Below are 288,358 nucleotides of genomic sequence, written 5' to 3' on the forward strand. Positions count from 1 at the left end.
AAGCCACATTGTTGGGGGCAGAGCTAGGAACAGAATCCAAGTCTTTTGACATCAAATCAAGGTTATTTCTATTGCACTAAACTGCCTTTAATCATGTTCAGCAATGTGGGATGTGGAAGTAGCTTTGGGAAGCCTAAGAGAACGGAATCCTCACTCTGCCTGGTACCTTTTTCACCAAATGAACTGCAAATGCAAGAACAGTGGGTAAGACTAACTCAGCTTGTGACAGATCAGTAAACCTACAAGCAACAAATGCACAGTGAAGAACAGTTCTTATTACAGGGATTAATGTCCAAAGAGGCAGGGGAAGTTGAAAAAAATCATGTTGTATGTCTGTTTTATTACTCTTATTTTATACCAAATTCTCTCTCATGTTTAGTTTCCCTTTCTCCAGAATGCCTCTTTCATATAGATATATTTAAAATTTTAATAGAGATAATACATAATTACAGTCTCCTTTTTCAAAATCTGACACAGTCTATCTCTAGTCTTGAATTTGAAATGAGTCAGGGATAGATGTCAGTATAACACAGAAACTGCTTTGCTTCCTACCTGAAATCTTCCATCTTGTTAGTGTTTTGAAGTGATCGAGGCAAGTTTTTTCACAATTCAAGAAGAAACCTTAACAATATGTGAAACCTTGACTGAAAAATAACTTCCCTTGTGGCTCAGACGGTAAAGCATCTGTCTACAATGTGGGAGACCCGGGTTCGATCCCTGGGTTGGGAAGAGCCACTGGAGAAGGAAATGGCAATCCACTCCAGTACTATTGCCTGGAAAATCCCATGGACAGAGGAGCCTGGTAGGCTACAGTCTATGGGGTCGCAAAGAGTCGGACACGACTGAGCGACGTTCCTGTTCACTGAAAAAAACACAAAAATTAAACATCTTGTAAGAGTGTCTTTTAGTCAAATAGTGGCTGAACTGCCTCAGTTTTCATACTGTTAAGCTATCTGGTGAGGCTGTGAGTGCAGGTAAAGAATCTGTGAAAGATGTATTCTCTCCTTAGTTAAAAAAAGGTGATTGATGAAAGCTACCCTTTCATTTTAATTTTGATGAAGTTGGCCTCTGCCAGAAGCAAATGCTGTCAGGGGTGCACATACTGATGGAGGAAACCTGAGCTGGGGTTTAAGGCCATTGGGGTCTATTGACTGTGATTGGAGATTTAACTGTTTAGTATTTTCTTACAATTTTTATTGGGTTTTGTGTATGTGTGTGTTCTATTTATATATTAGCATTGTTTAATACTTTCCATCTAGCCCTATACTTTCCAAAAGTCTGGTAATTTTTCAAGCACAATTTTTGCAGAACATGTGGCTTTTCAAGAATATACTATTATATACACTTATAATAGAAAGACTACACAGTCAAAGGCTTTGGTATAGTCTATAAAACAGAGGTAGATGTTTTCTGAATTCCCTAGCTTATTCTATGATCCAGCAAATGTTGGTAATTTGATATTTGGTTCCTCTTCCTTTCCTAAATCCAGCTTGGACATCTGCAAGCTGTTGAGTCACAAAATGCTGAAGCCTAGCAAGCAAGATTTTAAGCATGACACTACTATCATGGGAGATGAGTGCAAGAGTCTTAGGCTGAGTGGACCATAATAAGCTGTGGAAAGCTCTTTAAAAGATGGGAATACATCTCACCTGTCTCCTGAGAAACCTGTCTGCGGATAAGGAAGCAACAGTTAGAATCCTGTATGGAACAACTTATTGGTTCAAGATTGAGAAAAGAGTGTGACAGGACTGTCTGTTACCCTGTTAATTCAATCTATATGCTGAGCACATCATAAGAAATGCTGGGCTGGAATCACAATAGGTGGGAGAAACAACAACTTCAGATATGCAGAGGATACCACTCTAACAGCCAAGCAAAAAGAAACTGGGCTTCTTGAGGGTGAAGGAGGAGAGTGAAAGAGCTGGCTTAAAACTAAATATTAAAAGAAACTAAGATCATCACATCCTGCCCCGTTACTTCATGGCAAAAAGAGGGGAAAAAGGTGGACGTAGTCACAGATTTCCTTTTCTTAGGCTCTAAAATCGCTGCGAATGGTGACTACAGCCATGAATCAGAAGACATTTGCTTCTTGGCAGGAAAGCTGTGATAAACCTAGACAGTGTGTTGAAAAGCAGATATAATACTCTGCCGATAAAGGTCCGTTATAGCCAAGGCTATGATTATCCCAGTGGTCACTAACAGTTGTGAGATTTGGACCATAAAGAAGATGGAGTGCTGAAGAACTGATTTCTTCGAAATATGTTGCTGGAGAAGACTCCTAAGAGTTCTTTGACAGCAAGATCATCAAATCAGTCAATCTTAAGGGAAATCAACCCTGAATACTCATTGGAAGGACTGATGCTGAAGCTAAAACTGCAGTATTTTGGTCATCTGATGTGAACAGCTAACTCACTGGAAAAAGTCCCTGATGCTGGGAAAGATTGACAGTAGAAGGAGAAGAGGGCATCAGAGGATGCAATGGCTGGATGGCATCACTGATGCAATGGATATGAACTTCGGCAAACTTCAGGAGATGGTGAGGGTCAGAGAGGCCTGACCTACTACAGTCCATGGGGTCGCAAAGAGTTGGAGACAACTGGGCAACTGACAAACAACAATAGAAAGACCACTGTTGCAGGTTAGACTGTCTGGAAAGCAGACTCTGAGATGGGATAGTGTGCAGAATGCTTACTATGGAGCACCTGTAAACAACACCTGTGGAAAGCAAGGGAAAAGTCAGCTGTGATGTAGGCTGAACAGCCTCATCTGACCCCACTGAGTTCCTCTTGAGTGGAAGTGATCCTAGAGTGCTTATTCTTGGTCTGAAATGGCTAGGGCTTTCTCCCCTGCCCTTTATCAGTTATTCTGTGAGGGCCATCCCCTCCTACCACCAAAGGTATGACCTTGAATGAGACCACTCTCTGCAGCTGGCACAATTTCAGAAGGAGCTGACAGCTGGAGGTTGTCTAATGATAATATACTCAGTGACTGGATCAGTAAGTCTTTCCTTGAGGAGGAACCTGGGCAACATCATCATGTCCACCACACCCTGAATTTTAAATAAAACTCGAGACTCCCACTCCCTACACCCCCATAATTACTGATTCTTTGCAATTTTGTCTTGGGGGCGAAGCATTGAGCTCTGCGTCCACCTCTTTAATGGCTCTTTGATAGTCATGAAATTCTTGTTAAAGGCAAGATATCTCCAAGTACATACATGCATACAAGGTGTTTCAACGTTAGCATTTGGAGTTTAGGAAACCTTTAGGGCTTCTAGGTGGCACTAGTGGTAAAGAACGCGCCTACCAACGCAAGAGATGTAAGAGACGCGGGTTCAGTCCTTGGGTTGGGAAGATCCCCTGGAGGGGGGCATGGCAACCCACTCCAGCATTCTTGCCTGGAGGATCCCATGGACAGAGGAGCCTGGCGGGCCCCAGTTTATAGGGTTGCAAAGAGTCGGACATGACTGAAGTGACTTAGCACACACACAAGAACACATGCATTGATATTTCTCTGTATATATGGAACCTAGCATATCTCTCGGAGAAGGCAATGGCACCCTACTCCAGTACTCTTGCCTGGAAAATCCCATGGACGGAGGAGCCTGGTAGGCTGCAGTCCACGGGGTTGCTAAGAGTCAGACACGACTGAGCGACTTCGCTTTCACTCTTCACTTTCATGCATTGGAGAAGGAAATGGTAACCCACTCCAGTGTTCTTGCCTGGAGAATCCCAGGGATGGGGGAGTCTGGTGGGCTGCCGTCTATGGGGTCGCACAGAGTCGGACACAACTGAAGCGACTTAGCAGCAGCAGCAGCATATCTCTATGACCTATAAAACACACCTTGTTACTGCGAGGCCTTTATTCCAGTGGGGAACCCAACTCTAGTGTGTTAGGTTGTCTTACATAAATAATTCCTTTTGCCCAGGTTATATAGGGAGGACTTAGCATCTAGAAGTGGCTCTGAACTTAAATGCCCAGAAAGGCAATGCAGATCATTTTAACTCGTGAAGCTCTCTTTCTTTGGAATGGAGAGTTGTAAAAATAATTCAGATTAGGTTCATTTGTGGCCTGAGGGGAGAATGAGGCCACGTACAGAGACAATTGGACATGAGATCCAGAGAACTGACATGTTCTTCGAGCCTTATATTTAGTTGTCTGAATGTTTGTTGTGTGAATAGATTCCCTTTTCTATTAAACACTTGAGCTATTTTGAGCTAGGTTTCTGCTGACTACTGCTTTGGAATTAATCAGCATCCTCTACTCCTAAGGTGGTGTAAGTAGGGTCATCTATTTACTCTAAACCATGATACCCATACCTGCTAAAACAGGACTTAGTTTAGAAAACAGAAAGAATATGCTTGATTTTCTATACCAGATTAAAATTTTGTCAGAAGGGAATAATCCAAGTGGAAAAATATACCCATCAGACCAGACAGTAAATCTGGAGAGATCTAAGCTTGGACTGGGCTTTCCCAATGGCTCAGTGGTAAAGAATCTGCCAGCAATGCAGGAGATCTGGGTTCAATCCCTGGGTTGGGAAGATCCCCTGGAGGGGAAAATGGCAACCCACTCCAGCATTCTTACCTGGAGAACAACATGGACTGAGGAGCCTGGCAGGGTATAGCCTGAAGGGTCACAAAGAGTGGACATGACTGAAGCAACTGTGCAAGGCACTCAAGCTCTGGTCAGATTCAGTTGTATTCCACATGCAGGACCTGGGAAAGGAGCTCAGGGAGCATTGATAGAGGAAGACATGCACATCTCCTATCTTGCAGTTCATTCTCCCCAGATTGACCTGTAAGTTCAATGTAATTCTAGTGGAAAATCCCAATAGAGATTTTATGCTGACCAGCTGATTTTGCATTGTATATGGGAAAGGGTAAAGAATGCTGAGACAACTGCAAAGAAGAAAGCAGATACCACATAAAGACTTATTACAACATTGTAGTAACTGAGAGTAAATCATTGAAGGGATAGAGACAGAACAGAGCCATCTATTCTCTTTGTAAACTTTGAGCTAATTTTAGATTTACAGTAAAGCTGTAAAATAGTACAAAAGGAATTATCTTATATTTAGTAGCCCACATCCCCAAATATTACCATTTCATGATTGACTTTTAAAATAAACTGTAGGAGGAGCATAAAGATGGCGGAGGAATAGGACGGGAAGATGACTTTCTCCCTCACAAATTCCTCAAAAGAACGTTTCAACGCTGAGCAAACTCCACAAAACAACCTCTGTAGGCTGGCAGAGGACAGCAGGCAACCAGAAAAGCAGACCATTGTCTTCAAAAACAGGTAGGAAAAAATATAAACGACGAAAAAGGAGACAAAGGAGGTGGGGAGGGAACTCCGTCCCGGGAAGGGAAGCCCGTCCCGGGAAGGGAATTTTAAGAAGAGAGGTTTCCAAACACCAGGAAACACTCTCCCTGCCGAGTCTGTGGCGAGTCTTGGAAACCCAGAGGGCAACATAACAGGAAGGAAAAATAAAGAAATAATTAAAACCAAGAGATTACAAGCCCAACAGTAACTCTCCCAGCGGAAAAGCCGCACAGACGCCTGCATCCGCCATTGGGAAGTGGGGGCAGGGCAGGGACGCGCGGGAGGCGCGGGCTGCAGTGCTTTGTAAGAATCGGGCAGGAACGCCCCACGCGCAACCAGAACGATCTAACTTGGGCTAGCAAACCAGACTGTGTGATAGCTACCGCACGAAAAGCTCGAACATAAGACACCGCCAGGACCGCGCACAGAACAAAGGACAGAACAGAAAAAGCCGGCTGCAGACCATCCCCAACCAGGGACAGGCAGCCAGAGCCGTAAGGACTGGAAAGGGGCAATTGCAGACCCGGAGAGACTTTACTTACCTAACTGCAAGCGGGCTTCTTTGCTAAGACTTCTGGGGGTGCTGGACAGTCACAATCTGCCTCACGGGGGACGCCAGCGGTCCACCCAGAAAGTTGAGCAGCAGCGACAGAAAAGGTGACAAGCCGCAGCGATCACGCTCGCCAAACTCCTGAGCTACTCGGACCTGGGAAGGGCACAAAGCGCAGTCCCAGCCGAATCTGTGCCTCTGAGGGCTGCCTGAGCGCCAAACATGAGCGGCTTGGACCGGGAAGTGCACGCAGCCTAGGGCCGGCCCCAGACGGTTCCCGGCTGTGCATCGTAGAGCCAGAGCGGTTTGTGCGCCGCTAGAAGGGACAGGTCAAGCGGGGTTGTGACACTGTGAGCACACGACAGCGCTATTTGTTTGCGGCATCCCCCCTCCCCACAGCGCGACTGAACTAGTGAGCCTGAAAAACCAGCAAACGGAAGAAGTTAAACAGAGGGAACCACCTTGGAAGTGATCCCACACGGCCCAAAACATCAGAGAAGGGCCAGATATATTTTTACTATTTTAAAAATCATTCCTTTTTTTTTTTTTCTTTTTTTTCTAACCTTTTTTTTTAATTGTTAAGTCTTCTATTTCTCCTCTAATTTTTATTACTATAACCTATTATTACTATTTTTAAAAAAAAGACTTTTTTTTTTTTTTAAGGCAAACACCATATATAGCCTTTGGATGGTTGTTGGTGGAGTTTTTTTTTTGTTTGTTTGTTTTGTTTTTTTTGTTTGTTTTTTTTAAATAATTCTTGGTTTTTTTTCTTTCTTTATTTCCTGCTTTTTCCTTCTGCTTCTTTTCTTTAATATTGTAATTTTGAAAATCCAACCTCTACTCTAGATTTTTAACCTTTGCTCTTAGGTTTTTGTTGTCAATTTTGTTCATTAAAAAACCCAAACTTCACTACCCAAGTTTACCTGAGAGCGAGATTACTGGCTTGACCACTCTCTTCTCCTATGGACTCTCCTTTTTCTCCACCAGGTGGCCTCTGTCTCTTTTCTCCCCCATCTCTTCTCTATCCAACTCTGTGAATCTCTGTGTGTTCCAGACAGTGGAGAACACCTAAGGAACTGGTTACTGGCAGGATTTGTCTCTCTCCTTCTCATTCCTCTCTCTTATCCTCCTGGTCACCTCTGTCTACTTCCTCCCTCTCCTCTTCCTTGTATAACTCCGTAAATACCTCTGAGCGGGCCAGACTATAGAGCGCACATAAGGAAGTGACTACTGGCTAGCTTGCTCTCTCCTCTTTTGATCTCACCGCATCTCATTCTAGTTACCTTTAACTACCCCCTCCATCTTCTCTTCTCCTTGTAACTCAGTGATTCTCTCTGAGTGTCCCTCAATGTGGAGAAACTTTTCATCTTTAATCTAGATGTTTTACCATCGGTGCTGTATAGATGGAGAAGTCTAGAGGCTACTGTAAAAACTGAAGACCAGAAGCAGGAGGCTTAAATACAAAGCCTGAAAACATTAGAGAACTCTTGAATTCAGGGAACATTAAGCAATAGGAGCTCATCAAATGCCTTCATACTTACACTGAAACCAAGCTCCACCCAAGGGCCAACAAGTTCCAAAACAAGACATATCACTCAAATTCTCCAGCAACACAGGAACACTCCCCTGAGCTTGAATATACAGGCAGCTCAAAATTATTCCAAAACCTTTGATATCTCATAACCCATCACTGGTCACTCCACTGCACTCCAGAGAGAAGAAACCCAGCTCCACCCACCAGAACTCCAACACAAGCCTCCCTAACCAGGAAACCTTGACAAGCCACTGATAGAACCCCACCCACAGTGAGGAAGCTCCATAATAAAGAGAACTCCACAAATTACCAGAATATAAAAAGACCACCCCAAACGCAGCAATATAACCAAGATGAAGAGACAGAGGAATACTCAGCAGGTAAAGGAACAGGAGAGTTGCCCACCAAACCAAACAAAAGAGGAAGAAGTAGGGAATCTACCTGAGAAGGAATTCCGAATATTGATAGTGAAAATGATCCAAAATCTTGAAATCAAAATGGAATCACAGATAAATAGCCTAGAGACAAGGATTGAGAAGATGCGAGAAAGGTTTAACAAGGACCTAGAAGAAATAAAAAAGAGTCAAAATATAATGAATAACGCAATAAATGAGATCAGAAACACTCTGGAGGCAACAAATAGTAGAATAACGGAGGCAGAAGATAGGATTAGTGAAATAGAAGATAGAATGGTAGAAATAAATGAATCAGAGAGGAAACAAGAAAAACGAATTAAAAGAAACGAGGACAATCTCAGAGACCTCCAGGACAATATGAAACGCTCCAACATTCGAATTATAGGAGTCCCAGAAGAAGAAGACAGAAAGAAAGATCATGAGAAAATCCTTGAGGAGATAATAGTTGAAAACTTCCCTAAAATGGGGAAGGAAATAATCACCCAAGTTCAAGAAACACAGAGAGTTCCAAATAGGATAAACCCAAGGCGAAACACCCCAAGACACATATTAATTAAATTAACAAAGGTCAAACACAAAGAACAAATATTAAAAGCAGCAAGGGAAAAACAACAAATAACACACAAGGGGATTCCCATAAGGATAACAGCTGATCTTTCAATAGAAACTCTTCAGGCCAGGAGGGAATGGCAAGACATACTTAAAGTGATGAAAGACAATAACCTACAGCCCAGATTACTGTACCCAGCAAGGATCTCATTCAAATACGAAGGAGAAATCAAAAGCTTTACAGACAAGCAAAAGCTGAGAGAATTCAGCACCACCAAACCAGCTCTCCAACAAATTCTAAAGGATATTCTCTAGACAGGAAACCAAAAAGGGTGTATAAACCCGAACCCAAAACAATAAAGTAAATGGTAACGGGATCATACTTATCAATAATTACCTTAAACGTAAATGGGTTGAACGCCCCAACCAAAAGGCAAAGACTGGCCGAATGGATACAAAAACAAGACCCCTCTATATGCTGCTTACAAGAGACCCACCTCAAAACAAGGGACACATATAGACTGAAAGTGAAGGGCTGGAATAAGATATACCACGCAAATAGAGACCAAAAGAAAGCAGGAGTGGCAATACTCATATCTGATAAAATAGACTTTAAAACAAAGGCTGTGAAAAGAGACAAAGAAGGCCACTACATAATGATCAAAGGATCAATCCAAGAAGAAGATATAACAATTATAAATATATATGCACCCAATATAGGAGCACCGCAATATGTAAGACAAATGCTAACAAGTATGAAAGGGGAAATCAACAATAACACAATAATAGTGGGAGACTTTAATACCCCACTCACACCTATGGACAGATCAACTAAACAGAAAATTAACAAAGAAACGCAAACTTTAAATGATACATTAGATCAATTAGACCTAATTGATATCTATAGGACATTTCACCCCAAAACAATGAATTTCACCTTTTTTTCAAGTGCTCATGGAACCTTCTCCAGGATAGATCACATCCTGGGCCATAAATCTAAACTTGATAAATTCAAAAAAATCGAAATCATTCCAAGCATCTTTTCTGACCATAATGCAGTAAGATTAGATCTCAATTACAGGAGAAAAACTACTAAAAATTCCAACATATGGAGGTTGAACAACACACTTCTGAATAACCAACAAATCACAGAAGAAATCAAAAAAGAAATCAAAATATGCATAGAAACTAATGAAAATGAAAACACAACAACCCAAAACCTGTGGGACACTATAAAAGCAGTGCTAAGAGGAAAGTTCATAGCAATACAGGCATACCTCAAGAAACAAGAAAAAAGTCAAATAAATAATCTAACTCTACAACTAAAGCAACTAGAAAAGGAAGAATTGGAGAACCCCAGAGTTAGTAGAAGGAAAGAAATCTTAAAAATTAGGGCAGAAATAAATGCTAAAGAAACAAAAGAGACCATAGCAAAAATCAACAAGGCCAAAAGCTGGTTCTTTGAAAGGATAAATAAAATTGACAAACCACTAGCCAGACTCATCAAGAAGCAAAGAGAGAAAAATCAAATCAATAAAATTAGAAATGAAAATGGAGAGATCACAACAGACAACACAGAAATACAAAAGATCATAAGAGACTACTATCAGCAGTTGTATGCCAATAAAATGGACAATGTGGAAGAAATGGACAAATTCTTAGAAAAGTACAATTTTCCAAAACTGAACCAGGAAGAAATAGAAAATCTTAACAGACCCATCACCAGCACGGAAATTGAAACTGTAATCAGAAATCTTCCAGCAAACAAAAGCCCAGGTCCAGACGGCTTCACAGTTGAATTCTACCAAAAATTTCGAGAAGAGCTAACACCTATCCTACTCAAACTCTTCCAGAAAATTGCAGAGGAAGGTAAACTTCCAAACTCATTCTATGAGGCCACCATCACCCTAATACCAAAACCTGACAAAGATGTCACAAAAAAAGAAAACTACAGGCCAATATCACTGATGAACATAGATGCAAAAATCCTCAACAAAATTTTAGCAATCAGAATCCAACAACATATTAAGAAGATCATACACCATGACCAAGTGGGCTTTATCCCAGGGATGCAAGGATTCTTCAATATCCGCAAATCAATCAATGTAATTCACCACATTAACAAATTGAAAAATAAAAACCATATGATTATCTCAATAGATGCAGAGAAGGCCTTTGACAAAATTCAACATCCATTTATGATAAAAATTCTCCAGAAAGCAGGAATAGAAGGAACATACCTCAACATAATAAAAGCTATATATGACAAACCCACAGCAAACATTATCCTTAATGGTGAAAAATTGAAAGCATTTCCCCTAAAATCAGGAACAAGACAAGGGTGTCCACTTTCACCACTACTATTCAACATAGTTCTGGAAGTTTTGGCCACAGCAATCAGAGCAGAAAAAGAAATAAAAGGAATCCAAATTGGAAAAGAAGAAGTAAAACTCTCACTGTTTGCAGATGACATGATCCTCTACATGGAAAACCCTAAAGACTCCACCAGAAAATTACTAGAGCTCATCAATGAATATAGTAAAGTTGCAGGATATAAAATCAACACACAGAAATCCCTTGCATTCCTATACACTAATAATGAGAAAGTAGAAAAAGAAATTAAGGAAACAATTCCATTCACCATTGCAACAAAAAGAATAAAATACTTAGGAATATATCTACCCAAAGAAACTAAAGACCTATATATAGAAAACTATAAAACACTGGTGAAAGAAATCAAAGAGGACACTAATAGATGGAGAAATATACCATGTTCATGGGTTGGAAGAATCAATATAGTGAAAATGAATATACTACCCAAAGCAATTTACAAATTCAATGCAATCCCTATCAAGCTACCAGCCATATTTTTCACAGAACTAGAACAAATAATTTCAAGATTTGTGTGGAAATACAAAAAACCTCGAATAGCCAAAGCAATCTTGAGAAAGAAGAATGGAACTGGAGGAATCAACTTGCCTGACTTCAGGCTCTACTACAAAGCCACAGTCATCAAAACAGTATGGTACTGGCACAAAGACAGACATATAGATCAATGGAACAAAATAGAAAGCCCAGAGATAAATCCACACACATATGGACACCTTATCTTTGACAAAGGAGGCAAGAATATACAATGGAGTAAAGACAATCTCTTTAACAAGTGGTGCTGGGAAAACTGGTCAACCACTTGTAAAAGAATGAAACTAGATCACTTTCTAACACCGCACACAAAAATAAACTCAAAATGGATTAAAGATCTAAATGTAAGACCAGAAACTATAAAACTCCTAGAGGAGAATATAGGCAAAACACTCTCAGACATAAATCACAGCAGGATCCTCTATGATCCACCTCCCAGAATTCTGGAAATAAAAGCAAAAATAAACAAATGGGATCTAATTAAAATTAAAAGCTTCTGCACAACAAAGGAAAATATAAGCAAGGTGAAAAGACAGCCTCCTGAATGGGAGAAAATAATAGCAAATGAAGCAACTGACAAACAACTAATCTCAAAAATATACAAGCAACTTATGCAGCTCAATTCCAGAAAAATAAACGACCCAATCAAAAAATGGGCCAAAGAACTAAATAGACATTTCTCCAAAGAAGACATACGGATGGCTAACAAACACATGAAAAGATGCTCAACATCACTCATTATCAGAGAAATGCAAATCAAAACCACAATGAGGTACCACTTCACACCAGTCAGAATGGCTGCGATCCAAAAATCTGCAAGCAATAAATGCTGGAGAGGGTGTGGAGAAAAGGGAACCCTCCTACACTGTTGGTGGGAATGCAAACTAGTACAGCCACTATGGAGAACAGTGTGGAGATTCCTTAAAAAATTGCAAATAGAACTACCTTATGACCCAGCAATCCCACTGCTGGGTATACACACTGAGGAAACCAGAATTGAAAGAGACACATGTACCCCAATGTTCATCGCAGCACTGTTTATAATAGCCAGGACATGGAAACAACCTAGATGTCCATCAGCAGATGAATGGATAAGAAAGCTTTGGTACATGTACACAATGGAGTATTACTCAGCCGTTAAAAAGAATTCATTTGAATCAGTTCTGATGAGATGGATGAAACTGGAGCCGATTATACAGAGTGAAGTAAGCCAGAAAGAAAAACACCAATACAGTATACTAACACATATATATGGAATTTAGAAAGATGGCGAAGACGACCCTGTATGCAAGACAGGAAAAAAGACACAGCGGTGTATAACGGACTTTTGGACTCAGAGAGAGAGGGAGAGGGTGGGATGATTTGGGAGAATGGCATTCTATCATGTATACTATCATGTAAGAATTGAATCGCCAGTCTATGTCTGATGCAGGATACAGCATGCTTGGGGCTGGTGCATGGGGATGACCCACAGAGATGTTATGGGGAGGGAGGTGGGAGGGGGTTTCATGTTTGGGAACATATGTAAGAATTAAAGATTTTAAAATTAAAAAAAAAAACAAAACAAAACAAAATAAAATAAAAAATAAAAAAATAAAAATAAAAATAAAAATAAAAATAAAAAAAAATAAAATAAACTGTAAGTTTGACATGTTAAATTGTTTTGTTCAAATCTGTGGTGCTTTTTCTTATTATCTGTGACCTTAAAAGCTTTTCTGTGTGTCTGTTAATCAGTAATCAGTTGTATTTTCTCCTTTGCAGATTTTTTCTTGATAACTTTCAATCTTCAGAGTTTGTGTTTTACCTATAAATGTCTGAACTTTTATATTTTAAATACATTGTCACACTGGTACAAATATTTTAATTATTTTTTAATTTTTGGTCTAATAGTTTAAATTTTTAACTGTTTAAAAATCTGTTCACATTTTGAGAGCCGTTTTGCTCTCAATAGTGACATATTCTACTCTTTGAGAATATATTTTTAATTCTAAAAAGAGCCAGAAACCATTCATAGCTAATTCAGGTAACCAGAGTATAGATACACAAATATCATTTTGGTAAGAAAATAAACAAACTGAAAAACAAAAGCATTAGCCAGCTGTGATAATATGATAACATTATGATTTTCTTGTGTGATCAAGAAACTGCTTAAAAGCCTATTTCAAAAGCATTTTTTAAATGGCAGCATCAGTTAGATTATATGGGCTCATACAGAAGTTAATTTGAAGGGTGAAGGAAGAAGTTATTCCCCATTTTGGCTTCCATGACATAATGAAAGGACACAGGGAGTGGAAGAAAGGCTCTGCAGAGAGATTCAGAAGAGCTCTGTTAGCACCAGTCACCATTAAGATGCATAATCATTGGCAAGTTTCATATTCCTCCACTCATTCACAAATATTTGTTGAGTGGTTACTATGTGTTGGGTTATGTCTTAAGTGCTGGAGATATGTTAATAAACCAAACAACTGACAATCTCTGGCTTGCAGAATTTGTTTTAATGGGGAGAGGCCAAGAAACGAAATAACCAAGGAGATAGTAGGTTAGAAGATAAAATTTACTCCATGTACTAGTTAAGTAGACAAGGGGCCTCTGGAGTGTGGGAGTGGAGAGAAAAGATATTTGCAATTTTAGGTAGGTGATCAGAGAAGGCAATGGCACTCTACTCCAGTACTCTTGCCTGGAAAATCCCATGGATGGAGGAGCCTGGTAGGCTGCAGTCCATGGGGTCGCTAAGAGTCAGACACGACTGAGCGACTTCACTTTCAATTTTCTCTTTCATGCATTGGAGAAGGAAATGGCAACCCACTCCAGTGTTCTTGCCTGGAGAATCCTAGGGATGGGGGAGCCTGGTGGGCTGCCATCTATGGGGTCGCACAGGGTCAGACACAACTGAAGCGACTTAGCAGTAGCAGCAGCAGACAGGTGGTCAGGTGGTTATGGAGAAGGTGACAGTCAAGCCTAAAGTTTGAAGCAGGTGAGAGAAAAAGCCTGGTTGCTATCTGGAGAAAAGCATACCAGTCAGAGAGAAGAAGAATGTCCCTGGGGAGGGCTAGTGCCTGAGATGTGTTAGGAAGAGAAAGTGGCTACTGTGGCTGAGCAGAGGATGAAAGAGAGGAAGAGCAACAGCAGAGAAGCTGAGAAAGGTGACGGGAGAGAGGAGGGCAGATCACATAAAGGCCTGACGACCACTCCGAGAAGAGAATTTTAACTTTCATTTTAAGAGAAAGTAAAGAATCTGCCTGCAATGCAGGAGTCACAGGTTAGATCCCTGAGTCAGGAAAAGATCCCCTGGAGGAGGGCATAGCAACCTACTCCAGTATTCTTACCTGGAGAATCCCATGGACAGAGGAGCCTGGCAGGCTATGGCTAATGGGGTCACAGAATTGGACATGACTGAAGTGGCTTAGCATGCAGCAGAGGCCACACAACATCTGGATTGACATGTTCTGTGTTTTGCTATAGTTGGAGCACTCTGGCTACTCTTTTAAGAAAAGATTTTGGAGGGTCAAGCGTGGGAGCAGAGAGTCGACTCAGGAGGTTGCTCTCATAATCCAGGGATGATGTAGCCTACAGCAGTTGGTGGTATGGGAGGTGGGAGCTTGGTAGCAAAGGGGTCAAGTTCTGGACATTTTTACTCAATATTCTCATCCTATTGCCCGTAAAATAATTGTAATATCTAAATTCTTAAACTGCTATTTATATTTCTTAAAATGTTCATAAAAGTATAGTGTTATAGAAATGTAAAGTGCATGATCAGAAGGAATGAACATATGTTCTGGAACAGGGACCAAGAGTACAGTCTAACTGTAAGACTCTAGTCTGAAAATGTATACGAAGGTTCATTGTCATCTGAAGAGCTTGGACAAAATATTAAAGGTTTGCAGCTGACAGATAACCCGTTCCATGTGGATGTGTTAAAGGTTTTGCCTACCCAAATACTGAATAGTTCTTAGATGGTGACTTTTTCAGACTTCACTAGAAGGGCCAATTAAATATAGCTAGAGAGAAAGCTTTCCTCATAGCTCAGTCAGTAAAGAATCCACCTGCAATGCAGGAGATGTGGGTTTGATTCCTGGTTCAGAAAGATCCCCTGGAGAAGAAAAAGGCAATCCACTCCAGCATTCTTGCCTGGAAAATCCCATGGACAGAGGAGCCTGGTAGGCTGTCAGCTGCATACCTTTAGTAGCTAGAGAACCAAGGGATAAAAATGTCTGGGAAAAGCATATAGTGTCCCTTTAGGCCAGAATGGAATCTATTACCTAAAAAGTAGCCTTAACTCTATATATCTAAGGCCTTGAATATTCTAGAAGTTAGAGGAACAAGCACATACTAAGCATATAGTAGGCCAGGCACTTTGCTAGGTGCTTACATATGGCCTCTTGTGACATCTTCATAACTCACTGGAGTGTTTTTAATCTCATTTCATGTGTGTGGAAACAGACTCACCGAGGGAAATACCCTGTATTGACAAGGGTAATACAGTTAGTGATGGAGGCAGTAGGTTTAAATTAGTCTGCATGCATGCATACAAGAGTGGTCTTTTTTGCTGTATGTATCATATAAATGAATTATGCAGGAGTCCTTGGCTCCAAAGGACTTAAAGGTCAATGCTGGGAGACAGCGTGGATGGATGACCCTGGGGGTGGGTCTCTCAGATGTGAGCAGTTGTGGTTTCCATACCTATTCATGCATTAGAATCACCAGGGATATCAGTTCAGTTCAGTCGCTCAGTCGTGTCTGACTCTTTGCAACCCCATGAACCGCAGCACGCCAGGCCTCCCTGTCCATCACCAAATCCCAGAGTCCACCCAAACCCATGTCCATTGAGTCGGTGATGCCATCCAACTATTTCATCCTCTGTTGTCTCTTACTCCTCCTGCCCTCAATCCCTCCCAGCATCAGGGTCTTTCCAAATGAGTCAGCTCTTCGCATCAGGTAGCCAAAGTATTGGAGTTTCAACTTCAACATCAGTCCTTCCAATGAACACCCAGGACTGATCTCCTTTAGAATGGACTGGTTGGATTTCCTTGCAGTCCAAGGGACTCTCAAGAGTCCTCAACACCACAGTTCAAAAGCATCAATTCTTCTGCACACAGCTTTCTTTATAGTCCAACTCTCACATCTATACATGACTACTGGAAAAACTATAGCCTTGACCAGATGGACCTTTGTTGGCAAAGTAATATCTCTGCTTTTTAATATGCCGTCTAGGTTGGTCATAACTTTCTTTCCAAGGAGTAAGCGTCTTTTAATTTCATGGCTGCAATCACCATCTGCAGCAATTTTGGAGCCCATAAAAATAAAGTCAGCCACTGTTTCCACTGTTTCCCCATCTGTTTGCCATGAAGTGATGGGACTGGATGCCATGATCTTAGTTTTATGAATGTTCAGCTTTAAGCCAACTTTTTCACTCTCCTCTTTCACTTTCATCAAGAGTCTCTTTATTTCTTCTTCACTTTCTGCCATAAGGGTGGTGTCATCTGCATATCTGAGCTTATTGATATTTCTCTCGGCAATCTTGATTTCAGCCTGTGCTTCCTCCAGCCCAGTGTTTCTCATGATGTACTCTGCATAGAAGTTAAATAAGCAGGGTGACAATATACAGCCTTGATGTACTCCTTTTCCTATTTGGAACCAGTCTGTTGTTCCATGTCCAGTTCTAACTGTTGCTTCCTGACCTGCATACAGATTTTTCAAGAGGCAGGTCAGGTGGTCTGGTAGTCCCATCTCTTTAAGAATTTTCCACAGTTTCTTGTGATCCACACAGTCAAAGGCTTTGGCATAGTCAATAAAGCAGAAATAGATGTGTTTGTGGAGTGCAGGTGGCTGCAACAGTGCACCAGGGATATAAAAACATTTATTTTGGAAAAGATATGCAGGTGACCTCTATGTAGGCAGCCTGTCACTGGCCCTCCCTTCCATTAATGGAGAGGATCTCAGAATGAGAGACAGGACACAAAGTAATTACTGTGAATAGAGCCCATGGGTAGCAATCTGAAACTCATTGGCCACTGAGCCTAAAATGATCTGGGCTTCCTGAGATTTGTGTCAAACAAGTCTTAAACTGTGTTTCTAAACAACTAATCATTTTGAAGGACTGAGGTATCATTCCCTGCATCATGTAAGCTTCATGGAATCATAGAAAACTAGAGTTGGGACTTCAGAGGTTTGCCCCCACCCACACCCCTTTGTGAGCAGAGGGGACTGAGACACTGAGGGATAAACAACTTGTCCAATGTCATAAGAACCCAGGGCTGTCTTAGTCCAGTGCTCTTTCTGCCAAGCAATTCTGCCTCCTGAAATATTTTTCTCAATGCTGTCAGTCATCCTACTGATAAACTTAGCCTTCCCTGGGTTTCATATGAATGTCCAAGTTTTGCCTACCTACGACTGTCCTCACAGACTCTCAATATTGAGAAAGATATTCCCTGGCCACACTGTTTTAATGATTTAGGTTTTTGAAAGCAGAAGACCCTAGCTTGGTTTAAATGTCAGGACTTTCCTGTATTTCATTTTCATTTTTAAAGGTTATTTTAATATGAATTTTTTTTGGGGGGGGGTGGGCAGAAAGGGAGTAGAGAAGCAGGCTCTTTTCTATTGGTTTCTTTCATGCAGCAAACCTTCCTTTAGGCCTCCTCATTTGCCTCTCAGACGTAAATTTTAAACAAACCCTGCTTTCTCATTTAGTCCCCCATTACATTTATTCCAAAACATTTTGGAAAGAAAAATGAAGGCAATATTTGCCACACCTAAAGGAGCCTGGTGGGCTACAGTCTAAGGGGTCACCAAAGAGCTGGTCACGACTTAGCAACTAAACAACAGCCTACTCTCCTGAGCCCTCCACAGCCTACTCTCATACTTTCAACCTCAGTTCCAGGTCAGTAGCTGCTCCTTAGGGAGATTATCCTCTCTGCCAGAAATAACCCAAACAAGGAACAGTAGACACAAGCCATTGACAAGGAGAAAGTAATTGCACCAGAGCCTGTCGTCACCCTGGACCAGCTGCCACTCAATCTGTTTTTCCTTTTCGCTTCCTTTCTTTGTTGATATTGAGCCAAAGAATCAGGCCATCTGCCTTCTGGTGAGTCTTCAACTATGTAGACAGATGTGAGTTATAGGATTTCAGCCTTCTTTAAGGGGAGGGGTCCTTTTTATAAGGTAAAAATTAGATCTTTTAATGCCTTTCATCTTTCTTAAAATAGTGTTCCTTTCCTTCAAAATGCCAAGGAATTATTTTTTTAAGAGGAAAATATATTGGACTATCTAGAATCTTGTTAGATGGCTGTAATTCTGGTTGGGCTACTGCCCTTTGACGATTTCTGAGGCTGTCACTCCCATTTAATTAAAAATTATTGAGGTTCTTCACAAACCAGGTCCTGCTTGTCATGGGATTCTTTGCTTGAAATTTTACTGTAAAAACCCCTGGGGGGTGAGGAGCAGGAACTGAGGAATTCTTATAAATACAATAAAAATTCAAAATTAAAAAAAATCATTAGGCAGAAGTCTCTGATTAAAGCTCATCTAAAGGACTAATTTAAATTTAATGAATGAGATATTTTAAAGTAAAGTAATATGACTTCATATGTCAGTTAGGACTATTTCCTTGGACTCAGCATCAGAATGCTAAGTTGCAGAAGAAATGATGGAGACTAGGACTTTGGAGGAATGTGGTATTAAGAGACAGAGTCCCAAAGGAAATAATATGGTTCTGCTTTTCCAGCCTCTTTTTCTACCTCGCCTATACATGATTTAATCTAAATCCTTGTATACCTAGATTTCATCTCTTCTCCTTAGGACCACCCTCAGCAAACCTATGAAGTAGACATTACTTTACGATGTGTTCTCTTATGACAAGCAACTAGCATTTTCACATCCTTCAACTGCACCCACAAACCCATTTCCCTAAGAATCTGGCAAGTGTGTGCTCTGTCTGCTATTCTCACACATGAGCAAAGCTATACTTTGGAAAGAGAACACAGTACTGCTCTCACCTTCTCCGTAAGCCGTGGGGCAACTTGAGAAGAGGCAGACCCGGAGTGAGTGTTGGATGTAGTAATGGAACAGAGCTTAGAAACCTACCAGGCAGCATCCAAGGAAAAAACTGAAAGTGAGCCTGGTAAACTAGACAAAGCAGTCACGAATCCAAAGAGGGTGATGAGTGGAAGAGCGTCATCCAGGTAGGAGGCAACAGGGAAGCTGGAGCCTGGGAAGCCACCTGAGAACTCTAGGGCTCAAAACATAAAGTGGGAGATGGGATAAAGCAGAGCACGGATGTTCTTAGGGTCTCTATGGGTAGGGAGGTGTCCTTAAGTGTCTACTTGGCTCACCCTATCTATTACATCTGTGTGGATAATTAAGCTATAAACCCTCAGCTCCAAAACCTATCTTTCCGTATTTTACACTGATGCCGGGTTGGGGTCCTGCTGACTACATTGCTCTGTTGCCAGTTGTTTCCCTGTTATGCTCAACCTGGATATGTTATTACCAGGCAGCTATCTGGGAAAATGATACCACTTCTTTGAGTCTCAGCTACCAGGCATAAAGCAGGGATAACAGCCACATCACTGGGCCATCAGTATTAAATGAGCCTGCTCAGCCAATTCCATAGTAAGGACTGAGTACACAGGGAGAAAAGGGCTTCCCAAGTGTCACAGTGATAAAGAATCCACCTGGCAATGCAGGAGATGCAAGTTCGATTCCCTGGGTTGGGAAGATACCCTGGAGGAGGAAATGGCAACCCACTCCAGTATTCTTGCCTGGGAAATCCCATGGACAGAAGAGCCTGGCAAGCTCCAGTCCATGGGGTCACTAAGAGTTGGACATGACTGAGCATGCATACACACACACACAATATTTTAAATTCTCTGTTTAATAGAAAGAATTGGTTAAGAGGACATTGGAGGACTGGAAAAGTCAAGCAAGACACTGAAGTAACACAGAAATGGCAAGGAGCAGCTCCCATCCTAAGCAAGGGAAACAAAAGGAAGAGGCTGAGGTAATTAGAACTTAGAAGCTTGGAAGCGGGGAACTAGGACCCAGTTTTATGTAGAAAGGTCATTGGGTGCCTCAGAGGAATGTGGTTGAAAAAATGAAATCAACTGCCATTGCTGGGATGGGGCTGCTGCTGGGTAAGACTGTAATGATGTTTTCCTTTTCACTTCTACTGCTAGGAAGCTCAGAGTCCAGCAGGTAGCTCACCATCAGCAAATGAGCAGGATTTTGTGGCTTTACAGCTTCAGTGATTTTTCTTGCCTTTCTTTGTCCATGATCATTCCACTTCAATATATTTCACATTACATTATGTATTTTGTAAATCTCAATCTTTTGAAGATCCTAGAAAATCCACTCCAGTATTCTTGCCTGGAGAATTCCATGGACAGAGGAGCCTGATGGGCTACAGTGCCTGGGGTCACAAAGAGTCAGACACAACTGAGCAGCTATCACTCACTCAGAATATTTCTACCTGCATCTTTATGACCTTAAACTGCATCCTCATCAATTTGTTTACCTAAGTCTTCCTAATTCCATTTATACTTCATTTCTATTGCCGTGTGCACCTCATTTATCTCTCTCTATACTTGATCCACATCTGTAACTACAGGGAGACAGGGACAGTCCACTCTTTGTGTGTTTTTAACCCAAATTTGAATATGAAAGAGTAATTAGGAAGTTTTTAACATAAAGACAGCTCACATCTGCTCTTCAGCCTCCACTGTTTGCATAGCCTGCCATTGACAGAGGTACTAATAGGCCTGTGATATAGAACCCGAAACTTTAAAAGTTCTAGCCCATCAAGAAATCTCATTCATCATTTCATTTTGGGGGAAAGGATATAAAAAATGAAATGTCAGAGCTATAATGTCAGGACCATTTAAAATGTCAAGTGCTTGTTGTTGCATAGCCTGGCTGTCTGCTGTTCTGATCAAACCTCCAACTGGCATAATAATTACAGATGATGCATCGAATTTTCATGCACAACTGGACCCAGATTTATAACAAATCAGATGGAAACATTCTCATTGCCCAGTCAGAAATTTTCTCCTTTTACTACATAGTTTAAGACTTTTCCTTTGGAGCAGAACATTATTACTGATTCAAGACAGTGTTCAGGGTAAGCAATAAGAAAGAAGGGCAGGAAAAAAAGTTTTTCAACAGACCAGAACTCAGTCATTTATAATATACAGATGAAACAAGAACCAAGAGGCAGCAAATACATTTGTCAAATGTGCATTTAATCTAAGAATGTTAAATTGTGGAGACACTGTCTGAATAATCCAGTTCTATAAGATGCAGACTAATTTAGGTGAGCAAGAAAACAGACATGCAAGCTCTAGTATGCACTGATAGCTATGGAGGCAACCCTTCAGTTTAATCATGTTCTAACATGTGGACAGAGGACTGATGTATAAACAGAAGCAACAGTGCTTCTTTTTAGGATCTTTATGAGAGTTCTCTGTGGAACTTAAGTGGGGTATTCAAAAGCGGATACCAATGATAATAAAAACATGTAATCAATAGCAGGTACATGCAGAAAAATCACATTTCTTCTCCACTGAGAGTTTTCAATCCACCAAAGGCTGAGTGCTTTGCTTTGCATCCATTCCATAGCTTCTCAACTTTCACTGTCCCTACACCATTCTTGTCAGTTGGTTTAGAAGAAGCCTTTCTCCAGTGTCTGGCTATTTCCCACCACAGATCACTTTCAGTACATTGGAAAAGAAGAAGCTCTTGAAAACAATTTCCAGAAGGCCCTGATCTTTTTCTGTGCCATTGATAAATCCTAAAGTCAATTCTCCCAGAAAATAAGAACAATTAGCAAAAGGCTTTGTCTACACCCCTCACTAACATACTATATATTCACTGGCATTTTTATTGGTATTCTTGGATCCTTTCATCTCAGACTCTTAATTCCTTGAATACCCTTCCATAGAAAAGCATTCAATGCTAGGGTCGTTTGGTGAAAATATAGGTGATAATCTCTTTTCAAGTTGAGAACATCAGGTAATATATAATACCTATGTTCACACATGAATTTTTAACATCTCCATACAGTACCAATTATTTGACCTTCAATCCCAAAGAAAGGCAATGCCAAAGAATGCTCAAACTACTGCACTACCACACAATTGCACTCATCTCACACACTAGCAAAGTAATGCTCAAAATTATCCAAGCCAGGCTTCAGCAATACGTGAACCATGAACTTCCAGATGTTCAAGCTGGTTTTAGAAAAGGCAAAGATCAAATTGCCAACATCCGCTGGATCATCAAAAAAGCAAGAGAGTACCAGAAAAACATCTACTTCTGCTTTATTGACTATGCCAAAGCCTTTGACTATGTGGATCACAATAAACTGTGGAAAATTCTGAAAGAGATGGGAATACTAGACCATCTGACCTGCCTCTTGAAAAATCTGTATGCAGGTCAGGAAGCTACAGTTAGAACTGGACATGGAACAACAGACTGGTTCCAAATAGGAAAAGGAGTATGTCAAGGCTGTATATTGTCACCCTGCTTATTTAACTTATATGCAGAATACATCATGAGAAACGCTGGGCTGGAAGAAGCACAAGCTGGAATCAAGATTTCTGGGAGAAATATCAATAACCTCAGATATGCAGATGACACCACCTTTATGGCAGAAAGTGAAGAGGAGCTAAAAAGCCTCTTGATGAAAGTGAAAGAGGAGAGTGAAAAAGTTGGCTTCAAGTTCAACATTCAGAAAACGAAGATCATGGCATCCGGTCCCATCACTTCATGGGAAACAGATGGGGAAACAGTGGAACCAGTGTCAGACTTTATTTTTATGGGCTCCAAAATCACTGCAGATGGTGATTGCAGCCATGAATTTAAAAGACGCTTACTCCTTGGAAGGAAAGTTATGACCAACCTAGACAGCATATTAAAAAGCAGAGACGTTACTTTGCCAGCAAAGGTCCATCTAGTCGAGGCTATGGTTTTTCCAGTAGTCGTGTATGGATATGAGAGTTGGACTGTAAAGAAAGATGAGCACCAAAGAAATGATGGTTTTGAACTGTGGTGTTGAAGAAGACTCCTGAGAGTCCCTTGGACTGCAAGGAGATCTAACCAGTCCATCCTAAAGGAGATCAGTCCTGGGTGTTCATTGGATGGACTGATGTTGAAGCTGAGACTCCAATACTTTGGCCACCTGATATGAAGAGCTGACTCATTGGAAAAGACCCTGATGCTGGGAAAGATTGAGGGTGAGAGTAGAAGGGGACAACAGAGGATGAGATGGTTGGATGGCATCACTGACTCAATGGACATGAGTTTGGGTAAACTCCGGGAGTTAGTGATGTACAGGGAGGTCTGGTGTGCTGCAGTCCATGGGGTCGCAAAGAGTCGGACATGACTGAGCGACTAAAATGAACTGAACTGAATCTTGAAGATATGGCCAAGTCATAGGGACATGAAAACTGCCGATTTCTAAGATCAGAGGGAAATGACTGTTCGCAAGGCTGTTTTTAACATTCTTCTCCCTCAGGAAATGACTTCAAGGACTATCCAAAGCTGTACAGAAGGGTAAACATTTATTCATTCACTAGTTATGTAGTTCTCTCCTTTTCTGATTTTATATTTCTCATTGTGTCACCTTGACTTAAACCTTAGGTCTACGCGGACCAGCTTTTCCAGTTTAGCTACAAAACTATTGACTTATACCCATGTGTACAAGCTGCTGTGTTTTCCACCACCCTCAGCCCACAAGACAAACTTTTCAACACTGGGCGGTGGGGGGTGGAGGAGGGGCTCTCTGTCGACTTAAGTCATTTGGATTATACTAATGGGTATACTCAGGTTAAAAAGCACAGATGAATTTCCAAATCTCAAGGAGATTGTACTTAATAGTGTGTCTTGGTGGGAGGTCAGTCAAAGTCAAGTGAAGTTACATTGAGTAATTTACTAGGGAATATGCACCTGAGGCAGAAAGTCACCAGGATATTGAAAGCAAGTGTTTAACTGTTCAGTTCAGTTGCTCAATTGTGTCTGACTCTGTGCGACCCTATGGTCCACAGCACGACAGGCCTCTCTGTCTATCACCAACTGTACCTGTCCTTTAATGGATGAAGACAAATATCTAATGACCACAATTGTGGCTCAAATACAAACAAGTATAAATCACATTTTTATAAGATCCTTTTCTTTTGGTTTCCATGGCAAAATAAGATTTCTTTAAAGAGAGAAATCTAATCTTTGTTCCTTTATGTTTTTTTATGCCAAAGAAGTCTGTGCAAAATCCCAGTAACAGCAGGTAGGATCAGAATTCCCTATGCATCCTAGGAAAGTGCAACTGTGGAACAAACCAAAGAAAAGGAAGGAAATCTGAAACTCGAAAGCAGAAGTAAGTGTGCAGTGGGGAAGGTCACATGATGTAGTGGTCATAGCGCAGGGGGCCATAAATAAGAATGTCTCCTTTGCAAAGGGAGAACACAGCTGCTAGGTTCACAACCCAAAAGACTTTTCAGATTTCTAGGGGCTCAGTATGACCGCAAGAGAGGCGGGAGTGGAGATAAGGGAGCTGAAATCTGTTTTGACCACTCAACTGTAATAACACTTCTCCTTTATCACTGTAGGCAATAAGAAGAAGCCATGAGGTCGCAAAGTTGAACAAGACTGAGCAACTAAACACAGGATATGGTAGCATGTGTTAAAAAGCCATGCAAGTTACTGATGTGGAAATGAGAAAAAAGATGAAATACTTATAGAATTTTAAAAATTTGTAATGTAACTGACATATTACCTTAAGGGGTACGATATAACTTGATGTAACAAAGTAAGTTTAGTCAATATTTATCACCTTATGTAGTAACAATTTTTCTTGTCACAGCTTTTAAGGTTTACTCTTAAGATGGAATTTTTCACTGCTGTTATGCTTTTCAAAATACCTATGAATTCTGCATATTTGCTTTTTTCATGTTATCTAACCCACTTACCAAAAACATTCTCCTTTCCAAATTAAGCCAACCTCTACCAAAGGCAACTTAAATGATATTTACTATTTCTAGCATACGTATTTTGAAGTTTTCCTCACTCTTTTCCTCCTAAAACTGAGCATTCAAACATTCATCAAGCCTTACTACAGTTGCCATTTCCTCCACTGCATGCCTCTACCAGCATGGCCAGCCAGGGCTGCAAAGATGGGAGGTGCTCAGGAAACCTCAGCTAAGGAATTGCTTTCCTTTATCTGATATTCTCAAACATTACTTCCTGGTCCTCTTTGATTTGTCTGTGGATTTATGCCCAAACGAAGTAAAAGGATGGCTCTGTGTCTCCCTGGAAAGGATTGCCTGTACAGGTCCAGAAATTTCCTATCAAAAGATCAACCAGTCAAGAGTCTAAGTTGATGAGAAATGACCAAGCCAGAGCTCATGGGACTCAGGACCTAAAATAAAGCTTTGAGCTTTTATTTTTTGTTTTCTATTTAGAAACACATTAATCTTTGTGGTGTATAATTCAGAAATTGCACAATTTTTATGTATTGAAATATACATAATACACAGAATGTATAGCCACATTATATAGGGCTGTCTGGGACCCTGAAGGTGAGTGTTACGGGTGCTTTTCCATCATCACTCATGACCAGGTTCAGTGGTTTTATTGGCGATAGGATAGTGCCCCATGAATATTTAGTCTTGTTTCTGGAATCTGGTTGTTTTGCTGGTATTTCTGGATCATGTCTTTCTTCCCATTAATGTCTTAAGCCCCATACTGCCTCTTCCTTCCAAACTATCAAAATGTACTGAGTATGCCCCCATTAGCATTTTTTTTTCCTCTAAAGAAGTCAGGTTGGTTAGAAAAGAAACCAACCAGTGTCAAGGAATTGCTTTCCAATTCTTTCTAATAAGGACATGAAATTTTGTGCTGGGGCTGGGAAATTAGCAAAGAGGAAATTGCAGTCTCAGGAGCTGAGAAAAAGTGACAAAAGTTCTGTATTCATTAGCAAGGTGGCACTAGAAGCATTTAGTAGTGTTTTATAGCTGAGTGTTATAAAAAAGTTGCAATTTTTTTGTCTCATATAAAGAAACTTGATTTCCCTATTATTTCCTGGTAGTTCCCAGTTTCCCAGTTTGATTCCAGTGTTCCAGTCTAGAAACTGGTCTTTCTGGTTAATCACTCAATAAAAGGTCTTCATGTTCTGTCCCTGTTTTCATTTACCCCAAATTACCTCCTTAATAACCACCCTCTCATTTTCTCTTTGGCTTCATTCTGTTTCTTTTCACTTTCACAGTTCATTATTAGCCTCTTAAGTCTCCTCTGTCCCTGGGCTATTTGGTACTTTGTTGTCTGGACAGTTTCTGCACTTGTGGTTGTGAACAAGTGTCTATAAATCTTCCTAAATCACGTCAAGAATGAGCCCTAAGAGGCACATAGTAGCATGCCGATTGCTATTCTTCCCGAAGTAAAGGCTGCAGAATTCCATGCTTGATCATTTATCCTGACTTGTCTTGCTGTCCCTTCTGTTTTCATTCTTCAGTGATATTGAATGTTGAGCTTCAATTTTCTGTCTTTGTGATTCTCTTCAAAATCTCCTTTCTTAGATGCTTTTGTTCATAATATAAGAATAAGCTAACTTGTTGAGTAATAGCAATGATACATGCTGATGGTAAAAAAACAACAATACTACAGAGAAGTGTAATGAAAGAAAGAATCCACCTTGAACCTCTCTCTGTGCCTCACGTCTGTTAGCACCTTCCATTGGCAATTAAGTTCTGCTAATAGATCTGTATTTATATCTTCTGACATTTGTAATGCATATTTGGGCTTCCCAGGTGGCTCAACTATAAAGAATCTGCCTGCCATGCAAGAGACTCTGGTTCAATCCCTGGGTTGGGAAGATCCCCCGGAGAAGAAAATGGCAACCCATTCCAATATTCTTGCCGGGAGAATTCCATGGACAGAGGAGCCTGACGGGCTACAGTTCATGGGGTCGCAAAAGAGTTGGATACAACTTAGTGACTAAACAAACCCATTTTCATATATGTTCATTTCTAAACTTGTCTCTTAGATGCCTTTCTTCCTGCAGATAGCAATGTATACTGTGCTTACTCGTTCTTTAGTTTTCCCTTTGTTTTCCATGACATCTTATCAGGTGCCCATCATACAACTATTTATGGAGAACCTATTATGTGCCAGAAAGTGTGAGAGCACAAGAAACACCAAAGTACATAAAAACCCAGAAATACCTCTTGCCCTCATGGAGCTTATAGCTCTTGGTTGCTTTATTTTCTTAGCGCTAAAACTATACCTCTCTTTCGATCTAACTTTGATTTGCTAACTCCCATGGTAATTATGTCTGAAATTAAAAATATCTATTCTGTATTTTTCTGTTCCAGCAGAATTGATGTTGGTCATCCTTTTACAGTTTTCAGTCAAATTGGGATTTTTCATATACATCCCTGAAGTTTTCTTTTTCTTTTTTTGGTTGTATCTGAGTGTGCTGGAGTCTTCTTATCTTTGGCCTCAATATACACTGGATCAGATAAAAATGCTGTGTTTGTTGCTTTTTATTTTGAGAAACCAGAAAAAGATATGTTGGCACATGGTCAACACTATTCTGCTACATTTAAACATCTCCATTTCTACCAACACCAATGTTTTTATAACAATGATAATAACAAAAGGCTTATTTGAGGTATATATAACTTATAAAAATGCAAATGATATTTTCATCTGTGACACTCATTTCCCCTTTAGGTGTGAGTGAAGCCCTGTATCCTCTTCTGTCAAATTCTGGCAAAATCCTTTTATACTTCAACAAATATCAACCATCTATGTCTTCATTACTTTCTCTTCCTTGTCCTTTGGTGCACTGGGCTGTCATTATACAACAATTTTAGCATTTTTATCTTGATGCATGGAATGGCCCAGCTGTCCCTTGAGATGATACAACCACCTCCAGTAATTTCCAAATAAAAGCAAATTCTATTGGTTTTAATTCTGTATATGCATTTGCTAAGAAAGAGTGGTTCATTGTTATTACAAGGTGTGACTAGTTTGGTATCTTCATTTTATAAACACCAATGATATTTAAGATATGCGTTTTTATATCGGAGTAAATGTAAGCTGTTCCAGAAACCATAAAGTATCCCCTTTCTTCTGAGTTATTATTACAGGTCAAAAATCCCAGCTCCCTAATTCCAGGTGAACTCAGTTATTCCGAGCCCAACATCTTCTCTCTTCTAGATTTACATTGTTTTTCAGCTCTGCTCTATTTCTAGGCCCTTTCCAACCACACTGCCAATTTTACTGTTTCTTTGTTCTTGAGGAGATTACGTAAATGTAAATGCCTCCTGAATAATTTTCTGTTTTCTGGAACATGTTATCTGTCTCTTCAAACTGAGCCTCTTCTTAAGGATACCACCATCCTCTCTACGGGAAGTCACTGTTTCCTATACCCCCTCCACCCTCACCAGCACTACAAGCAGAGTCATAGATATTTTCAAACGTTCTTGACCTGTCCATTTGAAATTCACGTATGATGCTAAGTCTTAAGTATTCATGATGTTCCATCTACTTTCAGAACTCTCACCCTTGATCAACAATTTTGACCTTGAGTTGAATGGTTTTAACCCTCTCTACTCCAGTCCCTGCCACCCTGCAGCACCTCTAGGATTAAAGTCTAAAACAAAAAACAATCTCCAGCATTTCTCCTGCTTGATGATTACCATTTCAGGTACATATTTCAAATCAAGTTTTTCACTGGCCTCATCAGGTCCTCTGCTTTCCATTTTTCTGGTTCTTTTCTAACTTCACTTAGCCTCCTTAGCAACTCTGGGCAATCTAAACTTGTTCCTTGCAGCTTTCACATGTACTGACTTACTTTATTCTCCATCCATGTAGACTTATATAAAGTGATGACACCAGCTTTGATCTTAGTAAACCAGTCAGTCAGACTAAGAGGTAGATGTGGGACTGGGTCCTTAAGAGGAAGCTCTTTGCTCTTGATACATTTTCAAGTTGTTTTTCTGAGAATTTTTATACTCTTGCCCAAATGTTTGGATCGCTCATGGCAGTACTTTCATTTGAACTCTCTCCCAGCCTCCTCCTCCTCACGTCCTGCAGAGTAAGCAGCCACGTTTGAGTAAGCAAACTGCTACGTTCAACATGAGCCTCTACTGCCCTCTAGTGTTCACTACAAGTGATCCGTGATGGGTAGGTTGATTCTGTGGAATGATGACAAACATGGTTCTCAATCCCTTATATCTATTCCCTCCCCTGATCCCCTTTTAACATCTCTTGCTAACATATTTTCCACAATTCCAAACTTACTTTTTCAAGATCATCCCTTGATTGAATCCATTTGGTGTAATCCCCCTCCCTTCTCTTGGAATGTCTGTGTTGTGTCTTCTTGTTCCTGCCTCTGAAGAAATGCAACTTTTCTGAGATAAAGAGGAAACCAGGTTTTAGGGCAGAAGAAACAGATGAACAAGTGAGCAGTCAGTATAAATACAGAAAGAGCAGGAATGGAGGCAAGTGTGGACAACTCTTTCCAGAAGTGTATCATCAAGAAGAAGGAAAAATCTGATAGAAGATGGCATAATTGAAGTTAGGAAGGGAAACTTAAGTTTATTCATAATTTGATGAGAAGCCTCCAGTAGAAAGAAACTCAGCCCTAAAACATAGCTAAAAACAAACAGCAGAGAGTCCTTCATCCCCTACTCTCCCACTTTTTCCCCTTTTTATCTCCCTTCACTCTTTCTATATATAAAGTATCAGTCACTGTGCATTGAATATAAATATGGTCAATATGGGCTTCCCTGGTGGCTCAGATGGTAAAGAATCTGCCTGCAAAGTGGGAGACCCAGGTTCAATCCTTGGGTTGGGAAGATTCCCTGGAGAGGAGCATGGCAACTCACTCCAGTATTCTTGCCTGGAGAATCCCATGGACAGAGGAGCCTGGCGAGCTACAGTCCATGGGGTCAGTATGCTGCTGTTAAGTCACTTCAGTTGTGTCCGACTCTGTGCAACCCCACAGATGGCAGCCCACCAGGCTCCCCTATCCCTGGGATTCTTCAGGCAAGAACACTGGAGTGGGTTGCCATTTCCTTCTCCAATGCATGAAAGTGAAAAGTGAAAGTGAAGTTGCTCAGTTGTGTCCAACTCTTAGCGAACCCATGGACTGCAGCCCACCAGGCTCCTCTGTCCATGGGATTTTCCAGGCAAGAGTACCGGAGTGGGGTGCCATTGCCTTCTCCGTGGTGTCAGTATATATTCAGTCAAATTGTATCAGCTGCAGAACATTGCGCTGGTCAAATTATGAAGCCCAAGTGTTGAAGCTGAAACACCAATACTTTGGTCACCTGATGTGAAGAGCAGACTCATTTGAAAAGACCAGATGCTGGGAAAGATTGAGGGCAGGAAAAGGGGACGACAGAGGATGAGATGGTTGGATGGCATCATCTACTCAATGGACATGGGTTTGGATAGACTGCGGTAGTTGGTGATGGATAGAGAGGCCTGGCGTGCTGTGGTTCATGAGGTTGCAAAGAGTCGGACACGACTGAATGACTGAACTGAACTGAAGTGATATCACAAGTACGTTTTCCTGAAAGGTTCATGGTTTTGTCTAAATCATCTATCTCCTACTCAATAAGGAAAGTGAGCCTGAGGTGAAGGGCTATTTTATCACTGTTTATATCTCTTACAAAACACCAATGTGTTAAACTCTTCAGGACTCAGTTTGCTGGTGGCTGAAGGCTTGTACCTTCTGCAAACTAAATCTAAGTTCAACTCTTCTGGAAGCAAATTCATTTTGCAACATTTCTTACCTCGGTGTGACAAAATTGAGGGAATTGTTTATTTCAGGTTTGCTATCCAACCTGTTTTCAGTTCAAAAACAAATAAAAAGACTGCATGTCAGTTCTGGGTAATGAGACTTGGAAATTAAATGAACTGAGTTTAGTCTAAGGTATTATTTTACACAGAACAAAGGGATCCACTCAACATACTAAGTAAAAAAAGATACTAACAGCCCACTGGAGAAAATATCACAGTGGTTTTGGATCCAGAAAAGACAGTTTTCTCAAGTTTTAGACTTATCTTTGATCTTATGATGAACATAAAAGGGTGTTCTATAAGCATCTAATGCTTTCTCACTGGCTTCTACCACTGGTATGTTTGGCTTTTTTTGTGCCCTTTTGCAGAGCTATCAACTGGGAAGACAGATATGCATGCCTTGGAAGGATCCTGAATTCCTCTCAGTCTGCCAGCATCTTTTCGTCATAAAAGCTGTCAGGGGACATAAGGAAAAAGACATTTCCAGATTTCCTAGAGGGATGATTTAACCACTCTCCCTCCCCCGACTCTTGCCCCAGGTGACTAAATTAAATGACCCATATTGGATGTAGAAATTAATAAAATTAGAGAATGGATTGGTCATCTGGGAATTCAAATATAACTATCTTGATTGAACCGGAGAATCTTTAGAAAAACTGTTAGCAACATTTCAGTTAGACGTATGTCAAATAGGACTCTCTCTTGCTGCTTCCCAAACATTATTAATCTCAAATCCTAGGAATAATCACAGTTAACAGTGGCAAAGACCACTCTTGGCCTTAGCAAGCCGAGATCTCAGTTAAATAATACTTAGTGCAATGATTAAGATACATGTAGTCAGTCTCCTATTAGATGAACATTTAGGATTTCTCAGTTGTCTTGACAGAGACCCCAGAAGCCTCAAAACTTTGGCGAGGCATCCAGTATTCCTACATCCTGAAGTGATATTTGACTGCATGTGTTGTTGAGGCCTGATAGAGGCCATGACTAAAATAGGCCGGAGCAAGCATCCCGGAAACAGCTGAGACACTGCCCAGGCGGGATCAAAATTACCCCCGCCGGTGACCGGAGGACTCAGCCTGTCAGCATGCTCCCCGTAGCCTGGTCTGTGCCATTCGGGATGAGGATAGAAATCTCCTAAGAAAGCCCGCGCGCGCGAAAATCTAGCCAATTAGTAGATGCAAAGAAACCTTGTAACCAATCCAACCTTGCCAATTCCCTATCTTTGTCCTAAACCTATAAATACTACTGTAATCCAGGGCTTGGGGCTCTGGCTCTATTCCACTGTGTTGGATGTGGCCGAGGCCCTGGCTCGAGCTAGCAATAAATTCCCTTTTTGCGTTTGCATTGCCGTGGATGTCTTGTTCTCTCAGTTCTGGGGATTTGGACCTTGGGCATAACAGTGTAAGTCACAGTAAGAGATGATGAGATTTTTAGAATTTGTCCATCACCCAACTCCAGGCAACATAAGTGGGCATGAAGGTTTGACTGGAAGATTAAGGCCTAAGGGGATGATAGTTTGGAGGGAGTTGTCAGGTGCTTCCTGTTTTCCCTCTTCTTCGAGGAGAAGCATGGTGGGGGTGCGGCAAAGAGGCATGGTTTGTTTTCTTTCCTTCCTCCTTTAGTACGTCTGTTTCTCCCCCACCTTGCTAAGCCCTTTCTCTGACCTCTCTGTGAGCAGGAGGGAGGAGGAGATGAAGGGAGAGCAAGAGAGCCTTGACTTGGCAGATACCATCCTGTTCACGGTTGCAGAGCTCTCTGGATAGCAGACGTTTAAAGCCCATTCCTTCTCTGAAGCCTCCCACCCCCTGTTCATTACTGAGACTCTCCTGCAACTCCCTAGACATGAATTCATGCACTTTGATTCCAGCCCTTGAGGCTCCTTCTTTAGAAACCCGGTTCTAAACATCTGCACCACTGACATTTTGGACTCGATTCTTTCTTGTCCTGTGTCGTCCTAAGCATGGTAGGATGTCTAACAGCATCCCTGGTCTCTAAACAACAGACAGTAGCAGCACCACACCCTCCCCCATTCTCCAGCTGCGAATCAATTGTCTCCAGGCTTTGCCAGCTGTCCCCTGAGGGAGGAGAGTAAAATCCGCTCCTGGCTGAGAACCACTCTCCACCTCTCTTCTCCTGAGGATTCCTCGCTTCTCCAAGTGACTCAGCTGGACGAGATCCAAGAAAGCTCTCTACCAGCTTCCTCTCTCAGTGGCCCATATCTGATCCAAGGAAAAACGCAAGCATTTTTGGTCCCAGCAGATTCCAGGAATGCAGACATATCCTGAACTTTACCCCAGTACTCTGTTGCCATGGTCTGCTTCTTTAGATTTCTCAGGTATGACTGGAACAGTGTGTTCCCTAAACTCCAGGGCACCTCCACACCTTACCTGGTCTCCTTACAACCTCACGCAATTGACATGAGGGCTCTTACATGAGAAATCCTCTCCAATAATCCTTCTCCCAAGCCCTCATGTTGACCATTTTATACACTTGAAGTGTGATTAAGATGTAACTACTTCCTTAACTACTAGTAAATTCTGCCTATACTAGTACTTCCTTCAAATCTTAATGATACCTGGGCTGAATTTCATTTTACCATCCTGCTATGTATTGGCAAAAATTACGCAGTATGTATTACTCCTTACCTTGTGTTTTTCTTCACTTGTAATTATGTAGAATGTATGTTTGTAGACCACTGATTTTTTATAATTATATATTTCATTGCATTAAAAGTTTTCCTCCTTTAGATTTTTTTTAATGTGTACTATTTTAAATGATTCCGTGATGTAAATCAGAACTTTTATCTTTGGCAAATTGTTTTTCCTGACGAAAAGTACTGACTCTAAAACTGAAGAGAAATTTTAGTCTGTTATGAGACCACATTTTCAGGAATGTTCTCTCAATTTATGCTCCCTCCACAGTGCCTTTACCAGAATTATATCTTACTGTGTTTCACTCTCTATTAATCAGAGACAAATAGCATCTAATTATTAATTTTTCCTCTTGCTAATTATTTCATTTTGCCTATTTTCATTTTGTTCTTTCTAAACATTTTAGGGAAAAACTCAAATTAGCTATTTTTCTTTCCTTGGCTCACTAACTTAAGTTATACATTTCAACTGACGAAAATCTATGTAAACTTTCCTGTAAGATTTAGAACAACAACAAAAAAAAGTTAATCCTTTTGCTCTTCCTAGTTCTTTTGGAAATCTGACCCCTACCTCCCCTGGAAAAAAAAAGTGGATTATGTGCAAAATTTTGTGCTTGATTCTAAGAGGGGCCAAGGATTCCTGAAGGCCATAGATCCATAGACCCCAGGATACAAATGTCATGATTGGAGCATTGCTTTGAGGCACCCCTAGTATTTGTATGCCGTATTATATACTTAGTCTTTTTTAAAATAGGTATATTTAAGATGTTATTTAAAAATTTATACTGGGTTGGGCACTCTATAGAACATTTTAGATTCCCAGTTTTGTATTGCAACATGTTAAAAGTATGCAGAATTTCTGAATTTTAACATTACAAAGTTCAATTACAAAATATCTTGGTACTCTTTTTGATGAGATTCAAGTAGAAGCAATATTAGTATTATCATACTCTTGAATTCTTCCCATGTGTTAATATTTACTAAATAGTGTAACAGCTTTGTTGAAATAGTCATTATAGCTCTACCCAATGATTTTTCCTCATAATTTTCCTCTTATACCATGCATTATGCGACTCAGCTTCATCTATAGATGACAGAATTTGGACCATATCATCTCTGTGACATCTGATCCTAGTTCTGACATTCACAAATTCAGTGTATAATATTTATAATGTTTATTTTGCTTCATATCTTTATTCAGGCACAATGCCCCACTTAGTCAGTTTTACTTGGGATACATTTCATCTCATACCATTATAATCACTATCCTCACTCCATTAGCAGATAGTGGGGGGTTAAGACTTATAAAGAGAGTCCTTGAATTTCAGAGATGGAAAGGATCTGAGCTCCCTGAGCAATTAGAAAACGCTTTAGTCAAGTTCCCAGAAAGATTCATTCCTTAGGACCTTTATTCTTCATCCATGTCTCTTGCTATATAAACCACCTTATATTTCAGCTGCTCCCCCACGAGACTTTCTGCACTGAGACAGAGAAAAAGGTAAGTTGTTGTCATCCAGCCACTAAATTGTGTCCGACTCTCTGTGACCATATGGACTGCAACACCCCAGGCTCCCTTGTCCTTCATTATCTTCCAGAGTTTGCTCAAATTCATGTTCATTGAGTCAGTGATGCCATCTAACCATTTTATCTCTCTGCTGCCCCCTTCTATTGCCTTCAATCTTTCCCAGTGTCATTTCCCAAAGACAAGTTGGCCCTTTGCATCAGGTAGCCAACCTACGTTTATTTTTCATCCTCAATACCCTTCTAAATTTGTAAACTTCAGAGTGGACTGCACCTAGAAGAAAATGCTGATATGCAGTTGCACATTCAGTAACCAACAGGATAGAGACTGACATTGCTTCAGCCATTCCAAATACACGTCCCAAGAATAGCCAACCACACAGGGGACTGTCACTGACTCCACAGGGAGGAAGACGGAGTTAACTTTAGAAGGTCCTCCTGCAAAGGATGCCTTACTACTTCACTTACCACACAGATGTTCCCTTTAGTCAACAGAACCATTTCCAGCTACATCATATTGCTCAAAATGCCACTTAATTTTTGCCTCATTTTTCTTGTACTACTGGATTTACAGCAGCAATAAACTCAAGTCAATAAATCCATCCTATGGAAAGCAAGGTAGAAAGGGAAATAAATATTTAAGAAGACCAATTATTTTTTATTTGTGAAGTCATCATTCATGAGCAGGACCTTCAGTACAATAGAATACAACTCATGAGATTTTGGCATGAAACTATTCCCTGGCACTTCATTAAAAAGAACTGGTGTAAGGTGTATAGAGACAAGTAATTATAAATAAGTGAGTACATTTTCAGAGAAAAGGTACACTTTTTCTTTTCTTTGGCCAAGCACAGCACGTGGGATCTTAGTTCCCTAACCAGAGATTGAACCTGTACCCCGCTGCAGCGGATGCATGGAGTCTTAACCACTGGAACACCAGGAAAGTTCTGAAAATGTTTACTTCCTATGACAAAAAAGAGTCTGAAATGCCATGATGGAAGGCTGAGTTCTCACAGAGAACACCCTACAGTGGTTTATTCTGAATACCTTCAGGTTTTTGCCTCCACTCAGGGAGAAGACCAGGTACCAATTTTCAATTACAGGGAAACATCCAGTATGTAGCTAAATTCCATACTGTTTTAGAGAAACTGGTTGAAGTTTTTGAACTGCTAATCTGCAGGATTCCTTTAAATCCCATCATTTTCAGTATGAATCAAAATTAATTTTTTTAAGATTTTGTTGTGTTCAATCTTAGAAAAGATTAAAGGTTGCAAGTTTAGGTTGTTCCCCTCATCCTGTTTTAAATTGGTAAAACATTCTCAGTTGAAAAGCAGCCTGTGCCATTCTTAGAATCATATACTTCAAACCTTGCTCAGCCAAATGCTCGACTATTTTAAGAAAGGTGGCCAGCTGTAGGGGAGCTGTCTAACCATTCTGTTTTCCCATGTGCTTTCAGCTGCTGATGGGCAGCATCTTCAGCCCAGGAAAAGATGCTATCTGCTGATATTCTTTGGAATATTTGGGATGTCAAATTCTATTTACAAAAACAGGATGTTGCAAAGTATCCTTTTTCCTTGGAAATAAGGGACTTTAGGGTTATTGGTCTATAAAGTAATATGTTTTGAGTCTTTAAGGCTTGAGCCATAATTCTACCAAGTTTAAGAAAAGTGAGAACCCACCAGCATTTATGGATGTAAAGCAAAGCCTGTTTGGCTGGTTAATGGCTTTTTTGAGATTCCCACATTAAAAAAATTTTTTTTCAAATTAATTCAGTCATTTTTATTATTGATTTTACAATGTTGTTTTATTTTCTGCTGTACACCAACTTGAATCAACCATAAGTATACATACATCCCCTCCCTCTTGAGCCTCCCTTCCACCTCCCATCTCACCTCACCAGGTTGTCACAGAGTGCCAGGTTGGGCACCCTATGTTATTTAGCAGCTTCCCACTAGAAAATAAAAAAAAAAATGGTATTGATGCACCCATTTGCAGGGAAGGAATGGAGAGAACAGACTTAGGAACATAGGGAAGGAAAGGATAGGACAAACTGAGAAAGGAGCACTGACATATATACAATATCATGGTTGGTGGCTTTTAAGGTTTGTTTTTTTTTAAAGACAACATCTCAGATGTTATAAGCTAGTGTGTTAATCACTATAGCATTTCTTCAAAATGTATTATACTTTAAAGTTTTACTGTGGATAGTCAGAAAAAGAAAATATTTAAAAATCATTTCACTACCTTTAGGTTATTAGATTTTTTTTTAGTGGCAGGCATCTTTATCCCATCAATAGTGAATGTCTTATAAGAGAGAAGACTTCTGCTAACAGATGGGTGTGGTAGAAGTGTCCTAAAAGAAGTCAGCTCAAATGTACCCAAAACATCAAGTGGTTTTACCTTTCTTCCACCTGCTTCTCCTACTGCTCACTTCCACTTCACTTGTTAATCCCTAGCAGAGCTATGGCCGAGACAAGGGAAATTATTAGAGAGTTGAAATGCAAGGTGACATCAAGGTATCATCTCCAGCTTTGGTGGCACACAACCATTATTTTTCAGAAGCAGGACTGGCAGGTGCGGAGGATAGAAGGTGGGTGATACAATGTCTAACCTCAGGTGCATCTGCTTCTAGGTCTTGTTCCTGTGACTCCAGGGCTGACCAATCAATACAGCCATTTCCTGGGTAGTTGTTGTGCATATTTACCAAAAGGTCACAGAAGCATCTTCTTTGCGAAGACAGAGCTGGTTTGTTATAAGGTGGATACTCCAGGTTTTCCATAAAACTTTATATTTTTTATTTCGTGATGATTCGTTTTATGAGTCTTGCTTCAGTGATCACAATTTTCAGTGTCAACTGGGCATGATGGAAGACAACAAGGTAGATTGAACAGTGTTGTCTTTAGAACATTTGGTATTTTATGATAAGGCACAGTGGGTAGGTGGTCCTAACACATTTTCTTATTCAGGCTTCTAAAGCTCTAGGCAACCTTTACCAGGAGACAAGCAAAAGTATTTTCATTGTGTGGTTTTAAAATGGGCAGTTTGGCTCATCTACGGCCAAAGTCGATGGTTACGGGTGAGGAGACCTTTTACTTAAACAAGTGCAGCCTCTTTCAAAGGCTCCTGCAAGGAACATTTATTGTTTTCATTGGAGCATTCTGTTTGTTATGTAGTCAGGCAAATTAATCCTCACAATCTGCCGTCAGATATCCCTTTCCAATTTTCATCCCATTAAGATTTTGTATAAATTTGCATTGGTGAGACAATTCTGGTGAATGTAATTTAATAGTTTGTGTTCATCTTGGAGACGGCTTTAAGTAAAATGCTTGTTCTGTAAAAAAGAACAAAACTTGTCTGCAATTGATCTATAGATTTAGGATGCGTGAGAGGGGAAAAAAGAACGACAGAAAAGGCAAGATATTTCTCCAAATGTGATTAGGAGGCATGCAATAGAGAATGTCCAAACCAGCTTTTCTTTGGGGCAATCCAAAGGAAAACGTGTATTTCTGTGGTTAAACTATGGGAGCCCCCACGGCACATAGAACTGTAGGAAGAAGTCTGACATTGGCCTTGAGCCAGAATGGGGTTCATAAATTCTATGTCAGAATCAAGTATGGACCTCAAAATACAGATTCCTAGACACTAACCTGAACAACAGCATCAAAACTACTTGGGATGGAGTCCAAGAAGCTGCAGTTTAAGATGTTCCACAGGTGATGTCTTACATATCCTAAGATTTGGGAATTACGGACCTACTCTGTTTTTCTTATCCATGTTTATCTTTGTAGACAATGTTACTCTCTAACAACTCTCCAAGTGGCTCTGTAATGGTGGCTTACTCTCACACGAATTTATAAACCTTTATTCAGACTAATTAGAAAAATTATGACCCACAAGGTTCAGCCTCAGAATGAGTCATGAGTACAGTCTAGCTGAAAATTAATTTCAAAGTAACAGCAAGCCTTTCATTTCTGGAACATGACTTGCAAGACATTTATAGGTTTCTGCACAACACCCCCTTCCTCGCCCATCTGCTCCTCCACGTGCATCCAGATGCTCCATCTTCAGCGGTCTCCACTGCCCCATTCCTTCACATGCCTGCCTTACCACGAGAACATTTCATTCTTTTATTCCAATTTCTCATAATTCTGAATCACAAAACTCTAAAAAGTGAGTTTGGTAAGGGAAGGATCTTCCTTTGAGGTTGAAGGGTGGGTTGGAAATTGGATGAAGACAAAGCCATCTGGTGAGCCTCAGGAGAGTTTGAGAGCCTATACACAATTTTACTCCCCAAACATTTGTAGATTTATACGTCATGTCCTTAGGATGGAGTAGATTACAGGGAAGAGTTAAATGGGGGTCAAGATATGGAAGCATAAATTTCTGTTTCTTGAGGGAGTTTGGTTCCACTACTATGTTGTTTTGTAGAGGGTGTTCAAATGAGGGGAAGAGAAATACATGGAAACTTAAGCTTTCTCAAGGTCTCTCTAAAATGTGTGTGCCTCAGAAATTAAGGCACAGTTTTTACATCTATAAAGAAAGTTTAAGAAAAAGATTTTCCCCCAGGAGGTGAAATTTTAGAAGTATATGATAAAAATAAGGGAAACAAAGTCATGTAGTACAACTTCTGCTCAACAGAAAATACTCAGGTGGAATATGATCTCCAGGTGATATTCACGACCTGCCACAAATCAGTTGTTTTAAAAGCAGGATCAATTTGAAATGAAGGTAGAAAGTTAAAGCTGATACGCACATGAAAATAGCTGATTTATTATTAAGTAAAAGAACAACCATTAGTATATTTTAGGAAACGGTATGGGGGAGGCCCACATCCCAAGCCCCGTGCTGGTCACTCTCCATGCATTCTCTCTCATTCTAACAGCAGCCTTACAGGCAGCATTATTCTTATTTTACAGAAGAGAAAACTGATTTTCAGAGTTTAAATAAACCAGCTAAAGCATCAAAACTGGGATGTGGGTGGATCCAAGATTTAAGATCCAGTCAGCCTTACTTGCAGCCTGCCAGGCTCTTCTGTCCATGGAATTCTCCAGGCAAGAATACTGGAGTGAGTTGCCATTTCTTTCTCCAGGGATCTCAGGTAACTCAGTGTCTGAAGATGCTGTTTCCTTCAGACCTGGTACTGCCCAAGGTAAAGCTGGCCATGTCCTCTAAGCCATTTAACCTCAGGGAGACTTGAGCCTCTACTGCGGGCCCTCCCTCACTCTGCCACTATAGCCACCTGGCTAAGCAGGACAGGAGGTGTTCTTCCTCCTTGCAGCCCCTTCCTGCATCCAGGCTTGATGAACACTTCTGTCCATTCTGGAATTCTTGGCCCCTCCCTCCTTGCCCACAGTTTAGCCTCCAGCACCCTACAGACAACAGGGCCTTCCCAGGTGGCTCAGTATAAAGAATCTGCCTGCCAGTGCAGGAGACACAGGTTCAATCCCTGGGTCAGGAAGATCCGTGGAGAAAGAAATGGCAACTCACTCCAGTATTCTTGCCTGGAGAATTCCATGGACAGAAGAGCCCAGCAGGCTACCATCTATGGTGTCACAGAGAATCACACATGACTGAGTGAGCATGCACATATATGTACCCCCATAGACAACAGCCTCTCATTGCTTATGGCTTCCCCCAGGGATATTCTCCCTCCAGGAGCGCCAATGAGATGAATCAGTACACGCACTAGTTCTCTTCCAGCTGACCCTGTTTAGTCCTCACCCCCGCTCTTGGCTAGGAAACTAGAGCCTTCCTTTATGACTGTGGAGTTGCTCCTTGCTTTGGCTCATCATTTCCCCCTGTTTGGGGCCTCCCACCTGCATTAAAACTCTCACTCCTCCATTCTCCCCACCTTCTAAAGTGAAAGTGAAGTCGCTCAGTCATGTACGACTCTTTGTGACCCCATGGACTGTAGCCTGCACCAGGCGTCTCCATCCATGGGGTTTTCCAGGCAAGAGTACTGGACTGGATTGCCATTTCCTTCTCCAGAGTATCTTCCTGACCCAGGGATCGAACCCAGGTCTTCTGCCTTGCAGGCAGATGCTTTACTCTCTGAGCCAGCAGGGAAACTTCTGAAGCTTTTGGGTAAAATCTCACTGTCCATATCATCTGAGAGGTTCAATATGGTCCCGTCACTCTCTTTGCTTCAGTGATCTTGAGATACAGATATTGAAATTTATCTTAGTGTATTTCAGAAACATTCTCTTCAGGGTTTTGTCCCAATGACAGAACCATGAATTTATGAGCTGGATAATATTACAAAAATTTGGCTTCATTTCATTGATTCAAAATCATGAAATTTCAGCTCTGGAAACAGTCCTTCATTTCAGATGATAAATGAGCTGGACTAGTAATAATAATCATGACAGCAGTGACAGTTGTTGGAGTGATGTAAACCTTGTTATACATTTAGGACTAGGACTGTGCTTTACGCATATGGGCTCATTTAACCCTAACAAGGCCCTAACAGTATTAACCAAGAAGTACAACATCTGAGTTCTAGTAACATTATCATGGAAATAGAAATTACTTATTATAACTAACTATAAAGCCACAGCTGAGTGGGCTTCCTAGATGGCACCAGTGGTAAAGAACCTGCTTACCAAAGCACAAGATGCAAGAGATACAGGTTCAATCCCTGGGTCAGGAAGATCCCCTGGAGAAGGGCATGGCAACCCACTCCAGTATTCTTGCCTGGAGAATCCCATGTAGCCTGGCGGGTACGGTCCATGGGGTCGCAAAGAGACCCAACTGAAGCAACTCAGCATGTGCACATACACCCTCATAGTCAGGAAAATAATCCAAATCCAGCAAAAATCCAAACTTTTAGCCCAGATTAAGACTCATTTCCTGCCACAGCATTGACTTTCTATATTTTTCACAGAATCACTATCTAAGAAATTCGTGAATCGTCACAGTCCCTAACCTGAAGACACAGATATTTTCATTCTTTTACGTGTGACACTTCAGTGACATTTTGCCGGATGTGGCAGGTCAGTAGCAACATATGAATTGAAATTTCTGCTTGAAAATGGTTCCTCAGATGGTCAGAAGGAAACCCAGAGAGCAAGTGATAAGCACATTATATAGTGAATCAACAACTGTCAGTGATACTTAATTGGCATTTTAGGAACTGAAAAGAAAGTAGGTAATAAGCGCTACCTGTCACATCAAGTACCTGTTAATGCTTTAAAAAATACTTTTGTGAATTTTTTAAATCTGTAAGAGAAACCTGATGTTCAGCATTTATGACCTAGCTCATTTTCACCTACTGACTTCTAACAGCAAACAAAACCTCTTTCAGCCATGGAATTAATTGCTGGAACATCCTGAGGAGGCTCGCCTCTCTAAAATGAAAATATGCTGGGCTGGGAAATGGATTCTATAATGTGATTGTTACACAAATCAGACTCAGTTGTACTTGACTTGGCCATGACTGTACAAGATTCGAAGATTCTGGGACAAAGGTCTTCTCAAACTAGCTCCTCATGTTCATTCTCTTCCTGGATATTCAGGAGCTGACCGTCTGCCCCTACAAAGCCACCAACTCAGTATGCCCTGCCCACCATATCTTGGAAGCTGGTCTCATATGCACTTCATGGAAGGCAAGACCATTGTCCAGGTTTTATCACTCCTGGAGCTAAGTATGGAAGACCCATACCAGACTATAATAGCTGCCTTTTTGCAAGGAACTTCAAGTAGCTAATGTTTCTTATCAGCATCAGTCTCCTTAAATCATATTACAATAGATAAAATCTAGGCTCACCCTAATTCAGTCAGCCTGTCTCCCAAGACTGCATTATTTCTCCTGGAAGAGTTGGATACTTGCTCTTTAATGACTGATGTGAAAGTGCTGCACTCAATATGCCAGCAAATTTGGAAAACTCAGCAGTGGCCACAGGACTGGAAAAGGTCAGTTTTCATTCCAATCCCAAAGAAAGGCAATGTCAAAGAATGCTCAGACTACCACACAATTGCACTCATCTCACGTGCTAGTAAAGTAATGCTCAAAATTCTCCAAGCCAGGCTTCAGCAATACGTGAACCTTGAACATCCCAGATGTTCAAGCTGGATTTAGAAAAGGCAAAGGAACCAGAGATCGAGTTGCCAACATCTGCTGGATCATGGAAAAAGCAAGACATTTCCAGAAAAACATCTATTTCTGCTTTATTGACTATGCCAAAGCCTTTGACTGTGTGCATCACAATAAACTGTGGAAAATTCTGAAAGAGATGGGAATACCAGACCACCTGACCTGCCTCTTGAGAAACCTATATACAGGTCAGGAAGCAACATTTAGAACTGGACATGATACAGACTGGTTCCAAATAGGAAAAGGAGTACATCAAGGCTGTATATTGTCACCCTGCTTATTTAACTTATATGCAGAGTATATCATGAGAAATGCTAGGCTGGAAGAAGCACAAGCTGGAATCAAGATTGCTGGGAGAAATATCAATAACCTCAGATATGCAGATGACACCATCCTTATGGCAGAAAGTGAAGAGGAACTAAAAAGCCTCTTGATGAAAGTGAAAGAGGAGAGTGAAAAAGCTGGCCTAAAGCTCAACATTCAGAAAATGAAGATCATGGCATGTGGTCCCATCACTTCATGGGAATTAGATGGAGAAACAGTGCAAACAGGGTCAGACTTTATTTTGGGGGGCTCCAAAATCACTGAAGATGGTGATTTCATCCATGAAATTAAAAGACACTTATTCCTTGGAAGAAAAGTTATGACCAACCTAGATAGCATATTCAAAAGCAGAGACATTACTTTGCCGACTAAGGTCCATCTAGGCAAGGCTATGCTTTTTCCAGTAGTGATGTATGGATGTGAGAGTTGGACTGTGAAGAAAGCTGAGCGCCAAAGAATTGATGCTTTTGAACTGTGGTGTTGAAGAAGACTCTTGAGAGTCCCTTGGACTACAAGGAGATCCAACCAATCCATTCTAAAGAAGATCAGTCCTGGGTGTTCTTTGGAAGGACTGATGCTAAAGCTGAAACTCCAGTACTTCGGCCACCTCATGTGAAGAGCTGACTCATTGGAAAAGACTCTGATGCTGGGAGGGATTGGGGGCAGGAGGAGAAGGGGATGACCGAGGATGAGATGGCTGGATGGCATCACAGACTCAATGCATATGAGTCTGAGTGAACTCCGGGAGTTGGTGATGAACAGGGAGGCCTGGAGTGCTGCAATTCATGGGGTCGCACAGAGTTGGACACAACTGAGCGACTGAACTGAACTGAACTGAAGTCACTTCAGTCGTGTCCGACTCTGTGCGACCCCATAGACAGCAGCTCACCAGGACCCCCTGTCCCTGGGATCCTCCAGGCAAGAACACTGGAGTGGATTGCCATTTCCTTCTCCAATGCATAAAAGTGAAAAGTGAAAGTGAATTCGCCCAGTCTTGTCCTATTCTTAGCGACCCCATGGACTGCAGCCTACCAGGCTCCTCCATCCATGGGATCCTCCAGGCAGAAGGACTGGAGTAGAGTGCCACTGCCTTCTCCTCGTTGAGAGGCAATAGGGGATGCAGACAGTGGCAGACTAGATGGTGAAAGTACGCAGTGTATCCCGGGCACTTTTTATTCTTACTGTAATTGTAACTAAAAGGTCAGGGGAATTGCTTCCGAATTATTAGTTTGGGACCCAGAATCCCCCATGTGTATGTATCCATGGTACACGGTTCCTTGGTGGGGGCAGAAATTGGCCGAGAAACCAGTTTTCTGTCACTTTGTGTTGTTTTGGTGTAACAGTGCTGGCTACACATTTGAGTCATCTGAGAGCATACACAGTTTTGATGTAGTTGGACTGAGGTGGAGACTCAGTCCCTGGGATTAATATCCCCAGGTGCTTCTGTTCCGAATCAAACTTGGGTCTACTCGCCGGCACGCAGTAGAGCTGACCTACTGAGGCCAGGTTGTGGTGAAGGAAAGTGCAGTGTTTGTTTGCAAGGCTGATCAGGGAGTATTAGCCTCTAATGCTCAAAAGACCCCAACTCCCCAGTGGTTTCAGGGAAAGGTTTACTAAAGACAGGGTGAGCGAGAGGTTTGCAGGGTGAGTGATCAGCTCATGGACAGTCTAATTAGCCAGGAGTCAACATCAACCTTCTGGTTCCAACCAATTTGGGATCTAAGGGCTTGTGGTCAGCATGCAGTTTAACTTCTTCCACCTGGTGGGGGTTTCAGTATCTGCAAACAGCTCAAGGGTATGGACTCAGGAAGAACTAAAGGTCCTTGATTGTGTTTAATGGCTAAGCTATTGTTACTGTCTTTCTTGGTTGTTTTCCTTTGTTTCTGCATTTTCTCACTTTTCTGATTAAATTTGCTCTTTGGAATTTGGGGAAGGCCTCAGAAGCTAAGTTTTCTATAAGCAGAGGCCATGAGGTGCTCTTTCCTGGGAAGGTCCCATAGGGTCCTACTCAGTTGTACTTTAGTTATTTAGCCAGAATTGAGATCCAGCAGGTTTTGTTAAAATATGAGTTACAACCACTTAAATCTACTTCAGCAGGTATAGTTTAACGGGTGAAAGTCTGAGAGGCTCAGCCAAAATGTTGACAATTGGTGGTATATATGAAAATGCTTTATAAATTATGAAGTGCTAGACAAATGAGAGTTTTTATTATTCCCCAGCAAATGCTTCCTAAGAATGTCTATGTCGTAGTTCTGAAGTTAGTAGCCTTGGTCTTTTCACCCTTAAGAGATTGTGGCCTAATTGTTTACAATCTAATAAATGGTCATGTTTCAAGTAAGTATGTCTTATGAATAGTGGCAGTAATTGCGGTCACCTTATTATAGGCCAGACAACCAGATACAGTGTTATAGTCTGCAGGGCAGCCAGGGGAGTAATGATCAGCAGCAATTATGACAACAGTTAAAAGCCAGGTTGCTTGCTGCAATTTTTAAGAGCTCTCACATGAAGAGAGACTAAGAACTCAGACAGCCAAAGGTCACTTCTGAATTTCGAGTAGAGCTAGGGCTTCCTTTCAGGTATCCTGGGTTAGACAAGACAGTAAAACCTCAGATGATTCCCATGTAATTAATTGCATTCTGTGACTGGCTATCATTGCATGGAGCCAGTGTTGCCCCAACAGCACAAATGAATGTCTGATGACTCAGATCAATAAAAGACAAAAAATTGCAGGAAAGCAACTGCTGTACCTCTAGGCATGTCTCATTTGGGAATATAATTTGAGCTCTGTAACAAGGAGAGAATCTCTGTGGAGGCTGAGGTCAGTGTTAACTGCATTTTACTGGCTTCCCAGGTGGTGCTACTGGTAAAGAACCCACCCACCAATGCAAGAGATGCAGGATACTCAGGTTTGATCCCTGGGTCAGGAAGATCCCCTTCAAGGGGACATGGTAACCCACACCAGTATTCTTGCCTGGAAAATCCCATGGACAGAGAAGCCTGGCAGACTATAGTCCATGGGGTCGCAAAGAGTAAGACAAGACTGAAGTGACTTAGCATGCACACCTGCATCTTACAGGTAAGCATACCCTCCTTTGTGAGCTGTATTACACATTTTTTCAAAGTGTTCTCCCACATTATCACATAAGCACAGTGATAATATAGGCAGGATAGGTTTTGTCTGTTTGGGAATTTAATACTAACACAGGTCATGAGCCTAGTCCAAGATTCACACAGCAGTAAGGGTCAGAGTGGGGTCAGAGTCTGGCAATCCCACCCCCTCCCAGGTGCTGCTGATGGAAGATTCACAGAAGGGCTCATTGAGAATAGTCAGGACTTTTTGATATTAAAGCAAAGATTGGAATTGTATACATATTATTGGTAAACTCACATTGTGATCATTCAGTCCCACAGCTTGCCCTTTTTCCTCAGTTTTCTTCCTGCGGACAGGTTAATCACCCATGTTTCTCAGAATTCCTCACTATTCCCTCACTCTTGAGTCCCAGGATTGGTTTGAGGTTGCATAATCTGAGAACTGGTGTTGGCTGTTTTATCCTAGTGTTCTGGATTATCTTTGCTGATGACTGTTTATCTGGCTCAAAACCACTTTATAGTTTTGGAACAGAGACAAAACAGAATACACACCACATTGAAATGGTTTCCCTCATTCTTTAGCTTATGGATTTGACGACTTTCGCCCTGCATGTCAGGAGTTAGGCATTAGAGAAAAGATGTTTTTCTGTGCCCAAATAGCTCTTTAAGTTCCCTTAAGAAAGTTCCCATCCCATGTTCCTTACTTGTAAGATAGATTCTCTGCTAGCCTAGAAAGCTTTCATGTAAACAGAGATGAGAGGTAACATAAAAGTAACTGCTAACAACTTGAATTTTTGCCAGAGCTCTGTGATCCAGCTCTTCTGAGTAAGAGGAAAAAGGTGATGCTTTCCTTCGAGGAGGGGGTGGTGCTCCAAGAGGTCTGCAATCCCCTTCCTCCCTTTACTGGAAGCCCTTCCCACTCCCCCTTTCTCCTTAGAAGAGAAGCCTGAATTAGGATAGTTCTTTAGGATATTAGCCCACCCTTTTCTTCATCTGTTGGCTGTTTGAAAACTCACCGTTTCTTGCCTCAACATCTTATCTCCTAACTTCTTGCAGGAAAGGCCTACGAAATTTGACTCAGTAACAGTCTGAATTCCAAATTCAAAGAAACTCTACCTCCCTTGTAAGACCTTGGTCTTACAGGAGACAAAGCTTCTAACAAGTCTTTTAGGCTCCTTTCCCACTCCCCCCACATTCCTTCTGTACCAGCAGTCAGGCTTCTGTTAGCTCACTTCCATTACCCTACTAGATAACAGCTCCGTCCCTGCCCTCAAGAAGGTATCTGACAAAAGATCTCTTTTAGAGAAACTTAGATTCAGTTTGAGAGCACTATGGTTTATTTTGACCTAAGCACAGCAAGCCAAGATGCCTAGATTTGAGGCAAACAGAATTATTTGCAGCAAGAAAGCAGAACAAAGAGACAGAAAAACAGAGCTCAAATCTTCCTTTCGAAGGCCAGAGGTGGGGGTATTTATGGGATGAGGACTAGAGAAGTACGTCATTGGTCTGGGATGTGAGGAGTGTGGGGAAGTAGGGACAGGTGAGTGGGAAAAAGTGCGTCATCATCATTCTGCACAGGTGTAACTAGGCTATGGGCCTCTACACCTTCAAAAGGTCACTGAGCGGATACTTACATATGCCTAGTTGGAGGGTCAGTGGTCCCCACTAGTCTTAATGGCTCAGCTTGAACCAGGCACATCTGACTCCAAGAACCTGGACAACAGCTCAGGCAAACATCTTATTGTTGAGGCTACATGCACCTTGGAGGACATGCAAGGTTTAAAATGATCTTGATTAGAGAAGGCAGGTGAAGTGGATTTAGCCCAAGGTTTCATACCCAGATGCCTAGGTTTAGCCCTGAGGGCTATGCATTGCCCTTCACACGTGTTACAGCAGCAGCAAGAATGCAGACCAGGAGCCACAGGGATCGAGGGCTGGCTTTCTGCTTTGAGATTCTCCAGGCAAATCACTCCTGGCATTTAGGTGCTTTGAGTGCCTCATTTCTCAGCCATGATGTTAGAATCAGTGTAGTCCCAGAAATTGACTGGCTGTCTGCACGGAGCACAAGGTGGAGGTGAGGCGCCTGGAGGGTGTGCTCCCCAGTCATGCTCCCACAGTAACCCTCTGCTTTAGCGAGGTCCTCATTGACCCATCTCTCTTCTACCTTACACTTTAAGTTGAACTGTTTTCTTTGTTGAAATACTCAACTATTTTGTAAGAGGTGGGAAATACCAGAGTAATTTAGAGTGCAACCTTTGGTGTCAGACTGTCAGCATTCCAATTCTGCTGTGCAGTTTTAGGCAAGTTACTCAGCCTCTCTGTGCTTCAGTGTCCTGACCTGTAAAATGGGAATGATAAAAATAGTACCTACTCTTGTGTTACTGTTGTGAGAATTTTATAAAATAATAAAGTGTTTTAAGACAGTAACTTGTACAGAAATGTTCAGTAAGCATTAGCTTTTATTAGCATAATTCAATCTTTTCATTTCTTTGAAGATCTCAAAATGCCTCCACAAAATCTTTCCTAACTAACTCTACAACTTGGTTTTCAATGCATTTTCTGATCTCAGTAAATGTACCTTGAATAGCACAGCCCTGCTATAGTTTACTGTATTATATTGACTTATTTTCATCTTAAGGCATTTCATTTTGACATGACTTTTATCCACTAGATTATCAACTCTTTTAGGGCACAGAAATCATGTCTTCTACCTACGTACTCAACCCCACCTCCACAACCTTCCAAAACTTGAGTGTGGTTTTTCTCCTGTTAATTGAACTACTGGGAAGGAATTGAAGAGCTCTCTGGCCCTTCCGGTCAGGTTGCCTAAGAATAGGCTGGACAAGTTTTAAAAGCAGCCCTATAGTCCCAAGACCCATCATGAACCATGAAGCTAGAGAGTAAGTATAATGCTTTTCTTTCAATCTTTGATTCTTTATTCACTAACTTTTATTTTTATGAGGATGCATTTGTCATCTGGCTAGATTGTAAACGCCTTTGAGGACAGGGACCAATTACCACTCATCTTTGTGCCTACCTTCCTTACATCACGCCTCCCAGGAGCTCAATAAAATATTTGCAAATAGAGTGAGTTAATAATATGGTGTATTAAGGATGTGACTTTGCTCCGGGTAATCCCTTTCATCATTCAGTCCTCCCATGTTCAGTAAAGACATTCACTGCCTGAGAGATAAGACAGTGCAGCAGAAAAGCAGAAATCAAGAGGTCATTCTTAGCTCTTGAGTTTCAACTATTTAAGCCATTTGGGATTCAAAGCATAAAATTTATGCCATAAACAAAAGATTTGGAAGAACACATAATTAGAGTGAGTTTCTCTAGCTTCTCCTAGCTACTCTCAAGTTAAATAAGAATTCCATAGGCGGGGGAAGTGACAAATAGGGAAGGAAAGGAGAGTTGCAAGACAGTGGGAAGAAAGGCACTGCTCTGTGAGGGTGCAGACTACTTGGAAGGGTAGAGGAGAGACACACCAGGTGCAGTTGGCAGAGGTAAGGGTAGAAGCAATAGGAATAAAGGAACAAAGTAGGTGATTAAATGTTGGTGATTAATAGTTAAAATCATTAGGGGATTGTAAATAGAAAATGTATGAGCTGTTGTTCAGTCGCTCAGTTGTGTCCAACTCTTTGCAATGCCATGGGCTGCAGCATGCCAGGCTTCCCTGTTCACTATCTCTCTGAGTTTGCTCAAACTCATGTCTATTGAGTCAGTGATGCCATCTAACCATCTCATCCTCTGTCATTGCCTTCTCCTCTTGCCATCAGTCTTTCCCAGCATCAGGGTCTTTTCCAATGAATTGGCTCTGTGCATCAGGGTGGCCAAAGCATTGGAGTTTCAGCTCTATCCCCAGTCCTTCCAATATCCAATAATCAATATTCAGGTTGATTTCTTTTAGGACTGACTAGTTTGATCTCCTTGCTATCCCAGGGACTCTCAAGAGTCTTCCCCAGCACCACAGTTTGAAAGCATCAATTCTTCGGTGCTTAGCCTTTTTTATGGTCCAACTCTCACATCCATACATAACTACTGGAAGGACCTTTGTCGGCAAAGCGATGTCTCTGTTTTTTAATACCTGTTAGTTAATGATCATTCAAGAAAGAAAATTTGCTTAATCACTAAACCAAGCAGGCTTGCTCAGCAACAGAACCATGTAACCTAACCAAGAGACATGACCCCAAACAATAAAACAATTGTAGCATAAGCCCCACACCCTGCCCAGTGAGCTCAGTAAATCAGGACATATTCTCAGCACACATAAAAACTCCTAGAGGAGAACATAGGCAAAACACTCTCCAACATAAATCACAGCAGGATCCTCTATGATCCACCTCCCAGAATACTGGAAATAAAAGCAAAAATAAACAAATGGGATCTAATTAAAATTAAAAGCTTCTGCACAACAAAGGAAACTGTAAGTAAGGTGAAAAGACAGCCTTCAGAATGGGAGAAAACAATAGTAAATGAAGCAACTGACAAACAACTAATCTCAAAAATATACAAGCAACTTATGCAGCTCAATTCCAGAAAAATAAACGACCCAATCAAAAAGTGGGCCAAAGAGCTAAATAGGCGTTTCTCCAAAGAAGACATACGGATGGCTAACAAACACATGAAAAGATGCTCAACATCACTCATTATCAGAGAAATGCAAATCAAAACCACAATGAGGTACCACTTCACACCAGTCAGAATGGCTGCTATCCAAAAGTCTACAAGCAATAAATGCTGGAGAGGGTGTGGAGAAAGGGAACCCTCTTATACTGTTGGTGGAAATGCAAACTAATACAGCCACTATGGAAAACAGTGTGGAGATTCCTTAAAAAATTGCAAATAGAACTACCTTATGACCCAGCAATCCCACTGCTGGGCATACACACTGAGGAAACCAGAACTGAAAGAGACACATGTACCCCAATGTTCATTGCAGCACTGTTTATAATAGGCAGGACATGGAAGCAACCTAGATGTCCATCAGCAGATGAATGGATAAGAAAGCAGTGGTACATATACACAATGGAGTATTACTCAGCCATTAAAAAGAATACATTTGCATCAGTTTTAATGAGATGAGTGAAACGAGCTGATTATACAGAGTGAAGTAAGCCAGAAAGAAAAACACCAATACAGTATACTGACACATATATATGGAATTTAGAAAGATGGTAATGATAACCCTGTATGCGAGACAGCAAAAGAGACACAGATGTATAGAACAGACTTTTGGACTGTGAGGGAGAGGGTGGGATGATTTGGGAGAATGGCATTGAAACATGTATACTATCATGTAAGAAACGAAGCGCCAGTCTATGTTCGATACAAGATACAGGATGCTTGGGGCTGGTGCACGGGGATGATCCAGAGAGATGATATGGAGTGGGAGGTGGGAGGGGGATTCCAGATTGGGAGCTTGTATACACCCGTGGCAGATTCATGTCAATGTATGGCAAAACCAATACAGTATTGTAAAGTAAAATAAAGTAAAAATAAAATTAAAAAAATAATAATTTGTGAACCTAGCTTGACCATATAGGGACAAGAAAACTCCCCTGCTCAGGAGGAGAAGCTGATGATGGGAGAGTAATGTCCACTCAAGAATGATGAAGACGGTCTTCTCCCCTCCCCACTTTCTTTGATTACAAACATGTAAGTCATGAAGCACTCAAGACAGCACCCTCTCACTTTATTCTAATAAATCACTTGTCTATGACTTTCCTTCCAGCTAAATTCTTTCTGTGCCGAGACACAAATGACCAGAGCTCTTCAGAGCCCCTGAAATGCTACCTAATAGTTTCAGAAGCACCTGTGATTTACTGGGTAGAACACATTGAGCTTGGGAGGAAAGGCTGTGAGGAGTGTTTGGCCAGACAATCCTGAGCCAGCCTAACAGGCCTCCGTGGCTAAGAGCAGAGACAAGCCAAGGGAGAGAATCCGACACAGCAGGCCTAGCCGTGTGGAGACAGCGACCTTCTACTTGAAGCAGGAGATGAGGAGAGATTCTGTCTCAGCAAACACGAGGGTGGGACAGAGGCTCTTCTGCCCTCTGTTAATTCCTTGAGTTTTAGAGGCACCCTTGGGGTTCATAGGCAACCCTGAAAAGTTGAGGGAGAAATCTCCTAGGTAAAATAGGGACTGAAAATAGAACTTAATTATGGAAAACTAAAGCAACATGTTTTAAATGTCTGAGTGTGTGAGCTGAAATTCTTACCAGCTACACAAATAAAAAATGCATTTAAAATTTGTGAGATAATTGAGATAATCACTCCAGTTGATCACTAGGTTAAAATTTGGAAGACACAGTAGCCCTCCTTGGTATAAATATGGGGGAAAGAGGGGAAGGTGAAGGAGAGAGAGAGGAATGGAAAGAGGTCCATGTATAAAAGGCTCCTAGAGTTGTCACTTCCCTTGTTATTTTGTTCAATGACTCAGTAAACGTTTGTTCAACATCCACTTTATGCCACTGCACTTGGTGCCTCATCTTGGGAAATATGCGGGCCTTAAAGGGGATGATTCATTTTTCATTTTTATTCTTCATATTTCTGCACTTTTGTTTCATTAGGATGAATACATGCATCACTTGCATCTAAAAAGAGGACAGTGAAGTGAAGTAGAGCAAACTGCAGGCGTAGCATGGAGAAAGCAGTGCAGCTGGAATGAAAGGAGTTCAGGAGAATAGCAGTCCAAGCTCTCCTTCATTGCCAGGCTCTGCCTGCACCTCAGCAGAGCAGAAGTATTAAGAAGTTCAGTATCACCCACGCTGGATGCTTACATCCCAGGGTGCAGGTTCACGTCTAGTTTAGCAGGCAGTTTCCAGGGAACTGGGCCTTTTGCATCCATCTCCAGGTGAAGCATGTGGATACTCAGGTAAGAACAATGCAGCCGTGTCTACTTTCACAGCCTCTTAGGAACTGATAGCCAGCAATAACATTTTTCATAATGTTTTTGGAATACTGGTGCTGGCCCAGACCCAGCTCAAATTCTCATCAGCTTTCCATCATCTTTTGCTTTGGCAGGGAGTTGTTAGATAAAGACTCATTCTCCCTAGCAAATCAATGGTGTACATGTGGGGAAGGAGGTGGCCCTGGTCAGTCCTTGGAGCCCACTTAACTTCAAGTCCTGCTGTCTCACCCTATGTGGGTTTATTACATGATTTTACTGTGTTGTATATTTTAATGGAGACTTCATGTTTTGATGAAGTTACTCACTACCAAGTTTGAGTCAGGCTGAAGCTAAAGCTCTAGTAGTTTGGCCACCTGATGAGAAGAGGCAACTCACTGGAAAAGACCCTGATGCTGGAGAAAATTGAAGGCAAAAGGAGAAGGGAGAGGCAGAGGATAGATGGCTTGATAGTATCACTGACTCAATGGACATCAATTTGAGCAAACTCCAGGAGATAGTGAAGGATAGAGGAGCCTGGTGTGCTGCAGTCCATGGGGTTGCAGAGAGTCTGACATGACTTAGCAACTGAACACCACCACCCTCAGCTTCAAATCCATAGGATTTCCATAATGGAAGGGACAATTCCTAGTGGTAGAAATGAAGGCATCTATGTCATGCCTTGCACAGAAACAGACCTTAGTTTGGAGGAGAGCAATTTCCATCACTGACCTCACCTACAAAGATTGGATAATATAATAATACCTTTATTCCATTTCTTTTTGTTATAAAATTTTAAAAATCTGTTTTTATTTTTATCATGTATATCATACATGTACATATCTAAAATTAAAAGACTTATACTTTAAAACTTTGAACTTTTTGTGTTTTTTCTAGCCTTTTATTTACGTTTATAACTGAGATGCTTATTCTGCTTGTCTTGATTTATCAATTTTAGACTTTATTTACTTCCTGTTATAGAAAATGACACGGATTTAACTCTATGACTCTTCTACCCATCCCAGTGGTGTGCTGGAGTACCTGCTGGTAGGGGCTGACAGTTAAATTTTCAGAAAATTTGGAAGCCAAGTATTAAATGATTGTTAGCTTGAAATTGGCCAGGGTAGGCATATTTATACCATGGAAACCAGCAAATGTTACCAGGGCTATTTCCTCCCAGAACACTAATTGTTAACATTTCCCAGTATACCACTAGTCTTCCTCATTACTCTCAACAATTGTAGATTAATATAAAAGTCAGAAGTTTCATTTTAGTCACTCTGGTAAATTTTGTTCTCTGCATAGCCCATTGGTATACTAAAATTCAATCCCTGGGTTGGGAAAATCCCCTGGAGGAGGAAATGGCAACCCACTCCAGTATTCTTGCTGGGAAATCCCATGGACAGAGAAGCCTGGTGGGCTACAGTTCATGGGGCCTCAGAGTCAGACACAACTTAGTGAATGAACCGCAAAATCTTTACTGAGTGTCAAATATCAACCTACAAGGGAGTGTGATTAGCCAAAGGAATAAACTTGATACTCTAAATTTCTCAATCTATTTACTCTAAGCACTATTCTAACAGGCTTGAGTACACGCCAAAGCCAGTCAGAAATGGCAGGGGAGAAAAAGATTGGAAGCTTTTTAGTGTAACAGTCAGAAAGCTGGGTATGGTATGTTTGACAGCAGAGAAAAGGACAGAAAAGCAAACACAACACAAGCATGCACTTCCAGGATTTCTGACATTACGAAATGTAGCCACAGCAACTTCAGTAGGCGTACGTACTTCTTGGCATTTCATAAATGTAACAATCAATGTTCATAATAATGGCTAATATCGAGAAAATGTTTACCAGCACTTTGAGGAAGTAGAAGTCTTCTAGAATGATTTCCATCCAGAATAGTAAAACTGCAGAGGAGTTCCATTGAAAGAGTAAATCCTCTGGGTTTCTGGACAGCTGATAGTTTTATTGATCTAATTAAATATATGGCTTTTTTTTTTGTTTTCCTATGCATAACTGCATATCATGTCTTGCTCTCACGTGATAATGAGCAATTCTTACTCTTCTCATTTTATGACGATATTATGTTGAGATCCCCACAACTTTTGTGGCATTAATCATCACTGCGTAGGTTTACTTGCTTCCTAAGCAAAATGGTATCATTATGATAAACCATAAAAAGAGAAAGAAATCATAAATATCTTTATGATAAATCAATAAAGGACAGAAATGGTATGGATCTAACAGAAGCAGAAGATATTAAGAAGAGGTGGCAAGAATACACAGAAGAACTATGCAAAAAAGATCTTCATGACCCAGATAATCAAGATGGTGTGATCTCTCACCTAGAGCCAGATATCCTGGAATGTGAAGTCAAGTGGGCCTTAGGAAGCATCACTACAAACAAAGCTAGTGGAGATGACGGAGCTATTTCAGTTGAGCTATTTCAAATCCTAAAAGATGATGCTGTGAAAGTGCTGCACTCAATATGCCAGAAAATGTGGAAAACTCAGCAGTGGCCACAGGACTGGAAAAGGTCAGTTTTCATTCCAATCCCAAAGAAGGCAATGGCAAAGAACATTCAAACTACTGCACAATTGCACTCATCTCACATACTAGCAAAGTAATGCTCAAAATTCTCCAAGACAGGCTTCAACAATATGTGAACCGGGAACTTCCAGATGTTCAAGCTGGATTTAGAGAAGGCAGAGGAACCAGACATCAAATTGACATCATCCATTGGAAGAAAGAAAAAGCAAGAGAGTTCCAGAAAAACATGTACTTTTGCTTTATTAACTACACCAAAGCCTTTGGCTGTGTGGATCAAAACAAACTATGGGAAATTCCGAAAGAAATGGGAATACCAGACCACCTGACCTGCCTCTTGAGAAATCTGTATGCAGGTCAAGAAACCACAGTTAGAACTGGACTGGAACAACATGGTTCCAAATTGGGAAAGGAGTGCATCAATGGTAATTTAACTTGTCACCCTGCTTAATTAACGTATACGCAGAGTACATCATGTGAAATGCTGGGCTGACAAACTGGAATCAAGATTGCCGGGAGAAATATCAATAACCTTAGATATGCAGATGGCACCACCCTTATGGCAGAAAGTGAAGAACTAAAGAGCCTCTTGATAAAAGTGAAAGAGGAGAGTGAAAAAGTTGGCTTCAAACTCAACATTCAGCAAACTAAGATCATGGGAATGATCATGGCATCTGGTCCCATCACTTCATGGGAAATAGACGGGGAAACAGTGGAAACAGTGTCAGACTTTATTTTTGGGGGCTCCAAAATCACTGCAGATGGTGACTGCAGCCATGAAATTAAAACACGCTTACTCCTTGGAAGAAAAATTCTGACCAACCTAGATAGCATATTCAAAAGCAGAGACATTACTTTGCCGACTAAGGTCCATCTAGGCAAGGCTATGTTTTTTCCTGTGGTCATGTATGGATGTGAGAGTTGGACTGTGAAGAAGGCTGAGCGCTGAAGAATTGATACTTTTGAACTGTGGTGTTGGAGAAGACTCTTGAGAGTCCCTTGGACTGCAAGGAGATCCAACCAGTCCATTCTGAAGGAGATCAGCCCTGGGATTTCTTTGGAAGGAATGATGCTAAAGCTGAAACTCCAGTACTTTGGCCACCTCATGCGAAGAGTTGACTCATTGGAAAAGACTCTGATGCTGGGAGGGATTGGGGGCAGGAGGAGAAGGGGACGACCGAGGATGAGATGGCTGGATGGCATCACTGACTCGATAGACGCAAGTCTGAGTAAACTCCGGGAGTTGGTGATGGACAGGGAGGCCTGGCGTGCTGTGATTCATGGGGTCGCAAAGAGTCAGACATGACTGAGTGACTGAACTGAACTGAACTGAGCAACTGAACTGAACTGATGATAAATCACGAAGAGCAGAAGTTCCAGGTCATTTCAGTTGAGCTCTGATATGGCTGTCCCACAACTGTCACTGACAGGATTCTCACTCTAGTGGCACACACATCCCAGACACCTTGTCCACTGTCTGCCTCTGCTTTCTTGACACCATGTTCTTGTTCTTGCATAGAAACCTCTGACACCCACAGTGCTTTCACAAACACAGGGCTGACAACAAAATTGCTCGTCTGGGACATAACATCAACACCTTTGAAAAATAACTAAAGTACTTGATACTTGATAGCTTATTTTCTAAACTCTCAGGAATACCACCGTCAGAGTCTGAAAAGCTAGTCTGTAGCAGCAGACTTCCATTGGGAAGCTCACAGCAGGCACAGGGAGTAGGTCATAGAATGATGGGGGGTGGGTGCATGAAGAAGCATGCAGAGAAAGGCATAACATAGGCAGAGGCAAAGAGACACAACATAACAGTGTGCACAACAGGCTGTTACAACAAAAATACCATAGACAGGAAGGTCTAAACAAAAATGCATTCCTCACAGTTCTTAGGCTGGGAAGTCCAAGATCAAAGGAACAGGCAGACTCAGTGTCTCCTGAGGGGCCATTTCCTGGTTCGTACCCAACTGTCTTCACACCACGTCCACCTATGGAGAAATGGGCTGAGAGCTCTCTGGGGCCTCTCTATAAGGGATCCCACTCATGAAGGCTCTGCCCTCATGATATAATCACCCCCAAGATCCCTCACCTCCAAATACCATCACATTGGGGTCTGGGGTTTCAATATAGGATTTGAGAAGGGATTATAAACATTCAGTCTATAGCATATCAAAACCCCTTTTCACAGTTAGGAACAAAAGCAGAATCTGCCTCATTTTCCTACTGACTTGTAAGCTCCTTGGGGGTAGAGCTGGGTTTGCTTGCATCTACACTAAATTAAATTAATGAGGAAGAAAACACTGTCATGATAAGCATGTCATGTCATTAATGCATATTTGAAAACAAAGAACAAAGGACAATAATGTCCTAAAAAAAACGGTTTCTGTCATTGCCACAAGGATTGAAATAGCTGTCAATTTTACTCAGGTTTAAAACTCCCAAATTCCTGACTGTTACATCTAAGTCATCTGTTTTTTGTGTTTTTTTGGCTTAAAAGCTCTAAAAGCTGTATTTGATTCTATACAACCTAATGGACAGCCAGTAGCTTTAACTGTACTGAATTAATTATCCCTTCTTTATCTTCTATTATCATGCACAGTCTTCTAAAGTCATCTATTTTTCTATGAGTAGTATTTTCCCTTGCCTTTTATTCTAGATGGAATCAGTACATTTTGAAATACACAAATCTATAGGCAAAACAACTGAAATGTACAAAGAAAAGCAGACAGGAAGAATTTAGCCCAGTATTTCAGATTGTTATTTTTTTGTCTTATTCTTCCTATCCTATGCTTTTTCTCTTCTCATTTTACTATTTTTAAGATATATAATTAAATATGCAGTATCTCTTCAGGAATGTGTAAATTTGAAACAATAGTTGAGTAACAATCTTTAGGAACTAACATTTATCTGAATTTAAAACTGTATTTTTTTTTCTGGCTTTCCCCAAACTAAATTGGTCAGACATAAAAAAAAGGAAAGGATTATGAAGCATTCTAACTTTTGATTTGAGTATGAACAACATGTTGGCTAATTTGTATTGATTTTATCTGCCAATCCAGATGCAATCACACTTTTAAAAGTAGGTTCCTGTAATTTGCTTTTCTATGAAATGTCACCAATGCATTAAATTCTTTGAAAACAGTCTTTGTAAATCAATCTGCACTTATTAGATTTGTTTAAACGATAGCATCAGAATTCCATGCAGAGATTTAATTTGGTTTTAAAATAATTCCCTACATGCAGAACATTTCCAAGGGCGGAGAGGCTAGTTCCCAATTATTTTCATGCCGGCAGTGCTAAATGTGTTTAATGACTCACTTACCTACAAGCTGCGGGTTCTCTGAAGACCTCACAATTCAGTGGAACACACACATTTTACCTCAGGCTATTTTATTTATTGAAAAAAGGAGGAAATGCAGAACCATACCCAAATGATAAGTAAAAGTTCTTACCTTGTTCTTGTCCATGGTATTACAGACTTGATCAACATGTTGACTGACTTTTTGATTCAGACCTTGCAGATCCAAGCGTGTCAAACTCAGGCAGTGTTTGCAGACTGGATGGGTATTCCATTGTAAGTTTTCTGTACCACAGGTCTCATTAGCAGGAACTGCTGTCTCACCACCCACTACAGATTTGCTAGTCCCCATCCTGATTCACAGTCTATAGCTTTTTCTCTATTTTCATGTAAGGTCTTTCTGAATTTAGTCTCTCACACTTCACTAAAACTTGAGGTTAACATATGCTCCTAGAAAGCTCCTCTAAACCTCTTACAGCTATAGGCTAAATACGAACAGAAAGCCAGTGAGATTAATTCATCTGTACAATTTTAAGACCAAGGTCATCGGTTAGTATCTGATGGCATTGTTGCTTACTACCATTCAGATAAACACTTTTCTGTAAAGGACAGAGACAATATTTTAGAGGGTAATCCTTGCCATATTGTTAGCCATAAATTACACCTATATTTGGAGAAAGAAATGGCAACCTACTCCAGTATTCTAGCGTGGAAAATTCCATGGGCAGAGGAGCCTAGGGGGCACAGTCCACGGGGTCACAGAGTCAGACATGAATGAGCATGTACACACACACACACACACACACACACACACACCCCTACATTATTGAGCAGTACAGTGGGGCTTAATGGAAGGAACTTACAATCAGGAAGTGTGGGTTCTAGGCTTTATTCACCACTTATTAACTACAAAGAACTGTTACTTTGGTAAGACTCAAGTTTCTCATCAGTGAAACAGTATCAAGGGTACTTTCCTTCTCGACTGTGAGCGAGACTGCTGAGGGACTGCTGAGGCCTGGCACAGGCTGGGAAGTCACTTTCAGTTTTCTGCCAGTGCGCAGGTGGCACGAGTGGTAAAGGGCCCACCTGCCCAGGCAGGAGACGAAAGAGCCTCGGGTTTGATCCCGGGGTCAGGCAGATCCCTTGGAGGAGAAAACAGCATCCTACTCCAGTATTCTTGTCTGGAGAATCTCATGGACAGGGGAATCTGGTGGGTTACAGTTCACGGGTGATAAAGAGTTGGACACAACTGAGCGACTTAGCACACAGCACGTGTTCCTTCTCACGTCTGAATATTGCGAAGATAAATTTAGATGAAGAATGTGTTTTAAGCCATGGAAAAATGAAACATTCTGAGTATTGTTAAAATGAAAGAAATTCTATGTACAGGAGAGGGAAATAAGGGAAGAATAAGTGGTAAGAAGAGTTCTAGGTGTGATCGCTGTAACGTGCAGTCTGCAGAAACAGGAAGATACTGAGCTGTGTCTTCCGGCACTGTGTCTTCCTTGCCACCGCCTCTACCCCCTTTTCTGTTCTTGTCTCTTTTGTCTCTCAAACCTGCACCTACCTTACTCTCTGCTGCTAGTTTTATCCCACTCTGGTCCCTGAGCTTATCTGGTCCCAGTCAAGCCCAAATTGCCAGTGGACTTCAAAGCTGAGCCAATGGGCCTAAAAACTGTACCCAGGGTCTAATAATGGAAGTGAATTGTCTCTGTGGTCCCCAAGCCATCTTGCTACAACCCATATTTAAGAGTAACAGAATTACATTCTTTCCTCCTAGAGTCATCTGGTACCAAGATGAGTCTCCTCCCCTAAGCTTACTCCACTTTATTTCCCCAGTCCCCATGCTGACTCAGTTCATAAGCCTAGTCACTGCCTTAGTCCCTATTCCTTAGTCTTCACTATAAAACCTCTCTGGAGTCTAAATGAACTGTCTTGACAGGAAGAGGGAGGTTATGATTAATTTTCTTTCAAACACATCGATGTAGACTTTCCACAGAAAATTTCTAGTTTATAATTAGAGTTAGATAATAGGTGTTCAATAAAGTCATAGAAATTTAGGACTTATTCATTTGGAAGTATTACTTGAAACCATTAGAGTAGATAAGATTGCTGAGTAAAAAGAAGTTGAGATACTGAGGACTCAGCCCTGAGGATTATTCAGTTAGGAAATATGAGGAATACTCTGTTAAAATTTTCAAAAACCATTCTCTAAGGAAGTCCCATTTCAGACTCTTTCTAAATGTCTGCCAGAAAAATGCTCAGAGGCACTGACTTCTCACCATTAACATTTATTAATCACCAATTCTTAGATTAAAGGAAGAATGGACACTGATGATGCCAGAGGAAGATAATGAAGTTTTTAAGGGGCCAAGAATATCCCTCATGGAAGGGAAACTTTGGATAGATCAAGAATGTAAGGACCTGAGATCCAGAAACTGTGCTCAGTCATACCAATTACGCTTTAAAAAATCTGTATAATGATTACTTGAGATAAAAAGAATTCTTACACTGGATATAACATTTATGTCTAAAAATCTTGCTATATGAAACATTAACCAGTCAAAAGATAAAGGGGAAAAACATTTCATTTATAATAGGCCATATAATAAATCTAATTAATTACAATAAATATAACTATAATATGCTAGATGTAGTTGAAGAAAAATTTAAAATTCTAATATAGGTTACTAGTGAAGAAGACTTGAACATAACAGAAAAGCCTATTTGGTCTTGAGTAGAAAGATATATATATATATATATATATATATATATATATAAATAAAAGCAATTCTCCCTGTATTAACCTATAATATTACTACAAACACAACAAAATACCAATAAAATTTGAGGGGTAAATACTGAATGAAAACCTAATTCTCATTCTAAGTTTGAATGAGAATTGCACATGCAAGGATACAAAGGAATATTTCAAAAAATAAAATTATTAACTAGCCCTAGCAAAACAATGGAGAAGGCAATGGCAACCCACTCCAGTACTCTTGCCTGGAAAATCCCATGGACGGAGGAGCCTGGTAGGCTGCAGTCGATGGGGTCGCTAAGAGTCGGGCATGACTGAGCGACTTCACTTTCACTTTTCACTTTCATGCATTGAAGAAGGAAATGTCAACCCACTCCAGTGTTCTTGCCTGGAGAATCCCAGGGATGGGGGAGCCTGGTGGGCTGCTGTCTATAGGGTAGCACAGAGTCGGATACAACTGAAGCGACTTAGCAGCAGCAGCAAAACAACATGGGTCCAACAAGAAAATAAAAGATGAAATGATCAATAGAGAAAATAGAAAATTTTTGTTTTTCAGAACTCAGCACAAATACAAATAGAAAATTAACACGCAATGATATGGTATTGCAGATCACTGGGGAAAAGATGATTATTCATTTGTTAATTCTGGTTCATTATTATGGCTATCTTGAAATATACACAACAAAGTCAGATTTCTAACTTAAGCCTTACATCAAAATAAACTCTAGATTAATCAAAGATTTAGCAATATGATTATCAAATTTATTAGAGAAAGCAAGGTAAACTTTCTTTATAATGTTAGCATTGAAAAGTACTCTCTAAATATGACTAAAAACCCAGAGGCCATAAATGAAATTAAACCAAAAATTTCACATGACTCACAACACCATAAAAAATGAAAAAATGAAAAACTGTGATAAAATATTTGTGATACACATCATATAAAAGATATAAAAATATAAAATACTTAATATAATATAAAAATAGTTCCTATAAATTAGCAGGGAAATATAGCCAAGTTGAACAATGAACAAAGGCCAAATTCTAAAATTCAAATGAATTCTAACCACAAAAAAGCACTCAGTTTTACTTATAAGAAATGTGTATTAAAGCTACAAGTATATATCACTTTCAGCTATTTGATTAACAACATAAGAGAGTTTGATAATTCATGATTTTGGTGAAGATGGGAGGAAATAGGCATTCATATATTGTTGGGGGTGTTTATTAATACAATTTTTATGAAGTGCTATTAGGCAATATATAAAATGTACACACACTCTGACCCAACGATTCATCTTCTGAAATTTTATTTAACAAGTACAATTGCACACATATGAAATGAACATATTTATAAGAATGTTCACTGTTGTGTGCATGTAAATGCAAAAGGATGAGAAAATATAAATGTGGAAAAAAGAATGAATACTAACAATGAGATATCAGAAAGGGAATATAAAAAAAATCCCTTTTAAAATTGCATCAAAAAATATTTAGGAATAAACTTGATCAAGGAGGTGAAAGATTTATATGCTAAGAACTCTAATATATTAATAAGGGAAACTAAAGATGATTCAAAGAAATGGAAAGATATTCCATGCACTTGGATTGGAAGAATTAACATTGTTAAAGTGGCTACACTACCCAAAGAAACATACAAATTTAACACAATCCTTATCAAATTACCCATTACATTTTTCACAGAACTAGAATAATCCTAAAATTTATATGGAACCATAGAAGACCCAGAATTGGCAAAGCATTCCTAAAGAAAAAGAATAAAGTAGGAGGCATAACCTCATAGATTCAGACAATACTACAAAGCTACAGTAATCAAAACAGTGTGGGACTGGCACAAAAACAGACATATGGATCAATGGAACAGAATAGACAGCCCAGAAATAAGCCCAAACATTTACAGTCAATTAACCTTTGACAAAGGAGGCAAGAATATACAATGGAGAAAAGACACTCTTCAGAACGTGGTGCTGGGAAAGTTGAATGGCTGCATGTCAATAAATGCAGTTAGAACACACCCGCACACCATACACAAAAATAAATTCAAAATGGCTTAAAGACTTAAATATAAGACATGAGACAATACAACTTCTAGAAGAAAACATAAGAAAAACATTCTCCGACACAAATCTTACCAATGGTTTCTGAGGTCAGAATCCAGATGCAATAGAAATAAAAGCAAAAATAAACAAATGGGACCTAATCATAGTTATAAGCTTTTGCAGAGCAAAGTGAAGTGAAGTGAAGTCATTCAGTTGTGTCTGACTCTTCGCAACTCCATGGACTGTAGCCCACCACACTCCTCCATTCACGGGATTTTCCAGGCAAGAGTACTGGAGTGGGTTGCCATTTCCTTCTCCAGAGGATCTTCCCGACCCAGGGATCGAACCCAGGTCTCCCGCATTGTAGGCAGACACTTTACTGTCTGAGCCATCAGGGAGTCCTTTGCAGAGCAAAGGAAACCATAAACAAAACAAAAAGAAAACCTATGGACTGGGAGAAAATATCTGCAAATTATGTGACCAACAATGGCTTAATTTCCAAAATATACAAACAGCTCATACAACCCAACAACAGCAAAAAAATTAACCAATCAAAAAAGGGCAGAAGACCTAAATAGACATTTATCCAAAGAAGAAATACAGATGGCAGTAGGCACATGAAAAGATACTTAACATCACTGATTATTAGAGATATGCAAATCAAAACTACAATGAAGTACCATCTCACACCAGTCAGAACAGCCATTACTAAAGAACGAATGCTGGAGAGGGTGTGGAGAAAAGGGAATCCTCCTACACTGCTGGAGGGAATGTAAATTGGTGCAGCCATTATGGAAAACAGAATGGAGATTCCTTAAAAAAACTAAAAATAGAATTGCCATATGATCCAACAATCCCATTCCTGGGCATATATTCGGACAAAACTATAATTCAAAAAGATACACACACCTCCGTGTTAACAGCAGCACTATTTGCAATAGCCAAGACATGGAATCAACTTGTTTATCAACAGATGACTGGATAAAGAAGATGTGCTACAAATATACACAATATTACTCAGCCATAAAAGAATGCAACAAGGCACAGCAACATGGATGGACCAAGAGATTATCATACTAAGCAAAGGAAGTGAGAAAGAGAAGGACAGATACCATGCATCACTTATAGGTGGGACCTGAAATATGAATTTACCTATGAAATAGAAACAGACTTACAGACATACAGAACAGATTTATGGTTGCCAAGGGAGGAGAGGGGTGGGGAAGGAATGAACTGGGAGTTTGAGATTAACAAATGCTAACTATTATATATATGTATAACTGAATCACTTTGCTGTACACTAGAAACTAATAAAACATTGTAAATCAACTATACTTTTAATAAAATTAATTAAAAAAAAGAATGAAAAGCACAAGCCTTATAAAAGAGAAAAAAGAAAAATGTAAATGTCCCTCATAAAATGTATATTTACATAAAATAAATTTTGGTGTACCTATAGAATGGAAAAATAAGGAGCAGTTTAAAGATGAGATAGTCCTACATGTACTAATTCTGATATGGAATGATCTTGAAGATAGATTAAGTGCCGGGTCCATTTAACCTCTCGTCTCTGCTCTATTCCATCGTAGTTGTTCAGGCAGAGGGAGTGAAAATGGCAAGATAAATTAAGTGGGAAAAAAACTACAGCATTTTTGGATGCTATTACATCCGTATTTATATCCATATAATAATTTATAAAGTTTTATATACATTGACTGATTTTGGATGAATTCATAAGTAACTGTTAAAAGCATGCCTCTCAAGAAGAGTAATTAAGCAGCTAAAGGCAAGAATGTGGTAAAAACTTTCACCATATTCCATTTCACCTGTTTTCAATTTTGTACCACAGGGCTTCCCTGGTGGCTCAGACGGTAAAGCATCTGTCTGCAAGGCAGGAGACCCGGGTTCAGTCCCTGGGTTGGAAAGGTCTGCTGGAGAAGGAAACGGCAGCCCACTCCAGTATTTTTGCCTGGAAAATCCCATGGACAGAGGAGCCTGGTAGGCTACCATCCGTGGGGTCGCAAAGAGTCGGACGCGACTGAGCAATTGTACTACATACGTGTACATAAAAATAAAATTATACAATTACACAAACTATTAAATGTTTTATTGCTTTTATTCAAAGTTGCAAACATTTCTAAACAAAAGTTATCAAGGAAAATGTACAATTCTTACATATATGTGTAATATGTATTCACATTATACCTAGAAGATTGTTTCTTTCTGTAACTCAATAATAAAAGTATCATATAAAATATATCTCAAAGTTGTTTTGGGAATGTATATTACCTGCTTTACTGAGTGCTGACTGTAGTGGAGAAGGGGTATAATGTCTTTCTTTTTCAACTGAAGTTTCATAAGGAGGTGATTCTGTAGTCCTTTGCGTATTGCTCTTAAGAACCATGCTTTTACAATCTTTTTAGTGAAAACAAAATATAAGCCTAAAAGACATATCTTTCTTAGTAGCTAACATGAGAATTAGAGAACTCTGGAAATGGTTTCTGAAAGAACAGGAATAGTTACAGAACAGAACTGGTAAATATGCAAATTATAACTCAGTCTCCATTTTTAAAATACAAAATTTTCTTACCATTAAACAAGGTGAACTTTACAATAACAAGAACAGAGGAGATTTCTCTTTTAAAAAAATCTTCCTTTCTTTCTTATTAGCATTTTAAACAAGGGAATGCCTTTTGTGACTTCTAATTTTGAGAAATATTTTCCTTTTTTTCTAAAAGGAGACGATGCCCTGTATCTGTAGTCACTTTATTTACAAAAGCCTTCTGAAAAAGAAGATTATCTTCTTTCAGCAAAGCTTCTAAATAAGCATCAATCTGCTCCAGATCTCCGGCTGGACCACCCTGGAAAAGAGAAGCAGCAGTCACAACTGGGGAAGAAGCTACAGGGTTGAGCCCGGTTGTCTGGGTGACCTTGGACCAGTCTTCCCTACGAATCATGTAGCAACAAAACCCAGTCTGCATCTGAATAATGCTTTTAACCTTCTGAAATGATTTTGCATTTAATCTCATTTTATGTTCACAAGTGGTTAGGACCTTGGATCTTTTTCTTCTTCTTCTGTAGTGGAGGTTAACTGTGGTCTTTTTTTTCCCCCTTTGATTTAATTACTTGTCATATTCCTAAAGCCCCTACTCATCTCATTTTTGTCTCTGTGTGTGTGTTATAGGCTCTCCTCTTAGGGTTGACTGAGGATGAGATGGCTGGATGGCATCACGGACTCAATGGACGTGAGTCTGAGTGAACTCCGGGAGATGGTGATGGACAGGGAGGCCTGGCGTGCTGTGATTCATGGGGTCGCAAAGAGTCGGACATGACTGAGCGACTGAACTGAACTGAACTTCTATCTTAAAATCCATGAATTTTGAGTCTTAGAGGCAAAACAGATGGGTAGGCAAATTCTGACTTCTCTGTTTCTCCTCTTTCCTCTGCAGCATCTTCCCCCATAGCCTTCGGCTTGCTGCCCTGATCTGTCCCCCCTTCCCTTTCTCTGCCTCTTTCTCTCAGTACTCTATTGGGGTAATCTCAAGCTCTCCTTTCCTGAGTTTCTTGATCCATGAACAGTTGGACAAATGCTCCCTCTTTCCCTAAATCTCAGTCCCCCAGGTCCAACCACAGGATCAACTTGCTCTCCAACTGAGCTTATGGATAGGAGAATTTTTAGGAAGGACCTTTCGGGAATAATCCTGATGTTATCACTGCTTCCAAGTATCTGGCACTACGGTAGTCTCTCCATCCCTCATCTGGTTCCATTAAATGTGTTGTTTGCTTTGTTCCTTTTGCCCTAGATTTGTTCAGTCCTCTAACAAGTCTGCACTATACTGCATTCCAGCTTTGTAACTAGGACCCTGTTTCTGCAGATGGGTTTCCATGATGCTGATATTCACTAGGGTTTCAAAGTATTCACAGACCCTGAGGCGAGCCCTGTGTGACCCTTTCTGACACTAACAGCTCTCAACCTGTTCAGTCTGGTCTAATTCCCTGGCTCCTGCTTTCTACCCAGCAGGCCAGACTTCCTCCTAGGACTCCAGGTTGGTTCTTGTCCTCAGCTTCTTCATGAGTCGCCCCAACAGACTGCTCCAGGTCCATTTAACCTCTCGTCTCTGCTCTATTCCATCGTAGTTGCTCAGGCAGAGGCAGTGAAAATGGCAATTTCAACTAGGGAAAGCAGGAGCCCTTTGAGCACCTCTCCAGCAATACTGGATAAAGCATTTCACACAATGTGGCTAAAGCCCTTCACCTCTTTTCTAAAGTTTGTGAATAAAGCAAATTAAGTTAGAGATGATATACTTACTTTGGTTACTTTGAGGAAACCTAGGGTCTGACACAGAAAGAAGAGTAAACTACTATTCTTTCATTAATTTTTTCCTAGCTGAACAGATTTGCTATTATGAGACCCAATAGTTTTTATGAACTTTCTTGATAGAGAGCCGTATTCTATTACTGTGATGAAGAACTTTGGTCTTTATAGTTTTTCTTGTTAGGGAAACAACAGGCATCACTGAACCCTATCTTGTGTGGACCTGGTTCACCAGCAAGGCCGTGCTCCAGGCCGAACTCTCTGTGGGAGACAGCTCCTGCCTTCTCACCCTGCATGGCCCAGGAAGGACCTGTTTCCTGTCCCAGACTCAGGGCCGAGGTCAGAATTTTCTGCGCAGCCCAAGACAATTTTCTCCCCCTTTAGACCCTGTTCCGTATATTTTTAAAGCAGGTTTTATGATATCTAAGGCTCTTTCAGGTTACCATGACAATGATCTGAGCCAAAGGCTGGGTGTGAAGCAGCCCCAACAGCGTGCCGATGTCCACCCCCAGGGCTGGGGAAGCAACACGATCTGCGGTGCTGAGTGTGCGATGACAAATTGCTCCAGACACAGACCTGCCCCGAGGGCCTCCACAAAGCTCTCTGAGCCCCTCTTAGGGATCTTTCCTAGGAGTCCCACTCAACCACCTTTGTTTACACCCCGGGAAAAGCTGAGCAACACAGACATAGTTCCTGGGCTCACTGCTGATTTCACAATTTATTTTTTTAGCATCTACAGAGAGACTTTTTCAACATTGGCTATATATATTTGAATTTTTGATAGATTCTTCCTAGCATTTCTGTATACTGTAATCAAAGACAGACTGCTCCTTACTGACCCAATCTATCACAGAAGCCCAATTCTTTATGTATTTAAATACATAAAAACAAACAAGAGGGACAGTAATTCATACTTACATGATATTTCCTGATTTCTCTAACCTTGCCTCTAAGATTAGAAAAGTCTATTTTTTAACCTATATATTAGGATAAAAATTAAAATCTTTTCAGTTGTCTGAAAAAAATTTTTTTTAATTCCTACCAGAAATAAGCTAATGAGAAGACAGAATAATTGAAATATATCAACAGCCCAAAGCTTCTGATTTTTCTTAAGGGAAAAAATAATAGGCCTTTTAACAACGTTCTAACTTATACTTTTAAGGCTCATTTATTTGTGATTTGCAGGTCTTAGGGAGAGTGAGGACTACAGTAAGTGACCCGTCCACTCAGTAAGTGGACGACGATGTCAGGAGAGGAAGTCAGCCCAGGGCTCTCTCCACAGCATGTGTTCCTACTAATCAAACAACACTTCACTACTTACCAGCTGAAGCTTCTGCAATAATACTGCCAGTTTTACACGAAGCTTATTCAGTTTATCTTCAGTAAGTTTTCTTTTTTTTTCACATTGTCCGAGAGATACTTCATTAACCATTTCTCTTTGGTTTGCGTCGCAGATAATAGACTGAATTTTGGTCTTTAGTTTTTTTTCATATTGGACCATGTAAACATCACGGATCTGGGAAAGTTTTTAAAACAGTTTTAGTATATTTTAAAAATATTACTTTCCCCTTCATATCACAATTCTACACATCTGTCTCTATATGTATGTACTCTGGGTAGTCTACGTTTAAGATACACTGATCCCTTAAGGAACTGACAATCTGATGGAAGAGAAAGGAGGAAAAATGTACAACAGTCTAGTAACTATAATATGAGTGGGCACACGAAGGTTGGCTCAGAAACCCTTGCTTTGAAATGAAGAAGAAACTGAGTAACGGTTGGATCTGTTCTCCCAACAGGGCCACCATATTCTTCAGGGCACAAAGGGACAGGCGCACCTGTGCCCCCTCTCCATAGCAACAGCAGAACAGCCAGAAATTTGGGGTTTCCAGACAGATTCTGTATTGTCTATGACTCAAATCTGTAGCATCTGAAAAACACAGATGCTACAATAAGAGGAATTCCTAGTTTGTCACTCTCCTTGGGTTGTTTAATATGACAGAAAGACTATGGTTATCTACTAACATGTATGACCTTTGCTGATTCAAGAGCCTTGGTGATTTTCCAGGAGCTCATATTTATTATGCCTGAGACACTTACAGGGCAGAGAGAAGGCATGGAGCAGCAAATGCTTCAATTTCAAAATGACATTAATTGCCTGTATCAACATTCTGAGGAGGCCAGGGGGTATTCTGAGAACAGAGATAGAGGGCAAATTCTGTTTTGACAAACATTTGAATGCTTCTGCAATAAAGAGATTTCTGTGTTCTAACAGGCTGGGTTGCCAGGAAAATTGTAAGGTGGCCGTGTTTGTTTTCCATCACACTCACTGCACATGCAGGCTCTTTCCCAGCACTGTCCATGTTATCTCCTTCCAGTACTCCTTGACCTCAAACACAATTCTTTTTCTATGAAATTCTGTAAACAAACAAACATCCCTAAGTACACCGAATTCTGTTTAATAGTCACTGACTACTTCCTAAATTCAAGGCACTGAATTTCATAATAGTGATGAAGAGATATACAGGGTTCAGTCTTTGCCCTCAACAACCTTCTAGTCTATAGAATAGGAGAATACAAGTATGTGAATATTATATCTTATGGGAGAAAATGGACTGTGCCCCAAGTAAGGCACAGATGATATTACTAAAGTTGAGAGGAGGGTGAGGAGTCTCCATTAAATTGAAGAGCATTAAAGTCCTGACTTAAGGTATTTGGGTTAGGTTGACATCAGTAATTTATCCCCAAAGGTAAACTTCCATGTGCTATTAACTGAGGGAATATTTGGGAGTGGGGACCCAAATACCACTCCAAAGTGGCAAACATTGGCCATATATACATGTGTTTACACACATACATACACTCACATATATCATGTGTGGTATTAAAGGCAAGACTTCATTTTGAGATCAACAGATTGCCATGTAAGGAAATCTTAGATGTTTTAGAGACTTACATTGCCTGTGAGGGATGTTTGTGTGAGACTCTGAAATCCTTGACCTGGCTTTCCCTCCTCTTACCTTACTTCCTAAACTCTAGCCCTCGATCTTCCTGGTATACACCAAGCTCTCTCTTGTCACAGGCCCTCTTGCACTTGCTGCTTTCTTTGTTCAGTAAATTCAGCTCCAGGTCTACACAAGGCTCCTTCCTGGCCTCAACCAGTATTAAAACATGGCTCAGATATTCCTTGCTCTCTGTATCTGAAATAGCCTCCTCTTCCCCAACACACCAAGACTGTCTATCCCCCGGGCTTGCACAATTATTTTACAGCACATCACACTGGATATTTATTTATGTCTTATTTAAGTGTGTATTATCTATCTTTCCCTTTGGAATGTAACCTCAGTGTAAAAAAAAAAAAGAAAACTGGTTTCATGCACCTTTATTTCCAATGCCACAGGAAACTAAACAGTAAAGAGCTGGGACAGCAGATGTTCAGCACTCACCAGCAAGGGGTTTTCACGCATGTGGGCCAATCCTGCCTTGAAAAACAGGCTACATTCTGAGATCTTGGAGGGGAAGCCATTTTTGAAAATCCTTCCTTCAACCTACAAGAAGCTGATGGCTTACAACTAAGGCAACCACCACCTCCTCCAGGAAGCTTCATAGATACTTCCGGTGGAGGCTTCTGTCAAATCTAGGAAGTGAGATCTCCCACGGCCTGAAGGGAGAGCAGGGTAAATAATGCAACACAGTGGGAATAATGACGGCAGAGTGCTGGTGACGGAATGAAACACCAACACTGCAGAGTGGTTTGAATCTTTATATTTTAACACTTGCTTCTTACAGCTGCTTTATTTTATATCCCTAGCACAACAACCTACAGGGCAAGCTGCCAAGCACTGTGATTCAGAGACTATACAGTGCGCAGGCGCAGGGCGAGATAACCTTTACCTTGACTTATTTACTGCAGCTAAGACTTTGTTTTGGGGAACTTCCTTATCAACTTAGAATCCGTTTTGTCCCAGGGTCTGTTCCTATTGAGGAATCAGAGAAACATCCTTGTGTGCAAGAAATGTTCTTTTCCCACGGGAACAAACAGGATTCTTAGCTGAACATCTCGTTTGCAAGAATGTTCAGCCCTGGTTGAGAGTCTCGTTTGCAGGCACTTCTCTACCTTCTTTATACCTTGTTCCCTACAGCAGAGTGATAGACAGTTCAGAAGTCAGCAGCCAACTACAGTTCTTAGTTTTCAGAACTTTAGAATTTATAGCTTTTGCCATCCTGAACAATAGCCAGGAAACACTTTCTTATAAAAGGCAACAATAATAAAACAAACCAAAATAGATAAAATTAAAAAGAAACACAGAATATGAAAAACAATAATTACTTATAAACATAATAGTATTGCTCATCAGCAATAAAAAGAAACACACAACTGTTACACTTAATGGATTTGAAGGGAATTTCATTGATGAATAAAGCCACTCATAAAATGACACCTACTCTATAATTCCACTTCATTAACATTCCTCAAATGACAAAACTATAGAGATGGATAACAGATTCGTGGTTGCCTGGGGTGAGGGGTATTTGTGTGGGTGGCCTGTGACTATAGCGGGCTAACACAGGGAGATATTTGTGGTAATGGGAGTTTGTATTCTGACAGTGGTGCTGGTTATACAAATCCACACACATGATAAAAATGAGACACACATTCTACCAATTTCAATTTCCTGGTTTTGATATTGTACTATAATTATATAATTATGAAAGATATAAGCATTGGGAAAAACTGGATGAAGGGTACATGGGACCCCTCTACTAGTCTATAATTTGCTGTGTATCTAGAATTAATTTTTTTTAAGTTCAAAAGATAGCACTGTTAATACAGTATAGTTTTAAGAATGTTTATACAGCACACTATATTCAAAATCATATTCAGTCTCTCAAAGTTCACTATTTTGTAACCAGCGAACTCTATTTCCTTCAAACACTACTGGCCAACTTAGCCAGTTTCTTGATTTATGCTTCTTTCCTTCTCAGGCTAACATCTCCACAAGGTTTCTATAAAAGGTGACAATTTTGACAACTTTGAAAGCTGAATGTAAAAGGACTTCTGGCTGTTTTAACATTTTAATTAAGGTGGGTAGAGAATTGTAACAGGATGAGAGGCTTAGTTCTGCTGGTTAAACTCACTCTTGTAGAGGTATTTGTGGTGGATCAAAAATGGAATTCTTCCAAACCCTATTAATGCAGGATGGAATTAGGATTTGAAAGAAAGGATATTCAACTGAGATTTAATTTTCTGCCTTGAATTGAAAAAGTCAGGGCTCTGGCAGCTCTGGAGCTCCAGAATTCTAACAAGTTTGCACAAAGTAAGGCAGGCCTACAAGGTCTATAGATTTTAGTCCTCTATAAGAATATGCACGTGTTTGTGCAGGCAGGCATTACAGCAGAAATAATCAACTTTGATTCAATGCACAATAGTAAGGTCCAGATGCATCAAAGGTTCTTATTGATGCCTCTAGAATATGAGTGGATTGCTAATTTCAAGGATTCTATAGTCTAATTGGGGAGAAAATGAAATAGAAGAAACTACTGTAATATAAGGCAGAAAATTTAATTAATGCTAAAATATAGTTTTAAGGTTCTCTCAGAATACAGAAGTCAAGATGAGTTAGTTTCATATGGAGAGACTAAGGTAGGCTTGACATAGAAGGCAGCATTGGCTAAGCGCTACAAAGAGTGGGTAGACACCTGTGGACTTGGGAAATGGGAAAGAGTATTTGGCGGGGTGGGGGGATAGCAAGGGCAAAGGCTCAGAGGCTTGCCAGTGTAGTAGGTTGGGGCAATTCCATTTTGGATGGAGCAGATGGCTTGCAAAAGGAAAGAACGAAAGATGGTAGTTCAGGTTGGGTTACACAGGACCACCAATGCTGTTATGAATCAGCTGCTGTTCTAGTAGTTATGGGAATTGCTGATGCAGTCAGGGCAAGGTGACCAAAGAAGTTTGTAACTGCCAGGGGTCCTCTCTTCATTAAACATACATACCTTAAAGCAAGGTGCATAGTTATCCCCTAACAGATTTCAACAAATGATTTAATATTAATAGTTTTTATAACCATGCACTTAAGGCTACTAGACATTAACAAAGTCCCTAAGATCAGTTTCATGTGAGGAAACTCATGATTTCAATTGTTCTGTATTTTGCTTGTGATCTCAGTTTCAAAAGGAACTCATGGTCTCCTGACTCTATTTGTTTTGATTCTTTGAATCCCACCTGCCCTGAACATTAAGAGGATTCTGCTGCTGTTGCTGCTAAGTCACTTCAGTCATGTCTGACTCTGTGCGACCCCATAGACGGCAGCCCACCAGGCTCCCCCGTCCCTGGGATTCTCCAGGCAAGAACACTGGAGTCGGTTGCCATTTCCATCTCCAAGGCATGAAAGTGAAAAGTGAAAGTGAAGTCGCTTAGTCGTGTGTGACTCTTAGCAACCCCATGGACGGCAGCCTACCAGGCTCCTCTGTCCATGGGATTTTCCAGGCAAGAGTACTGGAGTGGGGTGCCATTGCCTACTCATCCTCTATTAATATCTTGAATAAACAGTTATTCAGTCTGGCCTCCAAGACCCAACAACTTGGCTCCACTATCAAGTGTAGACACTGAAAAAATATCATTTAGAACAGATATGAAGGACATGTATATAGCTGGATAAGCTGAGATGTATGACAAACTAATTTGTAGAAAATTTCTAAGTTTTACAGTGTAAATATTTAAAACAGAGTTCCCTAACCAACAGATAAAGATCTTCTGAGAGATCCAGGAGCCTTACTGGCAATTTGTTAAGCTGGCTACCACAGACTTGGGACAATTCCTGGCGGGACTCTGAGCAACCTGCCTACCACATGCCCTCTCGACACCGTATCTTACTGTCAGCAGCTCGCCATATACAACTCGTCCTGTAATGTCAAGGTGGCTAGTAAGTAAACAAGAATCTTTTATACCAATAGGCTGAGAAGCTGTAGTATAGCTGTGGTTGTTGCTGTTTAGTCACTAAGTCATGCCCAACTCTTTGGAACCACATGGACTGTACAGCCCACCAGGCTCCTCTGACCATAGGATTTCCCAGGCAAGAATACTGGAGTGGGTTACCATTTCCTTCTCCAGAGGATCTTCCAGACTAGGGGTTGAACCCATGTCTCCTACACAGCAGAAGGATTCTTAACCACTGAGTCACCTGAGAAGGCTGTAATATGCCTACTACAAGTAATACATGAAAATTCTATAAAGATTAACTGTTACAGTCTGAGTAAGAATAAGATGGAAGAAAGTGGGGTCATGAAGAGCTCTGGAGTGGGACAAATCTGGGTTCCAACCCTGAATCTACTACTTACTTGTATTATGACTTGGAATGTTATCTTTCTGATTCTCCATTTCCCTATTACTAACATGGAGACAGTGGCATCTACCTTCCAGGTGTTGTGAGAGTTAAATGAGGCAACATAAATAAAAGCCTAGTTCAGTGCCTGGCACTAGTGACTCTTAGTCAATCACAGTGTTAGATGCACTGATGAAAATATTAGCATTGGTGCTAGAATAAGATCAAAAATATATTGGAAAAAAGGCTGTCTTTTATTCTAATTAGGGAATGCTGACAGCTAAGTCTTCATACTGAAAATGTTCAATTGCAGCTTTCTCAAAAAAACATTATCCAGAAAATAAATTCATTTTGCAGTTGAACAATGATGAGAAATTGAGAGTTACAATATTCCTTCATTTCCAGTTGCTTATCACAGGCCAGTAGACACTCAGGGAGAGACATCAGAGGCAAATATATCAACAGGGGTATACGTTTAGACACACCTTAAAATTGAAACACTTTGTGACACAGCCTTTTCAGAAGAAATCTAGATTAGGTTCGAATTTTCATTTCAAGTCTGCCTAGTTACATGCTTCGGGGAACTTACTTCCCAATTCTATTTCATTTATAAAACATGAATATTCAAATGTACTCCATTCCCTACAAAAAGGATAAGGAGATGCCTCTGCTTATAGTTATACGGAACACAACTTCAGGGAGCATGATTCACCTCCCAATCTTTATAGATTTGCATGTTATTATGAGAGCTTTCCAGAAGATGGCTGTAAACATAAGCACTTGGAAGAAGATGCTAGTATGTGAGCTAGTGATGGAGCCGGTGCACCTGTCGGAGCAAACACAGGTGATGTGTCAGTGAAGTCCAAACATCTCAGCATTGATCCTGGTGCCATGAAAAATTCTAGACTGTTGTGGGCTCCATGAAGTATCTGGGAACTTCTGGGGTGGCACTGGCTCCAATGCTAATCCCTTGTATTGGCTGGGCCAAGTTCACACCTTGCAATCTCAGTTCCCTTGAGTGTGAATTAAGGAAGCTGAGGGCATATGATTTTGAGGTATTTCTCCAGTAGAGCCAAAGGACTCTGTGGACTCTCTTCCCCTCCCCCACCAAGGGAATCTTTAAGAACTAGATGCAGAGTATTCTAAGAAAACTGTAAAAAAAAAAAAAAAAAAAAGCATCTGCTGAGAGAAAGATTATAATGAAATATACCAAAAAATACCAGTGATTTCTGAAAGGTTTGGGACTATGGATGAATTTCTTAAAATTCCTTTTAATTTCTTTTATTGCCATTAACTATTGAGCTATTTCAAATCCTAAAAGATGATGCTGAAAGTGCTGCACTCAATATGCCAGCAAATTTGGAAAACTCAGCAGTGGCCACAGGACTGGAAAAGGTCAATTTTTATCCCAATGCCAAAGAATGCTCAAACTCCCACACAATTGCACTCATCTCACACACTAGTAAAGTAATGCTCAAAATTCTCCAAGCCAGGCTTCAGCAATACGTGAACCATGAGCTTCCAGGTATTCAAGCTGGTTTTAGAAAAGGCAAAGGAACCAGAGATCAAATTGCCAACATCTGTTGGATCATCAAAAAAGCAAGAGAGTTTCAGAAAAACATCCATTTCTGCTTTATTGACTATGCCAAAGCCTTTGACTGTGTGGATCACAATAAAGTGTGGAAAATTCTGAGAGAGATGGGAATACCAGACCACCTGACCTGCCTCTTGAGAAACCTATATGCAGGTCAGGAAGCAACAGTTAGAACTGGACATGGAACAACAGACTGGTTCCAAATAGGAAAAGGAGTACATCAAGGCTGTATATTGTCACCCTGCTTATTTAACTTATATGCAGAGTACATCATGAGAAACGCTGGGCTGGAAGAAGCACAAGCTGGAATAAAGAATGCCGAGAGAAATATCAATAACTTCAGATATGCAGATGGAACTACCCTTATGGCAGAAAGTGAAGAAGAACTAAAAAGCCTCTTGAAAAGTGAAAGAGGAGAGTGAAAAAGTTGGCTTCAAGCTCAACATTCAGCAAACTAAGATCACGGCATGGAGTCCCATCACTTCACGGGAAATAGATGGGGAAACAGTGGAAACAGGGTCAGAGTTTATTTTTTGGGGCTCCCAAATCACTGCAGATGGTGACTGCAGCCATGAAATTAAAGATGCTTACTCCGTGGAAGGAAAGTTATGACTAACCTACATAGCATATTAAAAAGCAGAGACGTTACTTTGCCAACAAAGGTCCGTCTAGTCAAGGCTATGGTTTTTCCAGTGGTCATGTATGGAGGTGACAACTGGACTATTAAAAAAGCTGAGTGCTGAAGAATTGATGCTTTTGAACTGTGGTGTTGGAGAAGACTCTTGAGAGTCCCTTGGACTGCAAGGAGATCCAACCAGTCCATCCTAAAGGAGATCAGTCCCGGGTGTTCATTGGAAGGACTGATGTTGAAGCTGAAACTCCAATACTTTGGCCTGATGAGAAGAGCTGACTCATTTGAAAAGAGCCTGATGCTGGGAAAGATTGAGGGCAGGAGGAGAAGGGGATGACAGGGTATGAGATGGTTGGATGGCGTCACCGACTCAATGGACATGAGTTTGGATAAACTCTGGGAGTTGGTGATGGACAGGGAGGCCTGGCCTGCTGTGGTTCATGGGGTCACAAAGTGTCAGACATGACTGAGCAACCGATCTGAAATGAACTGATAGCCACTTTTAAAATAGAAAGATCATAAACCGAAAAAACTGTTGATAGAATTTAAAAAAACCCAGAGAGATAACATATTGTCCAAAATAAAGATGTTAACATACAAATGATTTCTGATTTAGCATAGTGTATCAAAGATTCAATGACTCTATTTCTTAAAGACTCCAAATGTCATATTTCCTGTTCAAAATATAGTCCAATAACAAGTGTTTAATAAGCTTTATGGTTTGGAAACATTTGCATCTTTAAAATTCAAAAAGATGTTGCTTTGTGACATCTGATATGCTACACATTAATCTAAGTCTTGATAAATGAGTGCAAATTTGATTTTCTTTCAAATGTAACATTTGGAAATGTGTATTATTTCTCCTTTGGAATACAGGATCATTTAGAATATAAATGACTACACTGAAAGGAAGCTTACCTGGTTGAAACACATTTTCAGCTTTTTGTTTGTCTGTTCTGGGCACTGCTCCAGCTGTTTTCATAAATGATAACAGAACAGGATATTAACTTTTAGAGAATGAGCTGTCTACAGTTGAGCTACAGCGTGTAAGTATCTAGTAGTATAAACAAAGCATCAAAGCCTAGAACTTGCCGATATTGGTACTATGGGTTTTTTAAATCCAAGTTAATTACCTACAGTAGACCTCACTTCATTCTAAAAATTATTAAGATAGCTTACATTATACAATATGGTTAAAAAAATTTGCAGATGAAAAAGAAAATCAAGGTGAGGGAAAGTAAATGATAATAAATAAAGAAGCTGGAGTTAGGATATCATGGATGGGGGCACAACAGCAATAATGTGGGGAGAGACACTGACACATGGGTCAGCATTTAAAGTTAGAGACTGGCTGAGGTCACCTAGAAACATTTAGTAGAGGAAAGTGGTACAGGAACAAGCCCTCAGAAATGCCAATGCCTAGCAAACAAATAGAGAAGTTGCCAGCACAGAGGAGGGGAGGGAGGGAAGCAGGAAAATGAAAATTTTGTGCTGTCATGGAAGTTACAAAAAGAAAGTGCTCCAGGAAAGAAAGAGTGGTCAACTGCAGTGAGGTCTCTGAGAGGTCAGAGACTACGGCATTGGCCAGGAGAGTGGCCACTGGTGGCCTGACAAGACAGTCCCAGTGAAGTCGTGGAGTCAAGCTCCATGGGAGAGAACGAGGTGAGAGTGGATGGTGAAGAAGCAGAAGCGATGATGGACTTCATCCAGGATCAGACGAAGGCACACGGCACCTCTGCAGATTATCATGTGGTGTGCTTTTCACTGATACCTTTTCATGTGCATCTATCTTTTCCACAAGCAACACCAGGCATGAGATTGGAGACGGAGCCCCCTAACCTCGTGTAGCCGGTGGGCCTCCTCCAGCCCCGTGAGCAGCTCTGGTGGCCTCGGGCCTGCACCCCTCACTCAGCTTCAGCCCAGCCTGCCGGGACTCAGCAGCTCGGGGACTGCCCCTGGTGAGCAGTGCCACACTCATCCTGTGTGTCCCAGGGAGCTGCTGGTCAAAGTTCTCCTTCTCATCATATATAGTATTGCCACTGAGAGGAGACTGCGTAAATACGGATACAATGTTCCTCATCCTTCCCTGTGATGTCTTACTGATTCTAACCCAATCTTCTCCTTGGTTCCTCATAAAAGGTGGCTGAGGGAGAGTATCTAAGGAACAGGGACCATTTCTGGTGCAGGGAAGGAAGTCAAGGACTATGTCCTGTCTCTTTCCATCTCAGTGACCAACTACTCTCAGTCTGTACAATCTTCCCAGAGTTTAATTAAACTTTGGCCACATTTGTTTCCCATGCAGCTTTAATTCTCAGCCACCCACTTGGTATAAAGTTCCTAATTCACTAAATCTATTCTAGGTAACCCTTTACCTCTTCACTGAAGATTCAATTCAGGGTATTATGTCATCTCCTCAAAGTTTAAAAAAAGCCAGCTTACCTCACAACTTGCTGTAAGTTCCTCCAGAGATGTGTAGCCAAACTCTGATGGTAGCTGATACTCAGGAAAAAAATACAGAAGAATCTCCCTAGGAAGGTAAGCACAGTAGAGATGGGAATACACCAAGAAAAGAGACGCAGCACTCATCTGTCAGAAATAGATCTGTCTCCTGGGTTCTGTGAAATTATCTTGGCAAAGATAAACATTCATAACTGGCAAATAGTTAGTTTTTATCACTGGCGTCAAAGTGTTCTACAAAAGGCACTGACTTTTGTAGTGGGGACAGGGAAGTGGCTGTGCTGTAAAAGGGCAGCACGAGGACTCCTCTTGGGGATGGAAGTGTGTATCTTGGCTGTGTCAATGCCAAATATTCTAATTGTTATATTGTTCTATAGCTTTGCAAGATGTTACAAAACCAGATAAAGGGTACAGGGGACACCTCTGTATTATTTCTTACAACGGCATGTGAATCTGCATTTATGTTAAAATAAGACGCTGATTAAAGCAAGCGAGCACGAGCTCACAATGCCCATCCCTAACCAAGCAGTTCAGAAGACCCTTGCACCTATTTGAATGTTCTCCCTGGCAGAGGTCCAAGCCAACACTGCAAATCTCCTGGAGGAAAAGAGGCTGACTGATTTTTTTTTTCCCCTAAGAAAACCAAGGAACTTAACTCTCGGGAGTAGTTTTTTCCTCCAGGACTATTTCAAGAGCTCATACTGGACCCAGCCCTTTCTAGACAGCAATGGTCATTGTCTGACAGGTGCTTCATTTTGTCAGAAGGCAGTAGCACTCTGCCCTAGTGTGGTGACTTTTCTAGGATTAATCACATAGATGATACACATTTCATTCAGGAACAGGAAATCTAGAAATTTACAGCTACCACATCTTAAAAGTGAACAATGTTTTATGTTGGAGTGTTCCAAGAACTTCCAAGAGATTTACAAAATTTTTTCAATTATAAAATAACTTGGCACACAAAGAAAAACATCTCTTTCTCATATAATTTACACTCCCAGTATTTTAAGTATATTATTGGTGGTGATATTTATTTGTAATTTTAAGGAGATTTAATCTAAAAAGTTAAAACTCCTCAGGATTTCACAGTAGTGAAAGTAATACACACACATACCACACCTCAGAATTATTTGCCTGGCTAGTAAGAAGCTGAGCGAGTAGGAGGCAAGATGAAATGGAGTTTCTGGGTATTTGAGCTGAGCAGAAATCAGCTCAAATAGAAATAAAAGCTTCAACTAGACTCCCTGGGAAAGGGGGCCTGTGGTTAAGAGTATGCTGGTTTGGTGAAACAGAATTGGTGAGAGGTTTTTAAATCCAAACCATCCCTTTCCTTCCCTAAATCTAGCCTCCTCCCCTCCAATATGAACACAGGGTTGAAAACTCATCTAAGCACTGGTCCTTTTCACGGTAGGTATTTATTCTTTTGGGTTTATATTTAGAGATAATCAGCAATCTTCCAAGGAAGTATTTCTAGAAAAACGAATATGTGGAGGTGGTGGCATGTGGTGGGGAGTGGGAGAGGGCAAAGGGGCAGGTTGAGGAGAGACAAAGCTCTGAATCAGTTCTGGATTATTCTCAATCTGTAAAATCTCTGCATCAAAATTTACATGAAACATCATTATAGTCTGAATAATGTCTCACACATGTGTACTATTATTTCTAAAGACAGAGCAGTAAAGAGACACACACACACACAGAGAAAGACCATGTTAAAGTAAAACACTTTATATAAAGGTTTTATGGAATCACTTGTTGCAAATAGCTCTTGTCATGGTTGTATTTTCTCAATATCCTCAGGCTCATTCATTCCACAGACATTTCCCAAACCTCTGCTAAAACCCAGCCTGTATCTAGTGGCACTTTCCAGAGACTGGCATCATGCCCCCATTCTAGGAACCCAATACAGTCTTATTACACTGAATTCAGCCTAGTAGAGAATGCAGACATTCTCTATGGAAGCAAACTATCCAATCCAGTGTCACAGAGGCTAAAATGAGAATGCAGCCTCATGGTTACCTAAAGGATGGGACCCAACCTTGTGCTTGGGAGCTCCAAAGGAAGAGCTGGAATTAGCCAGCTGGAGGGGCAGGGGATTCAGCCTGTGAAAAGAGAATTGCAGGCCAAGTGCACTATATGCTGGAGAACTGAGTATTTTCTGATGGCATTGACAGCCCTGGTCAGATTCAATCACTCTAAAGTGCTAAAAATGTGCTAAATGTTGCTGTAGGCTTTATACACAAAGCTTCATATAGTACTCATGGAAGCTCTTTGATTGAGGACTTATTCCTACTTCAATCTGTCTGGTTCTCTAATTGTTAAGGACCCTCATCCCTACCCTGGGACTTCCCAGAAGGATCAGTGGTAAAGAATCTGTCTGCCAGTGCAGGAGATGCAGGTGACATGGGTTTGATCCCTGGGTAGGGAAGATCCCCTGGAAGCAGAAATGGAAACCCATTCCAGTATTCCTGCCAGGAAAATCCCATGGACAGAGGAACCCGGTGGGCTACAGTCCATGGGACTACTAAGAGTCAGACACAGCTGAGAAACACAGCCCCACCCCGACCTTCAGTCTCCGTCTCTGCCCCTCTCCCTCTGGGACCTCAGGATCTAGCTTTGTACCCTCTTCTCCGCATGGCTTCTGCTAAACAGTTCTTCCCTTGGGGATTCTGTCCCATGAGACTGACAAGGGAAACAAATTATTCATATCCTGCTCTGCAGTTTGTAAGTACAAACACACAGACCTTCACATTTTCCTTTTCCTGAAAAATTAATTCAGGAAAACTGTTAGACACTACTGAAAAGAGGGTAAGCTACCAACAATTACAAATGTAGGGTCTGAATGTAGATGCTTAAGAGCTCTTTAAAAATTCCTTTATTTATTGTCCTGAGTCCCTTTCTTCAGTGATAATCTTCAATGACACCTTTTTTTGTTCCTGAGGATATATTTCATCAAACCTCTCTCCACCCTCAAACTTTAGGTTCCCTTTAAGACAGAGATAGTGATACTCTAATCCACAGAAGGTCCCACAAGGAGGTGCTCAGCACAAAACAATAGGAATAAACTGGTGTCTGGAGTATCCAGGTGGATGCTGTGTATTTTGGGGGGACTCATGAACTAAGTGGGCTTTCCTAGTAGCTCAGACAGTAAAGTATCTGCCTGCAATGCAGGAGACCTGGGTTCGATCCCTGGGTCAGGAAGATCCCCTGGAGAAGGAAATGGCAACCTACTCTAGTATCCTTGCCTGGAAAATCCCATGGACAGAGGAGCCTGGCAGGCTAGAATCCATGGGGTCACAAAGAGGTGGACACAACTGAGTGACTAACACACACACACATGAACCAAGTGCCACCATTCACGGGGAGTCTTTTGGCACCAGGAACACCCCTTCTTCCCTTGGAGCATTTACTCATAGTTCTACCCCCAAACTTGATAATAAAATCAGGAATTTGTCTTTAATAACATTCTCTCTCTTCTTGGAAGCGCAAGACCTAAGTATCCTAAAGATCCTTCAGAGCTATTGTCTGCATCCAGGACTGTGATCTAGGACTAGCCAGGATGCCCATTTCTGCAGAAACCATATCTGTATCTGCAAGTCTGAGCTGCAAATTTTTATTGAGTTCAACTACTTGAGCTACAACACTGAATCAGCTCTGTCTCCATATATATGATGACCAGGCTGTGAAAAGCTCCAGCTCAGGGCCATTTCCTTTTCAGTCCATGGTCATATCCTTTCTCAACAGAGTACTTTTTCCTTAAGAAAGATCTTTCTTGCGTTAACACAGCTCCACTCTTTCTATATATGAGCAGAGATACATAGAGTTTCCACATTATCTTGCTGTTTTCTTTGAAGCGTAAATTAGTTAATAATAAGCTTGGTCTTGGCTAAGCAGAAGAGTAAGCCTCCTACCTGAGGAAGAGTGAAACTCCCTTCTTCACCTCAGTGAAAAGGCTATAGAAATGACATGGCTCCACTTTTTAAACCCAGGAGTCAAATCCTGATTTTTGACAGATCTCCTCAATTGCTATTTTTTTTTTTAATTGTGATCTTTTCTTTTGCTTCCATAACTGGTAGGCGTACATACTCAATTGCTCAGTCAGGCCTGACTCTTTGTGACCCTATGGACTGTAGCTTGCCAGGCTGCTCTGTCCATGGAGTTCTCTAGGCAAGAATACTGGAGGGGGTTGCCAACTGGCAGCAACCTATAAAAGGTGACTTTCTTTTTAAATTTTTTGTTGGCATTTTTAAAAGTTAAGGTAACATAAAGCATACTTGTACTTTTGTACAGGTGAAATCAATCAATGAAGTCTGACATTATCAAGTTTACATATACAATGATAAACTAAAAAGGCACTACAGGTTAGGATTTATGAGTAAAAACTGTGAGACCAGATTGCCAAGATTTAAATCTCAGCTCTACACTTAAGAGTTATGTTCAGTTCAGTTCAGTTCAGTTCAGTTGCTCAGTTATGTCCGACTCTGTGACCCCATGAATCACAGCACGCCAGGCCTCCCTGTCTATCACCAACTCCCAGAGTTCACTCAGACTCACGTCCATCGAGTCAGTGATGCCATCCAGCCATGTCATCCTCTGTCGTCCCCTTCTCCTCCTGCCCCCAATCCCTCCCAGCATCAGAGTCTTTTCCAATGAGTCAACTCTTCGCATGAGGTGGCCAAAGTACTGGAGCTTCAGCTTTAGCATCATTCCTTCCAAAGAAATCCCAGGGCTGATCTCCTTCAGAATGGACTGGTTGGTTCTCCTTGCAGTCCAAGGGACTCTCAAGAGTCTTCTCCAACACCACACTTCAAAAGCATCAATTCTTTGGCGCTCAGCCTTCTTCACAGTCCAACTCTCACATCCATACACGACCACAGGAAAAACCATAGCCTTGACTAGACAGACCTTAGTCGGCAAAGTAATGTCTCTGCTTTTGAATATGCTATCTAGGTTGGTCATAACTTTTCTTCCAAGGAGTAAGTGTCTTTTAATTTCATGGCTGCAATCACCATCTGCAGTGATTTTGGAGCCCCCCAAAATAAAGTCTGACACTGTTTCCACTGTTTCCTCATCTATTTCCCATGAAGTGATAGGACTGGATGCCATGACCTTCGTTTTCTGAATGTTGAGCTTGAAGCCAACTTTTTCGCTCTCCTCTTTCACTTTCATCAAGAGGCTTTTTAGTTCCTCTTCACTTTCTGCCATAAGGGTGGTATTATCTGCATATCTGAGGTTATTGATATTTCTCCTGGCAATCTTGATTCCACCTTGTGTTTCTTCCAGTCCAGCGTTTCTCATGATGTACTCTGCATAGAAGTTAAATAAGCAGGGTGACAATATACAGCCTTGACGTACTCCTTTTCCTATTTGGATCCAGTCTGTTGTTCCATGTCCAGTTCTCACTGTTGCTTCCTGACCTGCATAGAGATTTCTCAAGAGGCAGGTCAGGTGGTCTGGTATTCCCATCTCTTTCAGAATTTTCCACAGTTTATTGTGATCCACACAGTCAAAGGCTTTGGCATAGTTAAGAAAGCAGAAATAGATGTTTTTCTGGAACTCTCTTGCTTTTTTCATGATCCAGCGGATATTGGCAATTTGATCTCTGGTTCCTCTGCCTTTTCTAAAACCAGCTTGAACATCTGGAAGTTCACGGTACACGTATTGCTGAAGCCTGGCTTGGAGAATTTTGAGCATTACTTTACTAGCATGTGAGATGAGTGCAATTGTGCGGTAGTTTGAGCATTCTTAGGCATTGCCTTTCTTTGAAGCAGTATCAAATCTCAGATCACTTTCAATGACAAATTACTTGGGCAAATTACTTAACCTCTGCATATCTTAATTTTCTCATCTGTAAAACAGGGATAATGAAACTATCTATTTATAGGGCGATTGTAAGTTTTAAGTGAGTTAACATATGCAGAGCCCTTAGGACAGTGCCTGGCACATAGTAAGTCAATAATAAATATTACTGTTGTCGTTGAAAGTGATCTGAGATTTGATACTGCTTCAGTATTTAGGACCATCTGACAAAATTCAGCAATCTGGATCTCAGTTCACCTTATTTACCTCTTACTAACTAACACAACTCAGATGCACCCCATTATCTGAAAATACTTTAACAACCAGCAAGATTATTCACTGCTTTTTACAAAAATCCCTTTCAATTTAATTAAAAGTGTTCTTTGAAAATCTACTAATATATGTTAGACACAGTGTGAAAGATTCAATCTGTTTTCAAAGGAGTTATTATATTTGCAGATTAAACAAATTAATACACATAAACAAAAAATAATGCAAGATAGGAAAATGCTAAACTGAGCATAATAGGGTGATAAAATGGACGATAAGAACTACCATTTCTAATGGAAGAGGCCCACTTAGCAGTGTTGAAAGGGATAAAGATGATGTCACATTCAAAGTGACCCGAGTGGAGGGGACACTCCACACACTGCAAAGGAACTGACTGCTCTCTTATCTGTGACAAGCAAGACAAGTCTGATGGACAATCATGATTATAAAAAATATGGTGCCCTCCACACTGTAGACAGGCCACCAAAACCTTCATGCCTGGAAGAATTTAAAGTCTAGTTAACACAAGGACTAACATATGGACCAAGCAATATATCAGTGCAGTATAAGAAGGAAAAAAAAACATAACACAGAAGGCAAGAAATCTTTCTTCATTGGTGAAATGTAAGAAAACACACTGCTGCTGCTGCTGCTAAGTCACTTCAGTCGTGTCCGACTCTGTGTGACTCCATAGACGGTAGCCCACCAGGCTCCCCCGTCCCTGGGATTCTCCAGGCAAGAACACTGGAGTGGGTTGCCATTTCCTTCTCCAATGCATGAAAGTGAAAAGTGAAAGTGAAGTCGCTCAGTCGTGTCTGACCCTCAGCGACCCCATGGACTGCAGCCTTCCAGGCTCCTCCGTCCATGGGGTGGATTCTCCAGGCAGGAGTACTGGAGTGGGGTACCATTGCCTTCTCTGAAGAAAACATACTACATCTTGCTAAAGGCAAAAGAGAAAACAGGTCAATGAGGAGCTCCTTTTATTCCAGTTAAAACCTTGTGTTGTGTGCAATTCTTTTTCTAGGGAATATTTTTATAAAATAATCACCACAAAAAAACTCAAGCCAGTATAGAAAGGAGCTTATTTATTGACTCATTTGGCTTTCAGAGAATTCAGTTGATAATAGTATGATGATTTTAAGTACTAAAGATTCTGCATGTTCATTAGGGAGATGGTTTCTGGGAAATTTTAATTTTCTACTGATGCCTAATTATACAGTGGATGCACCTTACAGTCTTAGTACTCTCAATCAGATCATCTCCTTTTTGATCACATGAAACTCATTAAAATGAACAGTAATGATACACTTAGATGCAGAACAAAAATTAGACAAGTAAAAAAATAAAGAAAATGATAATGTATAGTTGTACATCCAAACTCTGCTACAAGACAACCAGGCAAGTCTCTCCAGGCTTACAGTGTAGAGATGGCAAAGCATGTGTGGTATCTGTATGTGTGTATGTATTACAAAAAGTGTGTGTGTGTGTGTGTATGTAAGTGTGTACATCTGTATGTATGTGTGTGTGTGTATACACTGTGATTAAGAGGATGAAATTCCAAATCAGGGAGCCTGGACTCAAACACAGCCCTGTCCTTGGTAGCTGTGTAATTATATCCGTGATCTGTGACTTCAAGAGTTACTTAGTTTCTATCTCCCTTTTTCTTTTTGGCCATATCAGGTAGCATGTGGGGCCTTAGTTGAATTGAGCGTCCCCTGCACTGGACGCTCAATGTCTTAACTACTGAACCATTAGGGAATTCCCTAGTTTCTTTTTTTCAGTTTAACTTAAAAAAAATAGTTAAAAATAATATCAGCTTTGTAAGTTTGTGTAAGGAGCTAACGTATAAAAGCCTCTTGAGTGAATGAATAAAATAAAATAATAATGATTTTAAAATGATAGCTATTATTATCAAGAAGGCCTGGTTCACTTGAAGCAATGTTCCAGTCATTGGACATGTCATATACATTGTCCATACATTTGAAAATAATATGCATATATTTATTTGCATAAATAAATGTACACAGGCATATTCATATATAACTTATTGCATACTACCATATCTTAGGGACCAATTGACATGCCTGAATCTTATAACTAGAAAGAATCCAGGATTCAAATTTATGGCTACCCAACATCAAAGAGGAGGATCTTACATAAAGCTTCTGATCAAGTACTGACAGAAGGCAAGAAAATGGGTGGAGAATCCCATTCTTTAGGGACTAGACTGTGGGCCATGGCAATTTGACACTGACATCCACCATATCATCGGGTGATACTGGTCCTGTCCTGAGGTCTGGTTTTCCTCTGTTCTATTCCCATGCTAGTACAAGCTTGCCAGCCAGGCAACATGCAGAGCTGGTGGTCACGACTTAGTGTTCAGGAATGCAGCACTCTGACTTCATTCCTTGGTCAACAACTTGTCACTGGGTTCCCACTGGCATTAGTGAAAATGTGTCCTGATGCAAAGTCCAAAGTGGATCCACCTACATACAAGAGCTTCCCTCTTTCACCTGGGGCAGGATAGGCATTAGTCGTTATGTTCCTAAAGGATAGCAGGTGGGCCTTCATCTCATGTAGTATAGCCCCATGGCCCTGGATGCTGCCACAGAGACTTCCCTAGAGCCCAGGGCAACGACAGAATGGCATCCATGTCTTCCAGTGGTTTGCAGTCTACTTTCACACATAGGGGGCTTCCCTGGTGGCTCGGACAGTAAAGCGTCTGCCTGCAATGTGGGAGACCCGGGTTTGATCCCTGGGTCGGGAAGATCCCCTGGAGTAGGAAATGGCAATCCACTCCAGCTCTCTTGCTTGGAAAATCCCATGGATGAAGGAGCCTGATAGGCTACAGTCCATGGGGTCGCAAAGAGTCGGACACGACCGAGCGACTTCACTTTCACTTCACTTTCACACACAGGACCCTAGACCCTGTCCTGGGCCTGAGTAGGGGCCTTGGCTCCCTATATATATGCCCTACCTCACCTTTCTCTTCCTACCTGTTTGCATTTTTTGCCAACTCTCTTCTTCAGGAAGATTGTCAGTCTCTGATAAGAAAGTCAAAATGTCCTAAGGGAAAATACTATTCCAGCTAGAGCACACTATGTGTTTCCTTCTGCTAAAAGTCTCTTACCTTATCCAGGCTGCTCACAGTCTGTGAAGCCCAACCAAACCAACTGGCTGTACTAATTTAGTGCTCCTGACCCCCACCCTCTCATATGACACCTATTTGAGGGCATTCTTCTGTATAGTAACTTCTTTGGCTTGATCGTGAAGCCCCCTATCTTTGGCCCCTACTTGGAACATCTCTGAACTTTGAACTTTACACTCATGTCTCCATCCTTGCCGGTAGTACAGATATGAGACTTGGGCCATAAAGAAGGCTGAGCACCAAACAATTGATGCTTTCGAGTAGTGCTGGAGGAGACTCCTGAGAGTCCTTTGGACAGTGTGGAGATCAAACCAGTTCAATCCTAAAGGAGATCAACCCTGAATATTCATTGGAAAGACTGATGCTGAAGCTAAAGTTCTAATTTTTGGCCACTGGATGCAAAGTGCTGACTGACTGGAAAAGACCCTGATGCTTAGAAAGACTGAGGGCAGGAGGAAAAGGGGGCAACAGAAGGTGAGATGATTGGATGGCATCACCAGCTCAATGGACATGAATCTGAAAATCCAGGAGGAGGCCATGGCAACTCACTCCAGTATCCTTGCCTGGAAAATCTCACACACAGAGAAGTCTGGTAGGCTAGAGTCCATAGGGCCTCAAAGAGTTGGACACAACACAGCGACTGAACAACAACTCCATCCTTTGAGAACTGAGATCCAGACATTTAAATCCCTCATTAACCATGCCCGTGAATGTTAAGGTTCTACACTGAAGCAAAAGGTAGAACAGTTTCTCTCAATAAGTTCAGCATCTAAAGCTACAAAAAAGACTTCTTAGAAGGCTATAATGTCATTAGGGTCTTAGTGAGGCAGAATTAAAAAAAAAAAAAAGAAAGGAAACAAGGGAAGGAGGGAGAGAAGGAGGGAAGGAGGAAGAGGAGAAGGAAGAAGGAAGGAGAACTTCAGTAACAATTTTCTTTTTCTCCTTCCTGATAAATGTCCCTCATTCCTTTGTTTTTAATAGCCCTTTCTGTCCTATCTTCTATCCTTACAAATTCTGATTCTTTATTACACTGGAGAGAAAACTAACATCCACTATATTGCTGGACCATGTAACAATAGGACAGTTAGTGACAATAATTTGATTTCAAAAGACATGTAACCCACACTATATCTAAATCAGTGCAGTTAGGAGACAAATCATAAAGTCATTCTATTGAATTTTCTCAATAATATCACCACTCAATAGAGAAAGAAAATCAGGAGTTGTCACTGCTTAGAAAATTCAACAAAGCAGGTAAATATCTTTACCTTAAATTAGATGTCAGTTTTCTTACTGTTTCCTTGACAGACGTGCTTTGAGAAGATTCTGTCAGTGAAGAAGCAACTTTACAACCACCACTCACAGAAACTCTGGCTTTGTATCCAGAACTTGGATTTAAATCTTCCACTGGCATACTGGGCAAAAACAAGCTGAGGGTTAGAATTTCTAAGTGGAAATCATATTAGATCTAATAAATGAAAAAATATTAATACACAACAAATGAGGTGTTAATATATAACAAATGAATGCATGGACATAAATGTAATGCTGAAAACTGTCATTTACACAGATATAAAAAAGCAATTCTCAAATATATGAAAACTGTTTATTCCTTAAAAATCTTGTTTCAAGGTTTTTGGGTAACCACAATTAAATAGAATTGGCAGTACTTTATTTTTAACAACAGCAGTCATCTACCACTTGCCTCCTATTTGTTGGAAGGAGTTTTTAAACTCAAGTTCTACTTTAGCCTGTAGGAGAGTGAAAATGTTAGTTGCTTCAGTCGTGTCTGACTCTTTGCGGCCTACCAGGCTCCTCTGTCCATGGAATTCTCCGGGCAAGAATACTGGAGTGGGTTGCCATTTCCTTCTCCAGGGGATCTTCCTGATCCAGGGATCAAACCCAGGTCTCCTGCATTGCAGGCAGATTCTTTACAGTCTGAGCCACCAGCCTGTGGGAGAGTGGGTGCTAAAGGTAGGTCCAGAAATAAAGCAAAGTCAGTTGAAAGAAATATTTAGTCAAGATCTGATGGAGGAAGAGTGTTTCAGGTGAAGTGTAATGATACTAGGGTAGAAACAAAGTAGGGTCTTTGAGAGATACTTGAGAAGGCCGGGGCTGCAGGGCTGGGGCACACAGGAAGACGCAGAGTGGACCTGAGAGGTACTGGCTATGGCGTGGGGACTGGAGCTTATTTAAGCAGAGCAGGTGCTCCCACTCGAGGGTTTCTTACATGGGAGGGAGGTAATCTGATTGACACATGTTTTAAAAGGATAACTGGCTGCAGCATGGAGATTAACTAACAATGATGATTCATGAAGTAGTGTATAGTGTGTTAATGAGGCCTACAGGTTTCAGTATTATGAGAATAAAAATGCTTAAGAGGGCTAGGGGATACACAATATGGGAGGCAAACCTGGGTAGGTAGGTTGGGACCAGATGATGCAGAGTCTTGTCTATCAAGTGAAAAGGAGATTTTTGTAATCCCCTCGTGCTAACATCCATGAATTAAGACCACAGCTCTAGAGAGTTTCCTGTATTCACACTATATGGGTCTTTTTAAAAAAATTGGATAATAGTTTATGGCAAATGGAAAGTGCTTCTACTGTCAACAGTTCTTTGGCATTAATTATACTGTCTAACTTCAGCTGATACTTTATTTAAGATTAAGAACATTATAACTAATGCTTAATTGTCCATTAAAGAACATTCACACAGTGTCTGGCACTTATTAATTATAACCTCCTTTATGCTGAAATTTTATTAGAGAAGTCCTTAAAGTTCTTTTTTTTTTTTACTTTACCATTGTGGGGATGCTGGAAACTCAGGCTGCTGTTGTCATGGAGGGTAAAATGCACTACACCAGAAGACACACATTCCTCCCTGAACCTTTGTTTCTTCTCCTACCACATAATAACAGAGCCTACTTCACAGGGCTGTGCCAAAGATTATACAAGATATACACAGAACTTATGCATACTGTTATTAAGTCCTCAGTAGATGGTACCTAGTTATCACTGTCTTTATAATCATCTTTATTATTACTACCACTAATAAATGAATTCAATAAGATTCTTCCATTAAGATTTTCTTAACTGGATCATAGTTCTAACATTCATATTTGAGATATGATTCAAAGATTATTTGAAGAAAACCAAAAGTTCATAAAAACCTAAAAGTAATATATGAAATAATACACAAACACACATAGGCAATGTGTGTATACACATACACACCCACATACACAGACACATTCAGAGCAGAGTGAGGCAAGAATTTGCTTCCTTGAAAACACTTTTTCCCTCTATTGGATAGCCAAAATATTCAGCTGATTACATTTAAATGTGACAAAAGCCTCATGTCAAGAATATCGTAGCATACAATGATTATTGCACTTACAAATATGTATGGAAATAAGATTATAAGCCATACAAAAAAAAAAACTTGGTCATGATTTCATAGTCATACCTTACATGACATTTTCATTCTTTGACTATATTAGAATAATTTGAATTAGTTGCTTGCTATGAGTAGGAAGTTAAGCCTGTTCCATTCCTGAATCCTCACAAAAGAAAATAAAAGGTTTGGGAAAAGAGTAAGAAATCTAGGGTATTCTATTCTTTCCTGTCTCCTTTAAAATTCTGTTCCACTTTTAATTGCCTTTGCTTGTTGCTATTATTTTCTTTCTCCTTGTATTTAAATACTGATAATTACTTTTCAACAGTATAATTGTACTCCCTTGGAATTTTGTATAATTGCAGTACACTCACCTTTCCCATTTAGGTGATGAAGAATTTCTCTTTATTTCTGGGGTATCACTGCACAGCTCCTGTTTTTCTTCAAAAGAACATAGACAAAAATGAAGATAACCACATTTTGGCAATCACACGTAAGAGTGGACTAAAGGAAGTGTTAGCAGCTCATTAACAACTTGCATGTAATTTGGCTTTGTATTCAAACACTCTTTTGTAAAACTGCACCAATATCTTCTCAAGACAATTTACAATAACCTCTTAATAAAGTGTACATAGTGTACAAGAATCTGAGAGCCTCTGTAGCTTGTTTTCTGGTAATTTACTTCTAATGATGCTTATTTTCTGTTATTGGTGTGCACGGGATAACTAACTGGAACTGTTTAGTGTCCCTTCTCTCAGCAGCCTCTGCACCCAGACAACTACTTGTCTTCCATAGTATCTTACTCTCTTCCTTTGGGTTCAGGTTCAAAGACATCTTGAAAGACCCCAAGCAGAAATGTGCCCCTAGAAGAGAGCTGGATTTTAAAGCAGTAAGAGACCTACAATCATTGAGTTTGTCTTCTCACTCAGGGAACCTCGGAATCAAGAGGTTCAGAGAGGTGAGTGCTTTGTTAACAGGCCATAGAAAAGCAGAGACTTCCCTGATGGCTCAGATGGTAAAGCGTCTGCCTGCAATGAGGGAGACCTGGGTTCGATTCCTGGGTCGGGAAGATCCCTTGGAGAAGGAAATGGCAATCCACTCCAGCACTCTTGCCTGGAAAATCCCATGGACGGAGGAGCCTGAAATGCTTTGATCCCCTTGGACTGGTTTCGAGAGGATCTTGGGGAGAGTCTAAGAAATAAGTCAACGTGTCCTTCTTCCATCTAACTCTAGAATCCTTTGTGATAACTGTGATATTGTTCCACCAAGTAAACCCTTGCTACAAAGTCCAAGGCCATTGAAGGCCAAGTGGAACAGGAAAGCAACAAGAAATGTTTTAGATGGTTAGGACCTGCCTGACTACTCTAAGGAGACATAAAAGAGAATAGACAGGTTTTCCAAGCACACTGCAGGCACTGTTGGTTTTACTCATGATCTGCATGCAAAGTGAAATTTCTTAACTTAATAGCCAACTAATTCATGATTACAGTCATTTGAAAATATTTCACAATTTGTTCCTTCCAAATCCAGGATGAGTATTTGAAATTAAATGTTAATTTTAGGATCAAAATTGTACTAACAATTTTTCTATTACAATTTGGAAATCCAACTGGCACATACTTGAAGGCACGTTAATAGCTTGAAACTTCTATAAAAGATTGGCTTTAAAATTAAGAGATTCTTACAATAGAAATCTTGATTGTGTAATGGCAAATTATCCCAATTATGATGAAAAAGAAAAAGTGTGATTTCTTATGGCCTGCACTAATGGGTTCAAATATAAAGATGTGAATGAATGACTGATTAGGTTACCTAAGCAACAAAGTATAAAGGAAAAGAGTGCTTACATCTAAGGGTGAACACGAAATGATGGCATGGATCAATACAAAAATGACTGGGAGTGTTTGAGTCAAAATGAACAGAGACCTATTTAGGAGACTAAGAAAGCCTTTAAAACTTATTTCAGATTAAGAAGATGACAATGAAAAAATAGTGGTTCTGCTGTTTAAGCCAATGGCATAATATTACTATAAAGGAGACAATGGTATAATAATAATATGAACATAATGAATTCTAGTAATAATAACAAATGAACACTAAAGAAAATAAAATTTTCTGAGTCTAGCTTGTTTCCAGCTTCTCTGTCCTGGGAAATTGTCTTTAGATTGAAAATTATAACATGGCAACTTTATGTTTTAAGAAAGGTCAAATCTCTCATCTGAGACAAATTACACCCCATGGATAATAAATGTGTTCGTTGAACTACTCTTAGTGATCTCAGAGGAGTCATGCAAAATAGGGAAAGAGCTAAATGATTGAAAACAGAGGAAGGTCATCATCATTTTCAAAAATAGCTTCTGAAAATGACAGACCTGATATCAATCCACAGCAGATTTCTAAATAAAATTCGATGAGGAGGGTGGCATCTATGCACTCTTGGGAATTCTAGGCAGTGAGGTCATGCAGGGGGCATTACTCTCAGGCAGGGAAGGCCCCTTCAAAATATGGGAGGCTGGCAGCTCAGTCTCTATCACCTCTCCTCCCACTGCTGGAACAACAGATTTATTTTTTCAAAATCCAAACTGCTACCATAAGACATGTCACATAAGTCAAACTGAAAACAATTCAAGACATTACAACTAATATATGTAAACAGAATTCTTTTTTTTTTACCTTTCTTCATAAGAGAAACTTCCTTTTTTTCTTGTTTCAATGGAACATCAGTGTCACTTTCATCTAAAATCTGAAAAACAAGCTCTTTATTTAAAGCTGCACCAAAACAAAGGGTATATTGTAAGGTGAAAAAATGACCTTGAACATCAATGCCCATATCAGAGAGAGAACATAAAGTATACTTTAGGGACATGTTATGAAGGGAGACAAACATACATGTTGTCAAAAATTATACTGGCATGCAGCTCAAGTATGGTTGCATTATAAATGTCATATTTACATCTATCATTTCTCCAAAGGAATATTTATATTCCTACCAATACTGCAGCAGATTTTTAAAAAATCCAATCTTAGGTGGACGTCATGTTGACTGTAACCCATGGGCCAAGTATTTGATCACTAGGAGCAACCATGGCGCCCCTGCTGTTGGGAAGGGCAGTCCCAGCCCTGGTCGCTACAGAATAGACACAGAGAATGAACTCGACATCAGTGCAATGAGAAGTCTGGGGAGGCTGGGGCCTCGGGCCCAAGAGTATGATGGGGAAGAATGCAGCCGAGGCTGGGAGCACACCTGGGAAGTTGAGGGAAGGGACACCTGGTCTTCTGACAAAACAGGAAATCTGCTTAAAGTGGGTTGAGGAGCCTTCATGTGTTGAATGCAGGAGTCAGGAGGGTTGGTGGCACTGAGAGTGAGGGGAGGGGTGTGTGTGTGTGTGTCTGTGTGTGTGTCTGTGTGTGTGTGTCTGTGTGTGTGTCTGTGTGTGTGTGTTGGTAGGGGGAGGGGATGGAGGCTAAGTGGAGCTGGGAGAATTTGTGGGGGTAGAATATGACAATCAGAAGCCAGGTATCCCATAACTTTGTGAACTCTGTAAGCCTATTTTTCAAGGCTCACACAAAATAAATTTACATTTTGGGAATACACTTTTTTAGATCAGAGAGATGGTGGGGGGAGGAGTAGAGAGAGAGTTTATTTATAAGTGTGAGTTGCTCAGTTGTGTCCAACTCTTTGCTACCCCATGGACTGTAGCGCACTAGGCTCCTCTGTCCACAGAAGTCTCCAGGCAAAAACACTGGAGTGGGTAGCCATTCCCTTCTCCAGGGGATCTTCCTGACCCAAGGATTGAACCCTGGTTTTCTGCATTGCAGGCAGATTCTTCACCGTCTGAGCCACCAGGGAAGCATGAGTTTGTTTATACCACTCAGGAAAATAGACCCAGAAGCTCCTTCCATGTATTTTCAAGTGTGTGAGAAGGTAGGGCAAAGACAGTAAAAAAGGAATATGGAGAAGACAGGAGGCAAAGCAAAAGCTCTGTCTGCTCCTTGATCTGAAAACCTCTGAACACGTGCTGAGATGCATGAGGCTCCTGACTATATCACCTGTTTGTGGCATGGAGCTGTCAGTTTTCTGGAGCTCACCCTTTGTGTGTGTATCCTTCGCCTTGTGTGTCCCCTCTAAACTACTAAACAAATGTGGAACAGAGAGGCTATCAACCCTTCTTCTCTCCTCTCCCAGGAAACAAAGGCACGTATTTTACACGGTGTTCGGGAAACAGAGCTCTGTCAGGAAGCAGGTTAAATGGGCACGCATGTAACCTAGCAACAAAACAGCAGTGAGGCTGTCCATCACCATCATTTTCTATTCCACCCAAATCAAGAGAAAGCAAGCTTTCAGGTAGGGGAAATAAATAAAACTGATTCTAAGCTACTTTGGTCTATTTCAAAATGTTTTTATTCTTACACTGTGAATAAATTCATGTGCCAGGAAGTAAATAAAATGCATATACTTTCAAAAGTTCATCTTGCAAAATGACTTTAAAATGGATATCTTATTTATTTCTGATGTAACAGAAAATTTAAACTTATCTTCTGATGTGTTGACATGTAAGGAAGATCTACATACTTTAAGCGTCTCTCCTTTGAACTGAATCTTTTCTGACTACTTTATAAGCAGCATGGGCTTACCTGGTGGCTCAGATGGTAAAGAATTTACCCACAATGTGGGAGACCTGGGTTTGATCTTCGGTCAGGAAGATCCCCTGTAGGAGGGCATGGCTACCCACTCCAGTATTCTTGCCTGGAGAATTCCATGGACAGAGAAGCCTGGCAGGCTACAGTCCCTGGGGTTGCAAAGAGTTGGACAGGACCGAGTGACTAACACTTTCACTTAAGCAGCACACACTATTTCCCACCACAGTTAACAGCAATCACAAGGGAACCTCAGGAGAGGAATGAACTACTTAACGCCTTTAGTAATAACCACTTTGTAATAATCTATGATGATCCTGCTCAGATGTGTTTATTTTCTTTGGTAACCTCTCCTTATGATGGAAATCAGACAAGATAAAAGAATCCAAGCTTAAAAAAAAATGGCAGGACTCTCAGCAGGAACTCTTGGGGGTGGTATTATTAACTCAGTCTCCTGAAATTCCTTTTGCATTTTATTATTTAGCTCTCTGCTTTGAGCTTGCTATGTGTAGGTCTGTTTCCATGAGGATCAGATATGTCCACTCACCCCCCTTGCCCAGATATTACTTAAACAAAGCTTTACCATCTCTATTGCAGGAGAGACTTCTTCTTTTCTTTTTTTATATTTCCTTTACTCTTTGGCATAGGAATGTTTAAAATATTTTGGATAAATAATTCACAGCCTACAGTATTTCTTTTTGAATGACACTGTATAAATATCTGAGTTCATAGGAAACTGTTTTTTGTTTGTTTACAATGTAGTTTTGAAGGTCTGGATTTTTTCAAGCTGAGACAAGAAAACACGTAGTTGTTTTCTCAATGACACTATTTGTATACTTTGATACTTGCGGAGCTCTTTCACATACATCATTTCATTATAGGAATGTTCTCCAGTCTCTTAGGCTTAACTGTGTCTCATACTCTGCAGTCTGGGGATATCTCTTTCCTAAGATTTTACCTCTAGTCATGAAATAGATAACACTTCCCACACAGTAAATGAGATTACAGTTAAGTCTTAACGAGAGGTTTTAGATACCTTAATTAAAATTATGTTAACAATAAGTAGAGTGGGATTTGTCAGTTCTCCAAGGGATGCAAAGGATCAGCATAATACCACACGCTCAGTTTTGTGAAGTATCTATTTAAGAGGATAAATAAATCATAAAAAAGTTGGAGAGAGGAGAAAGAACACATCATAGTCAACTGTGTAACAATTTTCTCTCAACTGTCCTTAAGGAAGCCTTAGAACTGTTGATATCACTTTGGTTTCTCTCCGTTTCCTTGCCCCTCCACACCCATCCCAAACATCTTATCAAGGACCCATGAAGGCTAGCAGGCCAGTTTGTGGCCTCCTGCCAAGTTCCAAGACCCTTCCTGTTTTCACTCTCTCACAGTTAATGCTATGTTCTAGGTACCTCCCTTTGGTTCATTAATGCATTCAATAAAGTTGAGTTTCCTGTATGGGTCAGATGCTGCTATGATGAAGACAACAAAGTCCTTTCTTTGTGGAGCTTATTTTCTAGCGAGGCAGAAGGATACTAAACAAGAAAAATGACAGTTGTGTAACTCTGCAAGTTCTGTGAAAAAATAACGCAGGTGAGAGGAGAGTGAATCAAGTTACACAGAGGCCTCTCTGGGCTCACAGTTCTCTTCCACACTCGCCTCCTCCAGGTCTTGGACTTGCTGTGGATTGGTTTATTCCCCCAACTTTTTTCTAGTCTCTCCTCACACACCCTCCTTCAGCTTGGCCTTGCTTGCCCCCTCTATATAAAACTGCTCTCACTCTCATCGCCCAACAATGACACTTCCTACCCCTTCCTCTGCTCTATTGCTCACCTAGGCACTGACCACTGTCCACCATGCAACAGAGGTTACTTATGCATCTTGTCTGTTGTCAGATCCCCCACTAGAATGGAAGGAGCATGAAGGCTGGGAGTAGGACCTAATTTTTACCTGCTGTATCTCCAAAATCTAGGTCAGTAACTGATACTCCATATATTCATAGAAAGAAAGTGAGTTAAAAAGCAAGTCAAGAAAATCCATGTGTGTCGCTGAGGGTGGGGAGTTGTGGAGTCCAGGCCTTATGAACAAGGGAAAAGGATGTGAAGGAAAAATAAACTTATAGAGTTGGAGGCCAAGGTAGATGAGGGTTACTAGAGTGAAGTGAGAGAAGGCATGAGTAGTAGGCAGTGAGGACAGAAAGGAGGCGAGGCCAGGTCATACAGGGCCTTGGAGGGCACTTCATTTTGTTCTAAATGTGAGCAGAAGCCAACAGAGGGTTCCCCTCCCATACTGTTGGTGGGAATGTGAACCGGTGTAGCCACTATGGAGGTTCCTTTAAACACTAAAGATAGAGTTGCCATATGATCCAGCAATGCCACTCCTGGGCACATATCCAGACAAAACTCAAATTTAAAAAGACACATGAACCCCTATGTTCATGCAGCACTATTCACCGTAGCCAAGACATTGAGACAACCTAAACGTCCACTGACAGATGAATGGATCAAGTGGCGGAACAGCATTCATCTATGAAAAGGACGGAATATCATTCATCCATAAAAAAGAATGGAATAATGCCATTGGCAGCAATGTGGATGGACCCAGAGATTATCATGCTAAGTGAAGTAAGTTAGAAAGAGAAACACAAGTACACATATGACATCACTTACGTGTGAAATCTAAAATAACCCCACAAATGAACATATGTATGAGACAACAGACTCACGGACATAGAGAACAGACTTGTGCGTCAAGGGGTCGGGGAGCAGGGGCAGGAAGGACTGAGAGTTGGGGATCAGCAGAGGCAAGCTACGATATATAGGGTGGATAAACAAGGTCCTACTGTATAGCAGAGGGAACTACATTCAATATCCTGTGACAAACCACAGTGGAGAAGACTATGACAAAGAATATATGTATGTATGTATGTATAACTGAGTCACTTGCCGTACAGAAGAAATTAACACACATTCTAAATCAATTATACTTCAGTAATATTTTCTCGAAAACAAGCCATCAGGAGGTTCTATCGGTAAGTAGGAGAAAAGCATAATCTGATATATTTTGGATGAGATACTCAGATTTTTCACACTGTGGAGTCAAAAATAAGCAGTGGAAACATTTATAGGTCTATTATTGTGGTCCTGGTGAGAGATGTTAGTGAATTGGCCAAGTGGGTAGCTATGGAGGTGACAGAACAGAGTATATATTTGAAGGTTGAGTCAGTAAGATTGGTAGATAGGTTAAGTACAGGCTGTGAAAGATGGAGAGAAATTCAAGTTTTGCCCTGAGTAGCTATGAGTGATGGTAACATTTACTGATATGGAGAAGCATGCAGAAGTCCCTTGGAATTTTTTCCCTCCTGATTTAGATATCCTTCTGTGTCCCAACTCATCCTGGTAATTATTATTTTTCTGTCTATACTCAATCCCTCAAATAAAACTTCAGGGGGTTAACTTATACTAAACTGTGGAAAATTCTGAAAGAGATGGGAATATGAGACCACCTGACCAGCCTCCTGAGAAATCTGTATGCAGGTCAGGAAACAACAGTTAGAACTGGACATGGAACAACAGACTGGTTCCAAACAGGAAAAAGAGTGCGTCAAGGCTGTATATCGTCACCCTGCTTATTTAACTTATATGCAGAGTACATCATGAGAAATACTGGTCTGGATGAAGCACAAGCGGAATCAAGATTGCTGGGAGAAATATCAATAACCTCAGATATGCAGATGACACCACCCTTATGGCAGAAAGTGAAGAAGAACTAAAGAGCCTCCTGATGAAAGTGAAAATGGAGAGTGAAAAAGTTGGCTTAAAGCTCAACATTCAAAAAACTAATCATGGCATCTGGTCCCATTGCTTCATGGCAAATAGATGGGGAAACAGTGGAAACAGTGGCTGACTTTATTTTGGGGGGCTCCAAAATCACTGCAGATGGTGATTGCAGCCATGAAATTAAAAGACGCTTGCTCCTTGGAAGGAAAGTTTGGACCAACCTAGATAGCATATTCAAAAGCAGAGACATTACTTTGCCAACAAAGGTCCATCTTGTCAAGGCTATGGTTTTTCCAGTGGTTATGTATGGATGTGAGAGCTGGACTATAAAGAAAGCTGAGTGCTGAAGAATGGATGCTTTTGAATTGTGGTGTTGGAGAAGACTCTTGAGAGTCCCTTGGACTGCAAGGAGATCCAACCAGTCCATCCTAAAGGAAATCAGTCCTGGGTGTTCACTGGAACGGCTGATGTTGAAGCTGAAACTCCAATACTCTGGCCACCTGATGCGAAGAGCTGACTCATTTGAAAAGACCCTGATGCTGGGAAAGATTGAAGGCCCGCGGAGAAGGGGACGACAGAGGATGAAATGGTTGGATGGCATCACCGACTCAATGGACATGAGTTTGAGTAGACTCCGAGAGTTGGTGATGGACAGGGGTGCCTGGCGTGCTGTGGTCCATGGGGTTGCGAAGAGTCGGACACAACTGAGCAACTGAACTGACTGCACTGATGCAAACAATGGCTTCACTGCATCAGCCACCCTAACTCCACATCTTTGCCCCAGTTATTTTCAGCTGATTTAAGGACACTGACCCTGCTAAAATTTCAAATCCTCAGTGCCACCCTTGCCCACTTAGATTCCTCTGGTCAAGTCCTCTTTATATTTATAATGACATCATTGTTCCAGGTTTCCATCTCAAAACTGTCATCACTGTTTATGGTTTAAGCTACCATACACCTTTCCAGGTTGTGCTATTTTTCCTTCATAATATTTCAATATCCCTTGTCTTCCTGTACTAAAATCTCCAGGCAGAAGATTCCAACTTGGTTTTTTCATCCTTAGTTTCTCATCTTTGCAGTACTGCTTGACTATCACATTTTCATAACATAAAGAATTAATTCTTTAGAGAAAATCTCCACTATTCAACTTTCCTTCTCAAAACTGGGCTCTAGGTCCTGACTACTTTCTCCTTCAGGTACAAACTCTTAACTGGTTTTCAAAGCTCTTTTCAATGTGATTCTAAGATATCTGGAAATATTTTCAGTCTTTCTTAATAAGCATCCTCCATAACAACCAAAATAGTTCTCTTCAGAATCCCCTGTGAGCATTAGGTAGCCTTCTGCCTCCATGCCTTGCCCCACACTGTCCTCTCAACCTGAAATACATTCCTCCTTTTCTTGTAAGTCTCTCCCACATTTTAAGACAACTCCCACTCTTTCCAAAATGTCTTTTTTAATTTGCTCTAGCACATACTCTTTTCCCTGAAGAAGTATTAAAAGTAAATTACAAATAGTTTTAATTGTTTTCATATCTATGGGACCCAGACAAGAGTAGAATCTTGTAGCAGCCTTGATTCTTATCAAGACACTTCAAAACAGAATTCAACACCTGAATCCATCTCCCAAAATCAAATCCAACTGTACAAAGCATTAATAAATATACAGGTTTTACTGAAAATTCTGTTGAGACAAGGAGGAAACATTTAAAGAAGGCAAAAATCAGCTTAAAATTACCATGAAAACACTCTAGCTTACTTCTTCAGTTGCTAGCTGTCTCATCTCTCTCTACACACCTTCTCCTCCAGACTCTCCAGTTCCACAGCACCAGTGTTTTTCTACTTGTGGGATTACCTCCTTTTCCCTCCCTCCCACCTCTTCCCACATACACAGGGTCACTCTTCAGCTCTGGCTTCTTTTCCACATAGCATTGTCACTCTCTCAATTTGCATTCTTTACTCCCACCTCCTGGCCCCCCACCGAAGGCAACTGCCCTCTTTGGAATTACAAAAGGTGGTTTTTAAAAATGTTTTTCATAATATAAAGAATTATTTTCATTCTGTTACAAATCATCCCATCAGTTCTCATAGTAACCCTAAGAGTAGGTAATATCATTATTCCCCTTTTATAGGTAAGAAAACAGAAGACTGTGAGTTGATACAGCTGACATGTGGCATGTAGGGCTGAATGTGAACCTGGATCAATCTGTCAGAATTCATAGTCTGTCTCCTTTCCATAAAACAATGCTAACTCGTGGTTTTGTAAAATCGTCTTCCAATTTTTCTGCTCCTCTAGGGTAGAGATAATGGTTTTTGTATGTGTGTGTGTCCTTCCAAATCCCTAATGGAGACTCAATAAATGTGTCTTAAATTGGTGTATGGTTGCTGACAGTTCACAAACTGGTATTTGAATATTTAGATTCATTATAATTCACCCACGAGACTTCCCTCTAGGTCAAGGGCGGTATCACATATTGTCTTTGTGTCTGTCAATCTGTCGGTGAGTTGATGAATGATGCTGCAGAGGGTGAGTATAGACAATTTTTCCTCCAAAGCCCTTGGGGCAACTCTGGTTTTTATCTCATAAAGGGGCTGCTATATCTGAAATTTCTGATACCGTCAGCAACAATCACAGGACAATACAGGCTCCTACAGAGGCAATGGTAACATCATCAACCAGGAAAATGGACTAAGAAATGGCCTGCTTTTGAAAGTAACACATCTTCAATCATCTGAAATCATATGGCAATATCAATGCAGTTTCCTACTAAACTTTTTTTTCTGTTATAAGTCTGAAAAATTTATATATCTAATTTGTATATTTAAAGGGTGAATGCGGCTGATTTAGGGATTAGCTATGCAAGTTGTTTACTTTTTTGAATCTTTTTTTGGGTTACTGAGTCATCTTTTCATTTTCACTGTCATACAGTACTGATGCTAAAACTTATTGTTGTCTTTCGTTTGTTTTTGGATTTGGGTTGCTTCTTGGGGGTACTACCATAGAGCATAAACCTAGACATGGGGAACTCATCAGCTCTTCCAGACCTTCCTCAGCTTCTGTGTTACCCCACAGAGGCCCTGTCAATGACCTCAGGGATTCAGAGTTGGTTGATGCCTTTCCTGGGCTGGCATCAGCGTCTTTTGAAAGATGCCAGAAAGAGCTAATCAGGTGCAACTGGTAAAGGATTTAACTTATGCTGAGACTGGAAGATGGTTCCACCCACTCATTCCTTTACTCATCAATCTTTCCTCAGCCCCAGAAAGTGCCACACTCTGAACTAAATGCTGGAGGTTACATCTTTCAGAGAAAACCCTGGAGACACTGTAGTCAAATTCTCAAAATACATCTGTCAGTGGTGATGAGGCCACTGAGTTTTTTAAATGTCTGTGGTTTTGAAAAATGAAAGGAATCCATCTGTCAGTGTGTTCCTAAGGCCAGGTACAAAGCAAAAAAACCTTAAATGACCACAGAGGACAAAAGGGCTCAGGCCAATCCAACCAAAAAGGTAGTATGGTCTGTGGTTATTAAACAGGCAGGTCCAACCTGAGTTAAAACAGCCATACCCTAGATATTCTTTCCTTACCTTAGCAAATGATATTCAGAGCAGTAACTGAAAGAAAGATTATTATAAAATATGGAAAAGCAACAGATACTGGTATAGGAAAAGGTAAATGCTGTTTTGTGTTAGAGTCAGAAAATTTGCATCATGTCAACTTGGAGTACATGCTGTGCCAAGAGGAACAAGAGCATGTGTGTAACAAAAAGTACTTTTATCACCCTGACTTGAGTCTCAGAAAATTATTCTTGCTGAACTTTTCTAACGTACTGTTGGCATTGGTAATTTTATTCCCCGCAGGTTCCTGCATTGTGAAGCATTCTTCTAATTGATCATTTGCTTGCCTGACCATCTGTTGTGGTTTGGCAACCTAATTTTCCCCATCACCTTTCGGAATAGATCCCCGAGAATGTCTATTCCATAGAGTCACTCCTTAGATCTCAACTGGTGACATAACTTGAGACTGCTTACCTCTTTGACAAGATGCTTGAGAATCTAGCCTATTGCTTCCTTTTTATTGTTATTGCTTCTGTTAAGCAGGGTACAATGACAGGTGATCAGATCACATCACTTTGAGGGGCACTAGGGTCCTATGGAGCTCATATGCCAAATTTTTGCCTGGAGTAAAGTTGAACTGCCAATTTATCACAGAACAGTGCACAAGGAGCTTTTAATTGAACTCAGACAAACCCTTAATTACAACAGTACCACGGGGCATTGCTCCAGTAAAGCAGAACTGTCTAGCAAGCTTCACTCAGACTTGGATTCCTCAGACATCTGTGAGAGGTGCTACAAAAGAATTTCTGCTTCCCCCCCTTCTGGAGTTAACTGGGACATGTTTGAACTTTACACTTGGGTGTGTAAATGTCTGAGACAGAAACGGTTCAGAATAGCCAGTATTCATTAAAAGGGAGGGCAGGGTGTGTGTCTTGAGCATGGAAGATGGAAAATAATATTTTCTGGAGGCCAAGGGTCAGGAGACACCAGCTCATGGGAGGGGTTGACAGTACAGTTATGATCACAACTATATTATTAGACTTACAATCTTAGGAGAGGAGAAAACTCTCCTTTCCAGGAATCAATCCTGAGACGATTACCCTGATGATTACTATGAGATTCTAGGTTGACTGGAAAGAAAAGCATCAGATCTTGCACACAAAAGGTCAAGTTTGGGGTGGATAAGGTAAGAAATGCATTAAAGGGAAGTTAGCTTAATCTGGGCAATGAACTGGATTAAAAAAAAATGAATTCAAGACTCTTGGCTAGAGAATGCCCATCTATGAAACTTTGGAAAGCTATCTAAGCCAACATAGGCTGAATGTGAATCAATGCAGTATTTATCTGTGCCTTCAAATCCTGACCCCTGAGTAAGGAGTATCTGTGCACTCCACCCAGTCTGCGTGGGATGGTCTGGCTGAACTGATGTGGGGTCAGCACATGGACATGAATGACAGAGGGAGAAGCCCTAATGAGGACAGGTTAAGGAAGTGGGAGCTAGGGTTGAAGGTGACCACTTCCTGAGAGTATGATCCTCAACAAGTTTATTTTCCTCATCTGTAAAAATGGGGATGAAAAGAGAACATATCCCTTCAGTTATTAAAACAATTAGATGAGATGATACATGTGAAGTATCGTAGCTGAATTTCATCATGGTCACACAGAAAAAGGAAAGGCTAACTCCGTGAAAACACACATAGTACACACACACACACACACAGAGGAAAATTTCAGAAAAAAATAGTTTTGCAGGAGCTGAGATTAAAAAAACTGGATTGCACTAGTTACCTTGAAATGGGGGAGGAAACCATGGCTAACAAGCTTGTGCAAAATAATGAAAGAAGTCTGCTGCAGCGCAGACTGGTGATCCCACAAATAACATCTCTGAAGGTCCAATCGAATGGCTATGTAGGGCATCCTGAAGAGCGTTAAGATGTCCTTAAAAACAAAACTCACTATTTTCATGACAGTTTTTAATCTCTAAAAAATGCCTGGAGTTTTAACTGTATCCCAGTTGGATATTTCCGCAGCTCCAAATGATATGCAAGCAAGGTCTTATCAAGAACACTCTTACTGCATGGATTTGGAAAATGAATGGCCCATGGTGGCTGAAAGGCCAAGCATAAATTAGTATCAAAAAGGAAAAAGGAAGAGAAAGAAGGGAAACTGCCACAGAAGTGACACCTGCAGACTATGTGATCAGAAGGAACTGGAGGTAAGGAATATGAAGTCCAGCACCCCATGAAGGATTAAGGAGCATGTGAAGTGTGATATACATGAGATGCAAACATTAAAAGTGACTCAAAAATAAGGATTACCCCACTGAGAAAGAATATTTTTTTAAAAAAATAGCCTCCAGAGACTAGGCCTTGGAGAAAAGAAATATAAAAAGCATTTAATTAAGGACTAAGGGGAGTAGGAGGAGGAAGAAGTCAGGAAACAGATCAAACTGCTGTAACCTTGAGCCCAGCAAATGAAGTGACTTTGGAGATTATGACAATATAACTGAAATAATCAGCAATGGTTGGATTCAATATAAATCTGAAAAACAATCAATGCTTTTATCATTTCACTTGAAACTGCACAACTGTTGGTACAAGAGCCAATGTAACATGTGTCTGAAACTTGGAAGAGAGGAAAATGAAGTACTCTAATATGACAAAAAAATTCTTTCCGAAGGCAGACTGACAGACATTAACAACACACAAAAGAAAGAATGTGCTGATCAGAATAAAGACGTTCACAGTATTATTTATAATAGCCAAGACACTGAAGCAACCTAAGTGTCCAATGACAGATAAATGGATAAAGAAGATGCGGTAATACGTACAGTGGAATATTACTCAGCCCTAAGTCAGAATGAAATCTCGCTATTTGTGACCACATGGATGTACGTGAAGGTCATTATGCTTAGTGAAATAAGTCAGATAAAGACAAATGCTGTATACCTTCATTTATATGTAAGCATACACATGCATTCATGCTTAGGGAGCATGTGAAATGTGATATACATGATATGCAAATATCGAAAGTGACTCCAAAATAAGGATTATCCCACTGAGAAAGAATATTTTTTTAAATAGCCTCCAGAAACCGTAGGCCTTGGATAAAAGAAATATAAAAAGCATTCAATCAAGGATTAAGGGGAGTAGGAGGAGGCAGAAGTTAGGAAAACAGATCAAACTGCTGTAACCTTGAGCAGGTCATTCATTTGAATAAATATAACAAAACAGAAACAGATTCACAGATACAAGAACAAACCAGTGATTGCCAGAGGGAAGAAGGGGGAAGGAGTGGTGAAATAAGTGAAGGAGATTAAGAGATACAAATTACCAGTTATAAAGTCAATAAGTTACAAAATGTAATATATAGCACAAGCGATGCATTCCATGTTTTATAATCACTTTGTACTGTACCCGATCTATGAAACTAGTGAATGACTATGTTATATACCTTAAACTAATGTCATGTTGTAAGTCAACAAGTATTTCAATAAATATTTTAAAAGAGTGGATATGAAGCCTACTGTTGGGTACTGAAAAAAAAGGAAGAGAGATGTTCTCCATGTAATGTGAACAACAACAACAACAAAAAACACACACTGGAAGAGCACAGGATGAGGGAGCCGGGCCGGTGCCCTTCCAGTGTTACAGTTACAACTGGTCACATCATTCCAGTTATCCTGTGCAGGGAAGTGGACACAGCAGGCTGGCTTAGCTGGGAGCTCTTTAAATATTCAGGCACATAGCTCACCAGCACTGTCAAACTGTACTGGCCAACCCATGCAGACTGGCATAAAGGGAGAAAACACACGATGAAAGTCAGAATGTGTCTTCCAATTGGACTGAGGCTGGGTTTATCTCTCAAATGACTAAACGGCTGCTATGATATTATACAACGGTCTTATGAGTTTGGATAATGTGAAATCATTTCTGTGAGATAAGACTTTCTTTGGTGAACTGAAGATATATTTTAGAGCCTATCACACCTGATGCTTTCAAACTGTGGTGCTGCAGAGTCCCATGGACAGCAAGGATAATCAAAACAGTTAATCCTAAAGGAAATCAACCCTGAATGGTCATTAGAAGGACTGATGCTGAAGCTCCAATACTCTGGTCACTTGATGCGAAGAGCTGACTCACTGGAAAAACCCCTGATGCTGGGAAAGATTGAAGACAGGAGGAGAAAGGGAAGAAGAGGATGAGATGGGTGGATGGCATCACTGACTCAATGGACATGCGTTTGAGCAAAGTCCAGGAGATAGTGAAGGACAGGGAAGCCTGGCATGCTGCAGTCCATGAAATCACAAAGAGAAGGATAGAACTTAGTGACTGAACAATAGCATGACCCCTGAAAATAAGACCCTGGGCTGCAGTAAATTCATCAAAATAATAAAAACCACCTAACTGTGGCAAGTGGTGGGTAGCCAACTACTCTTCCTTAAGTGATAACCCAATGCAGCCCTGCGTGCCCTCTTTCTTGAAATTTGACAGGTACACGGTCAGAATTAAAGCTCACGCACACGTGCATACACACACACATACAAGTACCACAGTTAGAAGATAACTGGGGAGGAGCCCAGGGGTTAAGAACAATCTTTTTTAATTTCTAAGTTTAACAAAGTACAGGCAGACAAACATGCGGAAGCAATTATTTCCTACTTGAATTGCTGCAACCACAGCCACACAGAAAAATTAACGGGCATCTCTGGATAATGTATAGTGTTTATCCAGATTAATTAGATACCATGAATTTGCAAATGGACTTCCTGCTAGGATCACAGGGACCCAAATCAATCATACCACACACATTCATGCCAGTAACATAAGAACTTGAGAAGTATTACATAAAAAGACAACAACAATTTTAACATAAATGTCATACTTAATTTGTGAAAAAGCACTTGCTAAAAGCTGCATGCAGAGGACAGAGAAGTGACAAAGCAATGGCTACATGAAAAACACACAAAGACTTTGAAGATTCTGCAAAGCAGGTGGGGACGAGTAATATGCAAGGGTACAGTTCCATCCATTTGGCTTCAAAGAGGTTCAGAGGCTGAGTTGTTCACACTAGTTATATAGTCCTCTCCTCTTTTCTGGCCTCTGATTAAATGTGGACCCTTTTCCTTTTGAAACTATGTTGGTGCTCACTTCCTCCACATCCTGTATTTAGTTGTTCCTTCCTGTCAATGTGAAGGGTTTTTTTTCTTTTCCCATTCACAAATCACTTCTAGAGCTTTTCAACATCCTTTCAGATTCCTTCTTAAAACAATTATAATTGTGGAGGAAATGATATGATATTTGCGAGTAAAGGGGGTGACCGGGGAGGGGGAGGACACAGATGAAACAAGATCAATCATGAACTGATAACTGTTGGAACTAGGAAATGGGCACACATGGGTTGACTGCTGTTTGAAATGTTCCATCTTGGAACCTTTTTAAAATAAACCTCCAGTGCTCGCTTCGGCAGCACATATACTAAAATTGGAACGATACAGAGAAGATTAGCATGGCCCCTGCGCAAGGATGACACGCAAATTCGTGAAGCGTTCCATATTTTTACAAGCAGCAAGGGAAAAACAACAAATAACACACAAGGGGATTCCCATAAGGATAACAGCTGATCTTTCAATAGAAACTCTTCAGGCCAGGAGGGAATGGCAAGACATACTTAAAGTGATGAAAGACAATAACCTACAGCCCAGATTACTGTACCCAGCAAGGATCTCATTCAAATACGAAGGAGAAATCAAAAGCTTTACAGACAAGCAAAAGCTGAGAGAATTCAGCACCACCAAACCAGCTCTCCAACAAATTCTAAAGGATATTCTCTAGACAGGAAACCGAAAAGGGTGTATAAACCCGAACCCAAAACAATAAAGTAAATGGTAATGGGATCATACTTATCAATAATTACCTTAAACGTAAATGGGTTGAACGCCCCAACCAAAAGGCAAAGACTGGCCGAATGGATACAAAAACAAGACCCCTCTATATGCTGCTTACAAGAGACCCACCTCAAAACAAGGGACACATATAGACTGAAAGTGAAGGGCTGGAATAAGATATACCACGCAAATAGAGACCAAAAGAAAGCAGGAGTGGCAATACTCATATCTGATAAAATAGACTTTAAAACAAAGGCTGTGAAAAGAGACAAAGAAGGCCACTACATAATGATCAAAGGATCAATCCAAGAAGAAGATATAACAATTATAAATATATATGCACCCAATATAGGAGCACCGATATATGTAAGACAAATGCTAACAAGTATGAAAGGGGAAATCAACAATAACACAATAATAGTGGGAGACTTTAATACCCCACTCACACCTATGGACAGATCAACTAAACAGAAAATTAACAAAGAAACGCAAACTTTAAATGATACATTAGATCAATTAGACCTAATTGATATCTATAGGACATTTCACCCCAAAACAATGAATTTCACCTTTTTTTCAAGTGCTCATGGAACCTTCTCCAGGATAGATCACATCCTGGGCCATAAATCTAAACTTGATAAATTCAAAAAAATCGAAATCATTCCAAGCATCTTTTCTGACCATAATGCATTAAGATTAGATCTCAATTACAGGAGAAAAACTACTAAAAATTCCAACATATGGAGGTTGAACAACACACTTCTGAATAACCAACAAATCACAGAAGAAATCAAAAAAGAAATCAAAATATGCATAGAAACTAATGAAAATGAAAACACAACAACCCAAAACCTGTGGGACACTATAAAAGCAGTGCTAAGAGGAAAGTTCATAGCAATACAGGCATACCTCAAGAAACAAGAAAAAAGTCAAATAAATAACCTAACTCTACAACTAAAGCAACTAGAAAAGGAAGAATTGGAGAACCCCAGAGTTAGTAGAAGGAAAGAAATCTTAAAAATTAGGGCAGAAATAAATGCTAAAGAAACAAAAGAGACCATAGCAAAAATCAACAAGGCCAAAAGCTGGTTCTTTGAAAGGATAAATAAAATTGACAAACCACTAGCCAGACTCATCAAGAAGCAAAGAGAGAAAAATCAAATCAATAAAATTAGAAATGAAAATGGAGAGATCACAACAGACAACACAGAAATACAAAAGATCATAAGAGACTACTATCAGCAGTTGTATGCCAATAAAATGGACAATGTGGAAGAAATGGACAAATTCTTAGAAAAGTACAATTTTCCAAAACTGAACCAGGAAGAAATAGAAAATCTTAACAGACCCATCACCAGCACGGAAATTGAAACTGTAATCAAAAATCTTCCAGCAAACAAAAGCCCAGGTCCAGACGGCTTCACAGCTGAATTCTACCAAAAATTTCGAGAAGAGCTAACACCTATCCTACTCAAACTCTTCCAGAAAATTGCAGAGGAAGGTAAACTTCCAAACTCATTCTATGAGGCCACCATCACCCTAATACCAAAACCTGACAAAGATGTCACAAAAAAAGAAAACTACAGGCCAATATCACTGATGAACATAGATGCAAAAATCCTCAACAAAATTCTAGCAATCAGAATCCAACAACATATTAAAAAGATCATACACCATGACCAAGTGGGCTTTATCCCAGGGATGCAAGGATTCTTCAATATCTGCAAATCAATCAATGTAATTCACCACATTAACAAATTGAAAAATAAAAAACATATGATTATCTCAATAGATGCAGAGAAGGCCTTTGACAAAATTCAACATCCATTTATGATAAAAACTCTCCAGAAAGCAGGAATAGAAGGAACATACCTCAACATAATAAAAGCTATATATGACAAACCCACAGCAAACATTATCCTTAGTGGTGAAAAGTGGAAAGCATTTCCCCTAAAGTCAGGAACAAGACAAGGGTGTCCACTTTCACCGCTACTATTCAACATAGTTCTGGAAGTTTTGGCCACAGCAATCAGAGCAGAAAAAGAAATAAAAGGAATCCAAATTGGAAAAGAAGAAGTAAAACTCTCACTGTTTGCAGATGACATGATCCTCTACATGGAAAACCCTAAAGACTCCACCAGAAAATTACTAGAGCTCATCAATGAATATAGTAAAGTTGCAGGATATAAAATCAACACACAGAAATCCCTTGCATTCCTATACACTAATAATGAGAAAGTAGAAAAAGAAATTAAGGAAACAATTCCATTCACCATTGCAACAAAAAGAATAAAATACTTAGGAATATATCTACCCAAAGAAACTAAAGACCTATATATAGAAAACTATAAAACACTGATGAAAGAAATCAAAGAGGACACTAATAGATGGAGAAATATACCATGTTCATGGGTTGGAAGAATCAATATAGTGAAAATGAGTATACTACCCAAAGCAATTTACAAATTCAACGCAATCCCTATCAAGCTACCAGCCATATTTTTCACAGAACTAGAACAAATAATTTCAAGATTTGTATGGAAATACAAAAAACCTCGAATAGCCAAAGCAATCTTGAGAAAGAAGAATGGAACTGGAGGAATCAACTTGCCTGACTTCAGGCTCTACTACAAAGCCACAGTCATCAAAACAGTATGGTACTGGCACAAAGACAGACATATAGATCAATGGAACAAAATAGAAAGCCCAGAGATAAATCCACACACATATGGACACCTTATCTTTGACAAAGGAGGCAAGAATATACAATGGAGTAAAGACAATCTCTTTAACAAGTGGTGCTGGGAAAACTGGTCAACCACTTGTAAAAGAATGAAACTAGATCACTTTCTAACACCGCACACAAAAATAAACTCAAAATGGATTAAAGATCTAAATGTAAGACCAGAAACTATAAAACTCCTAGAGGAGAATATAGGCAAAACACTCTCAGACATAAATCACAGCAGGATCCTCTATGATCCACCTCCCAGAATTCTGGAAATAAAAGCAAAAATAAACAAATGGGATCTAATTAAAATTAAAAGCTTCTGCACAACAAAGGAAAATATACGCAAGGTGAAAAGACAGCCTTCTGAATGGGAGAAAATAATAGCAAATGAAGCAACTGACAAACAACTAATCTCAAAAATATACAAGCAACTTATGCAGCTCAATTCCAGAAAAATAAACGACCCAATCAAAAAATGGGCCAAAGAACTAAATAGACATTTCTCCAAAGAAGACATACGGATGGCTAACAAACACATGAAAAGATGCTCTACATCACTCATTATCAGAGAAATGCAAATCAAAACCACAATGAGGTACCACTTCACACCAGTCAGAATGGCTGCGATCCAAAAATCTGCAAGCAATAAATGCTGGAGAGGGTGTGGAGAAAAGGGAACCCTCCTACACTGTTGGTGGGAATGCAAACTAGTACAGCCACTATGGAGAACAGTGTGGAGATTCCTTAAAAAATTGCAAATAGATCTACCTTATGACCCAGCAATCCCACTCCTGGGCATACACACCGAGGAAACCAGAATTGAAAGAGACACATGTACCCCAATGTTCATCGCAGCACTGTTTATAATAGCCAGGACATGGAAACAACCTAGATGTCCATCAGCAGATGAATGGATAAGAAAGCTTTGGTACATGTACACAATGGAGTATTACTCAGCCGTTAAAAAGAATTCATTTGAATCAGTTCTGATGAGATGGATGAAACTGGAGCCGATTATACAGAGTGAAGTAAGCCAGAAAGAAAAACACCAATACAGTATACTAACACATATATATGGAATTTAGAAAGAGGGCAATGACGACCCTGTATGCAAGACAGGAAAAAAGACACAGATGTGTATAACGGACTTTTGGACTCAGAGGGAGAGGGAGAGGGCGGGATGATTTGGGAGAATGGCATTCTATAATGTATACTATCATGTAAGAATTGAATCGCCAGTCTATGTCTGACGCAGGATACAGCATGCTTGGGGCTGGTGCATGGGGATCACCCACAGAGATGTTATGGGGAGGGAGGTGGGAGGGGGTTTCATGTTTGGGAACACATGTAAGAATTAAAGATTTTAAAATTTAATAAAAAAAAAGGAAAATAAAATAAAATAAAATAAACCTCCATTATTGTTATGTCATGTACCTTGTGACAATGGTTTTCTGCTGAAGGGCACATAAATTAGGCTAAAATTATAAAACATTGTGCTTCTCATTGACTCATTTGTAATTAAAACTTAATCCATAATTCTAAATTGCATTTTGAGATAATTTACCTAAACACATGAAAAATGAGGCAGGCATTTGTCTAAATACTCTCACTTTTATTATCATGTCAAAAAATTATCATCTAGGCAAAAATAGTTATTCTTATATAGATTAAAGTTCAGTTATAAGCTTCTTGGAAATCAAGGTACAAAGAGAACTATAGTGAGTAATAAAATTCATATTCTGATAAAAGAAATTATCAAACAGATTTTTTTCATGACATTAAATTCTAATATTCAAATGAACCTTTTTATTATTAATATAACACAAAGGGTCCCAAATAACATAACAAAGTCTTCAACATGGCTTCACAGATAAAGTATTTTTCATAATCTTTGTGTCAGTTCTTCCCACACATGCATGATTAGTTGCTCAATCATGTAGGACTCTGTGACCCCATGGACTGTAGCCTGCCAGGCTCCTCTGTCCATGGGACTATCCCGGTAAGAACACTAGAGTGGGTGGCCATTTCTTCCTCCAGAGGATCATCCTAACTCACGGATCAAACCTGCATCTCCTTGCACTGGCAGGTGGATTCTTTACCACTGAGCCACCTGGGAAGCCCTCTTCCTACAAACCAAGGACTTTTACACTAGGTTCAGTCAGGAAAACGACCTCTGCTAGGGTATAAGGTAGAATAGTATGAATATGCAGGCCTTTGATATTGACTACCAAGTTAGAATCAGGGACACACAGTCTATAGAGAAGCACATGGGAAGCGTGTCCAGATTTCTTGAACAGACTTCTCTTTGAAGGGTTTTTGGCAGTGTCCTAATTTAAGTCAGTTTAGAATTATACTTTCTAGTAAGAATCTACACTATGAATTACAGAAAGGTTCATATGCTTTGGATTTGGGCATGTAGGTAGGTTTTGAGATGAACTTCAAGTTTATATACATATACACACACACATACAGTTTATATATATATATATATAATGTCATATACATGTATACATTAATACAATAGAATGGGGTCACAAAGAGTTGGACACAACTGGGCAACTGAACAATATTAAAGCTTTCTCACCCTGACAACTAAAATGAAAAACACTACAGATTAGTGGTCAAGAGGCATAAATCTCAGTTGTATTTTCACTAATTTGTGTAGTTTTGGGCAAGTAACAAACTTTTCTGAGTCCTGTTTCTTCACCTAAAAGCAAGGTTATTCAATTAAATGTTTCAGTTACTTTGGGCACTAATGTGAAACACCTCTTGGGTTCCTCTAATCTTTACAAATGTGAATAAATTTCAAGGTATCATTTAGTTAGCAAAGTTTGTCTCACCTGGATTATATCTGAATTGCTGTTGCTGGTTTCAACTTCAATTGAAGTAAGGTTTTGACTCCTCTTTCTCTTCATTTCCCAAGAGGCCTATAGCAAGGTATTAACAAAAAATATACAAGGATTAGTAGCAATCAATGGTACACATTAAACTAGTGTCACTCTTTCCTTCCTTCAGCTTCTATTAAGTGCTGGCTTCTGTAGGATAAACAGACGAAATTCAACAAAATAACATCATAATGCAAGTTAAGTATGAAATGAATGGTGTAGACTATGGCACTCAACAGTGAATCAAGGGCTTGTAGTATTTTGCAAAGAATCTGCATGAATTACTTTCTACATATTGGATATATAATGTTTCATATGGATATATATATGTATATATACATTGTTCTTAAAATTTATGTAGATGTTGCTGGGAGGAATAAGATATATGTTCATTAAAACATATCTATGATGGCTTTCTTTTACTATGTCATCCTTAATCAGTAGATGTTGAATATGCCTAGTATGTGAGATATCTGCAGTCATTAAAAATTTTTTTTGACAGTTTCAATGTACATTTTATAAAATATTGGGTATATTTCCAATGTTGTACAATATATCCTTGTAGCTTATTTTATATATAATAGCTTGTATCTCTTAATTCCCTGCACTTACATTGCCCTCTTCCCTTTCCTCACTGATAATGACTAGCTTGTTCTTTATATCTATATATCTGCTTCTTTATCCTTATATTCACTAGTTTGTTGTATTTTTTGATTCCATATATGTGATATCATATAATGTTTGCTGCAAATGGCAAATTTTCATTCTTTTTATGGCTGAGCAATACTCCATTGTATATACATGCCACCTCTTTAGCCACTCATCTGTTGATGGACACTAAGGTTGCTTCCATACCTTGGCAATCATAAATAACGCTGCTATGAACTGCTATGAACACTGGGGTGCTTGTATCTTTTTAAACTAGAGTTTGGGTGTTTTTTTAAAAATATATACCCAGGAGTGGAACTGCTGGATCATGGGGTAGTTCTTTTGTTTTTTCGGTGTCTACAATCAATTTCATTTTAATATAATCTAAACACATACCATTTAGAAAATACCAAGGAAAATTTCTGTACAAAAGTTGATACTAATGCATTTGGACAAAGCTGGCAAGTTCCTGCTATGAGCACAGCCCAGGAGACACCACTGAGGAAACCTAATATATTGGACTAGATGTTAGCCACGGTTTGATAGCTCTCAGGGTTAACACTGAAGTTGTCAATGTTTGGTACTAGATGTAAAATTTCACTGGTTACCCTGTAATCATTAAGACTTCTTAGACATATCTAAATTTTTAAGCAGATTTTCATCTAGAAGTCCAAGTCTTCTAGAATAGTCTGCAGTGCTAACCTTGCAAATCAAATATCAATCTCTATCCCATCAAAACACTATTTTTTGAGAAACCTCCATACTGATTTCCACAGTGACTGCACCAATTTACATTCCCACCAATAGTGTACGAGGATTCTCTTTTCTCACCAACATTTATTTGTGTTCTTTTTAATGACAGCCATTCTGACAGATGTAAGGTGATATCTCAAAGGTTTTGATTTGTATTTCCCTGATGATTAGTGATGTTGAGCATCCTCTCATGTGCCTTGTTGGCTTTTGTATGTCTTCTTTGGAGAAATGCACATTTAGATCTTCTGCCCATTTTTTGACTAGGTTGTTTTATACATATATATATATATATAGCTGTATTAAGTTGTTTGTATATTTTGGAGCTTAATCCCTTGTGGTTACATCATTTGTAAATATTTTATCCCATTCTGTAAGTTGTCTTTTCATTTGGTTTGTGGCTCCCTTTGCTATGCAAAAGCTTTTAAGTTTAATTTAATTAGGTACCATTTGTTTGTTTTTGCTTTTGTTTTCCATTACTCTAGGGGACAGATCCAAAAAAAAAATCTTGCTGCGATTTATGTCAAAGAGTGTTCTGCCTATGTTTTTCTCTAGGAGTTGTATAGTATCCAGTCTTACATTTAGGTCTTTAATCCCTTTTGAGTTTATTTTGTCATCAATTACAAGGAAAAAACTGCAAAAAAAAAAAAAAAAACCAAAAAACCCACATGAAGGCTAAACAATATGCTACTAAACAACTAGTGGATCACTGAAGAGATTAAAAAAAAAAACCTAAAAATAAATGAAAACAAAAACAAATTTTTCCAAAATAGAATATGCAGGTCTAGGAGGGAAGTTTATAGTGATACAAGCTTACCCCAAGAAACAAGAAAAATCTCAAATAACCTAAAAATTCTTCACAAGAGGTGACGTACAACATGTCTTCATTTCTTCCCCTTCCACTTGCTAATCAATCCACTGTAACCGGGTTTTTATGCTCTCCAATAACAATGAAATTCTTCCTGTGATCATTCCTATTACCACTAAGTCACTAAGTTAGTGGACTTTTTTGGCCTTTGGCCTGGTTGAGTTGACCTCTCAATGGCATTCAGCCTCTCTGATCATCTACACCCAATATCTCAGCAAATGGGTCAGTGTTCTCTCCTCAAGCCAAATACACAGGAACAAATACATCCACTTCTCTCCCCGCCACATGATCACCTCACTCACACCACCATTATTTCCCCCCAAGGCCACTGCAATAGCCTTTTAACTGCTCTGCCCACATTCATTCTGTTTGCTGAGAATCCATTTTTCATACTAACCCAAAACAATCTTTTCTAAAGGAAATTTTGCTCATACCACTTCCCTGCTTAAAATCCTTCAGTGTTTTTCTGTTGCTTTCAGGGTAAATACAAAATCCCTTATCAAAGTATCAGCTTGCATGGTTCTGATCACTCCCTGCCCATCTCACACCACAGCCCCCTTTCCCTCACTGCCCCACCAGAGCTTAGCTGTCTTCTTAGTGTCAGTGAAGTGTCAGCTGCTCAGTCATGTCCCACTCTTTGCAACCCCATGGTCTGTAGCCTGCCAGGCTCCTCTGTCCATGGAATTCTCCAGGTAAGAATAGTGGAGTGGGCTGCCATTCCCTTCTCCAGGCAGCTGTCTTCTTAGGTACTTTGTATTCCACGTTCCCTCATTAGCAAATAATGTTTGCACTGATTGGAAATGATCTTCCTCTCCATCTAGCCGCTTAATTGGAATTCAGTCCTAAAAGTTATGTCATCACTTTTTCAAGGAAGACTTCCCTGTCCTCCCAGGGTTAAATCTCCTATTATAAGGACTCACACTACTATGTCATAAAAAATGCCTCAGTGTCAGTTTCCACTTATCTATATAATCATTGGATTGTCTGTCTCTATCACTAGACTATAAGTTCAGCATGGACTTGGGACCATAGGTGGTTTTGCTCACAGCTAAATCCCCTGTAGCTGGCTAACATACTGAACGGCACAAAACAAATGATTTTACACATATATACATATATATATATTCACATATACATATGTGAATCTCCATATTTATGTTCTAAAATGTGCTATTCTAACACAACTTTGTGATCACTTGTATGTTATCTTTGGAGCATGCAATCTACCCATAAAATAAGTCTACAAATCCCAAATCTTGAAATTCCACAGTTAATGAAATCAGGAGTTAAAGGAGATATAATTATAAAGTGATAACAACTGCTTTTTATATTATAAGCATGCAAAAGTTGAGTATCTGCTGAATAGATGAATTCCTACACTCAAATATAATGCATAATTCAAACTAAAATTCTGAAGAGGGTAGACAGATTCAGTTTGGCCTCTACAGTCTCAAGAAAAGACTGAGGGCCAAAACTTCAAAATTATAGGGATCCGTATTTCAAATAATCTAAGAGAATGAGCTATCCAAAAATGAAGAAAAGGCTGCCTTAGGAGGTAATGAGCCTATATCACTAAAGATTTTCAAGAATCCACATACCATTTTCCAAAGATATTACAAAGGAATGTGTGAGATATTTCTGTAATGTAACTATTATTCAGAATAATTCTTTTTTAAAGAACCATGCCTGAAATCCTGTCTTCCACCATGCTTAATACAATATTTTACACAGGGCAGAAGCTCAGTGGATATTTGCCAATGAAATTAGTTCCTTGCTTTCAGAGACGATGTCAACTCATTGGAATATTTTCCATGTGGCCCATATTCACCCTTTCAGGGTAAAGTTAATTTTTAGAAACAGTAAAAAGACATCAGTAATCAAGTTTTATCAACAAGGCAGATAAACTAAGCAATAAATTTTGGCTTATAAAAGACTTTTTAAAGGTAGTAAGATAACGAAGTGAAGTGAAGTGAAAGTGTTAGTTGCTCAGTGGTGTTCAACTCTTTGCGACCCCAAAGACTGTAGCCCTTTGGGACCTCATGGATTGTAGCCTGCCAGGCTTCTCTGTCCATGGAATTCTCCAGGTAAGAATACTGGAGTGTGTAGCCATTCCCTTCCCCAGGGGATCTTCCCAATCCAGGGATCGAACCTGGGTTCCCCATGTTACAGGCAGATTCTTTACCGTCTGAGCCACCAGGGAAGCCAGTGAGATCATACCTGTGGTCACTGAACACTGATCAGGCACAGGGTAAATGCCCACTCAATTTTAAGTGCTGTTATTATTATACACTGAAACTAAGAGCAGATTCTCAAAGAGGAATTAAATAAGCGTAACACTGTAAGAATGAAAGTGTAATTTTTTTTAAAAAAAGAAACAACCTCATTTAGGTACATGGACATCCTAGGATGTACCTTCATTATAATCAAGCTCAGCATTTAGCTACATTATCAACATCACATTTTATTTTTCCAGAACTTGGACTTCAGGGATAACTACCTACGTAAAATTTGACCAAGCATTTTTGCTATAAAACATTGAATGCAAAACTCTCAAGATTACAGGTTTATCCTATACGGATATTTCTCTCTTAAATACAGATTAAAGTCTTTATCCCATAGAGGTGTTCTTTAGGAGCACTTCAGAGCTGATATTAGCAATCTGACTTTTCCTCCAGAAGAGACAATGTAGGGAAAAAATAGAAATTGGGACTTTGTCCAGGGAACTCAGATTACAATGTGTATGCTATAATGAGAGTGCTTTAAAAAATGTGAAATGAAACAAAACCTTTAAAAAATGTTATTTCTGGAAAAGTGAATGACTACACATTTTTGTGAAAAAGTAACAACAACAAAAAAAAATCACCTGGTCTCTGCTAGCTAGTTTGACGTTTTCCAGTGGAACTGCTGGATACCTCTGCTGTTGAGGTTTCACTTTCTTCTGCCCAGACTTTTTCATAATTTTAGTCTCTGAAATATACTCTACATCGGAGTCCGATCCTTCTGTTTCTTTCCAGCCTCTGTGGTTGACCAAAAGCTCAAAAGATGAAAGAGACTCATGCTTCAAGTCATCACTGGAAGGTCTGATTCTCTGAATTTTCTTATTTCCCTTAAATAAGAAAGAACATGCTTTTAATTTGAGGTAGCTGGCTTATTTATAATTACCATTCCCTTATAATCTTATGATACTAGGTGATATTTATTACTAACAACAGTTTTAAAAATCAGAAGCTTAGGAAACAAACTTTGGCAGAAGTATACTGCTATAATGGCTCATTCAGAATTTGATTCAGCAGAGCTGGGCTGAGTCAAGAAGTCTGATCTTAAAAAAAAAAAAAAAAAAAAGATGCAGAAGACTCCAAATTGGTAATACACTGTTGCTTCCTGACTTACTCCTGAGCAGAGATTTTCTTGCTTTTGGATCCCTGGTGCATGTAGGTCAGCTATCGATTAACTTAAAATTTGGTTGAGGTTTACAGTCTCCTCATTTGCTTGTTAAGAAATCTGAATAACCAAAATTGTAAAGAGTTTTCTATAATCTTGTGTGTGTGATTGATGTAACTCTGAAGGTTCAAAAATTTTTAAATTTTTAATAACAGACATTTGAGGAATAAAATGTAATATGACATTTAGGAAACGTAAGAAACAATGTAGGAATTATGTATAGAACATATTTCTAGGTAAATATATACCCACAGACTCACATACACATTCTCTCTCTGATTTTATATGCATAATTTTATATAACACATATATATATTATAAATAATATACTGGAAAGATATAAACACATTAATATATCTAAAATGGTCATGATCTCCACGCAGTAAGACAATGGGTGGTTTAAATTTTCTTATTTATACTTTATTTTCTGAGTTTTTCCTAATAAACATGAATTGTTATAATAAAAAAATGATGATGATATAAAAATATCTATGAGTGCTTCACTTTCTGAACATATTAAACCATGATGACGTTTGGCCCTTGGTAAGTCTTATCATTCATATGGGAAATGTCACAAATGACTCATCCCACTTTAATTACTCACCTTAGATGTTGAAGCTTGGCAGGGGCTAGTGAACTCAGTGATCCTATTCACTGGTATAAACTGAGGCTATTATGGAAAAAAAAATCATTAGACAAATGTAAGTAAAAACAACTTTTAATTGGCATATTATGATAATTCAGTGTTCTTCATTTTTTTAAAGAAGTGCCAAGCTCACACATTCTTGCCAATCATTAAGGAGTCCCTTTCAGTTTAGACATACAGCAATGGTATGTGATTGGTAGTGACGGAACAGTATAGATAATGCAATGAAGTATTACAAGCAACACAAGCAAAGTTACAAGCAATTACAAGCAAACATCTTACGAGCAATCCAAGGGTGCCATGGTATCAGAAATTGTCTCCCCAGCCCTCATCTCCCCTCTCTGGAGATCCTTTTTCTCCATGTGTAGTTCCCAGCATCTGAAACGAATCTTGACCTTTAGCAATAGCTCTGCACAGGTCAGAGCCCTGGGTCTGAGCTTCAAGGGACTGTTGAGGATACACTGCCCTTAACTGTGATCCCTAATAGCTGACATCCATATTTATATGGTGCTATCTTCATATATTACTGGGATATTCTTTTCTTTTTTGTAGATATTTAGCTGCTATCACAGCATCTTAGACACATCATTGTAAGAGTTTAGTTTTCCTAGACTGACTATCTGCCAGAATTTCTATAGGAAGGGTAGGTGGAGGATAAGAGTCTAGGTGAGTTTTCCTTTTTTGTTTCCATAAGCAAAATCTCTTTTCTCATTTCTCCCCAAGAGATTCTTTTTCTCATCTTCTGCAAACATGGCTTTTTGAGTACTTTCATGTGCATTCCACATCTTCTGTGAACCAAAGCAGGTCCAGTAAGGTTCCAAGGCTATAGATTTTCCATCTCCAGATGAACCCTTCTTTAGTAAGTGTACTTGTGTTGATTCTTTAGAAGTGCTATTGCTGGGCTCTTCCTTCCATTTCTCTCCTTTTGCTTCTGTGGGATTCTTGCATTATCTCAAGCCCTGGGGTATTCTGGTATATATTTCCTAGCTCGACTGAAATTGGAGTTTGCATTTTTGTTCTCTGTTTTCCTGTTGCTCTTACAAGACTCCCAGGAAAAGAACAGGAAGATGCTACATCTATATAGCCATATTTATAGCAGAAATCACCGTATGTATCACATTGTCTCATAGTCATGGTAACACTTGTATCTCTCTCTGAAAGTCATTTTTTTTTATCTGTAATACCCATCACAAAAGTACCTATAAAGTTTAGCACTTTATAGGTACTCAATAAAATGTTGATGATTAACAGGATAAACAGATGTTCCCAGAGACTATTGCTCATTTCTTTCTCTGTTGAAATACCACCACAGTTCTATTTTGCACTCATAATGTGACTACTTCTTCATTACCTGTCAGATGTTATCACATATTTGAGGTGCTTTATATTAAATGCCAGTGTCTTGTTCCTGATATAAAGAAATGGATTGAGGGTAGCCTAGTAACAAGGTATGATACACTTACATCATTTGGCTTTGTATCACTTTTGGTGCTAGTTTAAAGATAATTACTTTTTGATAAAAAGTTTTATTACAGTGAGTTTTGACCTGAACGACTAATCACATCACTGAAGTTGTAATAAAAATTTTAAATTCCATTCATTTTCCTTTTTTTATATTCATTTCAGAGTTGTGTTTCTACAAAAGAACTTCAGACATCATAGAAATACACAGCAAAAATGTCTCAACTACATTTTGAATAGAAAAATACCACTAATGGTGCCACATGTTTGCATTTTTTGTAAAACAGAAATCTAGGTACCATAGCTAATCCATCTCAAATTCTGTCTCAGTTACTTAATGAATAGTTGTTTGCTAGTGGTAATATCTTTATCATCACCATCACCTCTTCAGATTTCAGAGACTCATCATCACCTTAGAAAGCTTGCTAATATTGGTATTTATTTTTATATGATACTCATAAACTCTCCCAGCAAGACTGTTACATTTCTTTCCATGTTTGGAAAGTCCTGAAAATCACAGATTCAATAGCAAAAGCTGCAGAACATGAAGTGTCTCTGCCAGCAGGAAAAAACAAAGGGTCCTTAAGTCAGGAATAAAGGAGAAAAAGGCTGTGGTGCATAAGAGTCATGTGAAGAGCTGGACAGAAAAGCAGATTCCAAGGCTTCTGTCTCAGAGACTTGTTGAGTCAGTCTGCTGTAGACCTCAGGAATCTGAATTTTTACAAACATGTGAAGTTCTTACACAAATGACCTGATCATTATAGACTCACAGCCCTGGAAGGCAGAGGATTCTACCTTTTAATTTTAGATTCATGCTTAGTGGGACTGTAGAGACAATATTTTTATGTTTCTGTACCATGAAGGCTTTCTGATCAAATTTTACCAAAACTTTAGACCTAGCCTACAAGAACAACTTTTAGAATTTAATTTATGACTAATAGTGAGAGAGTATCTGAAGAGATTTATCCCCCTAGAGGTATGTATTTACATGTTAAGGAAGGAATGGGATCTGAGGACACAGAAGCATAGCTAGAGAAGCTAGTCTTATCTTTCCCCTAAGAGATTTATTTATATTCCAAAGGATAACAGTAAGAATCCAGGATCCTTCTCAAAGAGCAAAGAAGTGTGTGTGTGTCTGACAGGCAATAAGGTACAGTTAGGGAGGAGGCTGTCCCTCTCCTATATAAATAGCCAGATTCTTTTTTTTTTTTTTTCCAACTTTCTTGCTGATGGTACAAACTCCAGTATATATAGGATAACATATGCTCTGCCTCATCTCATCCATTTCCCCAGGGGTACAAATTAGGACAAAAGGGAATCAGAGTAATTATTTGCTATAATTAAATAATAGATCTGCTCTGCTCCAGAAACCTCATATTTGTATTCAAAATAAAACAAATATATACAGGCATTACAAACTTAACACTCTGTAAATGAAGATGGGCAACTAATACTCATGGGCTCTAAAATTGGACAAAAGTGAAAGTAAAAAGTAAAGCGTCAGTTGCTCAGTGGTGTCCAACTCTTTGCGACCCCATGGACTGTAGCCCACCAGGTTCCTCTGTCCATGGAATTCTCCAGGCAAGAATACTGGAGTGGGTTGCTATGCCTTCCTCCAGAGGATCTTCCTGACCCAGGGATCGAACCCAGGTCTCCTGCATTGCAAACAGATAAAATTGAATGGATATTCACAAATACCTAGTTTAATCCCATTTTTACTGGGCTGAAGGGGAAGGGGTGTGCTAGGATCAAGGACTAGTGACATCAAACAGACCTGAGGTCACTCAACTTATTAACAGCTCTTCCATAAAAAAGAATAAACTCTTGCCATTTGTGACAACATGGATGGACCTACAGGGTATAAAGCTAAGTGAAATAAGTCAGACAGAGAAAGACAAATATCACATGATCTCACATGTGGAATTTAAGAGGAAAAAAATGAACAAACAAAGCAATTAAGAAACAGACTCATAGATATAAGTTAGTGGCTGTCAGAGGATAAAATGGTGAGGAAATGGGCAAAATAGGTGAAAGGGATTAGGAGGTACAAACTTTCAATTATAAAATTTATCAAGAGGATGCAATGTACAGCATAAGAGATACAGTCAGTAATATTCTAATAACTCTCGATGGTGGCTAAACATCATGGTGATCATTTTGTAACATATAAAAATATTGAATCATTATGGTATACACTTGAAACTACCATTAACACTGTATGTCAATTAAAATTCAAGAGAAAAGAAAAGATCGTGGACAAGCAAATCAAGCCAAGGAGTTGAACAGCTACTGCTGGACATCTACTGTGCCCAGTACTGAGCCAGATGTAGTGAGGGGAGATACATGAGGAAGTGATCTCATGGTATCTGCCCTCAAGGAATTTCCACACTAGTTCCTCAGGAGCAATAGTGGCTCGTTTGCTATACTGCGAACACAGGGCCCACAGATGTGACTGTATCATGCATTATCCCTTTTGGAATGACAGGCATCACCACAGAGAAATTAGATCTTTGTCACAAGAGTAATAAAGTAAAACATTTCAATTACAGTGAGCATCATCAGCCTCTTGTTAGACAGAGTGTCATAACAGCTTAGGTGTCGTAAATTTTAGATCATGGACGTTTATGTAAGGAGGCTGAAAAGCTTGATAAACAAATAGATTTTCTAAGGCATCTAGCTCCATAGTATACAGATTAGAAATTTCAGCATCCTATACAACGACACATTAAAAAGATTACATTCTAAATGGGAAAATGTGTTCACATTCTTCATTATAAAGTTGTGCTCAGATATACCATTTCATTTTGAAAAACACAGCTAAAAGTTCAGCAAGCCTTCTCTGCCTTACATTTACTGCTAAAATGTACACTTCCTGTGGGAACTGTCAGACCACACGGCCTCGGTTTTTGTGTCCATGCAAGCACCATGAAAGAACAGAATGCTAGTGAGTTTTCTCAACAGGCATGGAATTTTACAAAGGCTCTTCATGTGATGCAAAGACTATGAATGTAACAAATGAAATCCAAATATAGTCTCTATACTCCCATTCAAACGCAACACTTCATTTTGACCAAGTGTGAGAACATTATGGTGTCCAAGAATAGATGTAGACAGTTTTAAGTCTAACCTACATAGTTTCAACCGATCCAATGAAAAATATTTATCTTTGTATCTAATTGTGAAGAATTCTGCATAAACCAAATTGTTCCTTCAACCCTTCACTCACTTGGCGAACATCTACTATATAAAAGGTCCAGGTCTAAGTGTTATTGGGAACACAAAGATGAATAAAAATGTTCCCTCACTTCAAAAACCTTACAGTCAAACATAGGAGACAGATCAGACACATGATGAACTATAACACCAGGTAGAAAGTGAAACACGAGGACTTCCCTGGTGGTCCAGTGGTTGAGAATCCATCTTCCAAGGCAGGGGATGCAGGTTTGATCCCTGGTTGGGGAACTAAGATCCCACCTGACAGGGGCAACTAAGCCAGCACACCACAGCTAGAGAGAAGCCCACATGCCACAAATAAGACACGATCCAGTCAAATACATGGAGAAAGCGAGGGCACCCCACGCCAGCACTCTCGCCTGGAGAATCCCATGGACGGAGGAGCCTGGGAGGCTGCAGTCCATGGGGTCGCGAGGAGTCAGACACGACGGAGCGACTTCACTTTCACTTTTCACTTTCACGCATTGGAGAAGGAAATGGCAACCCACTCCAGTGTTCTTGCCTAGAGAATCCCAGGTACGGGGGAGCCTGGTGGGCTGCCATCTCTGGGGTCGCAGAGTCGGACATGACTGAAGCGACTTCGCAGCAGTCAAATATATAAATAAAGTTTTTTAAAAATGAAATGTGCCCTTAAGAAAGACAGACATGAAGGGTAAGGGGAAGTGGAAGAAGGAGATATCTTTACAAGCAGGGAAATGAGAGAAGACTTCATACGGCAACAACATTAGTTTTGGACCTTGAAGGACTAGGGAAGGGGAAGGAATAAAGGCACTCAGCCAAAGTGGCAGGAATGAAGGAACGCGGCATCAAGGAAGTGGAGAACACAGAGGAACCTGGGGGAGCTCAGGGAGAGAATCCTGCAGAAGAGAAGAAACTTCCGCCGAAGGACTAGTGTCAGGTTAGAGAGAGCCTGGACTGCGGCTCCAGGTGGGAAATTTACATTAATCAGAGAAGGTTAACCCAGAAGGACCCAGAGAATACACAAGCAACACAGCACGTCTGCACAAATGAATTGATTATATAAATATGCTGTACTACCCACTGACTTTGAAAAAAGTGAAAGTATTAGTCAGTCAGTCATGTCCAACTACATGAGATGCTATGGACTGTGTTCGCCAGGTCCCTCTGGCCGTGGAATTCTCCAGGCAGTGGATTGTTAATGGATTCTCCAATGGAGTGGGTTGCCAATCCCTTCTCCGGGGAATCATCCCAGTGGTACAAATGGGTAAACAGAGCAGGCTTCATTCAAGGAATCAAGTTATCATTTGCCTTATAATGATTTGAAGGCATTAAGTGAATTTAAAGTGGTACCAAAAATCCCTGAATGAAATGGACCTAAAACAATACTCCACGTGTGTGATTATGACACAGCTGTCCTGTTGAACAACAGAAAGTAGAAAAGACTGTAAAGTGTGACGTTAAAACCGAGAAAAGGGCAAAACTGACTACTGCCAAATCCTCAAATGCAGAGGACTTGATTCTGATACTCTGTCTTATGGTTTTAAAATTCCCGTCTAGGTTTACTGAAAAACCGAATGACAGTTATCTAGCTGATGGACCAATTAGTAGCTAAACAATCAAGTGATGATAAAAACGAAAATGCTTCATTACTTGGCCAGCAGGTGTCACTTGTCACTCGGTATAGAAAACAGCAGGTGATGAGGAATGAGGGGAAACCACAGTGAGGAACCCTCATTCATCTCTTCAGAGAGGAGAAGGAGCAGAATGTGCTGCTTCAGAAGCACAATTTATAAAGTGGCTCTTGGCTTGCTGGCACAACTTATCAATTACATCTTGGATTTGAGCCCTCCTACTAGGTTTATGAACTTATACATTTCTCTTAACAAATATGATTTGCATTACACCAGCTTGTTGCCTTTGTGAATGTTTTCATATCCTTTTGGACTGTATTTTCATATGAGATTGTGAGCCGATTGTGTTGGAATTAGGCAAAAAGGAAACCAAAGTTAACTTCACCATTTAAAGACGTATGACTGATTCACCTTACTGAATTGCTCTGAAATTCACTCTCCTTCTGATGTTATAATTGTTATAAGGGCAATGTGAGGATTAAATACAATACTACCTGTGGAAATGATAGTAGCTTTGAACCAACATGTTTAACTTTCTCCTAGAGGACAAGATCTAATCACTGAGGTACCTCTTCTACCAGCAGTTTTCTGACCCACTGTGAATCTTCTCTAAGTAGGGCATCCTGCAGCGGGGCACCTAGAATCTAGACTTTGTCACTCTGCATACCAGTAGTATGTATAAAGGGTGGAGAAGACACTGCAGCCGCTGATTTCTGATACTAGTACCATCATACTACCCTTCCTACCATTATTCCATCCTCCCTGGTTGTCAGTGACACAAAACCAAGAACCAAAGAATCTAAGATCCTGAAAGGCTTTTGATTTACCAAGTCAACTCTTTGTTTTTCAGATCAAGATGCCTTCTGCCATTAAAATGGAAATGCAAGAGAGTAAGAAATAAGGTATGCAGATTTGGGCCATTTTTATATTTGCTCCCCAGATTTAATCAACAAATAAGTGAACATTGGTATTCAGAGGCAGGAAGAGAGAAGAGGAGGTGGGCAAACCATAATTTCATGGCATGCAACTCATTATTTCCTGATATTGAGAGAATGGGCACCACTGATAGATATAGTGGAATGATGGTAATACACTAGCCATTACTTGATTTTCCAGTGATGTCTATCCTACACCTGAATAGTGTGTGCACTGCACCTGAATGGCACCAATGCACTGTTTTTCTGACTTTTCTACCCTTCCTATGTCATAGTCTAACAACACCTCTTCTAAAAAGCAGTCAGGAACAAAGTAAATTCTCATTGAATATGGTTTTGAGTCTTTTTTTCTGGCATCAGACAGCTATTACCAAATTAGCTTTTAAATACTTTCCTAAATAATTTTTGTGAAAGGGGAACTGAGCTCACCTTTCAGAGGTCCTCTATTCAGTAATTACCATATCTTATAATGATTTATACAGTTTTTAAAAGACACATATGTCACAGAAATGCTGAGTTTATTTTTTAAAATATCTAAGTTTAGCATGTAATTTAAAAGACTGGTTCCATGAAGGAAAAAGCCCATGCTCATCCCCAAGTGTTTGTTTATAATGTTCTTCTCACCTAGAATGCCCTGTTCTTTCCCTTTATTTACCCTAAATAGACTTTAAGATACAAGTTGTGTCACTTCCTCTATGAAACTTTTTTGAATGAAGCTGCCCTCCCTATCTCCTTGTAATAAACTTCTGATTTAGTTTCAGCTATGGTAAAGAATCTGCCTGCAATTCAGGAGACCTGGGTTCGATCCCTGGGTTAGGAAGGTCCCCTGGAGGAAGGCATGGCAACCCACCCTCTCCAGTATTCTTATCTGGAGAATCCCCATGGACAGAGGAGCCTGATGGGCTGCAGTCCGCTGGGTCACAAAGAGTCAGACACAACTGAGCGACAAAGCACAGCACGTGATCAGACAAGTACTGAACTAGTACTGTTTTACAGTGGTTGTTAATGTTTAAATAGCTATCAGACTTGGTCCTTGAAGGGACTGTATATTATCCAAGGTCATGTTTTATTTCAAGATTCAACAACTATCTGTTGAAAACTACTACATGCCAGGCAGTGTTTCTGGTAACAGAGATAGTGAACAAATCCAAAACTATCCTTGCAATCATGGGGCTTACATTCTGGTATTAGAGTTACTCTGTTCCTCACCCTGCCAAGCACAGGACAGAGCCAAGGGCAAGTATGTGTTTAACGGCCACCTCAAAATTATGCCAACAACAGAGGAACGGACAAAGCAGATGTGGCACCTATATACAATGGAATATTACTCAGCCATAAAAAATAATGCCTTTTGCAGCAACATGGATGGACCTAGAGATTGTCATACTGACTGAAGCAAGCCAGACAGAAAAGGACAGATATATATGATGTGGTTATGAATGGAATCTAGAAAAAAAAAAAAGGTGTAAATGTTATTGACAAACCAGAAGTAGAGCCATGGATATAGCCAACAAACTTATGGTTACTAGAGGATAAGAGGCAGGGAGGATAATGGATGGCTGGGATTGATGTATACACACTACTATACATGAAACTGGCAAGTAACGAAAATCTACTGAACAGCACAGGAACCTCTACTCGATACTCTGTAATGTCCTATACGGAAATAGAATCTTACAAAGAGCGGATATGTGGATATATTCGATCGATTCTCTTTGCTGTACAGCAGAAACTAACACAATATTGTAATTCAACTTTACGCCAATAAAAAAAAAAATAACCGGTTGCCCATGGTTAGGTGAACTCTAACCAAACTTTTCCTTGACTACCACAAAAACAGGGTCAGTTAAGGACCCTGAACCCTGGAAGCGTGTTAAAGACGTGAGGATTGTTTTCACAAAAGCAGGCGAGGGGAAGATGATGAGTCTTAACATCCTTTGAACTGTTTGGAGTAGGTTTCTATGTAAGTACTGCTAAACTTTTTTGTTTATATCTGAAACAGACTGAATCTATAAACCTGGCTCAAATTTTTATGAAAAAAGAAAGAAGGAATAGGTAGAATGGATGGCTCAAATCTGTTATTCCATCAGCCTCCATCAAAATCTCTACCTTGATGATGAATAAAACATCCAATCTAAACAGAAAAAGGTAATTAAGACTTTATGACTGACACTCTCACTATCCAAGGGTCAGTGCTGTCCTCTATAGGAAAAAAATATCCAGAGACTGCAATAAAGATAAAACCAGTTCAAAATGTGCTGAATGCCTTCACAAAAATACAAGGGGTGGTAAGGAAACTAAGAAATAAAACAAATAAAGATATTTAACATTGAAAAGCTCTTTCACATAATTGCTTATTAAAATAATAACCAGTGATGATATGTTTATGTCTGATCTGTTATAAAATGCAAAAGCAGACACTCAAAGATATGTAAAAAGCTGAGCAACTTTGAGGATTGAAGACTGGTTAGGTGAATATGTTTCCAAATGACTTTCACTCTCTTCCCCAAAGAAACCCTGAGACTTCAGGCTAAAAGGGGAGAGTCGGTATTTGTTGCCTGTGACCCCAGGTGCTGGCTGACCTGCACGGTAGATCCCCAGCAAAGGGAGAGAGGTAAGAAGACGAAGCTGGGGTAGAAAAGAAAGTTGATTTTCCATGAACCCAGGAATACACATAATAAGCAGGTAGTAAGCCTGAGTGTCTTAACTCCCAATTCAGGAAGGGAATTTTCTACTCAAATGAGCATTTTATTTCCTGACATCCACACAGGAGTCAACACATTTGGACATATGCTGCTGACCTTCTCAATTTCTATTTGAGGAACTTGACAGGCAACACAATTAAAAAATGTTGAACTTGGGTGCTAAATCTATACAAAGGGATGCAATTACTTAATTAGTTAAGAGATTAAAACAGTAATTCTGCACACCACTTTTTCTTTCACTTGCAATTGTCATGGTTATCTATATTTACTGATAGTGTTTTATTTACTGAATTTTCTTAACAATTAAATAAGACATTAAGTTCCTGTATTAAGAGGCTAATATTTTTTAAAAGAATAACTCTTTACCTCTAAACATCTACCCTCAGGGAAGAAGCCTAATGAGATAAAAAGAGCATAATTTTTGTAGTTATATACATTTGGGTCCTAAACTTGACTCTGTGACCTTTGACATGCTGGCTGACCTCTACAAGGCTGTAAGTGGAAATATATTCCCCTATTTTTCACACACTGTTGTGGAGATGGACTTAGATTATCACATATAAAAATAGAGCATTATTTGAAGAAGTCCTTTCTCTTTCTGGATCCCTGGAGTACCTGTGCTCACCTCTAGAACAGTCCTTAGATCCAAAATGAAAAGGAGGTGACAAAAAAAGAAGAGAAAAAGAGGCTACACATTTACTTGGGTAAACCACTTTAGTTAATCTGTTCGCATGAAATCAACAGCTCAAGAATCTGGGTAGCTTCTGGAAAGAATTACTAACAGCTCACCTGTTGACGCCGTTCTACCAGTTGATTTTGATACCTCTGGACTGACTCTCGAAGCTGCTTGTCTTTCTCATTTTTTGACTGTGATACTATGCTCGTAGTGCCCAGGGGTATGGAAGGTAGATGTTCTGTCCGATGACAACTTTTCACAACCAAGTACAAGAGAGAACATCAGAAAGAAATATAAAACTATTTACTGTCTGCAAAAGATTATTTACTTCGACAAGGAATTGTCTCTGGCTTATACCCAAAACTCAAATACAGCATTGCTCAAATATAGCATTATATTGAGAATTTAGGTAATACATTAAATCTCCACTTTTCTTGGAAAAGAACTTAATGGAAAATGTGGAGGATACTATAGATTTACAAGAAAGGGAGAATACTGATTATTTACTAACGTTTCATTTATCCTGAGTTATCACCAAATGAGAACTTTTGAAAAAATGTTTTTTAGATAACTGACGCTTAATTCATTACTACCATACATTATTCTTTTCCCAAAAAATCTGGGATAGAAATCTGCGGTGGTGGTTTAGTCGCTCAGCCATGTCCAACTCTTTGCAACCTCATAGACTGTAGCCCTCCAGGCTCCTCTGTCCATGGAATTCTCCAGTCAAGAATAGTGGAGTGGGTTGTCATTTCCTTCTCCAATATGTCTCTGTAAAATAGACCAAATAATTCTGCTTCGGAAGCACACAGATCCTTTGTTTGAGGACTGAGACTCGCTGTGAAGACCAGTGACTACTATGACGGGAGGCAGCACCCTGTGATCACCTCAGGGGTTATGGAGCCACATGGCGGAGCCCCACCGAGCAGTCCAGCACCCTATCTTCCTCTCTCTGCTGCTGGAGGCGCACCAGCTGCTAGTGGACTCTCAGCTTCCTAGCCTTACTGATGGGCTGTCTCCAGTTTGATTATGCATTACATAATCAAGCAGAATTGTCTATAAATTGCAATAAACAGGCTGTGCCTGAGGGCTCTGTCTTTATGGTTGCAAAGAATACTAATGATTTTTGAGACAGATGCTTGGGAAGGTTTGAGGCCTTTTTTCCACCCTCCTTCCGGTTTCATGGGTATGTTCTGGGGAGCTGAGCTAGCCAAACTGCTGAAAAATTGAGTTACCAGCTTATTTCACTTTGGTATGGAGGCTTGGCAGGGACAAGAAGTTCCATTCCCATTGGACATGGCCTCAATCCAGGGCATGGCTGAGGACATGCAATGTGGGAAGGGGGTACAAAATGCTGAAGTTGATTCTCAGAGGCTTACACAGGAGTTTTTCTATCACTGGTAGGTACCAAAAAGAGGGGGAAGTGAGTGTCATAAAATACATGGGTGCTAAGCTAGGAAAGGGAGGAGGAGGTTGAGAATAGAGAGGAGAGCTTCTTCAATCTGAAACACTGCAGGGAAAGCTAAGCATCTCACTCCCACTGCACTTCTCTATTTCCCAGGGTTCAGCATATATTTTTCTTGCCCCCACCAACAGAGAAGAGTGAGGACTACAATCAAATTCAAGTACTGCTGTGAAAAACACTTAATTCCACCCACATATGGTATTTGTTTTTATTGTTATTTTCAAAGAAAGGTGGTAGATAAATCAGGGGGACACCTACCTATATATATGAAACCTATATATATAAAACCACATGCAGTGTTCATCTGAAGACATCTGTGGGATAGTACCCACACAGGTTTCTATTTCATTTGAGAAAAGAACTTTGTGGTAACATTAAGTTTTTATTTAGAAAAGAAAAACCTCAATTAATTTATTAAAATGCAATCTGTTTGATTGTCCTCAAAGATTTTTATAAACAAATTAAATCTTAATATGCAATATAAGCCATATTTTAAATATTTTTAAATATCCTTTCCAAAACTCAGACTTTTGGGTCTAGTCAAATAATAGGTATCATTTTTACCCTGCTGGTGATCCCTATTCTAATATATACAAATAGAATGGATGTAATGGAAGCACACTGATATTTATTTCTTAGATACTGTGACCAAAATGTGAAGCCTCCCTCTGTGCTTAAGGTGGAAAACAAAACAAACAAACAAAAAGGTGACTTGGGAAAGAATGAGTCCATTTTAAGCTGCCTGAGTCACCAACGCAGAACACCATCATTTGTAAAATGGTATGTTTTACCACCATAAATTATTTGTCTGGAATTAGGCTTCCTGAGCTAAAGATCCCTACAGAGTTGGGGGAGTAGCAAGGTAGAAAGAGCACAGGTTTTGAATCAAAGTGCTTGGATTCAAGTTTCAGGCTTAGGGAGGATTGGTGGACAGGTCACTGAACCTCCCTTAGCTTCACCGTTTTCTCCTCTGAGAAATGGAGAAAGCTCACGTTGTTATTCAGAGACGGCGATGGCACCCCACTTCAGTACTCTTGCCTGGAAAATTCCATGGACGGAGGAGCCTAGTGGGCTGCAGTCCATGGGGTCATGAAGAGTCGGACACGACTGAGCGACGTCACATTCACTTTTCACTTTCACGCATTGGAGAAGGACATGGCAACCCACTCCAGTGTTCTTGCCTGGAGAATCCCAGGGACGGGGGAGCCTGGTGGGCTGGCATCTATGGGGTCGCACAGAGTTGGACATGACTGAAGCGACTTAGCAGCACATGGTTATTGTAATGAAATGACATAACATGTAACTGCAATATAAGAGGGAGCTATTATTATGTTTTCTGTCCCAGTTCTGGTTACACAGACATTGATCATTCAAATGCTGTTCATTGGCTTTAACCCTGCTGACAATTGGCAATTAACTGCTGACAATAAACTGCATTTTCTGTAAATACAGAGGATGCCACTTTTCACCCCATATTGCTATCCTTTCACTCATCCAGTATTGCCTAATAAATAACTATACTTCCTTTCTCATCACTTTAACACACATTTTATCCAGGTCCAACAGTGCATATATATCAGAGTTTTGCTATTTCACGGCATAGTCTCAAAGTATGCATGGTCCATTTAAACATACTGAATCAGAGGACTGAATGAGGTCATCAGATCAACTTCTTTTCCCATGGGAATCTTCATCTGCATTGCTGTTGATAATCTCCCTTAAAGGAAGTATCAACTTTCAAGTAACTGCCCTTATAATCAAGAGTTTTTCTCCATAGCTCCCGTTTCTAAATCTCTTGCTACCACTTTAAGCATTGTTTTTGTCCTCATCTTTTCAGTGGAAATGAAATGCAGATGGTCAAAATTATGTCAGCATATTTAAAGAATCAAGGACTTAAGAAATTATAAATATAAGACTTTTTGCATTTCAGGCTTTTAAGGGCCATCCGTTTTCTGTGAACATGGCAAATTTATCTCGCCTGTCATCAGAAATGGAAGTGTTTTGATGTATAAAAGAGACAGAATTAGTATGGCTTTGAAACTAATTTTATAACATTCAGTGATGGCATCACCACTTTTCAAGGAGAAGGGACCAGCATGTCAATTCAAGGATAATGGTTAACTGGAATAAAGGGAATCTATAGAGGTCAGATCCCCAGTTCTGTGAGAAGTCATAGACATATGGCTAAAATATAATGGAAAAAAAAGTGAAAGTGTTAGGTGCTCAGTTGTGTCCGACTCTTTGCAATCCTGTGGACTGTAGCCTGCCAGGCTTCTCTTTCCATGGAATTCTCCAGGCAAGAATACTGAAGTGGGTTGCCATTTCCTTCTCCAGGGGATCTTTCCAACCCAGATCTCTTGCATTGCAGGCAGATTCTTTACCATCTGAGCTAGCAGAGGAATCTAAATTCTCATGGCTTATTACTAAGGGGCTCCCAGTGACCAGGGACTTAAGACTGTCCTTAACAAGGGGTTCAGCTGGACCTAGAAAAGGTGCAGAGGGTACTATTATTGTACTCTATTATTCTAGGTGATAGGAAGATGAGTTAAAGAGAGGTTTTATCATTTGTCTAAGGCTTCAGAGGCTAAAGGAGCCAGGAGTCAAACCCAGGCAGTCTGGCCCCAGAGTCTAAACTTTAAACACTATCCTACACTGCATGAAAGTTTTGAGCTCACAGAAAGTGATCAATATTTTCACCTTATTTTTGGACATTTGCGGGGTGGGACCAATTTTATTTACATTTCCAAGCACAAGCCTTTCCACAGAGAAATTTAAAAAACAAAACCAAAACAACAAAAAAACTTCTTTTAAACAACATATGGGTGAAAATAATGACAGTAACAATGAAAATACTATCTATCAGACTATTCTTAATATTGAAACTGAGCCACTACTGTGTTCCTATTTGAGAGATAGTCAAGTTACAGGTTAGGACTAGAATCAGGTTGGCAGTTAGAAGATCAAGGCCAGCAGCTTCATAAATAGTCTTCTCAACCCCTGTTTGGGCTTCAATTTCCACTTCTCTTAAATGAAGAAATGAGCCTAGATAAGTGTTTTATAATCATGCTCCCTGGAGCTCTAGGCTTTTTACAGAAAGCAGGAGACAGAAATGAGAAGTAGATACCGCTGGCCCCAAGATTCTCAGCCTCCAATTCAATCAGGACAGTTCTGTTTTTATCTGTTTTATATACCTGAGGTCAGAGACAAATTTTATTTGGGGATTAAAAAAAAAAGGTTCTGCTGCAAACCAAGAAAGGGAGACTGAAAAACCCCTTGGGCCATGTGAAATCTAAGAGTCCTATCACCTATGACATTTTTCATTAATCTCTAAATATGATTAACTTGAAGACTCCAGGTTGAAGAGGTTTTAGTAGCAGTTTCTAAATGTTTTCTTCCTTCTTATTTCTTTCTCAATTGCTCTTTTTTTTTCAGGGCTGGATAAAAATATACAAGAATTATTGCCCTAATGTCTGTATTAGCAATATGGATCCACTCATCCAGGTCAAAGAACTTAGAATAAACTCCATGGAAAAGTGATGCTTCACTTAAAGGTGCCTCTGGTAAAGGGGCGTATTAACTCTTTAGCCCACAAGGAAAACAAGTAAGTCAAAAAGGGTTTGCAATAAGGTTGACATCCATCAATATTTAATTGAGGTTTTTCCTGTTTTAGTCTGAAGTTCTTCCTCCAAAAGCACAAAGCAATGAAATCAATAAATGACTTAAACAGAAAAAGCACATGGTAAGTATCTAGATAAGACTCCTGCACTATAAGATTGTACATTGTGTGAAAATGAACTGAAAGGCAGAACTCTTAAACACCGAGGTAAGGTTTACTGCCAGTGGAAGTGCAGAGCTGCACACTCAACATTAACAAAAACTTACAACCAAGTGTCTTTTAACTTGATGGAAAAGAGCACTAGTGAAATATCCTTCCGGAAGTGGCAATAGGCTATAAAGAGTTACAAGGGATGATAGCTGCTAAGGGATGACATTTTTAAGCTTCATACATGTAAATTATAGGAATTAAAAATGGATAGAGAATTTTAGAAAACTATAAAAAACTACCTGTTTTCCGAGAGGTTAGGGTTATTAGCACAAATCCAGATATCAAACAGTTCTTTTTCCTGATAATCAGTAGAAGGAGGCAAGACTCTCCACTTAAGGCAAAGATCTAAAATCATCAAAACAAAAACCACATATAAGAAAGACCACAATCAGAAGTGAATCTACCATAGTAAGATGTCAGGCTGTATATACTGAAAGTATGAAGCTATCTTTCTGTCCAAAGACAAGTGAATTCTTGACCATATACCATTATGTTTGATGACACAAACAGTCCAGGATTCTAAGCTACCTAGAACACCATCGATAAATTATTATTGTTGCTGCCATTATTATTATTATTGCCATCATTGCTTAAGTTTTTTCCAGTTGGTTTCTGCTGGTTCCAGCCAAAAGAATATGAAGTAATAGGTCTCTCGTCACCTTTTCTTAAACCACAGGAAGGCATCCAGACTGACTCTTCCTTTTTTTCTGACCCACTGTTTATCTGCCAACACCACCGTCCATCTCCAACCACATGACTAAGAAGGAAAACCAAACTCTACCATTTACACAGTTCCTTGTTCTGCATTTCTTAGTGTTCTTATTCTGCTCTCCAGTCTGCACTTCTTGACTTCCTTGTCTCTTTCCCCCTCTCAGTCCCTCCTCGTTTCCAGGCACTCCACTCTCTTCAGGCTACTCCTCACTTCAACCCTGATTCCTCTCTACACCCTTTGTTAGCGGCTCTTGGGTAAATACTTCTTTCTCTCTGTTCATCTAAAATGGAGGCAGTCTGCACAGTGGTTAAGAATACGAATGGTTTCACTACCTACCAAAAGGGGTTCCTGAGGCTTATAAGATATAATATAATGATTAAAAAGACAACATTAGTAGCCATTTGTGATGGTTAATTTTATGTGTCAATTTGACAGAGCCATTGGGTACCCAGATATTTCGTCAAACATTATTCTGACGGTGTCAGTGCTTTGGATTAGATTAACATTTGAGTTGGTAGAATGAACAAAGCAAATTATCTTTTCTAATATGGTCAGTTGAGTCCAGTTCAGTTACTCAGTCATGTCCGACTCTGCGACCCCATAAATTGCAGCACTCCAGGCCTCCCAGTCCATCACCAACTCCTGGAATTTACCCAAACTCATGTTCATCAAGTCGGTGATGCCATCCAGCCATCTCATCCTCTGTCGTCCCCTTCTCCTCCTGCCCTCAATCCGTCCCAGCATCAGAGTCTTTTCCAATGAGTCAACTCTTCGCATGAGGTGGCCAAAGTACTGAAGTTTCAGCTTTAGCATCAGTCCTTCCAAAGAACACCCAGGACTGAACTCCTTTAGAATGGACTGGTTGGATCTTCTTGCAGTCCAAGGGACTCTCAAGAGTCTTCTCCAACACCACAGTTCTAAAGCATCAATTCTTTGCCACTCAGCTTTCTTCACAGTCCAACTCTCACATCCATACATGACCACTGGAAAAACCATAGCCTTGACTAGACATACCTTTGTTGACAAAGTAATATCTCTGCTTTTTAATACACTATCTAGGTTGGTTGTAACTTTCCTTCCAAGGAGTTAAGCGTCGCTTAATTTCATGGCTGCAATCACCATCTGCAGTGATTTTGGAGCCCCCAAAATAAAGTCTGAAACTGTTTCCACTGTTTCTCCATCTGATTCCCATGAAGTGATGGGACCAGATGCCATGATCTTCGTTTTCTGAATGTTGAGCTTTAAGCCAACTTTTTCAACTCCTCTTTCACTTTCATCAAGAGGCTTTTTAGCTCCTCTTCACTTTCTGCCATAAGGGTGGTGTCATCTGCATATCTGAGGTTATTGATATTTCTCCCAGCAATCTTGATTCCAGCTTGTGCTTCTTCCAGCCCAGCGTTTCTCATGATGTACTCAGCATATAAGTTAATAAGCAGGGTGACAATATACAGCCTTGACATACTCCTTTTCCTATTTGGAACCAGTCTGTTGTTCCATGTCCAGTCCTAACTGTTGCTTCCTGACCTGCATACAGGTTTCTCAAGAGGCAGGTTAGGTGGTCTGGTATTCCCATCTCTTTCAGAATTTTCCACAGTTTATTGTGATCCACACAGTCAAAGGCTTTGGCATAATCAGTGAAGCATAAATAGATGTTTTTCTGGAACTCTCTTGCTTTTTCCATGATCCAGCAGATGTTGGCAATTTTATCTCTGGTTTCTCTGCCTTTTCTAAAACCAGCTTGAACATCAGGAAGTTCATGGTTCACGTATTGCTGAAGCCTGGCTTGGAGAATTTTGAGCATTACTTTACTAGCATGTGAGATGAGTGCAATTGTGGGGTAGTTTGAGCATTCTTTGGCATTGGCTTTCTTTGGGATTGGAATGAAAACTGACCTTTTCCAGTCCTGTGGCCACTGCTAAGGTTTCCAAATTTGCTGGCATATTGAATGCAGCACTTTCACAGCATCATCTTTCAGGATTTGAAATAGCTCAACTGGAATTCCATCACCTCTACTAGCTTTGTTCGTAGTGATGCTTTCTAAGGCCCACTTGACTTCACATTCCAGGATGTCTGGTTTTAGGTGAGTGATCACACCATCTGATTATACTGGTCGGGAAGATCTTTTTTGTACAGTTCTTCTGTGTATTCTTGCCACCTCTTCTTAATATCTTCTGCTTCTGTTAGGTCCATACCATTTCTGTTCTTTATCGAGCCCTTCGTTGCATGAAATGTTCCCTTGGTATCTCTAATTTTCTTGAAGAGATCTCCAGTCTTCCCCATGCTGTTGTTTTCCTCTATTTCTTTGCATTGATCACTGAGGAAGGCTTTCTTATCTCTCCTTGCTATTCTTTGGAACTCTGCATTCAGATGCTTATATCTTTCCTTTTCTCCTTTGCTTTTCTCTTCTCTTCTTTTTGCAGCTATTTGTAAGGCCTCCCCATACAGTCACTTTGCTTTTTCTCATTTCTCTTCCACGGGGATGGTCTTGATACCTGTCTCCTGTACGATGTCATGAACCTCACTCCATAGTTCATCAGGCACTCTATCTATCAGATCTAGTCCCTCAAGTTTATTTCTCACTTCTACTGTATAATCATAAAGAATTTGATTTAGGTCATACCTGAATGGTCTAGTGGTTTTCCCTACTTTCTTCAATTTGAATCTGAATTTGGCAATAAGGAGTTCATGATCTGAGCCACAGTCAGCTCCCAGTCTTGTTTTTGCTGACTGCATAGAGCTTCTCCATCTTTGGCTGCAAAGAATATAATCAATCTAATATGGCGGGCCTCAACAAATCAGTTGAAGGCCTGAATGGGGGGAAAAAGTTGACCCTCTTGCAAATAAGAGACAATTCTTTCTGTCTTGAACCAAGACATCGGTTTTTCCTGTCTCCAAACTAGAACTAAACATCAGCTCTTCTTGGGTATCAAATGTGTCAATATTTAGATTGGAACTATATTTTCAGGCCTCCTAGTTCTCAGGCCTTGAAGCTCTGGAATTAAACCAACGGCTCTCCCAAGTCTTTAGCTTGCTGACTAAGATCTTGGGACTTCTCAGCCTCCTCAATCATCTGAGCCAATTCCCTATGATTAATATCTATCCATCCATCCATCCATCCATCCATAAATCTATCTATCCTATTGGTTCTCTTTCTCTGGAGAACATAATACACTATCCTAAGCACTGAATAAAATTTACATGTGTTAATTAATTGTATTTTCACAAAACTGCATAATGTAACTATAAACACTAACTTCATTTTATAAAAAAGAAAATCGAAGCTTAGAGAAGTTAAGAAATTTGCTCAATTTCACACGGCTTTCAGGTACTAGAGATTGGATTCTGGTAATAAGTTGCACATATCAAATACACAGTCATTTTTAACCAGCAATATTATCATCCAATAGGTTGTTGCATATAGTCATCAATTTTCTCAATTACACCTTCTAAGTGCCTGTCATGTGTGTTCCTCTTAAATCTCACTGCCATTCCTTTATTCAGACCTGCGTAATTCCTCACCTGGATCCTGGATTATGCCAGAAGTCTTGTCCACACAGCTATGACCCTAACCTTTGCTTTAGGCCTTTTTCAAATCATCTTGCACTGAGCTGCCAGAGCAACCTTACTACAAGTGACATCTAACCGGTCAGGTTCTGTTTGGACCACCCCAGGCTCAAGGCTGGGGAGGTGTTCCCTTGTTGTTCCGTCACTAACTCATGTCCGACTCTTTGAGACCCCATGAATTGCAGCATGCCAGGCTCCCTTGTCCTTCACTATTTCCCAAAGCTTGCTCACATTCAAGTCCAAGGGGTTCCCTTGGCCCTGTGTAAGGAGCTACAGTGTGATTGTTTGTTTGCTTGATTGCTTCCCCCACTGGACGGCAGATTCCCTGCAGACAGTGGAGACCCATAATAAGCTTCAATGCTTCAGTGATATTTCTCTCCTTTTAAAAAACTTCCAATGCCTCTCCATTGCTTATTAAAGCTAAAACTCCTTATCCTGGCATTCAAGGCCGTTGAACATGTTTACACAACCTAATAATTTTATCTTTTATTATTTATTCATTATTGATTCACTCAGCAGTCAATTGCTAAGTATCTACTATTATTTAACACAGTGTTAAGTATTAAAAATTGGAAAATGACTGTTTCTATTCACCACAATAATATTAGCTGAAGGGCACACTATATATTAACACATATTTCCAACTATATCTCTGCTTTCAAAAACTGACTTGAAAGACCAAGGCAAAGGCCGCCTTGTCATGAAGGCTTGCTTCAATTTTCTCTCTTCCCTTTCTTTGAAACCTCAAAGAATTATGGGTCTCTTTGAGATCATTTACATTATTTTCACCTCTATTACAATTACTTTCATGCTCATCTTAACCTTTCTCTTAGACCCTAATCTCTTGGAAAGCAAGAACCCTGTCTTAATTCATCTTTGTCTTCCTTATTTTTTTTTTAACACAGTGACTTGCAATATTAGGCTCTTACTAAAAGTGTGCTAACTTGAATGGAATTTAATACTCACCACACTGAATCATGCATGGGATGGCCATGGCTTGTCTTCTCTGATACTGAACAGAATCTGAGGATTTTTCCATGTCCTTATTATCTGGGTATCCAAATTCATTCCAAAATAATGTTAGATTTCTGTTACCTAGAAAAAAAGAAATTAAAAAAAAAGGCAAGAAGAAAATAATGAAAGAAAGTAAAACCAATAAGATCAAGATGATAAGTAAAGGGAAATTTCGATATAAACACATGTACATATAATATGATTTCAAATATGTAAAAACTAATAACATATAGAAACAAGTGATTAAGATGTTTAACACTGGTTTTCTTTGAGTATGGATGAAATTGGTTTTCTACTTTACACTTTCTTGCATTTTTCCAAACTATATACAATAGATATGCATTATATTTATAATAAAAGCACAATTATAGTTATAAAAATATATCTCTACTTTTATTGTTATAATAAAATACACTGACATTTAAAACTTTTTTCTTAAACACTCCTAGGAGGGACTGTACTGATTAAAAAGCCACCCTTAAGACTAGTGGTACAAATATTTATCATCTTGTTTCACAGCCAGTTTCTATTTTATCTCTGGCTCCCTTTTCTTTCAGGCTGTATTGTTTATGCCCTACCCTTGCCCTGGATTCTGAACTGCTCCCTTGTTTAGAAGCAGCACTTGTCATGGAGGTCTTTCAGGCATCTTCCTTAAGAGGCTGTATTGTTTCCCATTGATTCAGCAACAGAAATGTTAGGAATCTTCCCTACAAAACATACAGCACAATGGCCATATATATGAGAGCACTGTATGAACAGGAAAACAAAACAAAAAAACCCTGGAAACAAAGTAAAAGCCTAGAATTGTTGTTTAGTCACTAAGTTGTGCCCAACTTTTTTATGTAGCCCGCCAGGCTTCTCTGTCCATGGGATTTCCCAGGTAAGAATACTGAAGTGGGTTGCCATTTCCTTCTCCAGGGATCTTTTTGACCACGGATCAGACTCACGGCTCTTGCATTGGCAGGTGGATTCTTAGGGAACTGACAAATCCCATTTTCAAACAAGGGGACACTAGGCAAACTTTAAATTAAAAAGTTAGAGCTAAATATATTATTGTGTCAAGATCTTTAAAAGATGTAAAATAGCAAACCTAGTATAATCAACTTTTGTAATGTAAAAAAAAGAGTATACGTAAAAAATGCTGATAGCCATGCTTTTCTTTTCCTAAAAGCAAACAAAAGAAAGTTTTAATAGTGGATATCACTGGGGAAAGGATAGAGAGAGAGAAGAAGGCAGGGAAAGGTACTTATAATTTTCATTTTTCACTTTCTGAACACTTGAGTATTTTTACATGTACATTCATTACTTTAAAAACTGGGACGACCCAGAGAGATGGTACGGGGAGGGAGGAGGGAGGGCGATTCAGGATGCAGAACACGTGTATAACTGTGGTGGATTCATGTTGTTGTATGGCAAAACCAATACAATGTTGTAAAGTAATTAATCTCTAATTAAAATAAATAAATTTATATTAAAAAAATAAAAATACCTTTTTGAAGAAGAATCCAAATTTAACATTCTGTCCAATATGGTAATCAACTGGCCACATGTAGCTACTGAGTGCTTGAAATGTGGAAGACACAGAACATTTCATCAAAGTACATGTAAGGTTCTAAAATATATACCTTAGCAATAAAATATATAAAATAGGGCCAGCCTTATATCAACCTTAATATATGACCAAGTAATCCAAGCAAAACACCAATGAACACCTTTACATTTTCCTATACCTGTTAAGATTTAGGTTCAGAATGTTATATGCCTTTAAGACCAGCAGGGAAGGGACTCAGTGTTGAAAAGGTGCTTTGCAGTTGGATGTGTTGACAGTTCAATTCAGTTCAGTTCAGTTCAGTTGCTCAGTTGTGTCCGACTCTTTGCAACACCATGAATCACAGCACGCCAGGCCTCCCTGTCCATCACCAACTCCTGGAATTCACCCATGTCCATCGAGCCGGTGATGCCATCCAGCTATTTCATCCTCTCGTCCCCTTCTCCAGCCCCATATCCCTCCCAGCATCAGAGTCTTTTCCAACAAGTCAACTCTTCGCATGAGATGGCCAAAGTACTGGAGTTTCAGCTTCAGCAGCATTCCCTCCAAAGAAATCCCAGGGCTGACCTCCTTCAGAATGGACTGGTTGGTTCTCCTTGCAGTCCAAGGGACTCTCAAGAATCTTCCCCAACACCACAGTTCAAAAGCATCAATTCTTCAGCTCTCAGCTTTCTTCACAGTCCAACTCTCACATGCATACATGACTACTGGAAAAACCATAGCCTTGACTAGACGGACCTTTGTTGGCAAAGTAATGTCTCTGCTTTTCACTATGCTATCTAGGTTGGTCATAACTTTTCTTCCAAGGAGTAAGCGTCTTTTAATTTCATGGCTGCAGTCACCATATGCAGTGATTTTGGAGCCCCCCAAAATAATGTCAGACACTGTTTCCACTGTTTCCTCTGTTTCCCCATCTATTTCCCATGAAGTGATGGGACCAGATGCCATGATCTTCGTTTTCTGAATGTTGAGCTTGAAGCCAATTTTTTCACTCTCCTCTTTCACTTTCATCAAGAGGCTTTTTAGCTCCTCTTCACTTTCTGCCATAAGGGTGGTGTCATCTGCATATCTGAGGTTATTGATATTTCTCCCGGCAATCTTGATTCCAGCTTGTGCTTCTTCTAGCCCCACAAATTCCCTGGTCTCCTACCTTGTCTCTTCACAAAATCTCTACTAGTTCTTGTCTAAATGTCCCTTTGTATTCTGCTTCCTTGGCCTTTCTCAACTCAGACTTTCAGTTTTCTGCTTTTTGCTCAGCATGTGGTTTTGGCCCAGCCCAGACTTTACCCTTTCACTGTACACCAGAACCTGATTTACTCTCTGGTGTCTGGACAGGACTCGTGAGGTCTTGTTCTCTGATTTCCACAAGAACTACTCAATTCTTGCTATGTTAAGGCAGAAAGAGCTGTAGATTAAAGTCAGGTAACTTTGAGTGCTGTCTCTACCACACACTTATTGTGTAATTGTGGGAAGCCAGTAAAGTTTCTTATCCATAAAATGAGTGTCTACTCTAACTTGCCTTACTTACATGGTCATCACTAACAATAAATATGAAGGTGCATTAAAAATTAGAGTGCTGTGCAGAAACTTCTGCTGCTGTATCATATTTGTTCTTTCTTTAAATGTTATTTCCCCAAGAACACCTCACCTTCTCAAAAAAGGAACTGTGTTTATTAGGTACTGCACCCTGTACCTAATAAATCCACAGAAAGTTTTGCTGCCGTTCTTGACAAAATAGCTCCTTACTGTGTTCTTTAGGATAAAATCAAACTGAAATAATGTCTCTCCCTAAAAATATTAACTAATCACAGCTAACACAACCCAGCAAACTTATAAAACAAGTATCAACTGTGAAGCCAAATACAAACATCTTAAGAGCAGGAAAACTACTAGGATGTTAGAAACACAAGTACATGCCTCTCAGGGGTGGGTGATAGCTGCTCTGTGATCATATCACTCTTACAACGCTTACACATTATATTTCAGTTCACTTTATGCCTGTTTTCCCTCTAAAAAGTGAAATTCTTAAAGATAATGGCTATGTTTAGGATCTTGTTTTTACTAGCTGACATTCAGAGCTTAATGTTTACTTATGAAACTCAATAACTCTAAAGAATTACTGGCTATCAAAAGCATGAGAACACTCAGTAGCTCAACATCTAATGACCAGGACTTACAGAAGATATGCCGTTTGAGGTCAATATCAGGGCAAAAGAAACAACCAGCTATATTCAATCTGGGAATTAGAAATGGTTTTCCCTAACTGCCAATGCAATCTTGGCTTTTTTTCCCATCAGACAGAAGCTATGCCAATATGCACAATTTCTAATGTGTTAATAAAACAAATTTCCATTGAATGAACCCTGAAGACTACGTAGATGCTTCAGTAAGTGGGTAAGTTGGCTAAAGAAATGGCCACGGGAGGAAACATACCACACACAAATATTTTTTTCATGTGTTACTCAGTCTACAGAGATTTATACAACTATCCTGAGGGGAAAAAAATTTCTCCCATACAAAAAAATAATCAGTGGATTTTCAGCAGAAGTCTTATAGATGAGGAGAGAGTGGTATGATATAATCAAAGCGCCAAAAGGAGAAACAATAACCTGCCAACCAAGAATACATGACCAATATTGAAACTGTCCTTCAGAAATGAGGTAGAGATAAAGAATTTCCAAAACAAACAAAATTGAGGGGGTTCATTACTAGATCTGCCTTACAAGAAGTGCTATAGGAAATTCTTCAAGCTGAAACGAAAGGAAACTAGTAACTTAAAAATGTGAAAATACAAAACTCACTGGTAAGGGTAAGTATACAGTCAAATTCATAATATTCTAATTCTGTAATGATGGTATGTAAGTCACTTAACTCTAATATTAACATGAAGGTTAAAAGACAAAGTTTAAAAAACAACCATAGCTACAATAATTTATGAATGAACACAATATTAAAACATGTAAACTGTGAAATCAGTCAGACAGTTCAGTCACTCAGTTGCGTCCGACTCTTTGCGATGCTCTGGACTGCAGCATGCCAGGCTTTCCTATCCATCACCAACTCCCGGAGCTTACTCAAACTCATGTCCATTGAGTCGATGATGCCATCCAACCATCTCATCCTCTGTCGTCCCCTTCTCCTCCTGCCTTCAATCTTTCCCAGCATCAGGGTCTTTTCCAAGGATTCACTTCTTCACATCAGGTGGCCAAAGTATTGGAGTCTCAGCTTTGGTATCAGTTCTGCCAATGAATATTCAGGACTGATTTCCTTTAGGATGGACTGGTTGGATCTCCTTGCAGTCCAAAGGACTCTCAAAAGTCTTCTCCAGCACCACAGTTCAAAAGCATCAATTCTTCGGTGCTCAGCTTTCTTTATAGTCCAACTCTCACATCCATACATGACTACTGGAAAAACCATAGCCTTGACTAGACGGACCTTTGTTGACAAAGTAAAGAGCATAAAATGCTTGTAGGCAGAGGGAGTAAGAAGGTTTTTCTATGTGACTGAAGTTAAGTTGTTGTAAACTTAAAATAGACTGTTATAACTATAACATGTTTTATACTTATAGTTTCATAACCACAAAGCAGAAATCTATAGCAGATGTACAAAAGAGAAAGAAAAAGGAGTCAAAGCATAGCACTACAGGAAATTATCATATCACAAAGGAAGAGACCAAGAGAGAAAGAAAGAAACAAACTACAAAAAAGCCAGAAAACAACTGATAAGATGGCAATAGTAAGCCTTTATCTATCAATAATTATTTTAAATATAAATGGATTATATTTGCTAATCAAAAGATGTAAAATTACTGAATAGATAAAAACCAAGACTCCACTATATGCTGTCTATGAAAGACTCACATCAGTTTTAAGGATATACATAGGTTCACAGTGAAAGGATGGAAAAAAACATACCATGCAAATGAAAATCAAGAGAGTGGGTAGCTATATCCAAAACATACTTTAAGTATGTTGGAGGAGAAAAGAAGATTATTATTTAATGATAAAGAAGCTGATTCACCAAGAGGCTATTAACATCATATAAATACATACACTCACCGTCAGAGCACCTAAATATATTAAGCAAATATTAACAGACCTAAAGGTAGAAATAACCTCAGATATGCAGATGACACCTCCCTTATGCAGAAAATGAAGAGGAACTAAAAAGCCTCTTGATGAAAGTGAAAGAGGAGAGTGAAAAAGTTGGCTCAAAACCAATACAGTATTGTAAAGTAAAATAAAGTAAAAATAAAAATTAAAAAAAAAAAGCTCAATATTCAGAAAACTAAGATCAAGGCATCTGGTCCCATCATTGCATGGGAAATAGATGGGGAAACAGTGGAAACAGTTTCAGACTTTATTTTTGGGGCTCCAAAATCACTGCAGATACAGCCATGAAATTAAAAGACGCTTACTCCTTGGAAGAAAAGTTATGACCAATCTAGATAGCATATTCAAAAGCAGAGACTACTTTGCCAACAAAGGTCCGTCTAGTCAAGGCTATGGTTTTCTAGTGGTCATGTATGGCTGTGAGAGTCAGACTGTGAACAAAGCTGAGCGCTGAAGAATTGATGCTTTTGAAGTGTGGTGTTGGAGAAGACTCTTGAGAGTCCCTAGGACTGCAAGGAGATGCAACCAGTCCATTCTAAAGGAGATCAGTCCTGGGTGTTCTTTGGAAGGACTGATGCTAAAACTGAAACTCCAGCACTTTGGCCACCTCATGCGAAGAGTTGACTCATTGGAAAAGACTCTGATGCTGGGAGGGATTGAAGGCAGGAGGAGAAGGGGACGACAGAGGATGAGATGGCTGGATGGCATCACTGACTCGATGGACGGGACTCTGAGTGAACTCCGGGAGTTGGTGATGGACAGGGAGGCCTGGCGTGCTGCGATTCATGGGGTTGCAAAGAGACATGACTGAGCGACTGAACTGAACTGAAGGTAGAAATAGAGAGCAATGCAATAATATAGGGGACTGCAATACCCTTCTTTTAACAATGGATAGACCATCCAGAGAGAGAGTTATAAGGAAAAATGAACATTAAATATAAAATGGACCCAACATTAGAAAATACAATATTTCAACCAAAAGCAATAAAATTCACATTCTTCTTAAATGCCCATGGAATATTTTCCAGGACAGATCATATATTAGGTCACAAAACAAGTTAACAAATTTATAAGGACTGAATTGTATCAAGTATCTTTTCTGACCATAATGGTATAAAACTAAAATCAACAAGTGGAAGAAAGCTGGAAAATTCACAAATATGTGGAAATTAAACATAAGACTACTGAAAAACCAATGACTCAAAGGGGAAATTAAAAGGGCAATTTTAAATATATTAAGGTGAGTTGGACATGACTGAAGTGACTTAGCAGCAGTAGCAGCAGCAAGGTAAAATTAAGGAAACAATTCCATTTACTACTGCATCAAAAAGAATGAAATACATAGGAATAAATCTACCAAAGAGGCAAAGACCCTATACCCTGGAAACTATATGACACTGATGAAAGAAACCAAAAACAACACAAAAAAAATGGAAAGATATACTGTGTTCTTGGACTGGAAGAATCAACATTGTTAAAATAACCATACTACCCAAGGTGATCTGTAGATTCAGTGCAATCCCTATCAAATTACCAATGGCATTTTTCATGGAACTAGAACAAATAATTTTAAAATATTTAAGGAAATACAAAAGAGCCTGGATGGCCGAAAGAATCTTGAGAAAAAAAAGAACAGAGCTGGAGGAATCAGACTCCCTGACTTCAGACTATACTACAAAGCTACAGTCATCAAAACAGTATGGTACTGCCCCCAAAACAGAAACATAGATCAATGGAATAAGACAGAAAACCCAGGAATAAACCCATGCATAGTGATAAACACTTCCATTAAGAAATTAACAAGAATGATATAACAAATAACATTAAATTAAATACCTCAATGAACTAGAAAAAGAAGAACTAAGTCCCAAGTTAACAGAAGGAAAGAAATGGCAAAGATCAGAGAAGAAATAAATGAAACAGAGAACAGAAAAAACAATAGAACAGATTAATCAAACTAGGAGCCTATTTTTTGAAAAGATAAACAAAATTGTAAAACCCTTAATAAGACTTGGGTTTCCCCGGTGGCTTAGATGGTAAAGAATCTGCCTGCAATGCAGGAGATCTGGGTTTGATCCCTGGGTCAGGAAGATCCCCTGAAGAAGGAAATGGTAACCCACTCTAGTATTCTTGCCTAGACAATCCCTTGTACTGGGGAGCCTGGCAGGCTACAACCCATGGGGTCACAACGAGTTGGACATGACTGAGAGATTAGCACTTAATTAGACTAGATAAGAATAACAGTGAAAATTCAAATAAATAAGATCAGAAATGAAAAATGAGACATTAATGTGGATACCACAGAAATACAAAGGATCTTAAGACACTACAATGAAAAATTATATTCCAACAAATTATATAACATAGAAGAAATGGGTAAATTCCTAGGAACATACAACCTACCAAGACTGAATCATGAGGAAATAGAAAACATGAACAGACCAAGAGTGAATAAAGATACTGAATCAGTCATTAAAAATCTCTCAACAAAGAAAAACCCAGGACCAGATGACATCAGTGGTGAGTTTTACCAAACATAATAATAATAATAATGCCTATCAATCTCTTCCAAAAAACTATTCCAAAAATTTTTTTCTTCTTTAAAGAAAGAAAATTTCCAAACTCTTTTTATGAGGTCCGCATTACTTTGATTCCAAAACCAGATATGGGCTTTATAAGGAAAGAAAAATACAGTCTAGAATCACTGGTGAACATAGATGCTAAAATCCTCAATAAATAGAGAAGGGAATGGCAACCCACTCCAGTATTCCTGCCTGGAAAATCTCATGGACAAAGGAGCCTGGTGGGCTACAGTCCATGCGGTCACAAAGAGTTGGACACAACTGAGCGATGAACACATACACATATAGTCTTTTTAATAAATGGTGGGGAAATTGGATGTACAGACAAAAGAACAAAGCTGGACCCTATTTCACACCACTCATAAACATTAACCCAAAATGAATGAATGATTTAAAGGTAAGACCTGAAACCATAAAGTTCCCAGAAGAAAATATACAAAAAGCTCCTTAACATTGGTCTGGGCAATGAATTTTGTTGTTGTTGTTCTTGATATAACACTAAAAGCATAGCGGAACAAAAAATAAACAAGTGGGAGTATGCTGCTAAGTCACTTCAATTGTGTCCGACTCCGTGCAACCCCGTAGATGGCAGCCCACCAGGCTCCTCCGTTCCTGGGACTCTCCAGGCAAGAACACTGGAGTGGGTTGCCATTTCCTTCTCCAATGCATGAAAGTGAAAAGTGAAAGTGAAGTCGTTCAGTCGTGTTTGACTCTTAGTGATCCCATGGACTACAACCCACCAGGCTCCTCCGTCCATGGGATTTTTCAGGCAAGAGTACTGGAGTGGGTTGCCAATTGCCTTCTCCAGTGGGAGTATATCAAATTACAAAGCTTTTGTATAGCAAAAGAAACACTCCAAAAAAAAAAAAATGAAAAAGCAATATACAGAAAGGGAGAAAATATATGCAAATAATTTATATAAGGTATTAATGTCTAAAATGTATAAATAACTCAAATAATTGAATAGCAAAAAAAGAAAAAAACCCCTCTTATTGAAAAATGGTCTGAAGACCCGAATAGACAGTTTTCCAAAAAAAAGACACACAAATGGCCAACAGGTACATGAAAAGATGCTTAACATCACTAATAATCAGGGAAAGCAAATCGAAATCACAGTAACTTATGACTTCACACCTATTAGGATGGTTATTGTCAAAAAGAGAAGTGATAGTGTTGTTGAGGATGTGGAGAAAAAGGAATCCTTGTATACTGTTGGTAGGAATGTAAACTGGTACAACCATTATGGAAAATAGTGTGGAGTTTCCTCAAAAATTAAAAATGTAGCTGTTATACGATCCAGAAACCCACTTCTGGGTATATATCTGAAGAAAATGAAGACAGTATGTTGAAGAGATATCTGCACGCCCATCTTCACTGCAACATCAGTCAGTACCGGCAAGATATGGAAATATGGAAGCGACCTAAGTGTCCAATGATGGATGGAAGGTTGAAGAAAGTATGCATGGATGTGTGTGTATGTGAGAGGGAGGGAGGCGAGAGTAGAATATTATTTAGCCATAAAAGAGTTGAAGATTCTCCATTTGTTATAAGAATGAAACTGTAGGGCATTATACTAAGTGAAATAAGCCAGACAGAGAAACATATAATATGATTTACATGCGGAATCCAATAATACTAATAATAAGGTTGAATTCATAAAAACAGAAAGTAGAATCATGGTTGCTGGCAACTGTGGGCCAGAGATAATGGGGAGATGTCGGTCAAAGGGTACAAACTTTCACTTATAAGCTCGATAAGTTCTGAGGATCTAATGCACAGCATGGTGACTATACTAAATAATACTGTATTGTATACTGGAATGTGCTGAGAGAGTAAATCTGAAGCATTCTCACACCTACATAAGCAACATGGTAACTGGGTGAGATGATGTTTTAATTAACCTGACTGTGGTAAATATTTCACAATGTATACGTATAGTGAATCACTCTGTTGTTCACTTTAAGCATATATAATTTTTTGTCAATTATACTCAAGAAACCTGGAAAAAAAATTATTGCCTATCCTAGTCTGGCAAGAAAGAGTAAAATGTTAAATAAAAGTCATTAAATTAGGTAGGCCTTAACATATGAAAGTGAAAGTATTAGTTGTTAGGTCATGTCCAATTCTTTGTGACCCGCAGCCTGTAGCCCACCAGACTCCTCTGTCCATGGAATTCTCCAGGCAAGAATACTGGAGTGGGTTGCCATTCCCTTCTCCAGGGGGTCTTCCTAAGCCAGGGATTGAAGCTGGGTCTCCTGCATTGCAGGCAGATTCTTTATCATCTGAGCCACCAGGGAAGCTCAAAAGGTTTTAATAAACCATATTTTGTTAATGTGTATTAAAGAAGTTTTTAAAATTTCTCTTTGATCCAGAAGTCAATTAAGAACAAAATATTGTGTCTCAAATATTTCCCCCCATCTATAGAGAATGCTATTTCCCTTGTGGTTCAGGCGATAAAGAATCTGCCTGCAACGTAGGAGACCTAGGTTTGATCCATGGGTCAGGAAGATCCCCTGGAGTAGAGAATGGCAACCTACTCCAGTATTTCTGCCTGGAAAATCCCATGGACAGAGGAACCTAGTGAGCTACCGTCCATGGGGTCTCAAAGAGTCGAACAGGACTGAGTGACTAACACTCAGGGAGAATGCTATGTAGATAATCCCCAAATTATTAATTTCATAATTATATTAACATCCTCAAGGTATTCTGATTTTAAAATCCATTTTACTTTTGTGAACAGGAAATAGAGGAGTATATATTTTGAGACTTTTATTTAAATAATCAACAAGCTTGTTAAACCAATGGAATAATCAGGACTTAATGCACATAGAGAATTAAATTGCTAATTTCTAGAATAAGTATCTGAGACAAGCTGTGAAAATCTAATTTACTGCTAGCTAGGTATGGAGTACTGTATTCACAAGATTCCCAAAGTTTAAATTAATCTGACTAATTTTTCAGGAAAAAATAATGGAAACTACTGAAATAACTTACTAAAAAGTTGTCAAAACCCAGTAACTAAAAGAGCAGTTCACATAGATTTTGTCTCTTAAAGGGGGAAGAAATCTAATAGCCTCTTAGAGGTCTGTTTCATATGTATTCTTTGAATGTACAATGACATCCAGGGAATCAACTGACCAAGTGGAAAAGTAATAAAATTCAGTAATAAACTACCAAAGCAATGTTTGATGTTTCCAATCAAATAATAAAACCTAACACAGTTTATGAAAACAAAGCACCAAGAAAATCTGAAGATGGCAATGGTATTTAAACGAGGTCCCTGCCTTCAGGTAGTTCTGCATCTAAATAGATATTTATGTTCTACTTAAAGATTTCATGATCTGAGCACAGTCAGGTCCCAGTCTAGTCAAGGTTATGGTTTTTCCAGTAGTCATGTATGGATGGGAGAGTTGGACTATAAAGAAAGCTGAGTGCTGAAGAATTGATGCTTTTGAACTGTGGTGTTGGAGAAGACTTTTGATAGAGTCCCTTGGACTGCAAGGAGATCCAACCAGTCCATCCTAAAGGAGATCAGTCCTGGGTGTTCATTGGAAGGACTGATGTTGAAGCTGAAACTCCAATACTTTGGCCATCTGATGTGAAGAGCTGACTCATTTGAAAAGACCCTGATGCTGGGAAAGATTGAGGGCACGAGAAGGGCACGACAGAGGATGAGATGGTTGGATGGCATCACTGACTCAATGGACATGAGTTTGGGTAAACTCCAGGTAAACTCTTGCCATCTCCTGTTTGACCACTTTAAATTTGCCTTGATTCATGGACCTAACATTCCAGGTTCCTATGCAATATTGGTCTTTACAGCATCAGACTTTGCTTGCAAAACCAGTCCCATCCACAACTGGGTGTTGTTTTTGCTTTGGCTCCATCTCTTCATTCTTTCTGGAGTTATTTCTCCACTCTTCTCCAGTAGCATATTGGGCACCTACTGACCTGGGGAGTGATGCTGAAGCTGAAACTCTAATACTTTGGCCACCTGATGCAAAGAACTGAGTCACTGGAAAAGATCCTGAAGCTGATTAAAGGCAGGAGGAGAAGGGGATGACAGAGGATGAGATAGTTGGATGATATCATCAACTCAATGTACATGAGTTTGGGTAAGCTCCTGGAGTCCATGATGGACAGGGAAGCCTGGGGTACTGCAATCCATGGGGTCTCAAGAGTCGGACGCGACTGAGTGACTGAACTGAACATTAAAGATCTCAAATAGAAATTACACATCCATTCTTGGAGGACTGTAGATCACACTTTCTCCTCTGGTGAATACTGTTCTGTTTGTCCTTATCTTTGTAATTCTTAGCCAAGCCAGATATGAGTGTGTGTGATCATTTATCATTTATGGTCTCGACAGCATCTCTGGGTTAGGGATAGGAAACTGGTTTCAAGTGACATGCCAACTCCGATCAGCTGGTAGTGATGCCTATACACTCTCGAGGCCAACTACCACTTATCAGAAAGAACTGCCGTGATGGCTTAGAGAGTGTGCGGTGTATGTGAGATGAGAGAGGCCCTATATGATCACTTCCCAGAGGACTTGATTTGAATTGAAGGAAAACGAGGTGAGATGTCTTCAGCAGTGGTGAAGATGTTTCCAGCGCCCTTCTTTCTCTTGGCTCCTGGATGTGGTTGAGGTGGTTGGAATGGTGTACCATCTCCCAGTACAGCACAGTCGATGGTACAATTAGGTGGCAGCTGCACACAGCAGGCTCCATAGCAAAACTCCAGGAATCTGCAGAGTTGGTCCAACTTTGCAGTAATGTCATGACTTCACCTGACAATGGAGCATCATTTTCTTTCATTCCATATTAGCTGCTTCCCACGAGGATCTCAAGCTGAAAAAAATGATTTTAGAACCACCACCATCCTGACTTGAGAAAATACATGAGGACAAAATAAATAGATAAATCATGAATTCAATCATACTTTTAAGGGGTTTTATGTTTTACTACTCACAACTATATCTATATTTGAAAATATGTAGCACATACATGTACAAGACATAATGCTGTCTTCGACAATCATCAGTAGCCAGGGATTCAAGGATTCCAAGCCATACTCTAATGTCCCCTAGGCTTCGTGGCTCCTCCCAGTTCAGAACCACACTATTATGTGCAGGAAGATGGAGGGAAGCCTTATGAAGACATCTTCAAACACAAACTTAGGGAAAGTTAGGTTTCTACTGAGTTCTTCCTTATAAAGAAACAATTTCACTTTCCTTTTTTTGGTTATATTTTTATTTAGTCACATTCATAGCTTTTCTATATGTGCACTAATTTTTCCTATTGTTTCTAAAGAATGAAACTCAAAATTAGACATAATAATATAAATATATTCAAAAAACATGCTGGGTTATCATGGGAAAAAGCCTAGTCAGCTACCTAAGTCCCCCCAACACCTAGGTTAGCATAATTTTTCTTTCTACCAGGATTCTCTTTATCTTCAGTTCAGTTCAGTCACTCAGTCGTGTCTGACTCTTTGCAACCCCATGAATCACAGCACGCCAGGCCTCCCTGTCCATCACCGACTCCCAGAGTTTACTCAAACTCATCTCCATTGAGTCGGTGATGCCATCCAGCCATCTCATCCTCTGTTGTCCCCTTCTCCTTGTGCCCTCAATCTTTCCCAGCATCAGGGTCTTTTCAAATGAGTCAGCTCGTTACATCAGGTGGCCAAAGTATTGGAGTTTCAGCTTCAACATCAGTCCTTCCAATGAACACCCAGGACTGATCTCCTTTAGGATGGACTGGTTGAATCTCCTTGCAGTCCAAGGGACTCTCAAGAGTCTTCTCCAACACCACACTTCAAAAGCACCAATTCTTCCGCACTCAGCCTTCTTCACAGTCCAACTCTCCCATCCATACATGACCACTGGAAAAACCATAGCCTTGACTAGACGGACCTTTGTGGACAAAGTAATGTCTCTCCTTTTTAATATGCTGTCTAGGTTGGTCATAACTTTCCTTCCAAGGAGTAAGCGTCTTTTAAATTCATGGCTGCAATCACTATCTGCAGTGGTTTTGGAGCCCAAAAAATAAAGTCAGCCACTGTTTCCTCTGTTTCCCCTGTTTCCCCATCTATTTGCCATGAAGTGATGGGACTGGATGCCACAATCTTAGTTTTCTTAGACATACACAAAGCATCATGACTTAATGTTCTCAAAAGTCTAAAGATTCGTTATTGTTGTTGTTAACACAACTTATGTTTGTTTAATTCTGATTTTGCTGTCTTAAATTCAGTCATTAGATACAACTTATTCTTTTTTCTAAAGTACACACATGCAGGCTAATGAAGAGTGTTGAGGCTTTGGTTCTTGTGTGGCAGGGAAAAGTCAAACTGTAAGACTCAAAGTGTATTTAATTCTAGACAAAAGAAGGGCTGGCTTTTTCATATTTTCTTTGCAATATAGGTGAGATCTTCTGAGATGTTTTAGCAAGAAATTTCCTTGTAGATGTTAAAAATATCATTATCATGATAATAATACAAGTGCAGTCAGAAAGAAAAAGCAGCATTAAGTGCTGTCAATGGTGATAATTTCAATTATCAGGTGAAAGCACTGTAAATGGATAAAATCTAAGACTGTGATATTTTTAAAAAAACACAAGTCAATGCATTGAACTCCTGAACCATCCTGCTATTTTCTGGGAACTGGTACAAAGTAACAATTTTAAAGAGTATATATTTATGCAATAAAAATCAAGCAAAAATGTCTATAATGCTTTTTGATATTTTATCTCCAATTCCTTTCACATAAAGCCTTTAGCCAATGCAATTCTTTTAGTGGTATAGAGTTCTACTGTTGCTGCTGTCAATAGTAAGGTCTCAACAAACATGGGTAATCAAATAGTTGATAAAAGAAGCTCTTCTTTATAGAAGCATTAGTTAATAAGCAATGAAAATTGATTGAGTTAGAATGCAAGATTTTGGACTCTTAAGGGATATGAGTCTTGATCACTAATTGTTAATATTATTAAAAGAGAACAATTTATGGCTCCTGATAGAACACCCTACAACCTATGAAGCATCTTGATAAAACAGCAACAAAAGAACACACCTGAATTTGGTCAAGCTGCTAGATTCTACCAATTTACAGAGAAATAAAATAAACAGAATGGAAGAATCTGTTAAACTACACCCAGTAATGCAGTCAGAAAAATATAAACTGTGAAAACTGTTAAGACAACCAATTCTTCCTACAAGTAAATTGCCAAAAAAAAAAAAAAGAGAGAGAGAGAGGGAGCAATAAAAAGAAATATGAGGATAGGATGGAGGGGCTATGAAATATAACAGAAAATTCAAAATATAAACAAGAGATAGAATATTTTTATGATATTAAGAAAGTATTGATAATTTTTAGAGGTGATATTCGTATTGTGGTCATGTTTTTAAACAGAGTTCTTACTTTAAGAATACATGTTAAAATATATACAGATATAAAGTGTCTGGAATTTCCTTCACATTCCAGTTGTGGGGGAGTAGGTGGAAGTATGGATAAAACCAATTTGCTGAGGAGTTGATAATTGTTAGGGTTGGATGATGGGTTTATGGGTTTCATAATCAGTTCAGTTCAGTCTTTCAGTTGTGTCTGACTCTTTGCGACCCCATGAACCACCACATGCCAGGCCTCCCTGTCCATCATCAACTCCTTGAATTCACCCAAGCCCATGTCCATCGAGCCGGTGATGCCACCCAGCCATCTCATCCTCTGTCATCCCCTTCTCCTCCTGCCCTCAATCTTTCCCAGCATCAGCGTCTTTTTAAATGAGCAAGCTCTTTGCATTAGGTGGCCAAAGTATTGGAGTTTCAGCTTCAACATCAGTCCTTCCAATGAATACCCAGGACTGATCTCCTTAGGATGGACTGGTTGAATCTCCTTGCAGTCCAAGGGACTCTCAAGAGTCTTCTCCAACACCACACTTCAAAAGCACCAATTCTTCAGCGCTCAGCTTTCTTTATAGTCCAACTCTCCCATCCATACATGACCACTGGAAAAACCATAGCCTTGACTAGACGGACCTTTGTTGGCAAAGTAATGTCTCTGCTTTTTAATATGCTGTCTAGGTTGGTCATAACTTTCCTTCCAAGGAGTAAGTGTCTTTTAATTTCATGGCTGCAATCACCATCTGCAGTGATTTTGGAGCCCCCCAAAATAAAGTCAGCCACTGTTTCCACTGTTTGCCATGAAGTGTTGGGACTGGATGCCATGATCTTAGTTTTCTGAATGTTGAGCTTGAAGCCAACTTTTTCACTCTCCTCTTTCACTTTCATCAAGAAGCTCTTTAGTTCTTCTTCACTTTCTGCCATAAGGGTGGTGTCATCTGCATATCTGAGGTTATTGATATTTCTCCTAGCAATCTTGATTCCAGCTTCTGCTTCATCCAGCCCAGCATTTCTCATGCTGTACTCTGCATATAAGTTAAACAAGCAGGGTGACAATATACAAGCCTTGATGTACTGCTTTTCCTATTTGGAACCAGTCTGTTGTTCTGTGTCCAGTTCTAACCAATGCTTCCTGACCTGCATACAGGTTTCTCAAGAGGCAGGTCAGGTGGTCTGGTATTTCCATCTCTTTCAGAATTTTCCACAGTTTCTTGTGATCCACACAGTCAAAGGCTTTGGCATAGTCAATAAAGCAGAAATAGATATTGTCTCTAAATCCGTCTAATTTGCAATTTACCATATATATTAGTTTACTGCTGCTGCTGCTGCTAAGTCGCTTCAGTCGTGTCTGACTCTGTGTGACCCCACAGATGGCATCCCATCAGGCTCCCCCATCTCTGGGATTCTCCAGGCAAGAACACTGGAGTGGATTGCCATTTCCTTCTGCAATGCAGGAAAGTGAAAACTGAAAGTGAAGTTGCTCAGTGGTGTCTGACTCCTAGCGACCCCATGGACTACAGCCTACCAGGCTCCTCCGTCCATAGGATTTTTCAGGCAAGAGTACTGGAGTGGGCTGCCATTAGTTTACTAGGGCTGCTATAACAAAACACCACATACTCGGTGGCTTAAACAACACAAATTTATCTCCTCTCAGCTCTGGAGCCTGGAAGTCCAAGATCACAGTGCCAGCAGGTTTGGTTTCTCCTGAGGCCTCTCTCCTTGGCTTGCCCATGGCCACGTTCTCCCTGTGTCCTCCCGGGGTGTTCTCTGTGCACACCCATCCCTGGTGTATCTTTGTGAGTCCACAGTTCCTTTTCTTGTAAGGACACCAGTCACATTAGATCAGGGTTCACCATAATGTCCTCTTTTAAACAAAATCACCTCTTTAAAGGTCCTGTCTCCAAATATAATCACATTCTGGGGGTTCTGGGAATTAGGACTAAAACATATGAATTCAGAGGAGACACAGTTCAGCCCCTAACACCAGAATGAAAATGTTTTAAAATAAAAGATAAAATACAGTATTTTTAAAATAGAATACACAAAATTCATAACTTCAAAAACTGAATTTTAAAAAAATGTGACTTGCTGGGGCTTCCCTGGTGGTTCAATGGTAAAGAATCGGCCTGTCAAGATAAGAGACACAGGTTGGATCCCTGGTCTGGGAAGATCTCACGTGCCATGGAGCAACTAGGCCCATACCCCACACCTACTGAGCCTGTGCTCGAGAGCCTGGGAACCAAAACCAATGAGCCCCTGCACAGCAACTAATGAAGCCCATGAGCCCTCGAGCCCAAGCTCTGCAACAGGGGAAGCCATCACAACGAGAAGCCTGCGTACTGCAACGAGAGAGCAGGCCCCACTCTCTGCAACTAGAGAAAAGTCTGCACAGCAGTAAAGACCCAGAACAGCCATAAATAAATAAATCTAAAAAAAAATATGACTTGCTTCTCAGCCGGCATCTTTAGACAAATTTGTCTTATAGTCTCACCTTTTAATACTTCCACAGGCCTCCTCACTCAGTGTGGATTCCTAGCAGAATGTTGTGTTTCACTTTTCTTAAAGTACTTTCCTGTGATCTCAGAGACTTAAATATAGCGTAAGAGAAACAAAATTTTGCTGTAGGCAGCTAACTCTATTGAGCTACTGCACAGTTATGGGCTGAATGTTTGTATACCTCCTAAATTTCTATTTGACACCTAATTTCTAATGTGATGGTATTAACAGGCAGGGCCTTTGAAACGCAATGAGATCATGAGGGAAACCCACCATGAATGGCATCAGGGCCCTTATAAGAAGAGGCCAGAGAGCTTGCTCACACCTGTTTCCACCACAGGAGGATACAACAAGATGTTAGCAGTTTGCAAACCAGAAGAAGAGTTCTCACCAGAACCCAACCATGCTGGTACCCTGATCTTGGACTTCCAGTATCCAAATCTATGAAAAATAAATTTATTGTGTTCATAAACTGGTCAGTTTATGGTATCTAGCTATAGCAGCCCAAGCTAAGGCATAAAGAATTATCTGTTTTAAAAAGGATTATTCGTTTAACAAATATCATCCCTTACTCTCAAAATTATACAGACCGAGAAACCGCGAATAGGGCTAACTGTCCTCACCCAGTGTCCCATTTCTACCTCACGGGAGGTCATCAGGAGAAGGCCAAGTGCTTGCTTTCTGTACGCTGTGCTACAGGATTTAAATAAAATTCATAGCGAAAATGCTGGCCAAACCTCACGTACAAGGAAAAACCGCACATTAGGTAAAAGTCAACATCAGATTCCAAAAAAGCTCCCATTTCTTCATATGAAAAACTGAGGCCTAATAAAGTGATTACATTTAATAGGAATAAATGTAAGAGTCTACTCTAGTGTCCAAAAACACTTACTGGAAAAACATAAAAGAGATATGACTTCACACACATTAAACATTTTATTAAGGATTTTAATTGTTAATAAAGACACTGAGGGTCAATAATATGCTTACTGAAATGAATATATTACGCTACAGCAACAGAATTACAACTTAAAGAAATGATAATCCCACTTTACACAAGATTTCATCTGAAATTTTTGTTTCTAGGTGATACACTTTATGAAGAATAATGTTAAAATGGTGAATATATTTAATGCCTTGTCAAAGAAAGAGTATCAACAGAACTTGAAAGTGCTGGAGTAAAATAAGACTGAAAAGAGAGACAAAAGACTTCAAACACCTGAAGGTCTGTCATTTGAAAAGGCTTTAGGCCTATCCTTCCTGCCCCAAGGGGAAACAAGGACGTTAGCCTTGCTAACTCCTCATCCTTCAGGAAGTATCTCTTCCTTAGGGAGGCCCTTCCCTAGCTTCTACACTGTGAGCTCCTGATCGCTGGCTCCTACACACTCATTCTTCTCTCTTGGGAACCAATCCCATTTCTAATTGTCAAACTGTGTTAGCCCTACTAAACTGTAAATTCCCAGAGAGGGTGGGCCACGTCTGATGTATCGGTCCTATAACATTCTGTGCCTGGCACCAATGAATGAATGAATAAAAGAACACATGAGAAACAGATTTGACATTAATATAAGAATGTATTTTCTAACACAGTTATGCAAAGATTCATAGCTGCCTCAAGAAGGAGCAATTTTTCTTTCATGAGAAAAATTTTACCCTGTTTAGGCATAAAATGGCTTCCACTTGCCTGGGACTTCCCAAGTGGCTCAGTGGTAAAGAACCTGCCTGCCAGTGCAGGAGATGTGGTTCTGATCCCCGGGTCAGGAAGATCCTGTAGAGGAGGAAATGGCAACCCACTGCACTATTCTTGCCTGGGAAATCCCATGGACAGAGGAGCCTGGTGGGAGATAGATAGTTCACGGGGTTTCAAAGAGGCGGACATGACTGACATGACTGAACAGACGGACATACACGCAGTGCCTGGGGCAGGGGTGGGTGAGGTAAAGGGGGTTCATGCATGGTGGGGGTGGGTGACTGGATTAAACAACTTTTAACCTTATTGCCAACCCGGGCCCTGTGATTTGCATTCTGCTGGTAAAGGCTGTGTTTATTACATCATAAATTTCATTTTAGCTGATCAGCTATAATCTGATCTGTTTTGAAAAATTTTAGTGATACATTTCTGTGTAATTACTTCTGTTCAAATTCAAATTTCATTTGCTATTTCTCCCTATCTTTTCCTTCTCCTTCTCTCTCCATTCCAAAAAGCTGATGATTAATATTTCCATTTTACTGTAAGGATGCATAAAGTTTCAGAAAACACAGTAGCAGACAGTGATGTGAGGACAGATTCAGAGACAAGAAGAATACTTCTGAGATTCTTAGCATCAACTGTGCCAAAAGTAAATGCAGATCTGACAAATGACACAAAATCATTACCTCGCCATTTCCTTTTCTGCTGATTGGATTTTTAAATACAAGGGCCCAATTTTCCATAGAAACAGATCAGATTTACAGCAAATACAAAAATTGCATCTTTTATTTATAAGGTTAAAAATCTACCCAAATACTTTTCATTAAAATTGTGTGTCTGTAATATTGACTCTCAGAGGGTTAGTCAAGCATTACATAACTTTGCTTCTTCCTGTGGGAATTAATAAGCAGAGACCTTGAAGGTTAATCTCCTCATCACAGTTCCTGAGACTACTGATTCTGACCTTGATTACTTGATTCAGTTTGATATTGAAGTAGTTGTGAGATATGTGAGGAAATACACATGCTCACTCTCCTTTCTCCACTCTCTGCTTTCTTTCTAGAGGAACATCTTTTGTGAGAGCAACCTCTAGTCCTAACTCCATTCATGGACAATTATGGAACTAGGAATCAACATGTTTTTAACCATTAGTGATTAACATAAAAATATAACTTACTTATTTTGAATCATACTACATCTTCGGTTGAGAAGACTTTGAAAAAGTTAGGTAGATAAAATAGGGATAGGAAGTTATACAGAGGAGAGAAACTTGGCAAGTCACACTCTGTGGAGTTGACAGCACCATGCTGGGAGGGCACCCACACTCCAAAGGAACTTACAGAGACAAGCCGTATAATCAGGACTGTGTATGACTGTCTTGAGTAAATCTGGGCTGGATTGAAATCATTCCTATAGTCTTTAAACTGAAGGCCTAATTCCTTCTGAGGACTTAATTCTTTACTCTAAGGATAAGCTGAAGGTTCAATACTTTGGCCACCTGATGGCGAAAAGCCGACTCACTGAAAAAGACGCTAATGATGGGAAAGATTGAGGGCAGGAGGAGAAGGGGGCGACAGAGGATGAGATGGCTGGATGGCATCACAGACTTAATGGACATGAGTTTGAGCAAACCTTGGAAGTTATTGAAGGACAGGGAACCCTGGTGTGCTGCAGTTCACAGGGTCATAGAGTCAGATGCAACTTAGTGATTGAACAAAGATATGCAAGGATAAACAAGACAAAGAAGAGATTATGGAGAAAATATGAGGATGGAGGAAGTTACATAATTTTCAAATGCTTAACGTTTACTTTTTGAACCATGTTATGCTAGCATTTAAAGACCAGTGAGTAGATCACTGATTTACACAACCTCACTCCGTATCTTCCAATGTTTTATATAGCTTCAAGCACACCCTGCCAAATAACGTAGTCTTTCCTACATTCACTATAACTTCAACATGTCTCTGAGAAAAAAACATACATGTGAAACAGTATGCCTTTGCTAAGCATAAGTAACATGCACGTACTCTTCAGAGAAGTGTTTCTTAAACTTTATTGTATATTCGCATCTCCTGAAGACTTTGCTAACATGCAGATTGTAATCCAGCAGGTCTTGGGTGGGGCCTCAGATTCTGCATGTACACCAAGCTCTCAGGTGATGCTGATGCTGCTAGTCCACAGACCACACTCTGAGGAGGCTTTAGACTATGACAGGAAAATCCAGCACCCACAGGAAATTAACACCCTCAATGTCATTCCTACCTTTATATTTGTTTCCCCTGAGTTCTTTCACTCTTTCCTGTTTCACTGGTATGAGACAATATCAGGATTGAGCAGAGTGGGCGCACATACAAAAGAAATTCTAAAATTACAACTTCAAGTGAAACAATAATAAGCTTTTAAGTTGTCTCAAGGGTAGGACATAATTTTTGATATGCATGAATTATACATACTTTATGCAATTCACTGAACAAATACACAATAGCCTGTGTATTTCCATAAATGAAGCAATATGTCTGCAAAATTTAAAGGAAGCTTAATTAATGCACAGCACACCATTTCATGTGGCTTCCCTCATAGCTCAGTCAGTAAAGAATCTGTCTCCACCTGGGTTTGATTCCTGGGTGGGGAAGATCCCCTAGGGAAGGAAATGGCAACCCACTCCAGAATTCTTGCCTGGAGAATTCCAAGGACAGAGGAGCCCAGCAGGCTACAGTCCATGGACTTGGAAGAGTCAGACACGACTTAGCGACTGAATCACTCGTCATCATCACACCACTTAATTGTCAGGCGTCTCTGGAGAGTGAGGTGATCTGAATAAATCAAATTTTCTAGATAAGTTCAGTTTATCTCTTTACATTTCCAAGTGTATGTAGTGATTTTTCTTCTAAATCTTTCTGTAATGAACATATTCAAGACTTGTCAGATATACAAAACAAGGTTTAATATATCTACAATTATTCAGGGTCAACAATGATTACTCTATAGAAAGATTGAGGGAAAGAGGAGAAGGCAGATGAGATGGTTGGATGGAATTACCGACTCAATGGATATGAGTTTGAACAAACTCCAGGAGACAGTGAAGGACAGGGAAGCCTGGTGTGCTGTATTTCATGGAGATGCAAAGAGCTGGACACAACTTAGCTACTGAACAACAATAATAGGAGCTGCTTAGGTCTGTGTGGGACTCTGCACTCCTATACAGCAGAGTCTTAGAGTGTCCTTTGGGTGGTTCTCAGCGTATTTCCAGCAAACTTCTGCCCCCTTCCTACATGATCAGCTGCCATTGCATACTGCTCTTTGATCGCCTTCCTCTTATAATTGTTAATCTGCTGGCTTATTTTTCATGTAATATTCTAGGGAAGATTCTGAGACTAACTTCTTTTCTATTTCCCCTTTGTTTGTCTTATTAATTCAGGTGCTCTCGTTCAGGCTTTTGGGTTACTGTTTATCTGAATGAGTACAATCATTCCAGTGTACAGACATCATCAATTTAATCCCCATTAAGCATCTCTTATCATGGCTACTGAATACTCACTGATCCTGGTGTCCTTACAGTACTGGACCAAGTACTGTCCCATAACTTTTAGAAGATGATTATACTCATGGACATTGAGAAATTCCTGCTTATTATGGGATGGTTCCATGATCTCCAAGGGTATATTAACAATTCCAACTACACCTGCACCGAGTCTGGAAGAATAAATACATATATAAATTATGTGAAATTAAGCTAAGAAAACAGAAAAGGCTAGTATTTATCTTTCAAAATCCATTAAAAAAATAAATTCAGTCATTTGGTCGAAAGCATGTCAAAGTTAACAAGTTATAACTGTACTTTTTAATGTAAGTCTATGGTCATTCCAGTTGTGTTTGGTCCCATAATACAAAATGTCTTAATATGTCATTACTGAGTTAATATGACTCCTTTTCTAAACCTATAACCTGACATGGGGAGTCAGGGTGAGTAGGAAAATGAGGACTTGAAGCAGTAAACATCCCTAACAATCCCTTGCAGAGATAAACTGACACGGTCCTCTTAACAATACAGGCCAGACAGTTGCTTTTTTTCATCCTTGCTTCACCTGTCAGGTTAGATTTCTCCTCATCATTATAGAGGTCCCCGGGTGCTCAGTGAAATCTATTAAGGGAATATACAGGCTGTACTATCTGAGAAAGGAATAGCCTGATGGATAAACTTGATTTTTTTTTCACATTTCAGCAGCTCTTGATGTATGCAGCTGGGCTCTTCTGCTTAATGCTGTAATCTGTTTGGGGAAAAGGCGTCCAGAAATCAGGCTCTTCAGGGGCTCCCAAGGCCTCTGCCTACGGCTGGTGCACAAGCCATGCCTTCCCAATTTGTGGCTTTCCATCATATTTTCCATCACTTTCCCTTTCCACCCTGCCCTTCCTTCAACTATTCATTCTGTAAGACTAAATTTGGGCATCATTTCTTCCAGGAGACCTAACTTAACTTTCTCAGGTTTGGTTCACTGCCCCTCATAAGAGGGTCTTTTTGCACCTGGTCCTTGCCTATAACAGATATTTGTTTGTTCATTTATCAATTCATTCATGCTCAGCACCTGGTCCCATGCCAGAAACCAGGAATACGTTATGAATAAGGAAGATAAGGTCCCTGTTTATGAGGTTTCTCTTCTATTAAAGGCTGAAAGCCATTACGGGTGACAAGATAATTTCAGATGGTATAAGCGGTGTAAGCAAAATACAGCAGGTGCCATAATATGTGAAGAGAGATAAGGTGGAAGGAGTGATGTCAGAGGCTAATTTTAATTATATAGTCCAAGAGACCTTCCTATGGAGCAGATTTCAGAGCTGATGCCTGAGCGACATGCTAGGACCATCACTTAAGAAGATCTAAGGACAGAAGGTTCAATGCAGAGGGAATGGCAAATGTCAAGGCCCAGAGGCAGAAACGAGTTTAGGATGTTTGAGAAACAAGATGCCTGCCGGCGTGCAGGGAATGCTGTCAGAGGGTGGGTATTGGAGCGGGTGTCCCAGAGCCAGGCAGAAGCCAGATCACTGGCAGGACATGAAAACCAGTGCTATTCTACATGCACTGGGATTTTAAGCAAGAGAGTAAACTAATTTATATTTTAAAAGCTCATTCTCACTGTTTCCACACAATATAAAAAATACGTATTTATACACTTGTCCTTCTCACTGGACTATAAGTTCCTTAGCAAAAGGTAGTAGGTCTTCAGCATTTTGTCTGCAGAGTTTAGTACAGTGCCTGGCACATGGTACTATAATACCAGTGCTTGCTGAATAAACAAGTGAATGAATCATGATCTCCTTGAGAGTGAGGAGACAAGATGAAGAAATGTTCCCCTGAGCTATCCTATTGCTCTTGGTTATCCTGTCTGATTCTGTAATTTTCTACAGTCTCTCTTCAGGGCTCTGCGTAATTCACGAGAGCAGCTTGTGGAGCTTCAGACCAACCACTGGGAAAGCACCAGAATGTATTCCTCTGGAATCCAGGCAGGCTGGCGAGAGCTAAGAATATACGCTCATGCAGGTAACTGGCAAGAACTCATACATGCTGGGGCTACACAAAATGTTGAAAGGGTTGTGTTACAAGACTATGGATTTTTCTTTTCTAAAATTTCTTTATTCTGCTTGCATTATTTTTTAATTGGAGAAATATCAGCAACTTCACCCGAGTAGATGGCACAGAAATGGTAAAATTTCCAAAAGTGTGCTTTTTCCTTAGAGCAGGCATGCAATCCTACTGATATTATAAATTAGGCAGATGAATGACTGCACATTAATGGGAAGGGTGGATGGGGGACACGACACCTGCTCCCATTATGATTAATTACTCATCTAACTCCACAGACAGGATCCTACCACATCTTCCCTCAGCCTGCCTGTGCCTCTGAAAACAAAAACATACTTACAAGGACTTCAGTTTCAACTGTGGGCCGACTTTCTCGTGCATTTTGATCAAGCGGTTATTACTATAAATGAACATCCCAGCTTGGCTTCGGTTTTCTATGTTCACACCAAAGAACAGGGTGAGTGTCCTTGCTTTTTTTAACTCTCTAGCATTACATTTAGAAAGTTAAAAAAAAAAAAAACATTAAGTAAAAATATACATTTTACAAACTAATAATAATTAAATAACTCAGAAGGTAAACATAAAGGAACTATATATATACATATATATTAAAAATATCCAGGTATTTTGCAAAACCTAGTTGGCACATTCAGTATCTCTCTATAGCCAAGTATTTTGCATAAACATGATTGGCAATAACCATACCAGTCAAACATAAGCATTGCTTGGTTCACATATGAGTTTGCCAATTAAATTTATAAGAACTAGAAAGTGCAGTGGAATTGTGAAACATTAACTGGTCTAATAAGTACATTGCAGCATTTTTGAAAAATGATCATCTGACCATGTGAAAATGTAGGTATTTCCAACACTGAATGTGATTTCTAACTTTCATGTTCTCAAACCTCCAAATATTCTACACAGATTCAGTTCAGTTCAGTTTAGTTGCTTAGTCGCGTCTGACTCTCTGCGACCTCATGAACTACAGCACACCAGGCCTCCCTGTCCATCACCAACTCCTGAAGTTCACCCAAACTCATGTCCATTGAGTCGGTGATGCTGACTCTTGATGATCTCATCCTCTGTTGTCCCCTTCTCCTCCTGCCTTCAATCTTTCCCAACATCAGGGTCTTTTCCAATGAGTCAGCTCTTCACATCAGGTGGCCAAAGTATTGGAGTTTCAGCTTCAACATCAGTCCTTCCAGTGAACACCCAGGACTGATCTCCTTTAGGATGGACTGGTTGGATCTCCTTGCAGTCCAAGGGACTCTCAAGAGTCTTCTCCAACACCACAGTTCAAAAGCATCAATTCTTTGGTGCTCAGCCTTCTTCACAGTCCAACTCTCCCATCCATACATGACCACTGGGAAAACCATAGCTTTGACTAGACGGACCTTTGTTGGCAAAGTAATGTCTCTGTTTTCCAATATGCTATCTAAGGTTGGTCATAACTTTCCTTCCAAGGAGTAAGTGTCTTTTAATTTCATGGCTGCAGTCACCATCTGCAGTGATTTTGGAGCCCCCCAAAAATAAAGTCAGCCACTGTTTCCACTGTTTCCCCATCTATTTCCCATGAAGTGATGGGACTGGATGCCATGATCTTAGTTTTCTGAATGTTGAGCTTGAAGCGAACTTTTTCACTCTCCTCTTTCACTTTCATCAAGAGGCTCTTTAGTTCTTCTTCACTTTCTGCCATAAGGGTGGTGTCATCTGCATATCTGAGGTTATTGATATTTCTCCTGGCAATCTTGATTCCAGCTTGTGCTTCTTCCAGCCCAGTGTTTCTCATGATGTACTCTGCATATAAGTTAAATAAGCAGGGTAACAATATACAGTCTTGACGTACTCCTTTTCCTATTTGGAACCAGTCTGTTGCTCCATGCCCAGTTCTAACTGTAGCTTCCTGACCTACACAGATTGGAATGTGCCAAAAGATATTCTTCCGTTATCTTTTTCCAAATTCAAAAGTAAATAAAAGCTAATGAAGCATGTTTACAAGGACAACAGCTTCTGTTTTTCTGACTCTATCTGCTGTACTATGTTTTATGTGACATTTGCATTAAAAGTATAAAAGCAGAAATTAAGAGACAGCAGAATACACAAGAAACCATCATAGGAGCAGGAGGCTGAAAAGCACTTGCATGTAAGAACCAGAAAGAGGGGCATGACTTCGAGTACAAGCTCATCTCTGTAATAACCATATGACTATGGATGAGCCACTTCAACTTTTTGTCTCATCTGGAAAATGGGCATTGTATCCGTCTAGCCACTTGGGATGCCATGAAGATTAAAAGAAATGATACTCTGCATGAGTCTGGAAGGCTTTAGGTGCGTGGCAAATGTCATTCTCCTTTTCCACCAAGAATGGTATCGAACGTAGTTCTTTCCCTCCACTCATCCCGTAGCTCCCCTCATTCCACAGAAACAGCTTCTTTCTTTTCAAATTCATGATCATAGGCTATTAAAATTAATACAATATACTTGCTGGACTGGTTAAATATATCTATCATTAAAGGACAATAACAAAGCTTTAGCAGTCCTTCTATGTGGACGCAATGACAGAATACATTAGATTTTCTGAGGGAGTTACTGACATGAATTAATATATTATGTATTTTTAAATGCACAAACATGTAGGGTTAAATATATATGAATCAAACTTTTTCTCAAAAATGTCTACTCTATAATTAGGTCCCTGCTGTTTAACTAAAAAGAATATTGATTTTGTAAAGAACCCCAAAACAGACTATTAGAGGGTATGACATAATCACTCTGCGATATGGCATACTGGATTGTCTTCAAATATTAAAAAAAGCATGTTGCTATAAAAACAAGTCCACCCCAACTAGCATTATTATAAAACATAGGTTTCTCACCTTTTATATCTATCATTGTGATAACAAAAAAGTCATCAACCAGCTCTTTCCTTCTGAAGACTTTAAAGTGGCCTTTGCTTTTCAGTAAAGAATCCTGTGGCAATTGTTTGTTATTTATTTTGATACATGCATAATTAGCAGTTCAAATTTAAGTTGTGAGGAAAGTTATGGCTATATAGTGGGCTTCCCTGGTGGCTCAGACAGTAAAGAATCTGTCTGCAATGCAGGAGACCCAGGTTCAATCCCTGGGTTAGGAAGGTCCCCTGGAGAAGGGAATGTCAACCCACTCCAGTATTCTTGCCTAGAGAATTCCATGGATAGAGGAGCCTGATGGGCTACAGTCCACAGAGTTGCAAAAGGTTGGACTTGACTGAGCAACTCACACACACATGGTCATATAGCACATCACAATTCACACATACCAAAACATGCTGAAAACCAGTAACACTTCCCTAAAAATTTGTTTCTAAAAGTTACCACAGTTTTCAAAGTCTGGCTTAACTTGGACAACAGCTATTATTTTCAGTTTAATTTGTTTAACACTCGAGCTGGACAGCAAGTCAACCTTACCAATGTAAACAATGGTTTTGTAATACAGGCTTGCTATTTTTATTTTAATTGTATATAAGTGACACTTTGACCTGAAATATCGTCCATCTTAAATTGAAAGCAGTACTGGAAGAGAGAAGAAACTGGGACTAACCATTCAGAGTTCAAATACCAGAGGACATAGAGAAAGTGAAGCTGCCAGGTAACCCCTTGAGCAGTTCACTTCTTCATCATAAAATGATGACTAGCATAAAATGTCACAGGCTAAGGAAGAGAAACTGTCATAATAATCACCAAATCTGTCTACAGTGAAATCAGAGTTTGTTTTAACAAAGTGCAGAGGGTTCCAACAAACAATATCTCCTGTCTTACCTCTGCTTCTCTTGAAGAATCTTCTGCTTTGCTTTAACATCTTCCAGAGCTTTCTGTAATACATCCTAGAAAAGTACATTTGGTTAGGAGAAAACATAATGCCACTAAATTAATGAGAGCTGAGTTGATATTTATTATCCTATTATCCAGGGGTTTCACAAGGGTAACAGTGATAGGTCACACTGCCTAATGCAATTCTACCACAGCAAATACTCAATAAACACTTGATAGATATGAAGTTCCAATAGCTAAGAAGACCAACCAAATCCAAGCCCACAGTTCTCTTTTTGCGCATATTCCAACGTCCTCTCTGTCTTTAGAAAAATAGCCACTGCTCCCTTTAAAATCACAGCAGCTTTCACACAAACAACGTGAAAGCTTGGGAAAGTCATTCAGTGTACCTGGCCTTTGTCTGTGAGAATGGACAATGCTTCATCATGTGATCCATCACTAAGGCCCTTTTCAGGAAAAAAGAAACTGTGACTACATTTTATCAAAGGCCAAAAGAAAATGTCTCCTCTGTGTCAAGTTCTACACAGTCTTCACTAATACTCCCCTAACTTTCGCCTTAAGGATATCCCATCCTTGGATTTTCTCCCTTTCAGAATGCCTCCATACCAGTGCCTGCCTGTTTTTCTTTTCTTCTAACTTGATATATCAGCTCATTCATAACACTATCTCTAGTATCTTCCCTCCAGTCAGGCAGAAAAGAAATAATGCATCATCACTATTTCACAAATAAGAACAAACTTTTAACCTGCTCCATCCACCTGATGTGAAAGATGTGCATCTCATTTGATGGGTAGACCACAGAGTGAACTTATTTTCACCGACTTGTAAAAGAAAATGGTAAATGCTTGGCAAGTATTTCACTTCAAATTCAACCACTCAACTGCCTAGACGAATTTAAGATGTCAAAAGCTGAGGTCATTCTGCTTAGCTCTCTTCTCTGAGTTAAGAAGTCAGCGCACATCAGAGCAACAAAGCAAGTTGCTCAAAGACGTCCCCACCTTTCCTGTCAATGGACTTAGAGCACAGAGCAGAGAGGTGGTGAAAGGTAATGGGCTCAGGCAGGGAGCAAGCGAGGTCCTGACCCATTAGAAAGCGTCTGTTTCTTTTGTCTTGCAAACACATAAAACTAAGGAAATTGATTTTTTTTAGAGACAAAATAAAGCTTAAACTTTCTTTTAAAAATCTGTAACAATAAGATAGGTCTATATTTACCTTAAAAAAAAGTGAAAAGAAATAGGTAAAAGAGTTTTGGGGAAACCATGGAGCACTTTGGGGAACTACCATGTGCTACTCTCTGACTTCATCCCATATTCATGAGATATGAGATATGAGAGCTCTTCCTCACAGCCTTGGTCCTTGAAAGTTTAAGAGCAAATTACAGAAAGAATTCCTACACTGAGACTGCAGAACAGGAAGAAGGAAGGGTGACGTAAAGCATTTCTTTTCTCCAAACACCTCCTTACCCCATGCAAGCAAAGAAATATGCCAAATGATAAATATGCACTACAGTAGAAAGTCTGGTACTGTATTTTTGGTAAAAGTTAGCAAACTTACATGTCCTGCAGCAACATTCTTTTTCTCTTAGTTGCTATATATTGTAATTAATAAGAATAGTTCTTTACAACCTATCTTACTCATGGGCATATTGCAAGGATTACAGAGAATGCTTATGAACTGTGTGGAATAACTCATAAGAAAAGAGCTTTGCAAGCTGGAAGCATTGTTATTAATATTCATAATTACAGTATATAGCTCCTGGCAATAGAAAGAAGGATTGCTTATTAGTGTTCTCTCTGCTCTCCCCATTTATTTAGGTCCATAGGGAGCTATAATTTGAAGAGATATTTTCAGGGAGACTCGATGGGCTAGTTTTTCCTTTTAGCTTTTCATTATTTTCTCCCTTTCTTTATACTTTTCCCTTCATTTTAAAGAAATGAGTTGTGATGCCCTTCCCCACTGTTCCCAATTCACCCCATGTTTAGTTCATCTTTGCTCTCAATCTCAGCCTTTCCCCAACTTGCTGAGTTTCCTCCCCTTTCTCTGCACTCATCTGTTTCCCTTGTGTTAAAACGAACTTAATCTCCTCAGCTTGTTTAGGAAGTAAGTGATAAGAGACAACAATGTACAGGAAAAAGCAAATGACCCTGTTCGCCCTTTAAGAAGACTGTATGTCATACCTTGGCAGAGGAAGACAAAGAAGTTCTGTCAGAGTAGTTTACTTTGATCTGTGCTTCTTTCAGGATGAGTTCAGCTAGAAACAGAAGCAAGATAATTTAATAAAAAAATTATTTCAAACATCTTTAAATGAATATTACATATACATAATACATACATGACCGGTAAGAATGGCTTACAGATAATAATTTCAGAAAATTCTATATTCTACAGTTTTCCCACATTCCATGATTAGGTAGCTATACAGTGTTTCCTCTAAGGCATGACAACTTACAGAGCATACATTTGTCATTTAGTTGCCAACTCATGTCAGACTCTTTGCAACCCCACGGACTATAGCCCACCAGGCTCTCTCTGTCCATGAGATTTCCCGAATACTAGAGTGGGTTGCCATTTCCTCCTCCTGATCTAGAAATCAAACCTACAGCTCCTGCCACCATCTCCTGCATTGCAGGTGGGCTGTCTATGTCTGAGCCACCTATACATATACATACAAATTCAAAAGTCATGACTGAATGTTTGGTTGACTGAAACGCTCTAAAATCCATAAAATATGGATTCAGAGCTACTCCTCACTCCTGGATCACTGGGGAAGGATGACTTTGTCCTTTTGTGGGAGGACTGATCGTGTATAGCATTCTGTCTTAAAGTGGATGTAACGTCAGTCTCTAAAATTATCTAACTCTGCAACGGAACAATGGGGGTTTCTTTTTTTTTTTTTTTGGCTGTGCTGGGTGGTTGTGGCATGTAGGATCTTTAGCTATGACATGTGAACTCCTGGTTGTGGCATGCGGGATCCAGTTCCCTGACTGGGGATCTAACCCAAGCTCCCTGCAGTGGCAACAAGGAGTCTTAACCGCTGGACCATCAGGGAAGTCCCTGGGGTTTCTGATATACATCAGTCTAGCTTCAAGTGTGTCCTTAGAATTTAATTATTTTTGTAATAATAAATAACATATTTAGATAAAACCAAAGATGGAAAATGTGTTATAAAGTTCCTGAGAGGGAGCAATTACATTTGACTAATTGTGGTTATTCCTGCAATGGTGAGAGCAGTGTTCAGCTCAGTTCAGTTGCTCAGCTGTATCTGACTCTTTGCCACCCCATGGACTGCACATGCTAGGCCTCCCCATCCATCACCAACTCCTGGAACTTACTCAAACTCATCTCCATTGAGTCCATGATACCATCCAACCATCTTATCCTCTGTCGTCCCCTTCTCCTCCCACCTTCAGTCTTTCCCAGCATCAAGGTTTTTTTCCAATCAGTCAGTTCTTCACATCAGGTGGCCAAAGTACTGGAGTTTCAGCTTCAGCATCAGGCCCTCCAGTGAATATTCAGGACTGATTTCCTTTAGGATGGACTGGTTAGATCTCCTTGCAGTCCAAGGGACTCTCAAGAGTCTTCTCCAACACCACAGTTCAAAAGCATCAATTTTTTGGCGCTCAGCTTTCTTTATAGTCCAACTCACATTCATCTATGACTACCAGAAAAACCATAGCTTTGACCAGACAGACCTTTGTTGGCAAAGTCAAGTCCCTGCTTTTTAATATGCTATCTAGGTTGGTCATAACTTTTCTTCCAAGGAGCAAATGTCTTTTAATTTCATGGCTGTAGTCACTACCTGCAGTGATTTTGGAGCTCCCCAAAATAAAGTTAGCTACTGTTTTTCCAGTGGTCATGTATGGATGTGAGAGCTGGACTGTGAAGAAAGCTGAGGACTGAAGAATTGATGCTTTTGAACTGTGGTGTTGGAGAAGGCTCTTGAGAGTCCCTTGGATGGCAAGGAGATCCAACCAGTCCATTCTAAAGGAGATCAGTCTTGGGTGTTCATTGGAAGGACTGATGTTGAAGCTGAAACTCCAATACTTTGGCCACCTGATGCAAAGTGCTGACTCATTTGAAAAGACCCTGATGCTGGGAAACACTGAGGGCATGAGGAGAAGCGGACGACAGAGGATGAGATGGTTGGATGGCATCACTGACTTGATGGACGTGTTTGGGTGGACTCCTGGAGTTGGTGACGGACAGGGAGGCCTGGCATGCTGCGGTTCATGGGGTTGCAAAGAGTCGGACACAACTGAGCGACTGAACAGAACTGAACTGTTTCCACTGTTTCCCCATCTATTTGCCATGAAGTGATGGGACCAGATGCCATGATCTTAGTTTTCTGAATGTTGAGTTTTAAGCTAACTTTTTCACTGTCCTCTTTCACTTTCATTAAGAGGCTCTTCAGCTCTTCTTAGCTTTCTGCCATAAGGGTGGTGTCATCTGCATATCTGAGGTTATTGATCTTTCTCCTGGCAATCTTGATTCCAGCTTGTGCTTCATCCAGCCCAGCATTTCTCATGATATACTCTACATATAAGTTAAATAAGTAGGGTGACAATATATAGCCTTGATGTACTCCTTTCCAGATTTGGAACCAGTCTGTTGTTCCATGTCCAGTTCTAACTGTTGCTTCCTGACCTGCATACAGATTTCTCAGGAGGCTGGTCAGGTGGTCTGGTTTTCCCATCTCTTTATGAATTTTCCAGTTTGTTGTGATCCACACAATGCAGCATATGTCTCAGGATAATTTTCAATGAATGTTTGCTGATTAAATGGACAATAATGATGTAGGCCATATAACAATAATGATACAGGCCACAAGCAATTACATACCTCTCTTTACTGCTTCTTCTGCCTTTTTAACTTCACATTTAAATGCTCCTTTAAAAGAAGATGTGACATACATATACTTTCTGAAATAAAATAGGAAAAGAACATAATCAAGACAGATTATCATTTTAAAGTTCACAATGCAAAAATATTCTCTAAGACTATATACTCCAGAGATACATTATTATTCAGAAAAATTCATCAGGTAAGTTACATTCAGCTGTTAAATCAGCAAAGTTTATAACTAAGAAAAATTCCTTGCTTTGTAATACTAAGCAATTTTGTTTCTGTAGGGAAACTTCAGGAGAGAGACAGGAAAATCTCTGCCCCCACAAATATTCACTTAAACATGTAAACTGTGATAATTTTCTTAAAAAGAAAATTTTCTATTGAACTGATTCATTATCAAAGTTTCTGGTTAATATACCCGTCCTTCTTACCCAGAGCATCATTGATACTAGGTAAATTGCTTCTCTCTCTCTGTAAACAATTATCTCTAACTGAAATGCTCAAAAACACACATTAATGTATCATTTTAAACTACTAAAACATTTTTCTAATTTATTGCTCAAGAAGCCTGTTTTCAAGATTCAGGGTTTTAATGAAAGCAAAGATACTCTAGAACAATCACAGAGAAAGAAATGTATATATATATATTTTTCCTCACTCAAAGTGAGCAAAATAGAGATGAGAAAGGCTCTGCAGAATCAGAGGTTCTCTGAAAGCAGTTGAAACTATGTTTTTCTCTAATAGAGGATTCCTGGAATAAGGATTTTAAATGCTGGTTTAAGTCATCATAGAGAGAAAAACTCCAGATCAATATTTGGTCTGAGAATACTCAAAGCTCTGTATACTTCATTCTATAACTTTTGCCTCTCATATCTATGTAGACTTGGAAGCTTACAATTCTCTGATAAGGCAAGGTTTAGAAAGACAGTGAGAGGTGGATGGAGAATTCTAGAACATCTTTTGAAGCCAAAACATTTTAAGACATGTAAAAAGGGAAATTTGTTCATGCAGAGGAGAGAGTCTAAATCTATTAATATATATATGCCCAATGAGTCTATGCCAGGGATAGGCAAAATACTGCTCCTGGGCCAAATTAAGCCAGCAGCTTGTTTCTATTATAGCCTAAGATCTAAGAATCTTTTTTTCCATTTTAAAAGATTTTTTAAAAAGGAAAAAATTAAAATATGAAAAAGAGACTGAATATGTCCAGATACCTACTCTCAGGCCCTTTATAGAAAAAGTTGACCAATCCCTAGACTCTAGGCTAATATCAATGGTTTTTGAATCAGAGCTTGATCTAGAATTGCTTTTCTATGCTCTGGCTTTTAAACAATGTAAACAGTAGTGCAAATTCTTCACAATACAAACAGGCCACACATAATATACATGGCTGTTAGCTGGAGTCTGTTTAAGACTCTTCTATTATCTCAACAGAGGCTGTACAGATATACTCTGGACAGAACATCATCATGATTAATCAAGATTTGGGCTACTTGGAGCCCCTTCTATCTGGGTTAAAAGCCTTTGTTTGTCCCTTTCTAGGAGTACAAATTACAAAAGACTGGGCAAATGACTTCATTTTCTGTGGTTCCATTTCCTTATCTGTAAATTGAGATAAAAACAGTGATTTCTGTCTCACAGGACTGTTAAGAGAATTAAAGATATCAGCATAGCTAAAGAACTTAGAATAATGCTGCTTCACAGTAAACTGACTTAATAGAATGTATTTTACCTAATAAACACCTTATAAGTTGTGTCTATTAGATATATGGTATAGAGGAAATAGTATGCATTTTAGAGGTAATAAACATTGGGAATATGAAATAAAATGAGTAGTTGAATCAGTTCTTTTCTTTTAAAAATCTGAAAAACTTGTGGAAGTGTGCCTAATTACCTACAAAAAGGCTTAATGCTAAAAAAATTAATAAAAACAAAAAACCTCACTAAATGACATCCTAAATTCATCTACTGCAATGGTTTAATGAACAATTCAAGTTATAATAACTATGTATCTTTACCTCTGACTTCAATGATCATTTTCCAAGAAGATTTACACAGTTAGTACAAGAAAGGAACGCTCATAAAAATCTAAGGTAAAACAGTTCTCAATTTGTTCCCGTGATTTTCTTTTACAATAAACATTGTTCATTTAAATCATAACCTAGGTGTATTTCAAATCAGTCTCTGTTACATTTACAGAACAACAAAATCTAAGTTTTAAAGTAGGAAATCATTGACCACTATATACTGAAATTATCATTTGCTTTCTAAAACAAAATCATGTATTAATCACATAATTATTTTTATTTGAATCATTTAAATCAAATCTTTATTTAAAAAATAAAAATGAAATTAAGGAGAAACTGAACAATGAGGTAATCCTTCAAAGATGATGTGAATTACACTACTCAAGCATTTTTAGAGACTACATTTTTACAGACAAGAAAATATAGGTGGCATAAAAGGTGCCAACTGTGCATTAGTGCTTAATTTTAAACAACAAAAACAAAAAAATGCTCTCTCTTCATGGGCGTGGGTCATTGAGATAACCTGTCAGATAATGTGTACATCTCAGATGACAGTTTAAATTTTATTATTCCATGGACAGAGAAGCCTGGCAGGCTGCAGTGCGTGGGGTCACAAAGAGTCGGACACGACTCAGGGACCAACATCACACACACACACTGCTCACAACAGTTAAAGAAAGCTACGGAATATATGTGATTTTGTAAATCTGGCAGCAAATCTGCCTGTTCTCATAAAAGAATGAATCTTTGTTCAAATCCCCATCCATAATCAGAAGCCCCCATCAGCCTCACACATTATTTTTTCCTACTCGTGGTCTCTTGAAGATAAAAACGCTCCTGAGAATCAGAGTAATACTGGAGGAAAAAGAACCGAATCCATCCAGCTCTACTCCTCAGTTCTGGCAACATTCCCTGCAAGGTTAGAATGGTTTCAACACCATCTCCCAAACTCTGAATATACTTGATCTCTGCCCACACTGGAGGTTGTGGTCTCTGTTTTCACTTTGTTTCTGCCTTCTTTCTCTGCCCATTCTGCCTCATTTTATGTCTCCATTCTTCCTCACACATTTCACCTTCTCCATCCCTACTTTCTTCCACCAATGAAACTGCATTCAAATGTTTTGCTTATGTCCACTTTTTATATACATCAATTTATTGAATATTTTCTTTCTAAAAGAGCTTAAAAACACAAGGTCAATGAAAAGTATTGAGGGAAAATGAAAACTAACACAATACAAAATAAATAATAAAAGTTTTGTTCTTTAGAATGGCAAAAATAAGAAAATACTATTAATAACACATATGGATTTGCAACCACACAAAAGCTCTCTTACACAACTATTGGTGTAAAAACAAATTGGTCTCTACTTCTTGGAGGGTAAATTAACAGGACCCCTCAAAATTAACAGTGTGTCTATCTTCTGACTCATAACTTACTTCTGTAATCCATTCTACAGAAACAATCATATTTGAGCATAAATATGCATATGGCAAATGATACCCAAGCATATCCAGTTTAGCACTGTAACAATGAAAATGCTGCTTTACTGTCTGGTGGCTTAGATGGTAAAGAATCTGCCTGCAGTACATGAGATCCAGGTTCGATCCATGGATTGGGAAGATTCCCTGGAGAAGAGAATGGCAATCCACTCCAGTAATCTTGCCTGGAGAATCCCAAGCACAGAGGAGCCTGACAAGCTAGAGTCCATGGGGTCACAAAGAGTCAGACACAACTGAGCAACTAACAAACACACACAATGAAAACCATGAAACCTAACTATACATCAGCAAGTAGTTAAACCACGGGTACTATACAGGGTACCTAACAGTGCCAAAGAAAGATTTCGAGAGAACTTTTGTAAATTAAAAAAAAAAGTTGTATAATTTTATGTTTAAAAATTGTGTGTGTGGTTTATGTGTATGTAAATGTGCAGAAGACGACCTGGGAGGGTATTTATTAAACTCCAGGCAGAGATTCTCCTTTGGGGAGATTACAGATCACTAGAGCACAGAATGAGTGACAAGTGGAAAAGGGGGCTTTTGGTTATTTGGTCTCCTCCAGTATCTAACTCTGTACTGTTTGAGTTTTTTTTTAATTTAATTTTTTGCTGTGATGGGTCTTTGTTGCTATGCACGGGCTTTCTCTAGGTGGGGCAAGTGGTGTGTGGGCTCAGTAGTGACACATGGGCCTAGTCGGCCCGCAGCCTGCGTGATCTTCCCTGATCAGGAATCGAACACGTGTCCCCTGCATTGACAGGTGAATTCTTACCCCAGGGAAGCCCCTGTTTGAGTTTTAATTAATAAATTTTACTATTTTAGGAGCAAAATGGAACTATATCCCCTAGAGAGAAATAAACCTCTAAAGAGAAATCAAAATATGAAAAAACATTTAGTAATTTTTAAGACTTTATGTGGCAAAACTATAGACTGTAGCATAATACAGCACTTTGAGTGACTGTTTTAATCAGAATCACCTGCAAAAATTTATATTTTCATTGGTTTTTAATGCTCATACTTACAAAATTGGTCCAAAACATGTTGGCTAATATAAAACAAAGTATTTTTTAAATTTTAAGTTGAAAAAACAGACTACAAGAAAATTAAAGTTTTAAACTTCTAATTATGCAGAAAAAATCAGCCCACAGTTATGAACTGTGACATTATAGTACTCAAAACCGTAATTATTTTCTTTTTAAGTACAAGTTTGCCTGGTTAGTCACACTATAAAATAGTTATAGTCCTACATTATTTATCAAAACATCTAATGAGGAGTGATCAAGAATTTTCTGGCTCGTATGATGTTGACAGTGAGACCTGGGTGTCAGATAGACTTTTCCAACTTAGTATGTCCAGTACAAGTGGAAAGAAACCCATCACCATTCTCCCTGACCCCCACACGCGCACCTCCCGTATCATTAGAAGGCTTTCATGGCTCCTTGTCTGCGTGTCACATCCAATCCGTCAGGAGGTCTTGTAGACTCTTATCTTTACAATCTAAAGATAATCTAAACACATATAATCTAAACATGTTTCATTACTTCTACCCTTACCACCTCGGCTCAAGCCACTGTAATTTCTCACCTAGAATACAGTAATGGTATTCTACTCATTTCCCTTCCTCCCTTCTTGCCCCATAAAATCAATTCTCCACTAAGTGGCCACAGTAATCCTCTAAAACAATAAATTAAGTAATGTAATTCTTCTTAAAAGACTTCACATTCTCAATACAAATTCCTCTTATTACCGTTTTGGTCAAGCCCTGCAGAACCTGTGGCATCTTCCTCACCGCTTTTCAATGACCATGCTCTAGCTCTACCATCCTTTCCCCCCTGCCTCTACGAGCTGTTCTTCTCTTCCTGGAAACATCATCCCATAAAATTCTTATACAATTCACAGTAGAATCCACCCTCCAAGATGTCCTCTAATGGGTCTTACTTCCTGGTGTTCATGCCTTTATGCAGTCCTCTCCCACACTGAATCTGTGTGACCAAAATATGGAAGAAGTGATGGTAGGTGACTCTCGAGTCTAGCATCAAAAAGACTGCAGTTTCTACTCTGTTCTCTTGAATTGCACACTCCAGTGAAAACCAATCCCTGCACAAATACTCAGGCAGTCCTGTGTAGTGGTCGAGGTAAAGAGGAACCAAAGTGCCAGCCAGCCATGGGAGTCAGCCAGTTTGGAAGTGTGCTTTCTACTTCCCATCAAGCTCCATAGCAATCCTGGCCAAAATCTCTTGTCAACCTCATGGGAGATCCCAAAACAAAGCTACCCTACAAAACCACTATCAAATTACTGACCCACAGACATTGAGCAATAACAGATGGCTACTTTATTATTAAGTCACTCAATCTGCAGGTGATTTGCTTATACAGGGTTAGATACATTCACTTTCTCAGTTTGTCCAGCTGTCGGCTCAAAAGCTCTTTACTTTAAAAAGTAACTTCTCTAATTTTCTATCTAAAATAGTCATCCAAAACCCCTCAGTCCATGAATCTCTGTCTATTCACAAATGTGTGGGAACTATGCTGAGCATTATGTTTAAAATAAACATATTTTTATTTTAATCCTTTCAACCATCCTGAGGGAGAGGGGAATTTTCAATACATAGTGGAGAAGTGTCAAGTGTGAGCAATTGCTGAAGGTCCACACCTAGCGAAAGGCAAAACCAAAACTCAAAGTGTCACTGATCCACATTTTGCTTTCAACTGCTTACAGGTATTGAAAGATTAAATGATTTAAGATAATACAAACTCATGAAGGAATACATAAGATGCGCAGTTTACAAAAGAGACACTTTCAAAACATGGTTAGTCTGTCCCAGTGGGTAGGAGGTGAGCAGCTGTGGAATATCCCTAAAAAATGAAGACTGTCCCAGAAGCACAGCATTGCAGCATATTCAACAGCAGACCATAAACTCAATGTCCCTGAATATCTTTAAAAGGATCATGCTGCTCCTATGAAAATGGGGGACTCCAACTCCATACCATTTGGGCTCCTTTCATTGCTACGAATCCACAGCAAAGCAGTGATAATGAGGAATGGAGATCTTCAAACAGATACTTTGGCTCTATCTCCCTTAAAGAGCTTTCAAAAGTGTCCTTCCTTAGTCCTAATGTGCAGAGATTTAACGCCTGCATAAATCTGAGAGTTATTTCTCTACTAAACCTAAAGAATCTAAAGCCAAAGGAAATCAGTAATGTCTGTTGCTGAAGATCAAATAATACAGCCATGTATTAGCCTGTCTGTATTATATAGATAAACAGTATGTAAGATCCCAAGACTTCTAAAATCTTTACATTGAAAAATGTAAAGAAATCACCTAGCTGAAATTCTTACCTAAACAATAATTCTTTCTACAATCTAGGCTCTTTTAGGGACAAATTTGTCCTCATCTTGAATGAGAGTGCCTTTCACTGCTTCATTAATTTCGTGCCACACTCATAACTCTGAGTTGGTGTATTATACCTTATGCCATGTGTCTGGAGAAACTAAACTTCCCATCCTGGACATACGGGATTTTGTATTCTGGATATCAAACCTGCTAACTGGTCCAGGGACTGCTTCAATCAAAGGAAGCTATGAGAGGGATCAAACCTTCCCAAACTCTTGTCTTGTCCCTAGACTCTGTCCAATAAGGAAGCTTTGAATTTGATGGTGGAAAATCCACCCTTCATGAAGCAAATACTAAATATACATGGCAAAGTCAGCTCAATAGAGCTCAGGTGTAACCTGAGCAACACTGGGCTGCTGCTTCAGTTCTTGAGAACACCCCAGCCATGGAGAAAACACTGAGACGAGTGACAGCGAGCATGCTGTATGGTGCCCTGCTCTGCGACTTCTCTGAGTGTCCTTATCTTAAACATCAGTGGGAAAAGGTAATCTGTGTGTCTCTGCAAAAAAATAGCACAACACTCTCATGCTGAGCTAGTCTTCTACTTCTACCCAGCCATTCAAGTTCTGCCCTCGAGAATTCCAACCACCACGTGGCAGCCTTTCAAGTTTTCACTTACTCTTCTCTCATTCACAACATGATGCTCAATTCCATTAATGAGCCCCTACCCGATAGTTACCTTACTATGAGCCAGCAAGTCCCCTTCCCTTCTAAAGCATCCTCATCTGAACATCACCCTCCAGACATGGTGTAAGCAGGACACAGTTTATTAACATCTTGTTCTGTTCACTAAGTTCCATAAACATTTTCAGCAACCCCATCATCCTATCAGCTTGTATCAGGCTTGTGGTCAATGAAAATACCTAGTTTTTTCATGTAAATCAGTATCCAGTCTAGTATTAATATATTAACACAAATAGATTTTAAAAATCTAAATTCAGGACTGTATGTATTTATATTACATTTATCTTTTGTACTTCAACTCATATCCATATTGTGCCTGATATAAGGTATTCCTCCCAGTTAAGGGTCAATTATGAACTCAAAATTGCTTTTTATCCAAATTATTGATACACATACTGAACAGAACATGATTAAGGGATTAAAAATACCCCTCAATCCCTTTTTTAACTTGTTAGAGACACTGGGGTAAAGAAGCTCCAGTAATTATAAGTCAATTCACACAGCTAAAATCCAATGTTCTTTTTTGTGTTTGCAATAAAAACACAAAGAAATGACTGATATATAGTTACATATTCTTACAAATAATATCCAGTGTTCATTTCTAGAAGTATACTGGAGCTTGGGTGGTCAAGTGGACAGAGTATTTAAACATTTTAATATATTTTAAACGTTTCTATTCTGGTCACATAGGGTCATTCCCAGCTTTTAATTTGTTCTGATACGGCCATTAGAGATAGAGTGCCTTTCAGGGAAGAAATAAAGTAAGGGTGACCCCACAAGTAGTGAGATAACAAGGATAGAACTTCACATATTTCTTACATAAAACTTTTGCCACTAGAGAACCTGTGAGGAAAATAATATGCAAGTAAATAAGGCAAATGGAGAGAAAGTTAAGCCTAAGGGATAAAGCCATGGAAAATTAAATAGGTCCTTACTGTAGATACCAAATATCAGATTTAACAGTTTATCAGAGCCCCGTGTAACACATGGCAAAGGTTCAAGCCTCCTTAAGTATCTTTTAAGGAATAAAATAAATATTTATATTATATCTATTCCTGGTAAGATATATCTAAAAATAGTACAATGAAACGTGCATTTAAAAAATACACTAGGATGGGAAACAGCCATCACTTGATTTAAGTAATTTAGGTAGACAAAATTCAATTTAATAAAATTTCCCCAGAAAAGAGAGACAAACCCACATTTTCCATTGGCTTAAACCATTTTGCACCCAAACTCCCTGAGAGAGAAATAATTTAATTTGAAAAGATCAGCTATATTGATTGATCCAGGAGACTCTTGGTACTTCCCAGAAGAATGAGGCTGATGAAAAGAAGTATCACTTTGATATGAATTAGGGAACAAACAGATTGATAGAGTAAGTCTCAGGCTTCATATACTTCATTTTTCAAAATATGACCTACAGTATAATCAGAAATCAAAAGTAAAGCTTTTGAGGAATCCATTGGTGTGTGGTCAGCTCATTCAATTCAGAGATCCACAGTTTTTAATATCAGTATTGACCTGAGCGATTGCAAGGCCTCAGGACAGCAACTACTTTTTCAAGAAAATAAGACAACATAACAAATGTGGGTCTATTATAAAGAATTAGTGTGCTGTTGGGGAAGGAGCATGGAATTTGAACTGATAAAGAATTCAGAGTAAGAAAATTTGAGTTCTTATCCAGTTCTGACATTTATTTATTTCTAAATAATGATATACACACACACACACACACAGTGTACAAGCATTAAATGTTCCTCCCAGTAGATAGTAAACTGAAAGCTAGAGCTAATCTTATCTTTCTAGCACAATCTCAGACTCACCGAAGGTTTTGATAAATGTTTAGTAAATAAATGAATGACCACCCACATATCACACACTAAAAAAAGACTGTCTTGATTGCACACATAGTTGTACAAGGTAAGTTATACAATATGCAAATATAAGCTTAAAAAAAGCTTATGCTAAAATATAAATGAATTAGATGCACATTTATACATATATTCTTTCTATATATAAAATATACATATATGTATATGATTTAATAGTTCAAATATATTATATAAAAAGAAAATGTAAGAGAACTGAATTTTTTTAATAGAACCTATCATAATCAAAGCACCTAGGATTCAGTGCAGTAAATAACAAATTCCTACTTGAGGGGGACAATCTGACTGAGAGTATTCACTACACCATATTGCTTTTATGGCCAAATATTTGTTTCATATGATTACTCTTCAGCAAACCTTCCAGAATGCAGTTCAAATTTTATTTGCCATTGTAAAACTTTTGTAATCAAATTAACAACTGGGGTCGGGGGGTATTTTACAAATGAAAACTCTATGAACACAACTGAACGAAGGTGAATTACCTGGGTCTGTAGAGGCAATAGCATAGGTATTTTGTTCTAACTCTTTTGGCCTGAATGAATATTCTCATCCAAGGATCAAAATATAGAACAGATGTATAGGCTCTGAATGACCACCTCTCTGGAAAACTAGGAAAGAAAATAATTGAATCTATTAATGACATTATGTGAGAAGAAAAAAATAAGACTACCAAGTCATAATGATTACAACTAGCAACTCCAGAAAGTTTTTTCCTAAACTTAATGACATGACAAATACCAGCAAATCTTATAACACGCACAGACCCCTAAATACAAGGGTTTACCTGAATAACCTACACTTAGATTAGAACTGCCCACAGTGCAGGAGACCTGGGTTGGGATGAGCCCCTGGAGGAGGATGTGGCAACCCACTCCAGCATTCTTGCCTAGAGAATATCCATGGACAAAGAAGCCTAGTGGGCTAAAGTCCACGGGGTTGCAAAAAGTCGGACACGACTGAGCGACTTCACTTTCACTTTTCACTTGCATGCATTGGAGAAGGAAATGGCAACCCATTCCAGTGTTCTTGCCTGGAGAATCCCAGGGATGGGGGAGCCTGGTGGGCTGCCATCTATGGGGTCGCACAGAGTCGGACACGACTGAAGTGACTCAGCAGCAGCAGCAGTAGCAGCAGCAGCAGCAGCAGCAGACTTACATCAGTGGAGAAGGAAATGGCAACCTACTCCAGTACTCCTGCCTGGAGAATCCCTTGGACAGAGGAGCTTGGTGGGCTACAGTTCGTGGGGTCATAGTCGGACACGACTGAGCAACTGGCACACACACACACATACACACAGACTTACATCAGCAATAGAAAAGATACTTTTCATTAAAACTATCAGCCCAGAAGGACAAAATCACATCAAATAAACAAAATAATTCCCTTGCTTAAGCATAACAAAAAGAATCTAGGCCCACATGAATGAAATACATTTCCATGAAGTTACTGTGCAGAGAGAAATACAATAAAATGTTTAATTTGCCTTGAAAATTATGAACAAGAAACATAAAACTTCATTCTATAACTGAAATAAGTATTAACATAAGGATTACAATAAATATTAATGGACAGTTGAAGGGAGGAATCCAACAATGGAAGTGAAAAATAGAAAGAGAAAAGTAAAGGATGGAAAGGCAATGAAATTGAAGTGGAACAATGTAAACAGCCTACGAAGAAAACTGCTCTTGTAAAACTGCATAGTGTTGAGAAGTCTTTGTGTTGCCGTATACTAACAACTCCAGGGACCTTCAGAATTCAAGTATACTTACAAACTGTAAATCCTCTCCAAACAGACAAGAAATAAAGATCAAAAAAGGCCTAGCCATGCTGAAGAAGTATCACTTTTCATCTACTAGGTCCAAGAAAAGACTGCTATGAAGGCCATAAGGCACAAACAGAAAGCAGGGAGTGGTAACCCTATCATTTTTACAATCCCACCTCAGTCCAGAGGGAGGCAAGCTGATGGAAAAGAAATATAAAGCCTGTCTGGGTGGGGGTGTTGTTGCTCAGTGGGTCACAATGTTGGCAGTTACTCAGCGAGAAAGAACAGAACTCTAAGGAATTTATAAAAATGATGACAAAGCTCACAGGCTTGCAGTCTAAGGATTTCCTGGTTGGTTGAAAGTTCCTCCAGGCAGGATTTGAAGCTCATTATAAATCCATTAATTGTTTAAAAATAAATTCTTTTAAAGTAAGCCTTCAGTAGAATTTCCCAATGTTAATTATATAAAAGTATCTAGTCATGGCTGTTGTTTAGTCACTAAGTTGTATCTGACTCTTTGCAACCACATGGACTGTAGCCCGCCGGGCTCCTCTGACCATGGGATTCTCCAGGCAAGAATACTGGAGTGGATTGTCATTTCCTTCTCCAGGGGATCTTCCTGACCCAGGGATCGAATGTGGGTCTCCTGCATTGCAGGCAGATTCTTTACCATCTGAACCACCAGGGAAACCCAAGGTTAATTGCAGTGGTCTTTAAATGGCAAATATGAGTGTAGCTTTAACGTGACAAGAAAGGCTGTGTGCATGAAGGCATAATAGCACTGCAATAATGAAGTTGATTATTAGTATACCAGAAGCTGCACAAGCAAGTTAAGTCCTCACCTGTAAAGAAAAAAAAAAAAAAAAAAGTCACCCTGGGACACTATAAAAATTCTGAGTACTTTTCCCATTATTCAAATCCTTTCTGGATCTCCTAATTTGAAATTGCCCCTACAGCTAGAAGCATTCTTTTAACTTTCCTCAAAGCTAACACTTCTCTGTCATTTGAAGGTAAAAGTCAAAAGTAATTCAGAGCCAAGTTTGAGAATTTGAGAAATATGGTAAGAGATCAAACTGAGTTAGACAAGTTTTGATTAAAAAAACATCACACAAATATAAAATAAGGACACGAATCCTTCTACCTCTTAATAGGTCATTTTCTACTCATTCAATAAATATTCAATGAACATTCACAGCACGTGTGTAGGGGATCCTCAAGCCCTTCCTCTGTGACGAGGGGAATACACTAGAAAGTCTCACAGGACTTAGCATATAACTGTACTCAAGGCTAAGATTCATCATGGAGATGTATCAGGATATACAGGAACTCTGGCAGAAAAGATAACGGTGTCTGGAAGAATCTTTGCCAGCTTTCTCATGTTCTCTCCTTCTCATGAAGGGTCAGACAGACAATACTCCTCTGCAGCTATGAATATGTAGCAACATGTGTGTGATGCTTCTGCCTAGGGAAGCCTGTTAAGAGAGTGAGTACTCAAGGTTTTTTGTCTTTGTTGTCTCTGTCTTTTTTTCCCTGGGGCTGGTCATATAAGCACCCTCTGCTTAGCATGTATTAAAATTCCAGGGTCCCAGAAATAATGTAGATCTTCAGCATAAATCAGGTTATTTGCACAGTCTGTACACAGTGAGCCACCTTTACCTGTTAGAGAAAGTTCTGTATCAGTGATGGGGGACTGTTTACTAGCTAAGTTTCCAGGAGCCAGCCAAGGGTCAATCTTGTAAACAAACCTTTTAATATTAACTTCCCATTCACTTGTGACTAACAGAATGGCAATAATTCTTATGCTATTATGATGTTTCAGTGATAGAAAAAGAAGGCTAAATAGGAAATCTGTATATGAAATAGGCCAATCAATGTCATTTTCAAATGCTTTTATATGATTCTTAAGGTCCTTCACGACCCTGACCCCACTTAATTTTCTAGCCTGATCTCCCGCCAGCTTCAGTCTAGCCTTTCAGGACTACTGACTTCTCCAGATATGGGATCAAGCTTTATAATCCTCAAGGCTTGGCACATTTTAATTCGTTGGCCATTTTCAGTTACCTCCTCTTCACGCTTCAGGAGATGTCATTTGCTGTCTTCCCTCACTCCCCAAGGTTGGGTGACTCATTCTCTTCCAGTGCTTCCCTCCTTCTGTGCCTCCTTTTCAGAGCACCTGGGCTTCCCAGTGACTCAGCAGTAAAGAATCTGCCTGCAATGCAGGAGACCTGGGTCTGATCCTCGGGTGGAGAAGATCCCCTGGGAGGAGGCATGGCAACCCACTGGAGTGGGAGAGTTCCATGGACAGAGGAGCCTGGTGGGCTGCAGTCCATCGGGTCAGAAAGAGTCAGACACAAATGAAGTTACTGAGCATGCATGCACACCACTTAGTCTTGTCACTGCCTGTTTACCTACTGTATCCCCATCAGGCTGTATCCTCTATGAGGCTATCATCCTCATCAATAAATGTTTGTCAAATAAGTGAAAATTATTCAGGACGTCCTTGGTTTAATTTAGAATGAACAACAGAGGAGTCTCTGTTGTTTTTCAGTTGCTAAGTAGGATCTGACATTTTGCAATCTCATGGACTGCAGCACACCAGCTGCCTCTGTCCTCCACTATCTCCCAGAGTTTGCTCAAATTCATGTCCATTGAGTTGGTGATGTTATCTACCCATTGCACCCTCAGCTGTCCCCTTCTCCTTTTTCCTTCAATCTTTTCCAGCAGCAGGATATTTTTCAATGAGTCAGCTCTTTGCATCTGGTGGCCAAAGTATTGGAGCTTCAGCATCAGTACTTCCAATGAATATTCAGGATTGATTTCCTTTAGGATTAACTGGTTTGATCTGATCTCCTTTCAGTCCAAGAGACTCTCAAGAGTCTTCTCCAACACCACAATTCAAAGGTATCAGTTCTTTGGGTTGTTGGAAAAGGGTGTTTGCTATGACCAGCATGCTCTCTTGCCAAAACTCAGTTAGCCTTTGCCTTGCTTCATTTTGTACTCCAGGGCCTAAACTTGCCTGTTACTCCATGTATCTCTTGACTTTCAGCTTTTGTATTCCAATTCTCTTTGATGAAAAAGACAACTTTTTCTGGTCTTAGTTCTAGAAGGTCTTGTAGGTCTTCATAGCACCATTCAGCTTCTTTGGCATCAGCGGTTGGGGCATGGACTTGGATTACTATGATGTTAAATGGTTTGCTTTAGAAATGAACTGAGATCTTTCTATCATTTTTGAGGCTGCACCCAAGTACTGCATTTCAGACTCTCTTGTTGACTATGAGGGCTACTCCATTTCTTCTAAGGGATTCTTGCCCACAGTAGTAGATATAATGGTCATCTGAGTTAAATTCGCCCATTCCCATCCATTTTAATTCACTGATTCCTAATTTGCCAATGTTCAATCTTGCCATCTCCTGCTTGGCCACTTCCAATTTATCTTGATTCATGGAACCAACGTTCCAGGTTCCTATGCAATATTGTTCCTTACAGCATCGGACTTTACTTTCACCACCAGACACATCCACAACTGAGCATCATTTCTGCTTTGGCCCAGCTGCTTCATTCTTACTGAAGGATTAGTAATCACCTTCCACTCTTCCCCAGTAGCATACTGGACACCTCCCATCCTGGGGGGCTCATCTTTCAGCATCATATCTTTTTACCTCTTCATACTGTCCATGGGGTTCTCCAGGCAAGAATATTGGAGTGGGTATCCTTCCACAGTTCAGAAAATGACTCTAAAATCCAGCTACTGGACTAAATTAGATCCCTTCTGGAATATCTCAGAGGTGCCATATTTCTACTCATGAAAACATTATATGTTATAACCAAGACACTTTTCTAAATTTACTGCCAAAGTCCCTAAAAAAAATCTCTGAAGATTTTTGAAGTTGAAACTAACAAAGCCTAAATTATCTTGAATATACAGAAGTGCATAAAGATTTTTAACTAGTTTAAGTTCTGAACTATAAAGGGGATAACCAAATTTAACCTTAGGGTAGATTATATCTAAGAGAAATGTCAACTCAAAGAGGTAATTTAAAAGGAAAGTTATAAGCTTCGCAAAGTAATGAAAGTGCTTCTACCATAACCATAGTACAGTAAGAAGCACATTATAACAATTTGAAGCTGTAACTTTTGATGTGTTCCCAGGCAGCTCAGTTAAGACATAAACTGGAGACATTACAGAATGCTGCCCAATGACTATCAATTTAGAGATACATACACTGACAATATGTCACCTAATTTCAAAACATTACTTAGTACAAAATTTCAACTCTGTGACTCTGTATTCTATCATTGCTTTCAGAACTGCTTTGTCAGATGGGTTCCTCTAGTTGCCTGAGATCTGGAACTGTGATGGATTCCAGGGGTATGAAAGGCCCTTTTGATGGCAGTCAATTCCATGACATGCCTTTTTTTGGTCATGAATCTGTGACAAGAGTCCATGCTTTCTTCCATTTTATCATAAGGGTTGAATATGTTAAGAAGATAATAAGTAACTGAAAGAAACATGGGTACAAGGAAATCACATGCACAACAGACCAGATGAAAATGGTTATACGATCCTAGCCCCTACAAAAAGGGGAAAATGCTACAGGAGCGATTCAGCCTTCACAATTTGAAAACATAATTCACAAAGACACATACACCCCAATGTACATTGCAGCACTATTTACAATAGCCAGGACATGGAAGCAACCTAAATGCTCAGCAACAAATGAACGGATTAAGATGTGTTACACTTACAAACAATGCAATATTACTCAGACATGAAAAGGAACAAATTTGAATCAGTTCTAGTGAGGTGGCAGAACCTAGAGTCTGTCATACAGAGTAAAGTAAGTCAGAAAGGGAAAAACAAGTATCATATAATTACGCATATATATGGAATCTAGAAAAATGGTATTGATGAATCTATTTGTGAGGCATGAATAGAGACACAGACGATGAGACAGACTTGTGGACACAGGGTGGGAAGGAGAGGGTGGGACGAATGGAGAGAGTAACACTGACATATATACACTGCTGTATGTGGGAAGCTGCTGTATAGCACAGGAAGCTCAACTTGGTGCTCTGGGATGACTTAGCGAGGCAGGATTGGTCGGGGGGTTGGGAGGGAGGCTCAAGAGGCAGAAGATACACATATACATATAGCTGCTTCCCTTGCGGCTCAGCTGGTAAAGAATCCATCTGCAATGCAGGAGACCCAAGTTCAAGCCCTGGGTTGGGAAGAACCCCTGGAGAAGAGAAAGGCTACCCACTCCAGTATTCTCGCCTGGAGAATTCCATGGACTGGTATAGTCCCTGGGGTTGCAAAGAGTCGGACTCGACTGAGCAACTGTCACTCCATAACTGATTCACCTTGTTGTACAGCAGAAACTAATACAACACTGTAAAACAATTCTATTTCAATTAAAAAAAGAGAATATTTTACATAAAACTCCATATCAACAAATTTGAAAATCTAAACAAAATGAGTATTTTTAATAAGAAATTATAAATAATAAATTTGCCCTAAGAATTTTAAATTTTGAATAGATTAACAGTTATAACCCAATTGAAAAGTAATAAAAGTAACAAAACTAGTAACAGGACCACAAAATTTTCAGGGAACTTCTATCCAACCTATAGGTAAATGAAAAATTCATTTTTTTAAAATTTTATTTATTTATTTATTTTTTACTTTACAATACTGTATTGGTTTTGCCATACATCAACATGAATCCACCACGGGTGTACATAAGTTCCCACTCCTGAACCCCCCTCCCACCTCCCTCCCCATACCATCCCTCTGGGATATCCCAGTGCACCAACCCCAAGCATTCTGTATCCTGCATTGAACCTAGACTGGTGATTCGTTTCTTATATGATAACGAAAGAGGTGAAAAACTTTCCAGCTCATTCTACTATAGACTATACACCAATAGTAAGATAAGGATAATAAAAGCATAATTATAGGCAATCTCATATGTAAACATAGAGACGAAGAAACATTAAAAAAATACTAGCAAAATTAACACAGTGAATAATACATCATAAGCTAGTTGGGCTTATTTAAACAAAGCAAGGATGGTTCAACATTATAAACTCTAATATAATAACACATTGCTTTAACAGATTAAAGGAGAAAAACAAATCTAAATCACCTCAACAGATATCAGAAAGCACTGACTAAAATTTAATACCCATTTTCTGATGTAAAAAATAAAAGGAACTCAATAAACTAGAAATAACTGCCTTCCTGAAACTGAAAAGGCATTGATTCAAAGGAATACTAACTAGAATAATCATCACACCTAATAGTCAAGTATAAAAAAACTCTATTAAGACAAAAACAAGACAAAAAAGCATGTCTGCTATTACCACTTCTATTTAACTAGCTAATTAGTTAAAACAAGGAATAAAGAAATAATAAGTAGTTGGTTGGAAGGTATCACTGACTCAATGGACGTGAGTCTGAACAAACTCAGGGAGATAGTGAAGGTCAGGGAAGCCTGGCATTCTGCAGTTCATGGGGCTGCAAAGAGACATGACTTAGCGAATGAACAACAGAAATGAAGACATAAAACCATCATTGTTTAAAAATAAAAACTACATATAAAATTTAACTGAAAAGTATTAGAATAAAATAGTTCAGTAAATGATGAGATATAAAATCAACAGGCAAAAAGTCAATGCTTCACCATCAGTAAACTAACAAATAATTTGAAAAAGCAATGAAGAAAAAAATAAGTCTTACCTGAATGCTAATAAGAGTCAGAAAATACCTAAAAATAAACCTAACAAGAAATATACAAGACTTAAGTGAAGAAATAATAATAGCTAACAATTGCTGGGTATGTACAATGTGCCAAAGAAGAATTTAAGCACTTTTTACATCATATATCGTTTAATCTTCACAACAACCCGGTGACATAACACCATTACTATCATTACCATTTACAAATGAGTAAATTGAGGCTCTGTGAGGTTAACTACCTTCCTCATAAAAACACAGCAGGTAGAACTATAAATTGAACTCAATCTAACTACCAAAGCTCTGTTCTTAATTAGTATGATATACTATGCTGTTATAAAACTCCACTCAACTATATAGAAGTAGACAGGAATAAGGACCAAAACATAAAAATGCTAGTTCTCCCCCAATTAATCCATAAATGCAATGGACTACCAGTAAAAAACTCAAGAATTTTTTGTAATAAAACTTGAAAAGCTTATTTTAAATATTCATATAAAAATGAACATCTACAAGTAAGGCAATTTTTTTAAAGTTTAGGGGTAGTCTTACCAAATAACAAAATGCCTCCATTAAGAAATTCTAATGGAGCAGGAATAAAAAATTATATCAGTGAAAAGGGACAGATTGTCTAGAAATAGATCCATGAATGGTGGCAATCTAGTTTATATTAGTAATACACTTCAAATAAATTAAAAAGGCCGGATTATTTTTTAAATTCTATATCCTTTAGGAAAGCACAAAATTAATCTATCCTTCCCCATGCATACAAACTTCAAAAATCAATCCCAGATGGATTAAAAGGCTATATGGAAATAAATTACAAATATTAAAAGAAATGATAAGAAAACGTATTTGGCTAAGGACGGACTTTCTGAGTTCAGAATGCAAAAGAAACAGAGAAAGGAAAGTATCAGTATTAACAGATTTGACCTCAAAAAATCAAAAATTTCTGTAAGACAAAGGACAATACTAAAATGTTAAAAGTCAAGGGTGGAACTTCCCTAATGGCTCAGAAGTAAAGAATCTGCCTGCAAACGCAGGAGACACAGGTTCGATACCTGGTCCAGGAAGATCCCAGACGCCATGGAGCAACTAAACCCTCCACACCACAGTCACTGAGCCTATGCTTTAGAGCCTAGGAGCCACAACTACTGAGCCCAGGTTCTGCAACTACTGAAGACCCCATGACCTAGAGGCAGTGCTCTGCAACAAGAGAAGCCACCACATGAGAAGACCACGCACTGCAACTAGAGAGCAGCCCCTGCTCGATGCAACTGGAGAAAGCCTGCACGCAGCAATGAAACCCAGCACAGTCAAAAATCAATAAAAAAATATATACGTCTTAAAAACAAGTCAAGTGGGGAAAACAGAAAGGAGGTGTGTGTTTATTAAAAGCAAAAGAAAGCACCTTGTGCTGATGCACTGGTGGATTTGCATCAAAGTTTGTTCATTATATTAATGTCGATATCCTCGTTATGATATTACACTGTTGTGAAAAGAAGAGAGGCGAAAAGCAAAGGAGAAAAGGAAAGATATAAGCATCTGAATGCAGAGTTCCAAAGAATAGCAAGGAGAGATAGGAAAGCCTTCTTCAGTGATCAATGCAAAGAAATAGAGGAAAAGAACACAATGGGAAAGACTAGAGATCTCTTCAAGAAATTAGAGATACCAAGGGAACATTTCATGCAAAGATGGGCTTGATAAAGGACAGAAATGGTATGGACCTAACAGAAGCAGAAGATATTAAGAAGAGGTGGCAAGAATACACAGAAGAACTGTACAAAAAAGATCTTCACAACCCAGATAATCATGATGATGTGATCACTAATCTAGAGCCAGACATCTTGGAATGTGAAGTCAAGTGGGCCTTAGAAAGCATCACTACGAACAAAGCTAGTAGAGGTGATGGAATTCCAGTTGAGCTGTTTCAAATCCCGGAAGATGATGCTGTGAAACTGCTGCACTCAATATGCCAGCAAATTTGGAAAACTCGGCAGAGGCCACAGGACTGGAAAAGGTCAGTTTTCATTCCAATCCCAAAGAAAGGCAATGCCAAAGAATGCTCAAACTACCGCACAATTGCACTCATTTCACATGCTAGTAAAGTAATGCTCAAAATTCTCCAAGCCAGGCTTCAGCAATACGTGAACCGTGAACTCCCTGATGTTCAAGCTGGTTTTAGAAAAGGCAGAGGAACCAGAGACCAAATTGCCAACATCCACTGGATCATGGAAAAAGCAAGAGAGTTCCAGAAAAACATCTATTTCTGCTTTATTGACTATGCCAAAGCCTTTGACTGTGTGGATCACAAGAAACTGTGGAAAATTGTGAAAGAGATGGGAATACCAGACCACCTAACCTGCCTCTTGAGAAATCTGTATGCAGTCAGGAAGCAACAGTTAGAACTGGACATGGAACAACAGACTGGTTCCAAATAGGAAAAAGAGTACGTCAAGGCTGTATATTGTCACCCTGCTTATTTAACTTATATTCAGAGTACATCATGAGAAATGCTGGGCTGGAAGGAACACAAGCTGGAATCAAGATTGTCGGGAGAAATATCAATCACCTCATGCAGATGACACCACCCGTATGGCAGAAAGTGAAGAGGAGCTAAAAAGCCTCTTGGTGAAAGTGAAAGAGGAGAGTGAAAAAGTCGGCTTAAAGCTCAACATTCAGAAAACGAAGATCATGGCATCCGGTCCCATCACTTCATGGGAATCAGATGGGGAAACAGTAGAAACAGTGTCAGACTTTATTTTGGGGGCTCCAAAATCACTGCAGATGGTGACTGCAGCCATGAAATTAAAAGATGCTTACTCCTTGGAAGAAAAGTTATAACCAACCTAGATAGTATATTCAAAAGCAGAGACATTACTTTGCCGACTAAGGTCTGTCTAGTCAAGGCTATGGTTTTTCCTGTGGTCATGTATGGATGTAAGAATTGGACTGTGAAGAAGGCTGAGTGCCACAGAATTGATGCTTTTGAACTGTGGTGTTGGAGAAGACTCTTGAGAGTCCCTTGGACTGCAAGGAGATCCAACCAGTCCATTCTGAAGGAGATCAACCCTGGGATTTCTTTGGAAGGAATGATGCTAAAGCTGAAGCTCCAGTAATTTGACCACCTCATGCAAAGAGTTGACTCATTGGAAAAGACTCTGATGCTGGGAGGGATTGGGGGCAGGAGGAGAAGGGGACAACAGAGGATGAGATGGCGGGATGGCATTACGGACTCGATGGACGTGAGTCTGAGTGAACTCCGGGAGATGGTGATGGACAGGGAGGTCTGGCATGCTGCGATTCATGGGGTCGCAAAGAGTCGGACATGACTGAGCGACTGAACTGAATGGAACTGGGAAAGGGTACACAGCCTCTCTGTATTGCTTCTTATCACTGCATGTGAGTCTATACAAATCTCAATAAACGTTTCAATTTAAAAAAGGCCAAGTGTCAGTCTGTGTGTGTTCAGTCAACTCAGTAGTGTCCGACTCCTTGCAACCTCAAGGACTGTAGCCCACCAGGTTCTCTGTCCATGTGATTCTCCAGGCAAGAATACTTGAGTGGGTTGCCATTTCCTCCTCCAGGGGATCTTCCTGACTTAGGGATTGAACTTAGCCTCTTGCTTCTCTTACACTGGTAGGCAGATTCTTTACCACCATACCACCTGGGAAGAGTGTCAGACTAGGAAAATGTTTTCTTCATATTTAACACCCAAAGCATTAATAGCTATACTACATTAAATATTCCTTAAAATTAACAAGAAAAACTATATAAAATAAATATAAACAAAACACACAAGCAAATTATGGAAATAAGTGTCCAAAAAACATGAAAATATACTCAATTTTTTCAATAATTAGGAGGAATCTGGAGTGCAAAGAAATATTTAATCTACCTGCTAAATTTTTTTAAGTAACAAAAATTCATTATCTCACAGTTCTAGAAGCTAGAACTGTGAGACAAAGATGTCAGCATAGTTGGTTTTTCTGTGTGAGCTGTGAAGAAATCTGTTTCATGAGTTTTGCCTAGGTTCTAAGAATTTGCTACTTGGCAACATTTTTAAAGATTGATTACATCAAATCATGGTGAGAATCAGGGCACTGAGAAAATTCAGACCATTGGTTAGGTGTATAGAAATGTAAGCATTTTCACACAGCACTTTAGCACGATTTAAATTGAAAATTACTACCACTTAATCTAGCAATAATTTTTCTAAGAATGCCAAAGAAGTATTTGTACATGTGCCCTAAAATAAAGCAATCAGCATTGTTGAAGAGTGAAAAAATGAAGTTTAATCAATTGAGGAGCATTGATATATAACATCACATTATACATTAAACCCACACATTATACTGTAGTGTATAGTAACTGAATATTACACAAAATTGTTATATACCAATATATAGTAATTGATCACTATACAGCCATTTCAAAAATAAGGTATAGCATTTTTAAAAGTCATCTTTTAGAATGAAGTGCAGCATTATCTTCTAAAGGGAACCAGGGTCTCTTGGAGAAATGACTGCAGTGCTACATCAGGGAAAAGAGGAAAGTAATATGAGCCCAGAACATCTTGTGGATCCAGCAAGTGCAAAAGTGTTTTTAAATGATGGTGACATGAAAAGAACATAAGATTCAGCTTGAACAGGCTCCACTAGACAAAGCCAAATTTAGAACACCTCTAGCCAAACAATTCAGAGAAGGCAATGGCACCCCACTCCAGTACTCTTGCCTGGAAAATCCCATGGATGGAGGAGCCTGGTGGGCTGCAGTCCATGGGGTCGCTAAGAGTAGGACACGACTGAGCGACTTCACTTTCACTTTTCACTTTCATGCACTGGAGAAGGAAATGGCAACCCACTCCAGTGTTCTTGCCTGAAGAATCCCAGGGATGGGGAAGCCTGGTGGGCTGCTGTCTGTGGGGTCACACAGAGTTGGACACGACTGAAGTGACTTAGCAGCAGCCAAATGATTTCTATAGACAGTAACAGATTATGATCCTGAAAATAGAAAGAATAAAAAAGAACCCAAGTATCCAAACTACATATAAAAAGAGGAAAAGCAAGAGGTTGAAAGATAAAGCAAGGGTGGTAAAATACCAACATTTGTGGAATTGTAGTGAAGTACATTGGAATTCTTGGTATTATCTTTGCAAACCTTTTGAAAAGTTTAAATTATTTCAAAAAAAGGTAAAGAAGAAAAAAAATCTGTGTTAAATCTAATACAAAATGACAATTACTGAGAAGAAAACTAGATGATATATTTAAAAACTCAAGGTGCAGAATTTAAAAGGAACTGGGATGGAGAATGAGGAAGCACTATTACACTGATCTGTATGTATATGAAGTTCGATTGGTTTTCAATAAATTAATATATGTATACTACTTGAAGCCCCTCCCGTCATACATACTCAATCCTCTTCCCCAAAGATTAATGCCCCTGGAACAGGTGATGAACCACCAGGTAAACAAGCAAGAATGAGATGTAGTAAAAAAAACTAATACACAGATCCAGGATTCATTGGCATATCTTACATGTAATTGCAAAGTTTTTATTCAGTTCAGTGAAGTTCAGTCACTCAGTCATGTCCGACTCTTTACAACCCCATGAATTGCAGCACGCCAGGCCTCCCTGTCCATCACCAATTCCCAGAATTCACTCAAACTCATGTCCATCGAGTAGGTGATGCCATCCAGCCATCTCATCCTCTGTTGTCCCCTTCTCCTCCTGCCCCCAATCTCTCCCAGCATCAGACTCTTTTCCAATGAGTTAACTCTTCGCATGAGATGGCCAAAGTATTGGAGTTTCAGCTTCAACATCAGTCCTTCCAAAGAACACCCAAGACTGATCTCCTTTAGAATGGACTGGTTGGATCTCCTTGTAGTCCAAGGGACTCTCAAGAGTCTTCTCCAACACCACAGTTCAAAAGCATCAATTCTTCAGTGCTCAGCTTTCTTCACAGTTCAACTCTCACATCCATACACGACCACAGGAAAAACCATAGCCTTGACTAGGCGGACCTTTGTTGGCAAAGTAATGTCTCTGCTTTTTAATAATGCTGTCTAGGTGGGCCATAACTTTCCTTCCAAGGAGTAAGCGTCTTTTAATTTCATGGCTGCAGTCACCATCTGCAGTGATTTTGGAGCCCCCCAAAATAAAGTCTGACCCTGATTTCACTGTTTCCCTATCTATTTGCCATGAAGTGATGGGACCAGATGCCATGATCTTCGTTTTCTGAATGTTGAGCTTTAAGCCAACTTTTTCACTCTCCTCTTTCACTTTCATCAAGAGGCTCTTTAGTTTTTCTTCACTTTTTACCCTAAGGGTGGTGTCATCTGCACATCTGAGGCTATTGATATTTCTCCTGGCAATCTTGATTCCACCTTGTGCTTCCTGCAGCCCCACATTTCTCATGATGTACTCTGCATAGAAATTAAATAAGCAGGGTGACAATATACAGCCTTGACGTACTCCTTTTCCTATTTGGAACCAGTCTGTTGTTCCATGTCCAGTTCTAACTGTTGCTTCCTGACCTGCATACAGATTTCTCAAGAGACAGGTCAGGTGGTCTGGTATTCTCATCTCTTTGAGAATTTTCCACAGTTTCTTGTGATCCACACAGTCAAAGGCTTTGGCATAGTCAATAAAGCAGAAATAGATGTTTTTTCTGGAACTCTCTTGCTTTTTCCATGATCCAGTGGATGTTGGCAATTTGGTCTCTGGTTCCTCTGCCTTTTCTAAAACCAGCTTGAAGATCAGGGAGTTCACAGTTAACATATTGCTGAAGCATGGCTTAGAGAATTTTGAGCATTACTTTACTAGCATGTGAGATGAGTACAATTGTGCGGTAGTTTGAGCATTCTTTGGCATTGACTTTCTTTGGGATTGGAATGAAAACTGACCTTTTCCAGTCTTGTGGCCACTGCTGAGTTCAAACAGGAGATGGCAAGAGTGAACATTGATATTCTACAAATCAGTGAACTAAAATGGACTGGAATGGGTGAATTTAACTCAGATGACCATTATTTCTACTAGTGTGGGCAGGAATCCTTTAGAAGAAATGGAGTAGCCATCATAGTCAACAAAAGAGTCCAAAATGCAGTACTTGGATGCAATCTCAAAAATGACAGAATGTTTGTTTCCAAGGTAAACTATGCATTATCACAGTAATCCAAGTCTATGCCCCAACCAGTAACACTGAAGAAGCTGAAGCTGAATGGCTCTATGAAGACCTACAAAGACCTTTTAGAACTAACACTCAAAAAAGATGTCCTTTTCATTATAGGAGACTGGAATGCAAAAGTAGGAAATCAAGAAACACCTGAGGTAACAGGCAAATTTGGCCTTGGAATGTGGAATGAAGAAGGGCAAAGGCTAATAGAGTTTTGCCAAGAAAATGCACTGCTCATAGCAAACACCCTCTTCCAACAACACAAGAGAAGACTCTACACATGGACATCACCAGATGGTCAACACCGAAATCAGATTGATTATATTCTTTGCAGCCAAAGATGGAGCAGCTCTGTATAGTCAGGGAAAACAAGACCAGGAGCTGACTGTGGCTCAGATCATGAACTCCTTATTGCCAAATTCAGACTCAAATTGAAGAAAGTAGGGAAAACCGCTAGACCATTCAGGTATGACCTAAATCAAATCCCTTATGATTATACAGTGGAAGTGAGAAATAGATTTAAGGGACTAGATCTGATAGACAGAGTGCCTGATGAACTATGGATGGAGGTTCGTGACATCATACAGGAGACAGGGATCAAGACCATGCCCATGGAAAAGAAATGCAAAAAAACAAAATGGCTGTCTGGGGAGGCCTTGCAAATAGCTATGAAAAGAAGAGAAGAGAAAAGCAAAGGAGAAAAGGAAAGATATAAGCATCTGAATGCAGAGTTCCAATGAATAGCCAGGAGAGATAAGAAAGCCTTCCTTAGCGATCATTGCAAAGAAATAGAGGAAAACAACAGAATGGAAAGACTAGAGATCTCTTCAAGAAAATTAGAGATACTAAGGGAACATCTCATGCAAAGATGGGCTCGATAAAGGACAGAAATGGTATGGACCTAACAGAAGCAGAAGATATTAAGAAGAGGTGGCAAGAATACACAGAAGAACTGTACAAAAAAGATCTTCACAACCAAGATAACCACGATGGTGTGATCACTCATCTAGAGCCAGACATCCTGGAATGTGAAGTCAAATGGCCCTTAGAAAGCAATCACCAAGAACAAAGCTAGTGGAGGTGATGGAATTCCAGTTGAGCTGTTTCAAATCCTGAAAGATGAAGCTGTGACAGTGCTACACTCCATATGTCAGCCAATTTGGAAAAGTCTTTATTATAAAATTATAATTTCATACCAGTATCCACATAATGGGCTTCCCTGGTGGCTCAGATGGTAAATAATCTGTCTGCAACGCGGGAGACCTGGGTTCTATCCCTGGGTTGAGAAAATCCCCTAGAGAAGGGGGTGGCAACCCACTCCAGTAATCTTGTCTGGAGAATTTTACAGATAGAGGAGCCTGGAAGGTTACAAATCCATGGGGTAACAAAGAGTCAGACACAACGGAACTACTGACACATCCACATAATAAGGTTGCATGTCTTATGAATGAAATTTAAAACATCCAAATTGCAGAACTGCAATTCCACACCTGGCATCTACATAAACTCTCTGAGTAAGGAATGTCAAAGCAGAATGACAATGCTGTAGATTTTGTATATGCCAATTTACACTAACCACATATGAGGTTAATGATGGGCACTGACTCATTTTAAAACCTTCCACCAGCCTGTCATCTTGCACTTTCTTAGTCCTACTACCCTTCATCAATATATAACCTTTGAAAATGACTTTTAATTTTAATAATCTGTGTGACTGTGATTGAAGGTTACTAACAACCACCAGTGAGAAGGTAAAAATGGATTAACTTGATTCTGTCTTGATTCTATTCTGCACAAATAGACTACTTCAAGGAAAAAAAAAAAAACAGTTTGGTGGGAGAAAATGTTACAAAGGTTTGAGGTGTGGGACTTGGTTGAGAGTTCCAAAAACTACCATAACATAAATTAATAAACAAAAATTGGGGTGTCCGTGGTGGCTCAGTGGTAAAGAATCCACCTGTCAATGCAGGAAATGTGGGTTCAATCCCTGATCTGGGAAGATCCCACATGCTGCAGAGCAACCAAGCCCATGCACCACATCTATGAAGCCTGTGCTCTAGAGCCTGGGAACTGCAACTACTGAGCCCACATGTCACAGCTACTGAAGCCCACGGGTCCTAAAGCCTGTGCTGTACAACAAGAGAAGCCACAGCAAGGAGAAGCCCCCACAACACAACTAGAGAGTTGCCCCCTCTCACCTCAACTAGAGAAAAGCCCGCACAAAGCAAAGACAGCACAGCTAAAAATAGATAATAAATTTTTAAAAATTTGTCTAAACAAACAGGCCCAAAAGAGACATCTTTATTTCTTTAATATTTAGTATTCTCAGCCCTCTCCGGCCCCTCCATTTTGTTCCAAATTTTATTTTGTTATGAAACTACATTTCATACCATCTTCTTCCCTTTCGAGAACTCTGCCTAAGTTTAACATGATATAATTCAACACTATTCTTTTTCTGTAGCTACAACTCTCTTTCTGCATGTTGCCCTGGAACCTCTGCACCCCTCTCTTGCACTCTCCACATACGACAATCACAGATCCAAACCCCAGTTTAATATATCACACATTAAATGCAAACTTATGCCTCATTTGCATTCTGAAATTGTGAGATGACTGTTATATATCTACACATAATTTTTCTTAAGTGGAAGCAGTTTATCTTTAGACTGATATGCCAAAGCACAAGCCACCTCCCTGTGCTTGAACATCACAATTAATGAAATTTTCATGAGGCTATTGTCATCTTGAAACAAGGCCCTGACAATGGTCAGATTACTACTGTTAGAGCCTCAGCCCAAGGTAAAATGACAAAGGATTCTGATTGCTAAGTTTAAAATAATAAAATATTGGTGATGCCAAATATTCACAAGAACTGTATGAAAGTTCAGATCCTTTGACTCACTGGTTCCCTTCCTGGGAATCTGCCTTAAGAAAATAATTTTTTAAAAAAATACACATTTACAAATATATTTATTTCAACATTCAGTTCAGTTCAGTTCAGTCCAGTCGCTCAGTCGTTCTTTTACCCACAAATAATTTGAAACACTGAGATTAATGTTACTATACAAAAATGCAGGAATTGTTATGTAACTTATGATGAATCAATGCAATGGCCACTTATCAAGAAATCATGAAATGAGGCTTATTAAGACTATACATATAACTTAGAATAAAGTTTAGAAGCAAATCGTAAATGAAAAAAGAAAACTGAAAAATTGCACTTAAAAACACTAGAATGGACAAATATAAATTAATAATCATGATATAGAAATTATTTTCCTTAAAAAGTTTTAAAATATTGTTTTACTTTTGATTTTACAATAAGAAAAATTGGAAGAAAATAAATTATACCAGAAAATCAATTCTCTGAAGCCAAACGAAGCCTGAAAACTTGGGTTTTCCTATTCCTATGTAGAAAATTAAATTATTTTCAGAATTGGCAGGACCTCACCATCTAAGGCTAAAGGTGAAAATTAGTTCAAAACCTTGAAACTTGTTTTTGGACAGATGTCAAATCATGCCCTGTGACTTCAAAGAGATACCATAGCCAGAATAGAAAGAAATAGTGAAAAAGTTGTTTTATTACAAACCACTTATTCTCAAAACCAAGATATGTAAATTGTACTTGATTAGATGTTCAAAGATCAGAAGTCATAAATGGAAGAGTCAAAAAAAGATCCATCTTGGACCAGATGCATTCTTTCAGCCTCAAGCTTTAATGGTTTTACTAATCCGTTAGTGAAGAGGAATTAGATGTTTATTGTCAGAATCCACTGACTTTTTAGAAGAGAAAACTATGGAATTATTACTGCCTCCCCAGGAAGTAGTATTGCTCTCTCTACTTGGCACCAGCTGGTACTTACAAAAGAAACCATGAAATGTACTGCATCTTTGGTGCAGAAATTATGCCACCTCTTTACAATAAATCCTTCCTCATAAAATCCCACCTTGTCTTTAGAAAACTTATCTTGTGATTGAAATGTGAAACATTTTGTTGAAAAATCAATCAAATAAAAAATTGCAGGGTGGTCAATGTTCCAAAGTGAAATTGTATATTTCCTAGGTCTGATCCATTTTCTTTATTTTGTAATTAACTGCCTAAGTGCCTTAAGAGGGCTTCCCTGGTGGCTCAGATGGTAAAGAATCTGCCTGCGATGTGGGAGCCCTGGATTTGATCCCTGGTCTTGGGAAGACCCACCTGGAGGAGACTATGGCAACCCACTCCAGTATTCTTGCCTGGAGAATCCCCACGCACAGAGGAGCCTGTGGGGCTATAGTCCCTGGGGTCACAAAGAGTCGGACATGACTGAGCAACTAAGCACAGCACAGCAAATGCCTTAAGAAGCTTCTAGCTTCATTAAACAATCTGAGAACAGTAGGAATTTTCCCCAAAGAATTAGCTGTCAAATTATTCTTCTAATCATATGTTATTTCCTAATGCTAGTGTTGAAAGGCTAAGGCATTCTGACAGATAACTGTTTGAAAATTTGAGCTCAAAGCTGTTAAGTAGTGTGAAATATTGGTTTTGGAACCAGTTCTTAAGTAGAGGAAAAGGCCAGCAAGAGAGGAGGAGACAGTAATGAAGGTGCCAGTAACAGTTCTGGGCACCCTTTCTGATATTGGCATGTTAATGTTGGCAAACGGGTTCCCAACACTTGCAGAACAGTAATTAAGTTGGATATTTAAAAAAAAAAACAAAAACCTTCATTTCTGTGTAAAAGGAGAATTCCACATTTTAGAATGAGATGGGAAAAAATATACATTAGAAAAATATAGAAAGGATAATTTAAAGTGGGTTATCATATGTTAAAGTCTCTAACTGGGAAAAGAACTTTCAAAATTTCACCTCCAAGGAAAAAGAAAAAGTTGTCTAAGTTGATGTGCTTACTTGGGTCTCAATGCTGCTGCTGCTGCTGCTAAGTCACTTCAGTTGTGTCCGACTCTGTGCGACCCCACAGATGGCAGCCCACTAGGCTCCTCTGTCCCTGGGATTCTCCAAGCAAGAATACTGGAGTGGGTTGCCATTTTCTTCTCCAATGCATGAAAGCGAAAAGTGAAAATGAAGTCACGCAGTCATGCCCGACTCTTAGCGACCCCATGGACTGCAGCCTACCAGGCTCCTCCATCCACATCTTAGTCTAAAACTTCACTGTCCAATACCGTAGCTTCTGGCCATACATGGCTATTGAGCACTAGTCCAAGCTGATATGTGGTACACGTGTAAACCACACTGGATTTCAAAGATTTGGAATGGAAAAAATTGAATGGAAAATGTGTTAATATTTTGCACACTGAAATTGAAATTATAATATTTTATACATATTTGATGAAATAAAAACATTGTTAAATTAATTATACCCATTTCTTTTTACTTTTCCTAATGCAGCTACTCATAAATTTAAGATGACATACATTGTTCATATTTTTGGCTTTCACTATATTTCTACTGAACAACAATTGTTCATTAAATAAATCAGTCCAGATTAAATTCCTTTAAAATCCCTTCTAACTGTAGCATTCTGATACTAACTGAATAAAGGTTTAAGCTAATAAGGTTTTTTTTCCTTCTTCCTCTTTCATTAAAAGTTTTTTATTATTGGAATATAATTGCTTTACATGTTACATTCATTTCTGCTGTACAACAAAGTACATCAGTTATATGTTTACATATATCTCCTCTCTCTTGACCCTTCCTCCCATGCCAGCACTCGAGGTCTTCACACCAAGACTGGTGCTCAGTACCGAGCACCGAGCCCAGCTCCCCGTGTTACACAGTACCTTCCCAGTAGCTACTTATTTCACACTTGGTAGTATCTACATGTCAATGCTGCTGCTGCTGCTAAGTCGCTTCAGTCGTGTCCGACTCTGTGTGACCCCAGAGACGGCAGCCCACCAGGCTCCCCCGTCCCTGGGATTCTCCAGGCAAGAATACCGGAGTGGGTTGCCATTTCCTTCTCCAATGCATGAAAGTAAAAAGTGAAAGTGAAGTCACTCAGTCGTGTCCGACTCTGTGCAACCCCATGGACTGCAGCCTACCAGGCTTCTCCGTTCGTGGGATTTTCCAGGCAAGAGTACTGGAGTGGGGTGCCATTGCCTTCTCCACATGTCAATGCTACTCTCCCAATTTGTCTGCTAATAAGTTTTAAATACAAAGTGAAATACAAAGTTACTCTAGAGAAATCTAGGTTTAAACACTATTTCATATTTCTCCACACTTTTTCACCCATGCCCCCTACTAATTTCTCATTCTGTTCCCTATGGATCCCCAATAGCCAAGAAAAGTGAATATCCATTTATTTATTTATAAACTGCAAGTAAGCAGTTCATAGGACCATTCTGAACTATCATTCAGTGATATTCCTCTGAATCACCTCTGAAACATATGAAAAATATTGATTCCTAGGCTTGATATCCAGAGATTCTGACTCAGTAGATGTGGTATAAGACAGGATCTTGTACTTCTCAAGAAGCTGTCTCACAGGCTCAGCCAGATTTGGGAATCAGTGGTCCAGCCTAACATACTTTATCTGTAATTGGGGTAAAATGAATGGCTCTAATGCTGAGGCCCAGTGGCCTCCGACCTGGAACCAGGATGCAGGTTTCCTAACCCCAGTTCACTGGCATCATTGACACATGTTCTGACAAACACTCATATTACTCACTCTCCAAGAGCCCCAGCCACCAGTATGTCTTCTCTGTCAGTTTTAACATCCAACTCAGGTTCTCCACTAAGCAGAAGCTTCAAGTTATAAATAACCAGCAAAGTACCTAGTGGAAAAATAGATGTTTGACTTTTGTCAATATTTAACTACACTAAGCATTATTCATGGTGCTATTATCTCACCTAGGGAATTAAGCCTGCTATAGACTAAATTTCCTTTTGTACTTCAGTAAATAAAATGCCTTGGTAAGTTCCAATATATATGTCTTATACATGTCTTATAGTAAATTCCACTTTCTGCCAAAGAGCATTGTGTTTCTATAGCACTGTCCTTCTTTTTAACTATCCAACTTATTATGTCTTTCAGTGTGGATTCTTTTCACAATTTGCATTATAAAAACTGTTAGAAGCCGGAGCCAAATTTGTATTATAGGTAAAACTCTCATTGCCAGAACTGAAATCAATGCACATAAGAACAAAGATGAATTTTTACCATTTGTATAAATCTGAAGTATTGCTTTTGCATAAATGTGTATAAATATGAAGTAGACACAGAAGCGTTGGTAAACTTTTTCTGTAAAGGGCCAGAAAACAAATATTGCGGACTTTGCAGGCCTCTTACAACTACTCATAACTCAGCTCTACAGTGTAGTATAAAAGCTGCTGCAGGGAATACACAAATGAATGACGTAGCTATGTTCCAGTAAATGTTAATTAAGAAAAACAGCCATGGGGCTGATTTGACCCTAGCTTGCTGATCCCTGCTCTAAAGCACAGTAAACAAAAACAATCCAAATTGTTAATAAAGTTGATTATAATATAAAGACAAACAGCACTGTCAGAGAAATCTGAAGAACAACCAATTACACTGTTCTTTTTGGTAATACTAAAATGGAGGGGAGAACAGCAGCGTGACGGAGAATCTGGACTTGGACTTGGGAGCCTAAACACATGTGTCAATACCCTGGACCAACCATTTGCTATCACAATGACTTCAGGTAAGTGTCCTAATCTATATGATAGAGCTCACGAGGCACTTAAAACACAAGGGTTGTTTTGAGGATTAAATGAGTTAATTTTTATAAAGCATTTAGGAAAGTGTTCAGGAAATAGTATATCTTTCAGTAGTATATACATCAGTATTTCACAATTAGAAGGCAACTAAAGAGATTATACATTAACCATCTTTAAAGTATACCATGTATCTTAATGAAATGAATATTTAAGTGCCATTATTTTTCTTCTATGAGAAAGGGAAAAGGATGACATAAAACATTATTTTAAACAAACTGCCACAAGTTAGAGGAGAAATTTTCTATAAACATTACATAAAACAGAATTTTAATATAAACAGAATAGAATTTTGCACGTTAACATTAGAAAAAGCAGAATGCAAATAGCTTTCTCTAGAGCAGGAACCTTTTTGCTTCTAGATATGAAAAGTGGTAGAAGTCTGGAGAAAGACTGGCACAGGAGCCTGGACTTGCTACTTTATAAACTGCCAACTCTCTTATAAACCCTGGGGTCATCTAGTCTTGGATGCTGTGGTAAAGCATCTCCTGACACGGAGAGATGGGGAGAGAGGTTGTCTCTGGCACAGAGATTGTGATTCCCTATGATCACAGCCTGTGTCAACCTCTCTTTAGCCGGTTTCACCAGGCTCTTACAAGTACAAACATTTCTCCCAGTGCCAGTGACTGAAGAGTTATTCCTGTTTGGATTCTCTAAGACAAAATTTATATAAATAAAATGAATAACTGCCCCCATTTGAGATTCCACATGGCATTTTAAATAGAAACAAGTATGAAATCATATTTACAGTCTTTTGTACGACACTGAAAACAAACACTTTCACATTAAAATTTCAGGGTTGTGATGATCTTACCACACTTGCCGTAGATCACATTAAATTGCTGCATCAATTCAGCTTCAGTTTTAAATGGAGAATATTTATAAATTATAGACAATTCTGTTGAGAATTTTTGAGGATCATCTGTGACAGATTCTCTGCTTCTTGTCAACCATGAAGGTATTGGAACCACAACCTATTAAAAAAAAAACACATCAATTTACTATGAAATAGACAAATAAAAACCATCATTTTTTTTTTTGTCTGACCCTAAGTCAGTCAGTTTATAATCCAGCCAAATTATACAGCACTAGGTTAAGAGTGTACTTGCCCCAGGTATTCTAGTTTGATAAGGAAGAGGCACAGAACAAAAGTGTATACTTAAGAGTTTTATTCTAAAATGTTCCACTACAGAACATGGTGACTGATGAAACCTGCCTCAGCCCCCTACAGGATTATGGGTCAAATGGCAGAGAGAATAATAGTATCAGCATTTCAGAAGTTGAAAAGTATGACAGCATATCCAAGTAACCAATCCAAAGCCCATGCCAGAAATGAGAAGCACCAGATTGATTTACAATTCAGAGCCCCCTCAAAGTCTCAGAGATTGATGGCATGAATTAGCTCTCGAGGTGGAGGTAAAAGGAGAAGAGAGCAACAACTAATCCAGCTCCCCATCTGGCGTGAGCTCCTCCTTCTCCTCCATAGGGATGGATGTTTACTCTCTGCAAAGAGTGGAACAGAGCACGTCTGGATTAGAGGATATGTCAGGCACAGTTGGCAGGTGACCTTACTGAGACTGTGTGCTTAGCCACTCAGTCGTGTCTGACATTTTGGGACCCCATGGACCGTAGCCCACCAGGCTCCTGTGTCCCTTGCCTGGGGATTGTCCAGGCAAGAATTTTGGAGTGAGTTGCCATGGCCCTCCTCCATGGGATCTTCTCAACCCAGGGATAGAACCTAGGTCTCCCGCGTTGCGGGGAAATTCTTTACCTTCTGAGCCACCAGGGAAGCCTATGAATACTGGAGAGGGTAGCCTATCCCTCCTCCCAGGAATCAAACCAGGGTCTCCATGGCATTGCAGGCGGATTCTTTACCAGCTGAGCTACCAGGGAAACCATTACTGAGATTAGAGGGATTCAATGAAAGTACACATATTAGATGCTGAGAACAGCAGACCTCTTTTCTCATTTGGCTCCCAGGTTCTGCCAGCTAGACCTTCAGGTACAAGACTGTAGGAATCTTCTTTGAGATACCTGACCAGTCCAGAGGGAAAGACATAAGGAAAATTACACTGAAGATTTCTCAGTAAAACGGCCTGGAATGTATTACTGTGACCTGCATGGCTGCCAAGCCCCAGCCACACTCTCAGAGCTTTCAACTGGCATTTTATTGGACTAACCTTAAAATATGGAAAACTCAGCAGCGGCCACAGGACTGGAAAAGATCAGTTTTCATTCCAATCCCAAAGAAAGGCAATGCCAAAGAATACTTAAACTACCACACTGCTGCTGCTGCTGCTAAGTCGCTTCAGTCATGTCCAACTCTGTGTGACCCCACAGACGGCCTCCCACAAGGCTCCCCCGATGCTGGGATTCTCCAGGCAAGAACACTGGAGTGGGGTGCCATTGCCTTCTCTGAAACTACCGCACAATTGTATTCATCTCACATGCTAGTAAAGTAACGCTCAAAATTCTCCAAGCAAGGCTTCAGCAATATGTGAACCGTGAACTTCCAGATATTCAAGGTGGTTTTAGAAAAGGCAGAGGAACCAGAGATCAAATTGCCAACATTTGCTGGATCATGGAAAAAGCAAGAGAGTTCCAGAAAAACATCTATTTCTGCTTTATTGACTATGCCAAAGCCTTTGACTGTATGGATCACAATAAACTGTGGAAAATTCTCAAAGAGATGGGAATACCAGACCGCCTGACCTGCCTCTTGAGAAATCTATATGCAGGTCAGGAAGCAACAGTTAGAACTGGACATGGAACAACAGACTGGTTCCAAATAGGAAAAGGAGTATGCCAAGGCTGTATATTGTCACCCTGCTTATTTAACTTATATGCAGAGTACATCATGAGAAACGCTGGGCTGGAGGAAGCACAAGGTGGAGTCAAGATTGCCAGGAGAAAGATCAATAACCTCAGAAATGCAGATGACACCACCCTTAGGGTAAAAAGTGAAGAAGAACTAAAGAGCCTCTTAATGAAAGTGAAAGAGGAGAGTGAAAAAGTTGGCTTAAAGCTCAACATTCAGAAAACTAAGATCATGGCATCTAGTCCCATCACTTCACGGCAAATAGATGGGGAAACAGTAGAAACAGTGTCAGACATTAGTTTTTTGAGCTCCAAAATCACTGCAGATGGTGACTGCAGCCATGAAATTAAAAGACGCTTACTCCTTGGAAAGAAAGTTAGGACCAACCTAGACAGCATAATAAAAAGCAGAGACATTACTCTGTCAACAAAGGTCCATCTAGTCAAGGATATGCTTTTTCCAGTGGTCGTGTATGGATGTGAGAGTTGGGCTATAAAAAAAGCTGAGCACTGAAGAATTGATGCTTTTGAACAGTGGTGTTGGAGAAGGCTCTTGAGAGTTCCCTGGACTGCAAGGAGATCCAACAAGTCCATCCTAAAGGAGATCAGTCCTGGGTGTTCACTGGAAGGACTGATGCTGAGGCTGAAACTCCAATACTTTGGCCACCTGATGCGAAGAGCTGACTCATTTGAAAAGACCCTGATGCTGGGAAAGATTGAGGGCAGGAGGAGAAGGGGACGACAGAGGATGAGATGGTTGGATGGCATCACTGACTCAATGGACATGGGTTTGCGTAAACTCCGGGAGTTGGTGATGGACAGGGAGGCCTGGCGTGCTGCAGTTCATGGGGTTGCAAAGAGTCAGATACGACTGAGCGACTGAACTATATTCTATATTAAAGTACTCCAGATTAACAGTAATCTAAGAAAAGTCTCTAATGTGACAGAGAGCAAATAAACAAGCACAAACAAAACAACTCAGTGGTAACAGAAACTGTAAGAGGAAAATGAAAATTTCAGAGGAAAAAATTAATCATAGTTAATATCTTCAGAGCTCTAAGCAGAAATATTGTATCTATGAAATAAGAACTATGTATATTTCAAAAGGAATACTGAGATACTAAAAAGACTCTTTAGAAATAAAGAACATGATTACAAAACATGTCTATAAGAGGGTTGGAAGATAAATGTTAGAGAATCTCCCAGAAAACAAAACAATAATTTAAGGATGGAAGACAGGAGAAAAAGGATAAGAAAATTAAAACCATCTTCAGACATCCACAAGCTAAGAACAAATGTTGTAAAATGAGAGAAAAGATAATACAGATGGAAGAAAATCATCAAATACTATAGGAAAATAGCACAGAATTAAAGAACATGAGTTTTCAGACTGAAGCATTCAACAAACACCCAGCACAATGGGTACAAAGAAACCCACCCAAAGGCAGAACACTGAAATCAGAACACTGGGGAGAAAGACCCTCAGAAAACAGAGCAGGTGGGGAGAAGAATGGGTCACACAGAAGACCCAGGAATGAAAACGGCTTCAGACTTCTCACCAGAAATCATATGATAATGGAGCAATGCCTTCAAAATCATGAAAGAAAATTCATTTGAAGAAAGAAACATCAAGACAAACTATCATTAAGTGTTTGGATAGGAGAAAAACATTCTCATGCATGTGAAGTCTCAACATGTTTTACCTCTTAGACACCCTTGCTGAGAAAGCTAATGGAGGCTGTGTTACACCAAGAAGAGGCAGAAAGCTAGGGAAGATGATCTGGAACTAGAGAGGTGAAGAGAACCGCCAGGATGACGGCAGGGGCAGATCCCAGGATGGCAGCTGAACACCAGCCACGGATAGCAGGAGCGTGAGGGGCAGCATTTGAGAAGACTGCAGAGCAGAGTCCTTCAGGAAAGCAGAACTGACATCACAGCAGGTGAAATTGTCCAGCAGGAGGCTAGCTTGCCCACTGGGATTAACACAGCGAAAAAGACACATAAAACCAAGCCAATATTCAGTGACAATGATAAGTACACAGGGCACTAAGCAAACAATTATTAACTGTTAATTAAAATAAAAAGTTCTGCAGGAAAAGGAAAAATAGCTTATGATGTGATATAATTGTATACAGTATAGTGCTTATATAGTCTCATAATAAAAATACTGAATATTGACACAACCAAAATTAAAATCGAGTTATATTGAAGGTGGAGAATTGGAAGGGTATAGATGTGTGATAGGAGCAAAGAAAAAGTAATAGATAAATCCTCATCTTTTATAGTGGGAGCTTAACAGATAATACCAAAATCAAATCAAGAAGTAACAATACAAGCATGATTGTATCTCTGCAATACAGAGATTTGCAGGAAAATATCAAAATAGTTAGCTAACATTGTTAGCTGCTGTATATTGTCACCCTGCTTATTTACTTATATGCACAGTACATCATGAGAAATGCCAGGTTGGATCAAGCACAGGCTGGAATCAAGAATGCCAGGAGAAATATCAATTATCTCAGATATGCAGATGACACCACCCTATGGCAGAAAGCTAAGAAGAACTAAAGAGCCTCTTAATGAAAGTGAAAGAAGAGAGTGAAAAAGTTGGCTTCAAGCTCAACATTCCGAAAACTAAGATCATGGCATCTTGTCCCATCATTTCATGGCAAATAGATGGGGAAAACAGTGGAAACTGTGACAGATTTTATTTCGGGGGCTCCAAAATCACTGAAAATGGTGACTGCAGCCATGAAATTAAAAGATGCTTGCTCCTTGGAAGAAAAGTTATGACCAACCTAGACAGCATATTAAAAAGCAGAGACATTTCTTTGCCAACAAAGGTCTGTCTAGTCAAAGTGACGGTTTTTCCAGTAGTCATGTATGGATGTGAGAGTTGGACTATAGAGAAATCTGAGTGCCAAGGAATTTATGCTTTTGAACTGTGGTGTTGGAGAAGACTCTTGAGAGTCCCTTGGACTGCAAGGAGATCCAACTAGTCCATCCTAAAGGAAATCAATCCCAAGTATTCATTGGAGGGACTGATGCTGAAGCTGTAACTCTAATACTTTGGCCACATGATGTGAAGAACTGACTCATTGGAAAAGAAATGAGATTCCCAGCAACTTTCCCTGATGCTGGGAAAGATGGAAGGCAGGAGAAGGGGCACGAATTGCTGGGATTGTTGGATGGTGTCACTGACTCTATGGACATGAGTTTGAGCAAGCTCCAAGAGTTGGTGATGGATAGGGAAGCCTGGCGTGCTGCAGTCCATGGGGTGGCAAAGAGTCGGACACGACTGAGCAACTTAACTGAACCTTGTTGAAAGTCATTGCCACTATATAAGTGGAAATGAGAAGGTCACTGATTTTACTTTTTAAAAAAAAAGAAAAAAGGAAATGGCTCATTTTAGCAAAGCTATAATCGCAGCTTTGGTCCAATTTCCCATGTCCTTTACACACATAAAGTACAACACAAATGCTTAAAGTATTGCTTTTCCTCATGTCAGAATCCCACTCAGCTACTCTCTGTTGCTTCTGCTGCTGCCAAGTCACTTCAGTCGAGTCCGACTCTGTGTGACCCCATAGACGGCAGCCCACCAGGCTTCCCCATCCCTGGGATTCTCCAGGCAAGAACACTGGAGTGGGTTGCCATTTCCTTCTCCAATGCATGAAAGTGAAAAGTGAAAGTGAAGTCGCTCAGTTGTGTCCCAACTCTTAGCGACCTCATGGACTGCAGCCCACCAGGCTCCTCCACCCATGGGATTTCCCAGGCAAGAGGACTGGAGTGGGGTGCCATTGCCTTCTCCGCTCTGTTGCTTCTAGACTACTCCTATTAACTAGCCAGACTCCAGCACTGCCCGCAGGCATGCTGGGCTCCTGCTGGACAATCCTATATTTCCATACTATCCTCCAAACCCCACAGTCATCTCAGGTCTGAGACTTGCCATGCGCCATTTCTCACCACTCCAGCCTTTCCAGATGCAAGTGGTCTTTTCCCCATAAACTCTCACTCAAGGCTCTCTAGTCTCTTCATCCATATCCTGCTTGTGACAATTTACTAATAGCAGGAATACACATTCACTGAACAGCATGCTTTTAAAATCCCTTCATTTTGTTATTTATCCAGTTCATACATGTCTGCTTTATTTTGTGACTAAACTGAAAGCACTCTGATAGTCAGGTGGTCTTCTTGTTTCCTACCTTCCACAGGGTATATCCAGCGCTGGGCAGACAGCAGTTACTCAACATGTATTTGTTATACTGAATTATAACTGATGTTCATAATACTAAAACTCAAATGCTGCAAATTAATAAAATGTCTCTGGGTCAGAAAAGGGAGTTGAAATTATGGTCAAGAGAGTAACATTTTTAAATCTGTTTTGCATTCAGTTTCTTCAGATGTTGTTTTCCAAGTCTTCTGAATCCAATATTCTATTTACTTTAAAAGTGATAACCTATTTATGGATAGGTGATGGAAGTGTTTTGCAGGCTTCTTCCAAAAATCTCACAGTGCCAAAGGGAGCCTCTTATTCTGGAAGATATGTGTACATGGATAATACATAATGTTCTGAAAACAGGCTAGGATTAGAAAAACTATTCAAAAAAAGATCAATAGGACAGGCCTCCAATGACCCCAAAATGGCCAGGCACCCTCTATCTATTTCCAAGATATACTCCTAAATTTCTAAATCATAATAGGCAAGCACCCATGATAGACTTTACCTCCTGAAATGGGTAAATTAAAATAACTTTATTACCATGGAAACCAAAGGAAACTCTTAACGCTTACCTCACTCAGACCTTCTCTTTCACAGAATGTCTGAGAAAAAAATACACAGGTCATCGTTTCTTCCTTCTTTGTAAAAAGAATAAAGTCTTTTCCAATCCTCATGGATCCACTATATTAAAAATCAAGAATATAATGGTTTATATCTCAAACATTAGCGAGAAAGGACAGAGGAGCACAATATTGTTCTTTTCACTGAAATAACTTCACTGTTTTGCTGACTCTTAACCAATGGAGTGTAAAAATAATTTTGTTTGTTTGTTTTCTCAAAACAGAGCAGAGTTTGAACTAATCCAGCCGCACATTCTCACTTAAGATATGACTGCTGAGATAAGGTGCTGTCCAGGGCTGTAGCAAAGAAGGATCATCTGGTAGGTGCCACACAGGTAGCTGTGGCCTCACGTCCTCACTTTTCATTGAGCAGACTAATCACATAAGCTCTGGACACATATAACGCCAATGCAAAGACATGCATTAAGAAACAAGCACAGAAATGCAATGAAGCTCTATGGTACACGGGTGTTACTTCCCCAATCTCTGAAAAGAGATTCATCCTCTATTTGTGAATTAAATTTTAAAATGCTGTAATGATTTAAGTCAGTTTGGGCATGGAAATTATAAAACAAGGTGGGCCCTTGGGTTTATATTCCTTTTTTAAGTTTTTCAAACTTGGATCATTCTCAGTAAGACTTCCCTTAACCAAATATCATTTCTGATAATCAATAGCAATAATACTCACATTATAAGTAAGAAGTCCTCACCTTTTAAGGCCATTGCCATATTGCCCAATAAACTTCAAGGTTGATAACTGTTTCTTGGATGTTCCAAAGTAAATGATATCGGATGCTTCCTCTACAATTGACAAAGACAATATAAGTGGTTAGGACATAGGAGTCTTCACATTGGCCAGATGTCCAGTTGTCAGGATGTCACATATATATTAGGGCAGACCCATACTTCTTGCATGAACACAGAGAAAATGATCCTTGTCAGACTCCATAATCTCTGACCAGGATCTTAAGAGCAATGTACTGATAAGAGGTCAGAGAGACCTAGCTGTGTGACCCTGGGAAGTAGAGCCTTAATTTCCTTGACCCTAAATGGGAGCTATTAAGACATCACAGAGTTGTTGACAAAGATAAAAATAATAAATGAGATGCTGTGTCAACCTTGAAAATACTACATGCCATTTGATAAATGCTAAGGTGACTGCAGCCATGAAATTAAAAGACACTTACTCCTTGGAAGAAAAGTTATGACCAACCTAGATAGCATATTCAAAAGCAGAGACATTACTTTTCTGACTAAGGTCTGTCTAGTCAAGGCTATGGTTTTTCCAGTAGTCATGTATGGATGTGAGAGTTGGACTGTGAAGAAGGCTTAGTGCCAAAGAATTGATGCTTTTGAACTGTGGTGTTGGAGAAGACTCTTGAGGGTCCTTTGGACTGCAAGGAAATCCAACCAGTCCATTCTGAAGGAGATCAGCCCTGGGATTTCTTTGGAAGGACTGATGCTGAAGCTGAAGCTCCAGTACTTTGGCCACCTCATGTGAAGAGTTGACTCATTGGAAAAGGCTCTGATGCTGGGAGGGATTAGGGGCAGGAGAAGAAGGGGACGACCGAGGATGAGATGGCTGGATGGCATCACTGACTCGATGGACGTGAGTCTGAGTGAACTCCGGGAGTTGGTGATGGACAGGGAGGCCTGGCGTGCTGCGATTCATGGGGTCGCAAAGAGTCGGTCACAACTGAGCGACTGAACTGAACTGAACAGAATATATTAAAGATGCTATAATTATTTGTACCACTAGTAATTTTTCCACGGTTTTGGCCCTTATCCAGCCCCATGTGAGGTTGCTAACTGCGGAAGACAGGCTATCTATTTCTGACTTTGAGAGTTATTCTCTTGATCTCTCCAGGCATTCTAGAATCCTGGAAAAGAATCCTCTTAACTTCAAAACATACATACCTCTAAGAAAAAGGCATGCTCCCAGGGAAAGGAAAAGACAGAAATGGCTCTCCCAATTGGGCTACACACCCTGGATACACGCCCCAGGTCTGTCCTAAGGACCCTGTGTCAGGCTGGGTGCAGACATGCTATCGTGCGGTGGCAGATTGTGTAAAGCACTCCATTTGTCTGAAGCTACTTGGACATTTTATCACATGCTCTTATTAAGGGTTGACTATTAGATGAGGGTATCAATAATGATAGTATTAGCTACCCCTTATTGATAATTCAGTATATGCCAGGGACTACAGCATATACTTTATCTGCACCACCTATTTAATATTTACAACAAGCCTACAAGGAAGATATTATCTACATGTTACAGATGAGGAAATGTAAGTTTCAGAATTTTATGTAACCTTCCCAAGGTCACACTGATAAATGGTACCCCCAGAACTATAACCCAGAGTTGTAGAAGACCAAATCTTATGGTTTTTTATCACACACTGAACAGACTCTCATGTATGGTGGCCAGAGTTCTGAGCACATGGACAGAACACTGAATAGGACAGATATGATCCCTGTCCTCGATAACTTTATGTCATGGAATGAGAAAAAAGCGGACTAACAAGATCCTTTCAGAGAGTATTAAGTGAAGGCAACAAAACGAGGAGAATGTTACAGGGAATTAACAAAAATATAGTTTGCAGACAGAATGCTCAGGAAAGGCCTCCTTCATAAGGTGTCCTCTGACTTGAGATTTAAATGATGGAGGGCCAGCCAGGTGTGGCTGGGGTGCTATAAGGAAGGGAGTGCAAGGTACTCCCTTCTCAAAGGTCAAAGAGGTGGACAGAGGCCAAGTAATGCAAGAAATTGAAAGTGTTGGGGAGTATGAATTTTATTCAAAAGTAATGAGAAACAACTAAGCGCTTTAATCAAGGGTATCACTGCTGCTGCTAAGTCGCTTCAGTCGTGTCTGACTCTGTGCGAACCCACAGACGGCAGCCCACCAGGCTCCCCCGTCCCTGGGATTCTCCAGGCAAGAACACTGGAGTGAGCTGCCATTTCCTTCTCCAATGCATTAAAGTAAAAAGTGAAAGTGAAGTCGCTCAGTCGTGTCTGACTCTTATTGACCCCATGGACTGTGGCCCACCGGGCTCCTCCATCCATGGGATTTTCCAGGCAAGAGTACTGGAGTGGGGTGCCATTGCCTTCTCCAAGGGCATCACTATGATCTATTAAAAGGAAATAGTCGACTCAGGATTGCTGTGTGAGGAATGCACTGTAAGGGGACAAGGCTGGAAGTGAAAACAGTTTGGACATCACCTCTTCCAAAAGGTTGAGACTGATCCAGCTCAGTTTGGACAACTGATAGATAGATTCTATTTTCAGTCAACACTTGAGTTCCAATGTTAATAAAGAACTGCTCTCAACACTAGTGACCCTTCTTAAAATACAACTGTATGGGTCAACTGAAGTGTGGATTTCTTCTGAAGAGTTCAATATTTGTCACTTGTCTGTTTTGATTATTTTGTTTTTAGACCCAAGTAAAAGAGTTGCTTCTTTTTTAAAGAATTGCCTTAGAATACATCACACATAGTCTTTGACTATTTAGACCAAGGGGGTCTTCTGAGACTTGAATATAATTGCTTTAGTTTTTATTCTGAGCTTCTATTCGCACTGACGATCATTCTTTCCTCTGGTGTGGAACTGACCAGAACACTTCCATATTATTTGAACTCCCTCACCGCTTGTTAAATCTGGCTTGTGGGATATGCACAACTGTTATAAGAATTCTAGGAGGACTTTCCTGGTGGTCTAGTGGTTAAGGATCTTCCTGCCAAATCAGGGAACATGGATTCAATCCCTAGTCCAGGAAGATTCCACATGCTTTGGGGCAACTAAGCCCAGGTGCTGTAACTACTGAGCCTGCACACCCTAGAGCCTGTGCCTTGCAACAAGAAAACCACCGCAATAAGTAAGCCCACACACCACAGCCCCCACTTGCCACAACTAGAAGCCTGCACACAGCAACGAAGACCCAGCACAGTCAAAAATAAAATAAGTAAATAAAATAAAATGAAGAATTCAAGGATAAGGTATCTCAAATCATGAAAATTCTTTCCCTAAAGGAATAATATCTCAATTCCACAGCAAACAGTAATTTGTACCTACTATGTACTGCCTTTTACTAGCCTTGAAGATACAAAGATAAATCATACAGTGCATGGCAGATGCTTTCACTATGATGGGAAAGCATTCAGTTGAAGCAACTAAACCTTTGAACACGCAGGGAAGAAACACAAACCACTAAAAACAAGAAAAGGTGACCCCTACACCTCAAGGTTAAGCAGAAAATTTTAAACAGTGTAAAGCCACTTGAAACTGCCTCGGGGCTCTTGCAAGTAGTACCTGCAGGGTGTGCTGTAGATCATCTCGAGCCCATCCAATTACTGTTCGGTTCATTCATTCCCAGATGCTTTTCCTTATAAGAAATCTGTACCTTACATCTGTCATTTTTCCAGCAACATTGATTTACCTTCACTTTTGGTCTTGCTTCAGATGGTTACAATGAATTTACTCTGTCAGCGGGAACACTTAAGCCTAAAAAGCTCAACAGTAAAGTCTGGGGTTTATTTTCCCTAATAGCTCCATACCAGTTTTTATATAGATAGCTCAATTTTTTCTTATTTATTTTATGGGTTTTCAGACTGTTTGTTCTAACAGGCAGGTAGGAATCTAAATAATTAACTTACCAGGGCTCATACCACATCCATCATCCAGGAAGCACAACATGAATCCACCCTGCAGTTCTTCATTATCCACTGTAAGGGAAAGCAGTTATTACTAATAAATAATGGGCTTAATTTGTTCATCAGAAAGGCATGCTGCTCACATAATTATTTGTCCTCCCCAAATACAGCCACTGAGTGACAGAGTTATGGCACAAGGAAGAAGCTCAGAAAGTCATCTGGGCATAGTTTCATGAGAAGCTGCAGCGGGAAAACAATCATGCAACAGAAAGGCTTTAAACTGACTTAAAACATGTCAATAAAATACATATACAGCATGAGTGCTGCAGCCCATGGGGTCGCAGATAGTTGGATACAACTGTGCGACTGACCTGAACTGACCGCATGACATGCCCTGTTTTGGAATCGGACTGGTCCTTTAAGCTTCAGGTGTTTTCTCCCTGGAGGAGGGAATAATAGGAGCCAGGGATGTGACTCCAGGATCTCTCTATCAAATTGATCAATGCGGATACCCTTCCACCAAAGCACTAATTTTAAAGTCAATCCAGGTCATTCTCATTAAACTCATCAGGCTCTCTTCCCGGTAGCTAATTCCCGTAAGAGCCATTTGTGGCTGCTTCTTACAGGCAGCAAATATTTACCTCTTGAAAATGTAAATATTTTTGAAAATACCTAAGTTATTTGGAATCAATTTTGATGATGAAGAGATATCATTCAATTACATAATGTAATCTCTTATTTAAAAATTGTGAAGGTTTAACTAAAACTAATGGAGACTAATTCCAATGCACAGTTTGTAATCTGGCTCTCAAAGTAATTTCAACATTTGGATATATGAATTCTAGCAAGCCTCTCTTTTTCAGTAACAACTTTATTGAGAAATAGATTACATATTAAAAAAGCTACACATATTTAACACGTACAATCTGACACATTCTGACACAGGTAAATATCTGTGGAACCATCCCATCAAGGCAGTGAACATAAATCCCAGGTGCCTCCTCCTGCCCCCTGAGGTCTCTCCCTTCTGACCCTTCCTTGCTCTGTCATCCCCGCCCGATCTCCAGGCACCCACTGACTTACTGATTCCATCCTAACAGATTCATTTCTAGCACACCAGTTAAGTCAACTCTGTGTTCAACGGTTACCTCTAATCTACATTTTTTAAATGTTCAAGACAATCTATAAATAAGTACCTAAAAACCTTACCTGAGCTTTCTGGGTTCATAATGTTATAGCCATGTGTCCACTTGTAATCCCCTCTCCTCCAGTTCACTTCCTGGTTACACTCCCTTTGGATCTCCCCAATCATCTCATTTCTCCAGCTCTTCTCTCTACCTGATTTCTGGTCTGCTTACCTCAACTTCTGTGGCAGAATATTCCTACCCTCTTTACGAATTTGCTCTGTTCAGCCCTCGCCTGACTAAGGCTGATACTTCTCTATTCAACTCCAGTTGAGTTCTCTGCACAAAGCAGTAGCTCTCAACCTTGGCTGCATATGTGAATCATCGGGAGATAGTTTAACTGGTCTCGGATGGAGTTTAGGAATAGAAGCTCCTCCTGATTACCCTAAGGTTTATCAGAACTCAGAACCACCTGACACAAGTTTCAGGCTATGCAGTTGTGACAACTGATTTTGCAGCTCTTGGTATATAGTTCTCATCTAAGAAAGCAGGGCACTTCTTTGGTGAATGATAGAAAAGACTCAAAATTCCCAAGAGTTACATATGCATGCTCAGTTGCTCAGTGATTTCCGACTCTTTGCAACCCCAGAGGAGCCTGCCACATTTCTCTATCCATGGGATTTCCCAGGCATGAATACTGGAGTGGGTTTCCATTTCCTTCTCCAAGGGATATTCCTGATCCAGGGATCCAACCTGCATCACCTGCCCTGGCAGGTGGCGTCTTTACCACTGAGCCAGCTTGGAAGCCCATACAATGCTTAATTGTTCTATAAATTCCAATGAGGACTTACAGACAATCACCACCTCAAAATGTAATATTCCCTCCCCTAGTACTCATTCTAAGGCTTGGCCTTGTTTACTTCAGTCCCTTAAAACTATGGATCTCAAATTGATTTCTACTATCGGTTAAGAGTGTGTGTGTGCGCGCGTGCGTGCTCTTAGTCATTCAGTCATGTCTGACTCTTTGTGACCCCACGAACTGCAGCCTGCCAGGCTCCTCTGCCCATGGGAGTCCCTAGGCAAGAATTCTGAGTGGGTTGTCATACCCTCCTCCAGGGCATCTTCTTCCTGACCCAGGGATTGAACCTAGGTCTCCTGCATTACAGGCAGATTCTTCACCATCTGAGCCATCGGGTAAGTATGCAAGTCCAAACCAAACCACAGCACTTTCTCCCTTGTCAGATTACCTCCTCCTTCTTGTTCTTCCTGCTCAATAAATGGCATGACTTTGCCATTAGGCTTTGGCTGCCTAAGTCAAAGTCTCAGGATCAAGTTCTCCACTTCCTTACCTGATGTAGAGACATGTCTTCTCAATTCCACCTCCTCATGTTTCTCAGATTTGACCACTTTCTCCATCCCCACAATACTGCCTTGGTTCAGGAAACCACCATCTCTCTTCTGGATTCCAGCAGCAGTCCCTACCCCCTCTACTCCTTGCTCTCTCAAATGAGAGAGTTCAGCCAGTCTGCAGCCAATCATGTGTTTCACTGCTCTCCTGCTTATAAGTCCCTTGGACTGCAAGGAGGTCCAATCAGTCCATCCTAAAGGAGATCAGTCCTGGGTGTTCATTGGTAGGACTGATGTGGAAGCTGAAACTCCAATACTTTGGCCACCTGATGCAAACAACTGACTCATTTGAAAAGACCCTGATGCTGGGAAAGATTGAGGGCATGAGGGGAAGGGGATAACAGAGGATGAGATGGTTGGATGGCATCACTGACTCAATGGACATGAGTCTGGGTGGACTTTGGGAGTTGGTAATGGACTGGGAGGCCTGGCGTGCTGTGGTTCATGGGGTCACAAAGAGTCAGATACGACTGAGCGACTGAACTGAACTGAACTGCTTATAACCCTTGCATGCCTTCCCACTGCCCACAGGATGAAAGCCAAACCAGTTAACAAATTTAGCTGTCTTTCATAAAGTGACCCTCCTACCTCTCTTAATTTTATGTGTCAACCTGGTTAAGCTATGGTGTCAGTTGTTTGGTCAACTAGATGTTGCTATGAAAGTATCTGAATGTAATTGACAGTTATAATCAGCTAACTGTAAGTAAAGCAGGTACCCTCTATAATGTGGGTTGGCCTCATCCAATTGGTTGGTTACAGGTTGTAAAAGCAAAGACTGAGGTTTCCCAAAGAAGCATCGATTTTCTGCTTCAAGACTGTAGCATAGAAACCCTGCTTGAGTGTACAGGCTGCTGGCCTGCCTAAAGATTTATAACTCAAGACTGCAACATCAACTCTCACCTGGATTTCCAACCTGCCAGTTGCCCTGCAGATTTCACACCTGCCAGCTCCCATAATTCAGTCAGTCAACTCCTTAAAATAATGCCCCTCCTCCTCTTCCTTTCTCTCTACTATATGTCTATCAGATAGAATGAGAGAGACTGAGATAGATAGACAGACAGACAGACAGACAGACAGAGAGGTAGGTAGATAGATAGATATAGAGGGCAGAGAGAGAACGGGGTTGGCAGAGATCTCCGTCTACCTACCAATGGTTCTGTTCCTCTGAAGAACCCTAATGCACCCTCCAAGCTCATCTCTTGCCATCCTCTCCCTGCCCATATTGCACTCTTCCACTTCCATACAAATAATCACCTTGGGCTTAATCTCGAACATCTCAAACATTCTGCAACACTATCAGCGTCCTACGTTCTCTCTAGATTCAAGCAACTATATATTTTGCTCCTTCACACTTTCCATGCTTGATTCTCCAGGCTCAGGCCTATTTTCCTTTCAGTCTCTAGTTCATAGACTACTTCTTCTAGGAAGACTTCCTAATCCTTCCACATAATCAGGTGGCCATAATGAATGTTTTCCTTGTAACTTGGGTTTCCTACTTTTCAAAGTATACTCAAACACCTGTTGATGCATCCATTTCTCTTCCAGACGAGTGGTTCTTCTACTTTTTGGAACTCAGATAACTCAGAGATGAAAGCTAAGGGCCTTCTACTCATAAAAGTGAAACTGCATACTGTATTTTCCACAGATCCTTTATTAGGATGGTGATTTCTTAAAAGGAGGCACTGTGTATACTCATCACTTAGCCCAGAGCCTGGCACTTGGTAAGCACTAAAAAATGTATGGAATGCGTATCCATGTTTACTAGAACTAGTACACACAGACAGTTAAAACAGCCATGTCTGAACATATTCAGTTTGGATTTTATAGCCTCTAAAGTTAAAGGAAACTTAAGATTGGAAAGTAACTCACATGCCTCAGTAAATAATTTAAAAACTAGTCCAGTGCTTAATTTTGCACCCCGATATTAATTCTAGCTATTGGTGCATAAGCCTTTGCCCTAGTTTATCGTTTTTCATTTTTTCAAGAAAAATCAATTTGCTAGGTTGATAGCCATATTATGGTTTGCAGCAATAAAAAGTTTTATAACATGAATAGGTAATTTAAAATTATAAAACCACAAGTTCAGTTTTTCACAAAACACATAAAACCTAAATACAGAAAAAAGTACCCCTTTCAATGCAAACTGCAAAGATGCTTGTTTATTTTTTGTAATAATGCCAAGTGCTAGAGAAAGTGGGGTGAAGTGAATACTGACTGCCATGCCCTGCTGGTGTCCTGTACTCCCCGAAAAGAACATACTGTGTGAATTCTGATCACTTGATCACATTTGTTGAACTCTGTGATTCCAGATAATTCTTCTCAACCCTTCAACACTTTATCAATCATATGTGTGCTCTGAATGAAATTCAGCTTGAATGCTTCCTCCCTTCTCCACTGTAAGGACTTCTGCCTTTGTTTGCTTCCTCATGAAATCTTGTGTAGATCATTCCACAGCCCCTCTTGTCTCCTATCCTTTCACACTTCTGCAAACCATCTACAAACCATCCTGTAATCTCTTGCTGGAGTAGCTTTCTTTAAAAAGAAAAGAGCACATTTCTAATTTGTCAAATGACATTGCTCTAGACTACTGAATGGTCCACTGGCTACAGAAAGAAAATAACCTTAGTATGATATCCAAGGTGCTCATCCATTTGGCTCTAAGTCTTAGCTCTAGTCAACCTAGCCCATTGTCTCTTGGATGCTTTTTCTCCAAATATATATATATATATGTCTCACTCCCCCGTTGTCATTCAGGTCTTGGCTAGCTTATTACCTATTTACCTTAACTTTTCCTAATCACCCCATGAAAAACAGTACATCTTTCCCATCACTCTCTGTTCTCTTATCGCCCTGTCTCTTTTCTTTTTGGCACTTACTATGGCCCGGTATATTATTTACTTGTCCACTTCTTTATTGCCTAGCTATCCTCATTAGGACGCATGTTCCATGCATGCACAGGCTTCATCAAACTTGGTGCTCCTTGCTCTGTCCCTAGCACCCAGAAAAACTGCTCGGCTCATTCGCAATAGAGACTCAATTAGTTGTTACTGAATAAATGAAAGAGTCTCCGAACTAGTCTACCTCCCTTCTTTTTCTCACAATTATTCCTCAGACGGGAAAATTCTTCTCTTCCTACACTACCTAACACAAATCATATCCATATTTCAACCCCTGACTCTTTAATAAGAGGCATTCTTTCTCTGTGTTCCTACCATGCTTCGAGTTTCTCCTAGGCAAGAGACACTTTATCCCATTTTCACTTATATAATTAGATATGGCTGGAAGGTCACTTTTTCTCCACTGCTGACATTTCCTCCTATGGGGAATGGAGTTCAATCAGCAGTGGTAAGGGGCCCACCCTTTTCTGTCCCTTGATCACCTTCTCTTGGAGCAATGAGCACATTCATCTGACTAGTAATCTGGGGAAGAATAACCTATGAGAAGGTGCAGCTCAAATCTCTCCTGCTGCCTCTGAGAGCGAGCTGCCTGCAGAGAGCACGGTGCTGCTATAAGGGCGAGTGCCTGACGCTCTCCCACACCGAGCTCCACACTCCACCTAGAATTTATCAGCAATGAAGACCAACGCTCTTATTTTATTTCTCAAACTTCTAAGAACACAAGGAGTAGAAAGGGAAGAAGAGTGGCATTTACTTTGTTTCCTCAAATCTTTCAAGATGTCCATGAACCAGAACCAAAACCTCTTCCTCATGGGCCAGAGGCACCCACCTAGCACAAAATCTTAAACACTTAGAAAAGTGAATTGAACTGAGTCGCTTTTTAACTACTGATAAGGATTTATATCATGAACCACATCCTCTGGCCTGTGATCAACAGCCAATATTTACAGGAGAGCTGATAGGATCTGGATTGGGAATCAGCTTTAACACAACAGCTGTTTCTCCAGGTCGCGTTAACTACAGCACTGGATCACAAGCCTAACTTCCTCAGTGTTCTAATAAAAAAAAAAAAAAAACCCAGTAAGTGAAATAAATATTTGGTGACTGAAAATCAAGTCAGTAAAGAAAACATGCTTGGTTTGAATTTGGGGCCGTCCAACATTCATACTGCACATTCACTTATGCACTTTAAGACTATAAGTTGGAAATGACATATAGTTAATTATGAATACCCATCAAGTTAATATTCATTTTAAAATAAAACAGTTTTTCTGTGGCAGACAAACTGCTCCAAATCCCTCTGCTGCTTTCACAAAACCCTGAAAGATCTAATTTTGTAAATGAGTCCCCTAACAAGTGAACAATTTCACTCAGAGTGTACTGTTCTCAACCTGGCTCCCCACAGGGTCCCTGAATTCATGAAGCTCTTAGATTGCATTAATAATCTATAGAATGTGGTTTGATTTTCATGAAATAAAAGGAAATCAAAATAACTACAGGGCTTTCCATTAGAAGATAAAATAAAAAAAGCAAATGTGCTCACCTGAAAACACATCAAGTCTTGCAGCCCCTGCATCTCTGAAAACAATATAAAAATATTATTGCTTCAGTTTGATATTGTGTTTTTGAAAATTACATTAATCTGAATTGCTCATGTGACAGATGATCTATCGTCAGATAACAAACAATGGAGAAACCCACTTAAATTTCTTTAAAAACAATTACTAAAATATTCTTCCCTGCATTTGTAGACTAAGATTTATGATCACTCATAATTTGAGAATGCTACAAAGCCTAAAACTCAGATATTTAAAAGAGATAGAATTTAGTGGTAGTTACACAAGAAGCTCAAGAAAATGGATATGAACATTAAAAAAGGTGGTTGGGAAATAATCCAGAAGTCATATAAAGATTTTCATATATTTTAGAATTAAAAAAATTGCTTATGTGTACCATATAATCACATTTCAAAAGAACATATATGATATACATGTGTGTATCTATAAGGAAAAAAATCAAATGTTAACAATGGTTTTCTCTAGGTTAGAGGTTGACAATCTATGGTCTATGGGCTAAATCTTGACCATAACTATTTTTTGTGAATAAAGTTAATGGGACACAATCATGACCACTTATTTACATCTTGTCATTTACATATTTGTTTCCATGTTGCCTACAGTCTGCCTTCACACTGTAATGGTACATTTGAATGGCTTCAACAGAGGACATGTGGCCTTCAAAGGTGAAAATACTTAATACCTGGCCTTTCACAGAGAAGTAAGTTGTATACACCCCGCCCCCCATGATGAGGTTACTAGTGCCTTTGTTTTTTTCTTAGTTGTCTACAATTCACAGATACTATTTGTGTATTTTCTTAAATTAATTTTTAAAGTAAAAACTTTAAAAGCCGAGGAAAAAGAGCCAGAAGATCCAGGTTTCCACATGAAAGCTGTGAGAGAAAGGAGGAAGACAATGAGGTCTTAACTGACGAGGAAGTGAGGATGTTGAGGGGGAATCTACAAGGAAGCTCAGAATAGTAACAACCAATGGGACTCAGATGGGGAAACCTGTGTCTCCCAAAATTTCTGTCTCAACCCCAAACTAGCATAGGTCAATCAAGTAGGTACACTGTCCTTGCTATACAAAGCTGGCCCCTTTGCTCCTTTCGCTACCCAACTGCTACTTCTAATGCCTCCTCCACAGAAATTCTGGAGTTACCATGGCCATCATTTCTTAAGCATTTTCTATGTGACAAATTCTGAATGAGGTATTCTTAAACCTTTCCATCTAATCCTTACCACAACACGTGACACACAGGTATCATAATCTCCATTATATAAGCATACATTATACAAGGTACCATGTATACAATAATTGGTCAATAAACACCACTATACTAAAATTTTTTTTCATAGAAACAGTTTCTTCATAGAGAAATTCCATGGGGTAAGACAAAGAAAAGTGATTCACCTTTATAGCATGTTAAGACATACATAATAAGCTTTATACTTAAACCCAGGTACTTTCTCTCTGAACACCTTTTGTATTAGGAGTCCCCTAAGGATTTTCTTCTGTCCCATCATAGTTTTTCCTACTCTTTCCACAACATTCTTTTAATACCTTCCAGCTCTAATTTAGACAAGTATAGGAAACCATCAAAATCTTGAATAAAAGGATATGAAATAACATCTTAGAGTAACACAGGGACTTTAAGAAGACCTTCGTAAGATTGACAGAGTATCTTGAGTAGGTCTACTAAATAGCTTTATTTGTTGTCATCAATTACTGGCATATAAGAACTGTGGTGTTGGAGAAGACTCTTGAGAATCCCTTGGACTGCAAGGAGATCCATCCAGTCCATTCTAAAGGAGATCAGTCCTGGGTGTTCACTGGAGGGACTGATGCTAAAGCTGAAACTCCAGTACTTTGGCCACCTTATGCGAAGAGTTGACTCATTGGAAAAGACCCTGATGCTGGGAGAGATTGGGGGCAGGTGGAGGAGGGGGTGACGGAGGATGAGATGGCTGGATGGCATCACCGACTCGATGGACATGAGTTTAAGTAAACTCTGGGAGCTGGTGATGGACAGGGAGGCCTGGCGTGCTGCGATTCATGGGGTCGCAAAGAGTTGGACACGACTGAGTGACTGAACTGAACTGAAGCAGTGGTGACAAACTCCAGTATCCCCTGAAGACAGACAAGTTGAGGATCTCAGGCTGGCCATGGAGAACCCTGAGAATGGCAAAGCTGAAGACACAGGCTGGTCCCAAGAGAGCACCTGCTACATGCCTGATCCTATTGAGTTGGTCTCAAAGTTGCTACATATAATCTTAGGGGAAAAAAAAAGCATGGGATCCAGTTTTGTTTTTCTTTTTTTTTACATGGCACTTCATCTTCTCAAACTTTATGAACAATTCCTTCCTCTTATTCTTTACGAATACTGTACAAAGTTTCACTATGAGTCAAACATGAGGCAAGCTAGACTTGGTCAAGGTGCTGCCAGATTACAAGAGCTGCTCAAAGAACTGCTCAATTGATCATATTTCTACCACTCCCCTGAGTCTGCAGTCAATCTTTCTTTGCCAGTCACTCTCCATAAACTAGTCCCATCGTTCGATTTCTTCTATACTCTGATATGACTTGCCCTCCTTTGTTAAAATGAATAAGTGAAACAACTTCATAGGAGAAAAGACAGTTGGCAAAATGGACCAGTACATTCTTTCACAGTTACAGGTATCAAGTTGCTGAAAACAGAACTTTAGTAGGACAGAGGGTTAGTGGATACAGGAATATTGCTTCAGAGCTTGAGCAGCCACACACAGTAGAAACCCTGCCCTCCTGTAGAGAGACTAACCACAAACATTCACGTGCAGTGGCTGGGTCCCTGTTAGCTCTATCTAAGATGAGTTCACAGTTCTTCTGACCAACCAACTTTATTTTTTCTTCTTTCCCCTCCTTTTTTTGATGACTATGATTCCAGTTGTTCAGCAGAGTTTCACAAAAAGAGGTGCTAGTGACTTTGTACTTAGTGTTGAGCTCTGCCAAGCAGGAAGGAGGTCTTGATGGCTGGTTAAACAGCTACACCCTATGGTCACAGTCACCTCCCTTCTAAAGCTAAAAATGAGGGGAAAATGTAAAACACTGAAATATAGTCATCAATCAGTGGCAGGGAATATATTTATTAAATATATATAATATATACTGTGCTGTTGTTTTTAGTTGCTAAGTCATCTCCAGCTCTTTACAACCTCATGGGCTATAGCCCACCAGGCTCCTCTGTCCATGGGATTCTCCAGGTAACAATACTGGAGTGGGTTGCCATTTCCTCTTCCAGGGTATCTTCCTGACCCAGGTATCAAACCTATCTCTCCTGCACTGGCAGCAGATTCTTTACCACTGAGCCACCAGGGAAGCCCTGTGCTGGGCTATTCTTAACTGCTCAATAATGTGCAACTCTTTGTAACCCCATGGACTGTAGCCCACCAGGATCCTCTATCCGTGGGGATTCTCCAGGAAAGAATACTGGAGTGGGTTGCCTTACCCTCCTCCAAGGGATCTTCCCAACCCAGGGATCAAACCTAGGTCTCCCACATTGCAGGAGGATTATTTACCGTCTGAGCCACCAGGGAAGCCCAAGAATACTGGCGTGGGTAGCCTATCTCTTTTTCAGATCTTCCTGACCCAGGAATCGAACCAGGGTCTCCTGAATTGCAGGTGGATTCCCAGCTGAGCTACCAGGGAAGCCCCGTTACATGGTTATTTACACAAAAACAGATGTCCAATTTACAAGCACTTCAAGTCTAATCATAAATACAAACTGAATAAAAATGAATAATTTCTCCCTTCAACTGTACTTTTTCCTATCATACCTTGATTTTATAGAAAATCAACTCATGAAGCATTCCAAGTGGAGACAATGACATCATATTTTCATCTAATATGGCTAGACTTTATTAATGTCACAAAATTCCTTTGAATAACCTTTGTTTACAATAAGCCTTACCTTGCATTGTCCAACAATTCAGCTAGTGCTCCAAAAAGGAAACTGTGAGTGGTGCTAATGAAGAAACAGAGGGAAAATAAAAGTTAAACCAACTCTGTAATCAACATAAAAGGTTCAAGACACATGCAGTGTTCTCTAGTTTGAGGAAGATAATCAATTAAGAAGTTATTCTAGAAATTTCTCAGCACAGTCAACATTCTGAAGTACATATCCTCCATGACAAAGCCAGGGCTAAGAACCCTATCAGCAAAATATCTTATTTACTCCTAATAGAGACTTCAAGGACCTGACTGTACTTAGAGCAAATTTTGACATTTTAATATTGCTTTATAAGCATTTAAGTTTTTCAGAGAATGTTTCATCAAAACTATATTATTTAAGGCCAAATACTTTCTGAAACACCTTGACCAAAATCCAGACTCACTGAAAGACCTTAAGATTTCAACTGCAGACACAGGTATTGGCAGGTTACCCCGGTCTGCGCCACTAACCTACATTTTTCTGTGGAATCTTTTCACCTCAGAAAAGCCCACGCCTTAAGTAATTTCACAGATGACCAGCATTCACTCTCGCCTGTACCCCTCCTGACAAGTCCCGGGCACAGAAAGCACTAGATAGCCATCACTGCTTCTACTTTGAAGGCTGAATGTTTCTCTGTGGGTGGGATCAAATCGCCTTCAGGTTCCACATTTGCTTTCCATTTCCTGATGTGGATATTTCAATCAGCAACATTATGAAGGAAGATTCAGTCAGTAATTTTCTTTTTATATATAGTAAACAGGTAGCAGAAGCAAAAGAAACACATTTATCAACAAACATCTGCTCATTTGTCTAATATTATACCCTTCTCTGTTTCACTCTAATCTGTGAATAGTTCAGAAGGGCCACTCACTGGCCTGTTTATGCCACTCCTGCATTATCAGAGAGAAATTAAGTCTGGCCCTATTTGCCAGATTTAGGATAGTTAGGATGACGGAAGAAGGAATCCTCAGTTTCTGCTTCAATTTTCTAAAACTCTGAAGTTTTGTTTGGATAACTAAATTAGAATTTAAAATGGAATTTATTTTTATTTTAATTTAATCCTTTAAAAAACCTTAAATTCGCTAGCATTCAAAGACTTTGTTGATCCCCTCTAGTTTGGAAATAGTATCTTCTTATAATAAGAGTGAAAATCTTGGGTACAAGCTTTAAAAAAACAAACTCCATGGATTGCAATTTTTGCTTTAATGACACAAAAATTAATAGACTGTCTTATATACAGCTATCATAGAGTGTTCTGTGATTTTTTTCCCCTGAAGAGTTGTTATGCATGCTGACTGATTTCATTGTTTGATTTACAAATATCTACCTTTGCTTTCAAAATGTTAGTATTTAACATTTTGATATGTTAAAATATGGTTAGCATTAGTACTAAGCATCTGTAATTTCCTTCATTTCTCAATAAAGAAATAGCATAGGATGGTCAACAATTAAAAAAAAAAAAAAACCTGTTCATTTGTACAGGAGAAAGGATTGTCTGCAATGTGTCAGCAACTCCAAATACCCCAGACCACAGGACAACACTGTAGCCAAAAATTTATTTTTTAAAAATGCATACATATATCTATTTTGGGAATCTTAAACTATAAACCCATGCTGATGACGGCGGGATCTCTTGACTCTAGTCAGCTTTCAAATTTTTCATCAAAATAAACCCACTAATACAACTGTTGCAAAAATGTGTCCTTCAATCAAAAGAAATTTATACTTAAAAATCTAAAATGCAACAAAAAAAAAGTGTCAGTGATATGCTTTACAAAAGCAGTACTTCAAACCATAAGCCTTTCTAAACAATCCTTCAGAAAAGTAACTTCAATCATTCTGACCAAAAAAAAAAAAGAAAGCCATATAAGCTTCTGTACTATTTCACTCAAGACTTTTACTGACTTCCTGCCACATGCCAGTGTGGGCAGACATGGTCTTTACAACTTTAGGGGCTCAAGCTAGTGGGGGATATGAAAAATACACAAGTAAAACATATAGAGACGATAACACAGATTGTGATTCAGTGCCATAGACGAAGAGCGGTGCGGAAGAGTCTTCTGAGGAAGGCAGAGCCTCTCTTCACAGAAGACATGGACTGAACCCTGGAAGATGAGACTTCAGCCCCTTGCAGAGCTAGAGTGGAAACGCTCTAGCAAGAACAGGAAGTGCAAAGTCCCTGAAGCAGAAAAGAGCAAAGGAGGCCAGTCTGCTCTCGCTGCAGTAAATCGAGATCACACTGAGAAGTGGGATGGTCAGGTCATGTAGTACCTCCTTCTCCAGTTAGGAGTGCATACTTAGTCCACACACAACCGGAAACCATCATTGTGCTTTAATAAAGTGACGTATCTGGTGTAAATTTTTTAAAGCTCACTCTGGCAGCTTTCAGAAAACCTGATCATAAGGGAGCAAGAACAGGAAGCAGAGAATCCAGTTTAGAGCCTATGTGATATCCAGAAAGGAGATGGCATTAAATATAAAGAGAAACAGATGAATTTGAGACACAAGAGTTAGCATGAAGAGGACTTGAAGATGGATTGGATGTGGGGGTGATGCAAAGGAGGAATAAAAAAATCACTGCTGTTAATCAAAAATCTTAACTCGAGTTACTGTATGATGACGCTTGTATGTAGAATCTAAAAAGAAATGATACAAATGAACTTATTTACAAAACAGAAACAGAGACTCACAGACTTAGAAAACAAACTTATGGTTGCCTGGGAGTAAAGGATAGTTAGGGAGTTTGGGATGGACATATACACATGGGTATCTTTAAAATGGATAACCAACCAGAACATACTGTATAGTACACAGAGCTCTGCGCAGTGTTAATGTGGCAGCCTGGATGGGAGGGGAGTTCGACGGAGAATGGATACATGTATATGTACGGCTAAACCCCTTCACTGTTCACCTGAAACCATCACATTATTACTCGGCTATACCCCAATACAAAATAACAAGTTAAACAAAAATCTTATCCCAGGGACCTGAGAGCAGGCCAAGTTGTGGCTGATTTTGTGGCTGCGGCTTCATGCTGCTGTCACGCTTGTTATTAAGTTAACAGACCACCAGATAATGGGGTGGCTTGAGGGAGGTAGTTTGGGGAGGAGGAGGAGGCTAGGGAGCAAAATAGCCGCAGAAACTATACAAAAATGAGGCTAAAGAACTTTCTAAGATAAAATTCCACCTTTCCAGCAGTCGTAATTTTTCTTCCACTTACTCAAAATTACTAGCTCTTCATTTGTCTTCCGGAGAAGGCGATGGCACCCCACTCCAGCACTCTTGCCTGGAAAATCCCATGGACGGAGGAGCCTGGTGGGCTGCAGTCCATGGGGTCGCTAAGAGTCGGACACGACTGAGCGACTTCACTTCCACTTTTCACTTTCATGCACTGGAGAAGGAAATGGCAACCCACTCCAGTGTTCTTGCCTGGAGAATCCCAGGGGAGGGGGAGCCTGGTGGGCAGCCGTCTATGGGGTCGCACAGAGTCGGACACGACTGAAGCGACTCAGCAGCATTTGTCTTCTGCCTCAGCTAACGTTTAACATTTTGTGCCATCCTTTCCAGCTTAAATCATTCTCCATGATAACAAGTTAAAACTAAGTCCCTGCTGAATATTTCCTGGGTGTTTTCTTTTGTGGTCTATAAGAAGTACACTGTCCCAAGCAGCAAGGCCTGGCTTCACACTTCCATTTTTGTTGCTTCAGGTCTGCCACATTCTTTCTATCAATCAGAATTTTTGGTAAACCCAAATTACCTAATTTAATTACCTAAATTAGGCCGATTTAGGTTCCCCAAAATCAAATCAACCTAGCACTCACTGCGAGGCTTTGCTGTACTAGAAATAACAGATGAGAAAACGCTGTCATTTGCCTCTGCCATGTGAATGTTCGAAATAACCCCTAAAGAGTATTCAAAAAGGATACTGGCCTGACAGAACAAAGTATCCTAGTAAGAACCAGAATGTGAGATTCCTGTCTTCAAAGAGGTTACACTTTCAGAAAGACTGAGGAGGCAACAGAAGCTGGAATCAATAAACACAAATTGCTCTCTGGCTTCAGTCGCTCAGTCCTGTGGGACTCTGCAACCCCATGGACTGCGGTCTGCCAGGCTCCTCTGCCCATGGAATTCAACAGGCAAGAATACTGAAGTGGGTTGCCACTGCTCTCTGGAGGGCAAATTTAATCTTTAAAATGTCAGCGTGTTCGGTAGAGAAATGACTATAGATAGGCCAAGTTGGTAGAATGAGGCTTCTGTTGACCTACAATTAAATAGTTTTGTTTAGTGATTGATATGGGGCCTTCCTACCACTTGGTGTTCATTGAAGGGCACCAGAGGCCTTCAGCCTGGTTTAGAACATACATTTTCATCACTTTTTCGTTGCTTTTTTTTAAAGCATGTACATTTTAAATAAATAAATCCACGAATCAATGATACCAAGTTCCTGTTTTTTTAAAAGGGCACTTGGCGAGGAGATGGGCAAGAGTCTTCTCCATTGTGTGGAAAGCCTCCCCACCGCTCCGGCTACAAGGGGGCACTCACGAGTTGGCGTGGATGAAATCCAGATGCAGCCGGGCCCGGAGCAGAGCAGGATACTTGTCGCCCATGTCCCGGAACGCGACCCGCGCGGCCCTCGGAGCCCAAACCTAGGGGCCCAGCAGCGTTCCGCTCAGCTCCACGCCCACGCCCAGGCCCACGCCCACGCGCGGACTCCCCGTGCTGCGAGCACGTGCTCCCCCTGGCGGCCGGACCGCGAAGCTCACCCTGCACTGGGTGTGTCCCAGACGTTAGGCGAGCGTCTGATAAGGGGAGCCTGTTGCTGATCTTGGATCCACCTGGTGAGGCTAAGGAGGCTGAACTAGACTCCTCTTCCCGAACTGAGGTTTAGGTAACCTTACTAAACACTCGTTCTCTGTTATTCTCCAACTGGAAAATAGAGCCCAAGGCTGGGGTTAGAGTTCGATCAGGAATGGTCACACACAGAGACACACAAAACCACACAGAACGGGAAGAATGTGTGGCGAGGTCGGTAAAGGAGCAGGAAAGGCAGGGCGAGAACAAGGGTCGTTTCCCTTGTGTGGCTGTCACACCGCAGAGGTAAAGGCGCTTGTGTTCTCACTCAGCACTTAACCTATGTCACTTGGGCTGTGTTTTCTTCACTTGAAGGAAAGAAAGAAGAAAAGAGATCCGCCAGAGAGAGAATGGAAAGAGCTAAAAGCCATCAGAACAGAATGCTGAGGCGTGTGTCCCGAGGGAACCGTTTTCACTTGTCAGCTGACGTTCAACTCAACTATTTGACATGCTGGCCGGGCTTGAAGAACAGACATTCTGCATTGTTCCAAAAGATAGAACTGGGAAGGTGGAAGGTGGAAAGAGAGAGGTTGGGGATAAATATAAGGAAGGGCTGTGTATGCCAGCTATCCAAAAGGGGACACAAAGCAGTTACCAATACCCAAGCTAAAACAGGATTTCTCAGTGATGTGTTATGGAAAGGTCCTGCTGCAATGAGAAATTAACAGAACTGGTTGGCTCTAATTGCTCAAAGTCATTTATTCTAAGGCAAATGACTTGCAAATAAGGTAGTTCAATAGTACTAGGCAGGTGTTTTATATGAGAGTTTTAAAATCAGAAACAAGCATCTATGGAATAAGAAAGTTGAACTAGATGTGTTGGTGACTTACAGGCATTACACAACCAATGAGGCTCACAAAAAAAGAAAAAAGACAATATCAGCTTTGGGGTGCTCATTCTACTTCTAGAGAAAGAAGTTTATCAGTTACTACATTTATAAGACTCAATAGAGGAAGAAAGAATTTGAATGGCAACCCAAGGACACATGATGCTCCACTTTAATTTGAAAACTGGAAGTAAATATAAACATTTCAAGTAATCTTCCTGATTGCATTTTTGTTTTAACAGTGGCTATGATGGTGTTTTGATAGCAAAATTCTCTTTACTAAGCAATGTGAGCTATCTTTCCAATTTTTCCTTTCATAGAACTTCAGTGAAATATGACATTTTATTTTCATTTTATGGGTAAGAAAAGCTTGACGAGCCTCTTCTGGATTTATTTTACTACCCCAATTTCCAGCTGCTACCTCAAAGCAATTTACTATTGGGAGGGCACCAGAACCACAAGCCTGTAATTAGTAAAGGGCTGTGATACCTAATTTCTATCAGAGGGAAGGGTGTGATTATCACAGAAGCACTCCTTCTAATAATCTGAGCAGAGCCCTCCTACATTGAGCGGGCAGTCCTAAAGCACCAGACAGTACTGTTGGCCCGGATGACAGGAACACAGGGGGATCTGTTAGATGGGGCTGAAAAAGAGTCCTGAGATCACTGTGTGTGCGTGCTCAGTCACTCAGTCATGTCTGACCCTCTGCGACCCCATGGACTGTAGCCTGCCAGGCTCCTCTGTCCATGAGATTTGGACATCTGTCCTGGCAAGAATACTGGAGTGGGTTGCCATTTCCTCCTCCAGGGGATCTTCCTGACTGTACACAATCCACCAAAAGTCCTTTCCCCATTTCAACTTGGCTTCACCACACTGCCGCCAGAGAGGCAATTCCTGTTCCTCTTTAAGGTATACTTTTGGAATTGCCTCTCTTAGTCACGTCCCTCAGCCCTGCCTCAAGATTCATTTTAACATTATTTCATGATAAAATAAATACCAAGGGAACAGCAGAGAGGGGAGATCTTAATTGAGAACATCATCTGCTCATCTTATGGTTGATCCTGATGTTAAGGACAGTCAATCTGGGATAACTAAACATTTCATCTTGGCAACATTCATGTATTAGTCACAAATGATGGATCAAATCTTTCAGACTCCACTTTCTCCCTACCACTTAAATAGTTGTCTATGAACAAACATTTAATTACACAAACATGTTTAAACTCAAGACAAAGTTTATAAACATTAAAAAAAAATGCTTGTACCTATCAACCACACACACTGTTATGCCATCTCCAAAGAACAATAAGAAATAAATTCAGCATATGATGATAAACACAGAAAGCAAATGCTGTTTAGGAGCTGATACTGTTTAAAGAGGCTAATGACCCTCAACTGATAACAGTGAAATATCTCTGGAAGCAATTCACACCATTCTTGCTCATGTTCTTGCTTTTGTGTGAACCTAGTCAGTACATTTTCATTTCTTCCAGTCTACTCCATGTTAGACAGCGGTGGGGTTTTCAATACAGAAATTCTTTTACCCATATAATTGACCATCTTCATATTCCAGATATTCAGCACTGTGATAAACACCCCCGCATATGGTGGCCAAATATGAGGCCCAAAGCATGCCCAGGGAATAATGATGGTATTAAATGAGTTAGAAAATATGGTACTCACTTTGGGTTGGTGAACCCACTAGCCATTTTCCCAGTTTTCCTCTTTCTATTCTCAAAGCTGAAAATATGCTTTTCTAAACTCCCCTGTAGCAAGGGTGGCCATCTGACTCAGTACTCATACATAAGATAAAAGCAGACCATGTGCAGAGTGGTTTCTAGAAAGCCACTAGATAAAAGGCACAGGCAGGGCTGGTTCCACCTTTCTTCCTGTTTCTGCCTTAAGTACGGGCCCAGCACCAGAGCTTGTGTTGTCGTTTGCATTCATGAGGGGAAGGTCAAGAGAACTGTGTGAAGCAGTCCCATGCATTCTTGAATTACTAAGTCAAAGCCAGAAGTCACTCACCTCCAGTTTTTTCATTATGAAATAAAACTTGATCTTTATTAGTTTAAGTAATTATTATTGGATTTTCTTTACAGTTCCGTTCAGTTCAGTCGCTCAGTCGTGTCCGACTCTTTGCGACCCCATGAATTGCAGCACGCCAGGCCTCCCTGTCCATCACCAACTCCCGGAGTTCACTCAAACTTGCGTCCATCGAGTCGGTGATGCCATCCAGCCATCTCATCTTCTGTTGTCCCCTTCTCCTCCTGCCCCCAATCCCTTCCAGCATCAGAGTCTTTTCCAATGAGTCAACTCTTCACATGAGGTGGCCAAAGTATTGGAGTTTCAGCTTTAGCATCATTCCTTCCAAAGAACACCCAGGACTGACCTCCTTTAGAATGGACTGGTTGGATCTCCTTGCTGTCCAAGGGACTCTCAAGAGTCTTTTCCAACACCACACTTCAAAAACATCAATTCTTTGGCACTCAGCCTTCTTCACAGTCCAACTCTCACATCCATACATGACTACTGGAAAAAACATAGGTGTGATGTATAATTTGGAGCTGTTATTGGCTCATGTAATGAATCACTTATTTGGTGACAGCCGACTCCATGGTAGGCTCCAAGAACATAAAAGTGAAAATACCTTGTTTCTTCATTTGAGGTGTTACTGTTTGATACAGGCAGAGTGTATTTGATTTTAATGTAGGAAAAAGAAACCATTCCAGGTATACCAAGGAATATAATAAAGGGAAATAGATTTTGACAGAAACTATGGAGCAGATAGAAGGGCTTGAATTAGGGGTCCACCACAGGATAGCTGAGTGCAACCTCACACCATGAAGCAGAACAGAGGGCAGCAGTCTCCTGATGCCTCCGCTACGAGTGTCTCCAGCTACCCACGAGGATGGTTTCCACGTACAGGAATACGAAGGCTGGCCACTGCCTCTGTGCACGCGCATCTCATGTCCTGCAGGACAGCAGCAAGACAAAAAAATATTTTTCACATCCAGAACCTAAGAATATTTTCTAGTTTTTTAATCTCTCTAATTGGAGAGATTAGAGAGAAGATACATGGTCACTAAGGGAGACAAGCACAGTTTCCACCACATTGATGAAGCTTTAAAGCTTCTATTAGTGCATTAAGGTGTTACAGGTCCTTTGAGAGAAGTTCAGACTGCAGGTAGGGAGGTGAGTTAGGAAAGATTTCAAAGAAGTGATGGGACTTGAACAGTACTTTGAAAGATGATCTTACATCTGCTAGATGAACAGAATCAGGATTGCTGTGCTAAGTAGAGTGCTCAGTTGAAAGCAGGAAAAGCGTGAGGCTATGCAGACATTTTATAAACAGCTCATCATGTCTGGAGTGTGGGGTGCAAGCTGTAAGAAGACTGGGGAGGAAGTGGGAGTCAGATCATGGTGGACTCTGAATCTGCACTGAAGAATTTGGAGTGGCTCCTGTGGGGGTGGGAAACCAGAGTCAGGCCTTCAGCAATGGGGTGCTATGAGTGAATTTGTGGTTCCTACAGATCACTCTGGATGCATATGAATACCAGGTTGGAGGAGTTCAAGCCTAGAAGAAGGAAGGCCAGTTAGCAGAGTATTGCAATAGCCAGTGAGGAATAACATCTTGGGCTGGGGAGAATTTGATGTTATGGGGGAAAGAAATGGACTGGATGCCCTGGTAGCTTAGATAGCTAGAAAGGTCATCTCTAGAAGATTTGCAGTAAAGTGGAGAAGAAACCATGGAGGTGAGGACTAGAGAGAAAGAGATGAATATGAAACGTCTTGATTAGGAAAATGTGGAGATTGAATTTCTAAGTAAGATCACGAGATATAGCAAATGCAGGGAGAAAATGCAAATTTGGTTGGCTTAACTCAGTTCTTCAGGGGTCTGAGTGAAGCAGGGGAAAAAAAGAAAAAGGGCAAGTTACTCCATGGTTTTAAGGTTGAAGTTCGAGGGAGATGGTCTTGCTTCTGCCAGTATTAGGTAAGTCACCCAAAATTACCCATTTGAAAGGTAGAAGAGAATAAGTTCATGTTTGTGATGTTAGGATTTTGCATTACACAGCATATCCAAGTAGAGGATTGTCTGTGCATTTTAAACAAATGTGTGGTTTTTCTGTCTTAAATGGAGTTAAGACAGGTCACCATTTTTCAATAAAACATAATTTTGTGTTATGAAGGATATTAGTGAAATTATTAAGCTTTGTGTGCCTCTGAAGTTAGAGGCTGAGGAGTTCATGGGACTGGAAGAAACTGATTAAAGACTCCAGAAAAAAAAGAAACACACTTAGGGAAATGTATAGAGAAATGTGACTTTTTTTGAACATGAGTTAATAGTGTCAAAACTGATCCCAAAAAATCTGCAAATAAATTTTCTGTATTGAATCTCTATTTAAACGTGGATGTCTAATTTCTGAATTGATACTAAGTATCAACTCAATAGGTTGCCAAGAATTATACACTAGCCTCACCCTGAAAAAACAAGATAGTGTTTTCTAGAATTATATTTCCTGGGATTTGTTCATAGAAAATGAAGGGGAAATAATGTATCCGGATCCCTCTCAAACTCGTTCTGTCTTCTTTCCACAAAACTGGTTTTAGCTACAAAACAAAAATAAAGTTACAGATACAGAAACAGACTTAACAGTTACCAGGGGAAAAGTGAGGGGGAGAGGTAAATGAGCAGACTGGGACTGACATATACACACTAATATATATAAAATAGATGGTTAATCAGAACCTGCTACATAGCACAGAGAACTCTACTCATTACTCTGTAATGGCCTATGTGGAAAAAGAATCTAAAAAAGAGTGGATACATGTATATGTATAACTGATTCACTTTGCTGTACAAAACAAACACAGCATTGTAAGTCAACTATACCCCAGTAAAAATTAAAAAGAGAGAAAAAAATCACTGCAAATAGCCAAATTTAGTGCATTGTTAGAATGCAAAGTGATGAAACAACACACGTTGATCTTTGAGACACTGTAATAAAAGTCTTTAAAAGTTCAAAGGTAGGAAAAAACTTCACATATGTAAGTAAGGCTTGTACCCTGACCTTTGGGCGCACAGCACTTAGAGATGTGCAATGAATCACTGACAATTCAGAAGCAGGCACATGTTTCCTGCTGTGGCAAAAAAGAACCAACTCTTAAAATTTCTTGTCTAACTCAAAGTGCAGACCTTTGAAATGAAACAAATAATCCCCTATGGTCTCCAGCAGATAATTTTCAGTCTAGGGACCTTCCTTACCCATAATTGTATTATCTTCTCCTCATATCATACCACAGTAACATCCAGAAAATGCCTGGCATGTTTCAGGTACTTAAACTTTTGTTTCTGATGTAAAATGTGCTATTTTTACTATTATTCTATCTCTCCCATATCAAATTGCCAGGCTTCTGGTATTTGAGGTAAGCTCAAAGAATATCCTAATAATAATAAAAAAGTTTTTAGAGCAGGGACTACTTTTGTTTATAATAAAAGCCACACAACAGTTTTAGAATAGTTTTTGGTTTTATTTCTTTTACTGTTGAACTTCAGTTATCTTTGTTCTACCATAAATGCACAAACAAAATAATGCAAAAAAAAAAAATCCAACATGTAAAAGAAATGAGCCTGTGATGTGTTATCAGGGATCTTCCATCACCAGCCTAACACTCCACCATCTTGTTATTTGTAGCCTGAAATTTCCTCAACAAGGTGTGAAACCTTTCATTTCACAGATACTGCTGGGAAAAATAATAGGGTACAGTGGAGAGGAATTACTGAATGTGGGCTGAATACAGAAGTAGCTAGTCTCAGGGTCCCTGTTCAAACACTGATGCCATCCTGCTCTTCTGGCTCAGAGGTACTTGCCAGATACCCCTCCCTTGGATGGGGACTGGAGCATTGTCCAAAAGGGGAAACTTGCTCTCTTCACCCCAGTAACATGGTTTAATGATGGAGCACCTTCCTGGGTGTGGTGACTGGTAACACTTAATGCTATTGGAAAATTATCTATCGACAAAAAATGCCAACAGGCTTTGATATGAAGTGTGCACATGGGGATTGAGAGTGGACAAGATCTCTCAAGTTTCCAAATTCCATACTCTTTCACCCCAAATCATTCAGTCTGGGTGTGGCACAAAGGTTGGGGGTGGGAAGTGAGTTATTTGTTCAGAGCCTGCATCCTTTTCACAGTTGGCTTCCTGACTTTGTGTCACTTTCTGTAACATGCTTCTCTCAGTCTCTCTTTCTTTAGGGGTTATCTCTTTCTTATTGATTTTCTCACTTTTTCCTCCCCATTTCCAGAAGAAGCACCCTTACCCTCTGATTGCTAACCACCAAATTGGCCAACTGGGTTGTTGTCTCTATTCAACACATCACTTCCTGCCAAACCTAATCACCCCATCTTTTAAGGGACTCCCATCACGAGGTAGTCTCTTACCAATGAAAAGTCATATTTGCCATAGATATCACCACTCCAAAAGTGGTATTTCCTTTTTTCTTGTTGTTGTTGTTCAATTACGAAGTAATGTCTGACTCTTTGTGACCCCTTGGACTGCAGCACTCCAGCCTTCCCTGTCCCTCACTATCACCCAGAGTTTGCTAAAAATTCATGTCCATTGAGTCACTGGTGCTATCTATATCTAATTCTTATAGATAAAAATACCCATAATACCAGAGGTGATGAGTAATTATCATTATCAACTTTCTACTGGTGGGATCTTCTCCCACAGAGGCATGCCTTCAAATGCTGAGTTCAAGGGAATGGGTGCATTAAACTTGGCTGGATTTATTAAATTTTGCTTCACTCTATTTAATAAGTTAGAGAGTTCCTTCAAGAGCTAGGTGCATGATATAACAGTATATAGTTGGACATTTACCTACCCATTCTCTCTCTTTCAGTTTCTCCTAGAGCACAAACATATTCCAGTCTCTGTCATAGTCTTGTCTTTATAATGTATCAGGCAGACCATAAAATATCTTTAATAATCTTAGTCTGAGTCCTAATGCTTATTCTTTCTGGGTTCGGAGTTTCTCCCTTTTTCTCATCCTTCTTTGCAAAACCACCTCACTGTTCTTATCCTCACTTAAAGTTCTCTTCTTTCTGACATCATAATTCTCATCCAGAGTAACCAGAGGATTATTAATCCTGAACAGAATCTGATGATGACAGTGGAAGATAAGACAACTCTCTGACCTAAAGGGTGCTGGGGCATTGAAACAGGCTGAGATTCTATAGCCATTATCCTTCTGTTAAAAGTTACACCTCTGTTCCTTATAGCAACCCTCTGTAAGGGGGTAATCACAGTTTCAAGAGCCTGGAACCTAAAGTAAAATTTGATTGTTTTAGTTCCAAAAGATAATATTCTCAAGATTTCTTGAGAATGATATTACAGTGAATAACAACAAAAAATGAGTATAATAATGTACTTAATGCCTATTATATGACCAGGGATAAACCAAATAATCTGGTTTTAGTGCTTATAATAAATTTGTGAATTCTATCTGCATAACTTCCTAAAAATAAAACCAATGTTTCCATGGTGTGAAGGCCTCTTCCCAAGCTCCCTAACTCTTTCCCATTTATACCTGACCTGATACACTTTGTTTCCATGGAAAAGAAATGCACCCGTCAACCTGGCTGGTGGTCAACCTTTGTGGGAATGGGAACTAAAATTTCACATTAGCCTCAACATGTTGATCCAGAGATATAAATCACTCAACAATTTAAAAATTCCTGGGATGGAAACTGAGTCAGGAAAGACAGTGAGGGAAACCTGTGAGAGAGGTTTTATTTCACTCTTCTCTTCTACTGAAGAGTGAAAAACATTTCACCATGCCAGATATCATCAGCTGACAGAGCCTTATGGGACTCTTCTTCCATCCACTATTTTCCGTCAACTTTTCAAATACTCTTTCCTATTCCTTATGGACAAGCAAGAGTTGGGAGAAGCAAAACTACCCAAGTTTGAAGGTTTTTTCTTTGCTAACTTATTATGGAGTGAATTGCAAACCGCCCTCCCATTCATATGTATTCATAAGAATACATACCTAAGAATGTGACTGTACTTGGAAATAAGGCCTTTGAAGGGGTGATTAAATTAAAATGAGAACACCAGGGAGTGCTCTAATTCTATCTGATTGGTGTCCTTGTAAGAAGAGAAGATTAGGACAGAGACACCAGGGATGTGTGCATGCACAGAGGCAAAATTATGTGAAGAGGCAGCAAGAGGGAGGCCAAAGAAGAGCTGAAGGGAGGGGACTCAGAGGAACCAAATCTGTCAACACCTTGATCTTGGATTTACAACCTCCAGCACATTGAGAAATGAATTTCTGTTGCTTGTGCCACCCATTCTGAGGCATTTGCTATGGCAGCTCTAGCAAATTAATACCCCCCTTGTTCTTATTTAGTCGCTCAGTTATGATCAATTCTTTCGCAGCCCTATGGACTGCAGCCAGCCAGACCTCTCTGTCCATGGGATTTCCCAGGCAGGAAGACTGGAGTGGGTTGCAATTTCCGTCTCCATGGGGTCTTCCCAACCCAGGGATCGAACCCACATCTCTTGCATTGGCAGGCGGATTCTTTGCCCGTTGAGCGACCAGGGAAAGTAAGAGTATCAGTCACTCAGTCGTGTCTGATTCTTTGCAACCCCGTGGACTGTAGCTTGCCAGGCTTCTCTGTCCATGGAATTCTCCAGGCAAGAATACTGGCGTGGGTTGTCATTCTCTTCTCCAACAACAATTAATGGGAAGCAGCTTCTGCCACTCTTATCCAGCCACTGCACCAACCAATATTGTTCTTTTAAACTCTTGTCCCTCCAGCCCAGGACTCAAGATTCTCTGTTTAATGCTCCCCACCTATGGCACTTTCAAATGCCCTCACCCACAACCTTCTCCAATATCTTAACTCCCCCATCTTTTCCTCAAGGAACAAGGCATTGCAAGCAATAAGTTAAATCCTTTAAAGCTACTCCTTTCCTAAAGAATCCATCTCGTTGTTTTTCTACAGTAAACTGAAGCACATGCACGTACACTTTGAATAAGTCACACTGGTAAGGGCTCCATTATAGGCAGCAGCAGAAAAACAGCATCATAAAGTGATAGAACAGCCTTTACGTCAAATCTGCACTAGATTACTGGGTTTATCTTCTGAGATTACCAGAACCACGGGAACAGACTGCTTCCCTGTGGAACTAATACTAATGCCCACAGAGCCACCTGCAGAGAAAAATCTGGCCCCACTCACTACTGCAGTGATTCTTGAAAAATGCTTTCTTTGCTTTTGGTTTAGTGGAGCATGGAAGACTTAGCAAATGACAGACTGTGTTTTGATAGTGAGCCAACTGGGCAAGATCCCTTGATAGTTTGGTGCTCTGTAAACTAGCTAGCACATTGCTGATGCTCAATAAATGTCACATATTATCAACTATCAATTATTCAGTGTATAATGAGGACGATGCCTTGGCATGCATTACCTCAAAGCTTAATCAAAAAGAGTGTGATTCCAACACCATATCATAAAACAGATTGGCATTTTTACTTAAACTGCTAGACTATCTACATTTGTATTCATGACACATCTTTAAATTATTCCAAGTATTTGTTTATAGTGACAACCAATAGAAATCATTGAAATTACTGAACATCAATAACAGAGAATTGCTTTAGTAGGTCAGTACAATATTCCTAAATGTTTTGTGATAGCCTCAAATGTGTTGTCTCCATTCCAGCACCTTGATCTGTACCCATTTTCTTTCCTTTCCTGGAATTTTCTTCCTCCATCATCTGGATTCCTCCTCATGAAAAAATCCAACTGGCCTCACTGGGAAACTTTCCCTGAAATGATCTCCTCCCACACAAGAAACAATGTTTGATACATCTATGTAACTCTAGTACTTGGAACAATGTGTATGGAATGTGTTCAAAACAGGCTGATTCTGAAAAGTGCCTGGATCATAGGAAAGGCTCAGTAAATAGCTGAGTGAAGGAATACCTGAAGGAAAAATCGGTAAACTCTCCATTGTCTTCACACCGCTCTGTGGCCAGTGTCCAGATTTAGGGAACGAAGGATAAGAAACCCTTGCACAATAGGGGCAGCCTAGCTCTCAAGAGGCCAGTGAGCCCTGAGTATGGGGCTCTCTCTCCTTCTCTCCAAACCAGGATGAGTTCAGTCTTTCAAAGACCCTGAAACACCCACATCTGGTGAAAGAGAAGTCTATTAGGCAACTACTTAATTTTACTAAACCACATTAAACCTAAGGCATCTCAAGCTGTAGCAAGTTTTAAAATCTGTAGCAGTCACATTGAAAATGAATACAAAAACAGAATACTTTTCTCCAACATTTTGGCTAATTTCTCCAAGTGAACCCAACTCCTACAATTATTATATGGTGGGAGGAGCATGTGTGCCTCCGTGCCTTGACAACAGCACTGAAAACTCAACAGTTAAGATGGTAAGAGGAATATACTGTACTTAAGTGGAGAGGGAAGGTTAAAGGAAAACTATGCTTTTTATTTGCCTCCAACAGGGCTTCGTTTTATTCACATACTGAGAAAAATAAAATAAAAACAAAGGTTCCAGCTTCCGAGGCAAAACAATATCCTACCTAAGTAATTCAAAAATGGTTTCTGCATTCTACCAGCTGCATCTGAATCTGACATCTTGTGCCTCCCTAAACTACTTAATGCCTGCAGGACAGACTATAGAAGCTCTCATTCATTCTTGGGATACAGATGCTGTGCCATTCTCTGCCTAAATGTAAAATAAAACTGTAAACTGTGATGGGCTATTCCCTCAGTCCTAGGAGGGAAACAGTACCTCTAAGAGGTTTGACCTGATAATAATGACATGTTATTATTGTGACATATACTCTATCTTATAATATAAGCTATACCAAACCCATTAGCAGTCCAATCAGTGTAAAACTGACTCCTTTACCAGTTACTATGGTAAAATTTTGTTCTCAGGTAGTAACTCTTTGAGAATCTCAAATAACTTCACAAAACCAAGTGCTATCACCAGCTTATTTTCAATAGGTTGAATGCCACCAAAGGCTTAGTACAGTGGTTATAAGGAATATAGTATTCTCTCCTCCTTCAACACGTGGGCTAACCCTCCACCTTTTCTTGATGCTGATGATGTCATTGAATAATATAGGCTGCACTATGCCCTCCCTAAGAGCACTGCATTTTCCAAAGCTTGGCAGTTTGTTGTATCTGATTGCACTGGCAGCATGACTCAAGCAGAAATTAAAGTCAGCTTGCTCCTTAGTAGAATAAAGTTTTCTTTATTTTCTTTTTTTTAATTAAAAAAAAACTTTTATAGTATGAGATCTGATTTCACACTTTTCCCTTCTAACATGTATATTACACTGATATGAAAGAGACCAAGGGAGATAACCAGGTCTATCAGCCCACATTAAAGTAATAATTTCTAAAAATAAAGCATCAAAGTTGTAAACAGACTCCACTGATGAGTTTCATTAATTCATGTCACTTGATATTTCTATTTTTCAAATACAGATATTCAAATTTCATTTCAAAGAAAGTTTCATGTCTTTATAATTAAGATTACCAATTTTTATGGATCTGACTTTTTTTCATAGATCATAAGAAGAGAAAAGTTATAGGGAACACTGTTTAAGCTTAACATAAAAATAGAACTGTTATATTTTAGTTGTGTGTTTTTGTTTTTGTTTTGTTTTGCTGCCAGTAGGATAAGTCTGTATATTGATAGACTACTGCAGGAAAATGCTGACTCAGTTTAATGAAGTTAAGTTTAATTTGAATTGGTTGATTCAATTAAGTTCAATAATGTTTATTGGGAGCTATTATATGAGGCTGTTGTATGAAAGGTCCTGTGCCTGGTGGGTGCCGAAGGCATACAAATAGGAGCAAGATGCAACACTAGCCCCTTCAGGCAGCATGTAATCTGCTCCGAAACACTGAAATGTACACACAGAACCATGATACAGGGAAGCGTGACCTAAGGACTGCTCCCACCCGCCTCATTTTAGGTCCCAGAAGCTGAGTGATGAAAGGAAGAGAAGAGAGGAAGATGACTCTCTCCTTTGGTTCTGTAAACTTTAAATAAACAAGAAAGTACATAGTTTGCTGTTAAGAATAAATTGTATAATAATGAATTTATTCATTTAACTGTTAATCATACCACTGAAGAAGGGAGGTGTTTGAAAAATTAAACTGAAAAAAGTGTTCTGATTTTATCATTGTATTAAATGATACATAGTTTGTTTGCTTTGTTGGAAACAAACAAATTTACCATGCAGTTAAACACTCTTTTTCTTTCTTTTTTTTTATTTTATTTTATTTTTTATTATTTTTTTTTAATTTTAAAATCTTTAATTCTTACATGTGTTCCCAAACATGAAACCCCCTCCCACCTCCCTCCCCATAACATCTTTTACTTTTAGATCCATAGAATTATTTGCATTTGTAAGAGTGCAATACAGAGAGATCCTGGGTGTCCTTTACTGAGCTTCCCCCAAAGGTAACATTTTGTAAAACTACAATGCAGTGCAATCTCACAACCAGGATACTGACACTGATATATCTACTAGTGCTACTCAGATTTCTCCAGTCTCATATATACTCATTTGTGTGTGTGTGTTCATGTGTGTGTGTGTGTGTGCAAGAGAGAGAGATTTAGTTCTATGGTATTCTATCACATTTATGTTCACACACCCACCACCACAGCCAAGACACAGCATAGTTCCATCACCACAGGTGTCCCTCACACTGCCCTTTTATAACCACACACACCTACCTTATTCTATCCCTAAGCCCTAGCAACTAATAAAATGTTCTTAATCTGTAATCTTGTCATCTCAAGAAGGTTATATAAATGGAATCATACAGGTTAGTAACCAGTTGAGATTGGCTATTTTTACTCATCATAATTCCTTTGAGATTCATCCAAGTTGCTGTGTCTATCAATAATTTTTATTAAATTATTATTGAGTAGAAATTCATGGTGTAGATGTACCTCAATGCATTTAACTTTGAGCTGTTGAAGACATCTGGGTTGTTTACACTTGTTTTCCAGTTTTTGCCTATTATTAATAAAGCTGCTAGCAACATCCTTATACAGGTTTTTGTATGAACATAAGTTTTCATTTCCCTGAGAAGAATGTCCAATAGTGCAATTTCTGGGTTGTATGGGAATTAATTGTATACTCAGATTTATAAGAAACTGCCAAACTGTTTTCCAATGTGACTGTACCATTTTATATCCCCCAGCAAAGTTTGAGTGATCCAGTTTTTCCACCTTCTTTGTTTTGTTTTGGTATGGCTTTTTAGATTACATTAGGCTGTGTGGATGGTAAAACTAGTAAATAAATACGTGGCCCATATAAGAACAGCCTGTAAAGAGTCAGTCCAAAGAGTCCAAAGGGTAAAAAGGCAGGAGTCATATAAAAAAAGTCATCTCAAATCAAGCAACAGGCTCTCTGACTGAGGTCATAGGGCTTCCAGGTATGCAGGAAATGCTTCATATTCTTGGGAAGTAACCAGTATGCCCTAAAGCTCTGCTCAGTCTAAATTAAAATAAATAAATCTTTTGTTTCCAAAACAGGATCATGGCCTGTAAAATGCTTCAAGCTGCCCTGTGTTCAACATTGCTTATAGGTAAGAACCTATTTCTTTTTCATTCCTTTTATAACTATTAGATTGATAGATAACCTCTTTTGACTTTTTAAAGAAATGGACAAGCATGTTTTATTCATAGGCCAACTTAAAGCATTGGGGAAGCTAAACTATTGTGTTATGCTGTGGTTTTGAAAGTGTCAGTGTTAACTGTATGTGTGATCATTTTATTCCTAATTATGTATTAACATGTTACTGTTGCTAAACAGTCTATTTAACTGCTGCCTCTAAAGAAGTGCTCTGGTGTCCTTGAACAAAGAAAAATTTTAAATGTCTTTTAGAAAATGTAATATGTAAATAATGCAATTACGTGGAAACCTCATACTTTGAGAGTGTGAATTCATTAAACTTTTAGGCAAGCTGTAGCTCAGAGAAGCGCTGAAGGCACCAAAGGCCACATGATTTGCTGCCAGATTGACCCAGTAACTCAGTGGCTTATATCTGAATTGAACTGAGATGTCATTTCATATAGAAAACCGCAAATACTTAGAAAGGTGTAAATTATTTTCATGCTTAAATCTTTATAATTTATAAATACTTCTGATGAAGATGTTTAAATCTACATTTATAAGCTTGAGACCTAACCAAAATAAATGTGTATTTCCCTTGAGATACACAGAGATGAATAGTTATAGATACATATCTGTATCTAGATATGTGTGTTTATATATATGTGTGTGTGTAATTAGCCCTTTATTCTTAAGTATATAAATAATTTTGACACAGAGTTTTAATAATCTATATTGAACTTTGCATTTAGGACATGTTTAAACAAATGATTTAGCAAATTTTAGTGAAGTTCTTATTAAGCCATTGTCCGCAAGGCATATACAGCCATACCCAGTTACAGCCCACACCTCTAGATGAAGAAAGTGAGGTTGGCTCCATTTAAGAGGTTGATTATAATCCAGTGGTACAATGCTTTGCCTGGACTACTCATCCACACAGTTGACTTCAGAGCGGGTGATATTGGATGACTGACTACAAGGCTAAAAGCACTACTGTTGGTCCACACTCCATCTGTGAACACGGCAGGGTCAAAAATACCAGCCAAAAAGGAAAATGGTCTGTAAATGGACTTTTATAGACTTTCTTTAAAAACAAGCTGGAATTAACTTTAAGTCCAGCTGAAAAGAAAGTATGTTTACCTATAAAGACAACTGGTTTGACTAACTGTACTTGATAGATAAATAAATAAGTAAAACTAAGTAGTCAAAGTTCATGAAAGAACAAATTGAGGATCAGAATCCAAGGATGAAGGGATGTTGACACTGCTGGATTAACCCTTCAGATCTCAGGAAAGAAGCCTTTACTGCTTGCAAGTGGAGGAGACTGAAGTCATTAGAACCAGATTCATTTGTTCCACGAAAAACTAGTTCAACTGACATTTTCTAAATCACATAGCTCTAAAGTAGGAAATAATAGCTTGAATCAACTTTCTTTGCTCTTTCCCCACCCACCCATGCCCGCTTTTTCATTTAAGAACATAGCCTATTCATCTGCACTTCCCTGGAGCCCTTCTTCTTGCCATAAGAAAACAACGATTTTTTAAAGTTTGTTTTTGTTATGTAAAAAAGTTTTCTCTGTTACAGATTAGTTGTCTAATAAATTACTTTTGTCTAGAACTTAATTTGAAGTAAGTAGGGAAGATATCTCATTATCTTTTTCCCTAGTGGGAATGCTGAAGAGCCTACTAAGTAATTAAATTCATGAGCAGAGTCCCCAAATTGTTTTACTGATTTTCTCAAAATAGTAACTTATACACCTTGGGGCTGATTCCCTGGTCAGAGAATTAGAAGTCCAAGTGTCACAATTTCATTAAAAAAACAAAACAAAATCGTCTCTTTAGCATTTAGGTCAAGAATTGCTTTCTTCTATAATAAGACAGCAAGTATTAATACTACTATTTTAAATATTTATTGTATGTCAGGGGCTTTCCATATGTTACCTTAGTTCAACTCTCATAACCACTCTGAAAATAGGTGTTATGAGTCTTGTTGTACAAAGAGGAAACTGAGGCTTAGAGAAGTTAAATGACCAAGATACACAGTCAGTCAATGGTCGATGCCAGATTCATAGGGGCATTGGATAGGCAGCACAGCACACAACAACTCCTCCCAAAAAAGTGATAGAGCCAAAATCATAGCCACTGGCTCCACAAGAAAAGGTCAGAAGTTAGGCAGCTGGGGAATTGTATCTGAGAAAATAGAGCCAAACAAGGACACAACTAAGAACTGTTCCTGCTGCTGCTGCTAAGTCGCTTCAGTCGTGTCCGACTCTGCGCAACCCCATTGACGGCAGTCCACCAGGCTCCTCTATCCCTGGGATTTGCCAGGCAAGAACACTGGAGTGGGTTGCCATTTCCTTCTCCAATGCATGAAAGTGAAAAGTGAAGGGGAAGTCGCTCAGTCGTGTCTGACTCTTTGCAACTCCATGGACTGCTGCCTACCAGGCCCCTCCATCCAGGGGATTTTCCAGGCAAGAGTACTGGAGTGGGGTGCCACTGCCTTCTCCGGAACTGTTCCTAGTTGTACCGATTTAAAGAAAAACCCCAAACTCAACATGTTCCTCCTCAACAGGGCATACTACATTGTGAATCAGCCATAAGTACACATATATTCCCTCCCTCTTAAGATACCACAAAGAAAGTGATATCATATGATATTTATCTTTCTCTGTCTTATTTACTTACTATGATAATCTGTAGGTCCAACCATGTTGCTCCAAATGGCATTATTTCACTCTTTTTTATGGCTGAGTAATACTCCATTGTATATGTGTATATGTATGTACCACCTCTTCTTTGTTCATTCACTTATCAGTGGAAACAGGCTGGTTCCATGTCTTGGCTATTGTAAATAGTGCTGCTATGAACACTGGGGTGCATGTATCTTTTTGAAGTAGAGTTTTCTCTGGAAGTCCAGGAGTGGGATTGCTGAATCATATGGTAATTCTATTGTTTTTTAAGAGACTGTTCTCCATAGTGGCTACACCAAGTTACACTCCTGCCAATGGTCTAGGAGGCTTCCCTTTCTCCACACCTTTTCCAGTGTTGGTTATTTGTAGACTTCCTGATTATGGCTCTTCTAACTGGTGTGAGGTGATTTGGGTTTGCATTTCTCTAATAATTAGCAATGCTGAGCACCTTTCCATGTGCCTGTTGGCCATCTGTATGTCTTCTTCAGAGAAATATCTACATATGTCTTCTGCCCACTTTTTGACTGTATTGTTAGGTTTTTTTTTTATTGAGTTGTATGAGTTGTTTGTATGTTTGGGAAGTTAAGCCCTTGTTAGTGACACTGTTTGCAAATGTTTTTCTCCCAATCCATAGCTTGACTCTTCTTCTGGTTTATGGCTTCCTTTGCTGTGCACAAGTTTTCAAGTTTCATTAGATCTTTGTTTGTTTCTGCTTTTATTTCCTTTGCCTTGGGAGATTGACCAAGAAATCGCTGCTACAATTTATGCCAGAATGTTTTGCCTAGGTTCCCTGCTAGGAGTTTTATGGTGTCATGTCCTATATTTAAATCTTTAAAACATTTTGGGTTTTATTTTTGTATATGGTGTGAGGGAGTGTTCTCACTTCACTGATTTACATGTGGCAGTCCAGCTCTCCCAACATCACTTGCTAAAGAGACTGTACTGTTTTTCCACTGTATACACTTACCTCTTTTGTCAAAGATTAATTGACTGTAAGTGGGTGGGTTTATCTGTGGGCTCTCTATTCTGTTCCATTGATACATGTGTCCGTTTTTGTGCTAATAATATGCTGTTTTGATTATTATAGCTTTGCAGTATTGTAACAGGGCAATTTAAAAACTGAAACAGCCCCACTTCACATTAAGAGGAAATATGGAAAGAGCACATATTTGGAAAGTGCTTCACTAAGTAAACCAATCCTTGGGGCTGACCCATCCATTAAAGAATTTGGGGGTTCATGCCCATATTGTTGGCTATGGTCAGATCTATCCATAAAATGCAAGCATGCTTTCTGGTTTTAGACAGGGTAAAAAATAAATGGCCTGTGGTCTGTTTCTCTAGCATAGTTCCAGCTCTTGTTTTTCAATCTAGAGTTAGTAACCAAGGGCAATTTGTCTTGAAAGGTTTTCTTGTTTGCTTTTGTTTTGATAAGAGCCTTTAAGCTCACAGTTCTTCCCCCTAACTCTCCAGTCAGTACCTCCAGTCCTTGCCTTTGCCTTCTTCTCTGCAGAGAAGGAATGGCCCTTCTCACTCATCGCTGCAAGTGCTCCACTTCCTCAGAAAGCCTATATTCCCTGATATAGTTTCAGTTTATTATATAAGATTTTGTTCTTAATTTTACCTACTCACTTTGGCTTAAGATTGACTATTGCTTTCAAGAAAGTGAGCAGTGAGAATAAACTCACCACCTATGACTAGATTCACTGAGCACTCTATGTGTTGTAGAAATCTGTTAACCTACCCACACGCCAACATCAGTTATGGCTCTAGGATTGGGAATCCCATCCACGTGTGTAGGCAGTGACCGTGGAGTCATTACTGATTGAATCACATAAAAAGGTGCCTTTTGTGAGTCACAGATGTCTCTGTCCACAAGATTAAAAATTAATAAAAGACCTGCCAGCTTTAAAAATACTCCCCAGGAAATTACATGGTCATGTGTGGGAGTACATATATGGGTGTATGTCACTGTGCTGAGAGTGGGTTAAAATAGATTGAAGTTAAACTCAAGTAATACCAGTTTCTGTTTGCTTTTCAAAGTACTCGACACATCAGCAACGGTAATGTCAATAAAGCCAAAGTTCCCGAGTTAAAAGTTCAGTTTCGAAAGCTTTTTATTAACAGACAGGTTAATCATGAGGATCTGTAAGCCGGTCCTGCAGTTTAGCACCTCTTTCTTTCCTCCAGTTCACTCCTATTGACCCTCTTTGTTTTCCTGCCTTTACTTCCCCTATTTGCCTTGCCTCTTTCCCCATGACTTCTCACCTTTTGTAACCTTTGTAACTCCCCTTCTTCTGTCTCTCCTCCCTTTGATTTCCTTTCTTGAATTTCTCTCTTCTCCTTCTTCCTTCTTTTCTCTTCTTCACCATTTTCCCCTCACAATCCAAATTTCTCATCTCTTTCTCTCTTCCCCTTCCCTTCTCTTTCTCAATTTTATGTGCACTGCAGCAAAGTGAGCGAATCAGTTCAGTTCAGTTCAGTTCAGTTCAGTTGCTCAGTCGTGTCCGACTCTTTGCGACCCCAACATTATACTAAAATACAACTCTTCAATCTTCTACCATGAAGTTTTTGGTTAGTGACCAAAGTTTAGAGTGGGAAGGAAAAAATAACAATTTCACTATTTGTAAAGAAAATTCTTTACTTACAGAATTTTTAAGTCCGATAATATGAATGTAAACATGGGCATTTTAATTTCTCACAAAATCATAAAATTTGTCCTACAGTTAGAGAGATCTTTGAAAATTTTATCATATTGCCAGGACATCTGTGTATTCTTTTCTCCTCATCTTCTTTTGTACTTAATTCTTAATGATCATTTATACTTTATTTTCGTACTTAATTTACAAGCACACATAATTGCCTAGGCACCTATTTCATCTCTTTTTTTTTAAAGACATAAACATTTTAAGGACAAGAGCTGAGACTCAGTCTTAAAAAAATAGTAAATAATAAATATTTTTAATACTGGAGTCTATTGCCATTCCCCTTTCCAGGGAATCTTTGCAATCCAGGGACTGAATCTAGGTCTCCAACACTGCAGGGAGATTCTTTACCATCTAAGCCACCAGGGAAACCCTTAATTGCTTATACTGAGTTCTAAGTGCTCTACTTCCAGAATCCCATGCCTAAGTATTTTTGAGCTGGTGGCAGGACTGTAGTGCTCATCTCCATGTTCAGCATGCACATCAGTATCCCCTACACCTGAGGGAAATAGCTCGCTGAGGGCTTATCCTGTGAAAGTCTGGCAGTCTTTCTGTCCCCACTGAATCCCTTCACATTTACTTAATAGACAGTGAATCAGGAATGACAAGCTACCACTGGTTGGAGTGCCCTTGTCTGTGCTCCTTTTTTTTGTTTCCTGTTTCTTAGTGAGGCTCTGAGACAACTGACCTGTTGGGTTCTCTGACACCTTCTAACACATAGCAGTCCACTTCGTGGTCCTGGTTTTGATCAAGTTGAGAAATAAATCAGAGCTGATTATGGGAGGCAGCCCTTTATCACTGAGAAAGGCTAACGAGGCAAATGGAACATAGTTGGATCCCAGAATTCAGCAAATTTCATACACAGTTTCAGCTTGTAGAACCAGAACAAAAAGTGCCCTCTGAGGGGCAGCTCACTCTCAAGAGGAAGAAGGATGAATGAGCTGGACATGCCAAGTTATGCCTCTTGGATCTACCAAGAGGGAGCTCTCAGGGAGCCCCCTCTGCACAAAAAGAAAGGGAGTCTGCCATCAGACTCTGCCCTTCCATTCTGCATCTTACGTTTCACCTCAGGCTTTCTGATCTTCTTAGTGTATGTGCTGTGCTTAGTTTTCAGTCATGTGCAACTCTTTGTGACCCCATGGACTGTAGCCCTCCAGCCTCCTCTGTCCGTGGGGATTCTCCAGGCAAGAATACTGGAGTGGGTTGTCATGCCCTCCTTCAGGGAATCTTCCCGACCCAGAGATCGAACCCAGGTCTCCCGCATTGCAGGCGGATTCTTTACCATCTGAGTCACCAAGGAAGCCCTTCCTATTACAAGTACCATTTTCATAGTCATGAGCATATTATATAGACCATTTAGTCATTTCCCCATTATCAAATTTAAAGACTCTTTTTCAACCTCTCCTGGATAATGGCAATATGGGGAGTCTTTCTACTTCTGACTATACAGCTTCCCTTTTAAATGTTTATTTTATTTATTATTTATTTATTTGGATGCACCACATCTTAGTTGCAGCTCACAGGATCTTTAGTTGAGGCATGCGAACTGTTGGCTGCAATACATGGGATCTAGTTGCTTAATCAGGGATGGAACCTGGGCCCCATGCATTGGGAGCAGTGGGCCACCAGGCAAGTACTATACAGCTTCCCTGACTTCCACACTGCCTATCAACCCATGATGGGCACTCATCTGATGTTTGTGCACAATGTGAATACATTTTTATTTGTATTGCTTTAATTGGCCAGGTCTATTTTGATTTCCCTTTCACTTATTTCCATCTGTCTCAGTTTGAACAGAACCAAATCTCAGTAAATTCCTTGACAATAGTAGGGTCTGTGCCCACTTAGCATATTCTATACACTTTCAATAATATAATACCATAGAAAGTAATTTTCAGTTAATGACCTATTTGTTATGAACATATTCCAGTTCAAAATGTTAGAGCTGAAAAAGACCTTAGAGACCATATGATCCAGGCTTATTTTGCAGAGCAGAAAATGGAGATGCAGGAGAAAGGAGTGGCTTAGTGATCTAAGTTATTGCAGGGCCAGAGTAAGATTCCAGGTCTCTGACCCTTCTTGGCTTGCGTGGGGAAAGCTGTGATTTCAAATATCTCTGTATTCTGAAGTGTATGCCTTATTTCTAGCACACAGGCTTTTCTGCAGAAGATATTCCACAAATGTTTAGATGATAGGTTGAGCTTGACAGGTCCTATTAAAACCGACTCTAATACAGGATGAAAGCAAAGAAGGTATGTAGGGAGTTGGAAAGAAAGAGAGGAAGAATTTTTTCATGGCTTATGATTATAAAGTTTAAAACTAACCTGGTTGATACTGCCTACATTAAAACACACACACACACACACATTTAAAAACCAAAAGAGTAATAGAACTCAGGGTTCAGTCCCCAGCAGTATTCTATAGGCTTGCAAACACAAAAGTCTGATCTTGCTCTCACTAACTTTCAAGGTTGATCAGACAGAATGAAAAAGGGAGGGAAAACTTCTCAAGCAGAGAGGATAATAGCATGCCCTTCTATATTACTTGCATTTTATTTCCAGCCTTGCCTCTGACTTACTATGTGACCTTGAGTGAGTCATTTCATCTCCAGATGTCAATTTTCTCATTTGTAAAGTAGGATAATAAATACTGCTTTTTGTCTTTCTCATGGGTGATGTTATTATCACCACCAATTAATATTTATTGGGTGCCTGTTGGGTGCATAATACTGAGGTAGGAGCTTTGTTCTGGAAGGTGGGAAGAAGAAATGAAACATTTTCCATAAGCATAGAGATTTACAAAAGACAGAAGTATTAGGGCTTAAAATAGCTATGGCTTATATTTTAAAGCATGCCTCACTGCCAAGGTTTATGTAACAGCATTTTTTCTTAGTTATTGTACAATACACCAGGATAATTACGGTACAGAATATTGGTTTTACTCTGGATGTTATATTCCATATAACATTATTTTAAGCAATTACTATACTTTCTTATGTAGCTGTAATTTATATTCTAAACATAATTCATTTCAAAATATTTATTAGATATGCATGTCATTAGATCTATTTGCCTAGCCACTACCTCTGTTTTCCTTTCTTTTTTAAAGAAAAAAAATCTACATTAAACATGTAACACTATAATTAATACCTTTTCAAAGAGAATGAAGAGAAATCTGAAAAGTCACTCATTAACACATCCCAGCTAAAACCAAAATTTTAATGCTGGTTCTTCCACAGAAATCATTCTGAATGAATGAGTTTCCTATTCTCTACAAATCAAGCCTGTCTTCTCATTCCTGCTGTCACTTACCTGATTCAAGTCCTACTAACCTCTCGTCTGGACTATTTGATGAGCCTCCTACTTTGCGCCTCTCACTCTGCTCTCTTCCTTTTACCACCTGTTCTCCACACCCTTGACAAAAGAGTTTTCCAAGGTTAATCTGTGAATCAATAAGCAAAATGTTGGCATATACATACACAATATTATTCAGCCTAAAAAAGGAATGAAATGCTGACATATGCTACAACATGGATAAACCCTGAACACTAAGTGAAGTCCGTCAGATACAAAAGGACAAATGTTGCATGGCTCCTCTTAAGGTACCTAGAATAAGCAAATTCATAAAGACAGAAAGTAAATGGTGGTTACCAGGGGCTGGGGGAGAGGGTAATGGGAGTTATTGCTTAAAGAGTAAAGAGTGTCTATTGGGAATGATGAAAAAGTCTGGAGATGGGATGGTTGCATGACATTGCAAATATATTTGATGCCACTGAATCATACAATAAAAGATGATTCAAATGATATCACAATAAAAAGATTTCAAAAGTACATCTAGTCTTATCATTTTCCCTGTTCAGAAAAGATAATTATTTACAGAGTAAAGTCCAAATTCCTTGGTATGCTGGTAGGATCTTCCTGAATGTAGCTCCAGCTTATCTTCCCAACATTAACTCTGACGCATCTATACCACAAACAACCCTGCCTTTCAATCATGTTGGCAAAGTGAGCATCACTGAGTCACATAGCATCAAGCAGAGTAGTTCCGTGTGCCTTACTCTGCACCTCTGATCCTCGGCTCTCCAAGTTTCTTCAGCCTGGAATGTGTGTTCTTTGCTTCCTCTCCCTTCCTCCTAACTGTGGAAACCTCATCCTTTGAAGCTTAACTCAGAACCAACTTCTCTGGGGGACCTTACTTTCAGTATCGGAATTAATTACTGCCCCTTCAGATAATCTAGTCAAAATATATCTTCTTATAATTATTTTTCAATTCTGAATATAATATGTGTTTCCTAGTGGCAAGAGTTATTTACTGATTATCTTTCCATGCAGTGATGATTATAAGAGTAGGAATTAGGGTGAGGCAAGTAGAGGTCTTATGACACAAAATTTGTATAACCCTAAGAGAGAATTCTTTTTTTGTACTTTTAAAATTGAGGTATAGTTCATTCACAATGTTTTGTTAGTTTCCAATGGGGCTTCCCTGGTGGTTCAGATGGTAAAGAATTTGCCTGCAATCTGGGAGACCCGGGTCCAATCCCTGGGTCTGGAAGATCCCCTGGAGAAGAGAATGGCAACCCAGTCCAGTATTCTTGCCTGGAGAATTCCATGGAGAGAGGAACCTGGCGGGTTCCAGTCCATGGGGTTGCAACTTATCAAATAACACAAGAGTGAATTCTTTACTTTTTTGTATATTTTAAATTGAGATATAGTTCATTTACAAGGTTGTGTTAGTTTCAAGCACACAACAAAGTGATTCATTTATACATACATATGTATATATTTACACATTTTTCCAGATTTTTTCCCATTATAGGTTTTTATAAAATACTGAATGTAGTTCCCTGGGCTATACAGTAGGTCCTTATTGTTTTGTCTCTCTGCCCCTCACTCCCCCACTATCCCCTTTGGTGATGGTAAGTTTGTTTTCTATGTCAGTTAATTCCTTCTTATATTTTATGCCCTATTGACTTCACTTGCCTCATCTAATCTCAACTGTGGCATTTAGCAGTTTATATTGACACTGCTGCTGCTGCTACTGCTGCTGCTGCTAAGTCGCTTCAGTCGTGTCCGACTCTGTGTGACCCCATAGACAGCAGCCCATCAGGCTTCACCGTCCCTGGGATTCTCCAGGCAAGAATACTGGAGTGGGTTGCCATTTCCTTCTCCGATCCATGAAAGTGAAAAGTGAAACTGAAGTCACTCAGTCGAGTCCGACTCTTAGTGACCTCATGGACTGCAGCCCACCAGGCTCCTCCGTCCATGGGATTTTCTACGCAAGAGTACTGGAGTGGGGTGCCATTGCCTTAGTTAGTGCTTATCACGCATTGTTTTAGTTATCTACTACAGCATAACTAATTTCCCCAAACTCTAGCAGCTTAAAACATTAAATACTTATTATTTCACGATTTCTAAGTGTCAGCAATTTGGAAGTGTCTCGGGTTCTGACTGAGGATCTCTCATGAGGTTGTAGTAAAGATACTAATGGGAGCTGTGGTCCTGTTAAGGTTTGGCTGGAGCAAAAGCATCAGGTTCGCAGGTGGTTCACTTACATGACTGTTGGTGGAACACTTCAGTTCCATGATGTGCTGGCGTCTCCTTTAGGGCTGCTTGAGTGTCCTTACAACATGGCAGGTGACTGCCCTTAGTGTAAGCCATCCAAGAGCAGGGCACAGCAGGAGCTGTAATGTCTTTTATGTCATAGCCACAGAAATCACACACTGTCATTGCCTCAGTAGTCTGTGATTACACAGGTCAGCCCTACTAAGGGAAAGAGGGGACCACACGAATACTAGCAGGCAGGGATCTTTGGGGATCATCTTAGAGGATGGCTTTCATAGACATGTTACTTTGATTGTGTTGATTAGATAACCTAGCAGCAGGTTAGTAACTATTAGCTTCTGAATTCACATTTGCTTTTTACTTTTAAATCACTGAATAAACAAAACTGCTAATTTTTTATAAATGGAGAATATGTCTGAGTCATTTTTCGATCCTCTGTTAGTAGTACTGTGTTTTGCACCCAGAGGCATCTTGACTGATGTATAATATCCAGAGAGGCTGTTGTTTTTTTTTAAAAAAAAACTATTATATTGGAGTATTGCTGATTAGCAATGTCGTGATAGTTTCAGGTGGACAGCAAATGGACTCAACCATATATATACACGTATCCATTCTCCCCTAAACATCCCTCCCATCCAGGCTGTCACATAACATTAAGCAGAGTTCCCTGTGCTATACAGTAAGCCCTTGCTGGTTATCCATTTAAAATAAAGCAGTGTGTGCATGTTGATTCGAAACTCCCTAACTATACCATCCTCCCACTCTTCCCCACTGGTAACCATAGTTTGTTCTCTAAGTCTCTGAGTCTTTTTGTTTTGTAAATAAGTTCATTTGTATCATTTCTTTTTAGTTTCCTCACATAAGGGATATCATATGATACTTAAGGGTTATCACATGATACATCTCTTTCTTTGTCTGACTTACTTCACTCCCTATGACAATCTCTAGTTCCATCCATGTTGCTGCACATGGCATTATTTCACTCTTTTTAATGACTGAGTAGTATTCTATTGTGTATATATACCACATTCTCCTTATCCATTCAATAGACTATCATTTTCAATACCTGTTTGGAACTAGAGCTTACTAGATTGACAAACTACACTAGAAATACTAGAGGTGATAGCTAGAATCCTGCTTAGAACTCAAGGCCAATCTTGGGAAAGCATGAGAGCATAAGGAATGTGTAAGTAATGATTATTTTCTTTTTTTCCATAAACATAAAATATTTTTATAATTTGACCCCAAGCAACCCTCCCTCTTAGTAATAATATAGTGCAATGGCTCAGAAGGGAGAATTCTATCTCCCTCTCCCACTAGCTCTGTGGCCTTAGACCTATTACTTAACTTTTTTTGTGCTTTAGTTCCCTTGTATACAAAATAAAGTGATTAACAGTACCACTTCTTAGGTTTGTTGTGAGTATTAAATAAGGGCTTCCCTGATAGCTCAGTTGGTAAAGAATCTGCCTCCAATGCAGGAGACCTCGGTTCAATTCCTGGGTCAGGAAGATCTGCTGGAGAAGGGAAAGGCTACCCACTCCAGTAAATAAGGTAATTCAGGTATAATATTCAGCACAATGCTCAATAAATGTTAACCAAATTTATATAAAACTCTATCCAGCCACCTCTAACCACTGTTTTTAGACATTGGTCTTGTAGATTTCCTAATGTCATACTTTTGTTCACATCACTTTTTAAGATTCAAATAAAAGACTTTCCCCTTCTTTCCTTATGCTAGACATAATCTTCCCTTCATAGAATAGGTTAAGCAATCTCCCTGACCATGAAAATATCTGCTTGTGCTCTGGTACTCCAATGCTTCCTAAGCTCCCTTGAAAGTAAGTGAAAGTACTGAAAGTTTTAGTCGCTCAGTCTTGTCTGATTCTTTGCAGCCCGATAGACCATAGCCTGCCAGGCTCCTCTGTTCATGGGATTCTCCAGGCAAGAATACTTGAGTGGGTTGCCAGGGGGTCTTCCCAGCCCAGGGCATCTTCCCAACCCAGGGATCAAACCTGGGTCTCCTGCATTACAGGCAGATTCTTTACCATCTGAGCCACCAGGGAAGCTCCCTTAGCACAGTCAAATCCTGTGTATCCTCGTTTTGTTTTGTATCTTGGACCCTTTATCCCCTTTCCTATAGAAGGGAGGTTTCATATTTATAGATCACTGTAACCCTAACCTATACAGATTATTGGTCAATGAAGGCTTGTTAATGATGAAGATATAAAGTGTCTAATGTAACATTACTTACAGTTTGATTCATAATAAATGCTTCTTTGTCACAAGCAATGAACAGATTTATATTGTTACCATTAATAAGTCAGGACTATGTTCTTCTTTTATAACATGATTGTGTTTTATTCAAGAATGAAAGCATAATATAGACTGTTAAAATTTCAAGATCCTAAAGATGTATGGGTTTTTTAAATTATTTTTTCTTAATTCTAGAGTGAGAAGAAGATAGAAAATGCAAGCCTGCTTGCATTTAAAGAAGGCTCTCTCAATGTTAACAATGTTAACTACAGTTTGGGATCAGTCTACTTCAAAATGAAAGATACGTTCTAATTTAACAGGCTGAGAAAGCAAAAATAAGATTGTAGACTTACAGGTTTGAACCAAGTGGTTTACATCTGTTAATTTATACAACCTTTATAGTAAGCCTGTTATTGTCTGTGTTATTATTGTTTTTATTATTATTATATCTCCTTACAGACAGGAAAAATAGAGCTTAGAGAAACTAAGCAACTTGCCTAAAAAAGGGATAGAGCTGAAATTTGAACTTAAGTCTGCAGTCTCCCATACATGAACAGAACTCTGAAACTCTTCTCCATCCACCACACAGCATTGGCTGCATGCTGTGTGATACGCAGGTCACAAGGGTGATAACAGGACAAAGACGCCAAAGGACTGAGGAGCGGCCATCGGCCCCAGAGCATAGATTTTCCAGAGTTTCCTTCTTAGGTGCCCTTCCTCTCAAGCACAATGGCTGCTTTAAGAGGACACAGTTTCTTTAAGAGGAAACTCTGAGATGTAAACTATTGCCTTAAAAGATGCTGTGCTGTTGGACTCAATTACAGGAGTACTGGGAGCACCATTTTTATTGGAGGACCCAGCAAACCAGTTCCTACGTCTCAAAAGACACATATATTTGCAGGATTACTGGAACCCAGATCACAGCCCGAATACGTGGGGAAACACACTGATTGACCAGGTATTTGCATTACAAACAAAAGGTCCTTCACTATCTCCCTTTTTAATAAAAATGAAATTTTTACTTTATATTGGCATACAGTTGGTTAACAATGTTGTGTTAGTTTCAGGTGTACAGCAAAGCGATTCAGTTATACATATGCACCATCTCCATTTTTAAATAAGCATGGTAGCAGCTGGCATTACACACCACCAGCCCAATTCCTATTTTTCTCTCTAGCTGTCCTGAGCTATACCTGCTCTTTCCTCCCCATGAATAGGCTTTCATCTGGTAAATTCCACCTCCTCCTTCAAGACTAAGATCAAATGTTCCCTTCTTTCTGAAGCCTTTTCTTTCTTTCCAGGAGGGCATCTGTCCTTCCTTCTTCTCTCATCTTTGCAAGCTGTTCACATGTGAATAGTTCTCAAGTGTCACCCTGGAATTATTTGTTGCGTGCGCCTGATCTCCCTACCTAGACTAAAAGTGTAAGGTGCTTGTCTTATCCATCAAGGTCATTGTTCTCTAGTTTCAGTGAATTAATTATTATATGGTTGGGCAGATGGATGGAGGGATCATGGTCATATTTTAGTTCCCTCTTAGCAGTTGACTAGCTAGTTTTTTTCTGTGGTGATTATCCAACCCTTTACTGTCCTTCCTTCATCTGCTTGCTTTTTGTTCATTATCCTATTTATTTGTATTCTCACCCCAAGAGAAATGAAGAAATTTTCATTACCCAGTTTTATTTCATTCTTACTTTTTTGATGGAAGACGACATTGAAACTCCAGGCCAAATGAAATTGCTGGATTATTTGAGGACCTCAGTTATTCATGACTTTCCACTATAATTTTGTAATTTAGGAAATAAAAATGTACAATTAATTGATTAATTAATTCCTTCAATTATTTATTCTTTCTTTTCACTGTATCAGGCTCTGATTAGCACCAGTCATAAGAGTATATAAATAATATATTTATATAACATAAAGTCAGAAAGAAATGAATGTCCTTGTTTTGCTGAGGCTTGGGTCTTATCCTTACTCTGCTTGGCTGGATTTTAACTGGTCAACTAGGATCAGCTTGTTTTTGTTTAGCATTTGTTGAAAAACACCAGCTTGAATAATGCATTTAGTTTTATGCCTGTTTTTCTCCAACAGCCATCATTTAGAGGTATTAAAACAAGACATTTGTTTATTTGGCAAATAAAATAATTACATAAGCTGGTAGACTGGGTCTTCTTTATGGAATATTGAAATTTCCAAGCACATTCTTGCCTATAATTGTAGACTATTGCTATAATCAACTGACAGTTACCATAATGTAACAAGCCTCAACTGCATTGGTTCACCCTATGGCCCCATATGTACTGCAAAATATTTGAGCACTTAAGTAAACAGATCACTGAAAGTGTGAAAACCAAACCTTACTCTTCCATAGTATTTCTTTCAGTCTTTCAGGAATATCTGCATGATAATCAGAATAATTGATGAGACATGTCCTGAATACTGAAAGATCATGACTTAAGTTTCTTTTGTTGCAGGCTCATGAAACATGGACTGCTTTGAAAACAACAGCACAGCATTATCTGAATCTGAATACTTTCACCCTTGACACGTCTACTGCCCAGTAAATGTACCTTGCTGGTTAAACCAGGATAACAAGAATAGTGGGACCCCAAAAGTGGCGATGTACCCCACCCACCAGCTTTGGGGACCTGAGGGCAAATCCACACCACTTACTATATTATTTATGTCTGCCTCATGGAGCTGTTGAAAGGAGTAAATATGGAAATCCACACTGATACTTCGAATTAGAAGTTCTCAATAAATGGTAGCTTTTAAAATGATAACTGAAATAAAGACTGTAAAAATAACATTTACCAAAAAGGAGCTTTTATGGGAACAGAAAATACAAAGCAAAACATAGTGTCATTAAAGCTCTCTGTCCAGGGATTTCCTTGGTAGTCCAGTGGTTAAGAATCTGCCTTCCAATGCAGGGGATGAGAGGTCAGTCCCTGGTCGGAGAACTAATATCTCACATGCCGCAGGGAAGTCTGGGCACCACAGCTACAGAGCCTGAGTGCTATAGGGCCCAAGTGCTGCAACTGGAGGAAAGCCTGTGCACCTTAATGAAAGATGCCACATTCCACAGCAAAGATCCTGCGCACTGCAACTAAGTCCAGATGCAGCCAAATTTTTAAAAAATAATTAAAATTTTAAAAAACTGTCCATAAAGGAAACAAAACAAAACAAACCTCCTGTTGGTAACTCCTACATTCTACTGCCTTTTCTTTGGGAGAGTTTAGTTCACTTTCCATTCAAGGAAGGAAATGGAATCTCTCACATGGAGCTGGTCCTCGCCTCTTTTCTTCAATATTTGTCACTTCCTGAACAACAACAAAGCCAATCTATTCCAAGACCATACTTTTTTTAAATCAAAGCTGTACTGCTGTGGGCAATAAATAGAGAACAAAATCTTAACTCGTTTTGGGAAATAGATGATGACTAGGAATCCAGTGGAACCCACAAATCTGTAAGCTTTCCTTAGAAATTTTGTAAAATTTGTGCATTTTTTAATATTCTGGTTTATAATATATTTATGATTGTTTCAATATGAAACAACAACTTTAAAGAAGTCTCACATCCATTATCAGTCATTCCCCATCCCCACCACGGCCCAGCCCCTAGTAACCACTAATAAATTTTCTGAAGCTATTTTTTTTTTAAAGGAAGAAATAATATTTTAAACTTACCAGTCATGTGCTTTTATTCATCTTTCCAATAAAGCTGAAAAACTGACTCTACAGAAAAGTGGACTACATTTATCCTATAGTTTCCCGTATATCCATGGGAATACTTCAGCAGTCTAGTTTAAGAAGTACTGAGAGATGATATAACCAATCATCAAGATACTCCCCCAAATCACAGATAAGTGGATTTGCCTTCAAAAGTCCATTTCTCTGTACACCTGCATCAATTGTTCTCTGCAGGGATTTCTTTTGGTAAATAAAAGCATCCTTGCAAGAACATAGTTGATCTAATGGTCTTAAAACAGTCTTGAACATTTTTTCAGCAGCAAAAATCAGATGCCAAGAGCTGCACTGTAATGATGCTGCCCAGCACTTTATTCTCCAAAAGGGCACCGGCGACTACTCAGTATTCCACATTTCTGATCCCATCCCTTAGAGATATTTCCAGTGAGAAATTTGAAGCTAATGCATAATTTATTATGTTAACTGTTATCCTTTTCTAATACAGATAAACAGATTTTTTAATCAAAGCACAACCAAATGAAAGAAAATAAATCATTTGGTTTTATACTAAGAAATAAATTTGACAACAATAACATACATTTTGCTACCACAAAGTTCTACACTTTCATTGTCTAATAAAAAAAGTAGAGAATGTCTATGTATTGTTCAGGGATCCTCAGAGTCAGAATCAATAGAATGTGTATATAAATAGAAAGAGATTAAGGAATCCACTCATGTTTACAAATGCTGCAGAGTCCAAAACTACAGGATAGGTTGGCAGACTAGGGATCAGAGAAGAATGAATGTTACAATTCAAGTCTAAAGACCACTGGGCTAGAAAACCAGGGAAGAGCTAATCTTGCAGTCCTAGGCCTAAAACCATCTGCTGGCAGAATTCCCTCTTGCTCAGGAGAGGTCAGCCTGTTGTCAGGCCTTTAACTGATTGGATGAGTTACAGAAGGTAATCTGCTTTACTCAAAGTCCACTAATTTAAGTGTTAATCTCATCCAAAAGCACCCTCACTGAAACACGCAGAATGTTTGAAGACATATCTGAGCAGAGTGGCCCAGCCAAGTTGACACATAAAATTAACCATTACAACCTATTTTAAGTGATTAAATTGTCTACACACACACACACACACACACACACACACACACACACACACACTCAGTTGTGACTGGAGCAATATATGGTAGGGAAAAAATAAAAGACTTTGATTTATTTTATTCAGTATAACATAAGAAAGAATCTTGGTGGATTGTGAGGCACTAATAATGGGAACTTATAAGTTAGCTACCATGTTGATTTTGAAGTAGGTAAACATTAAGAAACAATTCTACAATTAGATTGTTATCTGATCAAACAAGCATGGAAAGAAGGTTTCTTATTTAAAGATAACTTTATGAAAAATCATTACAAATTAATATATCAGAAAATGAACTACAAAGAAAACCTAGGTCTACCTAAAATAACTTATCTAGAAATCTAGTGGTTAACTTCCACATAACTGAGCAGGAAGTGAGTAGTCAGTTGTATAGACAGGTTTTAAGAAAACCCAGATACCACATATTTAGCATCCACATACCAAATTGGCTTAGAATACAACTACTCTGAATTCAGTGTTTAAAGAAATTGATTATATTGAGATACCAGTTATCTGATTGACTCCATTTAACTGATTATTTTCCCAATAGTATGTGAATTGACATAGTGAATTTTTTTTTTTTTGGTGGGGGAAAGGGGATATTTTTAAAGTCTGTATCTAATTTATAAACTTTTACAGACTTTTACTTAACCTTAAGTAAAAGTCTGCCTATTTAAAGACTGAAGACTCTCAACATTTTTAAAGGTCCAGAACAACCTAAAGCAATCTGGACAGTATCAGGAAAAATAGAGAGGATCAGAGACTACCCTTCTGCTCCCTTACTTCCTGAGACTCTACACGACCTCTGTGGCTGGGGTGTTCACATGTTCTATTGTAGCATTAAGAACATATATGCTGTGGTGACTCTGAATTCTTCTAACTAGAAAGTTTTCATTTTAGGGCTTAAAGGGAACTGTGTTGATTTACTCTCTTTGTCTAATTGATTAAAAAGGCCAGTGTTTAAGTGGAACTGGTTGATAATGATATTACCACTAAATTCAGACTCCACTGAGATCTTGGTGCAAATTGAGGCTGAGCAACTTCACTCTCATTACATAAACATTATCTGCTAGGTTTTCAGCATTTTTTTTATAGAACCAGTTAACCAATACGCCCAAAATGAGATTGATCCTTTCGGTGGTCTCTTGGATATTCTGCCCCCCAGAATTCCTGAAATGTTATTTCATATGGTTTCCCATTAGATGTTCCAATGCTAAACTAGTCCAAGGAAACAATTCTAAGTCTTCCTCAATGCAATTCATAAGAAGCATGGCTCTAATATTGTTATATATAAAAAAAAACTGCCATTGTTTTAAAACTTTTGGCTGATTAAGAGGGGAGAAAACAACTTTTTTACTGACATAGTCTTTCTTATGTACTATACTGGACAGTTTATATACTTTATTGTATTAAATTAGGATAGCATCCTGATAAGGCAGGTCCTGCAGATCCTACCTTAAAGAAAAAAATTAAGGCTTAGATATATTCTGCTGATACAGCTAACTTAGAGGCAGCTCTAAAATGGTAGAATGTCTACACTTAAATGCTGGCTTTACCATTGCTAGCTATGCCATCTTGTGCAAGTAACTTACCTCTCTGGGCCTCAGTTTTCTCTTCTGTAATGTGGGAATAATTGTGATAATAATTAATGTGAGGAATACTTAAAATGGTATGCATAAAGCACTTAGAACACTGCCTGGCATGTATACAAACACTCAATAAAAGCTAGCTATTACTCTTAAGAAAAAAAGTGAGCTATTCTTACCTTGCCAAAGGTTACATGAAAGTTCATGCTCTTTTCACTTACCACAATATTGCTCTAGAATTCTGTTGCCCAGAACTCAAAGCTCCCCATGGTCTGTCTGGTTTCTCTCCTATTTATTTCCTCTACTCTCCTGAAATATTCTTGCTACTTTGCATCATTTATTGATTCATTTATTTACTTATCTAACAAACACTATGGCCATCTCTCTTTGGCCTAGTCAAAGTAGAGATACAAAGAGGACTGAGACATAGTCCCTTCCCCATAGAGCATTATATTCAGGAAAAGTGATAAATATCCATTGTATTTATCCAAATGAATTGGGTTGTGCTCAGTCACTCAGTCATGGCTGACTCTGCGACCCCATGGACTGCAGTCCGCCAGGCTGTCTGTCCATGGGATTCTCCAGGCAAGAATGCTAGAGTGGGTTGCCTTTTCCTCCTCCAGAGGATCTTCCTGACCCAGGGATCAAACCCGCGTCTCCTGTGTCTCCTGCATTGGCAGGCAGATTCTTTACCACGGAGCCACCTGGGAAGCCCCATACAGATGAATTACAGAAACTCAAATGACAAACCACGTGTACACAAAGGACAGACAGCTTACTCAGCCTGGGGGAATCAGGCAAATGCTCACTGAGGAGATAGCTTTAGATTCAGGTTTTAAAGGATGCATGAAAGTAGTATGTTTATGCCATCTTTATAATAACAGCTTTTCTATGATACTACGTTTTATACTTACAGTATATACTTATACTACTATAGTATAAATTTATACCATTACACTATTGTAGTATAAGCTTTTTAAGATCAAGATTTATCAGAGATTTATATTTGTAACTCCACCAATATCCAGGATGGTGATGTGTATGCAGTGAGAATTTGATGAGTAAATTGGTACTATTTAGGAAGATGTTTTGGAGAAGGCAATGGCACCCCACTCCAGTACTCTTGCCTGAAAATCTCATGGGCGCAGGAGCCTGGTGGGCTGTAGTCCCTGGGGTCGCTAAGAGTCAGACACGACTAAGCAACTTCACTTTCACTTTCATGCACTGGAGAAGGAAATGGCAACCCACTCCAGTGTTCTTGCCTGGAGAATCCCAGGGACGGGGGAGCCTGGTGGGCTGCCATCTGTGGGGTCCGCACAGAGCCGAAGTGACTTAGCAGCAGCAGCAGCAGCAGGAAGATGCTTATCAAGGAGGTAAGTGGTATACACAAGATTTTTCTGCTACCCTTTACTGTAGACCAAATTTTTGTAACTCCCCCAAAATACATATATTGCACTCTAATTTCCAATGTAATGGGTTTGGAAGGGGGAACTTTGGGGTGATTAGGTCAGAGAGTGGAACTTTCATGAATGGGATTAGTGCCTTTATAAAAAAGACCCTAAAGAGCTCCTTTGCCCTTTCTGCCATGTGAGGACACAGCAAGAAGATGTTCCTAGAGGATACATCTAGGAACCAGAAAGCAGGCCTTCACCAGACACCAAAGCTACTGGCACCTTGATTTTGAACTTCCCCGCCTGCAGAATTATGGGAAATAAATCTCTGTTGTTTATGGTATTCTGTTATAGCAGCACAAACAGATTAAGGCACATTCTTATATTAGTGGTCAGACAAGCTAATAAGATGCAGTATAATTTATCCACATACTGTCCAGTGAATCAGTAAGAGAACTAAGAACTCAATAATATTTTTTTTTCATTTCTGGACTGTAGTTTCATCTACACAGCAGATCCAATCTCAAAAGACATCCATCCTCCTGTGCCAATTCCTTATAATTTAAATAGACTAACTAATGGATGGGAGTACTGTACATATAGAACAAATTAAAAATGGAGTTATTTATTTTCATGTGTTGATTTTACTTATTCCATTCATTTTCTTCAAATTGATCTAAAACATCTTAAGCAACAGAACCAGCAGAGAATATATATATATATATATCACACAATTGCCTTCAATGATAGAGACAGCCTGAATGAATTTTATTGAAAGTAATTTAACATTGACTGGTTAAACATATAAACTACCCATCTGAAGCAGAGATACTGCCAGACTCCTTCAAATTAGAGACAAAAAATAAATGTCTGGAGATTACATCACAAATTGGAACTGTCTTACGTGGCAGTTCATATATAAAAATAAAATAAATTATATAAATTCAAAAGATTCTATCATCCATCACAGTGACAAAAGCAGCTGCATTTTCTCCTTCTGATCATAATGTGTTTTTAACAGACAATTTCAGGAAAGGTACGTCTTCTTAGCTCTACTCTCTTTTACTTCATCAAAAGTACATTTTTAAAAGAAGTTCCTTGATGATCTTTAATCCAGGCAATAACTACAGAGAAAAAAAATGACTTGTGGTGTCACAGAAATTTTAAAAATCTTTAAATTTACCATACACTCTCTGACATTTTTCTTGAGAGGCCTGAAGTTTAAATCCTGGTTCTCCCCCTTTGTTGAGGGATGAGGAGGGTGCAGTCTGGTATTGAAGAATGTGGGCTTCCCTGGTGGTTCAGACACTATAGAAACTTCCTGCAACGCAGGAGACCTGGGTTCAATCCCTGGGTCGGGAAGATCCCTTGGAGAAGGGAATGACTTCCCACTCCAGTATTCTTGCCTAGAGAATTCCATGGACAGAGGAGCCTGGTGGGCTACAATCCATAGGTTGCAAAGGGTCAGACACAACTGAGCGACTAACACACACACACACACACACACACACACACACACACACATTGAAGAATGCAGTCTCTGGAGCCAGAGGCCTGGGCCATAGTTCCCTTCCTCGCATTTTCTCCTTGGTTGCATTACTTGGCCCCACTGTGGCTAAGTTTGCCATCGTGAAACAGCAATGATAAGTGCCCTGACTTCAGAGGCGTGGAGTGGGGCTTGCAGGAGATAAGCTTTAGGCACGTAATAGGCTCTACAAATACATGCTGGCAGTAATCGAATGCACATATCTCCACTTTGGTTTCCAAAACAGGTTTAATTATAAAAAAAATTCTTCATCTTATAAGCACACAGGGGGTACATTTTTTAAGCTAGAAATATACCTGATTATGACAACAATGTTGAAGAAACTTCCCCTAGGGGCCCCAGTCAACAATTTTGTTTTATCACCTGAATTTCTGCTTTTTAGTTCACATACCAACACAGATCATTTTCCCTTAATGTACCATAAAATGGTTACCCAAATGATGACTAGCAGGAAGAAATTAAACTTAGGGAGCTCCCAAAACAACAGAGATGAATCTTACTAATGCTCTGTTTTTCTGAAGAATCTCAAACACTGACCCCACAGTCATACATTTGTGACTTGTTATGTTTGAGCCCTCTCCAGAACTCCTGCCTGGAAAATTCCAAGGACAGATAAGCCTGGTGGGCTACAGTCCATGGGGTTGCAAAGAGTTGGAAATGATTGAGTGACTTCACTTCATGTTTGAGCCACCACAATACTTTGTGCTGAGGGTCAACGATGAATGGGAGCAATCCCTGCTCTAAAGGATCTTGAGGGCTCAAGTGTATAAGGGGTTTCCTTATGTGTCCATTATGGTAATGAAAGTACCACATTGGAAGTTACAGCAGCAAAAGACATCTGATTGCCTGCACCTGCCTTTAGCTCAGACCTCATCCTGGGCTCCCCACCGTGACATGTTCCAGTCACACTGGCTTTCACCATGACTTAAAACACGCCAAGTCTGCCCCACCCTCAGAGACTTACACTTCCCCCTACCTGAACTCTTCTTCCCACGCGGTTCCCAATGTTGAGTTCGTCTTCCCACTTAGATCTCAGTTCAAGTGTTCCTCCTCAGTGAAATCAGCCCAGCGCAACGGGTGTTAAGTAGCTTACTGCATTAGTTTACTCCTGCCTTGTCACAAATTACCACAACCAGAGAGGATTCAACAATATCAATTTATAGTCTTACAGCTCAGCAGGTCAGAAGTCCAACACCCATCTCACAGGAATCAAATGTCAGCAGGGCTGTGTTTCTTTCAGAACAATCTTGGTGGGAATCTGTTTCTTTGTCTTTCCCAGATTCAGGAAATCCTTGGTTCACAGTCTCTTTCCTCCATCGTCAAAAGCAGCAGTGTTGCATCTTTTGCCCCTTTAGCTATCACCATTCATTCTCTCTCCCCCTCTCTCTTCCTCTCTCTCTTCCCTCCCCCGTCCCCACCGCCATCACTTCTCTCTCTTTCCTACCCATGTCCCCCATCACTTCTCTCTCTCCCTCTGTCTGACCAGAGCTGGGAAAGGTTCTCCTTTTGTAAGGACTTGTGGTTAGATTCAACCCACCTGCTAACCCAGCACTGTTGTTGCTGTTCAGTTGCTCAGTCATGTCTGACTCTTGGCGACCCCATGGGCTGCAGCATGCCAGACTTCCCTGTCCTTTACCACCTCCTGGAGCTTGCTCAAACTCAAATCCATTGAGTCAGAGATGCCATCCAACCAACTCATCCCCTGTCGTCCCCTTCTCCTCCTGCCTTCAATCTTTCCTAGCATCCGAGTCTTTTCTAAGAAGTCAGTTCTTCGCATCAGGTGACCAAAGTAATGGAGTCTCAGCTTTGGTAATTGAGGTAAGCGTTAGACGAAAATGCTTCCTAAATTAAGCCTTGAAGATATGTAAGGAGATTAGGAGGTGAAAATCATGGGTTGGACTTTCTGACCTGTGCAAGAGACAGCAGAGTTACTGCAGCGTCACTGCAGAAAGACAACAGTGCTCTTGGGGAACTGGCCAAGGATAAGAGAGGCTGGAAAAAATGAGTCACCAGCAAATCACCAGAAACTTTTCAGATTTCATCTTGCGCGTAACGAGAGCCATTGAAGGGTTTTATATGGAGGCTAACTTGATTAGCTCTGCATTCAGGAAGACACTGCCACTGGTGTCATTGTCAAATGAGATTATTTGCAGGAGGGCCAAATGGGAGGCTGAGAAGTGAGTTTTGTCCTTTCTTCCAAGGTTTTAGCCAATTAATCTGATAAATGAAAAAAGCAAAAGTGTTAGTAGGAAATCTCTTTATTCCACCAGGTAAGGCATATTATAATAATTGACCATTGGAGATAATTTTCTTCTTTCCCTTAGCAACTGTGAACGATTTCGAAAGCATACTGGACTGCCTTCTTAAGATTTTCTTGAAATCTTAAAGAAGATAGGTTATGTAAAAGCTAACTGCTATAATAATTTTTAAAAAAGCTTTAAAGATTCAGTTTTGTATGTTCCAGTCTATTGGTGTCATGTAAAGTTACACTTGGCATGGTAGTCTAGCTGTCTTTTTCTCATTTGCTCCAAGTGTACGATGGTATAAACAAAACAAAACACTGCTATGTGATGATGGCATATAACTAAGTGGTGGGAAATAGGAAAGAGTCGAAGATGACACCCAAATTTCAAATGTGGGTGACATGGGTAATGAAGCCTTCAGAAAAGGTTGATGACAGGAGGAAAATCTGATAGGTTCATGAGGTCAGGAGATGCCGTGTTTGATTTTAAAAACATTTAATTTCATGGCCCATTCTCATTTCATTGTCCTTTATATTCAGATCATATTACATACAAACACAGCTGTTTTATTTGGGAAGTTATGGACTCATTTCTTAATTAAGATTTTTATGTGAAAAAGACAGTGCTACTATGGAAAAAAAGCAAAACAGACATCAAATAAGTAAATAGTCAAAAAACCCATGGTATTTGCTAAATTGCAAAATGCTTCCTTCACCTCGCTTTTTGTCTCTCATTTCTTCAGTGAATACTTTTGAATACATGGCAATTTAAATATTAATAGTCATAGATTATATTACTTTCCAGTTTAAAAAATTTTTTAAATAATAGTTTAATAGAAAATACTATCTTTTATGTAAATTCTTTATCTGATCAAAAATAATCATGACCTTCTTCCTTATTGTTGATGGTTAAGACTGTCTCTTTAGATTAATCATATTTGATGCATTTTAGGGGACCCAAATTGGAAAAAATGATTCAATTACTTTAACATATGCACAAAATGACTTACATAATTAAGGAAATTCTGTTTGTATATGATATGGAGGCCTACATGAATTACTGATGAGTCGAGAGAAACAAAAAGAATTTCAAAACTGCCCATATCTCATGTGGCAATAATGCAGAACAATGGAAAGTATTCATTGCTGGTAATACAAAATGGTACAACCACTTTGAAGATAGTTGGACAGTTTCTTACAAAGCTTACACACAGTCTTATCATAGCATCCAGTGATCATATTTCTAGGCATTTACTCAATTAAGTTGAAAACTTACATTCACACAAAAGCCTGCATATAAATATTTATAGCATCATTATTAATAATGGCCCAAAATAGAAAGCAACCAAGATAACCTTCAACAGGTGAATAAATAAACTGTGGTATATCCGTACAGTGGAATATTATTTAGCAATAAAAAGATATAAGCTATCTAGCCATGAAAAGACATGGAGAAACCTTACATGGATACAACTAAGTTAAAGAAGCCAGAGTGAAAACAGTACATATTGAATGACTCTAACTATACCATCTTTCAGAGAATAAATAGATTAATGGTTGCCAAAGGATTAGGGTGATAAATAGGGAGGGATAAATAGGCAAAGTACAGGGGATTTTTAGAAGGTGAAACAATTCTGTATGTTACAGTGATGGTAGATTCATGACACTGCCAAAACTCATAGAATACTCATTATAGAATAAACTTTAGTGTATACCATGTACTTTAATTAATAAAAATGTCTAAATATGGGTTCATTCCTTGTAACAAATGTACCATCAGTTCAGTTCAGTCGCTCAGTCATGTCTGACTCTTTGTGACCCCATGAGTCGCAGCACGCCAGGCCTCCCTGTCCATCACCGACTCCCGGAGTTCATCCAGACTCATGTCCATCGAGTCCGTGATGTCATCCAGCCATCTCATCCTCTGTCGTCCCTTTTTCCTCCTGCCCCCAATTCCTCCAAGCATCAGGGTCTTTTCCAATGAGTCAACTCTTCACATCAGGTGGCCAAAGTACTGGAGTATCAGCCTCAGCATCAGTCCTTCCAATGAACACCCAGGACTGATCTCCTTTAGGATGGACTGGTTGGATCTCCTTGCAGTCCAAGGGACTCTCAAGAGTCTTCTCCAACACCACTGTTTAAAAGCATCAATTCTTCAGTGCTCAGCTTTCTTCACAGTCCAACTCTCACATCCATACATGACCACAGGAAAAACCATAGCCTTGACTAAACAGACCTTTGTTGGCAAAGTTATGTCTCTGCTTTTGAATATGCTGTCTAGGTTGGTCATAACTTTCCTTCCAAGGAGTAAGCGTCTTTCAATTTCACGGCTGCAATCACCATCTGCAGTGATTTTGGAGCCCCCAAAAATAAAGTCTGACACTGTTTCCACTGTTTCCCCATCTATTTGCCATGAAGTGATGGGACTAGATGCCATGATATTCATTTTCTGAATGCTGAGCTTTAAGCCAACTTTTTACTCTCCTCTTTCACTTTCATTAAGAGGCTTTTTAATTCCTCTTCATTTTCTGCCATAAGGGTGGTGTCATCTGCATATCTGAGGTTATTGATATTTCTCCCAGAAATTTTGATTCCAGCTTGTGCTTCTTCCAGCCCAGTGTTTCTTATGATGTACTCTGCATAGAAGTTAAATAAGCAGGGTGACAATATACAGCCTTGACGGACACCTTTTCCTATTTGGAACCAGTCTGTTGTTCCATGTCCAGTTCTAACTGTTGCTTCCTGACCTGCATACAGGTTTCTCAAGAGGCAGGTCAGGCGGTCTGGTATTCCCGTCTCTTTCAGAATTTTCCACAGTTTATTGTGATCCACACAGTCAAAGCCTTTGGCATAGTCAGTAAAGCAGAAATAGATGTTTTTCTGGGACTCTCTTGCTTTTTCGATGATCCAGCAGATGTTGGCAATTTGATCTCTGGTTCCTCTGCTTTTTCTAAAACCAGGTTCAACATCTTGAAGTTCACGGTTCATGTATGGCTGAAGCCTTGCTTGGAGAATTTTGAGCATTACTTTACTAGCGTGTGAGATGAGTGCAATTAATGAAAAAGTTCAGTTTTCATTCCAATCCCAAAGGAAGGCAATGCCAAAGAATGCTCAAACTATCACACAATTGCACCATACTAATGCCAGAAATTAATAGAGGAAATTGTATGTGTAGGGGTGCAGTACATGGGAACTCTATGTACTGTCTCCTCAATTTTCAATAAATCTAAAACTATACTAAAAATAAAGCTTCTTAATTTATTAATGAAGAAGAAAAAAGCACTATACTGACATTATTTATAAGCTATTTAAGTGCCAACAAGCACACCTACCTTCCAGAAGATTTTACTTGGAGGAAGAGTGATCATGCACCTGATTTGCCTGGAATAGTCCCAGTTTATGTCAGTTATTCAGTTATAATTATTAACTAAACCTCTCTTTGTTCCCAAAAGTGCTTCATTTGGGATGATAAATTGCATGATCACTGTACTTAGGAAAAAGGGAAGTAACATCTTTCTAACATCTGTCTTTGAATGCAAGGAAAGGGACCATGCCCTTTCCTTAGTGTCTCGTTCAAGACTCACAATGTTCCTATAAGGATGACTTTGTCCTCCGCAATTTGCAGGTGGAAAAATTGAAGCATAGAAGCTCACTTACTTAACCATACACATAGTCACTGGAAAATCCTGCAGTTAAACCTTCATCTCTAGGACTCCAAAGATTTTCCTCTTTCTACTGCACTATCTGAACGTTGAAGAAAAGCCAGATTATCTTTGGACTTTTTTCTAGACCTTGGAATTCTTTAAATAATTCTATGGTAGTTATACCTAAGAAGCTCATATGCATGGTACTGAGCTAGTATAAAGTAGAGAGTTTTAGAGTTTCATTTATAAAACTCCTTAGGAGTTTTTTCAATAAATGATGACAACGTTACATGTTATTTTCTGTTTATCCCTGTGTATCTGACAATGACTCATAAGTACAATGCTAGGTAGCACCCTGTCTGATCTGAGTAAAGAAAAGCTACTGGCCTGTGCCACCGTATGTCTACAGCAGGAATGAATTTTGGGGGAAGCAGAGAATCCTTTGGATCATGGCAGCTCACTCTTCTGACTGGCTGGAAACAACAAAGCAAACTTTTTCTTTTTTTTACTCTCAGTACAGCTAGCCTTGGTTCAAAGACTGCAGTTTCCTGGTAGGTCTTCCATACAGATTCTTCTCTGTCACTTCCATATTCTTCTCAGAGTATATCAGCCCTCTCAGGCACTTGCTATTTTTCCAAAAAAGAAAGGCCTGCCTTGGGATATCATTTTCAGTTGTGACAGAATACACTGGAGTGAAAGTTGTTTCATAAAGGATCTCTTCAAAAGATGATTAAACTTCCCTACCTAGGTGAAACTTTTGAAGAGTGGCTAAGAACTTCACTCTGTGCCATGCTTTAGGAAGCAGGCCGTGTAGCAGATACGAGTATCAGCTCTAGACTGGGTATGAGGTCTGCCGTTTTGAATCCTGCCGGTAGTACCTCTTCTCTGGTCCTCAGTTTTCTCAGGCGAGACATAGAAGCAATGGAGCAGACGTTTCATAGGGATGAGCTTGTTATGAGCTTAAACAGGTGTAAAAGAGACTTAGCCTTGCAATGTAAGTTCTGTGAGGGTAGGAGAGATTTGACTCCATTCTTACAGTTCCAGAAGTTTTTAAAGTACGATCTATGGACTTGGGATGGGGGCAGTCTTGAGGTCAAAACTATTTTATTAAAAACACTAAGACATAGACTTATGGACATGGGGAGAGGGGAAGAGAGGGTTAGATGAAAAAAAAAACAAAAAACTAAAAACACTAAGACATATTTGGCTTTTTAACTTTCATTCTCAAATGAGTGCAGAATGGAATTTTCCAGAATCTACATGGTGAGAGATATTGTAATAGATAGAATGCAGAAGCAGATATGAGAAAATCCAGCTGCCTTTTACTGAAGAAATTTGCAAAATTATAAAACAATAACACTCTTCTCACTAACATTTTTTCCTTTGGAAAAATAGTTGTTCACATAAAAACATGTTTTATGTTAGCATATAATGGATTTATATTATTATTGGTAAGAGAATACATGAATACAAATTTTTTAATATTCCAGTTTAACTTTCTAATATAGTAAATATCAACGGCTATACCTCCATAATCACAGTTTCTTTGAGGCCTAAAACAATTTCTAAGAGTGTGAGGGGGTCGTGAGACCAAGAAAACCAACAGCCACTAATTTAGCACAAGCATGGCACATGGTAACCACTTAATAAGACAATGATTGAATCACTAGGGCCTGGCTTAGTGTAACTGCTCAATAGATGAGATTGCTGTTGCTGCTGGTGATGTGTTGATGGTGATGATGAAAATCATGATGTGAAGTTTGTTGGGAGCCTTCTATATGACTGGAGTAAACATAACAGTAACTTTTAATGGAAATCTTATCTTGCCTTAGGCATAGCAGATGTTAAAGTTTAAAGTAATACAAAATTATTTTCAGTGTTTAGACTCCTTTTTTTGATCATTCTCTTCCTAATGGGTTGCTCATTCTCATTCTACCAGAAGCACTTTGGAATTGAACCAAGGTCTGAAAAATTCGAAATACTATGTTTGGCACCAGACTGAATGATATGAAGGACAGGATCTTTGTGTTTCACAAATTAAGGAGTCATGGGCATGTACTTAATACTGCGGAAACTAGAGGGAGAACACGCCTCTAAAATTCCTCAACAAACAGGGTGATGGAGGGTTCCATGCCCCCAACCCTCCTCTCAATTTCCCCTTCCTAGGATAAACTGTCTAGTCCAGATACTAGAACACACACATATTTTGTCTGGATGTGCTGCTACACTGGCTCACCAGGAAGAAAAACATTTCTGGGTACTGTCCGCTGATTTCCATGGTATAAATACGGAGTTTCTCAGCTGACTCAGTGGTAAAGAATCTGCCTGCCAATGCTAGGAATCATTGAGTCGGTGCTCTAGAGCCCGGGAGCCACAACTACTGACCCCACGTGCCACAACTGCTGAAGCCTGCATACCCTAGAGCCCACGCTCTGCAAGAGAAGTCACAGCAATGAGAAGCCAGTGCCTTGCAACTGGAGAGTAGTCCCCACTCGTTACAACTAAAGAAAAGTCCAAGCAGTGATGAAGAACCAGCACAGCCAAAAATATATAAATTTTTTTTAAAGTTTGTGACTCTTAAATATTTTTAACATACTGCAAATTAAGTATTTTGTATATGATCTCAAGGTCTAAAAGGAATCATTAGGAAAAAATGATTTGAGAAAATATTTTGTTCACATGTAGCTTCATGGGAATTATATGATGATGCAGTCTCAAAATTCAGAAAACTAAGATCATGGCATCTGGTCCCATCACTTCATGGCAAATAGATAGAGAAACAGTGGAAACAATGGCTGACTTTATATTTTTGGGCTCCAAAATCACTGCAGATGGTGACTGCATCCATGAAATTAAAAGATGCTTGCTCCTTGGAAGAGAAGTTATAACCAACCTAGATAGCATATTAAAAAGCAGAGACATTACCTTGCCAACAAAGGTCCATCTAGTCAAGGCTATGGTTTTCCAGTAGTCATGCATGGATGTGAGAGTTGGACTATAAAGAAAGCTGAGCACTGAAGAACTGATGCCTTTGAAGTGTGGTGTTAGAGAAGACTCTTGAGAGTCCCTTGGACTGCAAGAATATCCAATCAGTCCATCTTAAGGGAAATCAGTCCTGAATATCAATTGGAAGGACTGATGCTGAAGCTGAAACTCCAATACTTTGGCCACCTAATGTGAAGAACTGACTCATTTGAAAAGACCCTGATGCTGGGAAAGACTGAATGTGGGAAGAGAAGGGAACAACAGAGGATCAGGTGGTCAGATGGCATCACCAACTCAATGGACATGAGATTGAGTAGACTCTGGGAGTTGGTGATGGACAGGGAGGCCTGGTGTGCCTCCCTGATTCATGGGGTCGCAAAGAGTCGGACACAACTGAGTGACTGAACAGAAGTGAACAGAACAGAACAGTGGGATTTTTATATTGACTGGTAATACTAAATGATTCATTTTTAAATTTCAGCTTTACTGAGGTATAACTGACATACACAACTGCATGATTTTTAAAGTGTACATGCATGCCACAGCTAGAGAGCCCACATGCCACAACTTCTGAGCGCACATGCCCTAGAGCCCATGCTCTGCAACAAGAGAAGCCTGCAGCTCCAACCTGAGAAAAGCCATGCATCGCAACCAAGAGCCTGCATACCACCGCGAAGACCCAGAACAACCAAATTAAAATAAACAAATAAATAAAGTGTACATTGTGGTGATTTGATATAGGAATACATTGTGAAAGAATCCCCCCATTCAGTTAATAAACATATCCATCACTTCACACAGTTCTGTTTTGTGTGTGTGAACATTTAACCTTCTTAGCAAATACCAATTGTGCAAAACAGTATTACCAACTATAGCCATCACGTTATACATTAGATGCTTAGAACTTATCCTATACATTAGATGCTTAGAACTTATTTATCCTACAGCTACATAATAAAAGTTTGTACCTGCTTACCACCCTTTCTTTCCCTGTTTACTTCGTCCTCCAGCCCCTGGTAACCATTTTTCTGCTCTCTGTTTTTATGTTTGATTTTTGTTTTAGATTCCACATAGTTAACTGTATTCTTAAACAAAACAAAACTAATCTAGGATTAAATCCCACAGTTCTTTCTTTCGTATCTTTCATCACTAAACTCAATTCTAGCTCCAATCTTTTCAGAATCATGTGCTTATTTTCTCCTTGCTCTTGTTAACTCACAGTGTGTGGTGAGGTAATTGGATGGCAAGGAGCTGTGTTTAATCCTTTTTTGCATGGTTTGACTTGGCATTCCAGAATGCAAAATTTCACGAAGAGAGACAAGCAGAATGACTCAAGCTAATATCAAATGCAAATTTCTAGCCTGTTTCTCAGCATGCTAGGTAGTAAAATCAAGGAACTATAGGTTGTAAATGAATTTAGAGGTCATTCATTTCCTTTACAATTTACAATATAGTTAGGAACCAGCAGCATCAGCAGCATCAGTTTGTTCAAAATGTAGAACCTCAGATCTCATCTCAGACCTGCTGAATCAGACTCTATTTTAACAAGACCCCAGGTAATTTGCTTACCTGCAATATACCTATTCTGAAGTGGCAAATCAGCCTCTCCTTGAATGTGTGCAGTCACAGGAATTCATTCCAATTTCTTTTTCCTCCAAAGCATTTTAGCCAGTACTTAAGATTAATTTGGAACTATTGTTTTTTTAATTTATTTTTAATTGAAGGATAATTGCTTTACAAAATTTTGTTCTTTGTCAAACCTCAACATGAATCAGCCTTAGGTATACATGTATCTCCTCCCTTTTGAACCTCCTTCCCATCTCCCTCCCCATCTCATCCTTCTAGGTTGATACAGAGCCCCTCTTTGGGTTTCCTGAGACATACAGAAAATTCCCATTGGCTATCTATTTTACATATGGTAATGTAAGTTTCCATGCTACTCTCTCCATACATCTCATCCTCTCCTCCCCTCTCCCCATATTCACGTCTATTCTCTGTGTCTGTTTCTCCATTGCTGCCCTGCAAATAAATTCGTTAGCACCATTTTTCTAGATTTCATATATATGCATTAGTATGTAATATTTATCTCTCTCTTTCTGACTTATTTCACTCTGTATAATAGGCTCTAGGTTCATCCACCTCATTAGAACTGACTCAAATGTGTTCCTTTTTATGGCTGAGTAATATTCCATTGCGTATATGTACCACAACTTCTTTATCCATTCATCTGTTGATGAACATCTAGGTTGCTTCCATGTTCTAGCTATTGTAAATAGTGCTTCAATGAATAACAGGATACGTATCTTTTTCAATTTTTGTTTCCTCAGGGTATATGCCTAGAAGTGGGATTGCTGGGTTATATGGTGGTTTTATTCCTAGTTTTTTAAGGAATCTCCATACCATTTTCCATAGTGGCTGTATCAGTTTACATTCCCACCAACAGTGTAAGAGCATTCCCTTTTCTCCACACCCTCTCCAGCATTCATTGTTTGTAGACTTTTTGATGAGGGCCATTCTGACCAGTGTGAGGTGACAGCTCATTGTAGTTTTGATTTGCATTTCTCTAATAATGAGAGATGTTGAGCATCCTTTCTTGTGTTTGTTTGTCATCTGTATGTCTTCTTTGAAGAAATGTTTGTTTAGGTATTTTCCCCACTTTTTGATTGGGTTGTTTGTTTTTCTGGTATGGAGTTGTATGAGCTGTTTGTATATTTTGGAAATTAATCCTTTGTCAGTTGTTTCATTTGCTATTATTTTCTCCCATTCTGAGGGTTGTCTTTTCACCTTGCTTAGAGTTTCCTTTGCTGTGCAAAAGCTTTTAAGTTTAATCAGGTCCCACTTGTTTACTTTTGTTTTTATTTCCATTAGTCTAGGAGGTGGGTCATAAAGGATCTTGCTTTGATTTATGTCCTCAAGTGTTCTGCCTATGTTTTCCTCTAAGAGTTTTACAGTTTCTGGTCTTACATTTGGTCTTTAATCCATTTTGAGTTTATCTTTGTATATGGTGTTAGGAAGTGTTCTAACTTCATTCTTTTACATGTAGCTGTCCAGTTTTCCCAGCATCATTTAGTGAAGAGGCTGTCTTTGCCCCATTGTGTATTCT

The 288,358-nt window shown here is 39.6% G+C and overlaps 3 protein-coding genes and 1 non-coding gene across 4 annotated transcripts; 2 read left to right on the top strand and 2 right to left on the bottom strand.

Moving 5' to 3' along the window:
• Positions 1–21,832: 21,832 nt before the first annotated feature.
• GUCA1C (guanylate cyclase activator 1C) lies at positions 21,833–59,861 on the bottom strand. The gene is given in 9 exon segments (XM_068968375.1): positions 21,833–21,967; positions 21,970–22,088; positions 34,195–34,237; positions 35,758–35,812; positions 35,814–35,868; positions 57,671–57,782; positions 59,664–59,739; positions 59,741–59,804; positions 59,807–59,861. Coding segments are annotated over 9 exon segments (714 nt in total).
• A 7,171-nt stretch (positions 59,862–67,032) lies between these two features.
• On the bottom strand, positions 67,033–231,258 carry MORC1 (MORC family CW-type zinc finger 1). The gene is made up of 28 exons (XM_068968384.1): positions 231,095–231,258; positions 230,498–230,532; positions 223,530–223,598; positions 219,588–219,678; positions 218,830–218,938; positions 212,036–212,195; positions 210,152–210,257; positions 188,300–188,425; positions 178,317–178,396; positions 175,655–175,728; positions 173,466–173,530; positions 170,009–170,152; positions 167,629–167,783; positions 144,219–144,347; positions 139,216–139,321; positions 133,799–133,937; positions 123,041–123,106; positions 121,859–122,101; positions 116,685–116,771; positions 107,015–107,164; positions 100,351–100,423; positions 95,930–96,025; positions 93,631–93,697; positions 91,132–91,293; positions 80,632–80,719; positions 79,111–79,164; positions 69,967–70,161; positions 67,033–67,191 (listed from the first exon to the last, which is right to left on the bottom strand). Exons 1-28 carry the CDS (start codon positions 231,256–231,258, stop codon positions 67,033–67,035), a joined length of 3,192 nt encoding a protein of 1,063 aa, XP_068824485.1.
• On the top strand, positions 110,680–110,786 carry LOC138093217 (U6 spliceosomal RNA). Its single transcript, XR_011146020.1, has one exon. It is a non-coding gene; the product is annotated as a U6 spliceosomal RNA (small nuclear RNA).
• Positions 231,259–253,573: 22,315 nt separating the features above from the next.
• C1H3orf85 (chromosome 1 C3orf85 homolog) lies at positions 253,574–269,846 on the top strand. The gene is made up of 4 exons (XM_068983167.1): positions 253,574–253,644; positions 253,745–253,797; positions 267,853–267,986; positions 269,503–269,846. Exons 2-4 carry the CDS (start codon positions 253,749–253,751, stop codon positions 269,590–269,592), a joined length of 273 nt encoding a protein of 90 aa, XP_068839268.1. The 5' UTR covers positions 253,574–253,644; positions 253,745–253,748; the 3' UTR covers positions 269,593–269,846.
• Positions 269,847–288,358: the final 18,512 nt, after the last annotated feature.

Source organism: Capricornis sumatraensis, chromosome 1, assembly GCF_032405125.1.
Source record: "Capricornis sumatraensis isolate serow.1 chromosome 1, serow.2, whole genome shotgun sequence".
Taxonomy (NCBI): domain Eukaryota; kingdom Metazoa; phylum Chordata; class Mammalia; order Artiodactyla; family Bovidae; genus Capricornis; species Capricornis sumatraensis.

Bases quoted from the DNA above. Each gene is read 5' to 3' on its own strand.
- MORC1 (XM_068968384.1), bottom strand. From the start codon at position 231,258: ATGGGGGGCGGGGTGTATACAACTTACTTCTCTGTGAAAGGCCAGGTA. The intron at 173,531-175,654 runs GTATGACATACA...GTACTTTTCTAG, and splicing joins CTTTGTCTTCCTCTGCCAAG to GATGTATTACAGAAAGCTCT. The intron at 67,192-69,966 runs GTAAGTAGTGAA...TCTCTTTTCCAG, and splicing joins TATTGCAGAAGCTTCAGCTG to GGTGGTCCAGCCGGAGATCT.
- C1H3orf85 (XM_068983167.1), top strand. From the start codon at position 253,749: ATGGCCTGTAAAATGCTTCAAGCTGCCCTGTGTTCAACATTGCTTATA. The intron at 253,798-267,852 runs GTAAGAACCTAT...ACTCAATTACAG, and splicing joins GTGTTCAACATTGCTTATAG to GAGTACTGGGAGCACCATTT. The intron at 267,987-269,502 runs GTATTTGCATTA...CTTTTGTTGCAG, and splicing joins GAAACACACTGATTGACCAG to GCTCATGAAACATGGACTGC.